This window comes from Vipera berus (assembly GCF_964194415.1).
Source record: "Vipera berus genome assembly, chromosome: 6".
NCBI classification, from domain to species: Eukaryota; Metazoa; Chordata; class Lepidosauria; order Squamata; family Viperidae; genus Vipera; species Vipera berus.
This window is the reverse complement of record NC_138208.1, coordinates 68,407,666-68,642,076: the sequence shown is the minus strand read 5'-3', so window position 1 is coordinate 68,642,076 and position 234,411 is coordinate 68,407,666. Positions and strand designations below refer to the sequence as shown.

Here is a 234,411-nt window from a genome sequence, read left to right as displayed (position 1 = left end):
ATTCTCCTTCCCATATTTTTTTTAAAAGAAGGAATACTGCATCAGTATTTATACTTCAGATCCTTGTCTTTGCACTCAGATGGGGTCCAAAATGTTTGGAACCATACGTTTTATACTTCATTATGCTGAGGCACATATGATTTTTAATAACAGATTACTAGGTAAGGTAATCTGAGATAATATTATTAAAAATCATATAACATGATTAGCATCATATAGATAATATAAAATCATATAACATTTTATTTATAGGATCCTACAATTGTTGCATATTGTAGAATAGTAATATTACAGTAATGTATGGGGTAGTCCATTGGCTCAGTGCGTTAGGACGCTGAGCTTGTTGATCAGAAGGTCGGCAGTTTGGCGGGTCGAATCCTGAGTGCCGTGTAGCAGAGTGAGCGCCTGTTAGTCGTCCCAGCTTGTGCCCACCTAGCAATTCGAAAGCACATAAAAATGCAAATAGAAAAATAGGGACCACTACGGTGGGAAGGTAACAGCGTTCCGTGCGCCTTTGGCGTCTAGTCATGCCGGCCACATGACCACGGAGACATCCTTGGACAAACTCTGGCTCTTCGGCTTTGAAACGGAGATGAGCCCCTAGAGTCGGAAACGACTAGCACGCATGTGCGGGGGAACCTTTACCTTACAATAGAATAGAATAGAATAGAATAGAATAGAATAGAATAGAATAGAATAGAATAGAATAGAATAGAATAGAATAGAATAGAATAGAATAGAATAGAATAGAATAGAATAGAATCTGGAAGGGATCTTGGAGGTCTTCTAATCCAGCCCCCTGCTCAAGCAGGAGAACCTATACCATCTCAGACAAGTGATTGTCTAGCCTCTTCTGATAATGTTACCTCAGATTCGCCATGCAAGAAAACAAGATCACCTCCATCTTTGTGCCACAAAAAGGATGATTTTGCTCCTCTCCAATATTGTCCAGCAGATCGCCAGCTGCCAGGACCATCTCTTGTACTCTGGAGACCCCCACACACATTTGCAGGATGACATTTAATAATGTTCTTTCTTGAATGTGTAACATACTGGATTCCTCTTCCATAAATAAGAAATGAAAATCTTATTTATGGAAAACAAAAGAGATCTCCAGAAAGGACTTAAAAGCGGGTATTCTCTGTAGGAACTCTGATCCAGTGGAACAACTAATGCTAGATGTGAGAATGCCCCCTTTAGGTCATGATTTTCTGAAAAATTGATTCAACCTGGCTATTCTGGAAGGCTTTGGGGGAATAGAATAGATTAGTGATATGTTGTCTGAAGCACTATGATACCAACTCTTACATTATTGCACTGCATTGCATTGGAATCTTACATTATCTTAATCTAATTTATTATTATGTTGAAAATGTGTATGTTTGCTAAACAAATAAATGGATCTAAGAAAAGTTCTCAAATATTTTAATTATTGGACCTGTAAGGCTTTCACAGGTGCTCTTATCATACTGAATGGGTGGGTTTTCATTTAGGATAGGTAACCCACCAATATCTAACTGGACAATCAAGGATGCCATTATACAGTCCCCTTACCTTCAGAAACAGGTCAACGTGGGAAGAAGTTGCCCTTGCAGTTTTGAAGCCCTCCCTCCCTTCCCAAGTTTGGAAGTTCTTAAGAGATGCACAGATTTGGCACAAAAACTTTCCCCAATTTGTTTTAATTTAGTTTAGCTTTGCATAGAAGGGAAAATAAGTTAACTGGTAGGCAAAAAAAATCACTTTCTAAGAAATCAAAATATGGATTTTCCAGCCTTATTATTATCACATTCTATTTCTTGATGCAACCATATATTACAATCTTCAAATAGGAATGCTATGGGATGGACTCTGTTTGCTCCCTTATCCTGTGGTGCTTTTTTTCTACTTAAATCATCAGTACTTTCTTTCACTATCCACCTACCCTATCTTCCTTTCTGGTCAGTTATGTTCCTACCGGTAGTAGACCATTTGAAGGATTTTGTGAATTAAAACTTAACAGTCTTTTTCTATCAAATATGTTTAGGGAGAAACTTGTTTAGAATTCTTAAATTAAATTAGGTACTCCCTTCTCTTTGCTGTTTTCATTTCACAATAGGTTACAGGAAATGAGAGCTTTAAATGTTAGCTATGTAGATCAGTAGGCTGTCAGGTTTGGAACATTACTTTTTTTACTCCTGATTTGCTTTAGTCGTATATTTTTCTCACCCACACATCATTAGCTATGAGTTAGAACTACCAGGCTCTCCCTCTAGAGTCTAACCAATATATACCCTAAATCTTCAGGAAATATACATTTACTTCAGCACTCCTTTTGCACTCTATATATCAGTCTCTTTTCCTGCTTTAACCACCTTCCCAGATGAACAAATGTGCCTCATGTTCTAAAGGAACTCTATCTGTAACACTTTGCTCGGTGTTTAAATTATTTTAGTTTGAGCAAAGACAAATTTTTTTAGCAAGCTATTTTCCATGACATATAAACTATGTTTGAGCGAGTTCCCTATATATGAAGAGAAATTATGTGGGAAAGCTGCATGCAAATTTAATCTCAAGGTAGGAAGTTACATGAAACGGGCTTCTAAGACAGAGCTCTATGTGACTGTATGAGTTCTCAAAGAGATGCTGCAAGGAATATCCATCAAAATGTTGCACTGCTACAGAAATCAGAGCCATTTTGCTGACAAAAAGGAAAAGACAAGAAACTTGCTTTCTGGTGCTTTTCCAAAAGTACAGCCTTCAGCCCTACAAATTTACCCACATCTTTATGTGCAAAGATTTTTTTTTTTTACTAAAAACCCAGGAACAAATCTGTGTGAATGGAAATCTGTCTCACAAACTGGGTGGGATTTAAATTGATCTGCATATCTATAGCCACAGCAGTAAGGTTTTAATCAAGGGATTAAGAAAAAAATTAGATTTCTTAACCATATTAGATATTCCCAAAAGCTGGAGAATTTATCCCACAGGCCATCACAATGAAAATAGCAATAATATTATCAATAAGAGTATATGTGCCTGGTAATGTCACCTTTCAAATGGATGAGACATGGAGTAGAGCATCCAGTGCTTTTTTGTAGAAGAAAAAGGTGCCAGAACTCACACATGTCATACAACCTGCCTTGCCTACCTTACAAGGTTCCATCCAAAAAAGGTGCCGGAACTCCGTTCTGAGTGTTCTATGAGAAAAATAGCCTTATTTCATGGTACAGCTATAGATCAGGAAAAGTCTTCTTTCTGTAAGTCAGATGCCTTCACCGATTTCTAGAAGCAGCTGCAAGCAGCTTGTAAGTAAACTGTCCATAAAACATGATAACAGCAGTGGAAATATTCTATGACGGATGATTCATACAAATAGATATAGAGGAAAGATGGAAATGGGCAGAGAATTTGCATGCATTTCTTGGAAAGAGGCTGAAAATAGTTACATGATAGATTACATTTTAGGGATTTTATTTTTGTGCAAGGCTGAAATGTAAACCTTTTTTCATAATTTACATGCTGTTTATGTGATAAAGCTATTCTTTTAACTAACTAAACTACTTCAGTTTATTCATTGTAGATTATGCTGAACCCAAAGAAAGGCAAAACAGAGCTAAACGATTCAGATTTTAACTATTTATTAATCTGGCAAATTCAAATAACGGTGGTTTAAAAACTTTAACTAATATATTAAAGAATAGTAGAGGGTCAGAGGGTGGATCTTGTCCTGTAAATAGCTTTGTCACCTTCGCCTGGCTAGTATTTACTTTGAATATTGAGATATGAGGGGTAGGGGTGGGGGGGAAGAAGGAGAAGGAGAAGAAACAACCTACTCTTTAGGATCCAAAAGCAGGATAACCAACTTATATCCTGTATCATGGTTGTGATATAAGGAAAGCTACTTTCTGAATCAGAAAGTTGGCATGAATTCCCCTACATGGCTTGTAAAGTGGCATGTTGTGTTCTATTCAAATAGAGATACCAAACATGAATGTCCCAGTGGTTATACTCAGAGTACCTAAAACAAATCCCAATGGGCTATTCACAAGAAATGACCAAAAAAAATCAGGATAATGGTTCTGATATTGCAACTAAAGGCCCTCCTGTTTTTCATATGTAACACCTGGCCTTCTCATTTCATTGTGGTTTCCAGATTTATTAGCTGCTCCATCATTCCACGCACTAGGCTGTCTGGGGGATGATAAGAGTTGTAGTACAATACATTTCTAAAACACCTAGTTTGAGAAGGTCTTTGAATGCCAGTTGCATTAGTACCTGTACAAAAACAGCAATTTTGATTGTTACGGTATGTCATCTTAGCCTGAAATATACAAATTAGATAGCAAATATTTACTGTTCTGCTATTTCACAGAAAATAAATAAGGAAAAGTCAAACTTTGTAGAATTTCTTATATTTTTTTACAAACAGTAGCTCCACCAGGTGGTGAATATTATTATTTTATGCCAAATGTATTCCAATACAGAGAATTTACCAATATTTTGACATATTGGAAACTCATAGCTACTTTCCATATGAAATGGCCATGATTTTATCAAATTCAAAAGAATTAAAATAATGTTATTAAAGGGAAAGTCAAATTTAATGTGACATTAATAAAATCAATTAATGCAGAACTAAGAAAGGAAGATGAGAAATACATCTCAGAGTACCTATTTCCTTTTTATTCTGTTTGGTTTTTCAAAAACTATTTGATATGTTTTAAAAACCAAATAAGCTATGTTTTTTATTAAAGGTAAAGGTAAAGGTTCCCCCGCACATGCGTGCTAGACGTTTCCAACTCTAGGGGCCGGTGCTCATCTCTGTTTCAAAGCCGAAGAGCCAGCACTTATCCAAGGACGTCTCTGTGGTCATGGGGCCGGCATGACTAGACGCTAAAGGCGCATGGAACGCTGTTACCTTCCCACCGTAGTGGTCCCTATTTTTCTACTTGCATTTTTACGGGCTTTTGAACTGCTAGGTTGGCAGAAGCTGGGACGAGTAACAGGCGCTCACTCTATTACGCGACACTCGGGATTTGACCCGCCAAACTGACGACCATCTGATCGAGAAGCTCAGCGTCCCAACCCACTGAGCCACCGCGTCCCTTTTTTGTTTTTGATTATGACATTATTAAGTCAGAATATCCAATTATCAGTACATACCTTTCTTGCATGTTCCTGGAGACCTCATGATGGAGAGATGGCTTTTCAAAAATAAAATAATATCCTTATTTTAATTAAATCTTGAATTTGCAAGATGCAATCTTTCAGCTAAAAATATTGAATCTACGTTCATAAACATATTTATATGTCCAATTATTATAATAAAAAGTATTCTATTTTCTGAGAACATTTGTCTTAACTGGTTGTTACATAAAAAATATAATGCAGATGGAATTGAAGACTAAGTCTAGAGAGACAAAGGCTTCTGCAAGTAATGAGAGAAGTGGTAAATTCACTATGTTAAAGAAGACAAATAGTTTTTACCACATGTATAGACTATGTACATTCAAAGGAAAAAAGCCCTAGGGAAAATTAGGGTATATTATAGTAAATAAATGCAATTCCACTGAGGTTTCTGATTAGAACAATCGTTTCCTTGAAGAACAGTTGATTATCTAGGATTTTCAGGTCACGATATTGAGTAAAAAGCAGATGTTTTGAAATTAAAACATGTATTAATGGCTTAACCCAGGGGTGTCAAACTGCCAGCCCATGGGCCTGATGCATCACACCAAAACCGCGCCCACACCATTGCCGGCAATGGGGGAAAAGTCCCAATATGTCGCAACACGTCGCGAGTTTGACATCCGTGGCTTAACCAATTGTTTTATATTCTGTAACCCTCTGATGCTCAGATGGGGCTCTGTAATTCGGGGAGAGGCAAAAGTTTGGGGCTGGTGTATGATGTGTTCCCACAAAATAGCTGCCATTATGTAGGACAGGTGTGTCCAACCTTGGCAACTTTAAGATTTGTAGACTTCAACTCCCTGAAGTTCACAAGTCTTAAAGTTGCCAAGATTGTATACCTTGGTGTAGGTCTTGCTTTAAGACAATTTTTTTCTTCTCAGTCACGATACATTTGAGCATGAATAGCTGGGAATATTGTAATGAAGGCATCAATGTCTTTAAAGAGATATATGTGATGTAATCATGCTAGTATAGGTAACATAACCCTGGCTGCTGTTCTGTTAATATGTTTGTGGTAAGCAGACATTCAACAGGCTTCTCCCATCATTAATCTTTTATAACGCCCCCCCAACACACCGAAATACCCCAACCCTGTCCCTAACTATATTTCAACCAAGTTTTACAGGGCAAGGAAAGCCAAGCTTCCTCTCACTATTAAAAACAGCCAACAACCTGACCACTTTCCTAATAATGCATAAGAATTTTTAAAAACACATATATAGGCATACTGTAGCTCTTTTAACAAATTAACAAAGGGCTGTAGAGCAGAGATGGAATGTTAGCAGCAAAATGGCAAAGAAAGTTCACTCTGAATTCACAAATGAATTCCAAGGAAGTTGTTAATCGCACTATGCTTATTATGTTTTCTGCCTTGTCTCATAACATTTTTCATTCCATCGCAGACCAAGGTGGTCTGAATAAGAAAGGCTGGAATTTTGTATATTTATGTCTAGCTCAGTGAGAAAAGCCTTCTATTGCTGACCTAGCTAGAATAACCATCCTTTTGTCATTATGATGGAATGGTAAAAGTGGGTGGAGATGACTAAGACTTCAATCAGAATACTTTTGCCAATCATTTAGGCTGCTAAAATGAAAATCCTTCTGTTGAAAAGCCTATGCAATAATAGTTACAGCTACGAGTGTTCTCCCTTCTTGAAATCAGATTATAATAGGGTACCTAATCATTCCTGCTTTCTTCTACAGGACCTCGGCATATAGATTAAATCAGAAAAAGATGAGACACCCTGCACCAAAATTGCACAGGAAGGACTACTAGAGTTCAGGATTCCTTCATCTCTATTCACCTAACAATTAGTTAGTTTGCTTTCTGTATTCATCATATATACTCAATCTTCATTCACTTTTTTTCTGAGGTAATGTGTGTTCTTAAGGAGGAATGGAAATACTGGTACTTCATCACAATTGCCTTAAAATGTTTGATGTCTGTGCTGTAAAAAGATTCTCTTTGTGAACCAAGAAATAACATATCTAGACAATGAGCTGTCTCCATCCTTTTCTTATTAATCTATGTCTCTTTGTTAGCTTTCCCATTCCACTTCTCTCATTATCTCCAGTTATCTTTCCTTCTGAGTCACTCAACATTTTCTCTCATGGTGTTCTGTGGGTAAGGTTCCTTCATTACAGATTTCTGATGCAGATACAGTTCTGTAGATCTCACAATTACTCTGCATTGGTTGATTCCTCTCTCTAATGTGTGGAGCTGGGGATGCCATTATATTTAGATGCATGAGCAGAGGAAGGCTTAAATTGGGCACAGATGAATGAATCAAGAGAATGGGCAAGAAACTCATAGCTTGTGCAATGCAGGGAATACATAGGCTAAAGAATTATGAAAGTTCGATCCAGATTTGTCAGCCAGCCAAATTGATGCTCCCTGCCAACTGGTTGATTAGTGAGGGAACAAGTGAGAGAGAAGGAGTAACAATCAAGTGAGCACAAAAAAAAATTGTATGCAGAGGCATTTGGAGTTAGGCATGACCTAATTCAAATAAATTACATTAATAGTATATGTATGTGTGCACACATGTGTGAAAACACCTGCTGTATAACTGAATGCATGTGTGCTCAGATTTGGGCTGGAGGGTAAGGTGATACATCACTGACTCAAACACTGAATTCAAAGGTTGCTTTGAACACTGTTTTAAAGAGATGCTGCATTCAACTCTGCCATGTTCCAGAAGCCAGAAAGGTAGGAAAGCTGATTCTAACTGAATTAGTTACCTGGACAAGTGATTATTTCCCATTCATTGAATGTGTTAAAATAGAAGCTACAACAAATCCATCTCTTACAGATGTTTTTTATTTGGAGGAGCAGGGTGCTGGATGCAATGGATATTTATTTGTTTGTTTGTTTCAGTCCTATCAATATATAAAGATGAGGTATGTAATTTCTGTAGTGTACTGCATGGTAGTGAAAAGACTACAAAGCTTTCCAATTTTAATCTTGGCATGATCATAGCATACCAAATCTAGTGGACAGAACTGAAGTCAAGGAAGAAGTTGCATCTCCCATATTTGGAACTGAGTATCTAACCTATTCCCTGCTTTTATTTGTTTTGTAGCAAGACAAATTGATTTTGAACAAGTAATATGTGGGAGAAAAGAGCTAGTTGCTTTATACATTCACCCAAAAGGCAGAATCCAAATATACAAAGAGTTGTGTTGGACCAAACTAATTATCTGTTTATTCACTGTTCTCACAGTGGCCAGGGCCAATATGACACAAACAGAACATGAACTCCAGCAACCGTTGTTGAGAGGTATATTGTCTCTGATATTGGAAATAATATGTAGCCGTCATGACTAGTAGCCATGAAAAGCTTTATTCTCCATCAGTTTTCTCTCATCCATCCAGTCTATTTTTTAATTCATCACCAGAACCTTGACAATAATTTTCATGAGTTCACTATAAGCTAAGTGGTAATGTACTTTGCTCTCTCAGCTTCATTGGATGATCTAAGATTCCTACAAAATTGACAAGAAATCTCAGTCACCAAATAGGTAATTGCATATTTAGGAACTTGTTTACAGAAGCTCACAGAAACACTGGATAGCTAGATTAGTTGTGGATGTATACACATCTGTATATATACAGAAAAACATACGCCTAACATTCATTCCAGGATTTAATTCTAGATCTTTTCAAATAATCATAAATTCAGCTGTACCAATAACAGCTTGAGATTGTGAACAAAAAGTGCACATAAACATATATAGATGTAACACATATATGTTTTACACAGATGAAAATGTAGATACTATGTATGACTTAGCAGAAAAAGGGTTTGGAAAGAATTTAAGATGGTATGCTCTGCATGCTTGTGCTGCTTATTTATTCTTAAAACCCTACAGAATGTTGGAAAGAATATTGCAAAAAGACTCTGCATGTCTATCTGTCCATCCACAGGACAGTGTAGCTCTCTGAAACCTGAACAGATCAAATTTGATGTGCGGAGTAAAACCCAGCAAATCAAAGACTGAATTAAAAGTGGTCCAGATCAAGCTAGGGAGTGGAGAAAATAATTCCAGGAAAGTATTTCCTAATATATTTTTACAGGAGAGGCAGTTGGGCAGTGATTACAAACAGAGCAGATGGTTTCATTCTAAGTATGCCTTCATCTTAATTAAGATGAATGTCTGCTTAATCAGAGAATGTCTGCTCTGGGGTCTAAGATAACTCGCCACAGCTAACTCACCTTGGCCACTTTGCCATGGCCATCTTGCTGCACCATCTTGCTGTGACCAACTTGCCACAGCCATTTTGCCTCAGCTAATCTGCTGCCTCCATCTCACCACGGGGCAACTTGCAGGAGACAATTCCACTTGGGATAACTCAAAACGATAAATGTCATCCGCCATTGTTTCTTTGACATTATTTCCAGTGACAAAAATGGAATTCCTCCGGGGTGAGTTGGCCATGGCAAATTGTCCCATTCCATCACACATTCCCCAAACTGCAGATACACAAGAAGAGAGCTTATACACACATAGACACAGATCTGACCCATTACTACATTACAGGGAGTTCTCGTTTAGCGACCACAACTGGGACTGTTAACGATGTTATGTGAAGTGATCAGTAAGAGCAACTGCGACTGTGCTTAGGATCTTATTTCAGGTTTCCTTGGCTTTACAGACCTGCAAAGGTCATAAACACAAGGATTGATTATAAAGTTTTTTTTTCATCACTGTCATAACTGTGAAATGGTCACTAAGTGAGGATTATGTGTGCAAAAGAAAATACAATATAGACACCTACAGTAAATGCCCATTGCTGACACAAGGGTTGGAAATAACTCCAGAAGTCTCATTCTGCCTTCTTTCCCTACCTTCATTCCCTATCCACACTTAAGTTGCTAATAATTGACTTACAGGAAGTGGGCACTGAGACAGCAAAATCTAAACTATTTGGGTGAGTAAAACTGAAAATCAAGTGTCAACTAGGAGTCCAAAAAGATGTGTCCAAAATGGATGAACAGATTTTCAGATGGCAAACATAGTTCAGTGGTAGCAAGTGTGAAGCTGAGCATGCTGAAGCAAATATAAATGCAAGCTTTGTGCACATACCAGTAGGACTGAGTTGGCAGTGACTAACAAGGGATCTTGAAATTGCATGGATTACTGACCAAAAGTGCTCACTCAGTGTCTGGTAAAGGAGAATTTTGTGTCTGAAATCAATTGAAAATATAATAGATCCACAGACCATAGTAATTTATCAATATATAAATATATAAAACTGGACACATGTAGAATGCTGTTTTCTTTCCTGCACTTAAAAATAGTGCATTGTAAAACAAAAATATCTTCACTCTTAATCTGTTTGAATATGATTTTCCAAGCCCCTCAGCTCTGGTCAGGTTTTTTTTTCTCCTGCTCAGTTTTTAATGCTATCATAAATTTGGGTATATGCTTGACAGGAAAGTCATGTTCTTTATGGAATACTAACCATCAAGCTCTGATCGTAGCAATTCTAGGTGGTATTACCACACATTCTCACTAGATGGTAGCGTTGAACTGTTCCAGCGTAAAATTCTCTGTAAACTCAGGTCAGATGATCAGGATCACTTGGTTTCTGAGATTTACTAATTAAAGCCAAGAACCTAGTATCTCTGAAGAAATCCTTGAAGCTGAGACTTTCCTTTTTGCAGCAAAAGTAAAAGATATTGAGGGGCACAGTAGCACTGAAATTGTGGTTGTTCCAGACTGGGAAACCAATTTCATATATAGGTCAATACTTTATAGTAAAGCTACGGTAATAGAAGCTTGCAAGTTTGCATGTTCTTCCCCTCACAGGAGGAATTAGAAGTTCAAAGGCATTAATGTAAGTCAATATGATACTAATGTATACGATGTGTATCACCAGGCTATTTTGAAAGGCCTTATTTATTTTTATCCTGTGTTTATTATTTTTATAAATAACTCAAGGCAGCAAACATACGCAATACTACTTCCTCCTCCTGTTTTTCCCCACGATAACCCTAAGAGATGTGTAATTTTTAATGTGGATGTGAAGACAAATATATACAATTACCCAGAATGGTGGAATTTAATGTATTTACAGAATGTGTTCAAATCAAGACTACACATCAATCTGCCAATGATGCTTTAATCTGAATTCTTGCACGGAGTGGGACTTGAGTAGTCCCTTCCAACTTTATTGAGTTTGAATCCATACACTTCCGAGTTGTGTCTCACTCTTGACTCAGGATTAAAAGCACCATCCTATGCATCTCTAAGACTAATGCTAGTGAATTCAGTGTGTTGGAGAATCAAGAAACCTCATGTTAAGATTGTAGCTTTTATCATTTTAAGAAATATAGTTCCATGTTTTTCACATTGTACTGACCGAGTTTATTAAATAAGCCACAACAGGCTGATCTTGCTCATTGCTAACACATTAAATTATGGTTTCAAACCAATAGCTAAATCTGTATAACTCTCATCCAGAATCAAGCAAACTGTATTATTGCTTACTATGCTAATTGATCTCATTTTTATAGATGAAGTTTCTTCATCTCTCCTTTGTTTCTATTATTTTTTAACTTTTTAGTTTTAGTATTACTAACACCGTTTCCAAGTGGCGCTCAAGTTGCCTGGATAACAGTCTCATGTAATAATTCTCCCAGTGTGATACAAACACACAACTGAAGTAGCTAATGCACTGATGTTACTACAAAACGTGTAGATCAGGTGTCTTCAAACTTGGCCCTTTTATGACTTGTGGACTTCAACTCCCAGAATTACTCAGCCAGCATGCCTGGCTGAGGAATTTTGGGAGTTGAGGTCCACAAGTCATAAAAGGGCCAAGTTTGAAGACCCCTGGTGTAGATAGCCCCCAACTTAGAACTGTTTGTTTAGTGACCATTTGAAGTTGCAGTGGCATTGAAAAAAGCGACTTATGAACATTTTTCACACTTCCGATCATTGCAGCATCCCTGCAGTCACATGATCAAAATTCGGAGGTTAGGGAAATGGTTCATATGTATGTTTGCAGTGTCCCAGGGTCATGTGATCACCTTTTGCGACCTTCTAACAAGCAAAATCAATGGGGAAGCCAGATTTACTTAACAACCATGTTACTATCTTAAGAACTGCAGTGATGCACTTAACAACTGTGGCAAGAAAAGTTGTTAGATGGGACAACATTCACTTAAAACTGTTTCACTTAGCAACAGAAATTTTGAGCTCAATTGTGGGCATAAAGTCAAGGACTACTTGTATTTTAAAAACTTGAAAGCAGAATGCATTAATTCCCCTTTAATTTAGCTAAATTAAAGCTGTTTTATGAGTGGCTGGTATCCATGCTGAACATCTTGATTCATATTTTTCATTAAGCTAGGTTTTATTCTAATCAGATTTAAACAAGCCAAGGAGGCCTCATTCACACTTAACACTGAGCCATAAACTATGGTTTAAATGTACAATTTTTTTGCCAAACAAAAACTGAAGTTTTAAAAAATATATTATGATTTAGCTCAATGTGCGAACTGCCTTGAATTAATTTTCTGTATTTTGTTTCCCCTTTTACTAGCTAACTAATCCATCCCACAACTACAGATGTACTATACATATAAAATATTTGGTATTCTAATATAATATTGTATTATATTTATTTTCTCAGAATAATAAATCTGCAGAAAAGATTAATGCAACGTATTCTTGGATTATAAAAATGCTACTATTTTGGGTCTAGCAGTATGTAATGCTGCTTTGCAGACAAATAGCGTACAAAAAAATGCTGAGTAGCAATAGATGCATGAATACTAACTGAGTTCATGACAGTTTCAATTGTAGCAGCTGTTCAGTAAGCAAAACTTAAGGACTCAAAGAAACTAATAATACAACGTGTTATGTCTGTTTTACCCCTTAATTTCTCCATCTTCCTCAAAACTAGAAAAAAATGGTTGACTGCAACCAGAATAAGTATTTATTCAAATTACACATACCAAGAAAGTTATTTCACAGCCAACTATACAGTCATTCAAGATTCACAAAAAAGAAATAAAGGCACTCCCGAAAAATAATGACTTGATCTCAACACAAGGCATAGCTCTGGTTTTTAAGGCATTGTATCTCTACAGAAGTAGTTACTGAAGATGCTGCTTATATTACACATGGCTACTGCACACCTTGTTTCATTCTCTTCCTGAGAATTTCCTGTTACCTCTACTACTGAAGCTACAAGCATTCTTTGTAGTCTTCTTCTGTTTATCTTTCTCAACAATTATGCATAAATCAACAGACGAACCAACGCCAAGGTATTTTCTAAAGAAGATAAACAAGAATCTACCCAACTGTAAAACTCAGTGGTTCTGTAAAATGAACATTATGAATATTTCCTCTTTGAAAAATTACTCAAATTCAAAGGCAGTTTTTAATTCATTGGACTTTTTAAATAATCAATCTGAAGTCTAATTTTATTTCATCCAAGTCAATAATAGGAAGAGTGTAAGGCACTTAACAATGGATGTCACTGTTGCATCTTGTTATGACATAAGGAAAATGTTACATACAGTGAACAATTTTGTTTTTATTGCCCTTTGTTCTTGGGGGGGGGCATGTTCCATGTTTATCTGTTTTTTTTCACTGTTTTCATTTTTTTACCTTGACCCCATATATTTTTGCACCAATGAATTAGGACACAAAGGGTAAATGCAAATTCAACTGATATCACAGTAAACTGTCCCAAGAGAAGGCAGTATTGTAATAGCAAAGTTCTGTTCAATACTACCAATCTTTATTGCCCCTGGACACATCAAAAGTACCTTTGGTTTTGTTATGGAATGGCTAAATTGACACGCATGGATTATGGAAGAATCCAATTTTAAATGTGATTATTCCATACGGTAGTATTCATATGAATACTGTACATATTATATATAATTACAGTTCTTTGCATATTTTAATTAATACATAGAACCTTCTGTGATGGGTTGCTTTATTTCAGTGGTAGGTTTGACATACGCAATATAATGCATAAGTATGTCTGTTTTCAAAGGAGTGGGACAGCCTCTGTGTATGATGGAGCCCCCATACTTGTTAAATTGATGAGGCCATCATAATTTGCTTTTGGGTCCACACCCTCGCCCAGTGCACTACAGATTAAGCTGCAGAAACAAATTAATTTGTCCTAGCAATTAAAATAGTAGAAATAACAGAATCTACCTAACTGGATTAACATTTTTTCCAGAGATATCAACAGCTCCTTTTCCATTCCACCAACTTCCCCAACAACAAAACAAAAAAGCTCCTTTGGACTAGGAAAACAATTTTTTTTTGTAATGTTAAAACATGCTCAATACTCAAACCATTTCATGTATGTTTTCCACTTTAACAAACAGCCTATCCAAGTCATTCCTTATGTCATCTAAAGAATCCTTCATTGTTTGCACATTGTTCTCATTGGTTTCAATTTTCACTGAGTAAGCAACTAAATTGTCAACTGCTGTCCTAAGCATTTTTATGTCAGATTCTACCTGACCAAGAGAAGATCGCACTTCATGAACAGAATCTTTAATAGAAGAGAGTTCTGCCTTATCTCCAGACTGCTCTACATTCACTGAAGACTTTTCTTGGCCCAGCAAAGCAAGAACTTGTTTCTGGATATGACCAAGAGCATCAGCATTATTTGGTAGATCATTCAGATTTCTCCTTAGTTCATCAACATCACTGTAGATTGAGAGCTGTGCTTCCCCAAGACTCCTCACAGTATCGGTCAATGAGCGTACATCATTTTCTATAGTACTCTGGACAGAACCTAGACCTTCTTCTAACGCAGCCAGCTTAGTGCCATATTTGAAAATGAAAGGTTCTGTTCCTTCAGTGTTCTGGGCAAAAGAGGATGTCAGAGCTTCAACATTCTCTTCTATGGACCCGAGCCTGGATTCCAAGTCTTTACTGCTCTTCTGCAGACTTTCTATGTCATCTTTGGAGAACACATAGCCTTCTTGAATACCACCAGAAGACCTGATGTGCATCAAGTCATCACTGAGTTTCTTCAGCTCCAATGGAAGATGAGAAAGAGATTCTTCTGCTTTAAGAACTTTCTCTTCTAAAGTCTGTAAGGAAAGGTGCTCTGTATCAGCTACTTCTTTAAACTTCTCATGTTCCTGTTTGAGGTTGACAAGTGCTTTAACTTCAGACAGAACATCAGATTCCATTAAATCTATGGTACTCTGCAAAGTTTCTATAGTCTTCTCTTTGGCTTTCAAGGCCCTCTGCATCTCATCAACTGTGTCTTTCAAGACCTGAAGGTCATGTTTGTATGTTTCGGTTTCACCAAGTGAAGCCATCTTTTTTTTAACTTCATTGATTTCATCTTGGCTCTGTTTCTGGATAAGTGTGAATTCAGCAATATTATCGTTTATAGATCTTGTTAGCTCTGTCAGCCTTTCTTCCACAGTGTTTTCTAGTGATGTGAAGTCTTTTTCTCTGGCATCTTTTACAACATGAATACCATCAGACAAATCTTTAAGAATTTCATTTTGTAATTTCTGGAGAACTTCACCAATGCGACTGATCTCACTCTCCCCTTGCCTAACAATCTTCTCGGTGATTTCTTGTTTTTGCTGAGCGTTTTTCAATGCCAAATCAAAGCCACCACAAGCAGAGTGTAAAGACTGTATCTAAAAACAAAATTTAAAGATATAAATAAAGGTTGGCATAGCAAAATCAATTATGTCCCACATAGGAAGATCAGTAACTTAAGAGTAGAAGAATCAGACAACATGGTATATCTAAATAAATATGACAGTACATATACACTCACACGTATCTTATAATATGGTTTAGTGATCCAATTAAAGGCTCCAAGAGCTTTCTACTTGTGACAGTCTAAACATTTATTTTGATTCTTACCAACTTTGTATTATTTTATATTAACCAGGTTTCATCATAAAAGATTTTGATAAGAAATAAAAAGCAATACAAGAATAAAAAATTTGCAGTTTTTAAAATGGAGTCTAAAATGTTCATAATCTGATTTTGTACCAATGGCTAGATTCTGCACTGCAGATTCACATGGGATTTGCATGCAAGGCACATGTTACGGTACAGTGAAAGTATTTCAATGTTAGGATTACCAGATCTGGGCTGAAAAAACATAACCACCTCTAGGTGGCAGCAAGGGGACACAGGAAACTAACTTTTGCTACTTGCTGGTTGTCCATATTATTAGATATGGTTCCCCTTTAATTATGCAACTATTGCATTTGTAATTTCAAATAAATTGCTACATGTATATGTACTCAGGATGCTCTTCTGTTGCACAATATAACTATTATGCAAACCACACAATCTTATTTTCCACCAAGTATCTAAATTAATCCACTGAATTATATATGTTCTATAGTTAAACACTCTACTCTCCAATACCTGCGTATATAGCAAAGCATAGTTTTTGTTTTTAATTTATCACTGGATTTATATGCAGACTTTCTGTTCATCCAACAACCAAGATGGCTTATAGAGTAGTATTGTGAGAAATGTCTTTCCTTTATTAAGGAGCAATGGGATATGTTATAGATCTCCATATTTTAACGCTTCTGGCTTCTAATCAGACATTAGTTCAACATTATGGCTGATATCAATTATAAACATACTGCTTTGTAGGAGATAATTATAGAAAGTAAATACATTTACTTTAACTTTCACAGCCAATATAAACCCATACTGTACAGAAAATTTGGCCCATTTTTACACTGTACAGTCAAACCTTGTGTGTCAGGGGATGTATACCCTCACACACATTTCATTTCCTTTAACCATGTAGATTCTAAACACTTTTACAATCTAACCCAAAGGGCAATTTCAACCAGAGGTACAAGCAGGATGTTATACCTTGGTGCTACTGAAAAACCTCACATTTGCTTTATTTATCTTAAACCAGGATCCAAGGTTAAGACTGAAGCAGAGAGGCTACTTTCAAGATCTCCCCAGGATCTTGTATGTGAGTCCAGGAAAACTTGCATTTATATCCCAGCCCTGATGTAAAGCACAAGACCAGATTACTTGCAAGATCTCGTCTCCTGTGATTTTTACTCATCCAATGAGATCTTCTAGGATAGGCATGCTCTGGGTCCCCTCTGTTGAACAGTCACCTGTATATCTTCCCTTCTGTGGCTCCTGTCCTATGAAACAGCCCCCTCCCCCATGACATATGGATGGCCCTGATTCTGGTAATCTTCCAGAAGGCCTTGAAGAGGCCTGATTTTCCCTCAAGCACTGAGACCAGGATGTCAGCTGAGCCTGGCATTCTTTTGTGCACTATTAGTTGCCCAGAGTCACTAAATTGAAAGGGACAGCTTTATAAATTCTATAAACAAAGGATAAATGGGGAAGTATACAATAGCAAAGGTTTATGTTTCGTAATAAATCTGTTTTCATCTACTGACATTATTTGCAGAAGACTGTCTTAGATGAATTTTAAGACTTATGTGAATTTTGGACTCTTGCTTGCTAAAAAGTAATATAAACGGAATGAATCTCTTTCCTTGTCCTAGATTCAACTGTAATGAAGAAAGTCTAGAATTAGTAAAAATGTGAGCTACTCTTGATTTAGTACATATGCCGCAAATCTGGGCACAGAATTCTTTAACCCTGTCACACAGTACTGCACACAAATTAATCACAGAGCATCTTGCTTCAAATCTACCTCTGCTATAAATTCACTAAACCAGTGATTCACAATCTCAGCAGCTTTACTATGGACTGTATGAACTGGCCCAGGAATTCTGGGAGTTGAAGTCCATAGTAGGTTAAGAAACTCTGCACTAAATAGAACTTAGAATTTTCAAGCCATGGAAGCATCAAAAAAAAAAAATATTGGAACTCCTCATCAATAATGATCAGTGATAGAAAACTGGCTATGTTCAAGGGAACTTTCAAAAAAAAATCTCACAGAACCCTATTTGTTGTTGTTAGCTGCGAAGTCGTGTCCGACCCATCGCGACCCTATGGACAACATTCCTCCAGGCCTTCCTGTCCTCTACCATCTTCTGGAGTCCATTTAAGCTCGCGCCTACTGCTTCAGTGACTCCATCCAGCCACCTCATTCTCTGTCGTCCCCTTCTTCTATTGCCCTCGATCTTTCCCAGCATTAGGCTCTTCTCCAGTGAGTCCTTCCTTCTCATTAGGTGGCCAAAGTACTTGAGTTTTAGCTTCAGAATCTGGCCTTCTAAAGAGCAGTCAGGATTGATCTCCTCTAGGACTGACCGGTTTGATCGCCTTGCAGTCCAAGGGACTCGCAGGAGTCTTCTCCAGCACCACAGTTCAAAGGCCTCAATTCTTTGGCGCTCAGCCTTTCTTATGGTCCAACTTTCACTGCCATACATTGCAACTGGGAAGACCATAGCCTTGACTATACGCACTTTTGTTGACAGGGTGATGTCTCTGCTTTTTAGTGTGCTGTCTAGATTTGCCATGGCTTTCCTCCCCAGGAGCAAGCGTCTTTTAATTTCTTGGCTACAGTCCCCGTCTGCAGTGATCTTGGAGCCCAGGAAAATAAAATCTGTCACTACCTCCATTTCTTCCCCATCTATTTGCCAGGAATTGAGAGGGCCAGATGCCATGATCTTGGTTTTCTTAATGTTAAGTTTCAACCCAAGTTTTGCACTCTCCTTCTTCACCTGCAACAAGAGGCTCTTTAGTTCTTCTTCACTTTCTGCCATTAGAGTGGTATCATCTGCGTATCTTAGGTTGTTGATATTTCTTCCGGCAATCTTAATTCCAACTTTTGATTCATCTAGCCCTGCCTTTCTCATGATGTGCTCTGCATATAAGTTAAATAGGCAGGGCGACAGTATACAGCCTTGCCGGACTCCTTTCCCAATTTTGAACCAATCAGTGGTTCCGTGTCCAGTTCTCACTGTTGCTTCTTGACCCGCATATAGGTTTCTCAAGAGACAAATAAGATGGTCTGGTACTCCCATCTCTTTAAGAACTTGCCACAGTTTGTTGTGATCCACACAATCAAAGGCTTTAGCATAGTCAATGAAGCAGAAGTAGATGTTTTTCTGGAACTCCCTAGCTTTCTCCATGATCCAGCGTATATTGGCAATTTGATCTCTAGTTCCTCTGCCTCTTCGAAATCCTGCCTGTACTTCTGGTAGTTCTCGATCCACATACTGCTGAAGTCTAGCTTGTAGGATTTTAAGCATGACTTTACTAGCATGAGAAATGAGTGCAATGGTGCGATAGTTTGAACATTCTTTGGCACTGCCTTTCTTTGGAATTGGAATGTAAACTGATCTTTTCCAATCCTGTGGCCACTGTTGAGTTTTCCAAATTTGCTGGCAAATTGAGTGTAGCACTTTTACTGCATTGTCTTTTAAGATTTTGAATAGCTCAGCTGGAATACTGTCACTTCCACTAGCTTTGTTGTTGCTCAGTTTTTCTAAGGCCCACTTCACTTCACATTCTAGGATGTCTGGCTCGAGGTCAGTGACCACCTCATTGTGATTATCAGGGACGTTAAGCTCATTCTTGTATAGTTCTTCTGTGTAATTTTGCCACCTCTTCTTAATCTCTTCTGCCTCTGTTAGGTCTCTGCCATTTTGGTCCTTTATCATGCCCATTTTTGCATTAAACGTGCCCTTCATTTCTCCAATTTTCTTGAAAAGATCTCTGGTCCTCCCTATTCTATTGTTTTCTTCTATTTCTTTGCACTGTTCATTTAAGAAGGCATTCTTATCTCTTCTAGCTATTCTCTGGAATTCTGCATTCAATTGGGCGTATCTTTCTTTTTCTCCCTTGCCTTTCGCTTCCCTCCTTTCCTCAGCTATTTGCAAAGCTTCCTCAGACAGCCATTTTGCTTTCTTGCATTTCTTTTTCTTTGGGACGGTTTTGGTTGCTACCTCTTGTACAATGTCGCGAACCTCTGTCCATAGTTCTTCAGGCACTCTGTCTATCAGATCTAATTCCTTAAATCTATTTGTCACCTCTACTGTATATTCAACAGGGATATGATTTAATTCATACCTGAGTGGCCTAGTGCTTTTCCCTACTTTCTTCAGTTTAAGCCTAAACTTTGCAAGGAGAAGCTCATGGTCTGAGCCACAGTCAGCTCCTGGTCTTGTTTTTACTGACTGTATAGAGCTTCTCCATCTTTGGCTGCAGAGCATATAGTCAATCTGATTTCTGTGTTGACCATCTGGTGATGTCCATGTGTAGAGCCGTCTCTTGGGTTGTTGGAAAAGAGTGTTTGCTATGACCATCGCATTCTCTTGACAGAATTCTATCAGCCTGTGCCCTGCTTCATTTTGCACTCCAAGGCTTTTAAAAAACATAAGTCTGAAAAACTCTAGGAATCTTGATTTCCTAATTCTTATAGTTGCAAACAGAAGATTGGAATGTAACTACTAGATTCTATGACTACATAAAATACTGAACTCAACTATATGGTGAAGCTATGGCCTCCTTCATCCCAAAGTTAGTTCCCAGTAGCCTTTGAAGCAATTACTGTACATCCAGATTACTTAAAGATTAAACTTTACTGAACAATCTGTGGCCACAAACTTCCTCTGTAGGTTTGCTGCACAATCTGCAATTTGTTCATAGCAATCTTGAGACTTGCTGTATTAAAAAAGTCAAATGTGTATTTTATTAAAATATCCATGTAGTTAAAAGTGAATTCATATTCTAATCCGTTTTACACAAAATGGGCCATTCCTGAGTTAATGGATTTCAATTCCCTGTAATTTCCACTCAATAAAGCTGCGTATTGGAATTGGTCCAGTAACTCCCAAGGGCACCATTTTGGGAAAAGCGGAATAAGCATTCAATTATCTTATTAATGCATCCCAATCCAACTGAAAATACTTATTACAAACACTGCAACGTTAACTTTTGTAGTCAAGATTCAAGTATGTGCTATATGGCTCAAAAAAATTAGGCCACTTTGGGTTAGAGTTCCCAAGACTTCTTTGGATGCAACTCTTGAGGGCAATTCCTAAAGACTAAATACTACTAAACACAATGAAGATTGAGTCTGTGAAAACTTGTATATTTTTTTTACTATCCGATTTGCTACCGGAAGCAGGAAAAAACTAGAAAATCCAACGCCCTCCAACTACGCGAGCCTGTGAAGTCCACTCTCTCACCCTCGGGCACACTGACTGGCGAAAACTAAAAAGACATTCTAAATTATTAGAAAACAATCAGATGTTATTTCTTAATAGTTGTTTTTCTTTCCCCCCCCCCCCGAGGATTTCAACGTTATTGCCTGGCTATTCTCTGCAACGCCACGCTGCAAATTGCTCGCGCCGCATGGACCGCACGTGCTAAAACGTGGCTTGCAAAAAAAGAAAAGAAAACACCGCTCCTTGGAGGAAAAGTCTGGCTTTTTAAACGGGCAAAAGCAAATTCCATCACTCTCCACCCAAATAGCAGCCCATCAGCAGCCTTCTCCACCTTCCTCCCTGGAAAGTCAACATTCAAGCGCCATGCGCTTGGAGCTACAAAGTCTTCCTCTCCGGCGCGATTGCTTCAGGCGAGCAAATTTGGCGGCGTTCCAAAGCAAGGCGAACCATCGCCGCATACCTCCGAACAATTAAATCCCAAAAAGGGGGGCATATGATGGGCGGCTTCCGGCTCTCCTCCCCCCAACCTCAGGCTCCCGCTGGTCAGCCTTGGAAAGGCTGCCCTTGACGCTTCCCGGGGAAGAAATGAGGACCCCAAATGCAGTTCAAATGGTATAGGGTTTCCTGCCTGAGCAGGGGGGTTGGACTAGATGACCTCCAAGGTCCCTTCCAACTTTATATTATTATTATCTTCCCCAACTACCTTTTGCACGGCGCCTTCCAAGGAGCGGGTCAGCTCTTCCCGCTGCTTGGTGAAGCTTTCCTGCCTCTGGCTGATCTGGCTGACTTCCCCCAAAAGGTGGTGGACGTAATAGCCCGAAGCCGCAGCGGCTGCCAAGAAAGTCAAAGACAGGAGAAAGTTCAGGATGGCGCCGCAGCTGCAGGACGAGGCAGCTTTGCCCCCGCCAGAAGGCGGAGAGCCCCCTTTGCTGCCTTTGGAGTGGGCCTGGGGCGGCGGCGGCGGCGGCGGCTGCTGCTTCTTCGCCACGTCATCGGCTTGGTTGGAATGGGCCCCCTTTTCGGAAGAAGCGGGGTTGCCGCTGTTCTTGCTGCTCCTTTGTTTGGCCGCCGAGGATGACATTGCTAAGCTGAGCGCCTTGACTCTTTCTCTCTCTCTCTCTGTACTCTGAAGGCGTCGGAGCGAGGTGGAGCGGTGTGGAGACTTCACCGAGGCGCACTTGGAAGACCCCGCGAGAAGAAGAAAGGCTGGAGCTGGGAGGAAAGGGGCGCTTCTCCTCCATTCAATTTCGGTATGGGAGAGACGGGAGGGAAGGCACGGAATTCAGGCGGGCTTCATCTCCGCCCTGCCCAGCGGCGAGCGCCGCCTCCCCAAGTTCCATAACGCGGGGGTGGGAAGGGTAACTGCCACGCACACCGATCGAGGAGGAAAAGGATGGACCGGGAGCGCAGAGAGAAACGCGGAGGGAGGGAGGGGGGGGAGCGAAGCTGCATTTCCTGCACTTGGCATTTTTGCAAAAACGTCCCTTCGAGTACAGGGAAAGTGGTGTGGAATCTCTTGTGTCCCGTCCCCCCCCCCAATAAAACCTTCGCCTAAGTTTCTGCCGTTAGAAATGTCTTGTTTTTTCTACTTTTCTAGACCAGCGTTTTCCAACCTTAGGAACTTGAAGATGCGTGGACTTCAACTCCCAGAATTCCCCAGCCAGCTATGCTGGCTGGGGAATTCTGGGAGTTGAAGTCCACGCATCTTCAAGTTCCTAAGGTTGGGAAACGCTGTTCTAGACTCTTTGTTGCCTTGAGTGCAGCCGCTTCGACGTTTATTTGGGGGGAAACCCTTCAGATCCCGAGAATTTTAAACTTGAATTATAGCTGCTAGGGGAAAACCTAAAGAAGTGGTTCCCAGAGACTTTTGGAAGTCGCGGGTGAACACGGGGACTTCCGAGGGAAGTGAACTGATGTGAGGAGTAAAAATTCAACTCCAAGGATGTTGGAAAGTTTTATTAAAGCTTTTGCAAAAGTGGGGGAACTCTTGGTAATGGCAAATCCCAGAATCCACACTTGAATCAATTTTTGCATAGATTTTAATATCCTGCCCCATACATCACACCACATCCTTCCAAAGTGAGCCCAGTTGATAGGCCCACCCGGTCACATGGTTTCCGACCGGCTAAGCAACCATTACAATTACCAGACCCTCCAATTATTAGATCAAATACCCTTTTGTTCCTATCTTATCTTCACTCCCTTTTCTGTGACATGATTTGTAACATCCTGCTAACCTTATCTACAAGGTGAACTGTTACCCAAGCTGGATAATTGCAATAATAAAAGATTTGTGTCTTCCCTTGTTTTTCTATAAAAATGCCTGCTTTGCATCTAGAAGCTATGTGTGTATTAGAGTTCATGCTTCGGTTAAACATGGCTGCAGTTTGATTGTTAGTTATACTTTAAAATACTAACTCTAAGCAGTTTTTATAAAGAATAAGCTTTATATAATAATAGTAATAATAATAATAATAATAATAATAATAATAATAAGAAGAAGAAGAAGAAGAAGAAGAAGAAGAAGAAGAAGAAGAAGAAGAAGAAGAAGAAGAAGAAGAAGAAGTTGGAAGGAAGAAGTTGGAAGGGACCTTGGAGGTCATCTAGTCCAACCCCCTGCTAAGGAAGGAAACCCTATACCATTTCAGACAAATGGCTGTCCAGTCTCTTCTTAAAAACTTCCAGTGTTGGAACATTCACCACTTCTGGAGGCAGGTTGTTCCACTGATTAATTGTTCTAACTGTCAGGAAGTTTCTCCTTAGTTCTAGGTTGCTTCTCTCCTTGACTAGTTTCCATCCGTTGCTTCTTTTTTTTTATTAAAAAGTTTTATAATACATTTTATCTTTAGCAAACCAAAAAAAGAAAAAAAAACCCTCCCAACCCCCTCCCCCCACCCTCTTCCCCCTCCCCAACCCTCCCCAACCCCTCCCTCCCTTTCCCCTCCCCCCCCCTGCTTCCCAGAGCAAAATACAGGGTATAAAAATACAATCATTAACTTACGCAAACAATCCTAAACTATTTAAACTACCAAACTTTAACTCATATAAGAAAACTTCAGACATATATATATATCATATCAATAATTATACAAATAAAAAATCCGTTGCTTCTTGTCCTGCTTTCAGGTGCTTTGGAGAATAGCTTGACTCCCTCTTCTTTGTGGCAGCTCCTGAGATATTGGAACACTGCTATCATGTCACCCCTCACCCTTCTCTTCATTAAACTACACATACCCAATTCCAGCAACCGTTCCCTATATGTTTTAGCCTCCAGTCCCCCAATCATCTTTGTTGCTTTTCTCTGTACCCTTTCTAGAGTCTCGACATCTTTTTTACATTGTGGTGACCAAAACTGGATGCAGTATTCCAGGTGTGGCCTTACCAAGGCATTGTAAAGTGGTATTAGTACTTCACGTGATCTTGATTCTATCCCTCTGTTAATGCAGCCTAGCACTGTGTTGGCTTTTTTGGCAGCTGCAGCACACTGCTGGCTCATATTTAAGTGATTGTCCACTAGGACTCCGAGATCTCTCTCACAGTTACTACTGTCGAGCAAGGTACCACCTATACTATACCTGTGCATTTGATTTTTCCTGCCTAAATGTAGAACCTTACTTTTTTCGCAATTGAATTTCATTTTGTTAGATAGTGCCCAGTGTTCGAGTCTGTCCAGATCCTCCTGTATCTTAAGCCTATCTTCTGGAGTATTGGCTATTCCTGCCAGCTTGGTGTCATCTGCAAATTTGATGAGTTTCCCATCTATCCCCTCATCCAAATCGTTGATGAAGATGTTGAAGAGCACTGGGCCCAGAACAGAGCCCTGGGGCACCCCACTACACACTTCCTTCCATGTAGATGCAGTTCCATTGAGGACCACACGCTGAGTACGGCCTGTCAGCCAGCTACGAATCCATCTGGTGGTGATGCTATCTAACCCACATTTTTCTATCTTATCAAGTAGTAGGTTGTGATCTACTTTATCAAATGCCTTACTGAAGTCCAAATAAATTATATCTACAGCATTCCTCTGGTCCACTAGTTTTGTCACTTGGTCAAAGAATGCAATAAGGTTTGTCTGGCACGATCTGTTTTTGACAAACCCATGTTGGCTTTTAGTGATAACTTTGTTCGCATCAAGGTGTTCGCTGATTTGTTGTTTGATTATCTTTTCCAGAATTTTCCCAGGTATTGAGGTCAGGCTGATAGGTCTGTAGTTTCCTGGATCTATTTTTTCCCTTTTTTGTAGATGGGAACTACATCAGCTTTCTTCTAGTCCTCTGGTAGTTCCCCAGTGTTCCAGGATCTTTGAAAAATATAGTATGTAATATGGTAGGTTGGACTGTTTTTTCCCTTTGTGTAAAGACAGATGCAAAAAATGAGTTAAATAGTTCTGCTTTCTCCCTGCTGCTTGTCACCTTCTTGCCATTTTCCCCCACTAATGGACCAATCATTTCCTTAACTTTTTTCTTGTTTCTTATATGTTGAAAGAAGCTTTTTTGCTATTTTTGACTTTGGTCACAAGCGTTAGTTCATTTTGAGCCTTAGCTTCCCTCACTTCATCTTTGCAGGCACGGGCTGTTTGCTGATATTCTGCCTTAGTTATGTGCCCCTCTTTCCACTTCTTATACTTGTCCTTTTTATCTTTCAGTTTATCAGAGTTCTTTATGCAGCCATGCTGGTTTCTTTTGAAAGCTGTTATTTTTCTTCTTTGTTGGTATTGTGCTAGACTGGGCCTTTATTATCTCACTTTTCAAAATTTCCCAAGCTTCCTGAGTTGTTTTCCCCTTTAGGATTCTCATCCATGGAATTCTTCCCAAGGTCTCTCTAAGTTTATTGAAATTAGCTCTTTTAAAGTCCAAGACTCTAGTTTGGCTGTGTTCTATTGCTTGTGCTTCCATAATGTTGAATTCCAATATTGCATGATCACTTCCCCCCAAGGTTCCTGTGGCTTTGACACTTTCTATCATTTCATCTCTGTTAGTGAGAATTAAATCCAATATGGCTAATCCCCTAGTTCCCTTCTCTACTTTTTGGGAGAGAAAGTTATCTGCTAGGTTTGTCAGGAATCTGTTAGATCTTCCACTTGGTGCAGAATTTGTCTCCCAGTTGATATCAGGGTAATTAAAGTCCCCCATTACTATTGTGATGCGCTTCCTAGATACTTTAGTTAACTGACTATCAAAAAGTTCATCTATTTCCTCTGCTTAGTTGGGCGGCCTTTAGTATACACCTATGGCAATGTCATTTTTTCCCCTTTTATATTGACCCAAATACATTCAAGTTTACAGTTTTCATCATTGTTGTGCTCTATTTCTGTAGAGATAAAGTTTTTTCTTATATATAGAGCAACTCCACCTCCTCTTTTGTTTAGTCTATTTCTTTTAAATAATTTAAATCCCTCTAGCTGTGTGTTCCATTTGTGGGTTTCGTCCCACCATGTTTCTGTAATGGCAACAATATCATATCCGCCCTCATTTACCTGAATTTCTAGTTCACCCTGCTTACTGTTCATACTCTGCCCATTGGTGTACAGACATTTGAGTCCTTTATGACTGACCCTGTGTTTACTTGCTACATAACTTGTGTGGTGCCTAAGTTCCGCTATTTTCTTAGATTGCCGGGGACAGTGATGTTTGTATCAATTAACTCACTGTCCCCGTTGTTTAGTTTAAATATTCCTTCAGAAAAGCTGTGAATTTATTGCCAAGTAACTCAGTCCCTTTCTTGGATGGATGCAGACCATCTCTTTTGTACATTTTTTCATTGGACCAGCTACAGACATCGTGACTAATATAACCAAAGCCTTCTCCTTTAAACCACTCCTTTAGCCACATATTAAATTCTGCTATACGCTGGCCTTTTCCATTTTGCTCCTTATACACTGGTAAGACCTCTGAAAAAGTGAGTCTATAGCCTATTCTGCTGAGTTCCAGCCCTAAGCTCTGGAAATTATTCTGCAAGCTCTGGAAATCATTCTGCAGCTCTGGAAATCATGAAAAATGAATTCATAAGCTATATGTTATTCTACAATAGTGTGCACTATTCTAAAAGTATCCTTTAAGTCAATATATATATACATACATACATACATACATACATATTTCCTCTCTATTTCTTCATCTTATTACCGGTATATCTCCTTTCCTAAATGTATCTTAGGTAAGTGCCTCTATATGCCTATTCCTTTAACAGAAATGGAAAATTGCAACATGTACATTTCTCACACTGATGAGCATTATTTCGTATAGTCAGGGATTCTGTGTTTGGAAAAAATTGGGCCAAATGATTGCTTCTTTTATTCTTGTTTGTTTTCATATTGCTATTAATTTTTTCTTTTGGCTATTAAATAAGATGCATATAATTAATAAAACAGAATTGCAGGCTGTAGGCCTTTTCCCATTCTCATCTAGTCATGGCGTAAATAAGCCCTGATAATCATTTTCTTCCTTCTCAGATAAGACAGATCTTCCAAACATTGAGATTGTCCTTGACCCGTGTTGGAATAAGGCAGAAAATGCTACAGTAGTTTAATTTCAGAACAGCTAAGAATGTCGTGAGCCTCCCTCATTTGTGGGTTGGGGATAAAATGAAAGTAATGTCAAGAGCCCGGACTAAAAAAAATGTGGTTTTTTTGTTTTGTTTTTTTTTGGGGGGGGGTTGTGTGTGTGCTGTGATCAGGTGCAATTTCTGGAAAAGACTTACTCAACAGGAATAGTCTCTTACATGGAGATCTTTGCTGAACTGGTGCACATACTCTTAGAAAAGAAATCTTGTTAATATCTATGGTGTGCTTTGCTAGTCCAATTCATGGGTTTTCAAGAAAAAGCCTCACCTTTTGTGGAAGGGGGAGAGAGATGTATATGGAATATGTGCAAGCGAATTGTCTTCCTGAAGCTGTAGCCTTTGATGTCTGCATGTCACACTATTTCATAGGACTGCAGCTTAAATATTCTTGGTTGTCAGAATAATGATACTGTGTAATGGGAAAGTGCCACATTTCAAATCATACTGCTAAGCTTGTAAGCTGCCCTGAGTCTTCGGAGAAGGGCGGGATATAAATGGAAATAAAATAAAAATAAATAAAAAAATAGTCACTCATAAGGATTTCAGCAAAACTTTATTATTTTAGAGAAGGTCCAATGGCTGTAGATCTATGCTACAAGCAAAGTGATGCCTCTGCCACCAATCAGGTTGATGCCAGTGTTGAGTGTTTTCCATGTGCTAAGTTCAAACATCTTCCTGCCCCATGGGCATAGTTTTGTGCACGCAGCAAGATGATAAGGTTCTGTTTATACATAATTTTCCTATTCCAGTGGGAAGCAACTGGAATCTGTGCAGTGCCTAGTGATGCAATTGTTTAGACTACTGCAACGCTCTCTACATGGGGCTGCCCTTGAGGACCACCCGGAGGCTTCAACTGGTACAGAATGCGGCCGCGCGAGTCGTGATGGGGGTCTCCCGATACTCCCATGTAACACCTCTACTCCGCGAGCTGCATTGGCTTCCAGTTGCCCTTCGGGTGAGATTCAAGGTGCTGGTGATGACCTATAAAGCCCTAAATGGCGAGGGCCCGGGATATTTGAGGGAACACCTGCTGCCAGCATCAAGTTCCCTTCGTCCAGTGCGCTCCCACAGGGAGGGTCTCCTCAGGGTGCCGCCGGTTAAAGACTGCTGGCGGGTAACACCCAGGGGTAGGGCCTTCTCAGTGGGTGCGCCTGCCCTGTGGAACCAGCTGCCTGCGGAGCTGAGGACTGCCCCCACCTTCCGTTCTTTCCGCCGGGACCTGAAGACCTGGCTCTTCGAGCTCTCTGGCCCAGGCTGAGAATATTTTTAATTTTAATTTTAACTGGGTTTTAATTTTCTCAGGGTTTTATTTAATCTCTTTTAATTTGTTTTAACGTTTGTATTGACTGTTTTTTAAATGCCCTGTAAACCGCCCTGAGTCCTTCGGGAAAGGGCGGTATATAAATCTAAATAAAATAAAATAAATAAATACTGGGAACTTCAGTCTACTTCCCACTCAAACCTGAAGCTGTATTTGAAAATGCCCTTTCCAAAATACTTTCCATTTATATCCTAATGTTTTACTACTGCTCCTTCCACTTTTTTCTGAATAGAAAAATGTAGTGGCAGAAAAGTTAACATAGCTGCGCAATGGCTTTTTACAACTGTGCTAGGAGTTTTTCATGCAGAAGCAATTGGGCCTTTAGTGTCAATCAAAAACAATGTATAGAATGAAGGAGGGTTTCTGAAATTCTGAGTGATACAGCAATTGTTCAATTAGAAAAAAAAGCATTCTTCAATTTCTTAAAATTTTTAAAACTTTCGATACAGAAATTTTTTTTTAAGGAGGGATAATAATTTGATTCATGATACAGCTGCAAATTGCATAAGTGCAACTATAATACTACTGTCATGGCACTCTTTAAGTGGCAACTTTGCTACAAGAGGAAAAAAAGGCCAGTGTTGCAGTTATTTCAGACTGCTGTCTCAATAATATCCGTGAATATAGATGTTTCTCTAAATACTTCTTTTTCTCTAAAAACAGAATATGTTGAGTCTGTTCAATGAAAAAAGAGTCCTCATTATTAAAATGTGAACATCTCATGTAGTTCCCTCCCCTTCTGGCCATTTCTCACCTGATCAATTTATTTCTGAACATGGACTTGCTTCCTATTTTCAGACAATTGTATTCATGTGATGGTCTCCATTGCCATAGAATAGATAATTAATTTTAAATTACCTTGCTCAAATAGACTGGCCTGCATTAGAAAATGGGATCTATGACATACTCAATTCAGATGTTGTTGAATCATGAATTTTGTAAATGCAAAATTACAAGCTCTATCCAGTGCTGAAGAGAGAAAGACATAATGCTACCTAACCTGTACTGCAAACATCTAGGTGGGAACTCAGTGGTTCCAAAATATGTCTTTGTAGCCTTAAGTACAAATTAGCCTCTGAACAATTCTTCATTTATTTATTGAGAAGCCAATTGCACTGAGTTTGATAAAACTTATTTTCAGGTGGATAGAGGTATGTAGAATTAGAAGACTTAGTTTCCAGTCATTAAGTCTAGATGGCAACCGTAGCCTTTGAGGAAAAGATACATTTTTAGAATGATTCTAGATTAGTCTAGAGTTTAGACTAATAGTCTTCTACAACCTTCTTAGGTGTTTCTGAGGGGAAGTTTGCATAGTGTAAATCCCACCATCTTTATAATCCTTATGCACTAAATATATCTCACAAGGTTTTCAGACAATTAAAAGACACTGCATCAGCTTACATTTGGAAATAGATTCAGGTAATCCCTATGAACTATGATTGACCGAGTTAAGGGCAGAATTCAAAGAAAAACATGAACATAAACTTGGAGTACTTCTGTGAAAAATGTTACTTAGATAATATTTACAGAGTTTTATCTTGAGCAAGGACTATGACTTCAGGTTTCAAATTCTGATTTCCCATTTGCTGTTAATGCACCATTACATGGATACATCTGCAAAAGAGTAATTACCCAGGAGACTCTAGATAGGATGAATGTACCACTGAAAGCAAAATCTACAGGCAGTCCTTAACTTGCAACTGTTCATTCAGTGACCATTTGAAGTTACAATGGCACTGAAAAAAGTGATTTATGACTATTTTTCAGGTTGTTGCACCATCCCCATGGTCACGTGATCAAAATTTGGAGGCTTGGCAACTGACTCACGACGGTCACAATTTCCTGGGTCATGTGATCACCAAAGTTAATGGGGAAGCCAGATTCACTTAACAATCGTGCTACTAGGGATACCCAGGGATAGGGCCTTCTCAGTGGGGGCGCCTGCCCTCTGGAACCAGCTGCCGGTGGAGCTGAGAACTGCCCCCGACCTCCGATCATTCCGCCGGGGCCTGAAGACCTGGCTCTTCGAGCTCTCGGGCCCAGACTGAGGAGAAATTTTAATTTAGGGTTCTTTTTAATCGACTACAGGGTCAATTTAATATTTTTTAATTTGGTTCTTAATTTTTGTATTTTGGATTTTTAATTCCCTGTAAACCGCCCTGAGTCCTCAGGGAATAGGGCGGTATATAAATATAACTAAATAAATAAATAAATAAATACTAACTTAACAACAGGAGTGATTCACTTAAGAACTGTGACAAGAAAGATCATAAAAAGAGGCAAAACTCACTTAACTACTTAACTGTCTTGATTAGCAACAGAAATTTTGGGCTCAATTGTGGTTGTAAGTCGAGAACGACCTGTACATCTCTCCCTTTTGACAAATATCTTTGAGCGTTAACTGTTTAAGTTGCATAGGGAGTATGTGTTTAACACTATTGTTGCCGAACTGTTTATATATTATGGACGTAACTAAATAAAATTTGCAATCTGAATCTTTACAAGTTTATTCCATATGAACTTTATCAGATACACATAACTAGAATATCAACTTAGAAAAAATGTAATTGGGATTAATAAGTATCATTCTGGCAGAAGTAAAAGGGGGCTTAAAGGAGCAACAAGACTCAAAGGCACCTCTTTCTCTTTTTTGTAAATATGATTATAGGCCACACCTACCATTGCAGTTGTTTTATGAATGAATGCACTAATAACTTCCTCTCAAATTTCCAAATGTACTCCCTTCAGCAAAAGAACTTCCTTGTGGCATATTTTTATAACTACAGTCCATTTACTGTATTGTATGTTCTATGGTGCCACGACCATGTTAACAATACCCAAGAACAACTACTTGAGAACAGACTGGACATGTTTGAGCAAGTCTAGAGTAACCTTCTTGCTTTTTCTTCGTGCCTAAACTGAGTCTACTTTTTCAGCAACCTGAGGCAGACATTTCCTATGGGTCTTCCTTCAGCGATACTGCTTTTTGCTTCTGGATATTATGCCCTACTACCCTATCTCCTCTCCAGAAGTAAACTATGTGAAAGAAAAATGTATGTATCCAATATAAAGGTAAAGGTAAAGGTTCCCCCGCACATGCGTGCTAGTCGTTTGCGACTCTAGGGGCCGGTGCTCATCTCCGTTTCAAAGCTGAAGAGCCAGCGCTTGTCCGAGGACGTCTCCGTGGTCATGTAGCTGGCATGACTAGACGCCAAAGGTGCACGGAACGCTGTTACCTTCCCACTGTAGTGGTCCCTATTTTTCTACTTGCATTTTTTACGTGCTTTCGAACTGCTAGGTTGGCAGAAGCTGGGACGAGTAACAGGCGCTCACTCTGTTACGCGGCACTCGGGATTCGACCCGCCAAACTGCCGACCATCTGATCGACAAGCTCAGCGTCCTAACCCACTGAGCCACCGCGTCCCTATGTATCCAATATAGCCTTATTCAAATAAGAAATGGATATAAACAGCTCACTGACCAATGGCACTTAGATTGTATTTGCCCACCTTAGCAGTCAAACCCAATCTCAAATTTTGACTTATGATACTTAAAGGCTGTGAAAAGTGTAATAAACCAGCATTCCTAAATCAAGTGTTCATCCTATACAGTATGTCCCAGAATCCCCAGGCAACCTATTGTTCATGTTGTGTGGCAATTGTGAGAGTAATAGGCCCCAAACATTTGAAGCCAGACTGGGCACAGCTGGAGAAAACTAAAAATACTGAAATAATTTTGTTAGCCTCATATTTGAGGGGCTGTCACAGAGAGAAGGGGCCCAGCCTATTTTCCAAAGCACCAGAAGGTAGAACAAGAAGCAATGGATGGAAACTAATCAAAGAGAGAAGCAACCTAGAACTAAGGAGAAATTTCCTAATGGTGAGAGCAGTTAACCAATGGAGCAACTTGCCTTCAGAAGTTGTGGGTACTTCATCACTGGAGACTTTCAAGAAAAAGACTGGACAATCACTTATCAGAAATGGTATTGGGTCTCCTGCTTTTGGGGGGGGATGTTGGACTAGATGACCTACAAAGTCCCTCCAACTCCGTAAAATTCTTCAATGTATTTCTTCTGCACTGCTCAGTCATGCATTTGATCAGTCTTCATTTATTCAACCCATTCATTCTTGACCGTTTTATTCCACACCTATGTATCCCATTTGCACTGCATTTAATTTTTTTTGCCATATCCAACTTTCACTTCTTTACACACACCCTTCTTTCATAAGCATTTATTTCTCACAATGGACTACATAGTTGGCAACCATCTACTGTAGTATATGAATTATATTTGCAGGTATGCCAATTTTTCTCTACTTGGAGAATGACTTTTCACTCTAGACTGAGCAGTGATATTTCTTCAGCTACTGAGAGAACTAGCCAAATAGATTTTGTATGTGTGGGTGGGTGTTTCAATAGACATGGGGAAGAAGAAAAAATAATGCCACTGCTGTAGTATGGGAGTGTCTTGGTTACTTTATAAAATGAAACAGTCTAGCATCCTGCCCTCCTAACAGGTGGAGTCCTAACCATATGATTCAGAGTTGGTTCTCCCAAGAAACTGGGTGAGTCAGTTCAGCCAATACAAATATGTACCTTAGTCTCTTCAAGATTTATTGGTTAACATTTAAAGCATTGATGGAAGAAACTGCAGTATATCTTTTGAAATAGCTTGGCTATAATTTAACATTTGAGTTTAAAAAATTAATCTTTTCAAGCCAATTTTTGAGGCTAAACCAGGAATAGGCAACCTTGGCTGGCTCAGGAATTCTGGGAGTTGAAGTCCACAAATCATAAAAGAGGCAAGGTTGCCTACCCCTGGGCTTAACAAATCTGTGATCCACTTCAAAACAGATCGTTTTGATACTGTAAAAACTGGTTTGGGGGAGAACTTAAAAGAGTCTTTTTTATTATCTGCCATCAAGTTGTGTTTGACTCCTAGTGACCACATAGATTTTTTTCCATGACAATAAAGTGCCAATATTGTCCCTAATCTTATCCTTCAGGTCTTCTCATGGTGCATTCATCACCACCACATTGAAGTCCATCTAACTTACTGTTGGTCATTCTCTTCTCTTTCTTTCCACCTTTCCAGCATTCGAGCCTTTTCAAGAGATCTGAGTCTTCATGTGTTGAAAGTAGCATAATTTGAGCCTGGTCATTTGTGTTAATGTACTTGATGATCCATTTTCTTGGCTGTCCACAGTATTCTCAGGAGTCTTCTCCAACACCAAAGTTCAAAAGTGCCAATATTCTCCTGCTTGCTCCATAGTGTCTCACAGTAAAACAGTATTACTAAATAAAATTAAAATGTAACTATCTATTGTTTATCTTATTTTCCATAACAATTATGTCTCCAATAACTACCAAGTAGATCACAGGGCAACATTCCTTCATAATTGTTTCCTCCAATTGCTTTTCAGTGGCCTTTGAAAATGGAAACTCCCCCTAGCTATCAAAGTTGGTAAAGTGCCCCCAATGGATGATACCCACCAAATATGTTGGCCAAAGGAATCAGCTTTAAGGCAAACCTTTTCGTGGATTTGTCCCATCCAACTATGCCCCAGTCTCTTTCGCTACTGTGGATGTGTTGAAGAGGACACCTCCAAAACTGAAGTTCCGGGAAGGCTGAATGAATCCCACTACAAAGCCATTTAAATTTAGCACCCTGAGGCCAAAAATTTACAGTGGAAACTTCGTGACTCTTGTCTTCTTTCGCTTCCCTTCTACGAAACCTGCTCCTATTTTCCACCGTCAACGAGAAGATATTTTATCGCATGCAGGTGGCCAATTCAAACAGGCAAGCATTATGACACAGGACAGAATCGAGCAATCTACATTCCTACAGCAACGTAAGCCGGTCGCCTGAGAGGGCAGGAAAGAGCTGTGTTTTGGCCCCAGCGCTGGCGCCCAACCACGATATGAGCCGCTGGAGAAGGAAACCTCCGAGCCGAGCAAGCAGGGAGAACTGGGGACACCCGCTCGCTTCCGTAAACATCGCTTAACCCCGCCCCTCCAGCCGGGAGAGGAGCATTCCTACCCAGGGAAGGGGAGCGGACCCATCTCATAGAAGGACGAATTTGCCTCCCTTTTTTGGAAAAATACTGCGCAGCCGGCTTCGACCTGTCCTGGCTAAAACTTGTCGTTGCACTCTCCGAGTGTTGCTTCCCTTGCCTGTCGTGTCGGTTAAGATACGGCATGAAACGTTTCCCCCTCTCCTCATAGAGAAGTGGGAGCGTCCAGGCAGCTGCTAATAGACGGCCAAAGACTATGTATAACCAAACAGAGGAAGCGGATGGAGAGTTAAAGCCCGAGTGAGACCAGCTGAGGAGCAGCCCAGGCAGAAGCGGGGCAACCGAGGACTTCTCTGCCTGGAAGGGTCTCTTGCGGTGAGTGGCTCTCGATTTGCCTTTTTCCTCCTCCTCTTGAGAAAGGAGCGCCCGCGTCCTCCCCAAGCCCGAGAATCCTATCGATTGTGATCCCTGGATTGTCTCGGGAGCCCCTAAGGCTCGCTTGCCCTGCGGAGAACCCATGAGCGCGGTGAGAGTGGTGGTGGGGGAATCTTTCTGGCTGGATCCTGACGTGAAGCAAAGCCCGTGTCAGACCCTGCGGTTCTGATTTGCAAACAGTGACTAATGGCTTACGCTGTTTGTCGAATTCAGCTGGCCTCGGCTTGTTTGGCCCCCTGGTTAAACAAACAAGCAAACATAAGACGGGGGTGGGTGGGAGCTCGATCTCAAGGTGACTCCTCTCGTCTGTCAACCGCAAAACGCGCTTTTTGCACTTGGGCAAAGCTGAGTGGGGGAAGGAGAGCAATAATTCCCTTTTGGGGGCCGTGGGGGGGGGATGGTGGAAAATCCTTCGTTGGCAACCCTAATCATTTTGCCCTTTTTGAAACACTTTTCTAACGACCCTCCTTCACCGTAACTTCTCGGATGCAGTTTAAGATCCGAAAGCGTTTAGAGAAAGAGCAGATAACGAAGGCGAGAAGCGACCTGTTGTTTAGAGGTTTTCCTTGGAAACGCTGGTTTTGTTTGGAGCGGAGGGTGCCAGGACGCTTGCGCCTCTGAGCCGCCGCCAAAAATACATCTGCGGGGAGGGGATCGGCCAAGCCGAGGAGGACGAGGAGGAGCTGCTGTTCTTCCCCTCCGGAAGGGGCGTCGAGTTACTCATTTGCTGTTCTTAATCTTGTACGGTACAATAGAGCGGAGCGGTGGAGGACGCGGCTCTCATGTTGACTTGCTAGTACAGGTGGTCCTCGACTTACCATCACAAGCCCAGAATTTATGTTGCTAAGTGAGACTTTTGTTAAGTGAATTTTGCCCCATTTTGCGACCTTTCTTGCCACAGTTATTAGTTTAAGATAGTAACATGGTTGTTGAGTGAATCTGGCTTCTCCATTGACTTTGCTTGTCAGAAGGTCACAAAAGGGGATCACACGACTCCAGGATACTGTAACCGTCATAAATATGAGTCGGTTGCCAAGTATCTGAATATTGATCATGTGACCATGGGGATGCTGCAAGGATTATAAGTGTGAAAAACATGTCATTTTTTTCAGTGCTGTTATAACTTTGTTCACTAAATGAACTGTTGTAAGTTGAGGACTATCTGTACATCCTCTTACTCTGACCATTGCATTTAGGATTATGGAAATAAAATCTCAGGAGGGGGCCACCACAAAAATCTGGGTGACCACTACCTGGGAACCAAGGACAAGAGTTCTTTATTATTATTATTATTATTATTATTATTATTATTATTATTATTATTATTATTATTATTATTATTATTATTATTATTATTATTATTATTATTATTATTATTATTATTATTATTATTATTATTCCTTATAACTAAAATTAAAAAGCAAAACTTCTATATAGTAGCTGTCTAGATTTCTGCAACAGATCCAATAGTCCATGGTTCAGATGTTTATAAACATTCTTGCACTTAAATCATCATCTTAGTTAACAATGGTGTTTTTTTCTTAATTTGACAAATAGTAGAAAGTTACTTAAATATTAAATGTTTCTAAAAGTACTTTAAACAAATAAATCACTGTCTATTAGAACAGAATACACCATAATAATTGCACGTCTCTCCATTTCCATTTCTGCACAGATTCTCTTGATTTTTCAGGATTTTAAATCACAGGACACATTTGCCATGAGATCATGTGTGAAACAACCTCAAATCACAGGACACATTTTCCAGGCTTCTTAGTCATGGGTCCCTTTGCTTCCATTGCAATATTAAAACATAATTTGAAGCCCGAATCTTCCTGGTTTCATTTAATCCTTACATGGAACCTACATGAAATCATCAAGAAATAAATATGTAGGGTCCGTACAATTGAACAATCATGGATCTCACCACTTTTGGCTCCAACCTGACATAAAAATTGGGTTTGAGAGAGAGAATTTGATTTTGTATCACTTTTAAAGGGAGTCACATGACATCATTCTAAAGTCACAAAACACCTTTGTCTATATACAGTGAACACAATAGATACTATCAATTGATTGGATGCTTGGATTTGAGGCATGAATCTATATCATTTTTTTTAACATTAGATCAGTTTGAAATAATTGTTAAAATTTGGGTCAATATAAAAGGGGGAAAAATGACATTGCCATAGGTGTATACTATAGGCCGCCCAACCAAACAGAGGAAATAGATGAACTTTTTGCTAGTCAGTTAACTAAGGTATGTAGGAAGCGCATCACAGTAGTAATGGGGGACTTTAATTACCCTGATATCAACTGGGAGACAAATTCTGCACCAAGTGGAAGATCTAACAGATTCCTGACAAACCTAGCAGACAACTTTCTCTCCCAAAAAGTAGAGAAGGGAACTAGGGGATTAGCCATATTGGATTTAATTCTCACTAACAGAGATGACATGATAGAAAGTGTCAAAGCCACAGGAACCTTGGGGGGAAGTGATCATGCAATATTGGAATTCAACATTATGGAAGCACAAGCAATAGAATACAGCCAAACTAGAATCTTGGACTTTAAAAGAGCTAATTTCAATAAACTTAGAGAGACCTTGGGAAGAATTCCATGGATGAGAATCCTAAAGGGGAAAACAACTCAGGAAGCTTGGGAAATTTTGAAAAGTGAGATAATAAAGGCCCAGTCTAGCACAATACCAACAAAGAAGAAAAATAACAGCTTTCAAAAAGAAACCAGAATGGCTGCATAAAGAACTCTCTGATAAACTGAAAGATAAAAAGGACAAGTATAAGAAGTGGAAAGAGGGGCACATAACTAAGGCAGAATATCAGCAAACAGCCCGTGCCTGCAAAGATGAAGTGAGGGAAGCTAAGGCTCAAAATGAACTAAGGCTTGTGACCAAAGTCAAAAATAGCAAAAAAAACTTCTTTCAACATATAAGAAACAAGAAAAAAGTTAAGGAAATGATTGGTTCATTAGTGGGGGAAAGTGGCAAGAAGGTGACAAGTAACAGGGAGAAAGCAGAACTATTTAACTCGTTTTTTGCATCTGTCTTTACACAAAGGGAAAAAACAGTCCAACCTACCAAAACCAGTGCCATAAAAAACAGAATAGAAACGCAAGTTAAGATAGGCAGGAAAATGGTAAGTGAGCACCTGTCCAGCCTAGACGAGTTCAAATCACCAGGACCAGATGGATTACACCCCAAGGTTCTCAAGGAACTGGCAGACGTGATCTCAGAACCACTGAACTATATTTTTCAAAGATCCTGGAGCACTGGGGAACTACCAGAGGACTGGAAGAGAGCTGATGTAGTTCCCATCTTCAAAAAAGGAAAAAAAATAGATCCAGGAAACTACAGACCTATCAGCCTGACCTCAATACCTGAGAAAATTCTGGAAAAGATAATCAAACAACAAATCAGCGAACACCTTGATGCGAACAAAGTTATCACTAAAAGCCAACATGGGTTTGTCAAAAACAGATCATGCCAGACAAACCTTATTGCATTCTTTGACCAAGTGACAAAACTAGTGGACCAGAGGAATGCTGTAGATATAATTTACTTGGATTTCAGTAAGGCATTTGATAAAGTAGATCACAACCTACTACTTGATAAGGTAGAAAAATGTGGGTTAGATAGCATCACCACCAGATTGATTCGTAGCTGGCTGACAGGCTGTACTCAGCGTGTGGTCCTCAATGGAACTGCATCTACATGGAAGGAAGTGTGTAGTGGGGTGCCCCAGGGCTCTGTTCTGGGCCCAGTGCTCTTCAACATCTTCATCAACGATTTGGATGAGGGGATAGATGGGGAACTCATCAAATTTGCAGATGATACCAAGCTGGCAGGAATAACCAATACTCCAGAAGATAGGCTTAAGATACAGGAGGATCTGGACAGACTCGAACACTGGGCACTATCTAACAAAATGAAATTCAATTGTGAAAAAAGTAAGGTTCTGCATTTAGGCAGGAAAAATCAAATGCACAGGTATAGTATAGGTGGTACCTTGCTCGACAGTAGTAACTGTGAGAGGGATCTCGGAGTCCTAGTGGACAATCACTTAAATATGAGCCAGCAGTGTGCTGCAGCTGCCAAAAAAGCCAACACAGTGCTAGGCTGCATTAACAGAGGGATAGAATCAAGATCACGTGAAGTAGTAATACCACTTTACAATACCTTGGTAAGGCCACACCTGGAATACTGCATCCAGTTTTGGTCACCACGATGTAAAAAAGATGTTGAGACTCTAGAAAGAGTACAGAGAAGAGCAACAAAGATGATTGGGGGACTGGAGGCTAAAACATATAGGGAACGGTTGCTGGAATTGGGTATGTGTAGTTTAATGAAGAGAAGGGTGAGGGGTGACATGATAGCAGTGTTCCAATATCTCAGGGGCTGCCACAAAGAAGAGGGAGCCAGGCTGTTCTCCAGAGCACCTGAGAGCAGGACAAGAAGCAATGGATGGAAACTAGTCAAGGAGAGAAGCAACCTAGAACTAAGGAGAAATTTCCTGACAGTTAGAACAATTAATCAGTGGAACAACCTGCCTCCAGAAGTGGTGAATGCTCCAACACTTGAAGTTTTTAAGAAGAGACTGGACAGCCATTTGTCTGAAATGGTATAGGGTTTCCTGCCTTAGCAGGGGTTGGACTAGATAACCTCCAAGGTACCTTCCAACATTATTATTGTTGTTATTATTAAAATACTGATCATAGATTTCTGCATAAAACCAAACATCAAAACTACAGATCTGAGTATCTGGAACATAATGCAACAGAATATTCTTGATTTTTACACATAGTTTATCTGAAACATCAAGTGATAAATCATATCTTCTAAATAGGCAAAAAAACCCCACAAAACTGGTGATGTTTGGCTCCCGCTTGTTATAAAAACAAAAATAACGTACTTTCTTTAAATTTTACCTAGCAATACTCTCTCATAAAATTCAAAAAGACAAAATTAATCTGAAAGTAAACATAAAGAAAACAATAGAAAAGAATATTTGTCATTCAGGGCTGAACTATAGTTTTGAGTGCTCTCTGAGCATGGCTGTTTGTTTGAAGATGTTTCATTACTCAATAAGAAAACAACCAAGCTCAGAGATCACCAAGGATGCTACAATACAGAAAACATACAAATCATTCACAATGGTGATGACAGATAGATAGCTTGATAGATTGAGCAGATACTGAAATCCAATGGAAGTGCACGAAAGTGATAACAGGTATAAGAGAAATATTTCCCACAAATTCTCAGAAATGATAGCCCTTGCACCATTATTAAGTTTAATAATAAAGAATGACTCACTTAAAAAGATGGCAGAGTAGATCTGAAAGTCCAGGGGCATTTTTAGTAGGAAAAGTATATATATATACTGTGACACTTCATTCCAGGTGAATCAGATGGAAGTCAGGAATGCTCACCATCTTTCACTACTAACCCCTTTGAATTCTGTGAATTCTAATTTTGCAATATTTCAAAGATCCTAAGTCTGATAGCATTATGGTGCAACCAAATTTTTTCACTAATATATTTTCTGAAGTTTTTTTTCTATATAGATGTACATAAGATTGCAACACACTGTTCAATACCAGGAAAGAAAACTCCAGGCAGAAGACTTGTATGAAATAAACTTGCAATAAATATGGATGATTAAATGAATATTTTCTTGAGGGAGGGAGAGAGACTCTACATTCTGAAGAGTTCTATCAATTCTGTAAGCCTTTGTCTCTTGCCTCTTCATCTTAATAACGGACTGTATTTTAACTAAGATGCACTTTTTCCCCTTTGGGGGAATTCACTTTAGTTTTGAAGAAGTAACTTAAATGTGGAAACCAATATTCTTGGGGGGAGGGAGGAGTTCAAGCCTTCTTTCTTCCAGAGCTGCTACTTCATAAACCAAGATTTGCCCTTTTAAATGAAGAATAATCTGTGAAATACAGATACTGCAGGAGGGGGAAGAAGAGACTCCACTCACAAATTTTCCAGGTCATGTTTGTTTTAGTCTTAAAGAAAATGCTAGGACAGCTGAAGCATTTACTAAAAATGCAAGGGTAGGAAAGAACAATAGGTTGAAAGGTCACTAAAGCACCTACAATTCTTGGTAAAAAATTATGCAATCTAAATTATTAGCTAATGCTAAAGTCTATGTAGAACATATCTCTTAAGCATTTATTTTAGATCTCAGGAGAGAGTTGTCTGTTCCTTTCTTACTAACGTGCAGGGAGAAAACAAAGAAAAAGGTTGCTATTCCAAAGACTGAATTTAGCTCACAACAGGAGAAAAACGAATTTCTGTCTTCTGGATTAATGTTTGCAATGAGTTATTAAGGTGATTGAATTAGGATGCACATGTAATGTCATCTCAAGAAACAGATCTACTTAAATGAAACACCAGTGATAAAATTAAATTCTCACCTAAGGATGTTACATTATGGAATTTGCTGTTAACAAAAGTTCTTTAAAGAAACCTATTTCCCACTTAATTATCTACATCTCTATAATTAATATAAGTGTTGCTGCTCAGCTTCCATTCATTGGGAGATCAATAATGTGATTATTGCTATACCTTTGTACGTGGGTTGCTATGTTTCTGAGTTCAAAAAGATATGCTTATGATATCTGCTAATTCCCCACCATGCACAGGCACACACAAAACATGTACATTTTCTAGCGAAACTAAAGCCATATAGAGCCATAAAGAGCCATGTTGGCTTATTTACTGAGATTGGTATATTCTTGAGTCCTTTTCCTCTTCTGAAAAGAGAAATACAATAAACAGTCCAAGAATTTCTAAGTCAAGTATTGTACTACGGTATCACTGAAGTTGGTCAGCACTGATTCTGTTGTGTGCAAGAAGAAAGGTCACACATTCCTTAAATGATTTATTCCCACTATGAGATACTAAATGAACCACTTTTCTGTTTTAATTTTCTGCTTCTTCAAAGAACTGTTTATACTCCAGCCTTGTCTTAGCATGGAGTGTAGATGGGTTAGCTTTCAACTAATATTGCTTATCAGCAAAAGCTAAGAATTATTAGAAGCATCAGCCTGGGAAAAATGAAACATTTTTAGTAATTAAAAAAATGCAAATTGCCACTACAGGGTCTACATTTGTGAGTAGAATTAGGCAACTGGTACATTGCATGACACTCCATAATCCCTCTGTTTTGAAGTCCCAGGGTTTCAATAGGACTTTGGCAAGTTCATGCAGGAGTTAATGTTATGTTTGCTCTTGCCACTCTACAGGTGATGATGTAAGAGTAAAATGATATTTTAATAAAATCACTGCATCAGCTTAAATATTTGATATGGTTGTGAAGATATTCATGCAGAAATGAATATTGCTTAAAAATGAAATTACAAGTGTTTCACAAATATGTAAATGTTAACAGTAATGGAGAGTGAAAAGTCTAAACGACTATGCAAATTCCATCTTATCTCATCTTCTATCCCAAATAAGCATTATACTTAGTTGACAACATGGTATACAATTATATTGGTTTTACTCAAATTTCTTCTTTTCTGTGTTTCAGTCTGCAGATCTGCTACATACTCCTTAAATGATCTTCAATAAACATATTGAAAGTGTAAATGCCAATGAACTGCATCAAATCCCACATAGGGAGCAACTCTTGAACAGGTAAGGATTGACCAAGATAGGCAGTCTAAAAATAGTGCAGTTAACACAGATTGCATATATGCATGTATTTCTATTTTTAAATAAGATTCTTTTAAGCATTTAAATATTATTTCAAGTTTTCTAATACAATGTAATTTGTAATTAAGCTTATTTTCCAATCAAAATAAGACTGTGAATTTCTGTTTTAGATTCTGCTTTTATTTTTTGTATATACATATCCTATATAGTTGCACTTAGAACAGATAGGCTAGATCTACCATGTACTTTTTTAGGGTGAGTAAGTGAAGTATGTAGAGGTCTTCATCTTTACTTTTATTTATTGCCTTCTCCTATAGCACTATTAGCAGTAGCTTTCCACTTCCCCAAGATAGCATAAAATGTGCAGACTGCAACTTTATCCACTCCACAATCCTATCCACTCCAGTGATGCAAGGACTCGTGTCACTCTATTTCTGGTTGGTTGCATCTATATATACCTTGCATACCTACTGACATTAATTTTCTGAGATCTCCATGTTTTTCACAGCAAAAAGTTACAAAAAAACCCTTGCATCTCAAATATCTGAACGTCAGAAACTTTCTTCCAGCAGTTCATTTCATTCCTCTCAGTTTCTTATTAATTATTTAGGTTTTTTACAGCATGCCCATTTAATGTCTGCTTTATCAGTAGAAGGGTTGTCTTCTTGCAAACATGAACTTTTAACAGTCAGTTAAGGGCAAACTCATTTCATAATGTAAAATGGTAAATTAACAACATTAGCCAAATACCTCCTATTTGCAATTCAGGGCAGGTGAAAACTTAGGAATGCATGATTTATTTAAGCAGTGGAAGGAGCAGAGGACAGAGAGTAGTGAATGAGTCTAACTTGAGTAAATTTCTGATGTATGTAACTTGAAGTATAAATTAAAAATATTTTTCTTGATGCTTTGTATGTATATTCTGAGTAAGTAGGTAAGAAAACAATTTGTAACTGCTATCTTTCCTTGCTTCTGAATAAGATGTAAAATCAGTATTTGGATAGGTGGCTTGGTTTGAACTATGTGAAGATCATCCCTTTAAGCTTGAGAATCAGAATATATCCCGAGAATCATAATATAGCACAAAGAAATAACCATATTTTTCTTTCTACTACATTAGTAGGTAATTATTTGGTCATTAGGGTATCCAAGGTTCTACACTGAGTTTCTATAGTAGCATGCACAAACATTTTTGATGTGTGCATTCTTAAATTGCAACTTTCTGTAGCTGATTTATTATTACATATGATTACCGGTATTTTCCAAAAACCTTTCCCATAAAGTGGAAAAATATACATTTTGCTGATTGCTACATATAAAGTCAGAAGATCCATTTCTAAATGTCAGTATGGTAATATCTGAGGAGCAGAATGTATTCGGAAGTTTATTTCTATTAGCTATTTTAAAAAGATCAGAGATGGGAGCCCAAACAAAGAAACTCTGAAGTTCGAAGGGAAACATCTCAAATTTCTTTCTGGAGTCTTCATGCTTTGTGCAAATGAGGGCCAGTCTCATTCAATTACCTGGCTCAGTGACTCATGTTCTTATGTACTTTATGCAATATGACACACAGGCACAAAACTCTAAAGTTTGTAGTTGTGTTATTAGTATATCATTTTTCTTCATAGGCTCTGACACTCATAAGTTAGATAAATTGTTCCTGGACTGTATCACTACAAATTGTGATTTTATTCACACATCAAGCTAAACAATAGTGTAATTTATTTGGTTTTGGCTTAGTGAGCTATGTAAACTCAGCCATTGTCATTGATAAATCATAGTTTATAGTCTAGCTTGTCCTTCAAATACAGAATTTTTATTTGCTGCTTTTGAGACTATGCCTTTGTTTTACCTTGTCATATGAGCTTTTCTGTAACTACCCAAGAATAAAATGAGTTTTTTTACAGTCTTTGTTACCATGATCATCAAGATTATACAAGGAATTTCACAAATCAATGGTGGGTAACTACTATGCTGCTGCCGTAAAGTATCTTGCACATTTGATGACAAAGTTTTTTAAATGACCTTGAATGGAACCATTAAAACAAATGACAGCTGTGTTGTGGCTTACCCTTTTGATATTAAAAAGTAAAAGATGCCCATTACATGCAATGATGTTTTAGTTCCTTTTCCCAAAATTCTGTCTTCCTAATTAAAAAAAAGTGATTTCCATAATTCCTTGCTATGTGCTAACACATCTTGAGGACATCAAGTTAGGATAGCTGGTTTCATTCGGTTTAGTTTTTGTGCTTACACATTTAAGTTTACATCCAAGAAGAGAAATGAAGACTGGCATACTAATCTGTCTCTCCTTCACCATTTGTAGAACTAATTCTCAAGTCCACAAAGAGGGCATCTTCTCTACAATTAATTGGCTTTCAATTCATTGGCAGTTTTGATTAAGAAGTTTCCTATGGAACCAAGGAACATCTGGAAAATGTTCATGTTGTAAACAGGAGATTCATGCTTGCATGAAGTACTTGTTGACTCATTGCCAGAGCAGTTTAATAATTGCATGAGTATGTAAGTTCCAACTGTAATTTTTAAACTGTATGATGTCATGTTTATTTCCTGTCCTGCGCACGTGCCTAGATATGATTGGTGGGATTATTAATCTAACTGACCAACCCTAGAAATGGTTGCTTTTCCTTGGCACAGGAAGTATTTAATTGCATCATGAGGATTATTGATGGTTCACTACAAGAGATGTTATATGTTAATAATGGATTTTCAGTTATGGGTTTTTCAAAAGTGAGTAGGTATTAGCATAATAATGGATAAAGTATATGAATTGAGTAATGGCTGGTTTAAATCTCTTATCACACTACAGTGTTGGGTTTCATATTGCATAAATCGGCACATTACTTAATCCACTAGACAAATATTCTAAGTTTATCAGTTGGATTGTTGCCATTTATTTAAGTAGTTAAATATTATGGAATATTCCAAGAAATTCAAAGTCATTACTTCTCTTTTTGTTGTAGTAACTCTTTATTAACAAGAATAGAGTAAAGATCATTTGTCCTAGAAAATGTAAAACTTCTGTTAGTAGGTACTAGAATCCATATCCGAAAGGGAACTGTCTCTATTTAAAATTCCAGTGAAAAATAGAACTTCTTCAGTTATGCAGTTTAGATAATAGCATCTTGATATGGAAGAGCATCTCAGTTTCCAAGAAATCCAGTAGTCCATAAAATGCTATCTTAAACTCTGTAAGATTATACCCTAAAATGATTTTTATTATTTAACACTAGACATTAAATACCCAGTCTAGGTTTCTATATTAGAATATGAATCTCTCTTATACAATTCCTATAAAGACAGATAAAATGATATATGTGGAAAATCCTTTGAAGTGTTAATTAACATCTGTCTTTTTAATTTTCAAGAGGACTGCATCTACCTCTAGACAATTGTGATAACTTCATTTGGTGTTTGCTTACACAGGTTAGTTTTGACTAACTTTCAGTAATTTACTTGTCCATAGTTTAATTGTCATGATCATCAAATAGGACAACGTCCACATCTGAAGATCACTAGAGTTGGGAATAGCTGTAATAAAATATAATAGTGCAAGTATGGAGAATTCTATTATATAAAAAACATAATCTGTGATTATGAATAGTCTAGATTTGGTGTCTTATTTTGATTATTTTTTCCAAGATTCTCAGCACTAACCTGGACACCATACAGTTTAAGCCAGTTTGGTATAAAATACAAAGACATTTAATAATACTGCATGATTCATTTTTAAACGTACAATAAAATGGATAAGTTGCATTTAAGATAGGCAATATTTGCTCATCAGATTTATCCAAAGGAGAGATGTCACCATCCCTCAAAGGAAGCTTAGAGAAAAAAAACCCTTACCTGCTTCCTGTATTTTCAGTGAATCTAGGGATATCCTTCCATTTTAAAGATAAATTATTTGGAATAAACGCTACTCTTAAATATTGCTCTCCAGTGATAACAATTTTAAAGACTTTCTTATGGCTGTATCAAACAGATTTTAATAAACCCCTTTTAAAACATTTGGCAGGCTCTATTTACTGGATCAACAGAAGTGATCCAAAATGCCTTTCACTAATGAGCAGAGCAGTGACTGTGATTCTTCAAGATCTTCAGAAAGTGCAACTTCTTCATCTAGTGACTCTGAATACTCAAGGCAGAGTTTTACCAGTGATTCTTCAAGCAAGCCCAGTTCTCCAGCCTGTAAGCAAGAAGCACATACTGGGATATATGTGCCTTTGAACTGTCAAAAGTGTCTGGGATAAGTTCAGGTTGGATATGCAGATCCTCCTCCATTTTGAGGAGAATGTTGGTGGAATATTGTCTTCTGGCCTAATTTGAACATTTGTAGGATTTTTGTCAGAGGAGGACAGTGCAATGTCCCTGACACTTCTAGATTGTGTCCTCAGAACACTCAAAATAATTTCCCAAATTGTGGAAAATTTTAGCAGTTTCCTATGGGAGTTGAGGCTGGTCACATTTTAGAAGGTTTTTTTTAGCTATATTCTGTGACATCATAACATGTTTTGTGGGTGAAAGTGATTGCCAGAATCTGAGATTATTGTTAACTTATGACAAGCACGGGTTTGGGTTCTAGCAGTTGCCCATGTATTGATGCTGGGCATTAGTAAAGATATCATGAAGGACTTCCCTGAATTATGTTTATAATTGCCATTAAAGTGTCTTAGCCCAGAGGTCCCCAACCCTTTGGGCACCAGGGACCGGTTATGTGGAGAGAAGATGCGTGATTTTGTGTGCTGCCTGCATCCTGAGGATGGGTCTTTGCTTGTTTGTGTGGACCGGTTCCTGGCATGCCACGGCCTGGTACTGGTCCATGGACTGGGGTTTGGGGACCCCTCTCTTAGCCTATCCGTCTGCAGAGAAATGCCAGCCATATCCTTAAGTACCTTTTAAAATTTTGCTGAAAAAGTGTTAAATAGCAAAATGCTTGAGTTGCCCTCTAGCTGAACTAAATGATCATCTTAGAACATGTCCAAAATATTCTATAACTTATGGGTATACTGGAAAAGTAATTTTGTGCAAACAACATTTCACTAAGATAATGCTTGAAAAACTTTACTTTGAATAGAATGTGTATTTCCTCATTTTAACTCACTTCTGCTTAGTGTTTATTTACTCACTGATTTTATTAATACATTCTCAGTTGGATTTCTCTATTAAAATATCTTTCAACTGAGTAAAATGGGAAATAACATTTTTGTAAAAATAGAGGCAAATAGCATGCCAATAAAAGGAAAACATTCACTTTCGAACACATGTATTTAGATACATATTTTAAAGAGATTTTATTAAAAGAGATTTTATTAATTGACTTCAAAGAGCAAGCAATTTCTGATGCGCAGAGATCAGAATTGGCCTTTTCACTAGAGAGAATGGGCCAATTGTGGCTGAAACTTGGTGGAGTGAAAAGCATCTTGAATCTCTGATGTTAATCTGCCTCCTTCAAGTAAAGTTATCATTCCTGTTCTATTTCTGCTGTCAAAATAAAGCACAAGGGCCAGTCTGATTAGCTTTTGTATAGAGAAGGGGTGTCAAACTCGCAATGTCATATGACGTGTCGTGACGTATTGCAACTTTTTTGCCATTGCTGGCAATGGGGTGGGCGTGGTTTCGCTATAATGCATCCGGCCCATGGGCCAGCAGTTTGACACCCCTGGTATAGAGAGTCAAGTGCAAAGGAGGAATTCTCTGGGGCAGCACATATTAATCAGGGCTTGCTGAACAAGGAACAGTTGGCTGATTTCATAAACCAGGATTTCAGCCACAGTAGGATGCTGATGGAACATGCAGGCCAAAACGAAGTGCAGTTTGACTTAGTGTGGTACTTGAACCCAGCTACAGAATGGTGGGGAAGCTCAATTAACTTGTCCTTAAGTTTATTTCTAAGCTAGTCTATTGCTTCAGGAATAAACACTAACACCCTGTTACAAGAACAATGAGAGGGGAACAAGGGCTGGCAGTTTTTGAATTGCATTCCAGGTAACAAAATCTTCCGGCTTGGAATTTGCCAAAAAAAAAAAGGAGATATTTTGTGAAAATACAGGTTCAGAGTAATTTTTTTAAAAAAACACTAAATGAAGAACCCACTTAGAAATGAAAAATATTGATCTGTTTTCATGTTGAGTCAATGTGGCATGTGTTTTATTTCTTGACTCCAGCAACAAGCCCTCCCAAAATGGTTACGTTTGATGAAATGATGGCAGCTGCGAGGAATCTCTCAAACTTGACTCTGGCTCATGAAATTGCTGTAAATGAGAATTTTTATTTGGAACGCATAGAGCACCCACACAACAGGTGGGTTCTAAAAAAGGGAGGGAAAAGGGAGCCAGTTTTCAAACAAACCAACAAGCATTCACAGATAGTTTGCAGAGTTTCGGGGTCCTTTCAAATGTTCATCTTTTGGTACAGAATGTGTGTTCAAAAAGCTAAGCAAGTGGTTTTTTTTAGGTTACACTTGTGATTGAAATAAGCCCGTGAAACTTACACATTGCTACTTTAAAAAAAAAAACCTGAGCATACAGTATTCCTATAAATACCGGCAAAGGTTACATATCACACAAATTGTGACCTCTAACAACTGCAATGGCCCATTTCACAAATAAATTGAGCCCTGATCCTTGGTTTATAAACTGCCATGGCTAGGATCTTTCTATGAGTGAAGTGATAGGTCCTCTAAGCAGGAACTTGATTTGACTTTTGTAGTTTTAGCACTATGCTTCCTTTGAATGCATATACTGTCCTGTCTTCCCATCTCACACCCAACAGCTTGACTGGAAGGGTTAAACGAATTGTACATAAAGCATTCTGGGATCGCCTAGAAGAAGATTTGAAGGAAGACCCTCCTGAGTATGAGCATGCAATCAAACTGTTTGAGGAAATTAAAGAGGTGGGTCTTTGGTCCTGCTCTCTCAAGCTAAGTTTTTTTATTTATTTTTATTTTTATTTTAATCCCATTTATATCCCGCCCTTCTCCAAAGACTCAGGGCGGCTTACAATTTAAGCACAAACCAATGTGTTTAGCAATAGCCTTCATTCTATGTATATGCCTGCTTATTAGGGCTTTCGCGCCCCCCCAGCAGCATTTTTACAAAGTCAGCTTATTGCCCCCAACAATCTGGGTCCTCATTTTACCTACCTCGGAAGGATGGAAGGCTGAGTCAACCTTGAGCCTGGTGGGATGTGAACCTGCACTAATTGCAGGCAGCTGGTGTTACTTAAGGAGGCATTAGCCCACTGCTCCACCAAGGCTCTTTTGTCTTGTCAGTAAGCAGCCATGAAGCAGGTTCTCTACATTGGCATTCTGTAAATCAAAGTTACAGGTGTAAAGTTGCAGCCTCTCGAGATGCCCCTAGTCCAGGCGTCAGCAACCTGAAACAGTGAAAGAGCCACTCGGAGCCAGTTCCCTCACAAAAGGAAAAACTGAGAGCCGCAAAAAAATGTGTGCACATGCACGTACATGTGCACATGGGCAGAACAGGGTTTGACTGAAAAGTGGAGCCAAGGTGAGATATGCACCTACCCTGCATATTTGAATTGATTGGTTGAACTTTTTTAGTCCCACTTTTTTTTTTTGACTGCACATGGCAGAGGACTGGGAGCCGCAGGAGACGGCTGAAAGAGCCGCAGGAGACGGCTGAGAGCCGCATGCGGCTCCGGAGCCGCGGGTTGCAGACCTGTGCCCTAGTCTGACTCTCTTTCAGGTATCTTGGCCATGGTGGTTGGGAGCATGGTAAAGTTGAGAGCCAATCAGGGTGGGGAAGGCTGCTGAAAAGTTTTTATAACAGATGGAAAGCAATGATAAGGAAAATTTATATGTAGATACAAAATAGCATGCTTTTTTATGATGGCATAGCTGCCAGAGGCAGAACTGCGCAAAGTTTGATATCACTCATTGTAGCACTTCTCCTCTAATACTTGTTCTTACTTACAAGCTTCCTGGGGTATGATAGAGACTAGCATTTTCAACAGTCTGATTCTCAGAGGAAAAATGCTGATTTGGCCAGCTCTTACTATATTTCCCTACAGTGATGCTAGACTCTGATGTAGCATTGTTATATGTTCAAGGTGACCACAATAACTGCTCAACTTATCCTGTCAGTACTGAAAGCCAGTTAAAAATGTGTGTGCCTGGCTGGCTTTGCTTGAAAGTTGTGTGTGTTAATATTTGCATGCTGAGTATTTAAGCAGGGCCTGAATGGGATCCTGCTAATATGACTACAATATTACATTATATAACATCATAATATTGTTTTGTAGTTGTTAAAAGGTTTTGCGGTGGGTGGGATGGGATGTCTATGTGTCTGTGCGAATGCATACCTTTGACTTAGTGTTCTCCTGGCAACTGCTTGGGCTATTCCCTACAGTTTTGTTGGTGTTTCAGAAGTGGTTTGTCATTGCCTCCTTCCTAGGGCTGGGAGAGAGTGACCAGCCCAAGGTTACCCAGCTGACTTTGTCTCTAAGAAGTAGAACTTATGGTCTAAGCCTGATGCCTTAGGCACTACACCAAACTGACTCTCATTAGTAGAACTCGGATGTACGCAGTGCTTTTTTTGTAAAAGAAAAAGGTGCCGGAACTCACACATGTTATACAACCCGCCTTGCCTACCCTACAAGGTTCCATCCAAAAAAAGGTGCTGGAACTCCGTTCTGAGCGTTCTATGACAAAAAAAGCCCTGGATGTACGTATTAATTTTTCACAAGGTTTTTGAGCTTCCAGGCAGTTCAAAATTGCCTCCATGGTTTCCCTGGCTTTTTTTTACCCCGTAAATTAGGCGGTTGGATGGGGAGAAAACTGAACCAAAATCACAGTGTTGTTAGCTTTGTGGCCACTTAGTTCCTCCAAGTGACCCTTTTGTGAAATAATCTAGATGTGGAACAGCAAGTACCTGTTTTGCATCCAGATATGGCATTCACATCATTTGAATTAAAAACTGTATAGAGGGTGACTTCAAGGGGCAAGATGGGCAGGACTCATAAATGCTCTTGAAGAGGGAAGTTTGGCATAAAGCCATAGTTACTGAAATTCCTCCTAACTTGTAGGATAGATTGATTCTCTCTATATGTGTGTTTGATCACATGAAACACACATTGGTATTATGGGTCATTAATTACAACTTACTTGACTTCTGGTTTTAATCTTGCAGATCCTTCTTTCTTTTTTGAACCCGGGGGCTAACAGGATGCGCAACCAAATTTGTGAAGTCCTCGACATGGACCTTATAAGGCAGCAGGCTGAGCACAATGCAGTTGATATCCAGGGTCTTGCAAACTATGTCATTAGCACTATGGGGAAGCTGTGTGCTCCAGTAAGAGACAATGATATCAACCAGTTAAAGCCCACTGGGAATATTGTAGCGCTGTTGAGGTTGGTATGTGGTTTGCTTTTTAACACTAGGTGGTGATTAAAAGAATGATCCAAATCAATCTTTCCCAAATTTCCAGGTGTCTTATGCCATTTAGAATTCCCAACTAGCATTTTTGTGGAGTCCTTCCATTTGTATTTTGCTGTTGATAGTCAGACATTAATACTACTTACCATTGACTAAAGCATTACTAACTGAGGAATTCTAGGAGCTGAAGCCCACCAACCCAAAGTTGAGAAAGCCTGGACTAAAACATTCCATGTACAATCACCATCTTCAGTCTGACTTTAAACTATGAATCTTTGGCCTTTTTTTAAGTTTTCTGCTTTTTCCCTATTCCCTATCTTTTATAAAAGCAACCATCCACTTACACGTTATTTTGGCTCTTGTAAAAGAAGCGTCCTTTCATTGTATTTGCTTATGGTTCAACTCAGCTTTCAGTGTTGTTTTAATCCCAATGGATATCTAGTCTATCTTAATGGCTATTTGCTTTTTAAAGCTAGTTGCTTAAGAGTTTAAAAAGTGACTTTTGTACTACCAGTTTCCCATAGGCACCTGCTTAAACCACCATAGGAGCAGAATAGATAGGATTTATGTTATCATTTCTTGTGATCTGTGTTTGCAGTAGCCATAGGTTATATAAAGATGTAACTATAGGAACATTGCAGAACAGCTGAAATTTGGCTCAGTAGCTTTACAAGTGTGCCTTATCTTTGAAGCTTGGATAGGATGTAGTTTCTTATGAAAACTAAACTCTTATTTAGTTATCATAAAGAATATATATCATGTTCACATTGTGAGAAAGGACAACCCACAAAGTCTGTAAGTACAGTGCTTGAACATACTGTAAATTTGTCATTTCTCTATTCTTTCAGGCAAATATTCCATGTTCTGGATCTCATGACAATGGATATGGTTAATTTTACCATTCAGAGTCTTAGACCTCACCTTCAGCGCAACCTGATAGATTATGAAAGAGCAAAATTCCAAGATATACTTGAAGAAACTCCAAGTATGTTCTTTGTTTAAGTAAAAGGGAATAGACAATGCAGTGGCAACAAAGGCAATTTTAAGAGATCTGAAGCATTTGAGCAAAAAGCTGCAACAGATTTGGGGAGAGAAGCAAACTATTCTAAAACTTGTTAAGGATTCTGATCAGTAAAAAACCTTGAGTTGCAAAACTGCTCTGGCTTACATGTTTTACTGTGTGGATGTTTCTTACACTGTATACTCAGGCATGATTATGTTACTCTGTCTTGTTGTAAGCTTAGTCAGTTTTTAAAACACTCTAGTTTTCAATATTCACCTCTATTATCTTTTGGTGATTAGGTCCTGGAGTTATTCATTCCCATAGCTTATTTACTGAACTGGGTACATGCATTTGTAAAACAAAAAGTACAAGTCTGATCTTTCTTATCTCTGTCTCCAAATGTTCAGGTGCCCTAGACTTGACAACCAAATGGATAAGGGAATCAATACAAGATGAATTATCTTCTATTTCTTGTGAAATGTCATCATCTGGTGCTAATGGGATCTCAAAACCAAACCTTAGTCCAACTGTGCTGTTAACAAACAGCTACCTGAAACTGTTAGAGTCGGATTATCAGAAAAAAACAATTCCAGAGGTAATTTGCTTTCTATCTTAGCACCTTAAGATAGAATATAGGTAAGATAGAATAAAACCTTTATTCTCCTTTTTCCTGCAGCATACATAGTGGATAGCAATTTATACTTAAATCATGGTTGGCTTAACCATGATTTATGGAATAAACCACAACACACTAATCCAAAAACATTTTATAGGATAGCATGTTGCCTGAATCTATGCCAGTAGGCTGTTTAATAATTATTACCATTCATAATGCCATGGATAGATTTTTGCAAGAAGATTGAATAAAGCTGACTCCCTTTTATAATGAGAGCCGATAGTTTGACAGTCGTTCATTTCTTTTCATTATAATATTACGCCTTGTATTTGATGTGATTGGTTATTAATGGAGCCCCTGACTCTGTGGTAACCTAATTACTTTATCCTATAGAAATTAATACAGCAGGGGTGTCAAACTGCTGGCCCGTGGGCCGGTTGCACCATACGTAGGCTGCGCCCATCCCTGCTCCAGCAATTCAAAAAAAATTGTGATATGTCGTGACACATCATGTGATGTGGCAAGTTGGACACCCGTGCTCTACAGAATATGCTTCCATCAGATTTGATGACAATCATTGTTTTAATAATTTTAAGAGACAGGGCAAAGTCATGACAGTTAAGACTATAACATCTAGTCTTAAATGCCGTTAAGTACCTCCAGGTTCTTAAATTTTTACTATCTTAAATAGCAATTATTGAGGAGCAATAGCAGAAGAGGAATAGATCCTCCTATTCGCATTTGAGAGCTTCTTAAATCAATCTTTTTTTTCAGTTTTATTGTTTTTCTAATTTTACATTTAAATATTTAAAAAGCAACGTGGCGGCTGAGTTAATCAGTAATTCAATAACATACAAGTTTAGTACAAGTCTCAAACTACTACATTAAATACTTCCTTTCTTTACCCCTTAGTATTTACTGTCTCATGTTTAAACTAATACAATTCTTATAATATCAATTAAGTAATAATAACTCTTACATTTATCAATAATTTTTAGTTTATACATATCCTGGTTATTTTAACATTCAATCTTTATAGACAATGTCCTAATTAGTTTTTTCCAATTTTTAGTTTCCCATTAATATTTAAATTTAACATTTAATATTTATAATTTCCAAGTTTTAAATAACACAGTTCCCTTTATCACAATTCATCACAAAACCTATTGTTCAGGATACACATCTTATCTATGTGAATATATTCTATTTCTCACCATATTACATCAACTAATTAATAATACAGTATAACATTCTTATTTTCTATTAATTTCTAAATGTCTTAAATTTAGTAACCAAAATTTCAACATTAAATATTTCCTCTCTTTTTCTCTTGATGTCTACTATCTCATATTTAAGCTAATAGTTTTTATTATAACAGCTAAGTAAAAACATATTATATTTATCAATAGATTTTTAGCTTATATATATATCTTAATTACTTTTACATTCAACCTTTATAAGCAAATCAATATTCAAGTTTAACTTTTAATATTTATACTTCCAAGTTTTAAATGACCAAAAGTTTTATCTCAGCTCATAACAAAATCTAGGATTCAAAATGCACATCTTGTCTATTTGAGTATGTTCTATTTTAATTCTCACTGATAAGTCAAAACCCCAATTTTCTTCAGCCTTATTCTAGCTTTCTTTCTTTGCCAACTCGCCTTCCATGTCCATGCTTTTAAGTCATCAAATAGATCTCCCTGCGTTATTATATATATTGTTTGGAGTAGAAAAGGCCATCTGTTTGCCATTTTTTGGAAGAACTAACAAATCGTCTCTCTATTTTTCCATCTCGACAAAGTTGTCCTGAAATGTTTATCTTCCCTTCAGTCTGTTCTTCTTGTTGATCCTCAGGTTTCTTCTGGTTTATATAGAAAGTCTTTTCCCTTTTCCATGTTATCGGTCTCTTTTCTGGGTTTTCCATTAACTGTGTTGATCAATTGAATCTTCTATCACAGTATTTAATTGTTCCACTTCTTCTATTGCATTCTGCGTAATTGATTCTTTAGTTGTAATCAAAGTTTGGGTTCGTATATCTAGGCTGAAATCTTGTTCTTTTCTATAGCTTTCATCAGTAGCTGTAAGAATAGTTTCATAAATTGCTTTCAACATAAAGAGAATCTGTTCCTGATCTTCATCCATGTTCTCTTGGTAGATTGTTAAGTTAAAAGCTTTACAATGAGGGAATGAAAATAATGTTGTCACTGAGTATAGAACACAGCTGGGCTTCTCACAGCTTGTATCTGTCAAGGTTGCAAAAGTCTTTATCTATAGTCTGGGCTTCCAGCCAAGTCTCTTTTAGACAATAACAAGTTGTAATATCAGGTTTAGCCTCAAGATGTTACCCATACCATTTAGGGTTTTTTTTTAAAGTCCAAAATTTTTATAATCCTTTTTCCAATTTTACTTCTTTTTTGTAAGTAAAAACCCAGATCTTCAATAAAAATAAGAAGTTTTTTTAGTCCACAAATTTTAGAAAGATAATCAGAATCAGGTTATTCTTGCAATGTTTTAAACTCCCCTGGATAGTCAGTTGCCGCTGTTTTTAGAGGGTGGGATAGAATCTCCCTTCCCCCTCTCACAAGGGGAAAAATATTTTGGGCAGCTTATACAGGTAGAAAAAATAGTTAGGATGAAGAGACGTAGATCTCACCCATCTCATCAGCACTGTTTTGTAGGTGCCTGGTGGTAAGTTTGTCTACAGCCTAGTGATGGGCCATAGTTCTATGGCCGGTCTTTCGTCTGCTGGTTTGGAGGGCTGCCCCGGATCGAGCAGAAGAGCTACCACCCTCCCGCGATCAAGCGGGGATCCCTTCCTTGCTGGTCACCCCTAAGGATGACTTTCTACCCTTTCCAGGGTTCCCCAGCGGTGTGAAATCAGATGCGAAAGATGGAGCTCGCCTTCCGAAGTCCGCAGCAGCTGTGGCAGCAAACCGGAAGTCGCTTCCTAAATCAATCCGATTGGTTAATGTGTGATATAGAAAGCTGGGATGAGCCTTGGGCTTTAACCAATACCTATGTAGGCCCCATTTGCTCATTAATCTAATTTACATTTAAATGTTTATCAAATAATATTTATAAAGATAGGAGTATGGACATGTAGCATTTGTATTACCAGCAGTATTGAATATAATGAAAATATGGTGGTAGTTACATTTCTCAAGAGACTTTTTTTATCCTGAACCTGATGAAAAAGTTGACATCCTCACAAAGATATACTTAGATGTTACATATTGTCAGATGTTTGAGGATTATTCATAAATGTTCCAATTGTTTCAGACACTAATGACAGATGAAACTCGCCTTCAAGAATTATCAAAGAAATTGAACCAATTGAAGATTGTAGGGTGTATTTCTCTCATAACAAGCAACATGCTACCTGCAGTTATTGAGGATATTCCAGACTTTGTTGAGAAACAAAAAAGAATTTCTTTTGTTTTGCTTGACGGAATGCATAAGGAGTAAGTAAACACATGAATTATTGAATAATGTTTTTAATAGGCAAAAGCATTATGTGATAGCATTTTGTTTCTAATCTCCTCCCCTATTTCTTGCAGGAGTTTTGATTTAAAAGAAGCTCTTAATACAATAGGTATTCAGACATGTAATGCAATAAATGAATCACTCACAGAGAGAGGCTTTCAATTATTAAATAAAGAAGTTCAAGCAAATTTGGTAGGTCAGCTCTGCAATATTGTTGAAGAAGACAATGCTGTCATCACCTTAATTGGTTAGTGATGAATTACTTGATATTATTATTAATATGAAATGTAATTTTAAATGTACCTATGTACCTACGAAGGGACGCGGTGGCTCAGTGGGTTAGGATGCTGAGCTTGTCAGTCAGATGATCAGCAGTTTGGCAGGTCGAATCCCGAGTGCCGTGTAACAGAGTGAACGCCTGTTACTCATCCCAGCTTCTGCCAACCTAGCAGTTCGAAAGCACGTAAAAATGCATGTAGAAAAATAGGGACCACTCCAGTGGGACGGTAACAGCGTTCCATGCGCCTTTGGCATCTAGTCATGCCGGCCACATGACCACGGAGATGTCCTCGGACAAGCGCTGGCTCTTCAGCTTTGAAACGGAGATGAGCACCGGCCCCTAGAGTCGGAAATGACTAGCACGCATGTGCGGGGGAACCTTTACCTTTACCTATGTACCTATGATTCCTGACCACTCTGTTTTATATGTATTTTTAAAAATCCTCCCCTTGTCCCCATTGTAAAGATTGGGTCCACCCACTTCTTACATTTAATAGTACATTACTGGTGTTAGATTTAGATTTCAGTTGCAGAATCCAGAAATCCTAGCTTTCCTAAATGATGAGCCCGGTTTTAGCAAGACTGTTATTTGAAAGGAGCACAGGTTCAGGAGGGCAGCTAGCTTTGTCTCTCCTATTTAAAACCTGGACGAACCCTGTCACTATCTTGCAATCGTTTATGCAGAAGGATCTTCCCACTGACTGACTGTGAGTGCAGACTGTTGAATAAACCAGTTGACTGGGTTGATCACACATTTTACAAATCAGTGCTGAAATTCACTAAACAAAATACTGTAAACCAAGCAAACAACATTATGACTCAAGATATGTGAATCTTGGCAGACATGGAGTTTGCTAAGGCATTGAGAGCAGGAACTGGAAACTTACGGCTCTTCTAAATCATAACTCACATATTGTCCTCACTGAATACGATTTTACTGTAGACTTCCCTGAAAGAGGAAAGATTTTCTCTGTATAGATTTCCAGTGCATTTTGTAGTCTACATGTCAAATCTTTCATAGATGTCAACTTCTATAGCATCAGTATCAACCAGGGTGCCATCTCTACAGCCATACTGCCTTTTTTGATATGTGAATGTTTTGCAGTTAATCAGCATGTTAGTTGATCAGTGTTCATTCATCATGAGAAATTAATGCTGTCCTAAATAATGCCAGGAAGTCTAATTGTACATCTATGTGTTTTCCCCCCTTTTACAGGTAAACGAATTCATTTGTACATGAAAAGCTTGCTTGCTTCTCCATGTTTTCAAAATTGTATGCCTACAGTTCCTGGAGGTCTTGGTGTGATTCAGAAAGAGATAGAGACTATTGGATCGCAGTATGCTAGCATTGTTAACCTTAATAAACAGGTTTATGGACCATTCTATGCAAGTATTTTTCGAAAACTGCTGTTCAATGAGACAGAAAAAAACAAAGCAGAACTTGAGACTTCTTCCAACTGAAATATGTACAGCTTTTTTGTTCCCTCCTTTTCACAATATTTATATTGTGATCTACATTCTTCTTTTTTGACTATGCATAGCTTGCAGTGATGACTGTTAATGGGAGACAGAGAGAAATGTGTCTATATTATACAGATTATAGTCAAATAAAGTTCCCTCTAAATTAAAGCAATTACTAAATTTTTAAAATGTAACTTTTGAAAGGATTGTTTGTAACAATGGATCATAACACATGGCACTTATTTACTGTAACTTCTTTTTCTTACACAAATATTTTAGATGTGTATAAATGCCCACAGTAATATGAATCTTTTAAATGCTTAATATGCTTATGTGAGTGACTATGGTGCAATAATATAAAATGTATATTTCAAGATGTAATCTGAAATGTTAGGGCATTTGCCTTCTGCCTTTACCCAAATGGATTGCTCAAGGAAGCCCCCCCCTGCCCCCCGCCCCGCTTTCTCTTTTCTCACAAGATAATAGGGATGATTATGTGTCAAATTTGTCCCAGGCAGTTTCCCATTTTGAGCCTTTAATGTATGCAGTCTTCATAATAGCAATTGCTTAGAATTTAGTAGCCTCTGATTTCACCTGGAAGAGTAGTTCATTTTTTTTAAGGGAAGTCATGATATTTTAACTCACTTGCTTTACAACTTGCTGAATTATATACAAGCTATATTTTTTTAAAAAATTCTCAACTTATTGAAGGGCTAAAATAAATTGAATGTATAATTTTTTGTTTACTACCAGCATGAATCAGAATTTGAAAAAGGAGAGCTTAAGAAGACAGATATATGGTATTAAGCAGCAAATGCTGAACATGTGAACACTTTTTGCAGATTTATGTCAATAAATAGTCCCAGTTGATATTTACTTGCTTTTTTTCTAATTTAACATGCAATCCTCTTACCATATGATGCTTCTGAAATGATTGTCACAAAGACTTTCAAGAAAGACCTTAATGTTTAAAATAACTGCTGATACATAGGTAATTGTTCTTACAGAAATAGAACTGTGTACATCAGCCCATCAACCTGGTGACAAGCAAGGCATTCTGAAAGTTAGAATCTCTACAAAATAAAACAGATTGGGGAACACTGATATGAATTATTTTTGTAAAAAATCTCTATTAAATAAATATTGCTAGGATATTTTAGGAAAGAACCATTTTCTTTTTCTTACATGTCAATTCCACATGGGACTGAACAAAATAACTTTTTGTGATAAACATTTCTTCAGCAATCCAGAGGTGCTTATGACAGCCAACTTTAGTTTTACAAAGCAATTTTCTTAAATTGCTCAGTATCTTAATGTTTTTTTAGGAGATCTTCCTTGTTCTGATATCCCTTGCTCTCAATATTCCACCTTTCATTTTTCTAAATAAATTTTAGCAGGTTTGAGAAGAGAGGGTGTGAGATGATTGTGGTAACTATCAAAATATGTATATGGCTAAAGGAAGTATGTATTGAGCCACAATATTTGTTGATTCTGGTGACTTGTATCAAGAAGTGAATATGTGAATATCCGATATATAGTGAATAAAGTTTGGCCCTCTGATGCAATACTATAACTTCTAGCATCCTGCATGTTGGTCATATTAGCTATAGCTGTTAAAAACTGTAGTTCAACAAATGGAGGGCTATGCTTTACTAACCCATGCCATGGACAGAAAAAGCAATTATCTAATTCTTAACCTTGAAATTTAAAAAGTATAAAATATTTTGGACGTATATGTACCTTGATAAATTTGTAAAGCTATAATATTTACTAAAAAACCCCTTTCTGTAATCATGTTATGGTGTATGATGATCTGTTTTTAAGCATTCTACATTATGCAGGATGATCAAGTGGTGAATGTATGTCTCCACAAATTTTTAATTTACCTAGAGGTTTAGATCTAAATTAGTTTAACCTGGATACCATTGAAAACAATGGAACAAGTTAAACAGAGCAAGTCCCATTTATTTCAGTGGGTGTTAATTGCTATTAAGTGTATGAATCCAGCCTATATTTATTGTACAATGTTCATGCAGAAGATAATGTGTGATTTTCATAAATGAAAGGGGCATTTTATATAGCATGTTATGTCTATTCAAGAGTTTTTGAATATCTCACAACTAACCTTCATAATCTCTTCGATGTTCAGAATACTTGGTTAAGTACAGTTGTTCCTCTTGCATGTTACTGATATTATTGAAGTACATTTACTTTCTTCAGCTAAAGTTAGATATGTATGTAATTGGTTCATTAAGTGGTTTTTGTCTTAAATGTATTCATTAAATTTGATTTCATTTAAAATGTGTGGAGATTTTCATTTTAAGTATAAATACAAAAACATGAAGACAGCAGATTAGATGGTTGCTGGATCTACAGTAACTCTTGGATATTTTCAGTGGATAGTTTAAAGGTGACAACAATCCTTACTGGCAAGGGAAAGCAGAGAAGAAGTAAAACCAAGTGAAATGGCAATAAAAGTACTGCTGTATCAGAGCCATTAAATTAGGCTGTTTTAGTCAGTACCTGGAACATGTAAAGATGTATTGATGTTTCTACTTACATAGCAACTGATATAATCACTTAACATAAATATCTAACATATTTCAGATTACACTATTTGCTTCTTTATGGCAGGCCCAGCTGCCCATTTCAAGCTTAAAATTCTTTTTTGTTTTTGCTTACCTGATACCATCAGACAAACTGTATCTATGTAAAACACTCAACCAGATCAGTTAAAGACTTGGCTATCAAGGACACAGGGGACTTGGACTGCAGACGCTCAGATTCAATTGTACCTGCTTAGCTATGGAAGTTTGACAGGTGATTTGAGCCAATCATTCTCAGACGTATTTCACAAGGTTGTTATTGAGGGGGGAAATAGATGGAGTACTATTACATCTGCTTTAAGATCCTGGAGAAAAAGCAAAATATCTTGCAAGTAAAAAATAAACTTGCAGTTACCACACTGAGACTGAAACTAGAAATAAGTCAACTGCAGATTGCAGACAATAGAACTCGTATTTTATTATTATAAAAAATTGTATAAAAATATATTTACATTCCTGTGTCCAAAGAGATACTTAGGAAAATTCTGCAAATATAAACATATTACTAAGCATAAATATAAAAAGATACCACTGTTGCTTTAAAAATGCAGATTTTCTGATTCTCTGGAATCTTGCAGCTCCTTTAAAATAATGCCTGAATCTGGCCATACTCAATCCATGCATAAAACTAATTATTTCAATGGGTTTACAGTAGGCTTAGAAATAAATGTGCCAGCTATTTTAATTGTTACATATTAATCTAAAAGAAATTTACAACTTTATAAAATGGATAAAGATGCTGAACTTTACTAATGCACATACCAAGGAATATAGATTTGCTACCATATGCTACATCATAGAAATGCCACAGGCATAGGACATTGTGCAACTCAATCCCTGGGTGCCTTTGGCTAATCATTGTCTCTGACCTCCTTGCAGGGTCATGCACTTTATACACATAATATAACAGCTTCAACAATCCGGGCAACCACCTGATAACACATAGAAACACAGAATATGCTTAACTCTTTGCTGGTAGTTCAGATTTTTGCATTCAAACATGGCCTAGTTGGTATACCTTTTTATTCTTCTGAAGGAAGCCTATAGATTGCACATTAATATTTATGAAATAGAGCCTGGTCACGTAGAGTTGGCACATACATTTAAACTCTAAAAAACTGTTTCTCAAACTTGGCGACTTTAAGATGCATGGACTTAACTGCCAGAATTCCCCGGCCAAACTGAGTCAAAGTCCACACAACTTAAAAGTTGCTAAGTTTGAGAGACTCTGCTCTAAAGGATGTTCTGTACGAACATCCCAATGTTTCTAATTATTTTGACTTACCTATTTAATTTCTTTACAATCAAAAACTGTAGGTCGGGAGGATTAGTACGGGGTAAATAAGCTCTGCTCTTGGTGAAATAGTTCCGTCCAAGGAGCCTGAATTACACCCACGGACAACAACAACGCATCTAATTCTGATCAAGCGCTTACATTTGCTCACGACAAATAAGCTTTAGTAGCGCATTAAACGGAACTTCTTTTCAGCTGGTGAGTTGCAGAGCGGACAGATTTGAAGAATACACGCAGGCTCTTATACCCAGGAAACGCTGGGTCTGCAGGGCGAGCGTTCTGCAGCATGGATGTGGCGGAGTTGGGAGCTTTTACTCCCGAGCAAGCGGCGGCTCCTGTAAATACGGTGGAGGTGAGCGAAAGGAGCGGGACCAAAACAGAAAGCGATTGTGGACCTGAAGCTTTTTAAACTTGCTGTCAAAAAAGGAGAGTAAATCTAGTTTCAGAGGCTTCTGATTACAGTTTCATTATATTAGTCCTTTTCTGACCCTCTTTTGACTATGGGAGGATATAAGAGGGACATTAGTCACTCAGGGAGATGAAGCATAGAATAGGTAGTTACACTAAATCAGACCCTCTTTCCTTCTCAGCATCCTGGTGATTAGAAAGAGACCATCTCCTGACAAGTAGGGCTATCCTTGATAGAATTCTCGGTTTTTAAATCCAAAGATTGATTTTTTAAAATATATATATAATTCGGTTGATTATTAGATTTGCTAGTATTAGTGTTCCTGTATATATAATACTATATTCTCAGAGCAGTAGTTTTTAATTCATCTCTGCTTTTGACTGTTAATTGTGGGAACTAGATGCTATTCTTGTCTCCCATATTTCTCTTTTTAGAGATCAGAAGTTCTGGAAACTGTTGGAATTTGAGGAAGCCCAGATAAAACAGCTGTTGTTCCAACCAGTATTGCTATTTTGTGTTTGATCAGAGCAGCTTTGTTTCACTACTGAAGAAAGATGTTCATGGGTGCTTCAGTAACTTTAGGTGCTTGTTCATCTCTCACATAACATGCACTTTACCTGTGATTTTTCTTGACAGATTTCTACCAAAGTAAAATATTTAAATGATATAGTAGAGCAGGGGTCTTCAAACTTGGCCCTTTTATGACTTGTGGACTTCAACTCCCAGGCTGAGGAATTCTAGGAGTTGAAGTCCACAAGTCATAAAAGGGCCAAGTTTGAAGATCCCTGTAGTAGAGCATTAATAGAAGCAATAATGGAAGAACCTAATGGGAGACTTGATTTGCCAAAGTAAGCCAATAGTTCCAAGAATTTTGGTTTACTAGGAATGAGTCAGTATGTTGCTTAATCACTTCTCCTTTACTTTAGGTTTTTGATTCTAGCCAGAATATCTGGTTTGCAGTTCATGATATCCTCCATGTTTTATTTAGCCCTACTTTTGATAGCAGAAGCCATTTAGAAATAACCAAGAAGTGTAATCCAACATGCTAGCTCTTTCAGAGACAGAAACTGGCCAATAAAAGTCAATAACAGAAAGCAAAGTTAACCCTTAACATCCATGAGTATGGCAACTATTTGTGAGTACCAGTATGCTAGCTCATTCATAATAATCTATTAGCTATTATATGTGAACAAGATCATCTTATATTTACATTTGTTTGAAGGCCATGATTTAACCTGTTTGTTAAAGCAGCATGGCTTGAAGATCCCTAGCTATTTTACTAAATAGGGAATTTTAAATCTGTTGAAAATCTGAATGAGAGATCTGATAGGAAGTCCAGTTCTGTAGAATAAGAAATAAAATATAAATGTGTTAAACTTGCAATCTTATGTATAATATTTATCTAACTCAAAAGTTCTGGTATCTAATATTACAACATGTATCTAGTACCGTCTAGATACATATAATGTATCAGTACATATTACTATGGATAAAGCAATAATTATAAAACTATTAAAATAAGTTACCTATTTTTCTTTAATTTATATTCCACATCTTTTGAATCTTTTGATATTCTTTTGTTTTTAGGAAAAATGGAGGCTACTTCCAGCTTTTTTGAAGGTTAGTAAAAAGTATGATCAAAGCGGGAAAATCTTTATCTTTTTTTTACAAAGTAATTATATATAGTTGCTGGTTTTACTCAGTTGTTATCTACAATAATGAGAAAATACATTTAAAATAGTATATTCCTGGTATGCATTTTGTTATTTCTTTTTCTGGACTGCTAATTCTTTCCTTCTGTACTATTGTGTTTTGTATAATATTACATCTTTTCCTTTTAATTTTACTCTCTCAGGCATTGCTGCTTTTGTGGTAACTTCAGGTATTCAGGGAATAGAAATACTGCCGGGACCAAATAAGGCAGTGGCTATTTGGTGGGAGGTTGCAACCTGCCTAGAGGGGAAAGACTTAGGAGGGATGATTCCCCTTCCCTCTTTAGAAATTGCATCTGACCCAAGAAGTTTGTGTGAGTGGGAGACACCACCCCCCGCCGCCCAATGGAAATACCTTGCTCCTTCACTCCAAGTCAGTTGCTGCTCCATGCCTGTTATTCCCCCCTCTGATCTGGGGTGAAACCACTGACTGGCATTTATTAACAGTCGATGTGGGTGTGTGCTGAATTATGGTTTAATTTACCTTTCCATTTGCATTGGAGTTATGCCTGGTGGTAGTATAGGGCTGCTTAAGTCATGAAAACATGTTTTGCATAATCTTTTGCTGCCTGAAGCATTGAATTTGCACTGGCCTTTTTGTTTGACAACAGACAGGCAGTTGTTTACAGGTCCTTTATGCTTGGCACTTCTCTCTGAATGGGTTGCTTAGACTTGGGTCACCTGGTCTGTGGGAAAGCAACTTCTCTGGCTCCCGGGCTGTGGAACACCAACCTTGGGGTGAAACATACTAATGCAATATATACAGTATACTATACATAGTTATTATATAAGGTAGATGTAAACATCCGTTCATATTGTATAGTGCACGCTATAAAACTAATCTTCACCTTGCCAGGATGGCTGAATTATTTATGCAAAACTTAGTTGATATTTTAAGTAATTTAAGATACTATGGAAACCCTTCAAGTAACATTTCAAAGTGTGAAATAAATGAGATTTAAGCAGTTCAAAAGTTCTGTATTTGTTTTCACTGAAGATAATCTTCCTATTTTAGGTAAAAGGACTTGTAAAGCAACATATAGATTCATTCAATTATTTCATCAATGTAGAGGTAAGCCATTTTGTTTTATTGAATATTAAAGCCTATAAGTAGTCCTCGACCTATAGCCACAATTGGGACTGAATATTGTCATAAATCATTGCCGTCATAAATCAAGTTAGACTCAATTTTACAATGTTTATTGTGGACATTAAATGAATCACATGGTTGTTAACTGAATCCAGGTTCCCCAGTGGGTACCTTTTGCCAGAAATTGGCAGAAGTCACAAATCATAATCATGTGGCCACAGGATGCTGCAACTGATCATGAATGTCAGCCAGTTGCTAAAAGTCCAAATTTCAGTCATGTGACCATGGGTGTGTTGCAACAATTGTAACTGCAAGTACATATTGTAAGTCACTTTTCCCAAGATTGTTGTAGCTTTGAATTATTATTAAATAAACAGTCGTAAGTCAAGTACCTGTATAGCATATCCTTCAACCTACGTAAATGTTCTTCCATTTTCAGATAAAGAAAATAATGAAAGCCAATGAAAAAATTACAAGTGATGCTGATCCAATGTGGTATTTAAAGTAAGCCTAAATTTTATTCAGATTGTAGCTTGAATAACCTGAGCCTTAACTTCCATGGAGGCTTTTGTTTAATCCATAAAATCTGCTACAAAATCTTATATAAAATGCTGCAGATGTGCAGAATAACATATAATATAATTGATCTGGCTAAGATGGATTAATAGTAATATGGTTTTACTCCAAATAGATTTAATGAAAAAAACACCTTTTTTTCTTGTGGTTAAATATTTGTAGTATTTAGTCTGATTTTTCTAAATAGTTATAATTAATTTTAGTAAATAGAAATCTAGTAATATTAAACATGAACTACATATTTGACAGTTGATTCATATTCCATTTTTAATTATTTTTATTGGATTTTATCTTGCAGATATCTCAATATTTATGTGGGTACTCCAGATGTTGAAGAAAGCTTCAATGTAACAAGACCTGTTTCTCCTCATGAGGTATAAGCTGCTCTTCAGCACTTCACTTTGAAAATTATTTGACAACTGTCAAATTAAACTGAGTTTACAATAAGCTTTCAGTTAAGGAGAGGTGGTCTATTAAAGTAGAATAATAGTGTACATAAATGTAAAAGATTTTTCTGTATATAATGTTTGCACAGATTTTAACCATTGCATCTGAAATCCACTAAACCAACTACTATAACACTTTAGTTTACTATAATAGTATAGTTTATTCTCATTCTATCTATATTGCTATAGATACAATCTTAGCAGTTAAAAACATGGTAGTCTCTGAGAAAAACATTGAAGAAGTGTTGATGGCTTCCCCATATGGAACTTTTTTCTTTCTTTTAAGTGTCGCTTGAGAGATATGACTTATTCTGCCCCAATTACAGTGGACATTGAATATACCCGAGGCAGCCAAAGAATTATTCGTAATGCATTACCCGTTGGCAGGTAAGAAACTAATATTAGCCTTAGTTAACACATAACAGAATATAGTTAGGAACTTGGCTTGATAATGGGCATGACCTTGATCTGAACAGGCACCAAGATTACAATTAGCATTTTATGGATAAAAGTTTGTTTGTTTGCTTATAATACTGGTCATTTTCACCTGAGTGTAAAGCAGAGACATTATATTAGTCTAGCGTTTTGAATTTAATCTACCTTAGCATTAAAACACTCAGGATAACCCTACCTAAAGAAACTTCTACCTGTGGTCAGATAGTAGCTTGAATCCAGCAAAAGTTGCAGTGGTGGGTCTCTGCCTCCAGGAATAGAATGTCACAGCTAAAGCAGGTTCTAGGCCTGAGCTATTCTTTGTGACTATCCTCTTAATCACAGAAACAATTGTATTGAGCCAGGGGTGTTTGGAAGTTGGTTACCTTGTGGATGGCAGGTCCTTCACAACCTGACTTCATACTGAAGTCAAGTACCAGCTATAGCCTCTGTTTCTGCTATAAAGAAATGAGATTTTATATGGATTTGAATTCATGTGGCATGCTGGGAAAAGGAAGGTAAAGAGAGCCAGTGTAGTGTAGCGATTAAGGTGCTGGCCTAGACACCAGAGGGTGAGTGAGAAAAGTAGGAGAAGGAACAAGTATTCTGTATCTTCACTCTTTGAGTTACTATAGAATAATAAAGACAGAAGAAAAATAAATGAAAAATGTGTCAGTGTGTCACACACAAATTTTGGTGATATGGGGACAGTAGATTCATAGACTGCCAGTATGGGTCAATATATTCTCTGTTCAAAAATACTTCTCTAAGCCGATTTTGGTGGGCTCTTATATTATTAATGTGGACCTTATGCATTTTAAAAGACAAAAAAGATTATGCTGGTTTGCTCTTCGATTTTGTTAAGCTTCAAGGCATATTTAAAGAACTAAAAGAGTATGTCAGTTTGTACATAATGCAGTTGCCTGTTGTGTTTTGTTGATGAGCTGCTAGTGCATTTATATGCTGATATGATATTGGCAAAATACTGGTAATGAGTGATGGTCAGTATCTTTCATTTTGCTTTTGTAATGCTAATGAATGCTATTCGTGCAATTAAGGAGCAGTAGCAACCTTTTCTTGTTTGTAACCAGCAGCCACCTTAATGCAATCAGAAAGTCAAGGGCAACAAAGAGTAGCTGAGACACTCACTTTTTCTTGGGTGTTACACTTAATAGGTGACAAAATCCTCATGTCCATCTGCTATAGGGGATTGATACTGATGACTGTTGGCTGTGCAACCCAAGTTGCATATCTTGTGCATAGTGCTTTTGCGTCATGTGATTTGATTGCAAACAGCAATTGTGCTTTGGGGGAATAGGTCTCAAGTTGGAGATCGTATTCCAGTCTGGTTTGCATTAACATTAGTGAAGAGGAAAAAAGATTTAAAAATTTTAGCATGAGAAGGGTCTCTGATTTGATTGGCCCTTTTGGATCTTGAGTCTGTGTGATGGGTAGATAATTAGATAAAGAAATGCAATTAAAATCTTTCCTGCAATGTCAATTCTAATATCAATTTACCATTTACCATTATTACAATTTTGTTTTATTGTCAAATCAAGAGTAATTCCTACAAATTACATGCGTTTTCTTTCCTATTTTCATTTCAGCCAATTTAGCTTAAGTACTTACACAGCTTTGAATGTAATTTTTATTGCATATAAAAACAGTTCTTTCTGCTTTCTCTACCTTGTTTCTCTGGGATATTTGTGCCAGATTGCATATGTGTAATTTGATTTCTCTGTACTAAATGAATGAACTTTCTAAATTAGCAACTCAGTAGTTAGGTTACAGATAGTCTCATTTATCAGCTGCCTCATTTATTGATCATTCGTAGTTATGACAGTGATGAAAATTTAACTTCATGATCAATCCTTGTGTTTTGGGCCTTTGCAGAGCTATAATTTTTAAGCTGCACAAATAATTATTTTTTAAACATAGTAGTTGGCACAGCATTATTGTAGCCCTGCTATGGAAATATCTATAACATAAAGGAACTCCTGCATTTATGTTAGCAAGTTAATTCAGGTTTTATGATGTAGTAATTTTTTGTATTACTGTTGCTGGCATTACAGTTAAATAGAAACCATGCTTGACCCTTGCTTATTTGGCTAAAGAAATCCCTATATTTGCATATATTCACTGCATTGATGCAAGCATTTCTAATCTAAAAACAGTTGTGAAATATGAAAAGCGACAAGAGAAAGTTATAAAGAATGTTTCCATTTAACAAACTTCCATGTATTCATATCTCATTACTCAGTGATCCAAGTCATAGTCAATCTATTATAGTGCTTTGCCTTGACAATGAAATAGGGGACTTCTCTGTTCATATATAAATACAAAAATGTTGTTCATTATCTGAAACTACGAAAAAAGACCTTAGCTACCACAATTATTATCTGGCTTACTGTTTTTCCAGTGGTATTTAGGTAATCTGTCTGAAAGACCAGCTGATAAACCATTAATTTATGCTTTTTTTCTTCCTATAGGATGCCGATAATGTTACGTAGTTCCAATTGTGTTCTCACTGGGAAAACTCCAGCAGAATTTGCAAAGCTTAATGAGTGTCCTTTAGATCCAGGTTCCAAATTTATTTTCTAATATTCTTTGCTATTTTGGTTAAGCATTGATTCCTTTTAAGATAGTAATTACTAAGATTTTGCAATCATGAATTAATGTGTAGTCTGAGATTTTGCAGCTCAAAGCTGCAGTGATGAAAACAATTACTAAGTGTCCTTTCAAGGAAAAAGCAGCATCAGTGGTAGTGGTATTTCATGCAATTTGCTTGTATTCAAATCCCTAATATTCCTTAAATTTTAATTAGCATATTTATATAGCTGTTCATTTCACAAGACGTGACTCTGGGCAGCATACAATACAACAACAGTGGGCTCGTGTAGGTGTTAAATAGAAATGAAGAGAGTACCAAACCCTTCGAGAACCCCATAAAATAAGGGTTAAGGATGGGATCTCTCACTCCCAACTGACTGACTGGAACTGGCCCCACAGAGAAAGCAAGTGAGCTAGCACAATCTTCTGCCACCCACTCCCAGCCCATGGAGCTGGCCCAGAAGGATACCATGGTAAATGGTATCAAAGGCCACCAGGAAGTCATGAAGAGATAGATGTACTACCCTTCTCCCACAACTATCAGAGAACATCTAAAAGAGTGACCAACGACTTCTCCTGACTGAAAGGAGTCCAGGTTTATCCAGGGATTTATTATCTTGCTGAGGGTTTAGGAAATTCCAAATGCATATTTCAAAATTGCATAAATCTTAATTAGATTCCAGCACCTGAATAAACAAACATTCATCTTCTATTTGGTAGGTGGCTACTTCATTGTCAAAGGAGTGGAAAAGGTAATTCTTATCCAAGAGCAGTTATCGAAAAACCGAATAATAGTGGAAGCTGACAGAAAAGGAACAGTTGGGGCATCAGTTACCAGGTAGGTAAAAGAATTATTGAATAACTATCTCTTTTGTTAAGCTTGACTGGAATTTAGAAAGTTATTTTAGAATTATTCAAGAACTTGGACATGTTGGGGACAGGTTCTTTTCAATTATTTCCCAACATAATATCCTGTCACAAATAATCCTCAATATCCTTCACATCCACTTTCATCCTTCAACCTCCCATTTAACATTCACTCCCATTTCTCTCTCAGCTCTCTTGGTGCAATTGATCCACTGTCTCTGTCCCTCATTCACTTTCCCTCTCTTCTTCATCACCATTCTTTCCTGTTCTAATCAACAAAGACAAGTCCCCTCCATCATCCAACCTCTGGCATGATTATCTCCAAATCCAACTGAATCACATAGTCTGCCACCAGCTTCTGTTGCTTGGCTTTTTTGTCTGGCTAACCGTTGGCCAGTCTCTCACTGACAAGCTGACTGGCAGCTCAATATGATTTTTCTTGCTGCCCATCAAACCTTTTGGCTATTCCTGGCCTGGCAGTTATAGTGAGTAAAACCTGACCTCTGTCTGGGTCATCTTCTTATTGAGCACAGCTCAGAGAAACGGTCGATACAGTAGCTCATTTTCAATTTTTAACAGGAACATATTTTGGGGCTATGAAATTCCAAATATACAAGAAGTCTTGACACTTTTTCCTCTCTGAATAAAAAGTATAAATATTAATACTGTATTCCTTTTTTCTAATGCCTAGCTCTACGCATGAAAAGAAGAGCAGAACAAATATAACTGTGAAACAAGGAAGGTTTTATCTGAAGCATAACACCCTTTCAGAAGATATTCCTATAGCAATAATCTTTAAGGTATTCTTAATAAACACCATAGTAATATTATTCTTAACTTCAGAAACTCGAAAAAAATATTTAAAACAATAGCTTTTGTGTGTATAAGTCCACTGATTTTGTTTAGGTCTGCTGTTTTTTATCCAGCCTTTTCCAACCAAAGACTTTTTAAAATGGGTTCTGACTGCAGTTATTGGAAAATACCTGCTTAGCAATGTACTCCATGGTGTAGAGTTTGAAAAACACTTTTATTCATTGGTTTTGAACACTTGGCTTGCATTTGGACATTGTTAGAATGTTCATAGTGTTCTGTCCTTTTCTCTCTCTATAAGAAGAGAACAGAAATACAACTGAAGGAGAAAATATCTTGAGTAGGTGGAAAAATAGACATGAGTGAGAAAGGAGAAAAAATGTAAAAGGATGTGGCACAAGACTGGGAAATACTGTATTTTATATCTTCCTTGTTGCTTGCCTGCGTCTCTTAAAAGTTGACTTACTAAAGGCAAAGCGTCTAATATCAGATCTATTTGTGGTCCCAAAAAGGTGGTGGCGAGCACTATTTGGCTTCTGCTACGTGGGTGTTTTTCCCCGGGCCAGGCTACCTAGGGCATCCATTTTGTGAACAGTAAAGTTTCCTATAACCATTATTTTGTGAATTTCATCATCACAAGCTCTCAAAATTCTAGATATAGTTCCAGATCAAAAAAGGTTGCCTATTTGTGAGAGAGTGAGTAACAATACCTGAGGATGACAGATATTGCCAATGCCAGTACACACTGACCAGATTTTGGAGCCCTTTGATTGGAAATTTGTTATTAACTGTTTTTGAGACAGTTTTAATGCCATAATCATCTTTTAGATGTGTTGTATTACATTTCAGATTTGAAAAGCATTGCCAGAAGAGGGCAGTGCTTGATTGCAATACAACAACGAAAAAATGGGTTGGAGTGTGGAGCTGCTTTGAAATGTTTTCTTTAGGGATTAAAACTTCTATGTGTTTTTCAGTTTTAATACTACATAATTTATAAATCTTCCAATTCATTTTGCCAGATCAATTATTTGTTCACATACATCAGAGAAGGGCATCAAATGTTCTGATCGCATGTAGCTTTATTATCTATTTTGTGTGTTAGTAACTATGAATTTAAATTTTAACTTTTGTGCCATATGTTATATTTTTCCTGAAAGCAAACGTTTCTTAGAGCAGCATACGTGCTTAAAACTGTCTGTCTGAATAGCATTTTTAATATTGGAAATGGATAAATATTTTGCTGCCAGTAGGATATTGAAATAAGAGCTTTTTGTCTGGAGCATTTAAATGGTACAGTACAGTAATACAATCCTGGTTATAGTATCATGCTTTGGATTTGGCTTGCAAAACATTTGCAAAGAAATTGTCATTATAATACCTTCATTTAGTAATTATTTGAAATTAGGTTTCTGTTTCTGTTTGTATCGTATATGAAGTAGCAACTAACCTTTAGATAGTAATATTTTCATATATGGTGATTTGCAAACCTGTCTTCTGTCTAGTCTAAAAACAGATTACTTATACTCATAAAACTCCAAACAATCCTAAGCTCTTTGGGGAAATTTGTAGGCAACAGTCCTTTTTTTTGGATGAGTATGAGATATAAATGCTGTACCAGTGAATAAGGGTGAAATAATATATGATAAAATAATTTTCTCAAAATTACTGTTACCCGAGGACACTTAATATGTAGTGGTTTTTTTGAAGAACTGTAATATACATAGATAACCCTTAGAAATTCTTTGAACAATTGGAAGTATTCTTTCTTATACCAGATATCCACTAATACTTTGTCAGTTTGTTGGGGATTAGATAAAAATAACTTTCCATGTTAAGGGATTTATTTTTAACATGAGCTCTGCCACATGTTCACTAGCAAATCATCTGAATGATGGCTTGGTGGGTTTTCAGCTACAGGCTATCCTGAAAGAAGCAGATTACCTCGACCATTTCTAACTAGCTTTAGAACAAACTATAAAGTTGACACAACCTAGGTCACTTTGATCTTTGAGGATCAATAATGAGAATGTGTTTCTGTTGCTTCTCATAACCCTCTCAGTAGCTTTGGCTAGTATTTTTTCTAGATAGCCTGAGACAATTGGAAATAGAACACATGGCTTTGTAGTGGTTCTATTCCTATCTCACAAGTAAATTTTAGATGGTGTTCCTTAGAGATAGTTGCTCTTCGAAATGGGAGCTATTATATGGTGTTCCTTGGGAAATCCCTTCTGTTGCCAATGTTTTTCAAAATAACACTGCTGTATATGATCAACATGACACCCAAATCTATTTCTCTGTAACAGGAAATGATTTCACTCCTCTAAATGCCTGTCTGCAGTTACTAATGTGCTAGGCTAGGGATGACAAATTAAAATTGAATCCAGACAAAATGTTTGTTGCAAGAAGCCATAATTGTGGGGGCAGGGGTGTAGATCTGCTTGTGAATGGGATTACAGCCTCCCAGAAGAACTGGGTATATACTTTGGGTTGCTTCTGGATGCAACTTTCCCTGATTTCCCTGACTTATAAAATAGACAGGAGCACTTTTTAATAGCTTCAGTTGATCAACTACCGTATCTCTCTCTCTCTGAAAATTGATAATATAACCTCCACTCTTCTCTACAGTAATTTCATTTATGTGGTGTTTGTATCTAACCTGGAAATTTCAGTGAAACAAATATTCAGTATAGTACTGTAGTTAGATGGATCTTGGTAAGAATGTTAAGCGATCACATTATATTTGTGCTTAAAGCACCGTACCAACTATTAACTTATTTGGGGCAAAGTGCTGGTCATTACCTTTAAAGCCCTACACAGGTTAAATTCTGGTAGTTTAAGAGAATGCCACATACAGGAACCCCTTTCTTACTAAGAGAATCTATGCAGATTCACTGACAATTTCTGCAAGTTCACTAGAGAAGTATCTCCTTCTCTGTTGTTGCCCCAGCTTTTTAGAATGTCTTCTCTGCAAAGTTGAGTGGCTGACGATTGTTTTAGTTATGAAAAGACCTTCAGAACAAATCTTTCAGTGCAGCATTTGACCAAAGTGTTCTAAAATTTAATTTGAACCGTTTTACTTATTATAGGTGTTTATTTAAATCATTATTGTAAATGTAATCAATATTTTAACTGTAACATCGTTTTTACTATACACTGCCAAGAAATAAATATTTTCTAAATTCTGAAGTCTAGCCCACATTGCAGTAATAATTCAATCTTTCAGGGGTTTTTGAGATGGCCCAAGGTAAACCTGCAGCAAAAAGAGAAATACTCAAATGCTAGAGGCTACTATCTCCCACCCCATGTGGTGGCAACCAACAAAAAGTAAAACTAACAGCCAGTAAAGGAAATCGTAGCAGAATCAGACATTGTTAAAGAAAAATAAAGAACACCATCTAATATATTGAGGTAGGCAGTTCTACTTATTCCATTGCCACCAAGAAAGCCCCTTTCTTCTGTTACTATTTGAAGGCAATGCTCCAAACAAGAGGGGCTCTTAAGTGAGCAGCTCCAAAATATTTAGACCCCCCCTCAATGTTGTTGTATCCTAACTACTGTTGTTGTTTTGTTATATGCCTTTTTGGCACAGTGTAATTCCAAGCAGGTAGGTGAAAGCAGAAGCTTTAACGTTATCTGCAATTCACAAACATCTGCACTGCTGTCTCCCAGTTTGAAACACTATTTATAGAAAGATTGGGGAGATTTTAAAACCTGAAAAGCTCATTTATATCGTAAGCCCTTTTCCTCCCCCCAATGTAAAATATAATCTGGCACTTATGACAAAAAACAAAAGAACATGATTCTAAGGGTAGCATTATGTGTGAAATCCTAACCTTCTATTTTTATAAGATTTGACTCATTACCCATACTCATTAATATTGCATCACAGAGAAGTAGAGCTGGCTCCACTTTGTTGGTGGGGACAGTACCTTCGTATGGCAGGTGACGGTAAAGAGGGCAGGTGATAGTTCTGTATCTTAATTTCCTACAGTTACTATGGACTGCTTTTAAAAGTGTCTGGTTTTTGTTTTCTTTTTTTGTGCTTTCCCATGGGTATCCTGCATTCTCCATGGGGGCAGGTCTGTGCTTGCTAAGTGCCCGCTGTGATGTTTGTATGCCATGCACCTACACAGTGTTGTAGTAACAATCCAGGTTCCTCTTCCATATGAAGCAGTGCTCAGAGGCAGGATTTGGTAGTCTTCAGTAATCCCACTTGAAATGCAGCTACTCCGGAGAAAGGGAGGTGCACATTGCAAACTTGATCAGTAATAACTTTATACAACCTTATTGGATTGTGTACATACAAGCCCCAATTCCTGTAGCTCTTCAGCTAGTTTATTCTGCTGCAGTTGTCACTTGCTATTTATTGAGAAAATGTATGAAGTTTCTTCTTTATACATCAGCCAATAACTTTCTAGTAAAAATATACTGTCTCGACATTCATCCTTCCTGCTTTCAGTGCTGCTTATCAAGATTTCCTTTTGATGAGTAGGTGCTGCTGCCAATGCCAGATGGTCCTATTTCTGAGAGAACTCGCTTTTGCTTAAGAGTTTACTGACTACAATACCAAATTAGCATAAGCAAATGTCAGCGAGTTAACAGAAAGCCAACATTCTTTCTCCCCTTTTCTACCTTTTATTTCTTTTCCTCCCTCTGTAGGCCATGGGGGTTGAGAGTGACCAAGAGATTGTGCAGATGATTGGAACAGAAGAGCACGTGATGGCTGCGTTTGGCCCCAGCTTGGAGGAATGCCAAAAAGCTCAGATTTTCACACAGATGCAGGTGTGTGATATTCAAGCATCCATCTATGGTGCATTTGTAATGAAAAATGGGCTTTTTAACCCCTTCAAAAATTAGTAGCAAGAAGATGCATCAATAGAACTTTTACTTGTCACTCCTCTTTGCTTAAATAGGTCGGGAGAGTAAACCCATAACCAAAGTCCTGTAGAATATCTAAGAGTTGATTGGAAAGGTTGAAATAATAAATCTCTGAATTGCTCCATTAGGTGGCTAATGAAGTTTATTCTGCGTTCTAGAATAGTAACATATTAAACTTGTATCATATAAATGGTAGTAGGAGTAACATTTTAAAATATCCTACCAAAATCTGTAATAGCACAGTACATACTTACTGAAACATTTGTCCCATCCAAATTACTTTGATAGGTAGGAAAAGTCATAAACCTCATAAATGAGACTTTTAGCAGATTTACTAAAATATCTGATATGAAACCAGACAAGCAAAATAAAAGCAAATACATAAACTGAAGGAGTTGCCTTATATTTCAGATTGCAAATTGTTTTAACAATCCTTTAATATCAGAAAAAGACAATATGGAAATCCTGAGCCTTTTAAACGGAAGCTATCTACTGCATAGCTAAAAAAAGAGATGCGTACCCATTCAGTGTTAAACTTAAGCTAGGTGAGATATTTTCTTAGTTGTAAGGGATTAATTTAAAATAACAGAGCATAACGGAGTAATTGTACTGCTCAGCCATTTCTACCCCTCACCTGTTTAAAATAACCTTGTCCTGCTCTCTGGTTTTGCTTTTCAGCCAGCCTTGTTCTGGCTTGTTGACTTCCTTATAAAATAAAACATCTCAATAAATACTGAATTTCCCCAAGGGGAAAAAAGTACATTGAAAATGATTTGTGACATGTACTTAATGATGGCAATAATGATTTTCAGCACACAATCTTTTCACTTCGCTTGCAGGCATTAAAATATTTGGGAAATAAAGTCCGAAGGCAGCGAATGTGGGGCGGCCCCAAGAAAACCAAGATGGAGGAAGCAAGAGAGTTGTTGGCAACAACTATTCTTGCCCATGTGCCAGTAAGTGCTTTATTCTTAAAGTACAGGATACCTTCCTACTTTGCAGGAATGACTATAGAATGATTGATGAAACTGAATTCAGGAAGAACTGCTGCTCCATTTATTATTAATAGCTTCTGGCGATAGTTTATATATACAACTTTTTATATACCACCCTGCTTAATAAAACTCAAGACAATACCAACTATTGTTAGGCATAAATAATCAGGAACAGGAGTTATGTTCAAAGTATTAAGAGTTTATTCTTGTCACCTATACACGAGACTCTGAGCAACTAACAATCCAAGCTAAATTGCTGCTAGATAAAGGTCAACAGAATTCGGGGGGGGGGGGGACTGTGCAATGATTCCAAACTCATTATGCATTATAAACCTGCCCTCCAGCACAGTATGCCCCTCTCCTACATTTATAAAGCAACACAGCAAAAAGTAATTAAAGTAATCTATGTATAATTTTAAATAGGAACAATAGATTTAAATTATGTTCCATTATTCATTCATTGTCAGTATTAATTGGTGTCCTCATTTATAAATGCATGCAACAAACTATGGCTTTACATGCCTATGCAGATGAATTTACAGTCTATCCTACAGAATAAATTGTTGATCCTGAGTGAGACACAAGGCAATCTTACTCAGAATTTTTGAGAGATATGTACATAATCTGAGACAGAGAGAGATCCAAGTACGGTATCTATTAAACCTGAAAAACTATCTGCCAATTCAATAAAGCGTATTCTCCTTCCACATATTATATGTAATAACCACTAAATTGTTATTGCCAGCAATAACAATAAAACCAATTTATTGGAATGGTTTTACTGTTAATGGTACACTGATCACATACTTGCAGCCTCTTTTCCCTTCTGATTTTCTGTCTTTTTTGTGGCTTGAAGACAGATATTTTGAACCCACGACCAGCACTGTGCTCTGCAACATGTAGATATACTGTATTGTAAAAAAATAAAATTGACCATATGTTATAACAGAGTTAAGCAAAGTTAACCATAAGTTAATGGTCAGGCAGTTTCTGGTTGGTAGTTTACATAACAATGAATGTATTGCTGTAAAATGACATTTCTCCAGTACTTTGAGAACTAATGTGGAGCTTTACCCAGAACAACTGAAAGAGAGTTTCCAAAAATATATTGTGTACTTTCAGAGCCATTCTCAGAAATTAGAAGCTTGGGCAAACTGTGGTACCAGAAAACATGATGTAGGAATAGAGAAATAGCAGAATGTAGGCCATGATAGGAAAGGAAGAAGGCATTTTAAAAAAGAGGTCAATTACAATCAAGGTGGCATCCAAAGCATTTAATGCATGGTGGATCAGTTTTAAAGTCAAGAGGAATGTATCCCAAGGCCCTTGTAGAAAGGAGAGGCTGTAGTGATAAATGCAATTTATCCTAATGCTATTCATTCCTCCAAATTGCATGACCCTCCACATACCATGCCTAACAGAGGGTTAAAAAACACAATCTAGAGACATTCCCATGTAAGGTACTGTCACTTAAGTTAAATTTCTCATTTTTGGTATTTCAGGTAAAAGAATTCAACTTCCGCTCCAAGTGCATCTATACAGCTGTGATGGTCCGCAGGGTGATTCTAGCTCAAGGAGATAACAAAGTGGATGACAGAGATTATTATGGAAACAAGAGGCTGGAACTAGCAGGACAGGTAGATGCACCTTGAAGCTTAATAGAATTTGGACTATGTTATTTTACCTAATGCATCAGATCAAATGCGCATAGTAATTTTAATTTAAAGCGTTAGTGATGCAGTTGTGATAATTTCTTAACCAGATTGATGGAATAAAAATACTGTTCCTTGATTTCAAATGAAAAGCCATTTGCAAAGGATTGCCTTTCCATCCAGCCAAAAATATGTATTTTATTTGGCTGTTTCCCCCTTGCTCTCAAATGGGGCGCGCATGACTATAGCCATAGGGTCCTAGAAATTGCCAGTTCCCCCAGACTGAAATGCAGAGATAGATGCTGCAGTTGGGGGGTGTTTATCTCAATCTGACCCAACTGCAGAGTGGAGAGAGCCTTTGCATGACCTATGCTGATGTGGCTCTGGAATTCAGCAAGAAAGAAATCATAAATGCAAAAAGGACAAAACTGCCTTTCATTTCCTTTAAGGGACAGGAGTGGGAGGAAGGGCAACTCAAATGTGGGCATTTAAAAGTAAAGGTCTCCTGAGTTTACACATGCGTTAATGTAGATAAAATTCCATTTGTTTCATGATTGCTGAAAGAAGGAATACTAAGTTTTTGAACAGTGCTGTTTGCTGAATGGTTATTTGCCTTTTATATAGTAACTTCAAATTTTTTGAGAAACATACTACAACATTCTTTGTGGGTTTTTTAAAAAATATGCCAGTAAAAAAGTAGAATTTTATGTGTGTCTAGTTGATTAACCCTCTGCTTTACAGCAAATTAATCAACTATAATTTGCTTTAATTAGGTTACTCTTTGTTGTGATAGTGCTTAGCTACAAATCATTATGGCAGTTTCAGGTCCAAATGAAATAGAATGATTTTTAAGTTAGAGCTTCATAAATAGTAGCATACATCTATTGCGTTATTAGTTGTTTTAATATTTACGATCCTTTTGTAACTTAAACATATATCTTGCATGTGTGTTTCTGCTATTATTAACATAATGTCTGCGTTATATCTGCAAAATAATAAAGCACCTTACTTTAAGCCTGTTACTCAGTGTTTTTAGTTAATGTTTCTGTCTAAATGGCTTTCATCCTTTAAAAAGCTGGCACTGTTTCTGGACTAAAAATTCAGTTGCTTAAAAATTTGAATGAAAAGGGATTGATCCTGTATTAGGAGAAAAGCAGAGCAGTCTGCACAATGTGAAGACATAAAAGGTATTGTGTCTATAAAAATGTGTGAAAACAATAGTAGCTAATTTCACACCCCATGGGACAAGGGAGCACAAAATGTGCTTTAGCTTTAGATAACCGTTGTTTCCACTAGCCAAGCTGGTTTACAGAGCTTTTTCTTCATTTTTTCAGCCCACAAGAGGCTTGGTAGGCCAGGTGCCAGCAGAGGTGTTAGCGAAACCTACGGACTCCAAGCTTAATCTTTTCACCTACCTTTTCTCTTTCCTTAATGTGTTCATTATTTGCCGAGCATTTCCCGCCTCTTTGTCCTCAGGGTTTGTTTGGCATTTTTTTTTTCTTTCTCTCTTTCTAATTCAGCTTGCTTTGTATGGGTGAGATATGGAACAGCACCAAAATCCGGCACCCTGGAAAGGAAAGGATTTCTACCCTATGACAAAAGAAAACCGTCTTGACTTCAGAGATTGACTAATCCCAGCTGTTCTGATAATATAATTAAGGCTGCCTAATGTCTTTAATTTTGCAACCAGTTTGTGTGAAAAGGAGAATTTGGCACTCTAAAGCCTTAAACAGTAAATGGCAATCTCAAGGAGCCTAATTAGAATTCTCTGACATTAAGCTAATTGGTGAAATTCTATTTCAGCAGCTTAACTTCTTTATTTTTTTTTTCTCAGGATTTTCCATGGAAATCAATTGATGAACTGTCACTTCTTTCCCTTATGCCCTCAACCACATTTGGATATAATTTACTTCCAGTCCTTTTTTTGAAAGGCCTTGTGCTTGCAATGAAAATTTAATGATTATTATTGCTAGGATTCCATTCCATTCTGTGTTTCATCACTTACTCCTGATCTACAAAATAGGCTATCATGAATCTTTGCCCTGCTCTTAGGAATATATCTCTTTAGAATAAACAGAAGTCAAAAAAGTCACTCTAACTTTAGGATAGATTGGAACAGGGGGAAAAATACTGATTAGTGAAAACCATTTTGAAGTCAGTAAAAATTTGTAGAGTGTTATATATTCTATATAGTGGATTATATATCTTCAAGTAAGACTAGAAAATAGTTCTGTCTGAAATCCTGGATAGTTACTGCCACTTAAGTGATTGAATTCACTATAAAACATGAAAAGGTTTGTTTTGCTAATATATTGTATGAAACCATTATGATTATAAATGACTCGGAAGTTATGAGAAACTCAATAACAGCTTGCAACAGTTGTTTTTTAAAAGTTATACTTTAGAGTGCAGTTTATAACTGTGCATTTTTGAACCTATATAATCTTTATCAGCCAGTGTTTTCTATAAACTGTTAGGGATATAATGATGGAAAGATGATGAATATAATCAGTGTAAATGTTAGTTTAGAAAGCAAAGTAGATGCTTGGCCTTTTGCCAAAAGGGGCAGAGTACTGCTAATACTTCTAAGAAAATGGAGACAGTTTTAAACAGACTCATTCCCTGCAGGAATTAAATTATGAAATAGACTCCAGAATGTCTTAACAGGAGCCTGTTTAAATACTTAGCTCGTTTGGTACTTAACAATGTATTGTATACTGGGAACTTGCATTTTTGGCATTCACTAGTAACTGTATTTTAGTCTTCCTGACAGTTAGAATTATAAAAAAAAACCAAAGTTTGGAATAGAGCTGTTTTCTAGAGACAAGAGAAGAACCTGAGAGTCAAAGGCAGCATTTAATCTATGGCTATCTTGCTGAGAAAAATGTGAGATAGCTTTATATAAAAATACACTCTCCCCAAATGTATCAGTAGAAAAAAAACCACTCCATGTGAATGGGCAAACTAGTGAGCAAAGTAAAAAAAAAGTGACAATCAAATTAATAAAGTAAAATGAGTTGTAAGGAATTTATTAGATATGGAACAATTAAAACTCCATAGAATTGGAAGTAGCCTCTGTTTTCTCCTTTCATAAATATTGTATAAACAATATCATAGCAACATTGCTCTATTTCAACATTTCCTGCATTGTAAATTACTTTAAATTTTGTTGCAGCTTCTGTCCCTTCTGTTTGAAGACTTGTTTAAAAAATTCAACTCTGAGTTGAAGAAAATTGCTGACCAAGTAATTCCCAAGCAAAGAGCTGCCCAGTTTGATGTAGTTAAGCACATGCGGCAAGATCAGATCACCAATGGTATGGTGAATGCCATCTCTACAGTAAGTGTTTCATTTGGATGGATTGCTTTAAGATAACATGAGCCAATAGACAGGATTAAATGTAAAGTACAGGTTGTCATATTGCAGAGTATTTTTTCCAGTTTTAATTCAAAATCATCTTTGGATTTGTTTATAGAAGAAATGTAAATGGCTTATATTTGTAAGTTATGTTAAAGTTCATCCATTTCTGATTTCTGTCATCTGGATAGTGCAGTATATGATGGGTCCTTGGTTCTTTCTGAGCTTGGTTGTTTTCTTGCAGACGTTTCATTATTCAAACTAGGTAACTGATGCTGTTACTTAGTTTGAGTAATGAAATGTCTGCAAGAAAACAACCAAGCTCAGAAAGCACCAAGGACCCATCATTTCAGCTCTGAGCTACAAATATTCTCTTTTATCAGTACAATATATTTCTGTCAGTTGATGGAGGTGTTTAAAGTGTTGTCTCTATTTTGTTGGATGTCCTTCTTGAGAATGTGAGCAAAGTATATCACCAGATCCAATTAATTTCTTGACTTAAGTGTAAAGGATCTTTTTAGGTGTGTTGATGTTTTAATTTGGATTCTTCTACTAAGTAGGAAACTGGATTTAAGTTGTTTAAAAGACCCTTTCCAACCTTAAGATTCTGTAATTTATATTCTGGATTCTGTCCAGGAAATGTATTATAATGCACCCTAGAAATAAATAATGTATTGGGCTGTTTGGACCATTCCAATTGTTTCCCAACAGAGAAATGTCTTGGTTGTGTATCTCTTCACTTTAATATTTGTATCAAAATACCAAATAAAATTTGAAATGGACTTTAAACAATTGAGAAATTTGTCTGTGCCAAACAATTGATCAAAATCTGCAGCAAAATCTTGGCATGTTGAAATTCAACACATCACCGAGAGCTTGGTTATTGTTGTTTATACAAAGAAGTGTTCTAGATTTTACCGTTATCAAACCTAGATGATAGATGAAAATCTGGACCTATTTTACCATCTTTTTCAAACTGATACTGTTTAGAAATATAAAAGGTTGTTTTAAACGTTCACCAGTTTTACATGGTTCTTTACCTTTAGGGAAATTGGTCACTGAAGAGATTCAAGATGGATCGACAGGGTGTGACTCAAGTATTGTCACGCTTGTCCTATATATCTGCTTTGGGGATGATGACAAGGATTTCTTCTCAGTTTGAAAAGACCAGGAAAGTGAGTGGACCCCGATCTCTACAGCCATCTCAGTGGGGAATGCTGTGCCCATCAGATACTCCTGAAGGAGAGGTAAGCTCCATTGGGTTAATACACTTTCCCTTGTCATTTTATGTTATACTTTAGTTTATTTTATGGACGTATTGCCTTTCCCCATTCTCATCCTTTTTTGCTGTCTTTTTGCTCCAAAATGAAGAACCTCCATGCATTGACTTCCTGTACTGTTAAACAAGTCTTCCTGGAATATTTATGATTCAGAAAACTTTTTAGTAACTATTTTCACACTCTAAACTTCTCCTCAATTTTGAATGATGATTTTATGTTCTTGAATTCTTTTGTCTCCCTATGCTCTTTAAAAGACAACTTTGAATTATTGGAAATAAATTGCTAATAAATAACAATCTCTTCATAACAATTTACAATTACCATTTAGCGCAAAATGATGTAACTAGTGAACCTGCAGAGCAAATTCTTTCGCCTTCTTTACACTTGGGTTCAGTACATGTACACATATAAAGTGTGTTTTTACTTAGACAGGTAAGCTCATATAAGCAAAAAAAAGTTGTAATTTTAACTCCAAGTAAGGTTATAAATCTGTAAATCTAGCCTAAATCTATGAGATACACCACTTATGTTTCTTAGGATTAAATTATGAATGCCATTATGTATGTACGTATGTATGTATGTACTCTGTGTTTGTGTGTAATCACCCCCAGGTAACACTGGCTAAAATTGCAAACATAAATATTGGCATTATATACTGCACAAAATTACATACCAATATATCTGATACATAACAGATTTGATGACCACCTAAGCCAGGGGTGTCAAACTGCCGTCCCACAGGCTGGACGCGTCATCTGGAAGCCACACCCACCCCATTGCTGGCAATGGCAAAACCATCCCAATACATTGCGCGACGTCACATGATGTCATGAGTTTGACATTTCTGACCTAGGCAGAATGTTTGTTAAATTTTTCTCTTAGTATTTTAGTTATATAAATCAATTTTTATATTTGTTTTCCTTTTTAATTTTTTTGATTGACATCTTTTTTCTTCAGGCCTGTGGCTTGGTTAAAAACCTAGCACTGATGACTCATATTACTACTGACATGGAAGATGGCCCTATTATTAAATTAGCTAGTAACCTTGGAGTAGAAGATGTAAACCTTCTGTGTGGAGAGGAACTTTCATATCCAAACGTGTTTCTTGTTTTCCTTAATGGTATGTTACTGCTTTTAATCCAAGTGAAACAGGATACTAGAAGATTAAACATTAGTATAAATGATGTGTCTTTCTCTAATAATCAAGGCTTTTTCAGAAAATGAGATTTTTAATGTGTGATTGTGTATGTTAACAGTGCAATTAAAGATTCCTAAACTGTGTCATTTCAGTTAGAATTCCAGTAATTTTTTCACAGCCCTGCTAAGCCAAAACTGAACTATTTCAAGATGGTAATTCTTGTGGTGTCTGACCAATGTTGAATATCATTGTTTTCCTTGAAAATGTAAAATATCCATGGTGCCTTTGTGAGTACACTGTGCGTTGTACAAAGTTTGGGAACTGCAGGGAATGTATGTAACAAGTAAAATGCTTCCTGCATTCCTTTTTTTGATGGTTCATCCCATGGCATAAATGCAACATTTAAAGTTACATATAAATGTTGATTGGGGAAGCCAATTGTTATAAATCTATAATATATTACAGAGATATGATTTTCATACAGTGGGCATTATTCTAAACCTTTTGTGTTAGTTATGACATGAGGCAAAGCTTTAGAAAACCCACTTCCACGTTTAAAACATACCTAAATGCAGTTTTGGCAAGAAATAGCCCCTCAACACTGTTGACAAATCAGGAGCTAGATGTGAGATAGTAAAAGGTGCATTTAATACAGTGTGAAATTATTTTAAGAAAAATACATACATGATTGGGGATGTTGATAATTACTATCGTTCACATCTGGAAAATACCATTTGGGGGAAAAATTTTATTTATTTATTTATTTATTTATTTATTTATTTATTTATTTATTTATTTATTTATTTATTTTATTATATTTGTATACCGCCCTTCTCCCGAAGGACTCAGGGCATATATAAAAATGTACAGGGCATATATAAAATGTACAGAATACAAAAATTAAAAAGAATTAAATAGTAGCCCAGCTAAAACAATCAATAATAATATAAAAATCCCCATTAAAACCCCAACACATCCCCCATCAGGCCAGGCCGGCTTGTTCAAATAGATGGGTCTTCAGACCGCGTCGGAAGGAGCGAAGGTCAGGTGCCATCCGGAGCTCGACCGGCAACTGATTCCATAAAGCCGGAGCGCCCACAGAGAAGGCCCTCCCCCTGGGGGCCACCAGCCGACATTCTCTGACCGGTGGCACCCTGAGGAGGCCCTCTCTGTGGGAACGCACAGGGCGGAGGGAAGTTGACGCCGGCAGCAGGTGATCCCCGAGGTACTCCGGACCCATGGTGTAGAAATAGTAGAAGAAAGGTAAAATAAAGCTTTTTCTCTCCATCTGCTATAACTATGAAAGTTCCAACCCAGCAAGTTTTTACCAGGAAACATAATTTTTAATTTTTAAGAAAGACCATATCGAAGTTCTTAGAAGTAATAGTACAACAAAAGGATAATAAAATTGTTTTTGTTGGAATATGAAAATTGTTCTCCGTTTTAGGTTTGCATCACTGTATTTCAGTGCTTTAAATGTTGCTACTATTTCATTTCTAGGGATGACTGATCCTAATCCAAATTATAGCAGAAATCTAGTTGAATTACCTATTATAATTTCTTTAAAAATGCATTGACTTTGCTATTAATTGTTGCATGTTTATGTCGCAGGAAAGAAAAGAAATTGATCAAACATTTTATAACTATGCTGATAACAACTTGGATTGTTATTCCACAGAAAGCCAACATTTGCCCAATCTATCCATTGAAAGGATGGTAACATTTACAGAATCATTTAATTGTTTGCTTGAACAGGTAACATCCTTGGTGTCATTCGAGATCATCAGAAACTGGTCTACACATTCCGGCTGATGCGTAGAGCAGGCTATATAAATGAATTTGTTTCAATCTCCACAAATCTTGCAGACAGATGTGTCTATATTTCTAGTGATGGTGGAAGGCTATGTAGGTAAGAATTTTGAATATGCTTTTCCTGGGCCATGGCACCAGAATATTCTATTCCAAGTATATTATCAAGATGTTCAGTTCATTCACAAAAATCAGTTTTAGACACATGTGTACTCCACAAGTTGATTGGCAAGCAGTTTGCATTTACCATCAAGCCAGTCATATAAATTGGAACTCAAGAACTGCACATATCAGCAGTTAAAAAGTATTCATCATTGGAACTTACGTTGTATGATTAGTGTTACTTAATTTTTCAATTTTGCTGTGGTTTTCTTCTTTTGCCTATTATAGCTCAGATCCATTTCACCCTTGAAATCAGGAATTAGCTCTTAAACTGGTTATTTGAACTGGAATATTGTAATTATTCACTTCACACTGGAAATTATGTGCAAGTAGCAACAATCCTTGATGTCCAACAGAGCATGCCATTCTTGTAACTTTGCTTATGTAATGTTTATAGCAAAAACCTAGGTTGCTGACTGAAAGCATGCATTCAATTTTTCCCCCATCAGGAGTGATGTAGGGTCCCATCAATCATCTTGACAGAATAATGCAATAATTTAGTGAAATATTACTTGTCATTTTTTCCAAAGCTACCTTTTTAGCTTTGAAAACTGCAGAATTTATTTTGGTTCTCTGGAATGATAGATGTAATATTGTTACCTTGTAAGCAATTGGTATGAATTAACTGAACATACCAATCAATTAGCATTTTAATGAATAGCTTAGCAAAATCAAAATCAAGTTGTAATCTCAAATTAAAAATTGCTCCCTGTTTAAAAAAAAGTCCAAACATTTGGACCTGAATTCATGAGGGGCTTACCAATAGATCAGGTAAATCATAAATGAGAGTTCAGTTCTGGGTTTTCTGGAACCAATTTTGAATAGGTGATTTTTTTCTTTCACATTTGTTTGGAATCAGTATATAATACAGAGTGTCTTACACAAAGACAAACCAATAGCTTTGCTAAGACAGGATTTATTAATACTTAAAGATGTAGCTGCGCAAGTTTAAAGCAGGCTCTTTCGGAGTATTATATGGAACTGGTGGGGATACAAAATGATTGATTTCCATGTGCTCTGTTCTGAACTATGTCCCGTAAAGTGCTCTATATTATATTACCCTTTTTAAAAAAAAAAAACACTGCTCTTTCCTTCAAGAGACATTCACTCACATTTAATTTAATTTTTATTTTTAAAGTTTATAAAGTTAGATAATTTATTAAATATTAAATATAGAAATAAATGATAATAAATTATTCAATAAATGAGTTATAACTATTGACATAGCCCTCTTTAAAATATATATTTTTTCTACTTAATGTTAAAAGTTGTTGCAGTCATTGATAAAGAAGGCTAAATGGAGACCTGTAATGCATTCCCTACAGCTGTTATGCTAGCCCAGAGGTAGGCAAATGTGGTTCTTTTATGACTCGTGGACTTCAACTCCCAGAATTCCTGAGCCAGCCATGCTGAGGGGACAGGGAGTTTCCAAGCTGAGCCATGCTGGCTCAGGAATTCTGGGAGTTGAAGTCCACAAGTCCACAAGTCATAAAAGAGCCAAGGTTGCCTACCCCTGTGCTAGCCGTATATATTAGAAAATAAACGCAAAGCACAGTCAGAATGGTATATATAGTCCACCTGCTGTTAAATTGTCAGCAGAGCAGAGTGATACAGATGTTACATTATGATCTTATAATTTGCACATTGTATTTACAAGAGTAGTATATCTTTTTTTAAAGGCCTAGTGTATACAGTCGGCTAAGACTGAGTATATGGGCTCTAAGTCTTTAGGATCCATTCTGCTTCAGTCTACTCTAATTATAATTCCCTATTATATTGCTCATGATGATAACTTCTGCTGTTAACAAGATCTTCATTTCATCTCTGAAATGAATACAATACAATACATAATGTGTTAACTCTCTTTCTTACGATCTAGACCCTATATTATTGTGAAGAAGCAAAAACCTGCTGTAACAGAAAAACATATGGAGGAACTTGCACAAGGTTATAGGTAAACAACTCAACAAATTATCCTGGCTTTTCCAGGATCCATCTGTTCATAAAAATAAGAATAAACAGCATTTTCTATGTTTGCAATACAGTATTTAAACATAGATACTTCTATAGATTTAGATTTTATATACTCTTCAACAACAAGCTGCCACTCAGTTTCTGGGCCTCCAGATTAAAACATGAAATGATGTTAGTTGGAGCCACTAAATTTTCCTCCCTGTGAAATTATTTTAATATATATCATTAATTAAAAATAAATAAACGAGAAGCAGGGTTGATGTAAAAGTTTGTAATGTATTCAGCTGCAGTGGATCTCTGCACAGAGCTAATGATCTGAGAATGAGAAAACAAAGAGGTGCCTGACTACTTTGTCCCTCCCCTGAGCACATGCTTTGTGTTTGCCTTAGTTTGGGGGGGACTGGAGTGGCAAGTCCCCCCATAAGCTAACAGCATTTCATGTTAGCCAATATATAGACTGAGCCAGTAGGGTTTTCAATCAAGCCATATATGTACTGGTTAATGCAGCTCCATGTTAGCCAACAGGTAGATTAGACTCAAGGGATTTTCAGCAGGGGTTGGTCCACACATTGGCTAATCATGCTCTTTCTTAGCAAAAATGTTGGTCTGATTGACAAGATTTTTGTGTAGGCTATTTGCTCATTAGCTAGTGCAGCTGTGTGTGCTAGCTAATAGGTTGGTGGTGCCCAAAATTTTATTTTATGCAGAGGGACTGTTTCTTGTAATGAACACTTTTCTCTTTCTTCTCCTGCATCTCCTTGCTGTAAGAAATAGTATGGTGGGTGGTTGCAGTCCAATACGTTGTTTGCCATTCAGTATATTCCCTTATGATTACCATAGGGACGCGGTGGCTCAGTGGGTTAGGACACTGAACTTGTCGATCAGAAGGTCGGCAGTTTGGCGGGTCGAATCCCGAGTGCCGCGTAGCAGAGTGAGCGCCTGTTACTCATCCCAGCTTCTGCCAACCTAGCAGTTCGAAAGCATGTAAAAATGCAAGTAGAAAAATAGGGACCACTACGGTGGGAAGGTAACAGCGTTCCGTGTGCCTTTGGCGTCCAGTCATGCCGGCCACATGACCACGGAGACGTCCTCGGACAAGCGCTGGCTCTTCGGCTTTGAAACGGAGATGAGCACCGGCCCCTAGAGTCGGAAATGACTAGCACACATGTGCGGGGGAACCTTTACCTTTACCTATGATTACCATACTCAGTACTCCATTACCGTGTTTTCCCGAAAATAAGACCCACCCCCAAAATAAGTCCTAGACTGATTTTTTGGGGTGGGCCTGATATAAGCCCTACCCCAGAAATAATCCCAGGAGGTGGGAGTGGCCAGCACAAGCAGCGGCAAGTGCGCGAGGACCAACGGTATTCGGCAGCAGCCACAACCCACTGGTCCCTTGGTGCAGAGCAGGCAAGTCCATGTGCAGAAGCGCCCAAACACTTTCTCCCTGAACAGAGTTCTGACGGAGACTGGGAGCTTTGTCTGCTTGCGAATGGGCTGCTTTGAAACAGAGCAATTAGCGCCATCTCCAAGTGCCCCATTCATAAGCAGACGAAGCTTCTGATCTCCATCACATCCCTATTCAGGGGGAAAGTTTGGGTGCCTATGGGGTGTTTGGGGCAGCACCTCTCTCTCCCCCACTTGCCTCACCTCATGGTGTTGGCATGGCATGGCAGGCCACATGACCTGCCGTGAGCGGCCACAAGCGGCCGCAGAAGTGAGCCAACAGCCATGCAGCCTCCTGCTGGACAGGACTGTCGGTGCCATCGCCATGAGGTGAGGGAAAAAGTAAGACATCACCCGAAAATAAGACCTATTGCCTCTTTTGGAGGCCAAAAAAATAAAAGATCGGGTCTACTCAGAGTCTAGTTAAATGGGTCAGTTACTCTGGACTCTTAAGATAGAAATCTGTGTAAGGAAATTCATTTGTATAAAAATCCTGCTTTCACTTGGCTTTCATATTAGTTCTGTTGTTTATCTTTTATACATATTTGATGTGGAATTATGTGAGAATATACATTGTTTTGAAAAATAAATATTTTATATTCAGGAATTTTGAAGACTTTTTACATGAAAGCCTTGTTGAATATTTGGATGTGAATGAGGAAAACGATTGCAACATTGCACTCTATGAACATACAATCAATAAGTAAGTATTCTGGCATCATTAGAACCTAATTTTTGTTTTGTAACATTGGAATTGGGACAATGTCGGGAACATATTCTAAGAAAGAAAAAAGATGAAATTTTGCATGCTTATATATATGTGTGTGTGTGTGTGTGTGTGTGTGTGTGTGTGTGATATAAAAAGTTTCTTTTCAGTTATTAAAATTGTCTTCAAGAACATTTGTGTTACTCAGTAACATAATTAAAAGAGTGAAATCCAAAATCAGATTTCTTCATTTGATACTACAATTAACAAACTCATTGTTTGTTTGGTTTGGTACCATTGGATCTAACTAATCTCCAAAGATCTTTCAGAATAGTTGGGTTTTCACCTACTTCCAAAAAGCCATGAGAGTGGGGGCCATTCTTACTTCACCAGTCCAGCTTTTCAGTATATAACCATGTGGTTTTAAATTTAAGAAATCTAGCTATATATATTTTTTTCCCTTTATTAGAGAGACAACACACTTGGAGATTGAACCTTTTACTCTTCTTGGAGTCTGTGCTGGTCTCATTCCATATCCCCACCATAACCAGTCTCCAAGAAACACTTACCAGTGTGCTATGGGAAAGCAAGCTATGGGTAAGACTTCTGTGTTTTCAGATCAGAATAGTTGTTTCATTCACTCCGGATTCAATTTCCCTCACCTTTTTAAATATTTCTGATAACCTGCCTTGAAAACATTTGCCTTCTCTCTATATCCCTAATTTTAGCACAATTTTCTATATGCTTTCCTATTTAAAAACAAAATTAGAAACATACTCAGAGGCTAAGATAAAAAAAATTGATGAGCGGTATTTTATGATACATGGTTTTCATTTATCAGCATTTAAATTATCAAGATTATTTTTAGGGTAATGTAGTTATAACTCCCTTTTCAGAAAACAGGAAATCTCTAATTCATCAACTATTATTTCTTAACAGAGATTATTAAGTCTTATTATTATGGCTGGATTCCAGAATTCATGAATAAGAAATAAATTTGCATCAACAGCTCTGCTGTACTCCCTGCAAATAAATAAATAAATACACACACACACACACACACACACACACACACTATAGTTTGTTTAGTGGTTCATCCTTTTCCTAATATGTACTTATTAATCTAGAATAATAGATTGGACTCATAATTAGCATAATAGGGAAAACTGTGTGTGTATTATGTGTAAAATGTATAAGGGAACACACAAATAACTAGTCATATATTGTGATGATTTTGATTGTTTTGCCTGATTTTGTTTCACTTCAGCAATATTTCCCTGCTCTTTGCTACTTTTAAATAAGAATAGAGAGGATCACTTGTATAAATATATCTATACAGCTGGACCCTATGGCCCACATACATTGCAACTAATATGTAGTCTCTGTTAATACACTTGCTAATTTACATTAAGACTGTGTAAAGCATTTGAATAGGTGCTTTGTAAACTATGAGATGTGTTTGAATATTAGCTCAGGTTGGTAGTTGGGCTGTTGGTTTGAGCTGTTGGTTTGTAAACTATTTTGCCAAAAACAAAGCATCTCCCTTTGAAGTTTTGAGGACACCACCCCCATCTCCCGGAATGATCATGCAGGGCTTCGAAGTCTTTTCCCATGAATCTTTTGTCTCTACGCACATGTGGGCATATAACTGCTTCACATTCCCAGCAGAAACATTGGCTGGGCATGGGACTGCACAGGGCTTTTGGGGAATGTAGCAGTCTCAGAATCGGATGATGAGTGCTTTATTTGTTTGAGTTTGTGTGGCTCAAATGATTTGCACAACATTTATTTATACATCGCACATTTGTGTAACACGTGTATTTCCAGTTCTTTACCAAGGCAAGCAAATTGTCACATACAATCTATTATTTGCAAATTACATGTTGCTGTGTAGCTTTAACCTGGCTTGTTTTTCATCTCCCTAAATAAGTGTCCCTTTATGAAGACATTTCACTGATCCTTAAATAACACCTGCAGGATGTTTCTCTGCAGCAACTGCAACCAATGGTAGAGAACCTTCTCACCACCATCCATTCATTTCAATGAGGCTTTTCTCAGTGAACCTAAGTTGGCACTACTATTTGCTTAAGATGTTAACTGTGAAATTTAGTGAGGGTGTCATTCCTGGTGGTCACATAAATTCAGTAAGTATATTATATAGCCAAATCATGCTGCTTCTCAGTTGATGGGGGGAGGGGGAATAAAAATATCTTATGTAATCTTTGTTACATAGGCAAACCCCCAATGTAATAAATTTTCATTCCCCTTCAGCTCATTAGAAACATTTAAAAATATTTTACACACCATCCCTTTCTTTTAATTGCATCCTGTTTCTTTGTTATGCTTTCTTTTTCCAGGAGAATCTATTTTAGGACCATTAGCCTCAGAAGGTTTGGTTACTTACCACACACAGTTAAGCAGGATCAGTGTGTACAGAAAGCCAATTCAGTATCTGTAGAGTTCTTTTGTACTTTTCTGTGTGAAGGTCTTTTTTTCTCATTTTGTTTTCAGTGTCATTTGCAATTCATTGTCTGTGTTTTCTGAGGTTGGTGTATTCAGCTGCTTTGACCCGGGGTCTTGCACATTTAGCTCCTTGGATACAATCCTCTGACGTTGCTGCTGACGATGGGAATACAAAAGCTGCTGAATATCTTTAGTAATTATTGTTAAAGGCTTTGTTTCTGTGTGCTACTGCAAGCACCTGAGGAATGAGCAAGGAGATAAAAGTACAGTTCTAAAGCTGAGATGTAATAGACTATTTTTTTAAAAAAAAACCATACAAACATTAAACATCTAGTTGCGTGCTGAATATTTGCTAATAGCGGCTAGACTATTTTTCCCTTCTGAACATCTTCCCTTCTGTGTCCTGTAGATGTGTGGGGCTGCAGTTCCTACAATCACCAGCTGGCTATGGTAAAAGGAAGTTATAATCCAAGACACCAGATTAGAAAAAATACAGACATAGACATAGTGCCTGTAAGAAGCTCAATTGGTATAATCCTAGATTTGCTACAAATTAACTTCAGGCACATCTGCACAGTTTCCATTTGGTCTGTAACTTATGAGTTGGCTATTTTGAATCTGTCTGGACAGTGATTCATCACATCAAAATACCTTTGTTCTTTAAAAGTGTCAGCCCTCCCTTATGGTTGTCTCTGCCTGTCCCTTCCCACCCGCTGCCACTAACAGTCTTTGTATTGTCCTCTGGAAGATACATGTTCAAGTCCATTTAGTCACTTCCTGGGCTGTCAAGAATTTGGGATTATTGAGATAGTCTTTTGGTTCCCTGCTGAGAAGAAAGGACTTGTTACTCAGCATTGCCCCATTCTGATTATTTGAATACTTCCATTGCCTGAGAAATGCCTTCCTTGAGGCTTAGCAAAAATTAGGTGGATCGGTGGATCTTAAATAACACAGAGAGTACCAGCTGAACTGAACTTCTGGTGATATATGTTGGAAGGTATACAATGGGTATAAATAGAACTAAAATCATATTTGTAGATGGTATTTTGAGAGGTTGGAAGATCACTTAAGTATTTTTTTATTAGATCACATTTTTCTTTCAACAAGTCTATGGGTAAGCTTATCTGAGTAATCAGTTAGTACTAATGAGGCTGAGATATTACTAGTCATATTCCAGATACACAGGAATTATTGCCTGTTTAGTACTTGTTGTTTATCAATTTATGGAGCCTCAAGAGTTACTTTCTGCTCAAGGCTATAAGAAGGAATCTTAATCTTGTGGTCATTATATTTTGTATCTTGACTGGTACACTGAAACAATGGTTGTATTTATAACTAGATTACTTCAGATCTACTCCTCAAAAGTATCTAATAAAAATGATGGCTGCTGCAATCTAACTATAGAATAATTCAAAGACGAATTGATTTTTGAAATAAAACTTGTAGAGGCTTAAAACTGCTCGAGGCCTAAGAGATACAGCCACACTGACAACTTTCTGCTATAATTTATACTTCATGTAAAAGTGGGTGGGAAAGGTTGGGTATTGCACATTTTCACTTAATTAGCTATCAGCTAAAATGAACACTAAGTAAATAGGTGGCATAAAATACTTGCTGCTTTTTCTGTCGATTTCTGTTGATTTCTCCACGTGTTGTAGTGTTGTAAACAGCATTAGAACAATAGAATCAAGCATCCACCAAGTTTGCTTAAGAAGATTTTTTTTTTACTTGCAGGTACCATTGGCTACAATCAGAGGAACAGGATTGATACCCTTATGTATCTATTAGCATATCCACAAAGACCAATGGTTAAGACAAAAACAATAGAACTGATTGAATTTGAAAAACTGCCGGCTGGACAGAATGCCACTGTTGCTGTGATGAGTTACAGTGGTTATGACATCGAGGATGCGCTGGTTTTAAACAAGTCGTCTTTAGACAGAGGTAGGAAGTCTCTGCTTAATAGGATAGTTATGTTTCTTGCTTCAGCTCAATATAAACAGTTTACATCTATGAATAAAGAAAAAGAATCACAATGTTGATGTTTAAATTGACAAAACATGATTTATTTTTAGATGTCTTTGCATACTACAGTATGTAAAAACTATGATTTGGTGTGATATCTAAATTGATAAATTACACTTGTGATATTTGAAATTATAGATCACATTTGCTGGCATACCGCATCACAAAAAAAGAACACTGAACTGATGGTAAAGCAGGTAGCTCAAAATCTTCAAGCCTTGTACTTTTGTGGGCTCACTTTATGAAAGAATTTGAAAATCTTTTTTTTAACATAATAATCAATTATAATTACATCTCAACTGAACTCTTGGACAACAACTTTTCAAGAAATAGAGTGAATGAGAAATTATTGCTGAAAATGCATCTTAAGGGGAGCTCCATATTTATTATTGTAACTGAAATAAACTAATCATCTGACTTTTAAACATTTACATTTGGATTAATTGCGCCTTACAAAATACTGCTTTTTCATTAATAATGACATCCAGTAACATTTGAACTCTAGACATTGTTAGTAGAGATGAATATGGGTAGTTCTCGACTTACAACCACAATTGAGCCCAACATTTCTGTTGCTAAGTGAGTTTTGCCCCATTTTCTTGCCACAGTTAAGTGTATCATTGCAGTTAAGTTAGAAGTGAATCTGGCTTCCCCACTGACTGCTTGTTAGGAGGTCACAAAATCACAAATATGAGTCAGTCGCCAAGCATCTGAATTTTGATCATGTGGCCATGAGGATGCCACAACAGTCATCAGTGCGAAAAATGGTCGTAAGTCAACTTTTTCCAGTGCCTTTGTAACTTTGAACGGTTGTAAGTCAAGGACTACCTGTATTCCTTGAATACCATCAGGAATTACTATGATACGTGGAGAAAAAAATAATAACAAACAAAAGTTGGAAACCCCACCCCCACCCCCCCAAAAAAAATTAATAGTGTTAAATTGCCTAGCAAATAAATGTGGTTAATAGTAAATTTGCTTCCTGTTTTTAAGAAAGCAAAAATCTTTGTGTTTATCATTAGGCTGCAACGGCAATCACGCACCTTCTCCAAAAGGCGTATTAAATCTTTTTCAGGAAAGGCATATTCAGTGCTTTTCAAAGAGTATTCCTTGCCTTCACTTCAAATAAACCTGTCTGGATGTTACGCTTTTTAGTGTTGCCTCATCAATCATATTTAAAACACAGTTCCTCTGCTTGAGGCTTAATATCATGGGTGCCTGAGTTTACTTTGTGTGGTCAGACTGCTTGCGTACTGCAGTACATTCTACTACATTCGCCCATCCTTAAGAGCCCTTTTGCCAGTTGCCAGGCAGCACTAGTAGTATTGCTGGACATGTATCTTTGGCATTAATGTCTGCACACTTAATTTATTCTTTTTTGCCTAAAACAATAGCAGACATGATTTAAAGCAAAATGTTTTCTTTCTGGTAGACTAGTAACATTAGGGGGGGAAATCAACTACTCTCCAGAATTACGTCGTTACAGCCAAATGATACAGATATACTATGCATAACTTCAACTGAAAAGCACTTTTAAAAAGTAAAGTTTATGAAGAAGCATTCTTCCAAATTTAGGAATTATTAAGCCAATGAGGGCCAGTGAAAGAAATGCAGGATTTTTCTATGTTTTTGGAATCTTGTAGCCCAAAATTATTAAGGGTAATTAATGTTTTGGTTTAATGTTTTTACAAAATAGTTTAGATCATTGTTTAGTTAAATTATGGTCTTTTTAAACAAATCTAGGAATTAGATATCAGCTACATTTTATTCTTTAAACATGTAAAATTACATAAGTAGTTTGTTCTAAAAGGCAGGTGTTTTATTCTAAAAATGCAGTGTTCTTTCAGAAATATAAATGTTATTTAATTCTCCAACTATAACAAATTCTTGTTTTTAGCTCTCTTGAAATGTAGCTGTAATGACGTTTTGACCCCTTTAAAGTTACAGTTCTAATGAAAGATTATAAATGTCTTGTGACACTTTAAAGTTGCTATTATGACATAATATTTCATTGTCATAAGCCACTGCATTTCTAACAGAATGCATTTTGGTTCATGCCCTATTAAAATTATTATGAAATTATAATTTAATAGCTTGAAAAGGGTCCATTGGACTGCAGCCATAGTCTCTGAATTGCCCTCAAATTCGGCATATTAAGGGCATTGTTTCATAAGTAACTATCCAAGCAACTCTTTTCTCTACTATGGATTTGTACAGTATATTTAAAACATAATCATGAATGTCTGATTATTATTTTAGATAACCCTTATAGTAGTTTTGATATGTTTATTTTCTTTGAGGCTTCGGAAGGTGCCTTGTGTACAAAAATGCTAAGTCTACTCTGAAACGTTACACAAACCAAACATTTGACAAAGTAATGGGGCCCATGCTGGATGCAGGAACACGCAAACCAATTTGGCGGCATGAAATTTTAGATGCTGATGGTATTTGCTCTCCAGGTATACAGACATTGTTTTCTTTTCTTATAAGAATTATTAGCTCGAATTCTTATTTTTGTTTGTGTGCTGTTGTGAGACTGAACTCCAAATCTGCAGCCTTTGTGTTATAACATAGGGAGAACTAGTGACCTGATAAAATCGAAGGCTTTTTTGTTGTTGTTGTTTAATTATGAACGTGCATGGATTATACTGGATGGTTTAGCAACCTCTCAAAAGTCAGACCCCCGTTTTTCAGTGTTTTGCTGCCAAAGTTTGGTGATACGATCTTGGTTTACCCCAAGGAGCATAAATAAGGCTATAGCACAGCCTCCGCTTTTACCATTTAAGGACAATGAAAATAATTCAAACAGGTAGCAAATATGTTATTTCCTCATATACTTACAGGTGAAAAAGTAGAAAACAAGCAAGTACTTGTGAATAAGTCGATGCCCACGGTGACCCAAACCCCTCTGGAAGGGAGCAGCGCATCTCAGCAATCACAGTATAAAGATGTGCCAGTAATGTATGACATGCTACCTTATTTTATTTTTAAAAAGCAACAGAAAAGAAGGAGGTGGTAGAAAAGGCTTAGTTCTGAAAAAGAAAATAGAAATTGGCCATGTCGGACGTTGTTGTTGTTAGCTGCGAAGTCATGTCCGACCCATCACGACCCCATGGACAACGTTCCTCCAGGCCTTCCTGTCCTCTACCATCTTCTGGAGTCCATTTAAGCTCACGCCTACTGCTTCAGTGACTCCATCCAGCCACCTCATTCTCTGTGGTCCCCTTCTTCTATTGCCCTCAATCTTTCCCAGCATTAGGCTCTTCTCCAGTGAGTCCTTCCTTCTCATTAGGTGGCCAAAGTATTTGAGTTTTAGCTTCAGGATCTGGCCTTCTAAAGAGCAGTCAGGGTTGATCTCCTCTAGGACTGACCAGTTTGATCGCCTTGCAGTCCAATGTTGGACATAGTGGTAACTAAAAGGGTTCAAGTGTCTAGTTTTCTTGGTAATGTCACAAGCCGTGGTGGCACAGCAGTTAGAATGGAGTTTTGCCACCTGCCAGCAGTTCGATTCTCACTTGTTCAAGGTTGACTCAGCCTTCCATCCTTCCGAAGTTGATAAAATGAGGAGCCAGATTGTTGGGGGCAATATGCTGACTCAGTAAACCGCTTAGACAGGGCTGTAAAGCACTATGAAACAGTATATAAGTGAGAGCATGCGCATAAGTGAGATTGCTATTGCTATATATATTATAAACAAACTGGATTTCAACTTGTTTCAGTCTTTTGTAATATCCAAATTCCTAATGGGTTCTTTTTGTTCATTTTTAAGCTAGATGGGTGAAGATACTTTTCTTCATCTGCCATTCTGAGTTACTGAGTTCCTATAACTCTTTTGCAGCTGCTTTCAGTATTGAAACTTTGCATGAGGAAGTAAAATTGTCGCTTGAAATTAAAATTTGTAAACTGTTGCTTTGCAGATATCTAGTATTAGTTAAACTCAGCTGGGTTTTTTTCTTGAATTAAACTATGTACATTTTCTGTTCATCAGTTACAAAGGTGCAACTGATTCGTACATTGAAAAGGTCATGATATCTTCCAATGCAGAAGATGCTTTTTTAATCAAAATATTGCTAAGGCAAACTAGGCGCCCAGAAATTGGAGACAAGTTTAGCAGTCGTCATGGACAAAAAGGTACATTTTACTACATTTTAATGGTTTCAGTATAATCAAAATATATTTCCAGTCGTTCTTGGTATAACAGCAGAGCAGGTAAGTAAAATAATATAATTGTTATTAGTGCCTGGATTGGATTTAACTAGAATTTTAACCTCCTGCCTCTGGAAAGAGGCATAAATGTTGTTCTGTTGCTTTATGCCGATTGGTGTACATTCAAAGTGACAATAAAGTTATCATCATCATTAGTATAATAATAATAATAATGATAAGAACAACAACAACCATCAGTGCCAGTCAATTTGAATGTTCAGTTAACTGAGGTTCATGTTTAATGAATCAAAGATGATGATGATGATGATGATAGTTGGAAAGGACCTTGGAGGTCATCTAGCCCAACCCCCTGCTTAGGCAGGAAACCCTATGCCATTTCAGACAAAAGGCTGTCCAGTCTCTTCTTAAAAACTTACAGTTTTGGAACATTCACAGCTTCTGGAGGCAGGTTGTTTAAAACTGAATGGCTATTGCTGTCATGAAAAAAAAATGCAATACAATGAAAGTTGTTATATTTTGAAATTCATGGGTAATTTTTAATTACCTGATCTAACAGTGAAATTTCTTTTTAAAAATTCATCGCAGCTTCTTTGAGCTGTCTTGTCTGTCTGTCTGTCTGTCTGTCTGTCTATCTATCTATCTATCTATCTATCTATCTATCTATCTATCTATCTCTATCTATCTATCTATCTATCTATCTATCTATCTATCTATCTATCTATCTATCTATCTATCTATCTATCTATTCCTGTTCTTTGCAAGTAGGAAAATTCTAAACTAGAAAGAACTCACTATCCATACACATCTGGCCAGAATTATACTGTTAAGTTTTTATGGTTGATGCATATTCAATTGAGATGGATAGTGTTGCTTGATTACTTTAACTAGATAGTCATCCTTGTCCCCAAATATTTTGGGCAATAGTTTCCACGATATTATTCTGCTATTATCAACTCATAACAATTGACAGCACCATATTGCTAACCCTGCCTTAAAGAGTTATTGGAGTTATTAACTCAATGCTTCCCTGTACTTCAATACATTCCTCCACTGAAAGGTAAGCAGCAAGTGTTATGAACTGTCTGCTCAGTAACTTCATTCAGGATCAGTCATCATCTCTCAGTCTAGCTTAATGCAATAAAATAATAATAATAAAATCAGAATAGGGGCATAGATAGTGAAAGATAGGCAGATGGAGAAATTTGACAGGCTTCCAAGTGCATGAATTTTGATCATGTGACCACGGGATGTGATGCAATAACCATAATTTCAGGCACAAGTTGTAAGTATTTTTTTCAGCACCATCCTAATTTCAACTGGTCAGAAATATATTGTCATAAGTGAAGAACTTCCTATAAAGACCACTACTGAACAAGGATTGGATTTTTTAAATTTTTCCCGTTGCTTTTAGATATCGGGCAGATAGGTGCAAATAGTTGAAGGCAGATTGAGCAGTGATCCTCAAAGTGCCTTATGAACTTCCATTTGTGCATAAACTTATTCATGTACAATGAAACGTTCATATACAATGAAACGTTCATATACAATGAAACGTGTGCAGCCAGAAGTGGAGAAGTCTTCAGTGCTTTTCATAAAGGGATCTGGGATTTGAAATGGTTTCCAGGTACTTTCAGGGTCCTCAGTGTGCACATATTATGTTCAGTGCAATTGAAATTGTATACATGGATACAGTGGTGGGATTCAAATATGTGAACAACTGGTTCTCTGTATGGATGTTGCTTCTGGAGGTCCATTCTGGGCCTGGGCAACAAAAAATTAGCTACCAGTTCTAATGAACTGGTGCGAACTGGCTAAATCCCACCACTGCTTGGATATCTTAATCATAGAACCATGGAAATAACATTAATAAGATATATCACTAGGTTTATGACTCATAGCTCTTGAGCAATACATTTCCACAGCTCATCCCTTCAGTTTTCTCTTTTGGGTTCTTCTAACTTGGATATATCAAAGTTGTTGACAAAGAATGTGGCAAGGTAAAGACTGCTTCCTATTTACTTAACTGTTATATATAATTAAATTGTATAACAAGCCTGACCTCACAATTAAGGAAGGTGAACTAAATTTGTTAAACATTTATTGAAATTTGCTACCACTAAAGTTGCAGTTGACTATGCTAAAGCCTTTGATTGTGTGGCAAGTTCTTAAAGTTCTTAAAGAGATGGGCATACCAGACCATCTTATTTGTCTTTTGAGAAACCTATATGTGGGACAAGAAGCAGCAGTGAGAACTGGACACGGAAGCACTGATTGGTTCAAAATTGGGAAAGGAATCCGGCAAGGCTGTATACTGTCGCCCTGCCTGTTTAACTTATATGCAGAGCACATCATGAGAAAGGCAGGGCTAGATGAATCAAAAGTTGGAATTAAGATTGCTGGAAGAAATATCAACAACCTAAGATATGCAGATGATACCACTCTAATGGCAAAAAGTGAAGAAGAATTAAAGAGCCTCTTGTTGCGGGTAAAGAAGGAGAGTGCAAAAGTTGGGTTGAAACTTAACATTAAGAAAACCAAGATCATGGCATCCAGCCCTCTCAATTCCTGGCAAATAGATGGGGAAGAAATGGAGGTAGTGACAGATTTTATTTTCCTGGGCTCCAAGATCACTGCAGATGGGGACTGTAGCCAAGAAATTAAAAGATGGTTGCTCTTGGGGAGGAAAGCCATGGCAAATCTAGACAACACACTAAGAAGCAGAGACATCACCCTGCTAAGAAAAGTGCGTGTAGTCAAGGCTATGGTCTTCCCAGTTGCAATGTATGGCTGTTAAAGTTGGACCATAAGAAAGGCTGAGCGCCAAAGAATTGAGGCCTTTGAGCTATGGTGCTGGAGAAGACTCCTGCGAGTCCCTTGGACCGCAAGGCGATCAAACCGGTCAGTCCTAGAGGAGATCAATCCTGACTGCTCTTTAGAAGGCCAGATTCTGAAGCTAAAACTCAAGTACTTTGGCCACCTAATGAGAAGGAAGGACTCACTGGAGAAGAGCCTAATGCTGGGAAAGATTGAGGGCAATAGAAGAAGGGACGACAGAGAATGAGGTGGCTGGATGGAGTCACTGAAGCAGTAGGCGTGAGCTTAAATGGACTCCAGCAGATGGTAGAGGACAGGAAGGCCTGGAGGAATGTTGTCCATAGGGTCGAGATGGGTTGGACACGAACTCGCAGCTAACAACATCAACAAAGTTGCAGAATGATCTGCACTGCTTGTCTGTTTTTAATTTAATAGAATTTAAAATGTTGATACTGGCCTATAAAGCCTTAAATGCAGCAGCTTAGCATTTAACTCTCTAAGAGACAACATCTCCCATTAAAACTGACAGTATCTGGTTGCTTTTGAAAATGCCTCTATTTTCAGAAGATCCCCTTCCTGACACATAGGAGAGGGTCTTCTCCCGTGTTGCTCCCAAACTGTGGAACATGCCTCAGGCTTCCATTTTGTCCTCCACTCTTTGGGTAAATGTCTATAGTAAATGTTTCACTCCTCATCCAAGAAGTTTCTTCAGTTCTCCAGTTCTTGGATGAGAAGCGAAACGTTTTCAAAGGGGAAAAAAACCCCAAGAAAGTCCAGTTGCCTTTTGAAAAGCACTTTTGGGTAACCATGACCTGAATGATTGACAATCTCCAAGGACATCTGAGACACAGACACTTCTGAGAACAAATCAGTTGTCCTCAGAAAATAACTAATCTTTTTTTTCCCCTATTAGGACTTAAAGGTTCTTTTAAATTCTTCCTTCCTGTGCTTTTTCAGCTGAATTTTTGTTTTTGTGTATTGATAACAATCTCCACAATTTAGGAAGTGCTATATGTGAACTGGACACATGTTGAAATGTACCTCTAAATGGAAACAGCAACTAAATTTCTGAGTACAATTGATAGTGTGCTTTGGGAAATGTGTTCCCTATAGTTAGAAAGTTGGAGCAATTTTACACTTGATAAGTCAAAATGTGTAAATTCGAAACTTTGGAATTTAAGACTTAACACAATCTTTGACATTTGACAAAGTCACCCTATTAGTGTAATAAGTATTTTTAGTGACTATTAATGTTCAGATTTATAAGTGGCTTGATTGACTTAAATTTTCATTAGTGTTATCCAGATAATTCAGTGAGAGCAGAAAGTAGCCTTTCCCAAGCTGTCACCTTTCAGATCTGTTGACCATTGTTTCTCAACCTTGGCAATTTTAATATGTGTGGACTTTAGCTTTCAGAATTCCCTAGCCACACACATCTTAAAATTACAAAGATTGAGAAACACTGTAGATCCCAGATTTGTCAGATGATTTTGGACTGCAACTCCCAGAAATCCCAGACAGCATATCTAAAGGAGTTAACAACCCAACACATTCTGGAAAAATATTAGCATAGGAGAATAATTTGGTGGACATCGTACTTATTTTTTTCAGTTCACCCAAATTTCAATCATGCTTAGTTCCAGAGAAGACTGAAAGATAATTTCAGGCTTTCATATTTCTTGCTGTATATTTCCAGACTTTCTTTTCCTTCCTTCCTTCCCAGTGAAAGAAAAGTTAGAGTCCTTTGATGTGAAAAAGCAATCTATCACTTCTCTGAAAGACCGGTCTCAGTCTCTCATGTGAAAAAGGATTAACACTACTGACAAAGGTCGTGCAAATCACAGAACTAAACAGTAGTGCTGAGCAGTATTCTTCAAGTGGAAGAACTGTATTTAAGCAATGAGGATAGGAATGGCAAACAGAAGCTGTTTTAATAGCTAAAGATCCCAGATAAAGGCTTAAACCTTTCTTGAGTATCCACAATAAAAATACTTCTAGAAAACAATGAAATGTTTGTACATTCATTGATATTATATTTATGAAAACATTCTAATGTGTTTCTCTTGGAGCAGAATATACTTTATTTGCAAAACTGATTATCTCTGACTATTAATAAATAATGTAAAAACAGACATTTTTCTTAAATCTATATGGCTTTTCTTCCTTGAATTGGACACATCTGAATACCTCTAGGTATTTTGTCTTGAATGTTTTTTTATATTCTTTTCAACCAACAGAATCCCAAAACAGTTTAAATAAAATAAGCCAATTAACACAATCCTACAAATATCAGAATAAGCTTCATTTATGTTAGTGCTTTACTAAGTTTCTCCTAGGTAAATGCAAAAGAATGTGTCCTAAAAAACAAGAAAATTGGACTTCAAATGCCATTAGAAGCATACATCAAGTGATAGACAAAATCAAGCACCAGCTGAATTAGTAAAAATCATACTGGTTAATTAATATCATAATAAATGCAGTTTTCTATACACAGAATCAGAAAGCACCACTACCAATGGCTGGCATTTAATAGCCAGCCACTGCTATTCTATAACTTCTTGATTTCATCTAATATGGACCCTTTATCCTTGTGCAGTGTGTGGGTTTCTTGTTTAAATGATTGAAATCATACTTCATAAATAAAATACTAAAAAGAATAATGTTGGATTAAATCAATCTAGTAGCCTGTTTTCAAAATAATTGGGGGGAAGAGAGGCATAAGTATTCACTATACACTATATTACCCATACTGTCTCTGACATTAAAGTTAACATATACTAAACATAATAAGAAGCCACTGATAGCTTTATCTTCCCTGATTTACTTTATACTGGTAGACATAATTGCATCTTTCACAGATAACATATTTCACTGTTTAACAATGCATGCAAGTAAGGAAATGGTGGACAAATAGTTTTGACTACATTCACAGAAAGATGCAATTCTGTTTTCTCTACCCAACTCATTCCAGGATCTTGAATCAGGTGACATTTCATAAAGACCTCACAAAGTCATACTGAATTAATATGCAACCAAATATTATTCATTCTTTTTAATTTACTCTTTGCCAATTTAAAGCAAGTCCATGTTTTTTTAAACCTTCAAGCTTTTTGTCATATTTTCTTCAACAAGGTATTTAACTTACTATTCTAACATCAAATGAGCATTTTGACTAAAGAAGCAAACCGGTAACCTTCTGACCCTTTTCAGTAATTTCCTCCCCCCCCCCCCCACACCTTTATTTTTCCCCTTCCTACAATATATTTTAGGATAAAAAGCTCCTAATTTTGCTTAAATTTTGAAACCATTTTTTGAAGCTCATGATTAAGTTCCCTATATATATTTTTCAAAGTACCTCTGGGTGTTTTACAGTTACTGCTTCTAGGAGCATTGTAAAATTTTAAGTTAACCAGTTCTTTTTGTCCTTCAGACTATGCAAATTTATCACATCAGGCCATTCAGCAGCTCATGGGAAGCCAAACTATAAGCAGTATTGTCTTTTAGTGCCTCCTCCAACTTAGAATGGTTTTAATAAAGAGACTAATCAAGTTGCTTATGTATTATCTATTGGCTAAATTTTGTTTTGTTTTATCTAAAATTTGCCCAATGAGATGACAAAACTGTCAGTTATTCACTATTGGAAATTTAATTGTTCCGTGTTAGGGGAATTTGTCCATATTGGCAAAAAGTTTCCACTAACTGGAAGACCATTGGTTTCTGGGGGGGGGGGGGGTTTCCCACCCAAGTACAGCAATAACTGGATTCCATAAATGCATCTGTACTGTTCTAAATGGATGGAAATAAAGAAGAGAGTAGATATGAAGATTATTATGAACTCTTAATACCAATTGGAATTAATAAATTACTAAGAAATATGTTTTAAAATACATGAAGTATATTTTAAAATATTTTAAAATATATTTCATATGTTTTATAAGAATATATTAATAGCATTTCAGGCTCTCATGCTGCAGAATTTTAAGAAGAACAGAATAGTGGGAGATGCAGTGTTTCATTAGATACATTATTTTATGAAATGAAAGCTCTTCTGTTGAGCATGGTACATAAAGTTTTAAAATTACACTAAATATCCAGAAGATACTGTCGTAATGGCAAGTTCTATTTTTAATCTTTTCAGTAGAAACTGATAATACTACAGCTGTGGCTTCTGATCTTTTAATTGTGGCTTGGCTTACATTCTTATACTGTGGGGCTTAATCGGGGTTTAAATGTCATAGGATTATTTGTCTTTTTGAATTTTAAGTGCTTTACTACTTAGTTCCATGTGGTATCGGTTTGTTCTTGCTGCCTTTTGCATGGTTACAGAATAGTACAGATTTTTATAGTTAAAAAAGACACATTATAAATATTAACTAATTTTGGATTTTGTACATGAGATTTTGCAGAACATCAGAATATTTAGGCTTGAAAACCAGAACTTCACATACACTATCCCAAACCAGACTTTGAATTAACAACTCTGCATGAGTAGTGATGTGCAGCTTTTTGATGCAGAACAGAGAAAGTACTTTGGAGAATGGGGTGATTTTTGCTGCACCTTTCTTAAAGAAGATCTACTTTTCCCCAATAACTACATAATTCCAGTAAAGTGTACCTTTGAGATATGGAGGGGCTGTCAGAGTATGACAAGATCATGGCACCTTAGTGCCATCTCTTGAAATTTACACACATATTCCTACATTATAGTGTGGTTACTACGTGAGACCAAGGAAAAGAGATGGTTTCCTTAAGCTACATCACCTTTGAAACATCTCCTCTGCATTGGATCTGAAGAGTAGCACATTTAAATATAGGAGATTGTTTAATGTAGCCATTATCCTAGCCACAGGCATATTCCAACAATGTCAGTTCAGAAGTTCCAAGATTAATGATTGTCCTTGATTTAAGTAACCTTGCCCTATGAGTCAGGGTAATGTTTCATATCTCTGTGAGTTACTATTTAAGTGCATAAAATCATCTATCCTTGTGAGCAATAAAAAGAACAAATGAAGAACCCTGTTCATAAAAAAATGTTGTCAAAATATTTTTAATTTAAAATTGTGGGTCAGATTTTGCTTTTTTGTGTTAATAGTCAAATAACCAGTTTTCTTTTTCATCAATTCTCCTGTGTTGAAATAGTTGGAACGGGGGCAGATATTGATAAGGTTTGTTATACAAAGATTTGTCAAAACCTAGGTCTTAATTCTGTGCTCCTAGAAAAAGGTGGGTACATTCATCAGAAATCATGGACAGGCAAGGTACATAGATTTTAATAATATAGTACCTCTAGTTCATAATGAGCATTATATTGAAATAGAAATCTGGGGTACCTTTATATAAATCTGGATTTCTTTTTAAAATATAATTGACAGTATGCATGTGTGCTCAAAATTACATGCCATTGGTTTTGAAAAGAATTTACTTCCAAAACACTGAAAGGGAGTGTTGCAATCTAATACCTTTATTTTTTAAAACATAATGGTGGTCCCCTTTAGCTATTTTTGTACATATTCAAAGATCTGTGAATTTGCATATATATATTTAGGTAGTAGAATAATTCTTTAAACATTCATATGCAGAGTAGTTTTTGTGTTTCAGCAACTTTTAATTTTGTTGTATAGTTTGAAAAGGACTTATCATTTTGCTGTATTAGAAAGCCTTTAGTGCTTACTGCTAAGCTTGTAAGCCGCCCTGAGTCTTCGGAGAAGGGCGGGATATAAATGGAATTAAAATAAAAATAAAAAATAAATAAAAATAAATAAAGTAAAAGGTAAACCCTGTAGTTTAAAATAACATTTTAACTTAATAATGAAGCAAATATATTCTTAGATTGGGGAAAAAATGTTAGCATTCTAGAGACAAAAAAAGCAGAAGTGCTATTGCTCAATTCTTTATAAATGTGTAGGTTTTGTTATGTTTCAGTTGATCAGCTTTTTAGAGTTTGATTAGAATTAAGAATTTCAACTTACTTCTGAAAGCAAGAACTTTTAAAGATGTCTTGTAAAAGTAGTGGTTTCTTTTCCCTGCGAGTCTTTCTAAATATTTTGTTTTAACGCCTAATCTCATTATGCTTTCTTTGTGTTTAACTTGTATTAAAATCTGTCAGCTATGACTGGTCTCATAAGCACAGTCAGCGGACCAGAATAAGTTAATTATTTACTTGTGTCACTAGTGCTCTTCATCTAATGAAATGCACAGCTGTGTTAGATCTGCAGTTGGACGTCTCGATTCTATTGTTATACAAGTCAGCAAAGGGTAGAAGCTGCTATGATGGAGAGGCCTCTGTTCTTTCTGCTGTTCTGCCTTTCTGTGTCGATTTCATGGATCTTTTATCATTCACTTTCACACAAAACAAACAACACAGTGGCTGTCTGCTATGGGAACCGTCTTGGCATATAAAAGGGTTTCAGTGCCTGAAGTAATTTTAAGTTAGCCCAGATTTAATTTTTGCCTTATAGGTGCCCTTTCAGCATAATAACACCAAGCAAGGTCCTAGTGAAGGGAAACATGTAAATTTGACCAAAGCTGCCCAATCTGTGTGTAAAAAAATAAAAAAATAGTTGGTATGTGAAGCAGGTGTTGAATACTTGATGTACATAAGAACCAATTATCATGGTAAACATTTCCTGTGTATCTGTATTTATATTTGTGTGTGTGTGTGTGTGTGTGTATAAACATATTTTATTTATATATGTAATACTTGGTTTGTTTGCTAGGAAATAGCCAGTTTCCTATCATGGACTATATGCATTTCCCCATGGCCAGTCATTTTTATACATTAACCATTTATCTATTTGTATTTATTAAATCTCAAGGTAGCTCAGTTGCTCACTTTGAAATGGGGGTTTCAACTGTTTTTGACAATTTGATCTTACCGAATGAAAGTGTGAATCATTATTTAATATGAATTAAATTGGATAGACTGCATAGACAGGTTAAGGCAGGGGTGTCAAACTCAATTTCATTGATGGCCGCATCAGCATTGCGGTTGCCCTCAGGGGGCCGGGTGGGCGTGGCCTACTGGGTGGGCGTGAGTAGAGTGCGTATGGCCTACTGGGTGGGCGTGGCCAGCTCTACATCGTTCGCATCAAGGGTGCCTATGGGGGCCTGGGCAGGAGTGGGACAGATCTGAGGGTCTCTGGCAGAAGGAGGGTCTCTGGGCCAGGGCCGAGGCAGTGGGGGCTGTTCCCTCACTGTTTCCAGGATGGCTTCGCGGGCCGCATGAAACCACTTTGCGGGCCGGATCCGGCCCCCGGGCCTTGTGTTTGACATGTCTGGGTTAAGGTATTAGAGAAGGACTGGATGGCCTTGGTTCCAAGTTCGCTCTTAAGCATGGAAGCTCACTTGATATCCAAGACCAATCTCTGGTCTCAAATCTACCTCCCAAGGTGTCCTGTTGGGAGGTTAAAAATGAAGAGAAATAACCATGTAAACTGCCTTGAGGAAGAAAGACTATCTAATCACTGAATAAAATCTTTAAAAATCTTGTTTCATTATATCTTCCCTACACCCTGTGAGCTTAGTTCCTTGGTTAGTGTTCTGATCAAGCTCAGGATCACTGTACTATCCTTCCTTTCCTTTCAAAAGTAAGGCAATTGGTTGACTAAATTATTTTTATTCAGCTCATTATGACTACTACGTTTTCTCTAGGTTAAGACTTCATGCACGTAGGAATATTTTTGTAGGAAACGTCTTAAAACTATTTTCTAACCTAAAACTTAACATTTGTCTAGTAATCATTCAGGAGAGGAATTGGACTACATTAAAAACATAAAATATGGTATTGATCTGATGTATAGTACGGATTCATTGCTTTTCTTTGAAAGATACACTTTGTTGTAGGAGTCTGTGGACTGATTGTACCTCAGGAAGACATGCCATTTTGTGATTCAGGAATCTGCCCTGATATCATTATGAATCCCCATGGCTTCCCATCACGTATGACGGTATGTAGTGGCATGCATTTATAACTGCATTTCATTTTAATGGATTTTTGTAATGCTAAAATTTTATCTCTTTTTATAGATTTCTCAATTAACAATGTCAATTCCCATATTCTACTTTATTCGTCATAGGGTAGAACAAAGATACAGTCTATTACATGTTTTGAAAGCTTGCGCTTTTCTACATTCTGAAAAAACTGGTTTGCCCAATAATATTTTCCAGGTTTATGCTTATCTGTTTATGCTTATCTATCTATATTCACAAAACAGTAGGCAGATGCTTTAGTGGAAGAATCTGGTAAAAATGAGTCTGTGTCTCTTTTAGTTATTGTCAGCATGAACAAATAGAAATGGACTTGACGCTATATTAAGTAGCCTTTGTTAATTGTCTTCTACCTGATTCAGTTTGTTGCTTATAAAACATTGGTTAAATGTTAGAGGGGACTTGATTGATCAACCTCAGTTTATAGTTTTGCTTTAGTTCACTGATTCTATGCTTCTTTTAAAAAAAATGTTAAAGAGATATAGCTAATTGTACATCATCATCATAAACTTGAAGAAATACTGTAGCAAGCTCAGTTAGAAAAGAGATTTTCTTGGTTGCATTGCTCAAGGAGAATGGCTAAAGCTGTATGGAAATAGAATAAAAGAATGCAAGATGACTGTTGTTAAATAGATCAGTTTGGTCTGCCAGTTTGGTCAGACAGAGATTCTTTCTGGCATTCACAAAAGGTACACCAAGATCTAAGATACATTAAGTACAGCACTTCTGTGCTTTGAATAGCAAATCTTCCTTTCCATATCACAGATTGCTTGTGGTGAAACACTGTCTCATCTTGTGTTGCACAGGTGGGAAAACTCATTGAACTTCTGGCAGGTAAAGCTGGAGTCTTAGATGGCAGATTTCATTATGGAACGGCATTCGGTGGCAGTAAAGTTAAAGATGTATGCGAAGATCTTGTTCGTTATGGCTATAACTATTTGGGGAAGGATTATGTAACATCTGGCATCACAGGGTAAGAATATCCTAAAAGGGTACTGGGAAATACAGCATCTCCAGTTTTTAATGCAGCTTCATGTGTAGAAGATACATGTAATGATAATGTGTACTAAATTTTGTATGAATTATTTCAAAAGGGTTTTTTTAACCCATCTCCAAATAATCCTGTAAAACAAAACAAAAATCAACTTTTCCTTGTTGGGAAGTCTTATTTGCTAATAATATTTTTCTAATGATGTGTTCAAGCCCCTTGGCAGATGTTTTGTGTGCTCTTAATAGTTTAGTAGCCTTCAATTGTATAAAGTCATATAAAATATAGTATTGGAGGCAGGTGTTAATCAACTGGGTTTTTTTTCCTCTGGAGCTTTTGTCAATTACTGAATCAGTCTGGCAGAGCTGACTGATCTCTGAGATTCCTGCTGTGTTGATTAAACTATCTTCGGAGATGTGGTCTTCAAAGGAATATGAGATGACTTAAGAACAGGACAGAGCCATGTTTATTTATCTTAATTCTGATTTTCAATTTCTTATTCCCTCCTGTTCCAAAACCAAGATACCATTGACGGTAACTTATTCCACTAACTTATTTAAGTTTTTTTTTATCTTAAATCAAATTTGATTTAAAGAAAATAAGCTGTTTTTATTTTTTAAAAAGCTGACATGATTTTCCAGATCCAATGCATCAGGATGTTAAATATTACTTCAACATACTTAATGAATGTCTGTAATTTGTCTTCATTTGTTAAAAACTGCTTGTTCTCCCTCTTAGCGATTTTCAGTCCCCAGCAACAGGTGGCTTCCTTTTAGTTTAAACAAAATTCTATTTTAAGGTCTTAAGCTACATTTTTGTGGGATTCCTACCATAGAACTGTGTCACTGATTTGCAGCAATATTGATCAGGAGTTTGAACACTAGATGCTTCCCTCTGAGTTCAGGTTGTCCACCCTGTGTTATACTTCTGTTTACAAATCAGTAAAACACATCTTTTTTTTTAAAAAAAAAAGAAAATAGAAGAGTTGATGATCTCAAAAAGGGAAGGATGGAATTTGTACCGCCTCCCACAGTCGTGAGGAGAAGGAGGAGGGGCAATTGAATTTGCCCCCATTGCTGCTTCTGCTGTTCCTCTTAGCACTGTTTGCCATTACCCCTGCTATATTTCTCCACTTCTTTTTACTTCTTGTGGCCCCATTTTCAGGTCCTCCACCTTGGTAGGTATGCTAAAAGTCCTTTTCAGGAATTTCCTTCATGTAAAAAAAAAAAAGAACTGAACTAGGGTTTTTTTTTCAGATAACAATACAGTATTCACCTTTTACCAGATACTTGTTTTTTCTCTCAATTGAGTGACGGTAATAGTTTTGGCTTCTGTGAGGATGGGACTTGGCTAGGATGTAATGAAGAAAAAAAAAACAAGTTGCCTGCTATGCAGTTTTTTCATATGTAGCAAGATTATTCTGGATGCTGGTTACATGAAAGTTGTGTATTTTTGTAAAATTTTGCAATTCTGATATGTATATTTGTACAGTTCATTTCTCTGCTTTTATTTAATCTCCTTCTCAGGGAACCCTTAGAAGCCTATATCTATTTTGGCCCTGTATATTATCAGAAACTGAAGCACATGGTGCTGGATAAGATGCATGCAAGAGCCAGAGGACCCAGAGCAGTTCTTACCAGGTATGAAGGAAACAAGGACACAAATGTACAAAATGAATCACATTTAATGATGGAAAGAAAGCCACTGAATTAAGATTGCTACTTTTTTTAGCTGTTCATACCAGTCCACATTTTTTGCATACGTTCCAAATTGTTTTCAATGATATTTTACATTGGCGGTGGTTACTATTATTTGTTAGATTCATATCTTCCACTTAAGCTTAATTCCAGTTTTCCCCAGAGAAAAAGAAGGTCTCAGAGTGAGTATAACTGACCAAGCACCATCCAGAGAGCTTCAGACTGAGGTTGGACTTGAGGTTGGTTCTCCCCACTTTTAAAAAACTAAACATTACACTGTAGTCTGTTGTTGTTAGTTGCGAAGTCATGTCCGACCCATTGCGACCCCATGGACAATGTGCCTTCAGGCCTTCCTGTGTTCTACCATTTTCTGGAGTCCATTTAGGCTCACGCCTATTGCTTCAGTGACTCCATCCAGCCACCTCATTCTCTGTTGTCCCCTTCTTCTATTGCCCTCAACCTTTCCCAGCGTTAGGCTCTTCTCCAGTGAGTCCTTCCTTCTCATTAGGTGGCCAAAGTATTTGAGTTTCAACTTCAGGATCTGGCCTTCTAAAGAGCAGTCAGGGTTGATCTCCTCTAGGACTGACCGGTTTGATCGCCTTGCAGTCCAAGGGACTCGCAGGAGTCTTCTCCAGCACCATAGTTCAAAGGCTTCAATTCTTTGGCGCTCAGCCTTTCTTATGGTCCAACTTTCACAGCCATACATTGCAACTGGGAAGACCATAGCCTTGACTATGCACACTTTTGTTGGCAGGGTGATGTCTCTGCTTTTTAGTGTGCTGTCTAGATTTGCCATGGCTTTCCTCCCCAGGAGCAAGCATCTTTTAATTTCTTGGCTGCAGTCCCCATCTGCGGTGATCTTGGTGCCCAGGAAAATAAAATCTGTCACTACCTCCATTTCTTCCCCATCTATTTGCCAGGAATTGAGAGGGCCGGATGCCATGATCTTGGTTTTCTTAAGTTTCAAGCCAACTTTTGCACTCTCCTTCTTCACTCGCAACAAGAGGCTCTTTAGCTCCTCTTCACTTTCTGCCATTAGAGTGGTATCATCTGCATATCTTAGGTTGTTGATATTTCTCCTGGCAATGTAGTCTAGTTCCCTTTAAATAATATATATGCTGAATGAATATTTCCAATAAATAATGCAGAAGAAAGTATTCTGTTTTCCATTATATAGAGGAGATCAGGTGCTGCTTCTATTTCTACTGCTGGATCCTTAGCTAATTGAAGGAAAGACACAATTTATACAGGTAGTCCTCAACTTATGACCACAATTGAGCTCAAACTTTCTCTGGCTAACTGAGGTTTGTTCCATTTTATAATCTCTTTGCTGCTTTTCTTAAGCAAATCACTGCAGTTGTTAAATGAATAATGTGGCCATTAAGCAAATCTGGCTTCCCTTATTGACTTTGCTTGTCAGAAGCCAGCTGAGAGAGAGAGACCTTTATTGTCAGTTTTTACTGTGAGCACAATGGCACACATTAAAATTTAGTTGTTCATAGTATACACATACATAACACACATTTAAAACATACTATGTATATACCTACACCCTTACATATAAGTAACATATAAATATTAATCACTGTCCATCTTGAATACATAACAGAAGGAGGAAGCTTTAGAGTTCACAAGGTTAATACTGTATGGAATGAAATTGTGACTGAATCTGGATGTTCTGCTTCAGATACCACGGAGCCTCCTCCCAGAAGGTAACAAGGAAAACAGGTCGTGAAGAGGATGAGTAGTGTCCCAGATAATCTTACGGACTCTGCTCAAACAATGCTTCTGTGCTATGTCCTGGATGCGAGGGAGGGAACTGCCAATGATCTTTTCGGCCATCCTCACCACTCTCTGCACCACCTTCCTGTCTGAAACAGTGATGCTTCTAAACTAGACTATGATGCTTTGTGACAGGATGCTCTTGATCGTCCCTCTGTAGAAAGTGGTAAGGATAGAGGAAGGAAAATGTGCTTTTCTCTTGCGACACAGAAAATGCAGGCGCTACTGTGCCTGCTTCACCAGTGTGAAGCCAGCCTACTTGTTAACTGTACACCCAGGAATTTAATGCTGGTAACCATCTCCACAGGTGAATCATTGATGCACAGAGAAGTGTGGCTGTGCCTGCCTTTTCTGAAATCGACAATGATCTCTTTGGTTTTTCCAGTATTTAAAACTAGGCTATTTTCCTTACACCAGTTCACCAAACCTCAACCTCCTTGCGGTAAGCACCCTCATTGTCCTCATGAATAAGGCCCACTACTGTTGTATCATCTGCGAACTTCACAGTATGGTTGGTGGCAAACCTAGCACAACAGTCATGGGTCAACAGGGTGAACAGCAGCGGACTTAGGATGCAGCCCTGAAGAGAACCTGTGCTCAAGAAAATGGTGTTAGAAATATTTGTTCCAGCTTGCACATATTGGGGCCTGTTAGTAAGAAAATCAAAAATCCAGTTGCACAAAGGAGTGTTTAAGCCTAAAAGGCCCAGTTTGTCTACTAGGTGCTGGGGAATGATTGTGTTAAATGCCGAACTGAAGTCGACAAACAACAAACGCACATGAGTATTTCTTTCCTCTAAGTGCTTCAAGCTAAGATGGGAGAACAGAAGAAATAACATCATCCGTAGACCGATTTGGTCGGTAAGCAAACTGAAGCGGGTCATATGCTGGCGGGAGACTAGATACAATAATGTCCTTTATCAGCTTCTCCAAGCATTTCATAATGATGGATGTCAGTGCAACCGGACAGTAATCATTGAGGCCTGTAATTGTGGACTTTTTTGGCACTGGCAAGATGATGGCCATCTTAAAACATGATGGGACCACTGCCTGCTGCAGTGAGAGATTGAAAATGTCTGTGAGAACACAAGCCAGCTCATCTGTGCATTCCCTAAGGACATGTCCAGGGATGTTATCTGGGCCTGCTGCTTTCCGAATGTTAACTTTCTGCAGTATTTTCCGGACAGAGGTGACATCAAAGCTAAGCACTTGCTCGTCTATTTGATGCCTCAAATCTTCCAAAAAATGTCCTTGCATCCCGATGGAGCCACCTTATAATCCCTAATTGGAAGGTTACAAATTGTGAGCACATGAACCCAGGATAGTGCGTGCGACTGTCATAACTGCATGCCAGTTGCCAAGCACCCGAATTCTGATCACGTGGCCATGGGCCATAAGTCTGAAAACCAGTCATAAGTGACTTTTTTTCCACTGCTGTTGTAACTTCAAACGGTCGCTAAAAAATGGTTGTAAGTCAAGCATTACCTGCATACGCTATTGCTGATTCATAACTGCATATGCAAGTAGAAATAATAATTACAAACTTCTTAATTTAAAGGCAGCCCACTGAAGGCCGATCCCGTGATGGGGGACTGCGTCTGGGAGAAATGGAAAGAGACTGCTTGATAGGTTATGGAGCCAGCATGCTCTTATTGGAGAGGCTTATGATTTCAAGTGACGCATTTGAAGTAGATGTATGCGGTCAGTGTGGATTACTGGGCTACTCTGGCTGGTAAGTAGAAGTTTGATAGTGTATTTTCTTGTTCCTCATTCATAGCGTGTGGGTGCATGTCTTTAGGATGCACATAACATCATCATAATTTGATATTTGGTGCAGGAAGTAGTTGGGAACTGGAGTTTCCCAAGGCAGGAATGCTGAAAATATAAACAACCACTTACAATGGAAGTCCCAGAAGACCCTGCAGAAGCTGCTATCACAACAGCAATGGCATCAAGCATTAGCCTTTCTGCCTGAAAAATATGAGGACTGTTAAGCATATTTCTAACCTTAGAGACTAAATATTTGTCCCATCGCTGAGCCAGGGTGGGTTTCTTTATAAGCTTTGTGATTAAGGGATAAGCAAATGGATAGTTCTCTAACTCACCCAGGCTGATCCTTACTTGGATAACTGCTAAATTCATGGCTCATCAGAAAGTTAATTTGGAGGATGCTGTCTTCCAAGTGACTCCCATGAGATCCATCAGCTCTGGCACGGCAAGCATTCACTGCAGTAATACACTGCAGGGTTCCAAGTACTGGTACAAAGTAAGATTAAGGTTCTGGGTACTGGATGGAATGAGAGTAGTTTAAAGAATGGGTGCAGTGAGTTACGAATTATGTGACCAGAACAGCTGAAGTCTGCCTAGAAACCTAAGGAGTTATGGCCTTAGGCAGATGAAAAGACATCACTATTCACTCCTTACTCCTGGTGGCCGGCAGAACTCCATTCTTTGTACATGAAGAGTAGCACAATTACACGTTGAGCATTTGCTTACTATGAAGAGTTTGGTATTTAACAGAAGTACTCAGATAAGACAGTCTCCTCCCAAGACCAAAATTGTGGGGCAGTTAGCCACCAAATGCCCTGACTCCTCCTGAGCAAAATCCATGCCAGGAAATGGTGGTTATTATCATCAAGAGCTCTCACGGAGAGATGACAAGAAATGAAGCAGAGTGTAACTCACCAATATTTAGGCATTCTGATGGTGCTGAAAATCCAAACTGGTTTCAGAATCCTGATACAGACTGGATATCTCTAAAGTCCAGTCATTGAGTGCATAGAACCAGTGACATTCCCTCCAGGCCAAATGAAACTTGTTTTTGTCAGTAGTCCTAGGTATGGCGTTAGTTTCAAGCTCACAACCCACATATTTATGGGAACATCACAGCGATCACTTTTGTCTCCCTTGGCTATATCCTCTACCAGACAGTGCAAAACAAAATGCCAGGCAATTACAGGTTTGAAAGGCTTTACTACCATGTTATAAACTTCCCGATAACAGCTGGTAATTGAGTGATTTGCCAGAGCCCAATGTCTTGCCTTCAAATTTGGGTTGTCAGCAGGACAAAGGCAAAGGTTGAAATACAAATGTTGTCTTTTACAGTCCAGGGTATGAACACCAGAGAATTCAACCAGCCAATTGAAATGTCAAGCCAAAGATTTAAATGCAGGGCAAGGAACAAGACTAGCAGGAACCCATGACTGAAGTCAGAAAGTTATTTCAACAGAGGAGCATGGCCTGGAGGTGCTGATTAGCTTAATTAGAGGTGTTGCTACTCACCTCAGGTGGTGTGTTGATCTCTGTGTCTCAGCCTTCAGTGCTGCTGCTAGGTTCTTGGACTAGTCTAGTGTCCTGCCAAAATCTAGCTCATTTTGTAAGTTTGATTTCACCTGCTTAGACTCAGTGACTACAGGTGTCTGATTGACTGCTGACACTTCAGGCTGCCAGTCTGTCAGGTCTGCCTCTTCCACCTCTAAGGATTCGGTTGGAGATCATAACACAAGGGTGAGCAGTTAATTTTCCCAGGGGCTATATGATAAGCCAGGACTGTTGCGGAGGCCTGAAAGAATAGGGCTGTGAAGGCATACATACATAAATGGGGTGGGGGGAATAGCCACCTTCAAAATAAAAACAGTGCAGTTGTATTGTGTGCACGACCACACTTATTTATTTTTTTATTTCTAATTTCTGATTTACCTCCTTTGGGCCAGACAAGGATAGCCAAAAGGCCAGTTGTGGCCCAAGGGCCTTAAAATGCCCAGGTCTGCCATAGCAGGATGCAAGAGCTATAGAATCACAACTTCATTCTTCATCAGTCTTACCTTCATGTCTTTAGAATATCTACTGTAGATGTATTTTGGAAATACATCTGATTCTCTGGACATCTTCCAATACTTAAAGAAAAAGCCTAAACTTGACAGAGATAAAAGAGTCCATTAGTTGAATGTAGGATTTATACTATAAAGTGATTACTTGTATTGCCTGTGCTACAAATAGATTTTTTTTCCTGGGAAAGATAGGAGAAGTTAGATCAATGTTCTTTTCTATCTAAAATTTTATTTATTTATTTAAAGATCAGTGTAACTACCCTTCTTGCATATCATAACCCTGAGTAGTTTACAAAACATAAAAAAGCAATAAAAAGCAACAGATCAACATAAAAACTCCCAGTGTTCTCATATGCAATAGACAACTTTCTTGGCTTCCAGCCACATGCTCTCTCAATTTTTGTGGGAAAAACCGGATCTTCAAGGCTTTTGGGAAGGGTTAGGGTTTCTGCCTGATCTTGAGCAAGAATGATCCAAACTGCCAGGAAGGCAAGCTGTCTAAGTGCCAAGGTTCCGACAGACAGAGATGAATAAAGCAGAACTCCGAGGCTTCCACTTAAGGCAGACATGTCAAACACAAGGCCCGGGGGCCGGATCCGGCCTGCGAAGTGCTTTCATGTGGCCCGCGAAGCCATCCTGGAAACAGTGAGGGAACGGCCCCCACTGCCTTGGCCCTGGCCCAGAGACCCTCCTTCTGCCAGAGACCCTCAGATCTGTCCCACTCCTGCCCAGGCCCCATAGGCACCCTTGATGCGAATGATGTAGAGATGGCCATGCCCACACAGTAGGCCATATGCACTCTAGCCACGCCCACACAGTAGGCCACGCCCAGCCTGGCCATACCCACCCGGCCCCCTGAGGGCAACCGCAATGCTGATGCGGCCCTCAGTGAAATTGAGTTTGACACCCCTGACTTAAGGGAAAATTCAGATTAGATCTCATGAAGAAGGTTGGTTTAATACAAATATATCTTTTGATTGGAGGAGGAGGAAGGTGATGGATGTAAAATGTTGGATGTAGAGGAAAACTTTTTTCCCCCAAGTAAAGTGTGGAATCAATTCTTCCTTACTGTTTCCATGGTTCTCTTTTTATCTGCTTTTTACCAATAGATAGAAAGGGACTTTAAGGACAATCCTTTGCAGCAGGAAAGGACAATGTCTATGAAAAAAAAAAGTGCTAAGAAGAGAAGCATCTGTAGCAAAATTTTGAAGAATAGAGAATTCCTAGGCTCTTCATCTGAAAAGATATAATAGTTAGCTTGGGGAAAATTAAGAACAGAGATATTATATTCTTTTCATCCAATTCCATTAGGTTTCCTGAAAATAATACAAATAGTATACTTTATTATTTCATGTTGTTTCAAGGGAATTGAATAGAGAAGCACTGAGCTGTTATACAGCCCTCTAAGGCTGAAGCTTCAAGTGATACCATACTTTGGCTCCTCTTGCAGCTATACCCATGAAGATACCAAATTTGGGATAGGAGAATCAGAAGCAGCTCTCTGGCCAGGGAAGCTGACAGGAGCTCTGCTTGTAGGAGAAAAATAAATTCTTCCCTTCTAAACACCGTCATTTCTAAACAGATCTTGTCAATTGGATTAAACTTTGGCCTGAGCCACGAAGATGCTCTCTTTCAATTTCTTCACCCTGTTTTTAGGACTGATGCCTGCCTGCTTCTACTGTCCCATTTCCTTAGGCCCTTTTATTTTATTTATTTTATTTTATTTTATTTTATTTTTATTTTAATAATATTTCTATACCGCCCTTCTCCCGCAGGACTCAGGGCGGTGAACAGGGCAAGAATAAAAATACAAATTACAAAAGTTAAAACTAAATTAAATAAATGCCCACATACTAAAATAGATATTTAAAACCTAATAAATAGCCCCCGATACCCCCATCAGGCCAGGCCAGCTTGTTCAAAAAAGTATGTTTTTAGCTCGCGGCGAAAGGAGCGAAGGTCGGGCGCCGTCCGGAGCTCAACCGGGAGCTGATTCCATAGCTCCGGGGCGCCCACAGAGAAGGATCTCCCCCTGGGGGCCACCAGTCGACATTCTCTGACCGGTGGCACCCTGAGGAGGCCCTCTCTGTGGGAACGCACAGGGCGGAGGGAAGTCGATGCCGGCAGCAGGTGTTCCCTCAGGTACTCCGGCCCCCTGCCATGGAGGGCTTTGAATACCATTACTAATACCTTGAATCTCACCCGGAAGGCAACCGGTAACCAATGCAGCTCACGGAGCAGAGGTGTAACGTGGGAGTATCGGGAGACTCCCAACACAACTCTCGCGGCTGCATTCTGTACCAGTTGGAGCTTCCGGGTGGTCCTCAAGGGCAGCCCCATGTAGAGAGCGTTGCAGTAGTCAAGTCGAGAGGTCACGAGCGCATGAGTGACTGTGCATAAATCATCCCGGCTTAGATAGGGCCGCAACTGGCGCACCAGGCGAACCTGGGCGAAAGCCCCCCTAGTCACAGCTCCTATATGGTCTTCCAGGGTGAGCCGTGAATCTAGGAGGACTCCCAAGTTGCGAGCCCTATCTACGGGGGGTAATAATTCACCCCCCATAGTAAGAGGTGGAATGTCCGAATAAACCCGGGATGAAGGTATGCAAAGCCACTCGGTCTTGTCGGGGTTGAGTTGAAGTCTGTTCCTCCCCATCCAGACCCGAACCGCCTCCAGGCAACGGGACATCACGTTGAGGGCATCACTGGGGTGGTTTGGGGTCGAAAGGAAAAGCTGGGTATCATCAGCATACTGATGATACCCAACTCCAAAACCACGAATGATCTCACCCAGCGGTTTCATATAGATGTTGAACAGGAGAGGCGAGAGGACCGACCCCTGAGGAACTCCACAAATGAGAGACCTCGCGGTCGACCTCTGCCCTCCTGCCAACACCGACTGCGAACGTCCCTGGAGATAGGAGGAGAACCACTGTAAAACCGTGCCTCCCACTCCCAATCCCCTGAGACGCCGCAGCAAGATACCATGGTCGATGGTATCGAAAGCCGCTGAGAGGTCTAACAGGACCAGAACAGAGGAATGCCCCCTGTCCCGAGCCCTCCAGAGATCATTCACCAGCGCGACCAATGCCGTCTCCGTGCTGTACCCGGGCCTGAAACCCGATTGGTACGGGTCTAGATAATCCGCTTCATCCAGGACCAGAGGGAGCTGATGTGCCACCACACTCTCAACAACCTTCGCAAGAAAGCGAAGGTTGGAGACAGGACGAAAGTTGTTCAATACAGCTGGGTCCAAGACAGGCTTCTTGAGGAGAGGCCTCACCACCGCCTCTTTCAAGACGGCGGGGAAGCTACCCTCACTCAGAGAAGCCGATATAACTGCCTGGAACCAGCTGCGTGTCCTCTCCCGGGCTGCATAGACCAGCCAGGAAGGGCACGGGTCCAATAAACATGTGGTGGTGCTCAGCCTCCCCATGATCCTGTCCACTTCCTCCGGAGTCACAGAATCAAACTCCTCCCAGGTGACATCGACAAGACCGCCCGCGTCCTGCTCGACAGACTCTGCCCAGTCAGAGTCCAAACCGGTCCGAATCCGAGCGATTTTGTCCGACAGATGCTGGTTAAACTCCTCGGCACGACCCTGCAAGGGATCCTCCCTCACCTCCTGATTCAGGAGGGAGCGAGTCACCCTAAACAGGGCGGCCGGGCGATTATCTGCGGACGCGATAAGGGTGGCGAAGTGGTTAGACCTCGCCTCCCTTATCGCAGCGAGATAAGACCTAGTGTAGGTTCTTAGTCGCAATCGGTCGGGTTCGGATCGGCTGGATCTCCAACCGCTCTCTAGGCCCCGTCTCTGACGCTTCATCTCCCGGAGCTCCGCGGAAAACCATGGAGCTCGACGGGATCTGCACCGGGTCAGGGGCCGCAGGGGTACAACTCGGTCAAGGGCCTCAGTGGCTGCCCTTTCCCAGGCTTCCACTAAGGCATCTGCCGAGCTGTGAGCAAGGGAGGCAGGTGGGGACCCCAGCGCCGCCTGGAACCTCTGGGGATCCATTAAGCGTCTGGGGCGGTACCATTTAATTGGTTCCACACTCCCACGGCGGGGGGTGGCAAAATGGAAGACCAGCCGCAGGAGATGATGATCGGTCCATGACAGGGGCATAACAATTGGGGAGCCCCCACCAAGATCATCTAACCACCGTCCAGATAAGAAAACTAAGTCAAGAGTGTGGCCTCCCTCATGAGTCGGTCCCGAAATTAAAATTTTAAAATTAACTGTGTCCCATTGGTTGGTTCCACTGTCCCTCACTTAGCTATTACAGTGATATCTTGATACTCATCGTTAATTGGTTCAAGGAGGTGCAATGAGTAGCAAAAATGATGAGTACCAAACAAATTTTTCCCATAAGAAATATATTGTGAGTCACAAGGCAGCTGACACCAAGAAGTTCCATGAGTATCAAACAAATGAAGAGGACTGGGACAAAATTTTCACATCAAAATGCGTTGAGTACCAAATTCAATGACTTTCAAAGCAATTGAGTATCAAGGTACCACTGTATAGTGCCTTGTTCTCAGTTGCAAAAAATGAAGTCGGAGGGAAAGTCTTGTAATGAAATGAATCTCCTACTATAGGCAGTTGCCAAACCAGACTGAGTAATGGATGGCATGGCTGATGACAGGCTTATTTTCTGCTTGGTTAGAAACTCATCTATTTATTTTGAGCCTGTTCATAATGGACATAAAATATTCAGGCTTGTGGGAAACTGAAGATGGCAAAGAAACTATTATATAAGCTTTTACATAGTTCTATCCCATTAGTACCAATCTGAACAACCCACATTGTCCTATACAAGCATATTTAAATATTTTAAAAGGACAATCACCTTCAAGTCAAACTTGACTCCTGGTGATTTCTTAGGCATATTAATGCAATTTTCTTGGCAATTGTATAGACGTGGTTTCCCTTTGCTTATTCCATGATATTTTGAAATATTAGTATAGTCTGAACATCAGGTGGTTTTGGGAAATCTAGATTTAGCTTCTAGCTAGGTTCAAACCTGCTTATCTTTTGGAAATCATGCAACTAAAATAAAAAAAGTTAACTGAACAGATTAAGTGTGCTTATCTTATGTAAAAGAAAACTGAAGAATTATTGAAAGAGATATGAGACATCATCAAATGAAAATTCAAGGGGCAAACATATATTCAGAGCCAGGTATTATCTTGACAAAGAAATACCCAACATAAAAACCTTGGGCAACAAGAAAGATATGTATTAATGCAGACTGCAAGAAACAAGGAAAAATGATCTCAGTCAAAAATATTAACAAATGGGGGAACATTAAAGGTAAAGGTAAAGGTTCCCCCGCACATGCGTGCTAGTCGTTTCCGACTCTAGGGGCCGGTGCTCATCTCCGTTTCAAAGCCGAAGAGCCAGCGCTTGTCTGAGGACGTCTCCGTGGTCATGTGGCCGGCATGACTAGCACGGAACGCTGTTACCTTCCCACGGAGTGGTCCCTATTTTTCTACTTGCATTTTTACGTGCTTTCGAACTGCTAGGTGGGCAGAAGCTGGGACGAGTAACAGGCGCTCACTCTGCTACGCGGCACTCGGGATTTGATCCACCAAACTGCCGACCTTCTGATCGACAAGCTCAGTGTCCTAACCCACTGAGCCACCGCGTCCCTGGAGGAACATTAGAAGAAAATAAAAATAGGTAATGTTTGAAGAACTTTAGAAAAATCCTAGGAAATTTAATCATCTAAGGGGGAGGTATACTCAACAGTAATCTTGTTTGTGAGAGATAATAGAAGCAAACAAGATTAAACAATTGTGGAAATACCAGACAAAAATCAGTCAATTATCCCTGGACCAACTAAATAGGTAGTAGAAACTCATGGGCTTTGGATATGCGAGGGAAGAAGATCATGGATTTTTTGAGGGAAGTTTTAGGGAAGGAGGAGGCAACAGTTTGGATTGATGGATGAAATCAAAGGAATTACAGGAAAATGATGCAAAAAAACTACAGATTAGAGCCAAGTCAAGATGGTGAATGTTCATCCCTGTGATCAATTGGACCTAGTCCTACCTGTTGGCACTAATTAGCTCTTTTATAAAGCCTAAGATCATCAGTTCTGATTCTAGATTTTATTTGTGATTGTGAGAAATAATTACTACAATGAGAAGTTGCATTGAATTAGGGAATAACAGTAAACATTGCATATGATGTGTGAGTGTGTGTGTGTGTGTGTGTGTGTGTGTGTGTGTGTGTGTAGTGTTTTTTGATGCACCCTGTCGACCCAAATATGTGATTATGGTGAAAGAGATGAGTAGTAGAACTAAGGTAAAAAGAAGGTAATTGAAAGCCATAAAGGAGATGCTACATACAAATGCAGAAAAACTGCCCACAGCTATGGTAATTTATTGCATGAAAGGATTGCATTTCAAACAGGAAAAACTAAAAAAATAATATCTTGGCATTCATTTTGTAGAACATTTAGAAAAGTTGTGAGTTACACTACGTAAATGTGGAAAACATGTTCAAAGGAAGTAATTCTGGTCTTACGCTATTTGATGGCGATCATAACCTATAATTGGGTTTGTTATCTAGTTATTAGGTGATTATGTGCTCTGTCTGTCAATAGTAGAAGCCAAGCAGCTCTTTAATGAGCAACACAATAGAAGCTAGGCAATTATAGCAACTCCAGACCTCTAAAAAGGCCTTTGCCAATAAGTCCAGCTTTAGTGAGGAGTTGCTGTATAAATTAGCATGCCTTGGGAAAACAGTAGGGAACATAGAAAAGGAAAATATTGGATGGAGGGGTACAGCCTGGAATTAGGAATCAGAAACGTGTTTCAAGTAAACTTGGTACTTGGTGCTTCCAGTAGTACTTGGATTGAATGGCCTTCCAATTGAAACTGTTAAACAAATGGCAACACAATTTTGAAAATTCAGCAAATGTTAAAATAGCTAGATTTAATTTTATTGCTAAATTATAAAAGAGAAGTTATTTCTAGTGTTGAACTGCTTTTTCAATATATGTTGTTTATTCAGAGAATGCTTCTTTAAAGATACAGCAACCCATAGATAAACTCTTTATGCATGGAGATTCTGAATGCATTAAGTTATTTGAAAAATTACAACATAAGAGATTAAAACTGTATGCTCAGTCTAGAGCAGGGGTGGAGAACCTTGGCTCTTTTATGACTTGTGGACTTCAACTCTCAGAATTCCTGAGCCAGCCATAGGAGTTGAAGTCCACAAGACATAAAAGAGCCAAGGTTCCCCACCCCTAGTCTAGAGCTTATCAGTTGTCTGCATGTATCATGGCAGTAAAAGCAATAGAATTGTAATGTGTTAACTGATGATAACTTTATTGTCACTTTGAATGTACACCAATCGGCAAACATCAAAATGAAATTTCGTTGCATACAGCTCTCAAAGGGTCACCACCTCCGATATATACTCCTTGTTCGTGGCCCGCTCAAATTTCACATTGTCCATTTTAGTCTCTAGGGAGTGAACGATGGCAAATAGGACAGATGGAAATGGGGCTCCATGTGGATTAGCCCTCAAGTTAGCTTGTATTCTGACAACCTCGCCTTCTTTCCTTTTTCTGATCCTGACTCTTCCACCTTTTCCTTAAAGAGGCCTTGCTTCTTTTCGCCCCTGGAGCACGCTGCTGCCGCCACCAACTCCTCCAAAAGCCTCTCTCTCTTCCTCTGGGCCTGCCGACAGCCTCATCCAGTTCCTTCGCTCCATAAGCTCCAGGTCCTCTCCTCCTCTGCCTCCTCTGGGAACAGCCCTGATTTGCAATACAATCCATCACTAGGCCAGCAGTCAGATCTTGCTGCTGGTAGAACAAATTCAAACAGCGCCAACGACTTTTAACAGTCTCACCAACAGTTCCAAAACAACTAGAAACTCGCCATGCCAGCAAAGATTGTTGGTCGTATGTCATGTGTTACCTTAGTTCCACCATGTTGCTCAAACACATTAAAATCTTCCTGATCATGTGGCCTATAGCCCTTACTATCCCTCCCAAAACTATTCGCCTTCAAGAGCCAATGCAGCCGCAGCCATTCCAGGTGCCGCCATCTTAGAATTTTTAAGTGGAGTTCCAGTATTTCACTTATAGCGAATCTTTAAACATTACATTACACAAATTGGGGTAGTGTCTTTTCAGATGTTGCGTTCTTGTGTCATTTGAGCTAGGTTGTTTTTCTGTGGACATTTCACTATCATCATTAACAATGGACTAAGAACCCAACAACTCCTAAAATTCCCAGTAAATCAATTCAGTGCTGACTAAAGCCTACGTGTTATAGTCTATTCATGCAGAAGAGAGCAGGTTGAGGAAAGTTGTTTTATGGCAACCAAGCTTAATAATGTATGCTAAATAAACATTCTTCCTTTGCTTGTTCCACTATCATTTCCTTCTTTCCTTGGCATATGCAAAACTTATATTTGGAACTCTTTGTGTTTGTGTTAAAGTGTAAAATATAAAAAACATGCATATTTTATAAAACTTCAGAAACATTTTATACTTTTTTATACTGCTTTACAGTTAAGTATAGAATAAAAATATGATTTTAGATGAACAATAGGTGTCAAGGGAATATCTCAGCCCTTTGTAGTCATCCAATATGCAAAATTTATCAGTAAGAATAATATATAGAAAGATCATCTTAGAATCTGTCCTACCATGAGCAAAAAAACACATAGTTTTGGGTCTCTTCATTTTCTAGAAAAGCAACAAAATGAGTGCTTGTGGTAAAGGTGGTTCACATTTTTTTTAAAAAGCTTCAGTTTATATTTGTTCTTGACAAGTATACTGTCAACATGTAAGTTAAGATTAAGCCATCTTATGTTGCAAGGCCTCGTGTGGTCCCCAGCCCTTTGGGAGAAGGATAAACTGCCACTATCTCTTATTGCCAAAGATTAATCACATAATTTCTGTTCATTTTGAAGTAGGAAAAAATTAAAAATTGTGGCTAGGTTATAACATGGGCTTAATGTAGTTTTAAGAAAGGACAAAAGAAAAGAAAAGAAAAAAAATAAGAACAAAATCCAGAAAATCTGGTTCTGTACATTTTTCATCGCCCCACCTACAAAATATTACACAGGACCTCTGGTTATCAAGAGGGTAGTCATTCCTGTTCTACACAGAGTCGAAGTATTTGTACAACATCTCTTCACCAGCTCTTAATTGTTGGTTAATTTTGGTCTTGATTTTAAATTAAGTGTTTTTTATATTGTGTTTTGTATTTTAGTAATTGTTAGCTGTATTGAAACATAGCTATGTCATACCTCTAGGCAGTGCTCTCTGAGATTATTTTTTAGATTGTCACTTTCAGGCATGCCTTCTTATTTTGTCACCCAAAGAGTAATTTTAATCTCGTTGTACACATTGGTGAATAACATTCAATAAATCTTCCTTCTCCCCTTAAAACTTTGTTTTGAAACTGTCCCTAAAAATGATGAGTGAAACCCTGGTGGCTGAATTAGTGAGCTTTTTAGATAGGCATTATCGGGGGGTGGGTGGGTTATTGTTATTGTTGATGGGCTTCAGAGTATTGTTCTTTCCTCTCTGCTCTAGCAAATACAGTTTGGGCCATTCATTGGTGCACAAATTAAGATTGAAGGGAAATCTCATTCTTCACCCCTAAATTGGAATACTATAATTAACATTTCTGTGCCACTGACTGAGAGTTTCCTTGGTAATGGAGAACTGCAGCTGAGGCTCTCACATCACTTAAAGGACGCCACCAATATGTTAGCACATCCGTGTCCATTAAATGTTACTATAGGTCGATTAACAGTAGTTGTGAAGGGGGAGAAGTGAGTTCAACATTCAAAGTGATCCATCCTAAAAGTTAGAATTGGCTAATTTCAACTAATGTGTATTTAAATGTATAAAAATTGTAGTATCCTAAAAGGAATACCTTCAAAAAGATTTATTGCATCATAGACAGCATGATCTGATCACAAATTCCCAATATACAGGAGAACTACCTCAACTATATACAGTAACATGCAAGAGAACTATTTCAACACCTGAGATTATCAGATTCTTTTTTTCCAAGCCACATAATGTCATAATGTCCATTATTGCAATATCCCTTTGGTCCATCGAGTCTTAAATCTCTTGCCTAAATTTTCTGAATGTCTTGGAATGTAATAGCATCTCTTCAAATTTTGGCGAAATTTAAAATGGCGGAGTTACTGGAATGCAACCACTGTAGTTTATGATGACGACCTCAGAGTACAAAGGTGCCCACAATCAATCTAAAAGTTAATCAGCCTTGACAGTACATCAATATCTAGCTTCTATTGTCTACTAATATTGTTTATTTATAGATGAACCTTCCTTTGTTTGTTTTTTTAAACTTCTCATGGTCTAAAATAATATAAAAACCTAAGTTTTGAATGAATCTCAGTAATTGCCCCAAGACTGCTTTTTCCAAAAGGCAACTGGGCTTTTTTTTTTGGGGGGGGGGGGTTTCTCTGAAAACATTTTGCTTCTCATCCAAGAATCATCTTCAGTTCTTGGATGAGAAGTAAAACGTTTTCAAAGCAAAAACCAAGGAAGTCCAGTTGTCTTTTGGAAAAGGCACCTTTGGGACAACCATGACCTGGATGATTGAGAATCTCCATAGATGTTTCACTAATAGCTGATTTTGTGTAATGTATTTATACAGATTGTGCATCATTATATCCCATTCTTACATTAACAGGATGTAGAATTTAATCTCACCTGCTATATATTTCAGCTTAGTTGCTGTGGCATCAGAATATCTTAATGTTCCATTTGTTTTTTGGGATGGGGGAAAGTAGCTAGAATGTTTCACTTTGAAGAATGTGGGTGGCAGCATTTGGGGTGGAAAGCTTGAACTTCATATATTAAGTTGAACTAGTCCAATAAATAAGTATCTAGTTAACACAAATTGGCGTACTCCTTTGTCTCTAATAATGGGTTTTAAGAGTGGAAGACTGCAAGGGCCAGGCAACTTTACTATGGCTAGCAACTGCCACCCTTTTTTCCAGCACTTAAGAACCACTGTAAGATCAAATAATTCATGATAGTATTTTTGAGGATTATGACTTTTGATGTGGGATTTTTGAGCAGGGATAAGAATTAATTTCATTTTTAAGCCTAGAACTTAAAGCATAGGACATTAAAGTAACCCTTTAGGCAGCAGGAAATTATAATATTGAATTGGGGAGAAGATTCTGCAGGGACATCTTGGGGAGTTTAGACACCATTTTATCTTTTTTTAGAACCATAGAGTTGGAAGGGACTTTGGAGATTTTCTAGTACAACCCTTACCCAGGGCAGGACTTCTTATTCTGTCTCTGACAAATGGTTGTCCAATCTTTTCTTGAAAACCTCCAGCAATGGAGCACCCACATCTTTGGGAGGCAAACTGTTCCACTGACTAATTGTTCACACAGTTGTAATATTCCATAGATAGTCTGTCCTCTGTGGCATGTAATATACATACAAACTTTAGCTCTGCTACTAAATTGTCTGTCCTGCAAAATATTTACATAATTGTAGTTTTTTTAATGTAAATTCTAAGAGATTCTTATTATTTAACAAGAGAGCCAGTTTGGAAAGCCAAGAATGAAAAGAGCTCTTTTATGGAATGGAGCCATAAAACCAAATTTCATTTGTTTAAACTTTTGTGGAAAATTCTTTTACTTGTTGATTTATGGGTACATTTATTAAGGCCATTGTTCCCCATGTAACTTGCCTTTTATTGCTATTGTGCTGGGAATCACGTGACATAAAAAGAAAGTAATTTTAAGGAAATTTCAAATGGCTGTGGTGCTTGTGATGTGTTTGTATGATGTGTGAGGAAAAAAACACCTGATTTTTTTCTGTCTTTTAGGTGCCATTACTGCAAATCTTCATGCCATGTCTCCTCTCTGCGTATACCATATGCATGTAAGCTTCTCTTCCAAGAGCTTCAATCTATGAACATTATACCCAGATTAAAATTGGCCAAGTACAATGAATAAACAAATGACAAGCAAAGAAAGAAGAAGCAGGCGGAAGTGTAATCCGAACAGGTTTAAGTGGAAGTGCTAAACCACATAGGCCACAAGTTCCCTTTGGTTTTCTTTTCCCTCTTTGGCTGGGAAACAGTCCTCAAGAGAATGTTAGAAGCTGTGTTCATCCTTGACAAACAGCTAGAGGTTTTGTATAGAAGATGGAAAAGGAAATAGATGCAGCATCGTGGTATCCTTTGAACTGTGTGGAAGCACTACAGATCAACCATTTGTAGCAGAACAAGCAACATAAATACAAACGTATATAAATAAACATTTGGAATAGCAATACACTGTTAAAAATGAAGTTTAAAGGACCAACTTTTGATATTTTGGTCACTGAAACGTAGTTTGTAATAAGTGGAAGTTATTTTCCCATACCAAGTATAGTGTTTTTTTTAATGTTATTCACTGAGATTGTAAATTAATAAAAACTTAAAAGATATTACCTAATTTTGATTTTGGTGGCCAACTGTCTTATGTGTCTGTGGCATAACAATATTACTAATAATAGTAAACAGGATTGAGGCAGCCACGTGTTGTAAAATAGGTTGCCCTTTCTTGTCTGTGGTCTATAGAATACATATTTGGAGATTCAGAAATATATAGTTGTAGAATTTTAATCCTAAAGGAATCCTGAGATAGCCTGAATCAGAGTGTGCTTCCAATTGCACTCGCAATTTTGGGAGGCTGGGGATAGAAGAATTCCAAATAAGCATGAGCTATAATGTGTTCAGCCACTGTAACAAACACTTGTCTTGGAAGACAGCATTGAACACACCTACCGGGAAATAGTCCTGGAGAAACATGTTATTTTCTGTTTTCTGATTTAGAGTCAAGAAGATGTGGCTATGCAAAATTAAAACTGCAAATAATTTACACTTCCAGACACTTAAACAGTTCATTCTTTTTTTTAATGGCATCTGTTGTTAGGACTTCTAACTATCCATCTTTAAAATTTCCTTTTTACGAACCTGTAGCTTCTATTTGGGGTAAAGTCAGGATAACTGGATGGAACTGAGCATTTACTGGCTGGATGCCCTTCCTGACACCTTCACACAGTTCACAGCAGATTTTTTTTTCTTTGCACCTAGGAGAAAAGCATCTGCTGCTATCTAGGATTGAACTCCCAACCTTAGTGGGAGGTGTGTGTCTTCACCACTAAGCCACCACATCACTCTATTAATATAATGTTATATTAATTCTAAGGAATACTCTGCTTTCCTGGCACAAAAATGACAATTTGTTGAGAACAAAATACTTTCCCTTTTTGAGATAGTACATTTGCAGTTCTGAGCTCAGTATGGATTGTGATTCCTTAAAGTAGTGGTATCAGAAATACGTCTCTACTTCTCAGGTTGCTAATAATGTCAGGAGCAAGATGTTACAGTCTTGAGGTGTAGTGCAGCCATGCCAAAAGATGGGGGTTTTTATACTACAGTACAGTGTTTCTCATCCTTGGCAGCTTAAAAATGTGTGGACTGGATCTGGATCTCAGTTCAGTAATTTTATCTTTGATAAAGCTATAATGGTCTGAAGAATACATCATACTGTTGCACCATTCATATAAATGAAGTATGGTATGCAAAAGTGACTACAGGAATTTGTTATTCTCTCTTCAGCTTATCATCTTCCATTGTAAGCAAGAGCATCATCTGATATGCTCTTCAAGTGAAGGCAGTGCTAGTCCAACTGCAATGCTAAATATATTTCATACCTACTCTATTCAAGATTCAATGTGTTGTTAGAAGTGATGCCTACCATCACTTAAAGGGACATTTAAAATTCAGAAGTATCCTAAAATATCATCCATTTTATAATGGAAAGAAGTTATATAAAACGTGTCAATGGATTCTATGAGCCTACCTTGTAAGTAATATCAATGTTCTTTGCTAAAAGGAAGGTAGAAAAACAAACTTCTGAATGCCAAGGAAGATGTAGTAATAGAAGTAAAGTTCCTCTAAAAGGAGCAGAATATAGAATCATAGGGCTGGAAGGGATTCTGAAGGTCTGCTCGGGACAGGAGACCTTATACTATCTTGGTCCAATGGTTGTTCGATCTATTTATAAGAACCTCCAGTGATGGAGCACTCATGACTCAGAGGCAAGCTGTTCCTTTGATTAATAGTTCTCATTATCAGAAAATTTCTTCTGTATTGGATCTCTCTAACAATCTTCCAACTATTACTTCTTGTCCTGCACCCTGGTGCTTTGGAAAATGTATCAATTTCCTTTTCTCTCTCCTCAAGCACTGGAAGACAGTTATCATGTCCCCCTTAATCCTTCTCTTCAATAGGCTAGACATAGCTAGCTCCCTCAACAGTTCATCATAAAATGCATAAAAAGCAGCATAAAAGCATGTCCAATATTTCAACTGTTCCCAATCCATCATTTGGGCAAAGTCAACTTCTGAAGCTATCAAGCTGGCTGTAGTATTGATTTTAATAAACTTAGAGCAATGTTAAGAAGATGAAAAAGCTAATGAGAAGTGAACCCCTCAGTGGGTGAATTTTCCTAAAAAAAGAGGTGATCTTGCAAGTATAAGTGCAAACAATTCTCATGAGGAAAGAATCCAGAAAAGAAGAGTCCAAAGTAACTACGTACACTAAGCACTTAGTGAAGCTTTGAAAATAAGTGAGATGGAAAAGGGTTAGGGTTAGGGCAAGACATGAAGAAGGAATCGTAAAGAAAACTGGAATGGCAGCAATGATATCAGGACAATTTAAGCTTGGAAAGAGCTGAAGTGGACAATGGATGTTAAGAACGAGTTAGGGATATCATGCAGAGTATGGCTTCTGGAATTCTTCCTGATCCCTTAATAGCTCTGCACTGACCAGGAGCGTAGACCAAGGGGGCCTAAGCTGTCAGTCTTTTGAGCCACTGCCTAATTATTTCTCCCTTACGGATGGCTTTGGGTTGTTGTTTTTTTCCTGGATTTATTTCTTCACAACCCCCAGCTGAATCTGGCCCATTTTCAAACTCAGTGCTACTTTTTTGGTAACACCAATTTTGGCTTTGTTATGTTTTCTTCTATGAAGACAGCTAACATGTGAATAAGCAAGGAAGAAAAGAAACTGTTACTCAACTCTACAGTGACTAGAGGAGGACAAATGCCCCTGTCTTTAAAAGAATGAGGATTCTGAAAATTGTACATTTGCCAGTTTGTAGGATTATTCTGGAGAACATCAACAAGACATATAAGTACCTTAAAAACACAATTCAATAATTATAACAATTGAATCAAACAATAACTCAATAATCCAGAATGGATTTGTCAAACCAAAGTCTTGCAGACTGGACTTTTTGTTTTTTGTTTTAAAGTAAATATTCTCCATACAGATCATGGGAATTCTACAGGTGTAACATATATTGATTTCAGCAAAGTATTTGTCATAGTACCTATGACATTTTGATCACCGTACCAGTTAAGTGTGAGCTAGACAGTATGACAAATAAATGAACACATAGTTGCCTTGAAAATCATCTTGGAAGGCTTCATTTCTACTTGGAAACCACTTTTGGACTTTTTGCTTGTAAAAGTTCGGGATTCTAGACTGTGCAACATTTGTGTTTTGTTGCTTGAATGAGGAAGTGGAGGGAATGATTATGAACATTGTAGATGACAGAAAAATGGGTAGAGTACCTAATAATCTGTATATCCTGCCAATCTTGGCAATTTACAGGTGTGTGGACTTTTAATTAAATTTCTTAGCAATACAGTAGTCATGCTAGCTGGGGAATTCCGAGAATTGAAATCCACAAATCCAGAAGTTGCTAGGGCTAGAAATTGCCCTAGAAAATAGAAATGAGAAAAATGGCTAAAAATTACAGAATGAAATTTAATACAGAGAAATGGAAAGTTATGTACTTAGGAAACAAGAATAAAACATGGGTATACCATAGGAGAAACTTGATTTGACAATCTTTATGGGAAAAGATCTTAAAATAGTAGCTGACTATAAAATGAATCAGGTGGATGTAACAAAGTTTGAACTAGGAGTGATGGCATTTTCGTTCAAATCTACTCCCAGATCTGGGTGACAGGGCCAGTCACACAATCCTCAGTTCAGCATACCTCATAAAGTTGCTGTGGGTGGGGGGAAATGGTGTGCTTTGGTTTGAGCAAATGAACAAAAGATGGGACATAGAACCAATAAATAAATAAAGCATACATAGAAAACATGTGTGACATGACTGAAAAAAGGGAAATGTAAGTTTAGACTGCCTCAACAGAAGTAGAGTTTCCAAACTGGAATGTGATTGTACTTTACTGTGCTTTATTCAGAAGCCATTTTGATTGTTGTGTCCAGTTTTAAGAAGGATTCAGAGAAGCTGGAATAGTTTCACAGACGGATAAAGGGGAGGACCAAGGGACTAGGACCTTAATCCTTTGAGGAACCAAGAGTATTTAGCCTTGGGAAAACTGAAGGAGAAGAAGATTGTTGTTGTTAGCTGCGAAGTCGTGTCCGACCCATCGCGACCCTATGGACAACATTCCTCCAGGCCTTCCTGTCCTCTACCATCTTCTGGAGTCCATCTAGGCTCACGCCTACTGCTTCAGTGACTCCATCCAGCCACCTCATTCTCTGTCGTCCCCTTCTTCTATTGCCCTCGATCTTTCCCAGCATTAGGCTCTTCTCCAGTGAGTCCTTCCTTCTCATTAGGTGGCCAAAGTATTTGAGTTTTAGCTTCAGGATCTGGCCTTCTAAAGAGCAGTTGGGATTGATCTCCTCTAGGACTGACCGGTTTGATCGCCTTGCAGTCCAAGGGACTCGCAGGAGTCTTCTCCAGCACCATAGTTCAAAGGCCTCAATTCTTTGGCGCTCAGCCTTTCTTATGGTCCAACTTTCACTGCCATACATTGCAACTGGGAAGACCATAGCCTTGACTATACGCACTTTTGTTGACAGGGTGATGTCTCTGCTTTTTAGTGTGCTGTCTAGATTTGCCATGGCTTTCCTCCCCAGGAGCAAGCGTCTTTTAATTTCTTGGCTACAGTCCCCATCTGCAGTGATCTTGGAGCCCAGGAAAATAAAATCTGTCACTACCTCCATTTCTTCCCCATCTATTTGCCAGGAATTGAGAGGGCCAGATGCCATGATCTTGGTTTTCTTAATGTTAAGTTTCAACCCAAGTTTTGCACTCTCCTTCTTCACCCGCAACAAGAGGCTCTTTAGTTCTTCTTCACTTTCTGCCATTAGAGTGGTATCATCTGCGTATCTTAGGTTGTTGATATTTCTTCCGGCAATCTTAATTCCAACTTTTGATTCATCTAGCCCTGCCTTTCTCATGATGTGCTCTGCATATAAGTTAAATAGGCAGGGCGACAGTATACAGCCTTGCCGGACTCCTTTCCCAATTTTGAACCAATCAGTGGTTCCATGTCCAGTTCTCACTGTTGCTTCTTGACCCGCATATAGGTTTCTCAGGAGACAAATAAGATGGTCTGGTACTCCCATCTCTTTAAGAACTTGCCACAGTTTGTTATGATCCACACAATCAAAGGCTTTAGCATAGTCAATGAAGCAGAAGTAGATGTTTTTCTGGAACTCCCTAGCTTTCTCCATGATCCAGCGTATGTTGGCAATTTGATCTCTAGTTCCTCTGCCTCTTCGAAATCCTGCCTGTACTTCTGGTAGTTCTCGATCCACATACTGCTGAAGTCTAGGAGAAGAAGATACCACTCTTCAAAAATGGAGGTGGGAGTGGGGAATGACTCATGGACCGGACCGTCTTCTTCATTATTCCAGAGTGCAGAAATAGGAATGCTCCTAACAAAAAGAGCAGCGGGATACCAGAATCAATTCCCCAGGGAGATGGCGGCTCCATTTTATTGGGTGTATTCAGGCAGAAGGGAGACCTCCATCTCTTTACAGTGCTTCCAGTTTGGATTCCACACTGAGCAGGGGGTTGAATTCAATGGGTTAAATGATAGCCTATCTGGGAAACCCCCTCCCCATTCTTTTTCCCTTACAGAATTATAATGCTGGAAGGAACCTCACTGAAGTTTAATCCATACCCAAAGTGAAGAACTGGCTCCTGAATCGACACAACTGGAGCACTTTTCCAGCCATGAAAACAGTGCTTCTTGGAGCCATATTTTCCACTGCCCAAAGGGATCCCCTCTAAGGTTTTAGCTGCAGCTTCCACAAGCAAAGGGGCTAATATTAATTTATGAATTACATTTCTATACTGTGTTTTAAAATCCAGAGTAGATTTTTAATATAATATTTTTAAAATAATCTTTTTGAAAGCTGCAGTTCTCTGCCTAATTATTTAACCTGAAGCATCCCTGGACACAAATGAAGTTTCTTTCCAGCAAACATAAATTTGACTGTACTGTATTATATAACTATTTCATTATGTTTCTGATTGCTTAAATTTCTTGCCTTCATTCTTGGGTGCTCTGTATGAAATAATATTTGGGGGCAGAGGAAGAACAATAAATTACTAAAAATAAAAATAAATTTGAAAAAAGAATAGCATCTAAAAAGATGAGAATAGGAACTACCAAGCAAAACAATATAAAAAAGGCTCTAACCCATTCACTTTGATGTGAAATATCTTCATGATTCAGTTATAATTCTCTTAATATATAGGTTCTATTTCACAGATTTTGAACTAAAGCTCTGATTGCGAGTTTTTATTTAGTATGCCACAGGGGGAAAAATTCCCCACTTTTCCATGTGAGTTTTGTTGCTGTCTGTTCCAAGATTTACTCACTTTGGGTCCTGTTTATCAAGCAGCATCATTTAAGAGACCCAAGAAATGAACCTTCTCCCTGGAGATATGTATGGATTCAACTTACCAGCCCTTAAGTGAGCATTAACACTAGATAGATAGATAGAGAGAGAGAGAGAGAGAGAGAGAGACAGACAGACAGACAGACAGACAGACAGACAGACAGACAGACAGACAGACAGACAGAGTCCCAAAGCTGTTGCCACCTTCAGCTGTCTATGAGATTTTGGGTTGTTTGAGAAAATTTGAGAAAACGTTTTGCCCTTAATTCCACCTTGATTGGAGTACTGTGTATCTCCTCCCTGCGGTGTGAGTTTCTGAAGGGCAGCTTCATACCCCTCTCCCCCACCGCCTTTAACTGCTGGGTACATTGGGATTTATTAGTCAGACTTCCCTTCCAACACTTTCTCCTAGCTTCAGCTTTCCAACTTAACTTGGTCCCAGGGCTTTGATCTGCAAATTTTCTTGGGCCCTAATTCATCCCTGCTCTCCACTCCCTTAAATTAAAAGGAAAAACAAAACGAAACGCTGGGCATACGAAATTACAGAGAAGTTGGATGTTTGCTTAACGTACTGTAAGTTTTCCACCAACGTTTCTGGCTTCCTCTGAGTATTTTCTTATCTGAAGGCTGGGCGGGGAAGTTGGGGGTGGGGGGAGAACGCTTGCTACTTGTTTGTCTACCTTAAGGGAAACGGGGGGGACGGGAGGCGGCAGGAGGAGAGAGCCAGCGAGCCAGAGACTGCAGGGAGAGAGGTCTTTTTCTGAAAGCACTTTGGCTCTGTCCATGGTCAAAGTAATTCAGCCGTAATCCCCCTTTCTCTTCCTCTCCTGGAGCTCTATTCATATTCTAATCACAGCTTTTCCTGCTCTAAACCAGCCACTTTATCGGAGACCCAGCTTTGCTCGGCTCCTCCGTTCCCTGCGTGGCTCTCAGAAGCGCCTTCCAAAGAGACGCCCCACTTTCGCACAGCTCGGCTGGGTTCTTTTCTGCGCGTCCGCCCCCCCCCCCGAACCTCTCAGCGCCCACGACTTGGCGGTGGGCATCCCTTGGGCGCCCTGTCTCCTCTGCCCACGCCGTCCTCGAGGATCCTTTCTTGAACTACTTGTGGCACACACACACAAACACACACACACAAACACACATATATACGTGTGTGTGTGTGTGTATATACATATGTGTATCTATGTGTGTGTGTGCATATGTGTATCTATATATGTGTATCTATACATGTATATGTGTGTATACATATGTGTATCTATATATATGTGTGTGTGTATATATATTGTATATATATATGTATATGTATATGTATATATATATATACACATACAATACACACACACACACATACATACATACACACACACACACACACACACACACGTATAGTCTGTATACTATATACACACATGCCACACACATAGGTATGTGTATATGTGTGTGTGTATGTGTGTGTGCGTGCATATATGTATGTGTATGTGTGTGTGTATATATATATATATATATATATATATGTATATGTATATGTATATGTATGTATATATATATATATATATATATATATATATATATATATATATATATATATATATATATATATATATATATATGTGTGTGTGTGTGTGTGTGTGTGTGTGTGTGTGTGTGTGTGTATGTATGTGTATGTATATGTATGTATGTATGTGTATGTATATTTGTATGTACATATACACACATGTATGTGTGTATGTGTATATATGTTTATATGTGTGTATACACATATATACATACCCAGATACATACATACACCTGCGTATAGACCCATCTCTGCGTCCTGCCTATCTCCAAAGCGCCCAGGACAGGAGGCCACCGCCCAAGCCCGGCTCTATTCACTTTTGGGGGGTGGGGGTGGGGGAGAGAGGTTAGTGAACGTTGGGGCCACCTTTGAATATTCTGCCGGGCGTATTTTCGGCAAGTGCCAAGCCACGTCGGGGGAAGACGGAGAGGGCCCGGCGTAGGAAGCCCCCGGAACACCCAGCGAGAGGCGGGGGGGGGGGGGCAGGGGCTCTTTTCTTCAGAGCAAACTCTCTGGGGGAGGGGCGGGGGCAGCCGGGCCGGAGAAGGAGGGCGAAGTCCGGGTCGATCTCAGCCTGTCCTGAGCCAAACGTGGGCGGTGGGGGGGGGGCAGGGAAATGGGGCGAAGGGAGTCCGGCTGAGCGGGGAACTTTCACCAAGACCAGCCTTCCCGAAGGGCGAGCGGGGAGGGGGAAGCTGCCGAAAGAAGTGTGGGCTCACTCGCCGAAGAGCTCCGAAGTCTCTCCCCCCCCCCTTTGCCGGAGGAGCTCTTTTCTTATTCAAAACAGTGGCACAATGGGGTTCACATTGAGCCTTGCCACATCCCCATCTGACTAGCAGCCATTCATCAGGCTGGCCGGCCTATCAATGACATTTCTCCCATCAGGGCTCCTATAAAATCACGCTTTTTCCCATGAAACATCCGCAAACATTTTGACGGCTCCGACGTTGCCCTGCTGGATTTACTGAGGGTCTTTCTCTCTCTCTCTCTCTCTCTTTTTTTTTTCTCTCTCTCCCCCCACCCCTCCCTTCTGGCCTCCCCCATTTCTCTCTCTTCTCTCTCTCTCTCTCCAACACACACACACACACTCACATACAGACCCCCCCTTCCTCCCCCTCGCTCTCGCATGTCCCTCTGAGCCTAGGGGAACTCCCCAAAACGCACCTCGGACGTTGGGGCTCCTGTACTGTCCATGGGATCAGCATGCATTGTGGGTTGCTGCAGGAACCTGACATGGATTCCACAGGTCAGTCCAAGCCGTCGGGGCGGCCCACAACATCCCATGCTCTCGGGAAGGAAGTAGCCGGGAGCAGAGAGGAAATTTGGTGGGGATCCGACCTGTCAGCCTTCTTTTCCTTGGATCCAGGCGGCTCGTGGGGTCCCAAAGCCCGGGCCTCACTCTCCAAGGCTGGGTGGGAAGGATTGGGGGGCCACCTTCAACTCTCTTTGCAGGCTTCTAACAGCCCAGGTCGTTTTAAGGGGGAATCTTCTAGGGTGGAGTTTACTTTGAGGTGTCACCAGAATGGAAGTAGTTACAAGGAGAGACGAAACTTTGGGGAAGGGTGGATGACCCCTGTCTGAGATTCCCTTGCAATTCAAAGGTGATGAAGAGAGAATCTGGAGGCTTTTATTCTCAGGACCAATAACCTCTGCCTGGCTTAGTAGTTGAGGGGCCCAGGTGGGGAACGGGAGTGGGGGGGGAGAGGAGGAAGCCATAGGAATGCTTAAGATTATGGGGCTGGAAACCTTGGCCATCACCTTTGCCAGGTTTTGATGCTCCTGTTCTGGAGGAGGAGGAGGAGGAGGAGGAGGAGGAGGAGGAGGAGGAGGAGGAGGAGGAGGAGGAGGAGGAGGAGGAGGAGGAGGAGGGCTAGTTAATTCTTAAGACAAATCTTTACTTTAGATCGTAGGCCTTTGTTGGGATACTGGACCGCTATGAAGCAACTTTCATCAACTTTCATCCAACAAAATTCTGTATTGGAATTAATCTTATTAATTGCTATGGCTCTTAACTAAGTTTAGAATATCAGCTTTATCTCTCTCTTTTTTTTCATTCGTGTATTTATGATCCCCATCAGCGCCGCAGCCCTTCTTTGACTCCTATTGGATTCTCTGCGCATTCCAGATCTGTTGCTTTAATCTCACCCTGGCTACTCAGTGGCAACTGATCCAGTTCTCAAATCTGGAGCCTCTCTGCTTGGAGGCACCAGTGAAGCAGCAAGAAGTGACTGTTGCTTTGTTCCCACAGGGACACCCCAAATGAGGTCTGGGTGGGCGGTTAGCTTGCACGAGGCGCTGGATAGGACTCTAGGCGCAGAAGCTGTAAAATCTCAGCAGGTGCTGAGCAAAGGCAAAAGGGGCGGGTGGAGGGAGCTTATCTCTGGAGATGGAGCTAGGGCAACTTTTCTCTCTATTTATTTTAAAACCGTCCTTTCAGGATGTAATTTCTTGGTTTGTCGACTTCTCGAGGCTACCCCATGAAAATCAGTGGAGAAGTTCTACAAGAAGGGATTTGGGGAAAATACAGCATCTCAGTTGCACATAAATTTGGAAGTTAGATCTAAACGGGCCTTTTGAGAAACCTATAAGGCGGGGGGAGGGGAAGACCTTGCAATAGTTGAATAGCTATCTGGAAACGTGCCTGGAAATCCATAGGAAGCCAAAGGAAGGGAGATCAAGTGATCCGGTTTGAAGGATCAGACCCCGGCCCTTAACCTCAAAGTCTTCAGTAGTTTCTCCCTACTCTCCACTTCGATATTTTAGAGTGGAAGTTTTAACTCTGTTTGCTCTCGCTCTCCGTTTTGGGGGAACTCTCCCCCCTCAACAAAAAAGCGTGGGGGAAAAGTGCCGGTTTTTTGTTTTTTTTTTTAAAAAAGAGAGCTGAAGGGCGCCCTGGACATCTCGATGAAGAAAATTTACAAGAAAAAGATTTCAGGGTGGGGCTGGCTGGGAAATGATAAGAGCACCAACCGGCCTATTGCCGTTAGGATCTGGCCAAAGGAAAAGAATGCCAAAATAATGAAAATCAAAAATCCAAACAAATAAAAATACCACGAACGAGGGAATCCGAAACTCCAACGTGGTCAGATATGTTACCTATCAGAATTTGAATTTTGAAAACGAAGCGGGGGGAAAGGGGACAGGGGCGGCTGCTGGACTCTTCCCCCCCCCCTTTTAAAACTGAAACTTTCGCGAAGGCTCTTTCGCTGTGACAAACAGCGCGATGTTCAGGAAAAGGGGCGGTGGGAACGGGGTAAAACCTAGCCAGAGGTGGATAGTGACGGGGGTCGTAGGTCGGCACCTCCGCAGCAGAAGGACCGGGATGCCTCCACCCCCAGCCGGACCGCCGGGCTTTTTGCTGTAAACCCCCAAAGTGGAACAAACCCCAACGCCTTAGAGGTGATCCATAGCGGTGCAAGTCTGGAGATCCTGAGCCATCATCCCGTCCCTGGGCGATTCCTCCCACGCCGGGGAGCCCACGCCTCGCCACCCTCCAGCCTCTTCCCGACCGGATAACGGGACGCCTCGTTCGCCGGGCCAGGGCGCCACGTCCCCGGCTAGCTGGCAGCGGGATTGATTAAGATAATATTAATCAGGAATCACTTTCCCGACCTTGCTCAACAGATGGCATGGAAAGTGGAGCTTTTGGCTTTGCCCCATTCAGGAACTTTCGCCTCCTTTTCAGAGGACTTAATCCAATTAGGCTTTCTTCAGTTGTTATGTAAAGAATCCTTTTGCATTGGCGGAGAAATATGGCTTCATCGGGGGAGGGGGACGGGGGTGGGAAGGCAGCTCGCTTTAATTTTCTTTCCGGCCGTTCACATCTCTTCTCCAACCTATCCATGCCTTTAAAACGCTCTTTGGGGAAATCAGTTGGAATCTGAAGGCTTAGTTGCAGTTTGCTGATATCTAGTTTGTATCAAATACTAGGGCGTCTCTAGAGCAGTTATAACGCCAGCAAGTAATAGTTAAATTAATTACACATCTGTATAATTAACAAGAACAATTGTTGTTAAGCCATTTTGAGCTAACTCTAATCTCATTTTGATTTCAATATACATTTCAAACAAGGTTGACTCAGCCAAACGTGGCTAAATCAGTTTAAACCCATGCAACAAGTTGATCTATAAAACGTATTTGCCCAGTTCCGTTAGAGCACAAATTTCCTTTGGTATATGATATATTGGGACGCTAAAATCTAAATGTAAATTAAATCGAGAATGTATCACATTAATAGTGGTTAATTTGTAACCGGGGTGTGTATCTATGTTTTTATTTTATTTTATAAATATGAACTGTTGGCAGGCAGGAAACTTAACTCTGATAGTTAGGCAGATCCCTAAATTCAATGTCTACCAAAAAAATTGTGAAAGAAAAAGAGAGTCCTTTCTGTTAAACAGTGATAAGATTAATTAATGGATTAATTGAAGTGGCCAAATTGATAGAAGCAGCCAAACTGGAGGTCCTGACCTGGGATCATTCCAGAGTTTATTTTCAGAATCCAGAAGCCCAGGAAAAGTGATAGAACTTTCCTTTTCTCTGTACCTCCCCGCTTCAAGACATTGATTTGTTAGAAACAATTATTTTAATACACTGCTCAAGAATGTCTGGTGTAGATGTCAAGGCAAATATCTTAATGCATGTAGGTGATAAAATGCAGTGCCTAAACATCTGCTATTAGGATATACAATAGGAATTCTAGGTATAGAATTAGGCAATGTTCGAAACTGAAATTATTCTTATAACCACCCCTCAATGCTTTAGATATAGATAGTTTACTAACTATATAAACTGTCAGGCCAGCTGACTTTTGGAGACTTCCTGTTAATTTTCTTTTGCAGAGGTCAGCAGGTGTCTATCCCTAAATCCTGTCCAAGTGGCACTTTAGTTCCAGGAAGGGTTCTTGAGTCTCGGGATGAAATTTTTAAAACCACTACCTATTGCTGTACCTTATAATACACACTGGATTAGACTTTGGTGAACCAAGGTTAGCCATTTCATTGTTATTAGCTGCTGACCCCTTTTCTTTTCCTTGTCCTCTCCCAAGCCCCCCACTGCTCTTGCTAAGGAAAAATGTTTGCAGAACCCAGCTCGTTTGGCAGTGATGGTTATTGACTGTCTTTTTCAATGAGAATGAAATGAAGGCATTACCACACAATTTGGAAAAAAACATCCCTTGGATCCTCTTTGTTGTAATTGGATAATGAGAGAAATGGAAAGTGAGCAGTATGTGAGAGGGTTATTTATAATCCAAAATTTGTGAGCTGAATCCCTAAAGACAGAGGCATACTCATTACAAAAGGTCTTAACTGGCTCCTCAGCCCAATATGGTCAGTCAAAGGCTGTTTTCTCACATTCTAATCTAGACCTATTTTCATTTTAGACCTACCTTTCATGTTTCACTTATGCTTATTGGAGGTTCTATCTTTTTAAAAAATAAATAAATAAATAAAGACCATAACTTCATTTTTTAAAAAATTGTGGTTAATTTCTGCATTCACTCTTTTAGGAAAGTCTGTGAATTTATTGATATTTGTAAGATTCTTTCCCATTAAGCATGCAGAGGCTGTTTTACAATGATTGAAGGAAAAGGAAATGCTGGGTGCCTGGTAGAGAGAAAACCAGAAATTCCAGAACTGTTTAACAGTTCTCTACTTAGTGAATGAAACAGAGGATTTGAGAAACCTTTGTGACTTTCCAACATAGGAAGATACTTCATAACCTATCCAGTACACATTTTATTCACCAGTCATGATTTCTTGCAATTTATAAATGTGTCTTGGCAACTACAAAAGTTTAGGCTTCAGATAAGCAAGAATGGGCAACTCAAAAGGGTTTTATTTAAATGTCTGCAAGCTGGGCAACAAAAGCTATGTTTCTATAACTTTTTCTTAATCGTATCCATGAAGAACATATTTGGGCGTATCTTTTTCATATTGTGATACTTCTCCCCCCCCACCCCGCCACCCCCACACCACCATAGTCTGTTAAGGCAAGGTTATCCAAACTTTTTAAAATCACCATTTCTTATTTGCTCTTTCCTCACTGAACAACAATAAGTTTTCCAATTTCATCTGAGAAAAAAATGAACATTTCTAATCTGTGAGATGTTTGAATCATTCAATAAGATGATAGCATAGATAATGTTTCTCCATCATCCTCTATTCTGCAGGATATCAGTTGTATGTGAAATGTATATTTGGCTGTTGAATTCTGTTTACAAAATGCTGAATTTACAGACATGTGTGCGAAATTGGTTCTGTGTTGTCTTCTGATTTCAGATGTATTAAAGAAAGAAATCAGTGTATTGTTAAAGTTTAACAAGCTTAAGATCCATTATAAGGGAAGGCATGTGATTAAAGAAGTTGCAGTTAAATATATATATAACAACACCATGAGAGGCAATATTGATCACAAATTCTGTTTTGGCTCAGACAACGTTTGGCATTATGCAATTACATTTGGGTATCATAAAGTTCCTGCATACAGAAGGGAGAATGAAGCAATGGATAAAGTGTATTTAGTAAATCATATAAGGTTTACTGTTTGCTTGAAGACAGCATGGTGGTTTTTCACCAATCTTACTAAAGAGAAGGTCTTATTTGTACGAGTCCTCCTAAATCACACTGAAAGCTTCCCATTCATTTTCCTACCTTGAAATAACCTCAGTAGGACTCCAGGACTATGTGTTGGGGAAGGAGGGATATAAATTCTTGTCTATGTTTAGAGAAGTATTATCAAAAGAAGTGGGAGGGAGGAAAGGGACCACAATGTTCTTTGCTTTTGCTTTCTTTCACTCTGAAGCATTTACTCTGTGTGTGTGTCTGTGTGTCTCTGTGTGTGTGTCTGTGTCTCTCTGTGTGTGAAGTTATTACTTGCCTTGGACAGATTTAACTGCATGGGTACCAAAGAGCAGAGGGAGAAGCAAACAAGATATAATTGAGAGAAGCATCTGACTCATAAATTGTGAGCAATCCTGATCCCTTTTCACAACAGGCAATAGAGATTCTGTTCCTCACAGAGTTTTTTCATCTTCGGTTGGGTGGAATGAAGCAGTGGCCTCCAGCAACTGACTTTGAGTGTAGGAAATAGCAATATGTTGTTAGTTTATAGGTACCCCTTGACTTGCAACCAGTTTCTTAATGAGTATTCAAAGTTCCACTGGTTTCTGGCATTTATTTTTGGTTTTCAGTTAAAAAAAGAACACCTATTGGGGAAAAGGGATTCAGTTAATGGCTGCTATAAAAACTGTCAAAAAAATCAGATCTGATTATGTGATGCTTTGACTTATGACCATAATTCCAGGCTCAATTACAGTTATATGTTGAAGACTATCTGTAATTGTTCATGGCTGCATTTTTACAAGGAAGCATAGACAGAAGTGGGATATTTGGATTTAAGCATATGCAGTGTGGCTGGGTATGAGTGTTTTATGACTTCACTTGGGTCATGGATATTTTTGCCGTCAATGCTAGGGTGAAAAAGCCAACATTTTTGTTGTTGTTGTCCTAGGCAGAACTGAAATGAAGACTGGCTTGATAGTCTGGTTCAGTTAAAACAGCTTCCTAATAACTATAGTGGTATTTAGAATCAATTTAATTGTGAAATCATAATGAATTAATGAAAGTGTAAACTATATAATTCATTTTAGCTGGGGCAGCATCTGGCTTACCAAGCAGAATCAAACCTGGTTAATATTGGGTTTGACTGGGTTTGACTGAGAAATTAAAAGGATCTTGGAAAAATGTAATGGCATGCATCATTTCACCTTGATATTAAAAAAATAAGAGAGTCAACTGAAACCAATCTCAGCTTGAGAATGTTGCTACCTTTACATAATTAAGTTATAAATACTATAAATAGCTTGCAAAGTTTATAATTAATTTATAATTGATATATGTCTATATTAAAATCCTTGTAATAAAATTAATTTATAATTAACTTTGTCTTGGGGACACAGTTAAACAATTTAAATAACTTATTGTATGCGATGGTGTTACTATTGTATTATATACAAAAATACAGTAAAATAACAAGAAAATAAAACATTATCTTGAACAAACTATTTAACACATCTTGTAGAATAAGGTGGGATTTTGAGTTGGTAGAATTTGAGCCATAACACTATAGTAGGTATAGGTATGATAGCGATAATTTCAAAGTCCTTGCATATGAACAATTTTTTTTGACATGTAATAAATCATATGCAAAAATGTAGCCTATTTTGTGTAATTAACTGCTATATTGGGGAAAGGATGTAACATAATCTTCTCATTAATGTAGTATTCCAGGGTGCTTTTTAAGTGTCAAAATCATTTGTTTAATGCTGCTTGAAGAGATACCTTTAAAGTTCTATCAACTCATTCTACTATATAATATACAGAGGGATGGCAAATAGAGTTTGTGTGATGTTTTGGATCTGGTCCAAAGAAATGTTTCAGAGTGTATATGGGCACCAATGTACTCATCTGTACTTCTTTAAAGTGGCTATGTTTTTCTCCTGAGGATCACATAGTTGCTGCAGATTGCTAATTGCCAATCAAAGGCCTGGTAAAGATGCAATTGCTTTAAAGAATTGCTCTGAAGAACTTTTTTTTCTAAATTTCTTCCCAAGTACTGCATAGTCTCAGTGTAAAAATGCCTTGTTAATTTTTGTTGCCATTAATTTTAGATATGAATTGCTTTTCACTTCTTTAAAAACAGAGCTAATGTTTGCTTGAGTGGCTTCACCTGCCTCACTTTTTAATACATAATATGCATCTTTACTTTAGTGCAATGTTTCTCAATCTCAGCAATTTTAAAATGTGTGGACTTCAGATCCCAGAATTCCTCAGCCAGCATCTTCAAATTGCCAAGGTTGAAAATATTTTACTAGCAAAAAGAAAGAGTTTTATGCTCTTTGTGTGGTTGCCTGGCTATGAAAAGGTCCTTAATACTGAAAGAAAGGAGGGTGAAGGTAAGTAACATCTTCAGTGGAGTTTATAACACAACACTGACACTGACACCCCCTAAACTCCGCTGAAGATGTTACCTAGCCTGGTAACGAAACGTTTGAAAACCAACCCACAAGTTCAGAGAAAGTACCTTTACCCTCATCTTACACCTGAGCTGCAGTTATTTGCCACTATTGCAGGCTGAAAGAAATATTATCTGTGGTAGTAAATATATGATTAAAATTTGGTTTAGTTTAGTTTAAAATGTAATTTTTCATTTGCATTCTCATTCCTATTAACAGTCTGGCATTTTAGATTCTGTGTTGAAACTAATGGGTTGATACTAAACTTAGCACGTAATGACCTACTGTAGCAACGTTGTGGCCCATCATCAGTGCTAGATTTGATTGAAACAAGAATCTTGTTTATACGGGATTGTTTGGAGAGAGATTCAACTGATATTGGTATTCATAGTACATTCCTTGAGTGTTTTTAACTTGCTTTGGTCTTTGACTGTAAGAAACATTGACTTGACTTGATATTGGCATTTGTGGATTTGTATATGAGACAGGAGTGGGTGGCCATACACCAAGTTACTACTACAAGTGCTCTTTAACATCAACTTATTGAATTCCATACAACAAATGTAAAAAATAAAGTCACAGGGAAAAAAATAAAATGTCATATAAATAATTTTGAATTAGTAAAGGATCTACAATTCTGGACTGAAAGAATGTGTCACAATGACTGGGTTGACACAAGGCGAAGTTGTAGCATTGTTTGGTTAGTTTTAAAACTGTATACATTCAGTTACTGGAGATGGGAAAGCATGTTTTTGGTTTAACTCAGTGAGTGAGTCAATGTATCTTAGTGCACAAAATATTACTAAAACAATGACTTTGTACAAGTACTACAACCAAGCAATATTTATAGTATTTGACTTTGCCAGTAATAAAGTTTGATATTTTAAAATCTAAGTGGCCGTGGTACTGAATCTCTCTTTCCACCCATTATCTGTCTGTCTGTCTGTCTGTCTGTCTGTCTGTCTGTCTGTCTGTCTGTCTGTCTGTCTGTCTGTCTGTCTATCTATCTATCTATCTATCTATCTATCTATCTATCTATCTATCTATCTATCTCCCTTCCCCCCCCTCACACACAAACATGCACAAACATACACACCTTCCAATCAGCGTTCACTCCTGGTGATGTCACTCAGGTGGTTTCATGTTGTGCTAGAACTATTAGCAAGATGCCATAACCACTACACAAAAGTGGCTCTCATATACATCGATATATAAATATATGCATATGTACAGTGTATATGTGCATATATACATATAAATTTCCAAAACCCTTCTACACAAATCAAAATATTATCTCTAAATCTTACACACATCCAGTAGTCCTTGTGTTTACTGCTCCTTCACATTCCCTCACATACAGAGAAAACTTTACAAGGAAGAGTAAGTACTAGCAGGTTTCCATAGCCACAGCCTTGCTCCTACTAGTGACATCTCCATGGTGATTGCCGAGAGTTGAATTTGGGGAGGGGGTGGTATTGTAGAGGGAAACAGTTGCTTGTAATTATGGGAGGGAAGAAGGCAAAATATTATGAGTTTGCAGTTCTGCTTTAAACAGGGATTGGAAGCAGGGGGCACCCGAAGAGTGACTGTGAACATACAACAAAGGAGGAAGGAGGGAACCAAAGGAGCAAAGATCCAATGGAGAGCACGCTTCCCTCCCTCCTCAGACAATACAGAAGGCCCCACTATTGACTGTGAAATGAAACTGTCCAAACGAGAAGAGAAGAAACCCTGCTGAAGCAGTGCTCAACAAACAATTCTTAATCACTCATTAAGAATGCTGTCCAAACAAGCTTCGGAGAAAGCAGTCTCCATCTTTCTCTTAGCCATTTCAAAGCATGGGATTCGCTTCTGCCGAATTGTAACTGGGAAGCTCCTTCCTTCCTTCCTTCCTTCCTTCCTTCCTTCCTTCCTTCCTTCCTTCCTTCCTTCCTTCCTTCCTTCCTTCCTTCCTTCCCATGGCTCCAGTGGTGGGATTCAAATATGTGAACAACCAGTTCTCTGTGTGGTTGCTGCTTCCAGAAGTCCATTCTGGGCTTGGGCAACAAAAAATTAGCTACCATTGCTGCCTAAGTGGTGCGAACTGGCTGAATCCCACCACTGCATGGCTCACAGTTGATGTTTTGAAACTCCTTTGATGGAGGTATCTTGATTTCTTGCAATGCTTGCTGTGAGTTTGCTGGGTAACACTGAAAAATCTTGAAAAGGACAGGGTGATATAGAGCAAAATAGACACTCAGGTTATAGTCCTGTAGAATTTACCTGATAATTTGATCAAACATTTTGTTTTCTAAATATTAATCTGCTGTGTGCTTTTCTTTGTCAGAGTTGTGTGGCATGCCTCTGATGTCATAACTGCTAATGCACTATGTTCTATTTATTGGTTCTTCCCATGTATCTGTCTAGCTAATGTGGAAACATAATGTTGTACTAGATTGGCTTGGGGATTGTGCTTAAGAGAAGCCTTCAGGTAAAAGGGCAATCAACCTGTATTAAATATGAAAATGGTGCTGTTGCTGTTGTTGTACTGAGTTAAGTTCATTTCCAGTTGATCTTCACAGGACGAGTGTAAGTTAGGGTCCATTCATTTATCATGGACAGATCATGCTATATGTTGCAAATATATATGGGTTTACAGCTAATTCAGAATTTAGGACGCAACTTCAGAATTGAAAGAAAACTTCTGGAATGTTAAAAGTATTGTGCTTAGCAATTAAGGAATTTCTAAGACTTGATTCCTTAAGGGTATTAGGCATTGTTCATATTGAACAAGGATGGCAATCCATAATCATGTGCACAGAAATTTCAGAGCTGTATGTTCATGAAATCATACACCAAATTACTTCATATATTCACTTGTTTGGTTTTGGCTTAATGTTCAGCTACTGTTGTTTGTAAACAAAGGCTTGTGCTTTTGCATGCATTGATTTAATTAACCATGCTCACACAAAATATGATTTAGTGGAATGTGTGAACCTGATCATATTCCTTTAGCTTTCCCAACTGTAAAAATTGGAGAAACCAGTACAGATTCAGTGTTAGTGAAACCACGTATTGTTCAGCACTTGTGCACCTATCCTTGGTGCACTGTGTATGTGTGTGTGAAACTATCTTTACACCAATTAGCAAGTGCTGCTTGTTGCTGGTTTTTCCGGGCACCTCCCCATGGTCACATTATCAAAATTCAAATGCTTGACAAGTGACTCATATTGATGACGGTGGCAAGAAAGGTTGTAAAATGGGGCAAAACTCACTTAACAATTTCATATTTAACAACAGAAATTTTGGGCTCAATTGTAGTAAATCTAGGAATACCTTATACTGGTTATTTGGTCCTGTTTTATAGGGTATTTAATTAATATTATCTGCTCAGATTTGTTCCAGCAGCATGGGCAGCTATATACTGTACATCTAACAAAATACAAAATCTTTCACTATTTCATTTTTATAAGCATCAAAGAATGAACACAATCTGATAAAAAAAATTCTGTTAATAAAATATATGTATTTTGTTAACATCAGTAATTCCTTTTACTTAAGAATTTAGCAAATGTTTATTCCGGGTGCTGTTTTTAATATGATATACCATAACTTTGTTTTATAGATAAAGTTCCCATTATCACAAGCAACATTTGCAAAGGCAACGAAGAGTTAGCTTGTGACTGATGGTTTTGTGTGACTCATAGTCACAAACTGTCATTTGTTTGGCTCTGCTGACACTTGTTGAGGTTCATATATAACAGGGGTGTCAAACTCAATTTCATCAGCATTGCGGTTGCCCTCAGGGGGCCGGGTGGGTGTGGCCAGGGTGGGCATGGCCTACTGGGTGGGCGTGGCTAGAGTGCGTATGGCCTACTGGGTGGGCATGGCCAGCTCTACATCGTTCGCATCAAGGATGCCTATGGGGGCCTGGGCAGGAGTGGGACAGATCTGAGGGTCTCTGGCAGAAGGAGGGTCTCTGGGCCAGGGCCAAGGCAGTTCCCTCACTGCTTCCAGGAAGGCTTTGCGGGCCACATGAAACCACTTTGCGAGCCGGATGCAGCCTTCTGTTTGACATGTCTGATATATAACCTTAAGACTTATTTGGTATTGTCTGAATGCCATCGTGGCTTATACATAGCAGAAGGTATAAATCCAGGGAACTGGTTTTGTCACCAGATCATGGCTTAGTGTACTATTTGAACTCGGCTGCAGACACTTCTAGTTGGCACCTTATATATCCTAATGGCAGTTAGAGGGCTAGTCTGTCCAGACTTGTGATAAATATTTTAATATGTTTTTAGATGATTTAAAAATGATTTGGCCCCTGATAATCTATTTAACAAAAACAGCATCATCAATAAATTGGGCTTTGTTCCCTCAACTCCATTCTATCTTATCAGCAAGTTGCTGGCAATGGGAATATAACTTGAAATATTGTGGAATAGGACTTAATAGAGTATTAGGACAATTACCTTGAAACCTGACAATATCATATGGATGTCTGCCTCGTATAAACTGATGACTAGGGAGATTACTTATCTTGACCTGAAAAATAGCAAAATAGAAATAGAATTTCATTTCTGGAATAAGATCAGCAGTGTCTGTAGAAAAGACATAGGCCAGCCCAGCCCAGCCCCCACTTCCCCAAGGGGGGCACCTGGCCATACTTACCTCCTCCTTGAGGCTGCTGCTGCTGTGCTCACTTTTCTTGGGGGACTGCAAAACTGCTCTGGTGGATGATGCTTTGGGGCTTGCCCTGATCTCATCTTCCTCCACTGGAGACTACTGGATTCCTCCTCTCAACATTGCCTGGCCCCCCACAGGCATCCCTAGACGTGAGCAACATGAGTTGGCCACTTCAAGCTGGCCACGCCCACCCAGACACACCCACCAGGCCCTTTGAGGGCAACTATAATGCTGATGTGGCCCTCAATGAAATTGAATTTGATACCCCTGGCCTAGCACATCAGTTTCCTTTTTTTCATTCTGATCACTGATCATAATAGATCATGACATTATTCTGTTTTTTAAATGTTCATTAGAGTTTTGTGCTGTTACAAAGTGAAACATTATTAACATTTTGAGTTTTTCATTTCCCCCACATTTTAAAAGAAATCATTTCAGGAAAAATGTATTGCACCAGTTGAGTACGTTCTCAGTTAAGAGCACCGTTTTTCAAATTCAACAATACTCCCATGTTACACCTCTGCTCCGCGAGCTGCATTGGCTGCCAGTTGTCTTCCGAGTGAGATTCAAGGTTTTGGTAATGGTTTTCAAGGCCCTACATGGCATGGGTCCGGAGTACCTCGGGGATCACCTGCTGCCGGCGTCAACTTCCCTCCGCCCTGTGCGTTCCCACAGAGAGGGCCTCCTCAGGGTGCCACTGGTCAGAGAATGTCGGCTGGTGGCCTCCAGGGGGAGGGCCTTCTCTGTGGGCACCCCGGACGTATGGAATCAGTTGCCGGTTGAGCTCCAGACGGCGCCCGACCTTCGCTCCTTCCGACGCGATCTGAAGACCTATTTATTTGAACAAGCCGGCCTGGCCTGATGGGGGATGTGTTGGGGTTTTTTATTGTGGTTTTTTACATTATTATTTATTGTTTTAGCTTGGGCTCTGTATTTAATTCTCTTTTTAACTTTTGTACCTTGTATTTTATATGTGCCCTGTTCACCGCCCTGAGTCCTTTGGGAGAAGGGCGGTATACAAATATAATAAACTAAACTAAACTAAACTTTAAGATAAGTGGACTTTAACTTCTAGAATTCTCCAACTTCTATCAGCTTCTTAAGGCTACAATAAACAGCTGCTTGGAAGTAAGCCTTCCATTGCTTGGAAGTCAATGACCCTTCTTTTAAGTAAGCTTCTTCATAAGGTTGCAATGTAAGTGTTTTATTCATGTTAGAAATGTTGAGATTGGACAAAGAGGTGAAACTTCATTTTCATAAGTCATCAAAATTCTTACCAAATTATAGGCATTGCATATACAGCATTATAGATGAAGTCAACTTTTTTGGAGCCTAATGTATTGTGGGAACAAATCTCATGTAGCTAATTTATGGTCAGTGTGATAGAAACCCAGAAAATACAATTACCTGAAGAAACAATTGCAAATGTACATCACAGAATGCTTCTTATTTCTTTCAAAAAATGGAGAAAAGCACTATGAAAGCACTATTTCTATGTTTTCCAACCTGATGAGCCCAGATGTGCTGGAATTTAAATTTCCACAATTCCTGTAGATCATGTTGATTGAGTATATAGTCTTTTCTTACAATCTAGGGTACACTGAGTTGTGTGGGTTAGGACGCTGAGCTTGTCGATCGGAAGGTCGGCAGTTTGGCGGGTCGAATCCCGAGTGCCGCGTAACAGAGTGAGCGCCTGTTACTCGTCCCAGCTTCTGCCAACCTAGCAGTTCGAAAGCACGTAAAAATGCAAGTAGAAAAATAGGGACCACTACGGTGGGAAGGTAACAGCGTTCCGTGCGCCTTTGGCGTCTAGTCATGCCGGCCACATGACCACGGAGACGTCCTTGGACAAGCGCTGGCTCTTCGGCTTTGAAACGGAGATGAGCACCGGCCCCTAGAGTCGGAATCGACTAGCACGCATGTGCGGGGGAACCTTTACCTTTACCTTTTTAAGAATAATTGCAGTTTATTTAAAAGGACTCTTTAATGTTATGTTCTGATTTTCCTGAAATTTTCCAAGTAAGAGCTAGTCCTGAGGAGGGAAGGATATAGGTAGTCCTCAACTTACAACAGTTAATTTAATAAACATTCAAAGTTACAACGGCACTGAAAAAAGTGACTTATGACCATATTTCACACTTACCACCATAGGTCACCCCAAAGGTTATCTGATCAAAATGCAGATGCTTGGCAACTGGTTCATATTTATGACAGTTGCAGTGTCCTGAGGTCATGTGATCACCTTTTGTGACCTTCTGACAAGCAAAGTCAGTGGAGAGGCCAGATTCACTTAATAACTGTGTTTCTAGCTTAACTGCAGTGATTCACCTAACAAATGTGTCAAAAAAGGCCATAAAATGGGGCAAAGTTCACTTAACAACTGTCACACTTAGAAACAGAAATTTTGGGCTCAATTGTGGCCGTAAGTTGAGACTACTTGTACTGAAAAGAAATTGTGATCCAGTAGTGCAGCATGTGTATTGTGTGTAGAAGATCTTGGGTTCAATCAATAGCAGCTTCATTCTGTGCTGTGTGTTTGTATATAGACTGAGGGAGATGAATATTTGCCTAAGGCCATTGAGGAGTTGGTGGTTGAGACAAATAATCCATACTTCTTTAGTTTATACATTTGCACCATTATAGTTATACCATAACTTGGACTTATACCAAATAGACTTACTTATTCAACACACTTAATACTGAACTCAGTTTGACAATTACATTTATATTCATATAAGGTGTTATTCCCACAAAAGATAACAACGCCTTTAAATTTAGCTCAACTCCGGATTACTTCACAGACATCAGCAATAATAATTTTTCCTCTGTGACTTTTTCAAGCATGCTTAAAATAAACATTCTTAGCCTAGCAAATGATCATGGTATTTCCCATAGTCTTTATTCATATACAAATCAAGTCCAATTCTACTTATTTTTTTTCCAGCACGGCCAAGATGGTACTGCAACTTGAATTGAACAAATTATTGTATGATTTAATTCATGGTCTGGTTCACGCAATATACTTAGGCAATGGCTAGATTCCCTAACAATCTGAACTACAGGGTATGCAGCACATTTTAACTTAAAATGTTATATAACCTTGGCCACCTTTCTTTCAACTCTTGTTTGACATTCAGCAATATACCGGTACTACTTTTTATTGTATTACTTTCAACCATCCAAAAGCTTGAAGAGAAAATTCCCCAATGTGGTGCCATCAAGCATATTAATACTACTATGCTCAAAGAGTTTGAGACGGTTGTGGCTGAGACATCTCTAAAGCATACCATGACTGTGAAGATTGATTTATTCTATAATAATCTCAGTTTGAGTGTCATATCCTATGTAGCCAAAAGTTCAGCATCCAAAAGCAAAAGATAGACAACAGTAAGCTGAGGAAAACCTGAAAAAAATTCTAAGGAAAATACATAGAAGAAGATACATTGCTCTTCCTTCAATATAGCTCCATGAAAACTGAACACTTCGGAAGTTCTGGTGTGACTATGACGAGAAAAAAAATGAAATGGGAATATCACAAACAGGAGCACTCTAACTCCAATATTTTATTGCAGAACCGTTTCCTGTTTTCATCCTGTTGTACAAGAGCATTTAATTGCAAATAACATTTCCACACACACACACACACCACCATCCCTCCATATGTCTGGATGGAAAAATGGCTCCAACACAATATTTTGGCTGACTTGTCTAGCAATTCAAGTTCCACATTTAGGCGATCCAGATACCAAGGACATGAACTTTTTGTTCATAATTCTCTTCCATGAAGCCAAACCCGGTCACAAAGCTATTGCAATACTTCTTTAAGAGACTCACTTATGGGCTATTATTGAATGAATGCATGAATAAGACCGTTGCTTAATGCAATATACTGCATTTATTTTAACAAAAAAACGCCTCATATTCGTATGAACAACAAAGTTTTGTTCATTGTCTGACTATTTCCGCTTGTCTTTCCATTTGCCTGTATTTAATTGTAACTGAAATAGACTACACCATTGCATTTGACCCTAAAATTTAGAGCAGCTGAGTAAACTGTCTATTGGGCTGAAAGCTGGTATAATGGATGTTTTGTGGTTGAAGGGAAAGATAAGGGCAAATGCAGTATAACTGGGATAACTGCAACAATTGAGGATGGCAATCAGTTTTTCAATATTTGGGAGGATCTGTGGGTGTGCAAGGGCATTATATTTTGTTTGATAAAAATTGCTGTAGTGAGAATCTCTTTGTTATAGCAGTACCTTCAGCTTACTTCTCTTCCAAATTGGACAATATCATGGATGATGTTATGTATTCCCAGAATGCATTGCCAGCACAGCAGCTAAAACAAAATAGTTTTGTACATTATATAAATAATCTTTAAAAGGGGGGGTGGAAAATGATAGTATTTTGTTACAAGAAGTATTTTTAACAAATATTTAATGAATCTATATTATGTAACACGTAATCTATATTACATAGGCACAAGGCTAGAAGTCAAGGTAAGTTCAAGTCCCACCTTAGCCAAGGAAGTCAGCTGGGTGACTATGGGCCAGTCACTCTCTCTCAGCCAACCCACCTCACAGGGTTGTTGTGGGGAAAATAGAAGGAGGAAGGTGTGCTGGATATATTTTACTATTTGTAAAAATAGTAAACGTTGTTGTTGTTAGCTGAGAGTCATGTCTGACCCATCGCGACCCCATGGACAACGTTCCTCCAGGCCTTCCTGTCCTCTACCATCTTCTGGAGTCCATCTAGGCTCACGCCTACTGCTTCAGTGACTCCATCCAGCCACCTCATTCTCTGTCGTCCCCTTTTTCTCTTGCCCTCAACCTTTCCCAGCATTAGGCTCTTCTCCAGTGAGTCCTTCCTTCTCATTAGGTGGCCAAAGTATTTGAGTTTTAGCTTCAAGATCTGGCCTTCTAAAGAGCAGTCAGGGTTGATCTCCTCTAGGACTGACCAGTTTGATCGCCTTGCAGTCCAAGGGACTCGCAGGAGTCTTCTCCAGCACCACAGTTCAAAGGCTGTAAAGGTAGGAAATAAATAAATAAATAAATAAATAAATAAATAAATAAATAAATAAATAATCTTGTTTTTCTGAAAGTACTATTTTGCTGAAGACAGAAGAAAAAATTAAGAGGATGTAATCACACCTCTCCCTAAAAAGTTGGGTTTTTTTCTGTTTAGCCATTAAACTGCTTAAAATAGGCCACTAAGTAAGGGCATCCAGGATTAAAAAAAAAAAGTTGCTGGGGAAAGTGAATGAGTGAAGCCCTCACTATTTTTACACGCATCTCCTTGTGGAGCCCACTCCCAGTTCAGCTTTCCTAAAATAAATGCCCACCTATTCTTCCCAGTCCCGAGTCTCTATTTTGCAGGGCATAAAATAAGATTTGGAATTTTGCAGGCTTCCTTTTGGACAAAATTTAATTTCTGCTTAGGATTATGAATTCAATTGTATTTATTTAACTTTATATACCTCTTCATCTGGAAAGGCAGAAAGTGGCCAACCACAATAAAAAGTAAAACCAAAATTACCAGCACATTAATCACACAATTTAAAATAGATAAAATTATATATATAGTAAATCCATTAAATCTATAGGAGTGCTGCTTTAACACATAATCAGTAGTTCAAAGTTAAGCTATGATTCCAAAACTTACATTTCATGCTATAGCCAATGTGTGCACTTGGAACGGTTCAATTTATGGCCCTTTCATATAGTCACTTACTGTGTCTTTCTTATCTTCTGCAGCTTTACAGTGCTGGGTAAGTGTCCCTATTTTTCACCTCCTTCTTCCCATATTCTGTGCAATAATTCCTTTAACTAGCCAATGAGGGGAACAAAAGACAAAATAAATCTAGTTACTTCCAAGTACTTTTCATCTGTAACAAAAATAAATAAATTTTATTTATTTATTTATTTATTTATTTAATTTGTATACCGCCCTTCTCCCGAAGGACTCAGGGTGGTGAACAGGGCAATACAAATCCTGAGCACTTGCTGGGTAAGAGAAACAACAAACTGTACTCTGACTGTACTTGGTGCAATTGTGAAAATGCTAAGTAGAAGAGAATATTAGGAAGTGGGAATGACTACATATCCTACAGTTCCAGAAGTAAAACTGCCCAAGTGTCTTAGCAGTGTTTAATTCTGGAAAAGGATCTGAACCCCATTGCTGTGTGGGAATATAAGGAGACAACTGGGTCTGGGTTGAAACAGGCCTAGTTTACTATCCTGGGAGCAATAATAAAAGTTGAAACATTCACTATAGTGCAGACAACTAAGGTGTTGCTGGAGGAGACAAGAAAAATGAACACTCACTGGCACTGATAGTGTTACCTAGTCAGGTAATGTAACGACTAGGCTCAGAGAGCACCAAGGACTCCACTGTTCAACCTTGAGCTAGAGATATTCTTTTCTTTTAAAAACAGTTCTTCCTTTGATACATTACCATCACAGAAAGAGAGGTTTCCACCAGAAGAGATTCTGGGAAGTCAATTCTCTACGTGTTCAGAACTAATTTCCATTTGTTCGCTGTACTTGATTCAATGTTATACCTGGTTCAAACCATTTTAAAAATTCAAAGGGAAGGTAGTTTTGTTTGAAATTTGCTCTTACAACAATTTTCCACAGCTGCTAGTTTTATTAAGTTTTATCAAGAACCAGCTACATACATCTAAACATTAGTAATTGCTATGATTTTTCTCCAAAAGCAATAAGAATAGATCCATGTACTTGACCAGATTATGTTATTTCATTATTTTCATCAAGATTCCTATATCTGGATGGGCAGTATCCTTCAGAATGGTCCATTCAAAATTGCTCTAAAAACCCAACAACAATAAATGTTTTTGAATAACAAAAGAGAAGTGGGGGTTCCATTAATGGCAAAGTTTTGGCTGACAGTTGTGTGTCCAGGCTTTGCAAACACTGACTCTTACTTATCTTCCATGCAGCCAAAATCATACATAGGCCTCTCATAATCTGAATTTTAAAATAAAAATGGTAGGGCATAAAAGCAGCAAAATTCTTTTGGTGCTGGGTGGCAATTTAGGGAGCTGAATTTTAATCAGATGAGTGGCACAGTCTGGTCACCTCTCGCGCTCTCTCTTTGTTGGATCATTTCCACCCTGAGCTCAGTACACAAACCATCTATTGAGCAACTTGCATTCAGTGGCAAGGATTATTCAAGACTAGATGCTTGTTTTGTTAAGTCTAAGGGAAAAGCGTAAGAAGATTCTCTTCTTTCCTTTTTTCTGTTTTCTAGGCTGTCTTGCACTTCCCTCGGAGAAAAAACGAGCCCCATAGTTAAAGAAATGTTAGCACAGGATCTTTCCAAAGGACACTGAATGTTGGAGGGGAGAATTTGAACAAAAGATGGGTGGTTTGCACTTTAATTCTTTATATATAGACATATATACATATACATATATGTATAAATATAAAAGATGGAGAAACTGTAGGTTTCCTAGAAAAGATGGAACATATCCAGATGACAGATGATGCAGGAAAATACAGTGATGTCTCAAGGCCCCAGTCAACCCAGGTACTTGAAATAGAAATTCCTATAAGTAGCTTTTCCCTCCCTGGTGGTAAAAAATTAACAAATTAACTAATCATTTGTTGTCCCTTTGTGACAAAATTTGCTGTCTGGCACAACCATCCCTCTGAGCCTAGAGACAAGCACAAGAATAGGATTGTTGCTGTGCTGAATACAAGTTGGGCTAAACTGCCTTCTTTTCTGCTTATTGCAGAGAGGCAGATAGGATGGTGGGTCACCTCTACAAAGAAGAAAAGGGGGCAGCTCATTTACGGTGTCACGAAAGGGCAGAGCAAAGGTTTCCTTCGTTATTCCTATATTTTTTAAATTCTTGTAGTCATTGTTTTTTTAGGCTTGCAGTTGATTTTAAAAGTTTCTCACCATCTTGCATACATCATTTTGTGTATGCTTCTGATATACCCAGGCTGTATGCATTTTTTCCTATATAAGCAAATTTCTCTGTCATGTGTTTTTCCATGTATTTCTTTCATGAATACAGGTAGTCCTCAACTTACAACAGTTCATTTAGTGACCATTCAAAATTGCAACAGCAATTTTTCACACGGCCATTGCAGCATCCCCATGATGATGTGATCAAAATTCAGATGCTTGGTAACTGGTTCAGATTTTTGACAGTTGCAGTGTCCTGGGATCATGTGATCAGCTTTTGTGATCTTCTGATAAGCAAAGTCAATGGGGAAGCCAGGTTCGCTTTACAGCCATGCTACTAACTTAATAACTACAATAATTCATTTAACAACTGTGGCAAGAAAAGTCATAAAGTGGGGCAAAACTCAGTTAAGAAATGTTTCACTTAGGCTCACCTGTGGATTACCTGTATATAGATTTTTGTGAGTCCTTCTTTAATATAAACACATATTTCAGAACTTTTGATTGCAAAATTAAGAAACATTCAATGAAAACATCACCATATATTAGTTTACATATTTCAAATCAGAGAAGCATGCATTAAAGTATGAATTGAGTTATCTTCCTCCACATTCTTCCCATGAAGACTTGCCAATTACCCACTTGGACTCACTACTATTTTCTACTATTCATGCAATAATTGTCATCAGGATTTGTTATTAGACTGAGAAACAAACCAATAGTAGTAGCAATCACCTAACCATTTGCTTTCTTTACTGAACTGAGACTTATTACTAGGATATTTCAATTTTCATGTCCCCAGGATAAAGATCTGGAGTGAGTTACCTTGTGAAGATAAAATCAGTGAAACTGTTTAAGCAGCTTTCCCTATTAAGGATGGATAAGCAGAACAATCTTTCTTTAGCCTCTGTGATATCTTTGCAAAAAAAATTGTTTGAACAAAAATTATTCATTTTTTTCTGATTTAGTTTCCAGATTGTCAGGGCATGTAGGGTAACTAGAACAACATTTTGCAGAATGAATTGGGGATTCTTCTAATGTTGCTGATATTGTGAGCTCTGATGATTTGGATTGAAGGCTGAAGTCATGTTCCATCTGGCTTCCTTGAGTGGCTAAGGAAGAATTGTAAAGCTTGCAAGTGGTAAGGCTTCTTTGAAGAAGGAAGTTGTATCCCCAGCTTTGAAGGATGTATTGATGCACCTTTGAAGAAGCCATCTCTCTGTCCATCTTCTTGTTTATCTTGGGGGGAAGGCACTGAAATTATAAAGGATCTTAGATGAAGCAAGTTATCTAGATTATTTTCAATCAGATTTCAGATCTTGGCATGGAACTGAAACTGCTTTGGTTGCTCTTGTGGATGGCTGCCATCTGCACCTGGATAGGCAGAATTCGTTCTTCTGGGTGGATTTCTTGGTAGTGTTCAATGTCATTGTCTGGGATTGCTTTCTGTCTGCCTTCAAACATTAAAAGTCTGGATCATAATTTTGTAGTAGTTCTGCATCCACATGGTGATGGTTGAAAGTTATTTCAACGATGTTACACCTATACTGACTTCCAGGAAGAAATGGCAGACTGAAGATGGCTCTACAAAAAGTGGAGTCAATAACTGCAATAGAATGAAGAGTTGGCAAGTAGATCATTGTTTCCAGACAAGGAGAGGACTTCAGATAGCCCACAAGTGCTTCAAGTGGACAGTAGAGGAAACTAGGAGGAACCAAAAATTATAATTAAAAGAGAAGAACATTGAAATTCAGCTTACTAATACAGAATAAAGCAAAATATTTCCTTGTTGGATATGTAAGCTGTTCAAAATAAAGCTGCCTTTTGCAATTGACTGATGGTAATTTTGTCAGTGCTGATGCCATTCATATTCCAGTTGTTCTGGGCTTGCTCCTAAGGCACCAATTACTATTGGTACTATCTTTGCTTTCTTTTGCCACAGTTGTTCTATTTCTATTTGCAGGTCTTTGTATTTTACCTTCTCCATTTCTTTCTCTTCTATCCTGCTGTCTCCAGGTACTGCCACGTCCACTATCCAGAGGTTTTTTGTCTTTCTTATTGACAATTGTTAAGTCTGGGGTGTTATGTGATAGGGGTATTTGTCAGTTTGAATTCTAAAATACCAGAGCACTTTAGTGTCTCCATTTTCTATGACATTCTCTATTTTATGGTCTCACTAGTTTTTGCTTGCAGGAAAATGGTATTTCTTGTAGATGTTCCAATGCACCATTGTTACTTGGTCATGCTGTGTTGTAGTCAGTCTGTGTGATCTTCTTGCAGCAGTTAACCACGTGATCCATTGTTTCTTCAGCTTCTTTTCAGAGACAGCACTTGCTATCTGTTGTTGCTTCTCAATTTTGGTTTTGCATGCATTTGTTCTAAGCCGCATGGTATTGTGCAGTCAAAATTAGCCCTCTGCCTCTTTTTTCAAATTTCCTCCTCTTAGCCATTGTCAGGTCTTGTCATTATCTATTTTCCCTTCTGTTTTTAATAAAATTATATATTTTTAAAAAGTTACATCTTTTTGGCAGATGCTGCACTGCTTGCCCACATGTTTTCAAGTACAATTCAAACTGCTGGTTTTGACCTATGTGGCTTGAATCCATGTTATCCATGGGAATGTCTTCTTCAAACAGGGCTCACCTGCTCTGTTTGATCTAACCATGGAACAATTCTTCAGATCTCTTTCCTTGAAATGTTAGAGAAGATGAGAATTCAAAATGATATTTCATTCTCCAATAGTCTGTCACTCAAGGTCTAGATGGCCCACTCATTTTTTATTATTTTATTTATTTATTTATTAAATTTATATGCTGCGCATCTCACTGTCAAGTGATTCTTTTAGAACTGAGAAGAGCAATCAAGATGTTGTTTCATTGAGTTTGGGGCTAGAAGTGCCTAGCATAATGCTATTTCATTAGATGATTTAAACTTATTATTTTATTATCTTTATATGACCTACCGTACCCAAACCTTTGGGAAATTGGATGAGCTCTAAATTAAGTAACATACATCAATTCATTTTTAACCACAAAATGAACTTCGTATTCTTTTATTTTTAATTTTTAAACATGATCAGTATTTTTTTTTTGTTTATTTACTTGATCTAATTGAAGATTGCTTTTTACTTATATTTGTTGTTTAACAGTACCAAATAGAAGCGTGTAGAGCTTGGATACAAAATGAGAAATGGTGCTTTGGAGCTTGGTGTGGACAAAATGGTATGTGAGAATGACCTTGGGAGATAGAAGGGAGAGCTGCAGACTAGGGAAAGATCAGATAAGAGGCAGCTGAGACCACAGAAGAAATGGGGATATGGCAAACATCACAGAAGGGACCCTCCCCCAGTTTCTTGGAGTAGGGGGGAGAGAGAGGTACTTTCAGACTTGCAAGATTCTGGTAATATAACCTTACCGTAAAGCTGAAGCTAGTACTCCTGGATGTGCTTTTTTTTGGACCTTACAAGGTTGACCGCCACATATTTCAACAGCTCTCTGAAGGAATTTTATATTTCCCTGAATTTTTACAGTAGCTCAGGGAAACATGTATTTGAGTCGAGGTGGTCTGATAGAGGAAGTGACAAGTTGCGACCATGTGCTGCCATCCTGTTGTCATATTCTTAACAACTCATCTCTTAGCTAAAATGCATACTTTCCTTATGCATTTAATGTCTGTCTTTCAATTAACTAAAAGTCGCAATATCCTGCAGGCTCTGATACATTCATCAAAATAAGGAAAAATATACCATTGTCAGGATGCAAGCTCCATACTTTTTATTCATGTGTGCACCATGTTGATACATGTACAAAAGAATCAGAGCTTGAATATTGGATGGCACAATGCTGCTTTCATCATTCCCTATTTGAACATCATTGCAGACTTCTGTTGAGAAATAGCAATTATTTAGGGACAATAAAGACAAATGGATAGCATTACTAGACAGTATGGCAAAGAAAGACATAGAAGCTTGCTCGGTTTCATATAAAGCTTTGCCTTCCAAACTGGCTGTATTTCTAGCAAGCAGACAAGTTAATAACAACCTGTTTGCATACATTAAAATCTCAAAATTTTGATAATTTGGATTGTGAGAAATAACTTGCTATGATTCAATGGACATAACTGGGATTTTCAAAATTATAAAGATCATATGTAAAGCAATTCATTCACATAATAAAGTTCTAAAGTTTATTTTGGATATGATCTGTTGTTTTTAGGGCACTTGGAGGTGTTTTTTATTTTGGGGGGGGGGTTATGTGTGTGCTTTTAAAAAACTTTTTAACAGTTCTATTATTGTTCCAAGCTACCCAGGGTTATGCTACATAGGTTGGGCAGGTGTATGAACCAAGTAAATAAATAAATAGGCATTATATTGAGATTGTATGGTTGGTTATCATAACAAAACTGGACAGGAGTTACATTATTGATATTATCCAGGATAATTAATACATTGCAGTGTTAAATGAAACAGTAGTGTGCTCTTTCACATGTTTACCTGGGAATAGATCTCAGTGGTCTCAGTGAGTTAACAAGAATGCATAGATTTGCTACATCCCATTCCATGTGCAATAGATAGGAGCAAACTGGACATGAACTCTACAAGATAAGGTCATAGATACTTAGGACTCTGGACAGCTCACTGTGAAACTAGTTATGGCTAGCATACTTAGAATCAAGAATTTACCTTTTTTCCCCCAAAGGAAGATAATCCTGAATTTAAGATGATCCCTCTTCCCCGAAGTATGAAGCCACACCCACAAATCCTATCCCTAGTCCAGTTTCCCCAATTTATCAGTCTATATTTCAAATCTATTTGAAATTAATCCTAGATACTTTCCATGTCACTGTGTGGGGGGGTGGATTTTCCCATGTTTTTCATATATATATAACATTGACAGAAGCCACAGGGAAAAGAGAAAAAATGAGCAGGGTTAGGATTTAAAAAAGAAAGAATGAATAACAACTGGTTGAAATTAATTCCCTGTAAAACAAGGTGCCATTATAGTTGCATAGTGTAACCATTCTCAAGCAAAGCATTTTTTATAACACATACAAGCATACAAGTTCAGATTTCCAAAAGGAAGGAAGGAAGGAAGGAAGGAAGGAAGGAAGGAAGGAAGGAAGGAAGGAAGGAAGGAAGGAAGGCACAATTTTGAGATTTTAATGAGAAGCCCTATAGAATTGACATTAAATATGACAGCTTGCCTTATGTAGCATACTGAGGCAGGAGAGGAAAAAGCACTAACTGCCATTGCTGCTGCTTCCCTGAGAGAAAGATACAGAAAGATATGCATGGAGTCTCATGAGGAAATAATATCTGCTTTTTAAAACAACCTACTCTATTCTGGAAATATATGACACCCTCCCATTACATAGATATGTGGGGGAATGGATAACAATCCTCATGTTCCTTTTGATATTCTCTAAGATTTGTATTCTCTCTTTTTCAGAGACTAATTCCCATAGTCCTTTTTAAGTATGGATGGTTGGGGAATCTGTCATTGGAACCAATGACTCCTGAAGGGTTGGGTTAGGGTCAGATCTTACAACATTTGGAAAACGTTCCAGCAGGGGCTCTGAGTACCATCAAGATGACCTTAAATCTAAGCTTATGAAATGAAGGGGGTGGGCATTTGAAAGGATACATGAAGACTGACAATGAACTCAGTTTTAGACTCAATGGCTACAGCAACCACTTTTATGTCCCCAAATGTGAGCCAGTGTCAGGAGGCAATCTGGAGGATGGCTGCAGCTGCTTCTTTGGAATTTTATTAGAGTGATAGGTGAGATCTGCCAGATGAATTACAGTTTATAGAGAGATTGCTTGGAATAGTGGAAACTGTAGCTTATTTTATTTATTTATTTATTTATTTTATTACATTTATATACCGCCCTTTCCTGGAGGACTCAGGGCGGTTTACAGGGTAATTAAAAACCAAAAATACAAAAGTTAAGACCAAGTTTAAAAAAGATTAAATTTATCCCTGTATAAATAAAACCCCAATTAAAATAAATTAATCCTCAGCCTGGGCCAGAGAGCTCGAAGAGCCAGGTCTTCAGGCCCCGGCAGAATGAACGGAGGTCGGGGGCAGTCCTCAGCTCCACTGGCAGCTGGTTCCAAAGGGCAGGCGCCCCCACTGAGAAGGCCCTATCCCTGGGTGTTACCCGCCGGCAATCTCTTACCGGTGGCACCCTGAGAAGACCCTCCCTGTGGGAGCGCACTGGATGAAGGGAACCTGATGCCGGCAGCAGGTGTTCCCTCAGATATCCCGGACCCAAGCCATTTAGGGCTTTATAGGTCATCACCAGCACCTTGAATTTCACCCGGATGGCAACCGGAAGCCAATGCAGCTCGCGGAGTAGAGGTGTTACGTGGGAGTATCAGGAGACCCCCATCACAACTCGCGCGGCCGCATTCTGCACCAGTTGAAGCCTCTGAGTGGTCCTCAAGGGCAGCCCCATGTAGAGAGCGTTGCAGTAGTCCAAACGGGAGGTCACGAGCGCATGAGTGACTGTGCGTAGGGCATCTCGGTCCAGATAGGGTCGCAACTGGTGCACCAGGCGAACCTGGGCAAAAGCCCCCCTGGTCACGGCTCCTATATGGTCTTCAAAATTGAGTCGTGAATCCAGGAGGATGCCCAAGTTGCGAGCCCTATCAACGGGGGGTAACACCTCACCCCCCATCGTTAGAGATGGAATAGTCTGGTTGACCCGAGATGCCGATATGCACAGCCACTCAGTCTTGGCGGGATTGAGACGAAGCCTGTTTCTCCCCATCCAGACCTGGACCGCCTCCAGGCACCGGGACATCACGGCGAGGGCATATTCTGGAGCTGTTGGCTATGGCAGAACTGGAGAATTTCCCAATCTTCTTAAATACAACCTTCATACTTTGCAGGTTGTTATGGGAGGGAAATACCTATTAATTTAAGAATTGTAAGGGTTCCTGATCTTAGAGCTCCACATGTACAGAACTAGAAGAAAACATGTTCTCCACATGTTTTCTTAGAATCTTCATCTGGGAGAAGCTTAGGAAGTTGTAGTAGATGTTTAGGGAGCTTTCTATTGAAGTAAGAGTTTTAAAAGGGATGTGTATGGGAAGTGGAAGAGGTGTACCGGCAAGAAGCTGATTTCTTCAGAAAGACAGGCTAAAGTGCAAAAGGGGCTTACCACAGGCTTGCAAGGGAAACCAAAAGCAGCATAAAAGGATGGTTGAGTTAGTAGCAAAAAAGAAGAAGGAAAGGCTGCTTCTAGGACCAGGTGGTAAGACAATAACAGATGATGAGGAGAGGGCAGGGCTTCTCAATTCCTACTTTATTTAATTTTCTCCCTAAAAGAAACTGTTCAAACAAATCTAAGCAGAACAATAAATAAAAGCAAATAATGACAAGCCAAGATACGTAGAGGTGGTTAGGGAAAGAGTTAGGTTAGGACTTGTTAGGTTTCTTGTAAGTCCTCTGAAAACTAAATATGAAAGTTTTGCATTTTCATCAGCTATAAGTTTTTTTTAAATCTGATTCTTTTTACAGTGCAGGTTTTGTCGGGTGCAGGGATGTTGCTTGACTATTTGTCTATATATGAACAGCTGTTGACTGAAGCCTAAAACTATTTACAATACATTTTGAGAAAGATGGATAAATAAAGCATGTGCTCTACAAGCATAAAGACACATGTTTTCTTTTTTTTTTCTTTGTACCCCTTACCACCCCATTAAAGCCTGATTGAATTGTTGGATTGGAAAATGAAATTTCCGCTGCCCAACCTTTTAGCCCATGCAGAGTATAGACCAGTGTTTTTCAACCTTGGGAAATCTAAAATGTGTGTGAATTTCAACATAGCTGGCTGGAGAATTCTGGGAGTTGAAGTCCACACATCTTAAAGTTCCCAAGATTGAAAAACACTGGCATAGATCCTTCTCTTAGCTGGAAGATTTTATCCTATTGTGAGGTAAACAATGGATATTTTCTCTCTCTCTTTCTCTCTCTCTCTCTCTTTAAAAAAAGGATGTTTTCTCTCTCATTTGCATCTTTTCACGATTCAGATAGCAAACCTTCAAAGGGGGAGGACTAATTTTCCTCTATTTGTGTAGTCTCCTCAGTGATTTAGAACTCTGCATGCAACAGAGCAGCCTTTTTCAACCTGCCCTTCATAATTATTAGACTGCAACTTATAGTAGTTTTCTTTTTCTGTTTTTAAATATACAGGACTTGTCTTTTCCTAGTCCAATCTAATTCTCTAAACCAGTGGTCTTCAGTTTGGAGGGTGACAGGTTGAAGAAGGTTCGCTTAGAACATTAGACTAGGACAGATACTGGATTGACTATAAGATTGATGGCCACCCTCCTAAGTAGGATGGGTCATAAAACAACCATTGCAGAGATTTCAGAAATGCCTTTTATTGTAATAAAGCAGAAAAACAGGAGCTTGGGTGTTCAGGTTTCTGTCTGTCTGTTCTAAACAAAATAAACTCAGGGCTATTCTGAGTTTCTTTTTTACCCTTTCCTCTTTCTCAGGGCTGAGTTACCTTTTTAAAAATTCTTCTCAGGGTGGCAAAGTGGCTGATCAGTTAAGATGTTGGGCTTGTCGGCTGGAAAGCCAGCAGCCTAGATTCAAGGCCCGAGTGCCACCTCATGGGGTGAGCTTCCGTCCTTGCCCCAGCTCCTGCCAACCTAGCAGTTTGAAAGCATGCAAATGTGAGTAGATAAATAGGTACCACTTTGGTGGGAAGGTAATAATGCTCTGTGATGTCATGCTGGCCACATGACTGCGGAAATGTCTTTGGACAGTGGTAGCTCAGTGGCCTTGAAATGGAGATGAGCACCGCCCGCTGTAGTCGGCAATGACTAATGGAGTAAAATCTGCAGGGATTACTTTACCTTTTACTTAATAGCTTCCTCATTCCTTTCCTATGCCCAAGATAAGCTCAGTGTTGCTTAAAGTATTGGATTAGGAATGGGGAGAGCCAAGTTCTTGTTTATCTCAGCAGGGGAAGCTGTCTTTGTGACTTTGGGCCAATCACTCACAGCTAATCCGACCCCATATAGTTGCTTTGTGGGACAAAAAGAGAGGAAGAAGCATTATGCATTATTTCTAATGCTCCTAGATAAAAGTCAGGGTAGAAATCTGACATATTTGAAATGGCAGCAGGAAAACCATTCACTCCCTTGAGCTTGTTAGCGGAATGGTAGCATGCAAGAATAATAAGTAAATGGTATCAAACAACATCTGCAGAGTTAAAAATTGCTCAAAGAAGTTCTGATTTCAGAAGTTTGGTTTCCAGCGTGTAAAGATATGCAAATGAATGGATGTTATACAAGAGATGTTATCATGTGATCAAAAGAACACTTGAAAAATTTTGTGCCTTAAGCTTTGAATTAAATGCTGTTTACATGGTACTCCATTCTTCTATCAAATTATAGACAGAAGTACAAATATGTTACTGAATAACTATGGAATTTGTATATGAATGCCAAATCTTATAGCTAGTCCTAACATTTGGACAACTCAGTAGCAACTAGATTAGAACAGAACAGAACAGAATAGAATAACGGAGTTGGAAGGGACCTTATAGATCTTCCAGTCCAACCCCCTGCCATTTCAAACAAATGGTTGTCCAATCTCTTCTTAAAAACTTTTACTGTTGGAGCATTCACAACTTCTGGAGGCAAGTTGTTTCATTGATTAATTTTTCTGTCATGAAATTTCTTCTTAGTTCTAGGTTGCTTCTCTCCTTGATTAGTTTCCATCCCTTGCTTCTTCTCCTGCCCTCAGGTACTTTGGAGAATAGCTTGATTCCTTCTTTATGAAAACCCCTAAGATATTGGAACACTGCTATCATGTCACCCCTAGTCCTTCTCTTCATTAAACTAGACATAACCAATTCCAGCAACCATTCTTTATATGTTTTAGCCTCCAGTCCCCTAATCATCTTTGTTGCTCTTCTCTGTACTCTTTCTAGAGTCTCAACATCTTTTTTACATCATGGTGACCAAAACTGGATGCAGTATTCCAAGTGTGGCCTTACCAAGGCTTTGTAAAGTGGTATTAACACTTCACGTGTTGGCTTTTTTGGCAGCTGCAGCACACTGCTGGCTCATAATAACGGCCTTAGATAGCTGGTAATGAGGATTAGTAAAGAGTTACATATTGTTATGTGTTTTTATTTTTTACTGTAAAGGCTAGAAGAAAAGAACTTATGCTTTTTCTTTTTTTGCCTCAATTGAATACAAGAACTTTGTCTTGGAGAGTGGGAAACAGCGTTACAAAGCCAAATGGGATGGCTTTGGGATGGCTCTGCTATCATACTTTAGAAAACTAGATACCCGGTAAATATGATACAGAGGCAGTCGAGTTGTATTTTACATTGATCTTAGAATTCCTTGGCTCCTAGTATCTTTTAGTGTAAGGCACATATCTTCTATTTTTTTCCAGAATGGAAAAATATTTGATATGGTTTTATCTGACATCTTTACATGAACATCACATGTTTGTGATGTTCTTAGTCTTATTCCTAATTTGTACTAAAAGAAGCTGTGGCTCAGAAGAAAAAAATGAGCTTAAGTAGAGTGCAATCTGAATCCATTTTTTCTCTGAATTTTTACACAGAAATGCAAAATACAGATTAATTACTTTAAAAAAAATTGTTTTGCAGAGAGTTGGATTGAAAGATGCCTCAGTGAAAGTGAAAACAAACGTTATTCCAGCCACACATCTCTGGCAAATGTTTCTAATGATGAAAGTAAGTATGCTTTATTTTCTATAGAAATATATAGATTCCTATTTGTTACAAAAGATTTGAAGTTTATAGTTTCTATATAGATCTGGAAAGCCACATCTTCAAGCAGGGGAAAAATTAAGCGTTAAATGACAAATGTATCAGCCAGAAAAACAGCATTTTGTATTTATATTGGACAGCTGAGTACATATGGGCAGAGGGACATACAGTAAAGATAAGCCAGTAAGATACTAGCTTTGTAGATGAAGCCTAAATCTCCCTTCTGGGACCAAAACAATGCCCATTGGAATACTTGAATGAAAGTTCTTCACTGGCAACCCAAAGGAAATTAATTGACAAGGAATTGTTCATCTTCCTGTGAAGGATTGCTATGAAGATAATTCCCTGCTGAGTGTTCTTATCATATATAACTCAACAGCTGATTCTCAATTCACCACCTTCCACAACCATTCCAATGCTGGCTCCAGTTCAGATTTTAAATGATTTCATTGTTTTCTTGAAACTCTTTGCTAATGAAAAAACATAAAGGCTGGCTGCTTAAGAGGAGATTTTAATTTAATTTAATTTAATTTATTGAGATTTTTATACCGCCCTTCTCCCAAAGGGACTCAGGGCGGTTCACAGGGCATAAATATAAATAACAATACAAACATTAAAAGACAATTAAATCAATGCCCAAGTTAAAACAAGAATAATAAAACAAGCCTATAAAAAACCCATGTACCCCCATCAGGCCAGACCCGCTAGTTCAAATAAATGGGTCTTCAACCCGCGACGGAAGGATCGGAGGTCTGATGCCATCCGGAGCTCAACCGGCAGTTGGTTCCATAACGCCGGAGCACCCACAGAGAAGGCCCTCCCCCTGGGGGCCACCAGTCGACATTCCTTGACAGGAGGCACCCTGAGGAGGCCCTCTCTGTGGGCGCGCACAGGGCGGAGGGGAGTCGACGCCGGCAGCAGGTGGTCCTCGAGGTATCGCGGACCCATGCCATGTAGGGACTTAAAGATCATAACCAAAACCTTGAACCTTACCCGGAAGACAACTGGTAACCAATGCAGCTCACGGAGCAAAGGTGTAACATGGGAGTACCGGGAAACTCCCAAGAGAACTCTCGCGGCCGCATTCTGTACCAGTTGGAGCCTCCGAGTAGTCTTCAAGGGAAGTCCCATGTAGAGAGCATTGCAGTAGTCTAGGCGAGAGGTCACGAGCGCATGAGTGACCGTACATAAGCCCTCCCGGTCCAGATAGGGCCGCAACTGGCGCACCAGGCGAACCTGGGCAAAAGCCCCCCTAGTCACGGCCACTATGTGATCCTCCAAAGTGAGTCGTGAATCTAGGAGGACTCCCAAGTTGCGAGCCCTATCCACAGGGGGTAAAAGCTCACCCCCCATAGAAAGAGGTGGAACATCCCAGGTGTCCCGGGAAGCCGGAATGTACAGCCACTCAGTCTTGTCAGGGTTGAGTTGAAGTCTGTTCCTCCCCATCCAGACCCGAACCGCCTCCAGGCAACGGGACATCACAGCGAGGGCATCACTGGGGTGGTTTGGGGTCGAAATAAAAAGTTGGGTATCATCAGCATATTGATGATACCCAACTCCAAAACCACGAATGATCTCACCCAGCGGTTTCATATAGATGTTGAACAGGAGAGGCGAGAGGACCGACCCCTGAGGAACTCCACAAGCGAGAGTCCTAGGGGTCGACCTCTGCCCCCCTGCCAACACCGACTGCGAGCGTCCCAGGAGATAGGAGGAGAACCACTGAAAAACCGTGCCTCCCACTCCCAATCCCCTGAGACGCTGCAGCAGGATACCATGGTCGATGGTATCGAAAGCCGCCGAGAGGTCTAATAGGACTAGGACAGAGGAATATCCCCTATCCCGAGCCCTCCAGAGATCATTCACCAGAGCGACCAATGCCGTCTCCGTGCTGTGCCCGGGCCTGAAACCCGATTGGTAAGGGTCCAGATAATCCGCTTCATCCAGGACCAGAGGAAGCTGATGCGCCACCACACTCTCAACAACCTTCGCAAGAAAGCGAAGGTTGGAGACTGGACGAAAGTTGTTCAATACAGCTGGGTCCAAGGCAGGCTTCTTGAGGAGAGGTCTCACCACCACCTCCTTCAAGATGGTGGGGAAATAACCCTCGCTCAAAGAAGCAGATATAACCGCCTGGAGCCAGCCTCGTGTCCTCTCCCTAGCTGCATAAACCAGCCAAGAAGGGCACGGGTCCAATAAACATGTGGTGGAACTCAGCTTCCCCATAATCCTGTCCACTTCATCAGGGGTCACAGAATCAAACTCCTCCCAGATAACATTGACAAGACCGCCCGCGTCCTGATCGCCAGACTCTGCCCAGCTGGAGTCCAAACCGGTCCGAATCCGAGCGATTTTGTCCGACAGATGTTGACTAAACTCCTCGGCACGACCCTGCAAGGGATCCTCCCTCACCTCCTGATTAAGAAGGGAGCGAGTCACCCTAAACAAGGCGGCCGGGCGATTATCTGCGGACGCGATGAGGGTGGAGAAGTAATTACACCTCGCCTCCCTCATCGCAGCGAGATAAGACCTAATGTAGGCCCCTGTGGGGTCTCCTTCCATATGGAATACCCTGACAGGAGTGGTCTCAAACAACCTGGCCAGGGTAGGTAAGTTAGAAGCCTGTGAGGGAGTGTGATGGAAGAGGCAGGGTGACATTTTAGAGCTCTACCAGAATACCATGCCTCTATATCCCTTTTGCATGGAGAACAAGGACAGTCTGATAGTTATGACTCTGCTAACAACTTTGTTTTGAAGACTGCAAAACATATTGATCTACTTGTGCATGCAGTGGGTATGATTATGGCAAAGGTGAACATTTCCTTAAGAAGAATAATGCTTCAGGAATGAATGAGGAATGATTGGTTTATATTGTCACTTGCCTTTCAGAGGTATCATTGGAATGGGAAGGAGAGTATTAGAGCAATATGGCTAAAGAAAGAGTGCTCATATATGGCAGACATAGGAGATAAGCATGCTCTTCTGTCTTTCCTTATTTACCTGTGTAGGGTGGGGCCCGTGCTGGTACTCTTTACTATTGGAATGGAATAGAGCCTATTCCTCAAAAGTATAGAAGTAGGGCTGGTTAGATGCTTAAACTCCATCACAGGCTCAGATAACAATCTTTATGGGGGAAAAAACCTTTAAAGAGCCCTTTTCCTTCTTTCCTACAGTTAAATGGCTAATATGGTCTAAAGGACTGTAGAATGAGTTCAGAGAGCAATAACCCTTTGTTTCATGTATTCTGGCATCTGAGTTTTGGCATCCTTGATTTGGGACTGTAGTCGACCCACAACTTACACCTGACTCCTCAAAGCAATTTTTATCTAGGACGTTCTGCTCAAGATTCTATGCATCTTCAGGTGGCATCTGGGATTCTTTCTGTACAATGGGTTTCCATCAAAGAGGTCCATCAGCCTATATAATTCCAGCTCGGGATTACACCTTGAGATATTAATGAACATTTTCCCGTTCTGAAAAAAACTATTGAATTATAGTGCAAGACTGTAATAATTATCTCACTGTATAATTTATTTTCTTAGTTATTTTGCTACTACATTAAGTATGACATTTTACTGGGCAGAATATAAATGTTAAAAAACCTTAACCAGGTTGACTAGGATTTTAAAATATGAAGTTGTAGTAATAACACAACAAAGTCCTATTTTAGCTTCTTCAGTATAATGATATGAATTTCCCAAGCAGCAATATGCAATGAAGAACAAGTTTGCTTTCATTTGGGGATTTGTTCAGTGTCAATACTGTGCATGTTTACTGAGAACCAAATCCAACTGAGTTCATCTAGTCAGATGCCCTCCGCCAAGCTGTATATGTAGAACTGTAGCCTTATAGATGTGGAATTTAGGCTAAACTACAGGACAAAATGTAACTAACCAGGACAGAATTTCTCAAGAGCTAGTCATTTCATTATTCACTACTGAATAGGTATACTCATAAAAATTATATTTTAGGTGATTTGAAAGTGATAAGTTTTGTTGCATTTCCTTTATAGTGACTCATTTATATAAAAGACAGTAAGTATGGCTTGTATACATTATTTTTCCCATGCAGAAAAGCTATGCTGGGGCTTAAAAATGTAGGCATTGAAATATAATAATACTAGTAGTATAGTAACTTGAATTTCTTTTTTTTAAAAGGTATGTTTTATTAACTTTTTAACATAATCACTTTAATATATGGTAAACAATGTGTTGTCTGTGTTTTCAGTTCTTGTTTACATTTGTTTTCCCCACAATGTTCAAAACATTCTTACTGGTTAAGATTTTCTCAAAGTTAATTACATTTAAATATTGAAGTCTATTTTTTCTCATGTAAGGCAACCCAATACTTTTACCTTTCTTAAGGAATAAATAAGACTACAAAAAGAAAAAAGAATAAGAATAATAAAAAAATATAGTATGCTACTTAAAATCCCTATTTCCTATGAGCTAATACATATTTATTTCCATTTTTTTGTTCTTTTTTACCATAATTTAAAAATATATTTAATCTTTAAATATTCCATTTAATTAATCTAGTCCTCTAGTCTTTTAATTCTTATTCAAAACATTTTTTAATCCATTGCAATTTTCTTAAAGTCAATCACCTTTAAATATCTAAAACATTTCCTTTATATAAGCCATTCCAACTCTTTTATATTACTCATATCAAGAAATAAAATAAAAAGAAAGAAGAAAAAGAAAGTACTATGTTACCTGAGGGGCTCGAACAGATGTTTCTTTTTAAAATATTCTCTGTGATAGGCCCCATCGTCTATTTTCTTAATTTTCACTTTAGCCTTTTTCTTTAGCCTTTTTCTTTTGTTTCTTAATCAATATATTCTGCTGAAACAAAGAATCTTTCCATATTCTTGTGGGTGTTACTGTAGATATAAAAGGTAAGTCAAGTACAATATCTTGGTGAGAGGTATTTGCCCATTCATTTTTGTTGAAAATCTTTTTCTTTCTTTTTGTCTCTGCTTCTCTTATCATTTTTTGTCTCTCAAGTTCTAGTGTTTTTCCTGGCATCTCTGCAATCCATTTTGTCCAATCTTTTTTCTTATCCTCAAATTTGTTTTGTGGTGTTAAAGTATAAGTTGTCTTTTCCAAATCGAGTATTTCTTGTAAATTTTTTCCATTTGGGTTAAAGCATACTTCTTTGTTTTGTTAGGTTCCATCTTTAAGTCTCTATCCTCAAATTTGTATTCAGTTGTCTGTTTTATCTGTTCCTTCTTTGTTGTTGTTTCCTGGGATTTTTTTGTTGTAAAGTTAAATTGGAGATGAATTTGGTTGATATTTTCAAAGTTATTTTGAATTTCTTTGTGGTTTGAAATTATTGTTATTTGAATTAGTTGTAACATATATGTTGTAACATATATGTAACATATATCTCCTCTTGAAAAGTATTTATTCTTTCTTTATAGGTTCTTTCTATAAATCTCTGATTTTCCATGATGACCAAGAATCCAAATTTTCTTTTCTCTGCAAATAGCTTTGGGGTCAGAGTTAAATAGATACTTGTAATCGAGAAAGTTCAAACAAGGTTTTTTTTGTTCCCTGAAGTTTGTAAGTCTTACTTTGTCTGTAGCCCAGATTGTTTTTTTTGTCACAGCTGTTCTCTATTGTTAGAGCTTTGAAGATCACAAGTAGAGATTAGTTTTTTCAGATTTTGCCAAGTCCTGCATGAAAGCCATAGCTGTCATAGTCTTCATCCACCACTAGATGTCAGGGCTGGTTTATTTTTAAAATTTTCAAAATGAACAAATTGCTTTTTAAATGAGAATCTTAACCATTCAGTAATTTCAAACTTATCCAAATTTAGGTTTTATAATCATTTCATTTCATTTCAATACATTTTGGTCCTCCATAAAAGGTTTAATTCACCACTTCCATTAGTAAAAGGGTGGGGCAAAAATCCTCCTTCTTCACTTCTGGAGGTTTTTTGCTTCTTGGGATTTTTTTTTCTTCAGGAAAGTTGATGAATAGGATAGAGAAAATCGATGTTGTTACCCAGATTCAAATGCACTGTTTACAATGAGCTTAAAATAGTGCCTTTGACTTCAGTTACTTGCAGCTTGGGCTAGACTCTGAAGTTAGGCTAGCTTTTTTCCTTTTGGTTTCTGGAAGGCTTCTCCCACAGAATATGATAATAGCCAAAAGCTTAAATGAATTTATAATTAGACAGATTCAGCTGTCAAGCTTATTTTCTCATGATTTGTTTGGTTGTTTCAGTGATTTATCTGGCACACTGATCATAAATAGCCAATAGACTCAGTTTACTGGCTAACCTAGGTGACATCAAAACTACCAAGGAGTTAGTTTTCAGTTTTGCACAGTAGCGCAAGTAGCCAAGGGATCACGGGGTTCCACACCCTATGACCGATTCTTTTCTGTTTGGGGACCCTATATGGGCCTAAAGTCACCCCAGAGAGGTGACAAACAAGGAAGGAAGCCCTGCCGACCATGGAGAGATGGAGGTCGATCTGGGCATTCAGGGAAAGCCCTCCAGAAACCAGTAGAAGAAAGGCTAGCTTCACTCCAGAGTCTAGCCCAAGCTACAAGCAGCCGAAGCCAAAAAGCACTAATTTAAGCTTGTTCATAAACAACGTGTTTGGAACTGGGTAAGAATATCATTTTTTCTTTTCTACTTGATATTTGATGTCCTGGAAAAAAGAAAAAAACCCAAGAAGCAAAAATCCTCCAAAAGTGAGAAGGAGGGGGATTCTTGCTCCACCCTCCCACAGAAGGAAGCAGTGAATGGGGGATAGAAATATATTGAAATGAAATGAATAGAAGATGTAAATCTGGATAAGTTTGAAATTGGTGGAATTTGATAAGATTTTCTTTCCAAAAGATTATTGATGAAAACAGAAGAAAGTAATTGTTTATTTTGAAAAATGAAAAAATGAATGGGTGCTGACATCTAGTGGTGGATGAAAATATACAACTGTAGTTGCTCTAATACAGGAACTGATAGAAAGCCCAGTAAAAAATAACTTGCTTTTGTGACCTTCAATGTCTTAACTAAACAGAGAACAGCTGCAACAAAAAGAAAACATTTTGGGCTATTTACACGGCAGGAACTATAAACTTTAGGAAAAAATTTGACCTTCCTAGATTATAAATATTTATTGAATTGTGACTTTAAAGCTGTTTGCAGAGAAAGGAAAATTTTGATTTTTGGCTATCATGGAACCTCAGAGACCTGCAGAAAGAACATATAAGAAAAACAAATACTTTCTAAGAGGTAGTGTATGCTATGTTGCAACTAACTCAAATGACAATGATTTCAAACCACAAGGAAATTAAAAACAACTTTGAAAATTTAAATGAACACATCCTCAATTTAACCCTACAACAAAAACCTCTCAGAAAATAAAAATAGAGAGCAATCAGATAAACCAGACAATTGAACATAAACCAGAGGAAAAAAATTTAAAGAAGGAACCCAACAATGGAAGGAATTATAACTTAACCCAGGTGGAGAAAACCTTGCAGGAAATATCGGACATGGAAAAGATAACTACACTTCAAGATTGCGAAATAAGTCTGAGAACAAGAAAAAAGATTAGACAAAATGGATTATAGAGCTGTCAGGAGAATTACAAGAACATGAGAGACAAAAAATTATAAGAGAAATTAAGACAGAAAGAAAAAAAGGATTTTCAATGAATACAAAGGGGTGAAAGCCTCCCAAAAAAACATTTTACTGGATTTGTCTCCTGTACCTAGAACAACATCCACAAGACTATGGGAAGACTTTTTGGTCCAGTAGAGCATACTGATTAGGAAAGATGTTTGGTGAAAAAAAAGGCTAAAGTTAGAATTAAGAAATTAGATGATGGGCCCTATCAGATGGAATATTTAAAGACTAAGCATTTGTTTGAATATGGTTAAAAAAATGTAAAAATTCTAGATATAAATGTATTTTACTTGAGGGATAGGCCCCTCAAGTAACATAGTATTCTTTTTAAAAAATGTGTTTGTTTTATTTTTACTATATGAAAAATATAAAAATATTGGGATGGTTTATATGAGGGAAATGTTTTAGATATTTAAGTGTAATTAATCTTGAGAAAATCTCAATTGATAAGAATGCTCTGAACAGACTCAAAAGATTAGATGATTGGGTTTATTAGATGGAATATTTAAAGATTAAACATTTGTTTGAATATGGTTAAAAAGAATATAAAATTTTTGGATATAAATGTATTTTAGCTTAAGAGGGATATTTTTTAAAGTAGTATATTATTTCCTTCTTTTTTCTTCTTTTTTTCTTTTTTTTAAAGATATGAGAAATGTAAAACTGTTGGGATGGCTTATATGAGGAAAAAGATGTAATACTTAAGTGTAATTAACTGAGAAAATCTTAACTGGTAAGAATGTTTTGAACATTGTGGGGAAAAATCTAAATAAGAACTTTGAAAACAGGATTTATGATGAGGTAATTAAGATGATCACTTAGAAAAGAAGCTTTATATTGATGTGGTTGTTAAATATTAGAAAAATGTTTACATTCAATTCTTATCTATCAAAAGACATGTACTAATTTAAGGTTGGTTAAAGAGAATATTACTGGAAGAAGAGAAAATCAAAGAAAGCTACTATGTGGATTATGGAATTATAGAAATTAATTGTTATGGATTATTTTTAAATGTAAACCCAGTCAACATGCTGTTTACCAAATATTAAGGTGACTATGTTAAAAAAATCAGTAAAATATATTTTTTAAAAAACTACCGAGGAAATAGTTCAGTGCACTTTAACTCATATCTATTGACCTGATGTCAATCTCCTAGCCTTTGTGATATCACTGGTTTCATAGCAATCCTAGCTCACAGACTCAAGTTGCAGGCATTGGCCTCTGTAAAAAATTGAGCCTGGATAGTTCCCATTTAAAAGGGATTAATGCAAAAGCCTCAACCAGTTGTGACTACTCTTGTCTCCTCAATGTCTGTGAATGGGAAAGAAAAACCGTCCATGAGGGAAAGGAATCAGATACATCAATCAGTACCAGGTAACAGCATTGTTCTACTTCAGTGCCATGTCTCTCATCATAGAATTGCCCCGAGGAAGGACTACTTATTGTTCATCAAGATGCATCCTTAGAATTGGTAAGTCTCAGGAGGAGGACAAATACTTCCCCAAACCAGCCCACCTGATCCACATGGTATTTGCCAGCAAGGGTTGCTCACCTCACTCTTCATCTTCTAAAAAAAGGGTTGATCCCACAGACTCAGGCTATTGGTCTGTCATTCAGCCTCCACTTGATCATATTCCTCATTGTCCAACTGTTTATATGCTAGTCCAATAGTAGACAATAATAGACAATAATAAAACTTGAAAACATTGTCATAAATATGTTTTCTTCCTGGGCAAAAAACCCCTGATAAATATTCCTTGTTCCCAAGAATAGCATCATTGCAACTGCTTTGAAAAATAAATTGGAACAGTGCTGTCCTGCATTTGTCCTCCACAATGATACCCTTAACAGAAAAGGACTTTTCTGGCTTAATAGATCAAGTTTTAATGGGAACCTCAACACTGAATATATGAATGGCTGCCCATTCTTAAGAACAAAGATATGTTCAGAAATATTCTTCAAAAGGAGCAAGTTTTCTTCCACAATTTCTTCCATTGCTTTTAACAACATTTCTTATTGACAACATTAAAATCCCAAACATTGTTGGGATTTGTTCTGGTGCAGCAAGAGAAGAGAAGGAAGGTGAAAGGAAATGTCTATTGTAATTACTGATCTATTGTATAATAGAACCTTCAAACTCTAATGAGACTTTCAGCCAGTATTTAGGTTTAAATAGTCACAACTGCAATAAAGAATGAAAAAGAGATGCTACATCTCTGTGGAGCTTGTAAGGTCCATTTTCCTATATATATATAAAGTCCTGCCATAACCTTTCTCCAGCTTCAAGTCTCTAAGCAGGAAGGGTAGCTTAATGACACAAGATGGTGAAAGGATGTAGAAGGGTCGATGAGATGTAAACATTTATTTCTTTTAAGTCCCAAAGAAGGTATTCATGGGATCACTGGTGCCCACAGGCATCAGATTGTACAGCCTGGCGTTTATTTAAACAATCATTCTGATTCTCATAATCTTCAAGTATATTTGCATATTAAAGGTTTCTTCTGGGGAATTTGAGAATATTCCTAACAGTGGAATTTTCTCATGCCTCAGCATCTCAGCTGAAAGAATGTCCCCTGATAGAGTTTTTCTCTTAACAGATGAGGAGAAAGAGAATAATAGAGCATCCAAACCGCACTCTACCCCAGCAACTCTGCAATGGTAAGATCTGTTTCTTGAAAAAAACACATTTACTCGCAAGCAACTATTTTCAGGCATTCAAGAGTATGATAAATACGTAGAAATGATTTTGACACTGTTGCATTGTTCTGGATTACTGACTACATCAACATTCTAGTTTATGTTCATTAAGTGTTCTGTGCTCAGAATTCAGGGTCTGAGGAATAATTTCTTTAAAAAAAATATTTAAAGGATCTGTGCTTTGCTAGAATTTCAGAAGACAAATAGCTCTAGCAAAAACTAGCAAAACACTATAAAATATCAATAAGTGTATACACATAAAAGTATTCAGTTACAGTATATCTCTTTTAGTTACCCATCTAATCACTGGAGACATAGGAACATAAAGAAGGGTCTCTGGAAACTGATTAGTTGAACATATTCATATTCTTTTCTGAACTCATGCTCTCCTAAACTGTGTTAGCAAATGGTTATTCTTTCCCAAATATTTAAACAGCAATTCATTTCTTGCTATTCTTGTTCTTTTCCAGCAACTAATACTTCAAGCCTCCTCAGAAGGCAATTGTTTAGTCTTTCCTATAATTTGATGGACTTGTTTCAGCCAAATTGCCAAAGCTAATTATCTCATAAAGCTCTTCTCCCAGGAGAAAGCAAGCCAATAATGGTAGCATCCTTAATCATAGAGGTTAATACATCCCAAAACTCCCAGGATATTCAGCTTGTTGGAATGTAGCCATTATTTGCTACCATGTTCCAATTGCCCAAGAGAGGCAATAAGCCATTTTCTATCATTCAGGCCACCATCTTTAGCAGCATAGCTGCCCTTGCGGCTTGTTTGTCCTTGCACTTTTATCTGCCCTAGTTGTGCTTGTCTGGGCTCATTGCAAAACAACTTCATGTTCTCCAGAGTACAATAACCATCACCCCTTTTGTTTATCTGCATTTGATTCTAAGCTGCTGTATGCAGATAAACTATACATGTTTTATCATAACTTCAGCCTGTAAGGCCTTACATTTCAATGATTGTGAACTAGAGGCACATCATTCTGCCTCCTAATAAGCCAGCAGCACTTTACCTCTTCCTCTTTTAAGCAATGTGACAATTGCAATTAGTTTGGTCAGGGGGAGTCTGGAGTGGCATGAACAGCATTTGAAAAGGGATAAAGAGGAGACAAAGTAGCTATGGCAGTGTGCCAGTTGGTCTAAACTATGTTTGGGCTAGCGAACCTAATTTGATTTGGTCCAAATGTCATGCTTATTCATATATTATGGATTGCTTGTCTGAGCTTAGTGTGATGTGTGAATTCAGCCTATTGTGGCTTATCTGGCAAAAGATTTTTTTTAGCAAACTACAGCATAGCATGGTGTATTAACCTAGCTGATGTTAGCTCTAGCTTCATCTCTGGCCAAGACTTTGGAAGACCAATGAATTGTGGTGGCAGCAACCTGAGTGAGCTACATCCTCTGCATCTCATTTCAGGTTGTTTGGCCCATGCAATCAAGGCTGAGCAGAGATGATGGAGCCCAACCTAACCAGCTGAGTGAGAATGGAAGCTGCAGGGGATGAGTATGTGTTGGTGGGGAGAAGGTAGCAAATAGAGAGGAAAGTTTACAGAAAACAAAGGAGAAAGAAGAGAGGAGATGGCTGTGAGCATGGGAAAGTACATTTCTGTGCATCTGGTTTTTTTACTTCACAAATTAATTAGTTATATATGAGTTTTGAATTGGCTACCATGAACTTGATGCATTATGTTCTCTGAAATCATCTGCCTTTTGGCCATGGATTCATTGATTATTCCATAGCAAGTGAGTCAGGCACTTTTAGTGCTCTGAACCTGGAATTTCTTAAGTTGATCTGTGTTGGCTTGAAACCAGGTATGTAGGGATTAATATTGAGAATCTTGTAGGTTCATTGTAATATTAAATATTGTCATAGGCATCTGATACACTATAAGGACATATATATGTGCATATATACATATATTTTATAGGCTGCCTGACTCCCAACAACACTGGGTAGCTTATAATTAAGGTGTTTTTTTAAAAAAAAGCATAAAACACCCACAAAGAGATTCATGATGGTCCCAGAAACTTAAAAAAAGTTCATTAATAATTTCCTGAACATCATCAGGGTGGGGGACAAACAGATCTCTGGGAGGATATTATTATGCAGGGCACGGGCTACAGCAGTCATACTTCCTAGGCCCCATAAGATGACATTGCTGAAGTGATGAGAGCTGGAGCACACCTGTTCTGCCTGATTGTACCAGATGAACAGAAACAACTGGAAACAAGCAGTCCTTCAAATAATCCAAGCCTTTTGCCTCTATAGATGATAAATAGCACTTTGAATTGCACCTGGAACTTTATTAGTGCAGCTGTGGAACAATGGGGGGTCATCAACAAAGCATACCTAACATTATCCATATCACTGCATTCTGGAACAGCTGTAGTTTCTGAATAGTTTTCAAGGGTAGCACCACGTGCAGCACATTGTTGTAATCCATTTATGAGGCTATGAGTGAATGTCTGATGGGGCCCTGGTCCAAGAAAGAGTGCACCTGGCACACTAAAATGTACTTAAGCAAGTTCCTCTTGGCCATAGCTAGTACCTGCTCTTCCAATAGAAGCTGTGTATCCAAGATGACCCTCTAGTTGTGCACCAATCTTGAATAGGAAAATGTAACACCACCCAAAACCAGATTGAAGATCACCAGAGCCTGAGGCTACCCATGAATTTTGGAAGTACTTTAACAGAATAACAAAGTTGGAAGAGACCTTGGAGGTCTTCTAGTCCAAGCCCCTGCTCAGGCAAGAAACCCTATACCATTTCAGACAAATGGTTGTCCAATCTCGTCTTAAAAACTTCCACTGTTGGAGCATTCACAACTTCTGGAGGCAGGTTGCTCCACTGATTAATTGTTCTAACTATGAGGAAATGTCTCCTTAGTTCTAGGTTGTTTCTCTCCTTGATTAGTTTACATGTATTGCTTCTTATCCTGTCCTCAGGTGCTTTGGAGAATAGGTTGACTCCCTCTTCTTTGTGGCAACCCTTGAGGCATTGGAACACTGCTATCATGTCATCCCTAGTCCTTTTTTTCATTAAATTAGACATACCCAATTCCAGCAACTGTTCTTTACATGTTTTAGCCTCTAGTCCCCTAATCATCTTTGTTGCTCTTCTCTGCACTCTTTCTAGAGTCTCAACAATTTTTTTTATCGTGGTGACCAAAACTGTATGCAGTATTCCAAGTATGGTTTTACCAAAGCATTATAAAGTGGTATTAACACTTCACGTGATCTTGAGTCTATCCCTCTCTTAATGCAGCCTAGAACTGTGTTGGCTTTTTTGGCAACTGCAGTACACTGCTGGCTCTTATTTAAGTGATTGTCCACTGGCACTTCAAGATCACTCTCACAGTTGCTACTGTTGAGCCAGGTACCACCTATACCAGGGGTAGGCAACCTCGGCTCTTTTATGACTCATGGAATTTTCACCACTGAATTTCATTTTGTTAGATAGATAGATTAATACTTCCAAGACTATATAGTACTTCTTTTAGATATTACAGCTCTTTATGGAACTGGGATAATACTGAACTAGAATGAGATGTATAGTTGCTGAATGCATTCTTTAGTCAGATACATTCCTTTTTATTCCAGTTCAGGTTGTCAGAGCATTCATTAAATTCTACAGCTCTCTGTATTTGTGCCCTCTGAATGATAGATGGGTATTTTATCATAATAGTAATGAAAATTAAAACAACAGGTGATTATGGAGAATTATATCTGATTACTTAACATACGGTAGTTCATTTAACTACAGATTATTTAATAAGCTATAATTGGGTGATCTTTTTCAATATGCTAAGCCATAAATCAAAGATTATGAACCATAATCAGTGGTGGGATTCAGCCGGTTTGCACCATTTTGGCAGAACCTGTAGCTAATTTTTTTGGACTTCCAGAAGCAGCATCCACACAGAGAACCGGTTGTTCACATATTTGAATCCCACCACTGACCATAATTATTGTAACCACACAACCTACTAAGTAAATGTCAAGCAAAGCAAATTATGAGTGACTTTGATGCAGGAATCCAGCCTTCATTCTAATGAAATGCCAATTTTATAACCCTGATTTGCTTGGACTTTTAAGAATATATAATAGAATGCAAATGAATTTGTTTAGCAAATAAAATATACTGAAATGTTGCACATAATTTTAAAGATAGTGTTTTAAGGACATTGCTGATAAAATAAATAATCCCAAGTTCATTATAACACTATAGGCTAGTCCAGAGTTCAAAATATGAACTCCTGAAATGACAAAAATATGTAAAACTAAACAATGATGAAAATGGTTTTTGGTCATTAAAGAAAAGTTCAGACATAACAGAAGATTGTTTAGCACAGACTAATGATTCACCAAGAAAGAATGGAGAGAAAAGAGGAAAATCATTAGATATTATGAAGAGAAATAATTGAGAGTCTTTCTTCCTATCCTGTCTTGGTCAGAGAAATTGATGTGCCAATTAGCACCTATGGCATACAAACAGTCTGTGTTCCTTGAAAAGAGGTTTTGTTCAGAGTCTGTGTATTTGAGGGCAAATGCAGCAATGATATTGTAGTAGACAGAAAACACGAATAGATGCTGCCTTTAGAAACCAATTCTATTCAACCACTCTTATATCTTAATGAAATTTTTGTAGGAAGAAAAAAAAATCATGTTAAGGCTAATGAAGTATTGGGGAGGAGAATCTCCAAACAATACAGCAAGACATATAAATCAGTTTTTCTAAGAAAGGTCTCTGCTAATTGGCTCACACGTTACTTTAAGTTATTATTTTCAAATCCATATTTATTTGAATTAGTGTTGATTGAAGCTTATTTTTATGCCACAGTTTAATAAGGTATTATACATAACAGTACAGCAGGGTATAAAGCTTAATTCAACCTATTAGATACCTAATATTCTTCCTAGATCATGTCTCCACTAAATAGTTTGGTCTTCACTGACCCAAGTATGCATCTTCCATAATTAATCCTTCCAATGTTATTGGACATTACCAATGTTATTCCTAACAGTGTTAACAGCAGAAAGAAGGTTTAAGGGAGCATTTAACTGTAGAAGCACAGATGCACAGATGTTTCTGAAGTGCCCGTCCTTCTAGTAATGCTTCAGAGGCTCCATTTACTTCCAAAAATAGATACAAGAAGAGCTTTGAGTACTGCAGGACATAATCAGAGTTGCTACTTTTAGCTTATGCCCAATGGGTAACAATCCATATTGTAGCAACCTAGGTAAGAATCAAGACTGCCTAGAACTGTTTTTACCAAGGATGTTGTTGGGCTCTCCTTGGCTAAATGTATTCAAGCAGAGGCTGTACAGCCATCTGCTGGCGATGTTTTAATCTGGATTCCTACATTGAACAGGAGACTGGACTCAGTGGACTAAATTAGTTTTCTAATTCTATGATTCTGTCTTGGCTGGAATTACTACAGAATGAAGGATGGATGCTATGGATGGAATACAGTGAGAATGGGGAGGGAGGAGAAAGGATAACAGAAGGTTAGGCTAAAGACATAAGTAAGTGAGCTGATGTGAATAGCATGGGAATGTTACTGTGACTCCATAGGTAAATGGATCTTAAGATAGTTCCATCCTTAGGTGTTTGGTCCTCAGGTCAAAGGTAGTTTTAAACTCTGGATTGAGGCAAGAGATACACTATCAAGGCTTACCTTTGTTATCTGCTTAGGTAGCAGGGTGGTTTAGATGAATTATACTATAAATGAAGTGCATATTTTGTTTTTCCTTTAAACTTTGAAAGAGAAGACTGGAAACGAATTCCAAAGTGCTAACTATGTATGCAACTTTGGCTGTAATAGGCTGTCATCCTCTAGCTGGCACCTTGAAATGCAAGCAGAATTATTATGGGGTAAATTTTACAGAAAGGGTGAATAAGGAGCATATTGGAACAAGCACTGATACATGACTGTCTTGGAAAGCCTTTGATAATATGGCAGGTCCCCTATGTGCAGTACACAACTTTTGATGCCAGGATTGTTGTGCTAGGAAATGGAGCAAATTGGTTTGGAGGAGGTTGGTGACTTCTTTTCTTTCAGTTCTTTGTACTTTAGTAACATAAATGATATTACAGAATTCTTTTGGAACTGAGTTACATATAACTGCAAAAATAAATAGATAATGCATCTCAAATTGCATTTCTTTTTACTCATTGTTTGGATTCATACTCTGACCAACACCATAAATGATAATGTGAAAATAGGGTAAATAGGTTCATACCTTACAAAAATTTTAAAAATTACATTATGATTGAATGTGCAGATTATAAGAAAATAGCAAACAGCTAAGAATGTGTCTTTTTATGAATCTGTTTAAACATGTGCAAATTGTTCATCAGATGCCAATCTACTACTTGCTGTTCATTTCTGAGTAGACATGTAAACATATGTTTGCTCTTTTCAGTGAAAGAAAGTACATTTAAGATTGAAAGCTGGAATATAGTATTGTAGTATCCTGGGGTTTATTTTCATCTATGAAAGCATTGTTTAAAAAAGTATATTTGTTTTCTTTGTTTTGTCCTTATTTTTAAGGCTGGAGGAGAATTATGAGATTGCCGAAGGTGTCTGCATCCCTCGAAGCGCTCTCTACATGCACTATTTGGATTTCTGTGAGAAAAATGATACCCAGCCTGTTAATGCTGCTAGTTTTGGAAAGGTGAGTATAATAAAACTTTCCAGCAACTAACTTCAGGGATTTAAAAGATAATGACTATGGGATATAATAATAATTTATTAAACTGTATGTCCCCTAACTCCCAACAATTCTGAGCAGCTCACAACAATCAAACAAAGAAATTACAACAGAATCTATTAAAAAATAAAAACACAGGAAAGAATGGTAGGATAGATGAAATGAAGCAAGGTGTCTAACTCTCCCTCACCAAGGCTGGGGTGAAAAGCCAGTTCTTCCCTGCTCTTCTGAAGAACAGGAGAATTGGAACAACTCAGATCTTGGGGGAATCTCATTCCAGGGACCTATACTTTCCCTATACATATTATCATTATTCAAAGAAAAAATAAACTGTTGACAGAACATTGTGCAGTTGAAGATTTCTTTAGAGGTTCCAGGGAGAGGAAAGTTTTTGCTGGATGAATTTCACAAATTCCTTTGGTAAGATTAAATTTTTTTAAGCAACCCAGGTAGCTTTGTATGACAGTTGATTAATGTCAGACTAAGAAATATCTTCAGATGTCATTGCAGACTACATAATGGGTGGTGAAAAGTATAATGGCTGCAGCCGATGGCGAAAGGGTTGTATGCAACCCACTAAAATGCTACTTGCCTTCTCCAGTCCTTTAATGTCTAAACCTACTGATCACAAGCCCTGACCCATGCCTCTTTTATCTGGGCTACCACTGAAAGTCCCATTTCCTATCTCACCATATAATTTGGTGGAATCAAGAAAGCTGTTCCTAAAGAAGTCTTGTTTGGGGGTTACGGGTGTCCCTTTTTCTATCCAAAGACTGGTAGTTCTTAGAAGATTGATCCCTCCTTTCCTGTCTAAAAATAAAATCCCACCCCGACTCGCCCCCATTACAATATAAGTTTCCCATCCATTGCAAGGAGACAGTGGGGCTTTGGATCACAGCTAGTATAAGACTATAAGGGGATTCGGGCTTTATCCTCAGTCCCCAGTGTGATGCATAGATAGGTTTTGGTTTTTAATATACCATTGACAGGGGCTCCAGACCTTTATTTCTTAAAGGGTAAACAGAACTATATTGCTTTGCAAGTTTCAAGAGAAAATAATAGTAAACCAATAGAAATGTTTTATTTGTCTTTGGGGTAGTTGAAGAAAAATCCTATTTGAAGAGTACTTGTCATACTTTCTAAATGACAACAGGCACCCTGCTCCCCTCTGAAAATTCAGAAAAATGCCTCCTTCCCTCCATAGTGCCCGGGTGCCCCCATCTCTGTCTGCCCAAACTGAAAGAGAGAGGGGTGGGATTAATGTGTAATTAAAGAGAATTTGGAAGCCTGAGATGTTGCGGAATGTTAGATCAGTAGCTGGAACAGCATGTGGTGTTCTTTAGGTAGGCTTCATTGAATTAGCACAAAAAGAGAGAGTCAGAGAAAGAGGCTGCCTGCCTGTCTGCTCATTTATCAAATAGCTAGGCTGAACTTTCACAGCTCCACAAAAGTGTTTTTCTGTTTGCTGATTTTCCCCCACCCCACCCTTCAGAATTAAATCTGTACAACATTTTCCCCTGTTCTAAGGCTTATGAAATAAGACATTTTGATTTCTCATTACTTAATAAATAAATAAGCAAATGTGGTAAAAATGGAAGATAAATAATCATGGCATGTCAGGTACTTGCATGATACTTTGACCCAGTTTCTTTTACAGGCCTTTTTGACATTCCTTTAGACTGTGTGGACGATTCCATATATAACTAGAAGTAAAAAAAAAGGGACGTGTATGGAAAGGATGCACAAGATTAATTTAATCAGCTAAATCTTAGTGCGATTCCAGCTGAGGTGTTCTGCAGTGAACATTAAAAATGAAGCAGGCATATTTGTAGTTATAAATTCAGTTTTTCCAGTTTGAAACAGAGAACACTCTTATTTCAAACTTGGCCCTTCTTATTAAAATAAGTCTCTTTTTTACTAATAAAGGAGAATATTTGTAGCTTAGGGTTGAAATGAGCTTGGTTGTTTTCTTGCAGACGTTTCATTACCCAAACTTGGTAACATCATCAGTGCTAGAGCATTAGATGCCAAGATCCCTCGCCTCTTCTTTTTTCTTAGTATTTCCTTTGATGTTTCTGTATGTAGTTTTATTTAAGTATATAGTATTAAGAATATGGAAGAACTTAATTGACAAGCAATTAAGTTAATGGCTTCTGTACATAAAGAGTACATTCTGCCAATAATCTCATCCAGCTATTTTATTTATAGATGGTTATTTATTGAATGTATGGAAAATTCAAAATATATAAACTAGCATAGCTACAGACAAAAGAACAACCATAAAATAGTGCAATTTGATCAATTCTTTTCCATGTGTACATATTTTTGCAAGCAATTTTATCTCATATAATATGTTTTATGTATATATTTCTTTAATATATACATTTGGAACAATTTTTGAATTATAACTGTAAGTTCTTGAAAATGGCATCTATCTATCTATCTATCTATCTATCTATCTATCTATCTATCTATCTATCTATCTACGGTATCTATCTATCTATCTATCTATTCCTTAATATGTTCCAGTGATATAAAATAAGTGATTCTAAAACAGCTTATTTTTTTCCAATTTTAATTCTTTTCTTACTTTCTTCTCAAATAAGCCATTGCTAAATATACATGATTGGAATAGGATCTTATGTTTCTTAACATAAAATTATTATTAAATTATAATTTACAGATAATAAGACAACAGTTTCCACAGTTAACGACCCGAAGATTAGGAACCAGAGGCCAGTCAAAGTAAGCAATAATGTGTGTTTCATAATCACAGAGAGGCCAAATGTGTTATAGAAATGTGATTGTCGAAGATATTTATGCAATGTGTCTATGGCAAACACTTATGTGTGGTGAGAGAAAATCCCATCGCTAAGCAAAGCTGGTTCAGTAAATGGTGTTGCTTCTTATGCTCTACCTCTTCTGTTTGATAGAATCTACAGCCATCCTAGACTCTGATATAACATGGTCAGTTGTAATGGAGGACTGGGCTCCCATACTGCTAATAGTTGCATAGAAGAGGTTGCTTCAGCAAGTGCCGACATCTTCTTTTCCTCAGAGCTATTCAAGGTACAGAAGCATGGTCTTCTGTTGAATCCAGGTCACTTTGGACTCTGATGTGTATGCCGCTGCTTTACCAGTGGCTTTTCCAGAGGTTAAGAAAAGTGGCAGTGGCCATTCCATATACCAAGAGCAGTGGCCATGTTATCAATTGGTACATGGGTGTGTATACTATAAACTGGAATTATATTTTCTGCTTGGTCCTATGCCCCATCTTCTCTTACCTGATCTTTATCTCTCCTGGAATTTCGATAGTTATAGCCTGCAGGAGGGAGGATAGTTATATTTCAGACTGGAGGAATAACAGACTGGATAATCTGTGATTCCCAGTTTTTTTAAAAATAAGACCAAATGCAAATATACAAATATGCTGATGAATTATAAAATACAGGGTGCTGTTATTACAAATGTTTATAAAAATTTGACAGGTAAGATTTGCTTCCTCCCTTAGCCAGGTGGGGATATGTGTTGGTTGTTTGCCTTAGCTGTGTCTGCCAGTTTCATTTGTGTGGTGCAGTATTTTGTATTCTCCAACAGTGGTGCTCTTGGACTTGATGTAGAAGTATATTGTCATCATGTCAATTTATCTTTAATGTATACTTATGACATGACATATAAAGGCCCCATGTTCCTAACCTTTTATCACCAGACCATTTTAGTGCATCAGAGCAGTTTCATAGAGCATGGCAATCTACACTTGCTATTATAGATGTACTGTGCAATAGAATAGCAGCCAATCACAGCTTTCTAAGGAAGGTAATACCTTTTATGTCAAGTTCAGTGCTTGAGTTAAGGGGTGTGGGCAGAATGAATGTGAGAACTCAGTGCCATTTAGTCAGATATGGATGCACTGGACAACTACTATTTCAGCACTGTTGGCTAAATAGATAGCAACATCTCTTGTGGATGCTGATGTCATGTACCAGGCCAGCCAGTGCTTTATGTTTAGCAGTCATGCACCTGCCCATGCTGAGGGACCAATACCACAGCTTCTCTTATCTTTTCCCAACATTTCTTGAAAGCGATTGAATCACCAGTCCCCAGGCACGTATGTGTTTATATTGAAGGCTACTCTGTAGAAGAAAAAAAAGAAGAAAACAGGGTTGTGACAGAAACGAGGTGACATCACAGAGGGATTGAAACTAAATTTTCAGCCCTTTGAAAGATTTGTGGAGGTTATGCAAAACATGCCGGAAAAATTACTTGAGGCTTAAATATACTTATTTTATGGATTACTTTGTTTAAGAAATGGTATTATTAAAAGTCTGTTAACATACCAACAAGTATTGCAGCATGACTCTATTGGCATACCAAAATATGTCTGGGAGGCTACAAATTAGGTTGTAATTTATCCAATCCTCCCAACACCATCATACTTAGCAATAGAAACAGCTAAAAGTTCTGCCAGCAAACTTCTAAAGGAAGTTGCAAACTTCTAAAGGAAGCTACTAGTGCACAATAACTCTGTAGCTGTCCTTAAAAGGGGCACGTATAGAGAGCTTAAGAAAAAATCTTAATTGCCATTTAACAAATTATATACTATTTTTACCCACAGAAGAAAAGAAGGTATAGGATTATCCTTAGTTTGCTTCTACCAAATATATCTGGCTAGAGCTGAGGCAAAAACACCAGGCTCTGCCAATTTGTATCTTTCTTGGGTGCTCCTGTGGATGGAAAATGCAGCTTGTTAAGCACTTGAATCATCAGCCTTATGTTCTGATGGTGAATTTGCACTCATGCATTAACTTGCAAATTGGCATGAAGTCTGTTTTGTTAGCAATTTTCCTTTTTAACCATACTTGAGTGAACAAGTTCTCTCTCTTTAAAAAAAGTGTGTATTCAACATTTCAGGTACCATTACTATGGCATTGCAGTGAAAGAAAGCTCCCAGTATTATGACGTGATGTATTCTAAGAAAGGAGCAGCCTGGGTCAATGAAACAGGAAAAAAAGAAGTAATCAAACAGACAGTGGCATATTCACCACGATCCAAACTTGGGACGTTGCTGCCAGAATTTCCAAATGTCAAAGATCTAAATCTGCCAGCCAGCTTGCCAGAAGAGAAGGTGACGCTAGTAAAATATTCATTGGCTTGCTTTGGTCTCTGCTTTTTCTCTGTTGAGGAAAGGCTAACTTAAGTATGAAAAAGTGCCTCTTCAAAAGATTGAGTTTAAGAAGACTGTGACTTGATTTATGAAGGACTTGATTGCTCACTGTACTTGAAACAATTTCTCCCTGATTTATGATATTTATCCAGTAATCTATAGATGAAAGAGACTGTACCTTCTGTATTGGTTCAAAGTAGACAATACATCAAAGATCCATGATTGAATTTTCCAATATTTCTTTAGTAAAAAAAACAACCCACCAACTTAAGGAAAGTAGATTAGTGCAAAAAGGCAGAGGATCAATTTTTTTCCTGGCATTATATCCCTAACTTAATTACAATCCAAAGCTGCAACTAGCTACTCTCAGTTAATATGTGGTGGTGGTGGCAAAATAATTTAATTTGGGCAAATGGCTCAAGTCCGCCCCCAAGTACTGTGCTCCCAAACTTTCCTTCTCCTTGGTGCTAAGCGGGCTTTCTGGAACATAATGCTCTGAGGCAAAGATGACACCCTTTTAGCAGCTTGCTCTGGAAACCACAACACGTAGGTATTAGGTTAGGCTCTATCTGGATTAAGGTTTATAATTACAATTTATGAGACCTGAGATGGGTACTAGTGTTTTTGCTGCCTTGAGGTTTTAATCTTCTTCATCTAAATCTTCATTGTTAAGAATTTGTTAGGAGTTGGAGGTCATGATAGATTATACAAGAAATGTTGTTTTAAATATGATATGCTTAATAAGAATTCCTCTTTTTTATTCTTCTAGGTATCTACTTTTATAATGATGTACAGAACACACTGTCAAAGGATACTTGATACTGTAATAAGAGCCAACTTTGATGAGGTTTGTAACTAAGTAAAAAGGTTTTCATGGGATAGTTTATATTCAGTTATATTTATTGATGGTAGTGAAAACATTTATATTGACTGGCTACATTGCTACAAGGTTCAAAGTGTTTTCCACTGAGAATCGGAACTGTTGGAGATAATAGCATGTGTTAGTTCTGTTGGGTGAAAAGATTCTGAGAATAAAGGAAGCTAATGAACAGGATGCCTCAATTCAAGGAACCTGAAAAAATGGTGCGATCAGGCAATATACTGAAAAATAAATTGGGAAGAACAGCAGTATAAGAAAAAGGCTTATATAAAAGGATGGAGGAGGTGAGCAATTGAGATCAGAAGTATTAATGAGATAGAAGACTATAAAAAAAGCCCTCTATATTACTCAAGATAACATAGATAATACATATGGAAAATAGAATAAATAAGTTTTTCGCTGTAGAGCGGAGAGGGGTTATCCAGATTCTAGTACACCCTTAGTCATGGAAGCTTACTGAATGACTTTGGGCCAGTTGTTCTTTCTCAGTTCATGCTCCTCACAGAGTTGGGGAAAATAGGAAGAAGTGCTTTGTACATTGCCTTGAGCTCCTGAATTAAAGGGAGGATGGAAATTTATTAAGTACCTATACATATAGTAGAGCCTTGGTGGAGCAGTGGACTAATGCCTCCTTAAGTAACACCAGCTGCCTGCAATTAGTGCAGGTTCGCATCCCACCAGGCTCAAGGTTGACTCAGCCTTCCATCCTTCCGAGGTAGGTAAAATGAGGACCCAGATTGTTGGGGGCAATAAGCTGACTTTGTAATAATGCCGCTTGGGGGGATCCGAAAGCCCTAATAAGCAGGCATATACATAGAATGAAGGCTATTGCTAAGCACATTGGTTTGTGCTTAAATTGTAAGCTGCCCTGAGTCTTCGGAGAAGGGCGGGATATAAATGGGATTAAAGAAAAAAAATTCATATCTATTATATACACACATCTATAGTTATATATAAATTTATACACATACAGTATACTTATGATTCATAAAGTTGAAAATATCTATGGCTCAATTTTATATGCAATAATATTTGAAAGAAATCTTAGTTCTGCAATATTAGTTTGGTGAATATGTCTTATGGAAAATGGATGCCATTTTTTTTAACACTAGTGCAGAAAATTGATTTCCGAAGTTCCTGCTAACATGATCTATTAAACCCCAACTTTAAAAATATCCTAGAGTTCTCTGCTTTTTGTTTCTCTTTCAATTCTCATTCATATGATATTTTTTCATGTAGTCAGTCCAGATAACCAATGCCTGTATAATGGCACAAATCTAAGGCTTTGTTTGTTTGTTTGCTGCCCATCTCACCAAAAGGCGACATTAATTTAGATTTATATCTTAAATATATTTGCAATGAATCCCAAAGGTGCATTTTCAAGCGGCAACTGGACTTTCTTGTTTTTCTTTGAAGACATTTTGCCTCAGCTTCTTGGATAAGAAGCGAAACGTCTTTCAAAGAAAACGAGAAAGTACAATTTTCTCTTGAAAAAAGCACTTTTGGGACAACCAGGACCTGGATGACTGAGAATCTCCATAAACATTTGCAATGAATGATAGTTAGTTACAGTCTATATAGGATGATTTAACTGCTTCCTACCCCTCAGTATAATGCCTCTTTCCTGATTTTGACTGCTTTTATATTTGATATGAAATAAATAAATAAATAAATAAATAAATAAACCTTTATTGTCAAAGTACAACATGTGTACATTGAGATTAGCTGAGCGTCCCCCTGTGCTCTCTCCCCCCAACACACAGTGATAACAAACCCTCCATCCCACCACACTATGTGAACCAACTACACCACACACCGGCCTCCCAAGTCAATTCTGCATAAGATTATGTCCCATTTAAAAGCCTAACAGCCCACGGATAAAAGCTATTTTTCAGCCTGTTGGTACGGCTGGCTATATTCCTATATCTCCTACCGGATGGTAGGAGAGTAAAGAGATACCGTCCAGGGTGTGAGTCATCCCTGAGAATCTTCCTCACTCTTCCAAGGCAACGAGCCCTGGCGATGTCATCCAGTGGTGTCAGGGAACAGTCCACAATGTCTTGTGCTGTGCTCACCACCCTCTGCAATACTTTCCTATCCGCGGCTGTCAGACCAGCATACCAAACCACAATACCATACGAGAGGACGCTCTCTATGGTAGACCGGTAAAAGAGGGTCATAAAGCTGTTGTTCTACCCTGTTCTTCCGCAAGATCCTAAGAAAGTGAAGCCTCTGTTGGGCCCATTAGCATGAATGGGAACCAAGTTGCTGTCAACAGTCATGTATTTTCAGAGGAAATTTGTTAGGGCTCCTTCTTAGTGTAATGGTATGTGGGAATGGCCTTGGGAGATGGGGGAGGAGCTGCATGCAGGAGAACAAGAGAACATAAGAAGCAGCTGAACCTGCATATGGAAAGGGGAAATGGCAAACATCTCAAAAGTTACCCTCCTTAGTTTGTTGGGCTGTAAATACAAGGGGGGAGAAATGTACTTTCAGACTTGCAAGATTTTGTTAATGTAACCTCACAACAATGTATAAAGAGTTCATCTAGGCATGCTTCTTACCTGGACTATCTTGCAAGGCTGATAAGCAGAATCAAACCCGGTGGTACACGGACATGAAAGAGAGAAGGCAGAATCCACCCTTTATTTGCAACTCCTTTTTTTTCCTTTTTCATCAGCAAACTGCCATGGGTGAAACATATCATTTGATGGTGTTTTCCAAAAAAGAAAATCAGAAGTGTATTTCTGCCACTCTAGAAGATAGACAAATAATAATTTTAAAAAATTACAAATTCCATTTATTTCTTCTGTTTGGGCGCATTTCTAGGTTCAAAGTTTTCTTCTGCACTTTTGGCAAGGGATGCCACCTCACATGCTTCCTGTACTGGGTTCTTCCACTGTAGTAAATATAGTTGGAGTTTGTGATTCGATATTGTATAAAGCTATTTCTGGAGTTTTGATGCCAACAGTCTTGCAAGCATTACCTGATAGGTGAGTATATTTTATAGACTGACATTTGTGTGAAGGTATATGTGTGAGTTCGCTTGCAACATATGCCCTTTATACAGTTAAAATCAGGGGTCTTCAAACTTGGCCCTTTTATGACTTGTGGACTTCAACTCCCAGAATTCCTCAGCCAGCTGGCTGAGGAATTCTGGAAATTGAAGTTCACAAGTAATAAAAGGACCAAGTTTGAAGACCCCTGGTTTAAATAAAAAATCTTTCTCACACGAGACCAAGTGACATTTATGAATAATAAAACCAAATGGGTTTGACAGAACACTGCAGATTGAGTTCAAACGCTGAAGGAATGGTAGATTTTTTCCATTTAGGAATGAAGGACAAATAAGTGGGCAATATATTTAAAATATTCTATACTTGCATGCTTCAGTTTTGTTCCCTTCCCTACATTCTAAGAATTTTAGCATTTTGGCAGTCTGTTTAATACACGTGCAGTCAATGACATTTTTTATTTATCAGGTTTTCTTCCTTCAGATTCCATCTTGAATAATGATTTTTTGTGAGTGTTACAGATCTTCATTCCTACATTGTTTTCTATTCTAGCCTTCCCTAAATTAGTAGTCTTTTGATGAGTTCAATATCTACTTCATATTTCCCAACCAGAATATCTTAAGGACTAAATCTTCCTGTACATACTTTCTTGAACCCTGAGACCTCTAGATGGCTTTGTGGTCTGAGAACAGTCTTTATAAATGCTGATTCTCCCTATTCTGAAATGCCTTCAGCAATACAGTATGTCTTGTCCCTGTTTTAGTACCATTTGAGGGGCTGGCAAGATACAGTATACTTTTGTCCTCAGTTCTTAAACATGAAATACCCTAGATCAGACATGTCAAACTTGTGATGTCATGTGACATCGCGTAATGTATCAGGACTGTTTTGCCATGCCAGCAATGGGGTGGGCATGGCTTCCGCATGACGCATCTGGCCTGCAGGCCGGCAGTTTGACACTCCTGCCCTAGATAGTAATGGAATCATTTAATTCAATCTGTTTCAGTTATTCCTGCTAACTGTAGTAGATAACTGTGTTACTTTAGTAGTAGTAGTAGTAGCAGCAGCAGCAGTAGTAGTAGCATTAACATTTATTATTCTAAGTTTTAAACATTAAGCACCTCTGCAAATTAATGTTATATAGCAATTATGGATTATAATTTTGAAAAGTGGCATAGTTCTGAAGAATGGAATATATCTATTTAATTTATTTTTTTAAGATATGGGAGGAACATTAGATGCAAGCATTTGTACTTATTCATTTCAGAACTCTATAGATTACTTTTTCTGTATACTTTGGTGTACTTTTCACATTCCTTATTATTAGGTAGCTGTAACATAATACATATTCTCAGTACAATCCTATGCATGTAACTGGGAATTAGGTCTCACAAAGTTGTGAACTAATGCTAAATACATCAGGTTATGAAAATTTTCCAATTTTGAACTATAAGACTAAAAATTGGGGAGTTGCACAGCTAATATTTTCCTGCTTTTCTTCTGCAAAGAAAGACTCTTAATGTATATTCCTGAAGTGGTACTTTTCTTTTCAGCTTAACACAGGTGATCCGCAAGTTTGCCAAACAGCTGGATGAATGGCTAAAGGTAGCTCTTCATGACTTGCCTGAAAACCTACGAAATATCAAGTTTGAATGTACGTGTTACATACTTTCTTAATACAAGCAGAAAAATTGTTTGTGATACCGTAACATTAAAATTAAAGATATTAATCAGAAGATGGTATGCTGGTACCAGTAGAACTTTAAAAAAATGCAAATGATTTTTTAAAAAATGAAAGAAACAGGTCAGATAAAGAATTCAGTTCCCATCACTACATATCTGGTATGGCAATATTCTTAATCAGATCAATCCACTCTATGTCCTATGAGTAATTAAATAAAAAAACTGAAAGGGCAGCTATAGAACACATATATACTATGTTGTGATTAAGTTCTTATTTACCTACCTCAATAACACGTGGAAGGTAGGGTAGTACATATGAATAGATTTAAGGGTGCATTAGGCCCACTTCTATTTTTTTAATCTACAACAATTAAATTTATTCTTCCAAAATCAGGATGCTGAAAGGAAGAAAGCTTGGAATAACTACAAGATTTTATGTAAAAAAGCTATTCAGATATCAAAAACAAATACTTAGAATAAACTTGAAGGCATCCTTTAATTTAATGAAAGGAGTAGGCAACACAGTGTCTTTTGATGTCAAAATAATATATAATAATCCAAGAAAGCATTGGCAATCTTCCCAAATGTAAAAATTGCCCAAATCTCACATGATCTTAGGCATGATATTGCCGAAAATGTTTAGGACTTTTAGGAGACATTTTGATAACTTTTAAAAAGTCTCAGTATACAAAATTACATACATGCTTGAAAAGGTGCTCTGTGTCTTATGATCCTAACATGGTTTAAAAGAACAATAAGCATTGCATCTCTAATTTATCAATCACTAATCATCTCTAATTAATTTTGTCAATTCTTTCAGTTATATGTGTGTATATCACTGACTGGTCATAGTGATGAAGCCATATTAGTTACAATTAATTGACAAGTCTCCTGTCTTTGTGGAACAAATTAAACATTCTCTCAAGGGATGGCCTGCAAATGCAAGCAATCAAGCACCTCTTCAAACTACAGTCCGAGGCCTTTGCCTCAAGTGTCAAAGTTTAAAAAATGAAGACAATCAAATTATCCCATCTCCGCAAGAAGGGCACTACACTCTTTCTCTGTAGATGCCTGCCTTGCACATTATATCTTGAGAAAGTCTGCTTTATTTCATCAATCCTGCTCCTTTTATATGGCTAATTTCCACATCACAAGTTTTTTTGAAGAGAGAGAATGTGGGTGAAGTTGAAAAGGGGAGGGAAAAATTCATTTAGGAGACGGATTAACCATTGATCAACATGAATGATTAAAACCACCTTTGCTGAGGAGGCTCAGAAAATGACCGATTCAACAACATGATTTTGTAATTTAATAATTTATTCAAATAATCCAAGGCATGTTCCTTTCCTCAAAATGAATATGTTTTATTATATGTTTTGGAATTGATCTTAGTAAAGCAGAGTTGCAGCCAGAGAGATCAGTGTGAACTCTCTTCACTTTAGTGAAGTCATATAGTACTAGAGCTATTTCAAAAATCTCTGGAATCTGGATGCTAGCATTGTACATACTAGCAATGTCATTGATTTCAGCATATTTTTATTTACCTGTGGTAAAAAGATTAATACTATATAGTATTAGGATTTACCCAAGGAAATATGGATATAAAGGTCACATTATTGATCAGTAGATAAAGAGATAGATAGCATTGTGTAGTGGGCTTCAGTAGGCAAGGAGCAGACCAACATAGTTACAACATCATTTATTGACTCAAACTAGAACTGGGCAACTGCAGGCAATTTCCTGTAATTTATACTCTTGGAAAGCCCGCCCAAATATAAATGTTCAAAGTTTCCCTCCAAAACAATTGGAGTTAAGTTAGTTTCACTTTACAAGGCTTAACACAACTTTATATATTTCAATACATTACACCCCTCCCCCTTAGGATAGTTATCATCCTCAGCCTGTTCAATATTCATAATCTTTGAGATAGACTGGGGCTCCACGAATCATGGTGGACCACCGTAATGTTATTGGAGAGTCCTGTCCAAGTGGAGTATTATCCCTTTCCAGTTGAACAGTCGTGATGGCCGTTTTGGTCACCCGAGAATGGCGGCGGCTCTACATCCCTTTGTACCTCTGTTTCCCCGGAGGTGGCCACAGGTGGTGTAGGCAAACTCAGAGGAAAACAGTTCTCTTGTGTGTCTGATAAAACCTCGGGATCCTCACCTGGGATTGGCCCAGCCTGCCAATGCTTCAACTGATCAATGTGGCATCTGAACATACGATCATTTCCCAGAATAACCTTGTATGACAAGGCCCCCATTAAGTTAGTTACCATAGCTGCCACCCAAGGTGTCCCACTTCTATAGTTCCTGGCCCAGACCAATTCACCCAGCTGTAAGTTCTTGGGGGGCTTTGGCTGAGCCGTCTCTGCCGCTACTCTGGGTGAAGTCAGTCGCGTTTTGTGGTGAGCTGGTGGCTCCTCCTCAGCTCTGCTGGACTGTGACCTGTTGCTGTACTGGGAGTTGTGTGTTGACACAGGAGGAAATTTGCCAGGCAATGGTTCCAGTCCCCAGTCGTCATCTGCTTGAGCACCTCCTTTGTGGTCCTGACCATTCATTCAGCCTGACCTTTGGTCAGGTCATGGGGTGGAATGGAGCAGATGTTACGTGCTGAATCATATTGGCATTGAGGAAAGATTGAAACTCTCCGGCCATGAATTGGGCCCCATTGTCGGACACTATTACATCTGGCAGACCATGTGTGGTGAACAGCCAGCGCAACTCAAGGATGACCCTGGTTGTTGTCATCGATGAGACCGGTGCCACTTCTAACCACTTGGAATAACTGTCTACTACAATTAGGAACACCTGCCCTTGGAAGGGGCCCGCAAAGTCAATGTGCATGTGAAACCATGGGGCATGCATGGTCTCCCAGTGGTGCACTGGTGCTTGTGGCATCTCCGGCCGGGTTTCTTGGCAGGCCTGGCAATGCCTTACTTGATTCTCAATGTCCTTGTCCAGGCCTGGCCACCACAAGTAACTTCTCGCTAGAGCCTTCATTCGAACAATTCTTGGGTGCACTGGTGCTTGTGGCATCTCCGGCCGGGTTTCTTGGCAGGCCTGGCAATGCCTTACTTGATTCTCAATGTCCTTGTCCAGGCCTGGCCACCACAAGTAACTTCTCGCTAGAGCCTTCATTCGAACAATTCTTGGGTGCCCCTCATGTAAGGAATCCAGCACCCTGGAGTGAAAACTGGGTGGAATGATGAACCTGCTGCCCCACAGCACACATCCCTTGTGGGCCGACAGTCCATTTTTCTGAAAAGCATAGTGATGGAACTCAGGACCTGGCCAGGTCTCTGGCCATCCCCTTAACACCCAGTTGAGAATGCGGCTAAGTGTTCTGTCCGTGGTGGTTTCAGCTGCAATGTCCCCTGCATGTAGGGGTGCTTCAGGCAGGTCCTGGATCAGGCCATCGTCTGTGATCTGGTTAGCCCAGAGATAGTTGTCTACTGGGGAGACATATGAACTCCACTGTTCCGGATGAGTAATATCGAACTCATTGAGCTTTCCCAGTTTAGCCATTTTGTCTGTACTGCTGTGATTGGAGCTGTGCTGAACTTAGGAGTCCCGGGGACAGAGCCCTCAGGTATGTCTGTGCCTCCAGTGTGTCTTACTGGCAGGCAGGGCAGGGAGCATGGTCCCACCAGCACTCTTACCTGGTCTCACATCCAGTGATTTTAGTCTCTTCTTTAGCAGCAGATCTCTCCTCTGCAGCTATCACACCTTCGTCACCACTATTGTGTAGTGGGCTTCAGTAGGCAAGGAGCAGACCAACATAGTTACAACATCATTTATTGACTCAGACTAGAACTGGAGAACTGCAGGCAATTTCCTGTAATTTATACTCTGAGCCCCCAGGGCCTTAACCTATCACAATACTTGGAAAGCCCGCCCAAATATAAATGTTCAAAGTTTCCCTCCAAAACAGTTGGAGTTAAGCTAGTTAAGCTAGTTTCACTTTACAGGGCTTAACACAACTTTATATATTTCAATACATAACAGAGAGTATGGATTTTATTCTGTGCATGGCCTTGCCAATATGTTTACATAACATACATTTAATCTTCATTTGTGTACTGCAGTCACTAATCATAAACCAGAGAATCTTAGTTCACTTAGTATCAACTACACAGTCCTAGCAACAAGAGGAACATTTTCTATGGTAAATGACCTACTTCTTCAATTTTTGTTGGAATGGAAAGCAGAATTACTAATCCAGTTTCTTCCAGTCGGAGTCTGTAGATCTAGGCTATAATTGTGTCGAAAGTGAGGAGGCTTTGGATATTATGAATCTAAAACTACTTTTGGCACTTCAGGGGAATAGCCCTATTGGAGACTTTCTGGTCATGGGAACCAGCAAATCAGCACACAGAGAACTTTCTGCAGGAACATAGAATTAAGGATCATCAATAGTTAACTTTCAATGGGATTTAAGGTCATTGATTTTATTGGGTAATGATTTCTATCCCAAACATGCTTTTTTAAAAATGCCTAAAATATGTATATTCACATAATGTGTGTGTGTGTGTGTGTGTGTGTGTGTGTGTGTGTGTGTGTGTGTGTAGTTCTTACAAAGCAAAATCAGTTAAAGATAGTTGCTGTTAGCAGAGTTAAAAGAAGATATGCTATATATTGTTTGGTGCTAAATAACCCTTCAAGCTAACAACATAAATGATCTCCTTCATTGTCAGTATCCAGAAGATTTTCTCAGATTCTTCGGAGGCAAACATCATTAAACCATCTATGCCAGGTATTTTATCTTTTTTTTGTTATGTTTATTTTATTCCTCAGCAAGTACACATATGTTAGTTCTCAGATAAATGATTTGCATGCATCTGAAAAATCAAAACATTTACACTGGATTTGTACACTGATTTGAAAAGGCATTCAGAGTTAAATGAAGCAGAAAAGCCATGGCTGCTTGCTATGTTGTTGGCTTAAATTATTTTCTATATTCTGGGAAGATAGACCTATCAATGATGACTAATGTCTGTATGCAGCTTCTAGAGAGCAGGTCTCAAATAATAGCTGCTAGGAAGCAAATGTAATAAAAGAGGACTTATACCCTCATTTCCATTCATTGGATCCTAAGAATTATCCTATTTAGTTCAGAATGCTGAACTAAATAGAATTCTGACTAGATCTGTAATATTGCTTCTTATATTTTCCCATTTTATATACTTCTTCCCTTGCTGTTATCTAATTGGGGAGTTACAGCAACTGTAAAGGAAACACGTTGAAAATAATATTTGCATTGATTTTATCTTGCTGTCTCAGTTTTCCCCCATCTTATCTATCCTTTATCTTCACTTTATGACCAAATAGAGATGAAAAGAGTTTATAAGCGCTTTGAGCAAAATTGTCTTACTCCAATATGTTAAATGGTCTCTAATATACGAACCACAATGAAATCTTTAGAAGCAGCAGTAAAAGCAATGCAGATAGTTGCAATGAAGTTCCCCTCAGTCTTCCTATCTTAAAATCCCAAATAGTATCTGAATAAATACAGACTGTTCTATTGAGTAGTCTGTCCATTGTCATGCATGAAGGTCCCACCCTCAGACTTAAGCTATAAACAGTCTCTGATGTTCCACTTCCACAGCCCTTTCTAGGTATACAACACCAGAAGTTTGTTCAGTTTTATTAGTATTTGACATGTTCTGAAATAGGGCCTAGTTCCAATATTGAAAACATGCTTCAGTTACTTTACTTACTTTAGACGTGTGGGGATTTCAAATAATTGTTTCAATTATTTTGAAGTTGTGACTGAATGTACTATTTAAATCATTATGATCATTTCAAAAGTAAAGGTCTAGATACAAATAATCTGAATTTAAGGGAGACAATGAAGCATGAAGAATGAAGAAAATGCCTTTCCCCCCAAATGAAGCAGAAGTATAGTATCACCTTAAATTTAGAACTTCCACATGAAATCTGTAATTTGAGAGGACTGGGTAAAGTTATATTCAAATTAGCTACTGCACTCCATGCTTTTTCCAGAACCTAAGGAGAAAAATCACCTTAGCAGAATCCTATCACAAAACCACATGAAGGGATAATGGGATATTATCTAAGGTAATAACTCTGAGCTAATGAGTTGTTTGAATTGGATTATAGGCATCAAGAACTGTGATCCACAGTGCAGATATTACATTCCAAATGCTGGAAGACTGGAGGAATGTGGATCTTAATAGTATCACTAAACAAACACTGTACACCATGGAAGATTCACAAGAGGAGCACAGGAAACTTATAATACAACGTAAGATTATAAGACTTTCAACTAAGAAAAATTAGCTCCAAATGTTAACAAAACAGAATGTGCTAGCATTGTTGCTTCCAAAATCAGCTCAGATGAAAAAAGATTCCAATTCCCCCACCTCCTCTAAATGTGATGGTAACACAGATGACATGGGAGAAATATTGGTTGGCTAACACTTTTTCCGCTTTCTGTTAAATTTCTCTTTGCTCTTCAACAACTTATCTATCACAATGGAAAGTAGAGTAGGGCAGGACACTTCCATACAAGGTTTTTACTATGCAATCTTGGGTATGTTTACAAACAGCAAATCCTACAATATTTAATTGTTAAAGGTAAGCATACATAAAGTTGTAATGTGAATTCCCTGTAGCATTTCTTAAATGCAGTTGTAAAACGTAATGCTACCTAGATTCATAATTCCATAATACCCCAGGAGAGTGGCTCATATGCACTTTAGGTCTTCTTATTTTTTGTTAGCTGTGAAGTCGTGTCCGACCCATTGCGACCCTATGGACAACGTTCCTCCAGGCCTTCCTGTCCTCTACTTCTTATTTATAACATCTCAAAACCTGTTTCCCTCCGATTACCACTTTACAATTCTTTTTAAGAAAACATGTTTTTTGTGACTACACTCTACTGCACTTTAAGAAATGGTTTCATCTTTCAAATATTCTTTCAAGGAAGAATGTATTTGAATGTACGGCCAATTAAAAGCAGTGCAAATTAGATACATTTCAAGTACTCCAAAGGCTTGGACTGAAGGTTCCTTGTATGGGTAATAATTTCTATGAAGAAGATAATTGCAAAGCTGCACATTTTCCTGAATGGTTCAGGATGCTTCTGTTTCATGGAAGAACAATTGCTGAATACTATTTTAGCTCAGTTTTCAGAGGGAAGAAACATCTAATGCATATTTAACTAGTAAGGAGTTAGTATAGGACTGTAGTTGCGAAGTGTGAATATTTCACCGATTTGCAATAGAGTAAAGAATTACTTTCAGAAATCTTACAAGATTTTTTTATATTAAATATGAACATCTTCTAGAATAATATCTTGAGAAACTATTAAAGGAATATATCATCAAGATCAATGAGACATCTGGCAATAAGGTTTCTGATATTTAGGGGGAAAAATACAAATCACAAATCCCACTAAGTATATATTGAGTAAATTAGGCTAATATTAAATAAGATGTTCTTTCGGATGATGTAACATAAAGAAGATGGGTTTGGGTTTGTTTGTTTTTTAAAGTAACATAGAATCCCCTTATGTTCCACCGATGTGTCCTGTATTTATAAGTAACTCTAAATAATTTAGGCAAAATTAACTTGCTTTTATAAGCTTTAACTTCTTTCAACAGTGCCACCTCTGGTCATCTTCAGATGTGTATCTCTGAGGAGTACAAGATTAGAAAAGACTGACTTAACACAATTGGTTCTATATACAATAAAGGATAAAACTGAAATCTCAAGATTCCTTAAACTCTTTGTTAGACAATCACTCATTTCCCAAATACAAAATAATAATGTAATGATTTAACTTGGACTGCCTGGAGACTAAAAGTATCAGTTAAAATAGAGAATATAGATCATAATTTGCATAAACACAATGGTTTCTGACATCCCTTTTTATAACCTCTACATTCCCTCCCTCATTAAGTACTTTAAAAATAAAAAATAGCCAATTTTTCACTGACCATTTTCAAGCTCTTTCTCACAGCATCCTTCTGTTATGTACATTTCTCTGGCTCATACCTTTCCCTATTTTCCAAACTTAATTACAAAACTTTTTAACTTTCTATTTGATTAAAAATAAAATAAAATAATGTAGGCAGTTCACTATTCCTAGTTAAGCCCATACAATAACTAGCAATATTGATTATTTGAAAAAAATTATATATGTATATAAATTTAATATTTTGTTTACTAACATATTGTCTGTTTTTTAACATGTAGCCTGCTAAGTCTTAAAAATTCCTAATTCTTAAAAATCTAATCCAAAGTAGTTTCATTATACTAAATTGGATTTTGCATGCTACAAAATATAGTAACAAAAAACAGCAAATTCAAAACCAACTATTTTTGCTTCCCTCCCTTTTTAAAAGATATTTTTAAAAAAACAAATAGTGAAGACCCTGCACTGAACTCAGAGATTCAAAAAGATCTTTGAAATTTTTATTTTATTTTTATTTATTTTAATTCCATTTATATCCCTCCCTTCTCCGAAGACTCAGGGCGGCCTACAAGCTTAGCAGTAGCCTTCATTCTATGTATATGCCTGCTTATTAGGGCTTTCACACACACCCCAAGCGGCATTATTACAAAGTCAGCTTAATTGCCCCCAACAATCTGGGTCCTCATTTTACCTACCTCGGAAGGATGGAAGGCTGAGTCAACCTTGAGCCTGGTGGGATGCGAACCTACACTAACTGCAGGCAGCTGGTGTTACTTAAGGAGGCATTAGCCCACTGCTCCACCAAGGCTTTTCATTATTCTTAAAAATAATTTAATTAATTTTGTTTTTTTAAAGGTTAATTTATTATCAATGATATACTGGTCGCTTATTGTTCAACTTCTTTGCAACTTCATCTATTTATCGATATTATGTATTTGCATCATTTTTCTTTTTTTCTTGGTTTTTCTTTTATTTTCTCTTAGAAAACTTCTAAAAACATTTTTTAAATACAAAAACAATATTTAAAAAACAGCTGACATAACATGATAATAAAAAGCAAACCCACACCATTTCTTTAGACGTACAAATTAAAGCAAGCTGCTCAGAATAAAAATGTCTTCTTTCCACTGCTTCATAATTTTTGTAAAACCTGTATGTATGTATGTATGTATGTATGTATGTATGTATGTATGGATAGAGAGAGAGAGAGAGAGAGAGAGAGAGAGAGAGAGAGAGAGAGAGAGAGAGAGAGAGAGAGAGAGAGAGATTTTTTAGCTTAATGCTTATTTTGTTATGGAATTCACTTTGACCAGATGTTGCGATACTAGCACTTTAGATTATTTTGAAGGACTAGAAAAATCCATGGTGGTAAGAATATATTTGTTTGTTTCAAACATTCATGTAGCCATTCATCTTCTATCAAATTCTGAGGTGCTTACAACCAAGAGATAAAACAACATCTTTTTTCAATAAAAATATTAAAACCAAACATTAAAATCCAAGGAGCTGGTGTCATGGCTAAGCTTGCATGCATCTCACAACAAGTAGTAATAGCAATAGCATCCCCAACAATCTGGGTCCTCATTTTGCCGACTTTGGAAGGATGGAAGGCTAAGTCAACTTGAGCCTGTCAGGACTGAACTTCTGACAGTGGGCAGAGTTAGTCTGCAATACTATATTCTAACCACTGGCTCTTTCATAATCTCACTCAATCCCAGTGCATAGGGTAGAAATCAGATCTTAAGTGGTTTTTGGAAGATAAAAGGGTGGGGGCCTGCCCAAACTCAAAAGGAAAGGTCTTCCAAACAGCAGGGACTGCTGTGAGAAGGCACAATTCCTACGTCCTATAGGTTAGCAACATTTAAGGGAGGAGAGGAGACTAGAAATGTGCCCACTTATCCAATTTAGTAGGACAGGTTAGGTTGGGGGTGTCAAACTGTCAGCCCGCGGGCTGGATGCATCATCTGGAAGCTGCACCCACCCCATTGCTGGCAATGGCAAAACCGTCCTGATACATTGCACGATGTCATGTGACATCATGAGTTTGACATGTCTGGGTTATATGTTTTTAGGGAGAGGTGGTTCTGCAAATAAACTGGTCATTGAATGACCAATGACTATAATACTTCATAAGAGCATAACTTTAGTAGCAAGTACAATTGGCACAAAGCAAGTGTGGAAGAGAGAACCTGATGTTCTAATTATGAGCTTTCAGGATGTATCTCAATAGCCATTGCAGTCTACATAGAATGTATAATCTATATAAAACTTTGACCTGACCCAACCAGACTCTCATGGTCCCATGATTTTTAATGTGTTTCTAAGGCTGCATGATAGTTACGAAACACACCAGTCATGTTTATCTAGAAGTCAGTCAGCTTTTGACCAGCCTTCACTAGAATTTTATTTATGCATAATTCCAAATATCTACATTTGTTTATTGAAAGAATGTTTGGAGTTGCAACTTAATAATGCTATATTTTGAAAAGGATGCCATTCATGTGTATTATAAGATCATTTGGACAGTTGCAAAATAAAATATTTATAAAAGTAAAGATACAATAAAACATGCTTAGTACTTATTTTCCTGATGTATTTTCCTGATGTACAATCCTGTGCCGAATTATCTCTAAACATCTCATAGCATTCTTGAAATCACAGAAAAGTGTATTTTAGATATTGCAAATAACTGTTGCTTCTTTTCTACAGAATGTTTCTTGATAAGGTGTTGCCTGTCCTGCATTTAAATAGCATCTTGATGCATTTCTAAATGAATTTCATGCATGACCTTTTCTATTCTAAAGGGTCAGAGTCTTGGAAGAATGAGTCTCAGAATGGAGTCTGACTTTTCCTTACAGATAAACAATACTGGAAAACATAGCAAAAAATCATGCAAAACTACTGATTATAGGCAATGTGACTAGGAAGGACTATATAAAAGATGTTGAGACTTTAGAAAAAGTACAAAGCAACTAAGATGATTAAAAGCCTGGAGACTAAAACATATGAAGAATGGTTGCAGGATTTGGGAATGGCCATTCTAGAGAAAAGGACTATGGGGAACATGATAGTAGTATTCCAGTATTTGAGAGGCTGCCACAAAGAGAGGGGAGGGTCAATTTATTTTCCAAAGCACGTGAGATAGGATAAGAAACAATGGATGGAAACTAATAAAGGAGAGAAGCAACCTGGAATTAAGGAGAAACTTCCTAACAGTGAGAACAATTAACTAGTGGAACAGCTTGCCTTCAGATTTTGTGGGTGCTTCATCAATGGAGGTTTTTAAGAAGAGACTGGACAGTCACTTGTCTGAAATGGTATAGGGCAGTGGTGGTGAACCTATGGCACGGGTGCCAGAGGCGACACTCAGAGCCCTCTCTGTGGGCACACACGCCATTGCCCCAGACCCGCCTCCCCCCATGGCCCCCTCCTCACCAGCAGCCCCCCTGGAGAGTCGCCCCTGAGCGCAGCCCACGTGGAGCAGCACAGCCAAGGACATGGCAGCCGAGCAGAGGGGACAAGATTTCGCCTTCGTACCCATCGCACGCAGTTGATGCTGCAGGGCGCAGGCAGAGGGCGTGGCTACCATGGCACTGCTGGGCCGCATGGGTGATCTGCGGTGGGCTGTGGAGGCAGTGGGTGGCTTCACAGGCAGAGTGGGGGGGCAGTTTTTAGGTTCGCTATCACTGGTATAGGGTCTCCTCCTTGAGCAGGGGGCTGGACTAGAAGACCTGCAAGGTCCCTTCCAGCTCTATTCTGATTCTGATTCTGGTTATAAGCAGGGCAACTATATAAATATTTTAAATAAATAAATAAATAAATAAATAGGAATAGTCATGACAAGCAATTTAACTTTTCTCTTCTTAAGTATAGCATTAATTTTCTGTTATTTAATTTAGCTAAGGAATTTGTATAACTGTTCATTTGCTTTCATTTGTCATCTAAGAGACAACAGCAATTAATGATTTGGATTCCTGGGGTTTTATTTTGCCAGTATATCAGGAATTTGATCACCTTTTGGAAGAGCAGTCACCCATTGAATCATACATCGAATGGCTGGATTCCATGGTGGATAGATGTGTTGTGAAGGTCAGTAAAAAAAGCAAAGGATGAAAGAAACTAATCCCATGGTGTACAAACCCTCATAAAGCCTCCACGTGTGTAGTTCTAAATCAAGTACTGGTTAATTTCTACTTAATAACTGGAGCTGAAGGCAACTTCTTGAAGCAACTTCCAAACTTAAGGATTTCCCCCCCCCCCTTCATTTCAGGAGACAATGTTTTGGTGATATCAAGAGCATATTAGCCAAAGTGGTAATGCAGGTATATAGGAAGCTTAACATATGAGTCAGATCACTGATTCAATGACCCCATTATTGTCTGACAGGTAGCACCTGTTCAGTCTTTCAAACAGAGATCTTTCTCAGTCAGTCAGGAAATGATGGGGACCTTTTGCATGCAAATCATGGTTTCTACCAATAAACTACAGCCATCTCTGGTCAGAACAGGAAAGGAACAGTAGTTCAGAGTCAGCTGGTAGCTGGAACAGGGGTGAGGAGTTTGTAGTAAACTCTTTTTTATTTGAAATATCAATATTGGCATGTGTTATGTTTCTTTCTGAAACCCTTTGTGACTTGGAAAGTTTTCATATAATACATGTACCTTTGATAGGAGAACTGCAACTGTTCTTCAACAATAAAAACAAGTTTATAGTCATATTTCCATAACTCCTGCTCTAACATTAATTTTTTTGATAATAAATTTATCAGAAAATGGTATTTTTTTTAATATTATGGATTGAAAGGCACGACACACCTATTATTTAATCAACCAATTTCAGCAATTTCTTAGCAAACCAAAACGTTAAGCAATATAATCAATATGTTTTTATAAGCAAATGGGTTTTGTTTGCTTTCAGTGCTTGCTGTTTTTGATTTCAAGATTTTCTGCACCAGATCTATTTGCTGTGGGTCACAGCAATTATAGTAAACATTTTGCAAGTGAGTTGTAAGTGATGAATTGCTTGAGAATATAAGGGGACAGAAAAAGAGCATAACTAAGTCAGCAAATGATTTGGAAGCTTCAGTGTGACCTACCTTGACTAGATATATTTATTTACCTGGAGCTTATCTGGATTCATGGGTTTTGTCTGAATTATCTGACGCCACATGAGGTTCCTGGAGTACTTCACTGTATTTCATTGTACAAATCTATCGGGGGATCCCAAAATAGAAAACAAAAACAAAAAAAAAAATAATAAGAAGGGGGGAAAAACTTTGTTGATTTGAACAATGACAATAAAATTGAAATATGAAATAAAAAAAATTATTCTTTCCTTTGCATTTGCAAAGTTATAAATAATGTTAAATGGGGAGTATTCACTTTCTGAAGATGTTAGTTGAGACAGTTTGGAGGCCCTGGTACCGAAATTTTCAGAAGTACTTTGTATTCCATAAGATCATTTTCACGCACCTGTATCTCACCCTTTCCCTTAGTTTCACAAAAACATTACTGTATTTCTTTCTCCCTTTTCAAGTCTAAATTCATTTTCTTTACCATTTACTTCTCTCACACAGTTGCAATCTTCCATATGCCATCACCATCATCTTCAGATTGACTGGTACATATTGACCTCTGTTATTTATCATGTTTTATCAACTGAGACATTCATATGACAAAGAAGATATAGACTAAATTATCAGCCTTATACTGTTGTCCATATGCAACATTGCCTACTAATATTAATGAAAGTGCCAATCAGATTTGACACATTTTGGCAACAATTGCAATTTTAGCTAAATAGGCTCATGCTGTTCTCTGTTAACAAAGATCTCTAATCTAAAGGCTACCTTGCAACCCAACGTACTACAGCCGGCATCTCTTCTACAAGAATGCAGCATAGGCAAAATATTGACATATACTTGGGATGATACCTTGTAAGCACACTCGGATCTCTTGTTTCTTGTTATTGACAGGTAGCTGCAAAAAGACCAGGTTACTTGAAGAAAGTGGCTCCGCAGTTCCTCTTGATGTGGTCCTGTTTTGGTACAAGAGTAATTCGGGATATGACTTTGCATAGTGCACCTAGCTTCGGTACTTTTTTTTTTCTGGGATTTGAGGAAGAGCAATTTTGCATCATAATAGAAAAAAGTGGGGATGGAGAAGTTTCATATCTTTCCATATATACAGGGTTGGGGAGTGGCTGTTTTCAAGGAGAAAATGGGGTCCAGTGGAGTTGAAGGTAGTTATAATGGTGATGATTTTGAGAAAAAATGTTCTGTTTTTTTTTCTACAACCCTAACCGTCTACCCAAATAACCCGTTTCTATTGTGGCAGGTAGTTCTTATGACCACAATTGAGCCCAAAATTTCTGTTGCTAAGCAAGACAGTTATTACATGAATTTTGCCTCATTTTACGACTTTTCTTGTCACAGTTGTTAAGTGAATCACTGTAGCTGTTAAGTTAGTAACATGGTTGTTAAGTGAATCTGGCTTCCTCATGGACTTTGCTTGTCAAAAGATCGCAAAAGAGGATCACATGACCCCGGGACACTGCAACCATCATAAATATGAGTCAGTTGCCAAGTGTCTGAATTTTGATCATGTGATCCTGGGCATGCTGCAATGGTCGTTAGTGTGAAAAACGGTCATGTCACTTTTTTCAGTGCCCTTGTAACTTTGAATGGTCACTAAATGAACTGTTGTAAGTCAAGGATTACCTGTATAAAAAGATAATTGTTGAAATTAACAATAAGAGGAGTTCGATGGTAGAATTTCTTATCCGGAGAATTTCCCCTTTACTGGATATATTCAGTTAGAGGCTAGACAGCCATATTTCAAGGATCCTTTAATTCCATAGGACAAGAAGTGAACCCATCCATTTTTGATGTGGACATGGAGGGAGGCAGGAAGCAGTATCAGAATAATATACTTTTTCACATTTTAAAAAATTGATAACCCTAATGTAAGCAACAGAGAAGCTCAAGTAGCCCAACTAATATAAAATAAGCAAATACATTGAATATTATTAAATAATAAACATGGATAAAATCACCGTGTAAACAATAATTTAATGTACTTTCACATTATCTTAACATAAGTTGATATGGCTATTTTTGCATCTTAACATTGAATTTCTCCCTACATATTACATAGTTATTTGATAAGAGAGATAAATATTAATGTGTAAGGAGAGGTTAGAAAGACACAAAAGAAAAATCTTGGCTTGACTGAAAGGCAATCATACTAGAATATTGTCCTCAAGAAGGTCCAGGTTTTGACCAAGTTTAAGTTTGCTTCAAATCTTTGGGAGCTGATATATAACAGAAAGTCTAGATTATCAAATTATCAAATCAGATTGAAAACATACAGACATTAACTCTGCCTGAAATTGATAATTATTATAAAGGTCATTCTAGACACGGCAATTTTCTAGCCCCCCCAGGGGGTGCTCTATTTCCTCTGATGCAATCTTCCATAACCTGGTGTTTTGTATATCTGATAAATTTCAACTGCTGATTAGAAAGGCCAAATCCAATATATCTGGAACCAGGCTTTTATAATTAGTATCTGACTTAAAAACCAAACGTCATCCATCCTCCATTCCACATGTAGAACCAGTATGCCATACTGCTGAGAGAGCCCGCACGATGCCAGAGCTAAGGTGTTGTACGTACACCAGGAAGATGCATCAGCTGTAAAAGCTCCCCGGGTGACTTTGGACCAGAGTCTCTCTCCAAAGTCATTCTTGTAGGGCAAAACATAACTGCTGCCTACATCATCCTGAGCTCTTGGATGGCTGGTAGGATAGTCATCTAGCAAAAAAATAAATAAAATTTTGAAGCTGACCAGCTTGCCAGCTGATTCTACCACTTTACCAGTTTGAGGAAGCAGGACACATGCACTCATTTTCTTCATGTTAGGTTGCTATTAATTTCTTTTGTATTTTGGTCTTTAAAGGTGCCATTGTTCCAATCTGCTCTCAGTTGTCAGATTCAGCAGTGTGCAAATGCAATAAATAAATTTGTTTCATCCACTAGAAGGCAATTGATGAGAAGCTGGGGAAGAACAATTGGGAGATCTGTTTCACACTGCCCAGTGACAAAACTGAACCAGCACTATGGAAAGCACCAAACTGATATTACGCAAAGCAGAGTTTCCTTATAATATTTACTGTAAAGCAAATTCCTTGATTGCACTAGATTTGCTGTTTATTCAGAAGTGTAGCCAGTGTGATTGACAACCACAACAGTTTTTTTTAATAATGTTTCCTTCTATTGCTAACCATTAGCTTAGTGTAGTGGTTAAAACATGAGGCAAGGAATCAAGAAACTCTTAATTCCAGTGTTACCCTAACCCGCTAAATAAACTTGGCCCTGTCACTTCTTTTAGCCCTAGAAATATTGAGCTGGTGAGCCACTTTCAAAAAAAGCTGCCAAGAGAACTGCAGAGAACAGTTGCCAGAAGTCAAAAGTGACTCAAAGGCACAGCACTTTTGTCTATCAAGCAACTGATTGGTGGGCAGGCAGGAGCAATGCAACTCCGTACCCATGGCCAGCCACTTTGTGTCTTTGGTAGCATCTCTCACATTGCCTGCAACCAGAGCGGATCACTCCAACTGCCCCCCTTGGGTACCATAGTTTCTTTCTTTCACTTGGGGCTCACAATTAAGTGATTAATAGCAGGACTTTAAATGCCAATGAGTTTCATGCAAATGGCATTCACTTTTTTCCTCACATTATTTTGTCACCAGGATCTTTTCACCTTATTCACCTGATGTTTGATGACTATGTGTTGTACTTGTTAGAATCACTCCACTGCCAGGAGAGAGCCAATGAACTGATGAGGGCGATGAAAGGTGGCACTGGAATAGGTAAGGTGGTTCTCTTGAAGTTACATCAATCTACCACAAATGGTCCCATGTTTGTCTATGTTTGTTATTATTGTTCTGTACCAGCCTGCTACCGGCCTTGCAGAAAGGCAACCCCTGTACAAACGGCAGAGGCTGGAATACGTCTGCCAAATTTATTACACAAACAAACAAAACATGAAACAAGATACCGGAGCTTTGATCCTCTATCGGAGCGGTTGCTTTCAGCAAACCAGCCCTCCCCCAAACACTCCCTTTATTAGAGTTCAGGGCGTGGCCTCTCTTTGCCTCCTTCCGAGAAGTCCCACAGCCTTCTCTGCTTGCTCCTACTTGACTGCCTCCTGCGTCGGGCGTCCTTGAACAGGGCCAGCTGTGGGTCATCTTCATCCACACTGTCGGGCTCACACAGCTGGGTCTCCACCAAGTAAGAGGGGCCTGGCTGGGGGCTCTGCGGAGCCTCCAAGCCATCATCAGCAAGTTCTTCTTCAACACCCCCCTCCTCCCCCTCATCTGAGTCATCCGAGTCATCCGACCCAACTGCCGAACCCACAGGCTGACCCTGAATCACAACAATTATTAGAATGGTAGGAAAAATGTGGCAATGGAACATCTGCTTTTGTGTGTGGTACTAAGGACAAAAAATTGATTAGGCCTGACTGTGCTTACACATTATAGTAAGTCATAGTGAAATGACTGGCTTTGACTTATTTTTTATATGATTCCCCATCATTTGGATTTCTATATCCTGGGTTCTGGGTTAATGCTCAATGGTTACAAAGATGCTTTGCAGGGTGGGGGGGGGGAAACTACTATATCTTTGTTAGAGACTGGGGAGCTGGGCTAGAAGCACCTGTGGACATTGTGGGCTAGATGAAAGTTTTATAAATCAAAAAGCTATATGGTATGAGCTTACCCTTTAGCATGTATCTTGTCTAAGGAAACACTTCAGTTTGCAGGCTTGAAGCCTTAGAACCTATTAAATTGATTTCATAGAAAGGTCAGAAAGCTTTAATTCCCAAGTAGAAGACTGTGGCACCTTCCATATGTAATCTCTGTAGAGCAGGAAGGACTCCCGTTTTGCATCTGCAACCTTCTTTCAGGCCTGGATTAACCATTCAGCAAAATAAGCATGTGTTTAGGGCACCAAGGTAGAGGGGTACCATTGAGTTTTTTCAGCTAATTATCAACTTAATTCTTTTACTGCCATACTTAATTTTCAATAATTTTTTATATTTGCATTTTCCCTTTTGCAAAAGGCACTAAAGGCTTATTTGCTGGTGCATTACACAGAAGAGGAACTCTTATCAACAGTGCCAACCAAAGTGTTTTAAAGACTGCTTTATACAAAGTTCTCTCTCCTACTTTAGCAAAATAGGAGCAATATCCTTTCCTGCAGGATCAGAAAGGCACATTAAAATCGCAGTTGCTTCCAAATTACTCTCAAATGTAGCTGCTAATTATGCAGTAGCATTCCCAGAAGATCACAATTCCCACCAGTTTTCTCCAATTTGATGCCTTGCGGATGTGTTACATGTAAACTCCTGTTATATCCAGATAGTTTGGCTGGTTACCTTCAGCTCTCTAAACCCAGATTTCTCATTCTAGAGATTCTCAATGCACCAGGGCTGGTTCCACTATATTATCTACTTACTTTTTTAAAACTAGGCATTCTGCTAAATTAACTTAATTCATTTGATTTAGGTTGATTTATTTTATTTACATTTATTAATAAATATCAACAGTAATTAACATTCATTTATTATCAATTTATTTACTTTATATCAATTTATTTACTTTATATCCTGCCTTTATTATTTTTACAAATAACTCAAGACAGCAAGCATACCTAATACTCTTTCCTCCTCCTTCCCCCTACCCCCAACAACAGTGGGTTGGCCAGAAAGAACAGCTGACCCACCAGAAAAGCTTCTCTTAAGGCATGACAGATGTTTGTACTAAAGTGCCTTGCGATAAAGTAAAGTCTGCTTTGGGAGCTTGCAATATTCACTTAGAATTTTATTGAAGATATGCATCCTAAAACAAACAAACAAACAATAAATACAGAAAAAGGAATGCTGGGATATAATTCTCATGTTTATATTTTCTACTCCTTTTTCTCCTGGCTGCAGTTGAAGTACGAGAAGAAATGACAGTGGCAGAACCTGTCCCATCGAGTCCGTCCCCCGTGGCTTTTTCTCCAGCGAAATCTGCCACCTCAGTGGATGTTCCATCCGTTCCCTCTCCTATAACCAGCCAGTCCCCAGAGTATGCTGGCTTAGCAACCTCCACAGGTTGGTAAGGCTAAGGAGAACTGTAGACTTTTGAACGGATAATGTTGACCTAAAACTGCAAGGGAGGAAGAAGTTTTAATTACACTCCAAATTTATACAGAATGAGAAATACAGTAATTTCTTTAAGACTATCTGATCATCAGTAGCCTTGGTGAATTATTAGGTGCAGAGTTGCAAAATTTATCTGTCTTTTTAACATCATATCACATCCTTTGGATAAAACTGGACGCAAATCAGGGATGGGATTTGCTGATTTTAGTTATTAGCAAAATTTAGATTCTACCCAACTCTAAGCAACTCTGTGTGACTTATATAATAATAATAATAATAATAATAATAATAATAATAATAATAATAATAATAATAATAATAATAATAATAATAATAATAAAAACCAATAGAAAATCCATGCTTTTGGCAGCACATTCCCTCAGACAGAAAACATCACTAATAAGGCTCCAAAGATATTCTAGCCCAAGCCCTGGAAGAACAGCTAATTTTTAGAACATTTGGAACATCATTAGGGTGAGAATTCTGGGAGGGTTATATCCTTCCAGAGGCCAGTGCTGCAACAGAAAATGTACATTACCTGGGTTACAGTAGGTGCTGTTGATTGATTGAAGGGACTCCAAACTCACTGAATATCCAATCTTACCAGATGGGCAAAAACCATGGGAGACAGCACTGTCCCTCAAATAACCAGACCTTATGCCAAGAATAAGGGACGCGGTGGCTCAGTGCGTTAGGACGCTGAGCTTGTCGATCAGGAGGTCGGCAGTTTGGTGGGTCGAATCCCGAGTACTGCGTAACAGAGTGAGCGCCTGTTACTCGTCCCAGCTTCTGCCAACCTAGCAGTTCGAAAGCACGTAAAAATGCATGTAGAAAAATAGGGACCACTACGGTGGGAAGGTAACAGCGTTCCGTGTGCCTTTGGCATCTAGTCATGCCGGCCACATGACCACGGAGACATCCTTGGACAAGAGCTGGCTCTTCGGCTTTGAAACGGAGATGAACACCAGCCCCTAGAGTCGGAAACGACTAGCACGCATGTGCGAGGGAACCTTTACCTTTACCTTTTTATGCCAAGAAGGGCTTTATAGATCATAACCATCCTAAATTGCATGAGAAGCTAACCAGCAACCAGTGCTGCTCTCAGAGGAGCATTGTCATATAAACATACCAAGGCTTACTATGTTGCTACATACAGGACCAGCTACAGCACCTGAATGGTCTTCAAGGATAGTTCCATGTAAAGCACAGTACTGTAGTCTATCTGTGAGGGGATTAGGGTACGAGTGATCATATGGAGACCCTCCTGATCAAGAAATGGGCACAAGTGGCAAGCCAGATGTAACTGGGCAAAGAGCTATTTTGACTACAGTAGCCACATATTCTTTGAATTATTGAGCTAAGATGACCCCCAAAATTGTGCACTAGTCATCCAGGACTAAAGAGCAAAAATCCTGGAGGAGACAAAAATTCATAGCCACTCAGGCTAGGATTGAGTCTGAATCTCTTCCTCCCCATTCAGATTCACCCAGCCTCCAGACACCAGGACAGGACATTGACAGCGTCACTTGGCAGACCTAGATAGATTACAGCTGAATGTAATCAGCATATTGATGATCATTGGATTCTGATCAGTGGATGGCTGCTCCCAGAGATTTCATGTAAATGTTAAACAGAAGGCGAGAATGTATCAATCCCTGAGGCACCTCATAAATGAGGGTCAAGAAAAACATTGTCACATTGTCAGTGCCTCACACTCTTACTCCTGCAACCTGTTCCAAAGATACCATGATCAAAAGGCTGCTGAAAGATCAAGAAACACATGGATGAACACACTCCTCACATCCCAGCTTTGAATTTTTGCAGCCCAAGTACCATAACTTAACCCTTAAATAATATACTGATGTTTTTGCACAGACTCATAATCACTTAATATCTGGACCTTCACAAAAGATAGGAAAACTGGACTTACATACGAAGAGAAAGATTTGTGATTTTAATGAATGAGAATGGCCCAGCCTGCTTTCCACACAGTACTTCTCTTCCATTCAGTTTTTACAAAAAAATTATTTCCAAGAATCTTAAAAGAAAACCAAATGTATTTCTGAGATAAGCACAGAAAAAGATATATTTGGAATGGAAGGAAACAAGATGGAAACAAATTTCCATCACTGGTATTCTGTTGTTCTAGCCCCATCCCCATCCTTGGTCATTTTGGTTAGTCTTTTCTACAGATTTTCCAGGCTACAATATCCTTTTTATTTATTATTTATTAAATTTATTGGCCACCCATCTTACCACATGGTAAGATGCAATTTTTGAGTTGCAGCAATCAGAATTTCCTTCCATAAGATGATGAAAATGGCCTTAGAGAGAAAGTGAAAACCACATGCAAACGCCTATAATAAATTCCTGATTACTAAAAAGGTTTGGAAAGATTGTTTGGAATGGGCATATTAATGTGAGGAAGGTGGAAAGGTAAGGCCTTTGCCATTTTTCTACTTCTGTGCTACCATGCCTATTCAGTCATCTTCTGGGAACAATTTGCAAGTGTAAACCTCTCTGGAATTTGATAGGAGAGAAAATTAACTATTGCAAGGGAGAGATACATTTACAATCATCTCTTCCTCAGTCTGACCCCAGTTGTGCTCTTAATAATGAATCCTTTAAGGCAGGGGTGCCCAATCTTGGCAATTTAAGACTTGTGCATTTCAATTTCCATGCTGACTGGGAAATTCTGGAAGTTGAAGTCCACAAGTCTTAACGTTGCCAAGGTTGGACACCCCACTTTAAAGGGTTGTGCGCTTTGTGGAAATGGTCCATTTGTCAATGACGCAGCATGGCACAATATACAGGGTACACGCATAAAGTCTCAGGATTTTGAGTATCATATTCGAAAAGGTTTCTTCTCTTGCATTGTCATTTTTCCATTTTTTCAGCCTGACATATTTCTGCAACAGTTTGCCTCAAGAAACAAACAAAGCTATCCTGCTATAGATGCCCTGGATAAGCAGGACTGGAATTTGCTGGTCCTTGGATGGGAAAGGAAAATAAGGACCAACACTTTCTATATTATCACTTCATGGACATAGATATAACATCATCAAGACTTTATATCTGTGCCTTCAACAGAAGCTCTTCTGCAGCATTTATCAGCTGATGTAGTCTTACATGTTCTGTGTGGTTTTCCTATATAGAATCTGCCTTCACAGATATGGCTCCTTACTATGCAACATTAATGTGAAGAAGAGCATATTCTGAACAATTGAGAGGATCTTTTCTTTGCCATTTTAACCCCTTTCAAATATAATACATGAAAATATTTTTTCTGCATGTTATTAGATCATGATTTACTGTAATTAACCATTTTTGTTCTCTTAGTAGGGAAATGTAATGTGTACAGTTCCAAGCAGCTTACTTTATGAAATCAACCAGTGGTTATCTTCTGTACACAAAGCTTTCTCAATCCTTCTCTCAAAACTTGTAGAGCTACCTAGGATTCTAGCATTTACTATCAGGTCCCCCTCCCCCCTCCGCTGTTAGGAATCTACAAGATCTATAGAGTATCCTTGCATTTGATTTTAATAGAGATTATAAAGTATTTCGGAGCTAACTGACTCTTTCTGTTTTATGTAGGGGCCATGCAGTCCTATACATGGTCTCTCACCTACACTGTAACTACAGCTGCTGGATCACCTGCTGAAAACTCTCAACAGCTGCCTTGCATGAGAAGTCCTCATGTTCCTCATTCATCTGTGACACACAGGATACCTGTTTATCACCACAGGGAAGAGCATGGGTAGGCTAATACTTTTTTTTGCAGAGGAAAGGAGTAAACAAGCATACAACATCCTTCCTTAGCCTTGTGCCTTCAAAATATTATTTTGTTTTTTTATATCCCACCATTATTTTTTTTCAAATAACTCAAGACGGTATCTCCAATACACCTTCCTCCTCCTATTTTCCCCACAGCAACAACCCTGTAAGGTGGATTGGGCTTAGAGAGAGTGAATGGCCTAAGGTCACCGAACTAGCTTTCATGGTAAAAGTGGGAATTGAACTCACAATATCTGGCTTTCTAGCCTGGTGCCTTAACCAATAGACCAAAATGGCTTCTCCAATTAGCCTCAGTTTGGGGAAGGGATTGTTGTATGAAATACAGTTCCAAGACTCTTCTGTGTTTTTCCAGGTACACAGGAAGTTACAACTATGGTACTTATGGAAACCAGCATTCCCACCCAATGCAGAGCCAGTATCCATCTTTACCACATGACAGCACTATTTCTGCACCCCTCCATTACTCAGCTTATCACCGAAACTCTTCACAGGTCAGTGTCAATCCCTCCACATCAATGTCCTAGCTCATTAGGTTAAATGAAACATCCATCAGGGCAGCCACAAGAAGTGGTTTCAAAAAGCCAGGGTGGTAGCTATGGCCATAAGATCAACCCTGTCCCTTTTCACATTTGGCCCGTCAATGTTTGATTGTTCATTTGCTTTTAAGTTTGTTAGTTGACAAGAAAATTGATACAGTTCTGACAAATGCAGGCTATATACCGTATTTCCCTGAAAGTAAGACTTACCCCGGAAATAAACCCTAGCTTGATTTTGGGGGGAAGCGCACCTAAAAAATCAAGTTAAGGCAGGGGTAGAGCTGCCCCACATAACCCACACCCACTTACTGTTGCAGCCAGGCCTCCCATGAATCGAAACCTGCCTTGCTGGCCCACTCCTTCTGCAGTGCCCCTCAACCTGCATTTCGGCATCAGAGGCCTTCCAGAAAGGCCTCTGCAACCAAGAACAGAGCTACGGATTCAAGCTGTAACTCAGTTCTTGACTGCAGAGGCCTTTCCAGAAGGCCTCTGATGGCAAAATGCAGGCCAGTGCTCCAATCTCAGCTACAGAGGCATTTCCCTTAGCTGCAGAAGAAGTGGGCTGGCTGGACAGGGCTATTGGTGCCACCGCCCCAAGATGAGACCGTGGAAAAGACACCCCCTTAAAATAAGACCTGGTGCCTCTTCTGGAGGCAAAAAAATAAAAAAATAAGACCAGGTCTTATTTTGAGGGAAACACGAGTACTTGCAATATTTATGAATAGTAAACAATTACCGTAAACTTCTAAAGAGGAACTTCCAAGGGCCTCTAGGTTTGATGTGCCTATTTTATTTTACTGCTTTTGAGCAGAATAAAATGCAAAACATGATTTTCTTTCCTTTTAATGGAGCATGAATGGGAGAATTGTCAGTTTCAGGGAACTTGCATCCTTTCCCTTCTTGAAGTTATTTGTATCCCATTGGCTGGTCATATTTCCTTGGGGACAAAAAAATACAACTTGCAACAAAGCATCTCTGAGATTTTACACTAATGTTTGGGTGGCATTAACCCTAAAATTAAAATTGTCTCTGCTTGTTCCCTTTTGGGCAAACCTACTTCACCCAGTGGATTTACCAGACCTGTCTCCATGATTTTACTAGGAGCCTGGTTAAAAATTTAACAGAAAAAAACCCTTTCTTGGGTTGATGATGAGCAATACTCCAACTCTTATTTTCAGTCTGAAAAGCTGAAAAAGATCAAGTGCCGACCATAACAAACGGGAAGGAAAATATTTAATGAAGCTGACTAAATAACCCATCTGCATTCAAGTTGTGAACAAGGAGTTTGTCTTGGGGTCCAGAGATCATGTAAAGCTATACTGAGATTCATTTGGTTTCAGCTTAGACTATTGCATGAACTCAGCTGTAATGACTTATAAACCATGAGTTGTGATATAGGTGGTCAACCTATGGCTCCAAGATTACATTCAGCTCTTGAAATCATTTATGTGGTCCCTTCTAGTACAGTTATTAAAATTGATAACATTTTATTTATTTAAAACATTTATATGTCCACCTACTTTATAACCAACTCTGAGTGGCTCCCAACCATAATTAAAACAGTGTAAAATCCATAATAAAAACATAAAACTAAACAAAATATTAAAAAACTGGTGCCAAGCCAAACTTCTGAGTGCTGTCATCTCATTTTATTCCAGTGCTGGGAGAAAAAGCCAGGTCTCCAAAGCTTTATGGAAGGCTAGGAGAGTAGAGACCTACTGAGCTTCAGGGGGAAGTATTCCAGTATTTGAGAGGCTGCCACAAAGAAGAGGGGGTGAAATTATTCTCCAAAGCACCAGAGGGCAGGACAAGAAACAATGGTTGGAAACTGATCAAAGAGAGAAGCAACCAGGAATTAAGGAGAAAGTTCCTAACAGTGAGGACAATTAACCAGTGGAACAGCTTGCCTTCAGAAATCATGGGTGCTCCATCACTGGAGATTTTTAAGAAGAGACTGGACAGTCACTTGTCTGAGATGGTATATATTCTCCTGCTTGAGCTGGGGGCTGGACTAGAAGACCTCCAGGGTCCCTTCCAGCTCTATTCTATTCCACAGGGCAGGGGCTGGCTAACATCTCCTGCTCAAGGAGCAGGTGGCAGCTATAGCTAGAGGGTCTTTGCATAGATTCATCTAGTGTACCAATTGCACCCTTTTCTGGACAGGGAGGCCTTGATTCTTGTGACTCATGTCTTGGTCACCTCCCATTTGGATTACTGCAAAGTGCTCTAAATGAGCTGCACTTAAAGACCACCGGCAAACTTCAACTAGTCTAGGATGCAGCAATGTACAAAATAACGGGGGAGAGGACTAGGTTTGCCCTTGTAACACCTCTGTTGCACAGGCTGCACCGGCTTCCAGGTGCAATTCAAGATGCTGATCATCACCTTTAAGCACTTTAAAATACGACCACCTATTCCTAAGGACATCTTTCAAGTCAGATAGGGTAGGCTTGCTCCTTCCTCTAAATGTTGCCATATGATTGGAGCTAGAAGTGTGCCTTTTCGGTCATGGTTTCATACCACCAAGAAGTAGAAAAACACATAAAAATTCTTTATTTAGTTTAACACAATTAAAACAAATAAAAACACTTTTCCTCAGACTGAAACACCCTTTATCTGCCCACTTTGACTTTTGTTCTTCCCTAAGTAGTTAAGTATGATCTTCAGAAGACAAATTTCCCTCTTGTATGGAGCTAGTTCAAGTCTCAGTACAATATTTATTTTATTGTGGGGTGGGCCAATCCCAGTGGGATGAAACAGTCCCTCAAGTAGCCTGGACCCATGCCACTAAGAGTTTTAAATGTGATTACCAACTCCTTGAATTGCACCCAGAAGCAAACCGGCACCCAGTGTGGCTCGTGAAATAGTGGTGTTACATGAGCCATTCTTGGGGTCCCGAGAACTGCCCATGCTGTCACACTCTGCACCAGCTATAGCTTCTGAAAGCTCTTCAAAGGTAGCCCCATGTAGACCACAATGCAGTAGTCCAACTGTGAGATGACTCAGGCCTGAATGACTAAGTGCAAGGACTCCTGATCCAGGAAAGGCCGCAACTGGCACACAACCTGAAGTTGCACAAAGACTCTCCTAGCTGCGACTGCTACCTGTTTTTTGAGCAGGAGTCCCAAATCCAGGAGAACCCCCAATTTGCAGACTGGATACATCTGGGGTAGTGCAACCACACCCAAAATTAAAGATGACAAAGTCCTGGATCTCGGGACCACATGCATCCAATGCCAATCGGTTTTGTCATGGTTCAGTTGAAGCCTGTTGTCCCCCATCCAAGCTCCCACAGCCTCCAGGCACCAAAAGAGGACAGTAACAGAACAGTGGAGGACAGAGCTAGAACTGGGTTTTTAAATCCCACTTTTATTATTTTTATTATTATTTTTATAAATAAGGCAGCCATTAGAACTAGGACTAGAACTTACAATCTTCTGCTTTGTAGCCGGGTGCCTTAACCACTAAACCAACATGGCTATCTTCTGAAATCACCAACTGAATTTCAATAATCCCATAATATTGTATATTAAGTGAAAGACAGAGAAACATTTGACATGGAAAGCAAGGGTTGTAATAATATATATAAATCCATCAATTAAAAAAATCTGTATCATGTCTTGATTTTACAACATACATTTCATACTTAATGTGCATTTTAAAAAGACCAGTGAAATATATTACAACTCTGTAAGGCTAAATATTTGAAAGCAATATTTTGCTTTATATCAGAGATAGAGTAAATTTTCTAAAATATGAACAAAACTCTTATCATGTATAGAATTGCATTTATAAGGAAAATATTTTTGCTGTTTGAACAGAGATACCTTTCATTCTGTATAATCAACCAGGAAGCTGAAGGATAAGAATAAAAAAGATTATTCTTCAGATTGATCTTCAAGAACTCAACCTTGGTTGGGTGGAGGGGAACTTAAAATAGCATTTCCTAAAATAATAATGGGAAAGAACTAGAGCTCATTCTAAATTTGAGGGAGAAAAAGCCTTAACAATAATCAGCTCAAAGTCACCCCAACTTAAAGGGGCCAGTGTTTCTTGTCAAGTTTCAACGGCATGGGGATGGCAAGTGAGTTGACCCAGAAAATGGTAATTTCCTGTCAAGAGCTCTCCAACAAATGTCGCCTTTATACTAGGCAAAGATCACTAGGCCCCAGTGTTTTGAGATCAGCGTGCTTAAGCACTCTTCATTAAACCGGATGCAGAGTGTGAAAGGTGATTCAGGCTTCTTGGGCAGGCATCCGCACAGATGGTGAAGCCTTGGACACTCCAACAAGCCTGAATAGATGCTTCACTAGTGGAGTTAATAGGCAGGCAGGGTCCAAGGCGGATTTTAAAAATATTGTTTCTCAATAGTCTCTTCACTGGAAGGAAAAAGAAGTCCCTGACTCATTTGCAATTAGCTGACCTACCCATACAAATCTTTCCATGTGGGGCTTCAGCCATCACAGATTTTATTGTAAAAATACTACATATTTACAATGCCATATTATTTTCCAGCAATTATTCTTTCTTATATTCATGACACATTCATAAACGCAGCTGCATCAACGGCGGGGGGGAGGGGGAGGAGTGACAGAGTTGGCTGCACAGAGAAACAACTCACTGTGTCCCTGATTCCCTTGTCTTTATAGTTGTTTATTAGCTCTTTCTTTTTGCCTGGGCTTGCTTGCCTGGGAATGTTCACAAAACAGAGAATGGTGGATCATAGTGTATATTTATTATTATTATTAATTTAATTTGTATACCGCCCTTCTCCCGAAGGACTCAGGGCAGTGAACAGGGCAATACATAAAAACAAGATACAAAAATTAAAAATTATTAAAAAGTAATTAAACAGTGCCCATAATAAATTAATACAGATTAACAGTTAAAATCCATTTTTAACTGGCATATACATAGAATGAAGGCTACTGCTAAGCTTGTAAGCCGCCCTGAGTCTTCGGAGAAGGGTGGGATATAAATGGAATTTATAAAATCCAACCCCGTCCCATCAGGCCAGGCCAGCTTGTTCAAAAAGATGGGTTTTAAGATCGCGCCGGAAGGAGCGGAGATCGGGCGCCATCCGGAGCTCAACCGGAAGATGGTTCCAAAGATCCGGTGCACCCACAGAGAATGCCCTCCCCCTGGGGCCACCAGTCGGCATTCTTTGACCGGTTTCCAAATAAAGAATATGGTTTTCAAGTGAGGAGATACAGGTTTCGTGAAGGGCTGAAATCTGGAGCAAAAGAGGTCTGGAATAAAGGAGAAAACTGAATGAAAAAACTTTTTTCCCATCAAGGCTTATTCCCATACAAAAGAATACACAGCTTCCTCCAATTTACTTGATTTTTCACCTGACTTTAGTTGTAAGATAAGGAGATTTTCACTTAAGAATTCATTAAAACATTCAGTGTAACTAGGTGTGCCTAAGTGTTTGCATACGATTGTACAATATGTGATAGTATATGATATAATGTGAGAAATGTTTATTTTGTATTAATTGCAATAGCAAACCTTTATTATTTATCTTGTGCTTGCTGATTTGATGGAAGAGACAGATTTATTGTATACTAGGTTAAAATTCCTAGACCAAGTTTGTTTTCCCTTGCACAATCACCAGTTTTTGTAATTCTGTATTTCCCACCATAAAAAGTTAAGGAGACAACTTTGACAGAATTTGCATTTTATTTACTTCTTTTCTGTGGGGAGGGCGATATAAAATGCAGTTGCACGACTAATTTTTTTTCCACAATATGCTTTTGTGTCTTTAGTACCCTTTCAATAGCCCGTCTTCACGGATGGAGCCCTGCTTGATGAGCAGCACCCCAAGGCTGCATCCCTCTCCAGTTACACCTCGCTGGCCAGAGGTGCCCTCGGCAAACCCTTGCTATACAAGTCCATCCATGCATTCCACAAGATATGGAAATCCCAGTGACATGTACACCCCATTAACCACACGGAGAAATTCTGAATATGAGCACATGCAACACTTTCCTGGCTTTGCCTACATCAATGGGGAAGCAACCACAGGATGGGCAAAATAAACATGAATGGTAATAATATCAATCCTACATATTTAATAAAAATCAGACAAAAAAGTCTACGCCTGTTAGTAAAGTAACAGAAGTCTTATCTGGACATTGGTAATAACTATGAAGATGGGAAATCTCCTCGGCACATGACTATAAGCATGGCATGCTCTAGTCTAGGCCAGTGCAATGGTTCCTCCAAGCAAGCAAGGTTTTAGTGCTGCTATTAGCATTATGTAGGCCAAGATGTGCCTTTTATTTTGTGTTTTTCTCCACTTGCTAGAATCTGTCCTAAGTTGGTTGTCACCTCAGTCATCACTGAATGTTCTCCATCTGCTTTGCTTGTTCATAAACCTACAATTGCAGTAGACCTTATCTGCATCAGAGAGGCCTATATTCCTCAGAACACCATGGAGGCATAATGGACTTTAAAATCATCCAGTCTGATCATCAAAAAAAAAATAGAAGTCTTGATTTAATAATCTTCATTACACTAAGCTACCATAAAAAGAATCCTCTCTTTTTCCTGTCTTGAGTCCTTTTTTTTTGGTTAAAACTGTGTGGAGCTAGCTTCTTGAAATCCTCTTTCAAATGCAGCCATAAATATGGTTAAAAAACATCTAGACCCTTAAGCTAGATATGGGAGATCTTACAGTAAAGGAGGGCATGCTTTCCTTTTCAGTGCATAGCTTACCATTTTATCATTATCAACCTATACAGTTTAACAGCTAGAAGTGTTGACTGAGAAGCACTCAGTTTGCCTGTGGGCCGGAAATAAGCCTATGGTTAAAATGAGATTGCTTCCATTTCTTCTACTAAAAAAATAGATAAGATTTTCAAGTGCACCACAGGCAGGCAAGCAGTGGCGTAGCGTGGGGGGTGCAGGGGAGGCCGGCCGCACCGGACGCAACATCTGGGGGGGGCGCGCTCGCACTCGCAGCTCTCTGCCCCTGCCTGGCTCACTCACTCTCTCTCACTGCAGTGCTGGCTGTGCGAATCCGATCCGAGCCGCCGGGTCGCCGCCCACTGTGGAGGGGGGGGTGCCAGGCGTGCGGTGCGGTTAGGGGGCACAAATTACTTGCCTTGCCCCGGGTGCTGACAACCCACGCTACGCCACTGCAGGCAAGAGAAGGGTATCAGTGCTTTTCCCCCTAAGTAAATACTTATTTACCATTTCATATGCTTATTCCATATGCTTATTTTAACTTCTCAGTGGAAAGTAGGCAGTCCCCATTGAGAAAAGCAGATTTGAGAGGGAGCACAGTCAAAGAAAATGGAACATAACTCCTTCCTGTCCATACTGCTCTTCTTAGTTTCTCCTGCAGCATCAAAGTATCAGATGTCATGCAAGTAATGGCATTATGCAACACAACCTGTAATGCAGTGATTATAATACTGCCTTACTTATCTGAGATTTGAAAAGGTGTCTGATGTGCAGTGTTTAATCAGCATCCATATTTTCTCACTGAGACTTTGTAAATGATCTTTAAGGATTGGCGTGAGCAAATTTTTACTAAAGGAAAATGAAATAAGGTTTTTGCTTCTCCTTAAAAACCTTCACTTGCTTTTTCTAGAGTTATTACTGTTGTCCTCAGTTTCTAATGATATTTGAGGCTTTCTAAAGCATCACGTTAGTTGTGTTTTGGTGAATTTCAGTTGTACCTTTATATCATGGTGCACTTTCCTATTGATCAAATAAGTGTTACCTTGAAAAAAGATATGTAGCATTGAATGATCACTGCCTTAAATTGCTGTGTTTTGTACTATGTTTTCAGTATTTATATCACTCTATGGTTATTAAAGGTAATTCACCCTTAATTACAAGAGATGCTGCCCCATTTCCACAGAACATTACTGTGTTTGTGAAAAAGAAGGAGTATATTGTAAAGACCAGGTAGGAAAAAAACATACTCTCCTACTGAGCAGCTCTCATGTGGATGTGTAACGTCAGCCTTGGTGAAATCCTTCCTTCCATAACTTTACATTGCTTTCCACCTGGCCCCAGGCACAACTCTTAAGTCTTCTTTCCCCAGAAGTTACTGGTAAACCAATATGGTGATCAAGAGCAATGGTATACTATCTGGGGAATTCTGGGAGTTGAAGTCCATACATGTTAAGAGTTGCCAAGGTTGAAAAACACTGATCCAAAGCATAGCTAGGAGTTGGATAGTCCATTGGGATGTGTGGAAGAGCCCTAAATAGTATCTCTTGATGTTGGATATTAAGACTATGGAGAAGGGCGGGATATAAATGGAATTAAAATAAAAATAAAAATAAAAATTAGCACAAAAGCATCCAAGAAGAGGGCTATTTGGGCTCCTATGGGACAACCGCTATGGAAAGAACCTTACAAGAGCAAAAAGAAAGTGAGTGCTATGTGTGAGACTTACTATAAAAGATGACAACCAATTTATAAAGCCTGGTTCTGACTCCTTTGCTAAGACAATTCCTTACATTTATACAAATTTCAAAGTTGTGCCTTTTTAAACCTATTCTGTGTTATGTAAGTAAGGAGAAATTGTATTTTTGAGTCTTATTTTTCATTGGTATTTTTGGTGAAATTCATGGTTCTTTGTGAATTTTTTTTGTAGAAGAACTATTAACATAGGGTGTTATGCTTCTGTATTATATAAAAAGCACCTAGTAATTATGGTGGACTTATTACCCTATGGGTAAAATATTACAAGAAAATCTGGCATCAGGCATTTTAATGTTTTGTAAATAAAATATTTGATAGCACTCAACTGTGGTGATAACTGTTTATGGTTAAAATGGAATTATGTTATTTGTACAGTTATCCAATATATATATATATACTGTACATATATATATATAGATATATATATATAAAGACTTTTCACACTTAAATAAAAATGGAACCAATATTATCTTAATTAACTTGAAATATTTTAAGATCTAGACAGGCAACCAAGAATGGTGGTTTTTATATATTACACTTCTAAATGTGTCAGAAAGAATATCTACTGTATACTACATAAAATAAAATAAGTTTGAAACCAAAGTTAAAGAAGAACTTTCCTGCTCTCTGTCCTGCAAAGTATCTCTACAGAGTTGATGGCTTGTACGTAGAAATGGTTCCTGAACCATGTGGGGTGATATAAGAGGAATTTTCTGAGAAAGATAGATTATGTAAGGTCATATGCTCATATTACCTTTTCAAGACATTTTTTCCCTTCCACAAAAAAAGTTGTTTTCTGATCCTGAATAACATGTGGTGATTTGTAGAGGGTTAGTGAGACTTCCCCCAAATCTCCAGAGTTTTTCAGGAGTTTTTTTCAGATAGCTGCAGAAAGAAGGACAGAGTTAAAAGGCTGCTTATTCTTAACTATAATTACGTGAGCAGTTCCTGCAGCCATAGCCCATCAGAAACCTTCTGTAACTGAACATTTTTTTAAAGGAAGTGGGCTCTTCCTATGCTTGTTCCTGACTGCTATTCTCACTGTCCTCCCAGTGTTTTAATAATCAGTAATAAATTAGAGAGCTGGTTTTGTGCATTGGTTAAGGCATCAGGCTAGAAACCAGGAGACTGTGAGATTTAGATCTGCCTCACACATGAAAGCCGGCTGGATGATCTTGGGTTCTCTCTCAGATCTAGAAAGTAAGCAATGGCAAATCACTTCTGAAAATCTTGCCCAGGCAGTCATCATGAGTCAACACTGACTTGAAGAAACTAAAAAAAAACCAGTTAATGATCAATTTAAAGAAAAAAGTTATTGAAGCAGGCTTTTGAACAGCGAACAATGGCGAGCAAATTTGACTCATTCCAATCCATTTGACGAGCAGCATTTTTTTTAAAAAAAATTATCTTTTGTATTACATCCTTTCTGTCATTTGCTTTTGAGCTGAACAGATTTCACTGTCAAAATATGTTCAGTTCTGGGACTCTTGAGAGATCATAACTCTTGATTATGAAGGAAGTCACCTTCAGTTACACACTGGTGACTGTTCATGAATAGTTGTCTTCTATCTGATTTTATTTCTTTGAAGACAATTTCACTTCAGCCACAGAAAGGAGTGATTTAAGTTTATTCCATCACAACTTGCTTTTATCCATATTGTGGTATTAAAAACTAATGAAAGATCATACTCTGTACTTGATCTTTGCTTTCAACAAATACACCCAGCCAAGATTCAGAATGAGAGTATTTCAGATTAGTTTTCCTCAGAAGACTTAAGTGACATCTATTTCTATGTGGCTATTTCCCCAAAAGATTTATTTGTGTTCAGCAATATTTCTTAGCAATTCAGGATATTGTTTTTCAGTCTGTCATCTATCCTCAGAATTTTCACCAAATATATGACAGTGGTCATGAAGGTCATCTTAATCTAGTGGGCATTCACAATTACAGTATTTCAGTTACTGTCTTCATTTTGTCAGCTAAGTATATTGGAACTACCATAGCTTCTGAATTCTCAGCCACTGGGTCATATAAATATATAGAAGTGCTGTCTGGGCCCCTAGTCATAAATCAGGGTCTATCTAGATTCTCAGTCAACATGAGCATTAATACCATCTCTTCAGGTCCTAATTTTCACAATGAATGTGCAACATGCATTGGTTTGGACATGGTCTGACCAGTATTGATTTATCACTATTCTCCACTCAAGATTGGAGCTCCAAGGATGGAGCTTGATTCTCCCTTTTGTATGTCTCTTAGTAGGTTCATTGTTACAGTTGACACTTTTTTGTGACTATAAATAACCCCTGAACTGGTTAGATAGCCCACTGTACTGATTCATTGTGAGAAAAAAAATGGATGCTGGAAGAGCAGTTATGCCCATAGGTCCCAATTCAGAGGCCTACTTCAATAACTTTTTCCTTAGATTGTTTATGAAAG

General features: G+C 38.4%; 4 protein-coding genes across 12 annotated transcripts; 3 read left to right on the top strand and 1 right to left on the bottom strand.

The window, feature by feature from the left end:
* Positions 1-13,110: 13,110 nt before the first annotated feature.
* CKAP4 (cytoskeleton associated protein 4) lies at positions 13,111-22,591 on the bottom strand. The gene is made up of 2 exons (XM_081331139.1): positions 21,970-22,591; positions 13,111-15,815 (listed from the first exon to the last, which is right to left on the bottom strand). The coding sequence occupies exons 1-2, from the start codon at positions 22,345-22,347 to the stop codon at positions 14,493-14,495; spliced, it is 1,701 nt and encodes a 566-aa protein (XP_081187265.1). The 5' UTR covers positions 22,348-22,591; the 3' UTR covers positions 13,111-14,492.
* A 12,527-nt stretch (positions 22,592-35,118) lies between these two features.
* On the top strand, positions 35,119-61,840 carry TCP11L2 (t-complex 11 like 2). Of its 9 annotated transcripts, none has more exons than XM_081331784.1 (14): positions 35,119-35,540; positions 43,157-43,263; positions 45,189-45,239; positions 45,675-45,804; positions 46,671-46,728; positions 47,321-47,493; positions 49,470-49,605; positions 50,077-50,197; positions 52,455-52,675; positions 53,549-53,685; positions 54,111-54,298; positions 57,602-57,783; positions 57,880-58,052; positions 59,301-61,840. In XM_081331784.1, the coding sequence occupies exons 6-14, from the start codon at positions 47,355-47,357 to the stop codon at positions 59,543-59,545; spliced, it is 1,542 nt and encodes a 513-aa protein (XP_081187910.1). In that variant the 5' UTR covers positions 35,119-35,540; positions 43,157-43,263; positions 45,189-45,239; positions 45,675-45,804; positions 46,671-46,728; positions 47,321-47,354; the 3' UTR covers positions 59,546-61,840. The 9 variants fall into 9 exon arrangements, with proteins under 9 accessions (XP_081187910.1, XP_081187907.1, XP_081187905.1 ...); XM_081331781.1 differs by having other exon boundaries at positions 45,608-45,804; XM_081331779.1 differs by lacking the exon at positions 45,189-45,239 and adding an exon at positions 41,181-41,338 and having other exon boundaries at positions 45,608-45,804.
* A 1,869-nt stretch (positions 61,841-63,709) lies between these two features.
* POLR3B (RNA polymerase III subunit B) lies at positions 63,710-132,017 on the top strand. The gene is made up of 28 exons (XM_081330213.1): positions 63,710-63,797; positions 65,442-65,474; positions 66,582-66,638; positions 67,096-67,160; positions 67,531-67,606; positions 67,965-68,065; positions 70,600-70,691; positions 71,441-71,558; positions 72,279-72,387; positions 77,057-77,179; positions 78,115-78,231; positions 79,773-79,907; positions 83,098-83,259; positions 84,324-84,524; positions 85,515-85,677; positions 87,451-87,604; positions 89,546-89,620; positions 91,694-91,792; positions 92,265-92,392; positions 95,993-96,202; positions 98,584-98,742; positions 99,127-99,244; positions 100,272-100,414; positions 111,107-111,210; positions 112,057-112,223; positions 113,765-113,878; positions 117,275-117,448; positions 131,405-132,017. The coding sequence occupies exons 1-28, from the start codon at positions 63,732-63,734 to the stop codon at positions 131,532-131,534; spliced, it is 3,393 nt and encodes a 1,130-aa protein (XP_081186339.1). The 5' UTR covers positions 63,710-63,731; the 3' UTR covers positions 131,535-132,017.
* Positions 132,018-141,065: 9,048 nt separating this feature from the next.
* RFX4 (regulatory factor X4) lies at positions 141,066-229,567 on the top strand (the record flags this gene model as incomplete). Its single annotated transcript, XM_081332043.1, has 18 exons — positions 141,066-141,108; positions 172,126-172,212; positions 182,487-182,547; positions 189,144-189,267; positions 191,987-192,048; positions 194,215-194,428; positions 195,237-195,314; positions 198,177-198,340; positions 199,915-200,015; positions 204,741-204,799; positions 206,167-206,311; positions 211,980-212,078; positions 213,964-214,077; positions 216,737-216,856; positions 218,983-219,144; positions 222,790-222,952; positions 223,343-223,481; positions 229,295-229,567. 18 exons carry the CDS (start codon positions 141,066-141,068, stop codon positions 229,565-229,567), a joined length of 2,208 nt encoding a protein of 735 aa, XP_081188169.1.
* Between the last annotated feature and the right edge of the window lie 4,844 nt (positions 229,568-234,411).

Bases quoted from the DNA above. Each gene is read 5' to 3' on its own strand.
- TCP11L2 (XM_081331785.1), top strand. From the start codon at position 47,355: ATGCCTTTCACTAATGAGCAGAGCAGTGACTGTGATTCTTCAAGATCT. The intron at 53,686-54,110 runs GTATGTTCTTTG...CCAAATGTTCAG, and splicing joins TATACTTGAAGAAACTCCAA to GTGCCCTAGACTTGACAACC. The intron at 57,784-57,879 runs GTAAGTAAACAC...TATTTCTTGCAG, and splicing joins CTTGACGGAATGCATAAGGA to GAGTTTTGATTTAAAAGAAG.
- CKAP4 (XM_081331139.1), bottom strand. From the start codon at position 22,347: ATGTCATCCTCGGCGGCCAAACAAAGGAGCAGCAAGAACAGCGGCAAC. The intron at 15,816-21,969 runs GTAGTTGGGGAA...TTTTGTTTTTAG, and splicing joins TGGAAGGCGCCGTGCAAAAG to ATACAGTCTTTACACTCTGC.
- POLR3B (XM_081330213.1), top strand. From the start codon at position 63,732: ATGGATGTGGCGGAGTTGGGAGCTTTTACTCCCGAGCAAGCGGCGGCT. The intron at 85,678-87,450 runs GTATGTTACTGC...TTGCTTGAACAG, and splicing joins GTTTCTTGTTTTCCTTAATG to GTAACATCCTTGGTGTCATT. The intron at 96,203-98,583 runs GTAGGAAGTCTC...ATTTTCTTTGAG, and splicing joins CAAGTCGTCTTTAGACAGAG to GCTTCGGAAGGTGCCTTGTG.